This window comes from Mauremys mutica, chromosome 1, assembly GCF_020497125.1.
Source record: "Mauremys mutica isolate MM-2020 ecotype Southern chromosome 1, ASM2049712v1, whole genome shotgun sequence".
Taxonomy (NCBI): domain Eukaryota; kingdom Metazoa; phylum Chordata; order Testudines; family Geoemydidae; genus Mauremys; species Mauremys mutica.
This window is the reverse complement of record NC_059072.1, coordinates 121,323,343-121,611,700: the sequence shown is the minus strand read 5'-3', so window position 1 is coordinate 121,611,700 and position 288,358 is coordinate 121,323,343. Positions and strand designations below refer to the sequence as shown.

Sequence of the window (288,358 nt, the reverse complement as noted above, 5' to 3'; positions counted from 1 at the left end):
TCATGGATTTAGAACCCTTTTTTGATCCAATCTTCCATACTTTTATCCAAACAATTTCCTAATTGAAGTGTTTGCACTTAAAAACCTTTTTCCATTTTGAGAGATTTGCAGTTCTTGTAGGGTTCTCTAGTTTAGGTATCAGGAATATCTCTAAAACCCAGAGTCTTTCCTTCAAAACAGAAGCAGCATTTTAAGTGTACCCATTGTAGTTAACTATTGCTTTCCATACTCTATCAGCAGACCCAGTGAAATATCCATAGTAAATCTCAGTGCAATCAGTGGTGGAAGACTTAGGTCTTAAGATGCCATCATACAAAGAGGCTAACCAGAAAATCTCAATGATAAATTAAAATAAAACTAAATGTGTCTCTACACAGAAAGTTTTATTCTCTTCTAATGTCTTCGATGAATGTTACCAAGCAAACTTTAACTTTGTTCCTGAAGTTGGAACAATCAATACACTATTGATGTGTGTTTAACCCAAAGCTATTATTGCAAGTCAGCCCAAATTAACTTTGCTGTGAGCTACTATTGCCTATTGCTCAAAAGGAAATAGTCCAAAATGAGGTTTTGTGAGAAATCTCATGAGAACATACTCAAGGAACACATGAAATCACTGGCAATTTGTATGATCACAGTCACTGCACAATGCCATAGAACCTCATTATTGCGAACAGCCATGTTGGCTAGCTCTGATATTGATGACTTTGTGTCTTGTTGAATAGTTATCTCCTCCCCCTGCTGGTTAGCACTGAATTCTCTCTGGAGCATTTCTATACTCTGAAAGGACAGCAGTACTGCAAAATATAAATGTAAGAAAAGCCAATGGCTGGAAGGATCATGCTTCCTGCTACTTTGACATATCTTCTCTACAGTGTATTAAATCTACTACCAAATCAGCTGAGCTAACTCTTTGGAGAGAGAGAAAAAGGAAAGGAAAGATTGAGTATCTTGCTATTTTATTTGTTTTTTTTGTTTAAGTGTAGGGATGGATTTTGATGGAGACTATGGTACTAAAAATTCCCATAGAGTTTCAGTAGGTCTTGTTGCCACTATCTGGCACTTATTCTTTTAATGCATTAGCTCTCTATTAATACAATAACATACATTTTGTTTTTTATGAAGCAATGTGAATTATTTATATGCAAGTAGCTGAAACTTTTATATGCGGTGGCAAGAACTTATTTTGCAAAGGCTTCGCTTTCATACTGCTATAAGCCAGTCACTGGCCAATGTACATTAGTTAATTAAAATGATGTTGGCATAGACAGTTCATTTAGCTTGAAAGAAGATGACCCAATAAATGTAAGTAGCTAGCTATGTGTAAGTTTTGACATGGAGAGCATGAAGGTAACTACTATGTGGAGAAAATGTGGTTCCACAAACTTAAAGTCCAATCCTGCAGCCCTTTATTCATGCAAAAATATGGCCAAATCCTGGCAGTGCATGGCAGTAAAGGGGCATAAGGTGCCCCTTGATTCCATATGTGCATTACCCATGTGACTGGTAGTAGTGTAACCGCCATGAGTAAACTAGATTTGTTCACCACATGCATGGAAGGGCTGGGGAATGGGCAAAACCTTGGCTTTGCCTCCAACCAGTTGTCCAATATTGCTGCACAGAATATACACTGTCAGATATAGACTTAGTGTAGAGCAAGAGACAAAACAGTAGAGCCTTATGTGGATATGACATCTGCTCTGCAGATATAATGTGGATATCCACAGTTTCGCAGAGCTCCACAAAACAGAATATAGATTGAGACTAAGGCACAGTTTGCTTTCTGGTAGGGCAGCACAACATCAACACTCTGCTTCTTGCTCCTGGCAAAGTCATGATCTAGCCCATGAGTAGTGGCATCTCAGTTTACAGATGGGGAGACAGAGGTGACTTGCCCAGGATCACACAGGGAGTTGGTGGCGAAAGTAGGGAAGAAAGCTGCAATTCCCAATCCCAAGCCACTAAATAAGTCTGCCTCTCCCATGCTTCCTTTTCTACCTGAGGTAGGAAAATGCAGCTAATCAGCAAACATACTGCCTATCTCTGCACAATTGGTACTAAATAAAGTCTCACAAGCTAACAAAGAAGCTAACAAAATAAAAATGAAGGGTGTGGGGAAAAAGGAAATGACTTGCTGTTGCTCAATGTTTCATACATTGCTCAGAATCAATACTAAAGCTGGTTGAATCATTCATGGCAGATCTAGCCTCTTTTCTAATAGTAAGATTTTCCTGATCCAAACTTGATTTCTATGAATGTTTTCATTATTGTCTTCTATTCAGCCTATTGGGTTTTTTAATTGAACTCTTCAGTTCAGCTATTCACTGATTATTATTTGTGGCATCTGACTCATCACCTCAGCCACATGGACTAAAACTAGAAAATAATGAACACAGAATGCAGGTGTGCTATGAATTTTCAGATATGTAAACTTAGGAGCTGAAATTTGTAAAACTCTAGGCATTCGCCAACATTTTCATGAATAGCCACAGGTTATCCAAATACTCGTGAGTAACCAATTTTGTGACTCTTAATAATGGGGAGCCAAATTTGGCTTTTTATTGAGAAATCAGTTTTATTTTTCTTTATTCATTTCTAAATTATTCTATTTTTAAGATGTTTGAATCAAATAATCAAGAATAATTTCCAGACGTCACAATTGTCCATAATGTCTTACAACCTACAGACTATTTCCTCATAGACCATATCTGAAAGGTCTGTGATAATACTATGTGCATGTGCATGCATCTAATCCTATCATTTTAGTAACACAACCAAGGAATTTATAACACCTTATGGCCTAATTTTTTTTAAATGTCTGAGCACACGTAATAATAATAATTAATAGCAATATCAAGCTCTAATATAATGATTATCAGTAAATCTTGACACACTTTGCAAAGGAGAACAGTACCATTATCCCCATTTTACAGATGGGGAAACTGAGGCACAGAACGTGTGGATCCACAGTCCTTCTAAAAATCATTCCAGAATTCTATACTGTATTAAAGCTGCTACAATCTTCATTTCCCTATGTGAGCTGTTTGCGTGCTTTTGGCATTACTCCATGGAACTAGACTGTCGGTTTCACTTTTTGCACTTTGGGCCCTAGCATGCTGCATTGTTGCAGTATTAAATGCTGCACAGAAACATCTAGTTGTTTTTCAAAGATCTGTTCTCATTGAAGCCTGAGGGGAAAGCCCTTTTAATATCATGGTTTCTTTTAAAACCTTTTCAGTATCATGCCACTATATAATTCTATATACCATTTGTCATACACGCTGTATACATGAGTAATTCTATTAGAAAATTGACATGAAGGTAGAGGGAGAAAGTAAAAGCTTTAGGCAAAGGAGAAAATCTGAGATTTGAAAATTGATGAAGTAGAAGAACTAGAGAGAGGCTGCTCCACACAGTTGGAGCTGAGGAGTGCCAACAGTGGCAAGGCTGCATAAAGAGGGGAATAGGAAAGAGGGGGATGGGTGGGTGGATGGAGCACGGCTGTCCTGGACCCTGAAAAGGAGGGTAGTTTCAAACTGGTTCGGAAACAACTGAGAAGCCAGCTGAGCTGTTTGAGTTTGGGTTACATGACCTGTATGGGGATATGGCTACACAATATTCCATAAGGAATAATTTCTGGAGAATTGAGACAACCCCTATAGTTGGGTTTAAACTATCAGGAAGTGTTCCCTTTAAAACTCAGCCTCAAAAAACAGAGTGAAAACTTCATCCTTGGCTCCACCAGCATTGGTAGAAACCTTTCTCTTCTTTATCTCTTAGCATGCCTGGTTCTCTTTTACCCTGAGGCCCTTCACACCCTACTGGCACTGTAAAAGGGCCCTGAAGTTGGCGTAAACTAGATGGACTGTCACATTAAGGCCAATTTATATTTCCAGAGCAGTGTAAAGGGGTCTCACAGTAAATGAGAATCAGGCCCACTATATATAGCAAAGCCCTTAAACTTAATTTAAACATAGTCATCAGGTCTGTGTTTCCTGCCATGTCAATGAGATGCCAGAGGCAACGTACATTATGACTGTCACTCTTGGCTTGTGATGCCAGGAGCAGTTCTTCATAAAAAAGAGGTGAAATCTATTATAGTCAAAGACAGTTGTGCACAGTTTTATAGCCAAATGAAGGCGATATGCAGCAGCAACTGGTTTGCTGCCCCCTAGGGTTTGTAGAACAAATTTCATTAGGGGAGTCCAAACAGCTGTAAGGGAAAGACTTTAGAAGATAACCTGCATTTTCATCTGCAGACACAGAAGGGGACTGAGGAACATTTTGAAAAGTGCCCTTAATTAATAAGCCCCTCAGCAGGAAAGGGCATTACAATTCCTGCCATAACATTTTGATTTAAAGCTACCACTGTGTCTTGCCTTGTCTTACCTGTGGGGGCCTGATCTGGCAGGGGTGCCCAGAGCAAGCCTAATGCCACCCAACACTGGGCGTGGGGGTAGGGATAGCAGTAGATGAGCCTCCCATATCTCTAACCCACTGGTTAGGGCACTTATCTGGTATGTGAGACACCCTGGTTCAATTCTCCCCTCGGCCTGATGAGGTGAAGAAAGGATTTGATGAGGGGTTTCCCCACCTCTTGGGTGAGTGCTTGTAGTCGCTGGACTATGGGATATTCTGTTGTGAGGCTCTCTTGATGTCACTACTTGTTGAAGCTTTTTATAAATAATTACATCTGTCTTGGTCCAGAGAGAGTGAGAGGATAACTGTAAACCCAGTGGTTAAAGTCACTTTGTGGATCTGACCCCTTAGTGCATGAAAGAAGAAGGATAGTCCAGTGGTTGGAGTTCTAGCCTCAGACTTGGGTTTAATTCCCTGCTCTACCACAGACCCCCTGTGTGACCTGGGGCAAGTCACTTAGTCTCTCTGTGCCTCAATTTCCCATCTGTAAAATGAGGATAGTAGCACTTCCCTATGTCCTGGGGGTGCTAAAGATAAATGCATTGCAGATTGTGAGGTGCTCAGATTCTACCAGAAAGGAGGTTAATTAAGTACCCAGCATAGACTGTGGAATTCTGTGAAAATAACAGAGCTGCTTTCTCATCTCGTCGCACTAGATTTTGTGTTTGTTTCAGTTGATGGGCTTGGACAGTGTGGTAATTGGAAACCAGAAAATATAAAGGTTAAAGTGACAGCACTTCCAGCTCCTTGGGTTTATTTGTCATGTCATTCTAGCCTAGAAGCCCATTTAGGCTTTGGGGTGACAATCTCCTCTCCAATTTGATACCACATGACTAGACAGAACAGTTTAGTGAATGACCTTGGAGAAGCATCATTCTTCACTCCTGGGCTGACAGTTTAAACAAAGTTTGAAAGCTACTGAAGTGTAGCTTAATCACTGATCTCCAAGAATGAATAGAATCTCAAAAGGGAAAAACCTTTAAGTCAACTTCATGAGCCTTTTATCATGAAGACTGGAGTCCTCAAAATATATTGTCCCCTTTAATCTTTTATCTTTGTCTCCATGGACGGCCTGTCATTACTTCACACCTTAATTTTTCTTTTCCAACAAAGAGTGGTTCCCAGCAGCTAACAATATTTTGTTTCCTGAGGGGTGAGCATCAGAAAACTTGAATTTTCCTCCCACTATATACCTACTCAAACATCTTTGGACTGGAAGCCTTTTAAAATCAGGCTCACATGCTATTTCTAGTATTTTTTGGGGGGGTGGGGGAAGGGGGTTGTTTTTGTTTTGTTTTTTTCCCCCTGGCTGAGCAAAAAATCAGATTTGTGCAAACCCATCCCAGTCATTTGGGTTCCGACAAAGAGATTAAGGATCCAATCCTGAAAGTGACTTGACCATCCACAATGTCCATTGACTTAGCCCTTCACAGGAAGTGGTGGGAGTTCTTTGACTACACTGGTAACATGTTTCAAAGATTGAAATGTTAACTATTTCAGTTTCCAATGGAAAAAATCTGGATGCTCTCCAAAGTGGGAGAAAACGCCTCCATTCATTTGACCTGGTCCAGTGTGAAAACAGGTCCAGTGACCAGAGAGCAAATCAATGCTGCCACTCTGCACTAGCCCTGCAACCCATACCAGGCACTGAGCTCCTTGGCAAATGCTTGCTTGTCCAGTAGTCTAATCAATGCAGGCTCATTTGCCCAGCCAATAGATTGTCAATGGCCATTATTTTTCCAGGATCATCCTGATTTTGATGGGGCCCGAATGCCCTGAAAGAGCTGTGATACGGTTTTTGGGCAGCCTTGCGCAGTGCAGCACATAACTGCAATGGAAGAGTGAGGAAGCCAGGATGCCATGTCACTGCGCTGTGATATAACACATCACAATGTTGTGTTTGCAACTTTCTGGCATTGCAAATGCATTAACGTGTTGTAAACGTTTATTCTGTAGGATACTTCAAAAGTGTTGCATTGAACCATCCCAAAATGTTCTCCTTGGTAGTATTGCACTTCTGATAGGTAGCTCTTCCATATTTTAACACAGAGAGTCAGTATCCCAGTAGTAAATACAAGGGTAAAAGATAAGACATGATTGATGTGGAGAGCAGTTATTTCATTAGCCACGTTTCCTGGTTGATACTAAAGAACATACTTCTCCGGCATTTGTGTCAGGGAATGGGTGCTTCATTGACATTAATATGTTGTCATCACTGCAGCTGAACTTTTTCTATTTAATTACTGGGATGGAAAAGGTCTTATTCTTTCTGGTGTACTTCAGGCAGATGAATATAATGTTGATTTAGAAGAGAAAGGATAATCATTCTACTGAGGGCATGCAAATAGGTAAATGCAATCAGTGTATTAATAAACAGGTGGCTCCAAAATTAATCTGAAGATCAAACTGAAGCACACCAAGAACTGAACACATAATGAGATGTTAAATCTCATGAGAGACTGGAGTTGTTTTAATGAAAATCTCCCCTAACCCTTTCCTTACTTCAGGGCAAAAAAGATTTTTTTTCTCTCTGCAGTTCTCTTGTACCTGTCCAGTACTTTGTATGTCAGATCCTCATCTAGTGTAAATCAATCCTTTCTGTGCACAGATACTAGAGCAACTCCACTAAAATCAGCAGAGTTGCTCCAGAATTACACTGGTGTAACTAAAGGTCTTATGGTAGCCTAAAACCTGCAGTGATGTCAATGAAAGTACTGCAGGCAGAATAAATGCAGCATATGGCATACAGAAATCCACTGGACAGACCAGAAAGGAGAATTTTGGCCCAGTACACTGTTAGGTTCAGGAGTATTGTGATTGGACACTGTCCAAAATGGTTATAATTTATTGGTATAATTTTGTTCATGAGTTAATCTGGAGAGGTAAAGTAAGCTAATATTTCATTCCAGAAACAAAGGAACGGGCAATGCTGCTTGCTATTTTGATCCCCCTTTTAGCCACAAAGGTTGGATTTCTGTCCCGCCAATAAATCTTGTGCTGAAAGCTTTTATTGCAGTTTTCTATTGACTCCCCGGGATGAGCAGGGTTTCCTTTTTACCCATTAAGGACAACCCCATATACACATGTACACAGCATAACAAATTATTTGCGGAAATAATGAAGATGGCTGTTTATAGACTATTTGAATGTATAAAGGTCTGTTAATTGCTTTTCCAAATACCCCCCTGAAGGGAAGCTTCTCAGTGACAAAACGTTTCTGGACTTTTGTGTTCGTTGGTAGAGTTGAGTTTTCATTTTGGAATGACTGATTTTAAATGCTTGGTTTTTAAAGTGAGTTTATGGAAATAGATTGGGGCAGAGGTGTATTTTTAAATACACAAAGAGGAATTGAGTGTCTGATTCCCATGTGTCCCTTTGGAAATCTTCCTTTTAATATTTACTCCAGGCTATTCAATGATTAATCCGAGCACCTGAATGGTGAAGATCTGGAAAGCTGTTACCTTTTGGGGAGAAAATCTTGTTTCTAATTTATACCTGAGGCTGTTACAAATGGTAGCTGACTGATTTGCCTTAAAGGCCATAGACCTTATTTCAGAATTCTCTATTACACACTGAAGGACCGGTGTGTGTGTGTTTGTGTGTGTGTGTGTGTGTGAGAGAGAGAGAGAGAGATCCAGTGAGGTACTGAGGGCCTCAGATCGCATTGCAACTTGCTACATTAAGGCTAAACATATTATCCATATTATCCATAACAAATGAGCCACCCATTCTCTAATGTCTATTCACAAAAACTCAGTATTCTAGGAAATAGCACAAGTGAATATTTATGAATCATCTGTTTTACACAGGTATCCCATTTTTGAAATAGCATGAGCATTGCTGGCTTTTGAATTTTCATGAAAGATGAGGGACACTGGACAGTTCCGCTGATTGGTATTGGGATGAGGTCTTCTTCATTTTTAGGTCAGTAACTCAAATCCACCATAAGTTATTGATACTTACAGGGGTGAAATCCTGTAAATCAATAGGACTTTTGTCACTAACTTCAGTGGGCCCAGGACTCTACCTCTTTGCTTTGAGATAAAAAAATCATACAATCCATTATTTATTGGGTGGAGAAGGACACACATTCTTTGCCCTTCTCTGCCTTCACTAGCCAACCATGAATCTGAGTCTAACTTTACATTAGCAGCAAAATGTGGCTGCAAATGTTAGTGATTTGGTTGCCTTTCAAGTACTGCTCTATTGATAGTGGCACACGTCCCAGATGTTGTCCCAGCCCTGCCACTCACTGGAATTCCACACAGACGTATAGGTCCTCACTAGCAGATTCCATGCAGGATCTGGGTTGATATTAGTAACCTGTGTTCTCTCCTGGGTAATGCTTAATCAGCTGATCCTGAAGCATTGACTATTTTCTCTGTCTAACTTATGAATACATATTAAAAACTATAGTAATTCACTGAGTTAAGTGTCTGATGGGGGGAATGTTCTATCACACCTTGCATGATGTGGGACAGATAGCAGGGTCTCTTTGAAAATGCTCCATGCCAGTGCAGGCAATGAAAAATCATTGATTTTTCCATTTTGGGGTTATTTGCATTTCTTAGTTCTAGGTCCCTGTATATTGTATGGCTTAGTGGTTTTTATATGGATTTGGCTATAATCTTGCAGACACATAAATATCATATATGCACAAAATAGCGTGTGTGTTGCAGTATAATTATATTGCATAATGGGCAACCAAGAGTGGCAAACAGTGACATAGAAACATACGGGCCTGAATGAGACAGGACCTATTCCTAAGTGACGTGAGTCATTATTAGTAAGTGGAAGTGATCCTCTAGTCCCACTCTCCAGCACTGTTTAGGGGACTTAGCTATCAGATGGCCATTGAAGCTTGGGTGTTCTGGCGTGATTGGCATACTGACCGGTGTCTAGAGTAGTGTCCTTTGTGGCAGAGAAAATACAGGACTTGGTTTTTAGTTAAGATATAATATGGATTCTTTATTAAGGCTGCTGGACACAGGTATACCTTGGTGTTCTCTTAGCAGAATCTGGCCAATTTGCACAGTGGGAGAAGCTTGCATGCACAACTGCTCCCCGTGCTGTAACTGCTCTGTGGATAAGCAGAGCGCTGAGTCTGCCAAGTGGTCAGTCTGGCACTTCGCACAAGTGGTACGTTCATTCCAGACTTTAAATAGGGAGATGTAATTACAGGTTGCACTCTATTGGGAGCAGCATGTTGTTGCTCTTTGTATATTTTCCCATGCAGTCCATCTGAGCCCAAGCACCCAATTTCTTTTCATTACAAGGCAGTGTGAGAAATTCTTATTTGGCTGCATTGCAGCAGTTTTACCATACAGCAGAGCAGTTAGTAGGAACTGTTTTCTCCACCATCAGCACCTCTAAGATAAGTTGCAAGATCGGTTTGCTGGTCTATTAACTTTATGGGGCCTTCTGAACAGCCTGACACAGGCCCACCAACATGGCTACAGAAAGGGATACAGACTACATCAGCAACCAAATCTGCAGTACTACAAATCCCAGAAGCCTTTTTGTGAGTCATTAATTCTTTCTATAGTGCTAATGCCAAGCTAAGTCCTGGCTTTTGGTGGAGATGGGGACTCATACTTCTCCCAGTGATCGCCACCTAAGAGAAGCAGGGTAAGGAGCACCGGCAGCACTGGTAAATGGCCAGACAGGAGTGCCAAGAAGTGGCACTGTGGTCAGTATGATGGAAAGAAAAGGGAAGAGGTCCATTGAGGGCACACAATATTCCCAGAAGGTATAAATTGAGAAGAGGATGTAACGATATTATGGGAAGCCAAGTGCCCTCTGATGTACATAGTCTTTCAAAAATGTTACTTGTCACAGGGAAACAGTTCCTAGTTGAACAGCAGAGTTGTTTCTATGAAAATTCTTGTAACTAGTGTCTAGATACTAAGGTAGATGGTTGCATTAGAAACTCAAAGATAATGTATTGGTGGTCTAGGAGTTCTTCCTAGCAGTTTTCCCAGTGGTCTGTCTTGAAAACCCCACTGAAGTCTCCTGCATCCAGGTATTTTTAGGAACTATATGAAATAACTTTTAAAAAAAAAACAACCTCTTTTGCACAAGGAAAATAAAAGACATTATACTCTCCTGGCTTGCTGAATTCAGGTGTTAACAGTGATCCAGGGCTTCATTTATCATTTTTGTTTGAAACTGCAACAGTTGAAATCAGGTGTGGAGCTAGAACTAGGTTTAAATACGAAGAGTAGGATATTTTGGGCTGAGGACTGGTTCTTAATTCGAGGATCTGTCTTCTCCTTTGTCAAACTTGAGTTATTGATATTCAAGATACAAAGGGGCTTTTTCAATCTATTTTCTGGGGATGGAGGTGTTTTATGATCAAGATCAAATGAGATGATCTGGTCAAAAAAGAAGAAAAATCACTTTTTTTCTATTTTTTTTTCTTTAAAAAAAATCTTAATGTAAACCAGCTCTATAGCTGGCTCAAAAGTGAGGAAATGATTCTTGTGAAAATGTTGTCAATTTTGTCAATCCTTCCTTTTTAAAAAAAAATTAAATTTGTATAGCTAAAGCAATTGGAGGCTCTGGGTGGTGGATTATAGAAGGAAACTAATTGTGTTCATTGTGCTATCTTGTATGAATGAATAAATTTTGTACACGGCCTTATATCAATGATAAGAGGCCCATTAAATATATTGATGAAATATGTATTTGAAACATAGTAACTTGGATAAAGAATGTAGAGATCTAGAATGATTTCCCATTCCCTCAGCAATCATTCACCTTGTGGCTGAAGAGAGCTTCTCATTGAGTCAAGCAATAATGCAAAAATATAGAGCAAAATGCCAAATTAATTGTACACCTTGTGTCTCCAAACCTTGCAATTTCCACAACATGCAGGGTACAATTTAATTATGGATCGTTATACAGGGACTGCTGTCAAGGAGACTGCTCATCTCTGCATGAAGCATTTCAAATTAAAAAAAAGAAAAAAATCTGTGAACGAGTGGAAAAAGTGCACTGGTTCCTGCAAAGCATCTCAAATGCCAATTAAAAAATTAAATAAAATGAAATGCAATTTTGAGCTATTATTCCAGAAATCACATCCACAAATTATAAAGCACTATTCCCACCGGAAAGCTAGCAAAAGTTGTATGTCTAATGTATGAACATTAAGACATTTGTGCCTTGTGAGGCAACTGTAATATAGGAAACATAATGTAGCCTTTGAGGAGAAGATTATGTTGGTTAAAAACACACAATAATTAAAAAAAATTATTGAATGCAGGTGAAAGGTGTTGGACTGACAATCTTGGCAACTGAAGGCCAATGTTTATCCATTGAACAAATACAGCATTAGTATTGGCCATCCTCATACTGCTGTGTCCTGACCTGAGGACGAGCATGTCTGTGAAGGAGTCAAACATCTGGCCCCTCTGCTGGCATTGTTAGAGCAAGTGTGAGTCAGGGTTAGTTGTGGTTGTGGTGGTAGCCACATAACTCCACATTGCAGAAACATGAATTCATTTTCTATAGACTGCTGTGTGTGGTGGTGTTATCCATGTGATAAATTGCTGAAACACGTGATAAACTTCATTTATCGTCACCTTTTAGAGCCTCATCTGCATTCTTCTCACTAAACCCATCTTCACTGGGGCACATTCAAATGCATTAAGTCAGCGATTAGCTCCAGATAGCCAACTTTTAAAAGAATCAACCTCCTTTCCCCTCTAAATATGGAATTCCTCCTCAAATTATCCACTCACGTCCCCTTCAAAAAAAGAAATGTCCAGGACAAGCAATATTCAGGTCTTCAACTGTGACACATTAAAGCTCTGCTATCTCATATCATAGCAGGAATGGAAATAAAAGCCTTATGTCACTTCTGGAAAGGAAAGATTCTCATCTTCTCAATGGGATGCAGTATACCATGGATTTTTTTTTTCAATTTACAGTACCAGTGAGCATTATAGTATCTAAACATAGCATTTGCTTCTAACTCCAGAAGGTCCATGAGATATCTGACTTTGAATTTGTGACATTTTTATGTATAGAAACTATATTGTATTTTAGATCATTTTTAGAGGTTTGAAAATGTGTTGGTTGACTCAGAGTCCAGCATCTCTGGTGTAAATTGGTGCACTATTGACTTTAATAGAGTACACTAATTTACACCAGCTAAGGATCTGGTCCTGTAGTTACTAATACAGCTGGATTTTCAGGTAGAGAGGTCCCAATTACATTCGTTTCTTTAAAAAGCACTCTAAATTAGTTTTCCTGCAAAATATGTGGTATATATCATATGTGCTGGTGGAGTTCAATGGTTTGTCAGCACTCATCAGTATGACTTGCATCCTTTAGTTATATTGTCACCAGTGCTGAGTATTGTGGCTATAACAAACTCATGCCAATGAAACCCGCGTGCACACATACTCTGTTTAAAATTAAATAGGTTTTATACATCTACTGTTATTTCCAGGAATTTTTTATAACACTGATGTATACTGTGATTTAGTGATGTTTGGGTATTAAGTGTTAGTTGAACAAACGAAAGAGGAGACATTTGTATTGTGTTGGAGGTACCTTTTCGGGAATGGGCATATCAAGAATGCTGAAATTATCATGACACAGAAGTCATGTGAAATCTAAGATCTTGCTTCACACGTAGGGGAAATTTAGAGTACAGTACTTCATCAGCAATAGATGACAGTTCCTAATAGGGATGCTGTTTAAACATTCAGAATTAGGCAGCTGAATTAAGTTATTGTACATATATCTTTTATAACCCATCTTTATAGATTGGAAGCTGTTCAGGTTATGTCTTCCATTCTCTGGGAGTAAGCCATGTAAATTTATGGCTTTATATAAATGATTGATAGTGCTCTCATATATTGTGTAAATAAAACATACAATAAATTTGATATTGCTCAATATCAATTTGTTGAAAACACATACATCCTAACAAAGCTCTCAGAATGATTTCAAACAAGATTACCACATTAAATATTTGGATTTATGTAAACATATCATTACTTTTTGCATTATTTGTCTATTCAGCCTGAAGAGTGAATTAGATGTGTGGGGTTCTATTTACTTATTACATCGGTGAGAAATCTGAAAATATGTGGCAGAATACTAACCTCTGAGCAGGGTTTATAACCAGCCATACATTTAATACTTGATTTCAAATTAGGCTGGAAAGAATCCTTTTTTACAATAAAAGGTAGAGTAATTGCAAAATTCTCAAGATACAGTGGGTCAGATCCTCAGGAGGTGTGAACCAACTCCACGTATGCACACATATTCTCACTGATGTAGTTCTAAGTACAGATGGAGGGCTGTATAGTGTGTACTCTATTATGGAACTTATCTAAGACATCAAACCTGCCAGGGTGTGTGTCGTTGTTTGGATGACTAAGTACATAATCAGAAGCAGTATCTGTTCTGTAGGAAAAGCAAATTTGTTTCATTTTGGCGTTTTCCTTTTTTTACATATATGAATATTAAACAGGTGTGTGCAGTAATTTTTTCGTTCTTGTGACTCTTTACATACTAGTTTCTACACTTCTAAAAAAAATAATAATGGGCCAACCCCTCTGCTGGTGTGAATCAGCAGGGTTCTGGCCTGATATTATTTAACATCGAAGTTAATTTCACAGGTATGCTAGTTTAAATGTCAGGATCAAATTCTGGCCTCCTTCTACAGGTCATGGCTTGGTAGTAAGGAAAATGATGGATGCATTTTACCGTAACTATTCCCTGACCTGAAGGCTTCACATATTCTTGGCAAGCCTTCCTAGACAGATAAATGTGTGATGCTCCAGGATCCCAGTAATGCTCCTTTTGTGGTCTTTATTGTGAGCCTTTTTGGCTGATGCTGGTGCCCTACCCGAGTTTGGTCAAGGAATTGCACTGAAAAACTACATTTTTGCTCTTTCCTCCATGTAATTGGCTAACCAGGAAACAAGTGAGGGCAGAGCTATGGTTTTTATATGGTCTCACGAACTCAATGGTACCATAATTATATTCTCAGACATCGTGCTAATAGGTGCAATAGAAAAAGGGGCCAGATCCTCAGCTTGGTTTCAGTGGAGCTGTGCTAATTCATATCAATATTTGGTTTGTACACCCTGATTAGCATTGTACACCCACCTGGCACTGGTTTAAATGACCACACAAGGTGCTGGACAACAGAGAATCTGGCCCAATAGGTTAGCAGATTAAAGAAGAAATGATTGGAAATGCAGGGGATAAATAGGTAGAGAGAGAGAATTATTTAAGTATCTACAGAGCAGTCTAAATTTACTCATTACATTTTACATTATATAGAGAGAGAACAGTGCAGATTCAATGCAACTTCTGAATATTAGTATGGGTACTATTTATCCACAAAATTGTTTTGTAACAATACAGTCTGCAGGAATCAGCATTACATATTTAGGACTATATACAGTAATTACTCATCGCCTTAAGATAAATTGAATCAAATATGTAATTATGGCTCACAAGCGTGAAACGGTACAAAATAAAAATGGTGGTGGACACTGCCTCCTGTAATCCTGGATACAGAGGTATTGTGGCTTCCTGGCCTACAATGTCAAGCTGGGAGGAATTGGCTTGCCCTAATTTACCTGTCTGTGGGAATGTTTGCCTCATATTTCTCCTATCACTGGTGTAAGTTTCCCTCATGCACAGTTTAAGGCAGTCAGATTCAGTTTGGGCTGAGTCTCAGAAGTGGGAGATGAGGATCTTTGCTCCAATAGGCCCCTATCTTCTGGAGCTCAATAGGAGAGACATCAGCCATAGCCCCATCGTGCTTTTTACCTGCATAACTGACATGGGTCATTTACAAAAGAACCTTCCTCACCCCCACCCTCTCATGCACTAGGACACTGAAGCAATCTCAGTGCAAGCCTCAACACCCTTTCCCTGGAGCTACAGAAAATTAGAAGTGGATAATGATGCATCCTTTCATTACAGTGTCACAAATGTTTCATTATAACATTTATACTCAGGTCTGTATCAATATTTCTGCCTCTGATTCATAATTGAAGTAGTGATATTCATATACTCATTAATGGTGCAATTTTTCTTGCCATGTTTCATTAGAAGCCTTATTACCTACACAATTATTTTTGCTCCTCTTCAACTTTTTCAGTTTAATCATGCATGTTTGACTTGATTTGCTCCCCATCTCTATTCCGTGAACTGCATTTCATGATGATGAAACTTTGCTTTGTCAATGTGAGAGTGTCCTTGCCAATCAGCGTGTCAGCAGCATTCATTCTTGATGACATCCTGAAATGAGACTGAAGAGAGGGAGAGAGAAGGTGTTTCTTTTTTCTTTAAGCAGGCTGAAAAGCTAATAATTAGTGGCACCTGCATTAAGTTATTCTTAAATAACATTTCTTTTTAGGAGCTTAGATGCCTGGCACCGAGAAGAGGGAAATCTATTCATTCTCAACCTTGTGGCTGGATTTTAATAGAAAAGACAAGTTATTTGTTCATACCAAGCATCTGCAAGCCCTTAAAAAACAAACAGCCCCTAGATGTGATATATTTATTTTTGTTTTTACACAATTCATTAAGCGCCTATGGTGAGTTCTATACAATAAATGCTTTTTTATTTCTAGGCGAGCCAGTTTTCTGTCTTTTTTCCTGTTTTATGATTTGATACTTTTCAGAGAGTGGCAAACTCTTTGCCAACAATGGGATAATTGCGTGGAATTGAAAATTAATCTGTCACACCATTGCATTGTTGTACTTGAACCCTGAGCCACAGGTACAACACAGTGTGTATTTATTCACTTTTTCCATAGTCATTCATTGTTCAGAATATAGTTGTGCATTGCCTGGATAATCCTGGATTACAGGTTTGTTGGGGCGCGAGCATGAACCCCCTTTCCCCAACTCTTTCAGGTTTCATCCTACATTGACAGCGTAGCATCTAATGAAAACCATGTTAGAAGTAATCATTCATCTTGATAACTGGCTAATAAGGAAGATATGCAGATCTGTAGCTAATTACCTATTGTAATGCTTTTTGCTCTCTGGTAAGCATAATCTTGTTTGGTTCTTATATAACTCAGTGAGATATCTGTGGTGATATATTAGTGCTTTTCAAATATTAACTAATCCTGATAGGCAGGAAGGGAATGGACAGCTTAGTGAATAATTTGCAACTAATAATTTATCTGATGAATGTAACCTCTTTCAACTCATTGAATATCCATAAACAGAATGTGGAGTCCCCTAAGTTAGGCAAGGGTTTGTATATATGCTGCATAACAGCAGAATTAGTCGCAAGAGGCATTGACAGACACACCGCTCCTCCTTGCTTAGAGTGACCAGATGTCCCAATTTTATAGGGAGAGTCCTGATTTGGGGTCTTTTTCTTATATAGGCTCCTATTACCCCCCACTCCCATCCCGATTTTTCACACTTGCTGTCTGGTCACCCAATCCTTGCTCTGGGGGTACAAACAGTGTTACTTATACCAGCAACAAAGCACAATGCTCCCCAGAACAGCTCAGTTCCATTGGCCAATGAGTAAGAGTTGTGGTGCTAAGGCTCAGCCCATTCCCTGCCTGGAGTTGTCAGCCTCTTGCTGCTGTACAGCTGGACCCAAGCTCTGGGTAGCCCGGCCGAGGATGCACTCTCCCTTGTGGTGGCATGAAGATCCAACTCACCGTTTAACACTTATTCATTATTTGAAATAAGCCAGACCCTTATTTATTTTTCTAAGGCTGTGCATTGATCATGTGGAATGCTCTGTGCACATTTGATTTGTGCTCTGTCTGCGTTCCTAGTTGGAGTTAATCGGATAAGTCATAGAGTATCATTTAAGTTCTCTGATTAGATGTGTTTCCGCTCAGAATATTTGCACGTGCAAATTTAAAAATCAATGTCTGTGAATATTTGGACATGGAACTTGGAAATTTGCTTTCAAGGAATGTCTGCGGAAAGTTAGCAAAAGAGTAGCCACATTGCTGTGAAGTGATGAACAAATATTTATACATATCATTTATACAAGCCCCGGGTAAAATGGTTTACAGGTGAAATTCACCCTGTGCAGTCTTTTATTTTTTTCAAAAGCTAAATCCCCATTACACAGATGGGGAAAACTGAGGCAGATATAACAACTAATTTGCCTGAGGAAAAAGCCATCTGTTTGAAGGCTAGGATTACAACTCAGGAGTTTGTCTCCCAGTCATTTGCTTAGACCATACTGTCTCTGTATTGCAGAGATTGATGTTGTGTTGTATTTTAATTTATATATGCACAACACATTGCAGCCCTGTATATATTTAAATTTCACATTGATAATGTTATATTGGTGGAAACAGTTTCCTAGTAGATCAGTTGATAGTAGGAGATTTCCAGCATCTCAAGCTACATCCAAACCAGAAATTGAAACCAACATGGCTGGGTTGATCATATTAGAGACTCCTGTTTTGTACCCATCTCTTGTGATAGAAAATACTCTGATGGATAGTGATCCAATTCCCATTATCTAGTGGACTAGGGATCTAGATCCTGCTGCCCTTGAGGTTAGTGGGAACGGGCCCTCAATGAATATCCAGAAATGATGAATGATCCTTGAGAATCGAAGTTCTGGTTAGAATTGTGACCTGAGTTAGATCAATCCTGTCAATAAAGCTGGCTGGAAATTTTCTAAGGGAACATTTTTCATCAGAAAATACCTATTTGTCAAAATGGAGCTGGGTGTCTGAGTACGTCTACATAGCCCACAGAAGTGAGCCTCCCAGCCTGGGTCAACAGAATCATAGAGCCATAGGGTTAGAAGGGTAATCCAGTCTAACCCCTGGCCACAAAGCAGGATTTGTTGTGTCTTAAAAATAGCTGTGTAGATTGTGCTTTAAAGCTGTGTCTCAGGCTGGAGCTCATGCGCTGAAGCTTATGGAGGGATAGGGTGGGCTTCAGCATCTGAGCTCCAGCATGAGCCACAGCTTGAAAAGCACTGTCTACACAGTTATTTTTAGAGCACTAGTACGAACCCTGCTAGCTGGAGTCTGTCCACCTGGCCTGGGAGACGTGCTTCCATGGGCAGTGAAAACCTACCCCCAGTGCTTCTAGGCTTTTTTCTCCATGGCAGGGAGCCTGGCAGCTCAGGAAATCCTGGGAGCCCCACAATGAATTGAGTTTGTCAGGATTTCTGACCTCACTGTAGCCCAACAGGCAGGAACTAGCTCTCTGGGAGCCTAGTCAATTTTTTTTAGAAAAAGTCAAAACAAAATGTTTAGACTTTTCAAAACAAAACTTCCTGACTCCCCCCATTCCACAGGAAATGTAGAAAGTGCCAGTTTTCATTGTGATGAAGAATTACAACTATGGCATTTCCTGTGAAATGGGAATTCTGGGTTCTAACCAGCCCTACTGTAGAGCTATCCCAATCTTAGCTTCAGTGGATAAAGTTCTATTAACTTAATAAACCACTATCCTCCCTACATACTACCCCCTTAAAACCATGTAGGTGTTTCTTTAATTTCACAGCACGAGTATAGAATAGGTAGGGAGGCTATAATGTTTCTAAGGGCTAGTAGATGCTTCTGTTTATTGACAGCGAGTGAGCTGTAAGTCCATGAAGTGAGATAAGGAAATGCCAGTCAGTTGCTGCGGATTACTTCATGAATAATGTCATTTCATCCCCCTGCACACAGCATTAAAATGCCTTTTGATATAATCACTGCACAGCTGGGACCAAGATCGTCTGTAGTTGGTTTGTTGCTCCCTGGAAAGGGAGAGCTCAATCAGAGAGGATTGTAGGTCTAGTAGAAAGAAATAAATGCAATAAAAAGGAAAAACATTTTCTTTTAATCAACATTTTTTTTATTTAATCTTCTCAGTTGCTGGTGGTAGCATAAAGTATTGTGTAATGAAAAAAAAGTTGACCAAAAAGGGTGGGTTAGCTGGTTTTTAAAGACACTACCAGCTGCTGGTGGAAAAGAGATTTTTAGAATAGATCAGGTCTGTTTTACTGCTTATACTTACAGCCATTACAAAAATAAAGCATAATGGAGCTAACTAAAGCTGTCAGTATTTGTAATTAAATAGACAGAGGACAAAATACAAGTAAATATTCTTTCGAGAACAGGCTTGAACTGTCAGAGGGAAGGAGGGAGACTAGCTGACTTAACGGGTCTTTTCCATCACGGATGGCTTCTGATTTGTTATGCAGTTGGAATGCATACTTTTCTATGTACTGTCTTTCCAGATAAGAGATCGACCTATACCAGAGCACAGATGAAAATGCTCATGAGATCACTGACAAAAGTTATTCAGGCACTTTAGAAAATTAGATAGACCGCAGGTCTGATGCAATATGACAAATCCTATGCCTGTTTACACATTTGGTTATTATTGGGCAAGATTCTGACTGCTATAACTCAGAATACTCCTGCAGTTGAGAGAGCTGAAGATTTGACCCACGAATAACTCTTTGTGGATAATTCATAGATTCATAGATTGTAGGGCTGGAAGGGACCTCGAGAGGTCATCGATTCCAGTCCCCTGCCCTCATGGCAGGACCAAACACTGTCTAGACCATCCCTGATAGACATTTATCTAACCTACTCTTAAATATCTCCAGAGATGGAGATTCTGCAATCTCCCTAGGCAGTTTATTCCAGTGTTTAACCACCCTGACAGTTAGGAACATTTTCCTAATGTCCAACCTAAACCTCCCTTGCTGCAGTTTAAGTCCATTGCTTTTTGCTCTATCCTTAGAGGCTCAGATGAACAAGTTTTCTCCCTCCTCCTTACGACACCATTTTAGATACCTGAAAACTGCTATCATGTCCCCTCTCAGTCTTCTCTTTTCCAAACTAAACAAACTCAATTCTTTCAGCCTTCCTTCATAGGTCATGTTCTCTAGACCTGTAATCATTCTTGTTGCTCTTCTCTGGACCCTCTCCAATTTCTCCACATCTTTCTTGAAATGCGGTGCCCAGAACTGGACACAATACTCCAGTTGAGGCCTAACCAGTGCAGAGTAGAGCGGAAGAATGACTTCTCGTGTCTTGTTCACAACACATCTGTTAATGCATCCCAGAATCATGTTTGCTTTTTTTGCAACAGCATCACACTGTTGACTCATATTTAGCTTGTGGTCCACTATAACCCCGAGATCCTTTTCTGCTGTACTCCTTCATAGACAGTCTCTTCCCATTCTGTATGTGTGAAACTGATTGTTCCTTCCTAAGTGGAGCACTTTGCATTTGTCTTCCTTAAACTTCATCCTGTTTACCTCAGACCATTTCTCCAATTTGTCCAGATCATTTTGAATTATGACCCTATCCTCCAAAGCAGTTGCAATCCCTCCCAGTTTGGTATCGTCTGCAAACTTAATAAGCGTACTTTCTATGACAATATCTAAGTCATTGATGAAGATATTGAACAGAGCCGGTCCCAAAACAGACCCCCTGGGGAACCCCACTTGTTATACCTTTCCAGCAGGATTGGGAACCATTAATAACTACTCTCTGAGTATGGTTATCCAGCCAGTTATGCACCCACCTTATAGTAGCCCCATCTAAGTTGTATTTGCCTAGTTTATTGATAAGAATATCATGTGAGACCGTATCAAATGCCTCACTAAAGTCTGGGTATACCACATCCACCGCTTCTCCCTTATCCACAAGACTCATTATCCTATCAAAGAAAGCTATCAGATTGGTTTGACATGATTTGTTCTTTACAAATCCATGCTGGCTATTCCCTATCACCTTACCACCTTCCAAGTGTTTGCAGATGATTTCCTTAATGACTTGCTCCACTATTTTCCATGGCACAGAAGTTAAACTAACTGGTCTGTAGTTTCCTGGGTTGTTTTTATGTCCCTTTTTATAGATGGGCACTATATTTGCCCTTTTCCAGTCTTCTGGAATCTCTCCCATCTCCCATGATTTTTCCAAAGATAATAGCTAGAGGTTCAGATACCTCCTCTATTAGCTCCTTGAGTATTCTAGGATGCATTTCATCAGGCCCTGGTGACTTGCAGGCATCTAACTTTTCTAAGTGATTTTTAACGTGTTCTTTTTTTAAAATTTTATCTTCCAAACCCACCCCCTTCCCATTAGCATTCACTATGTTAGGCATTCCTTCAGACTTCTCGGTGAAGACCGAAACAAAGAAGTCACTGAGCATCTCTGCCATTTCCAAGTTTCCTGTTACTGTTTCTCCCTCCTCACTGAGCAGTGGGCCTGCCCTGTCCTTGGTCTTCCTCTTGCTTCTAATGTATTGATAAAAAGTCTTCTTGTTTCCCTTTATTCCTGTAGCTAGTTTGAGCTCATTTTGTGCCTTTGCCTTTCTCATCTTGCCCCTGCATTCCTGTGTTGTTTGCCTATATTCATCCTTTGTAATCTGTCCTAGTTTCCATTTTTTATATGACTCCTTTTTATCTTTTAGATCATGCAAGATCTCGTGGTTAAGCCAAGCTGGTCTTTTGCCACATTTTCTATCTTTCCTACCCAGCGGAATAGCTTGCTTTTGGGCCCTTAATAGTGTCCCTTTGAAATACTGCCAACTCTCCTCAGTTGTTTTTCCCTTCAGCCTTGATAATAGTTGTCTGTTAATTATGTTAACACTAAAATCTACTATCTTGAACCTTGTATTGTCATTTGCAGCTGTGCAAAGTGTGTATGTAATGATACCACATTAGAATGGCAGCACTTTACACCCACCTAGCTGTAGGTGACTCCATAAGGCAGTGGAGAATTGAGTGCACCTGACGGAACACCCAGTCCTGCTCCATTGAAGTCTATAGCAAAATTCCTACTGAATTCAGTGGTGCAGGACCTAAATTAATAGTTACATACCTGCAGTGTGGGTGTTCCTTGCATTTTATGCAGCGAGGAGAAGGGATTTGGCTGCTTAACACCTTTTAAGACTCATGGGTTCCTCCACAGGCTAGGGCAGATATATAGCCCCCATTACCAGAGTGAATTCATCCTCGCAACACTTCTGTGTTCAGATGGGGAAGTGTGGCACAGGCAAACTAAGCCCCAGATCCACAAAGGTATCCAGGTTCCTGCCTTCCATTGATTTTAATGTGATTTGTTCCAGGTCACTCAGGAAGCCTCCAGAGTAACAGAGACTTAAAGTCCCAAGCTAGCCCCTAGCCTTTTTCTAACACCCACATTCCCCTTTCAACATCCCCTGTTTGCTAGTTTGTGTATTTTCCCCCCTCTAATGTTGAGGTTAGAATGCTCAGTACCAGATAAATTAGCTGAAATGATAATAAATCTTGACAAACTCCACAGTAACATAGAAATAAACATGCATTGAAAACTGTGTCTCCTACAATCAATTTGAATTCTTTGAGGGAATGAACAAAGTAGTAACTTTATAGGAGGACCGATAGATATAATAATTATACTGACTCTCAAAGATTCTGTGACAGTCAGTTAAATAAACTAAAAAGTCACAGGGTGAATGGTGAATTATTGTAATGGATTCAAAACTGGTTGAGAGAGAGAAAGAAAACAAAGGGGTAGAGATAAATTATTTTCAGCATGGAAGAAAGTTAATAATGGGTTGCCTGAGAAGTCGCACTTGGCTACTGCCGCTTAATATATTTCATGTAATTAATCTGGAACGGTGGCGGGGTGAAGCATAAAATTATTCAGGCTCCGATTCTCCACTACTCAGAATGGATTCTTTTCTTAATTGATTGCACATTATAGATACTAGTAACAAAGTTGATCAAGTACCTGTGTTAAATGTACACTATATAATGTAAAAAATTGAGGTATGTAAACAGAGGCTCTCGGGGGTCCTGATTTTGCTTCCACTAAAATCCATGGAAGTTTTGGCATGGTCTTATTGGACCAGGCCTCAGATATTTAATTCCTTATTTACACATGTAATACCACTGACTTCAGCTGATGTGATTAAAGCAAGCATGGTGTGCCAATGTTATGAAGTCTCTGAGTAGCTGCATATGCAAGTGGAAAGCTGGCACTTTTATTTCTGGTTAAATACTATTAGTCTTATTGTTACCTCATTTCCCCAACCATCTGACTCATTAGCCTGTTCTGTCCTGTCGGATGCTTATCCTGCAAACTTGGTAGGCCAGAGCACAACAGGGCCCTGCTCCTTGACTGGAGTTCTTAAGTGTGACCACAAGACAAATGAATAACTAGTGTATTCTTCAAGAAAACTGTGTGGTCACTTTGAGTGTTCAACACTGTAACTGCTATGGCATTTCCCCCTGTGCCTTGTAACTATGTTGTCATTAATATATATACCAAACCCAGAGCTTTCAACTCCCCACCATGTCAAATAGTGCGAAAGGCTTATAAAAGTTAGTCACCTAAAGCATATGGGTTGCACTAAAAGAGAATGTATCTATCATCTCTGATGGACATGTACGTGGGGAGGCTAGCCCTTGCTGCTCCTTGCGTTGCTATGGCTACACTATTTTTAGCATGCCAAGTCGATGACAAATAGGGCAAGTATGTCTCCTTGAGCTAGGAATTACACACCCCAGTGCCAAGTGTAGACATATCCTTAACCAGCACAAATGGTACACAGACCTATGGAAAAACAACAAAGCCTGCACACAACTCCCTGCCCCAGTTTCCTCACCATACCATGTGCCCTTGAGGATTTGGTCAGTGACTTCATGTCTCTCCATGATGACAAGCTCACCTCCTTGAACTGGTTCTTCACAGCAGTTACCTCTTTGTCTTAGGGTACTTGCATTTGAATGGGAGACCCTCCAGGTTCTGTATTATTAGCCTCCTACTAGGTACAAGAATTTCTACTCCCAGGGGAGTGCTGCACCAAAAAATTAAATTCTGCACACAATATTTTAAAATTCTGCAAAATTCTAAATATTTTATTTGCCAAAATAACGCAATGTAATTATGCTAGTTTCAATTATTTTGGCAATTTATTTCAAAATACCAGTCAGCAAGTATGTCTGTAACAATACAGACAACAAAAAAGATTCCCTCAGGAGAAGAGAGTTAAAGAAACCTCTACACCAACCCATTTGCTGTTTCTGTTATGCTTCTGTCGGGTGCCTCGGTCTGGGTGTGTCACGCTGGGCATATCTTGGGGGGAAAAACTCTGCCTCTCAGGTCTTTTAGTCAATTCTTGGAGTTTTTGCCCTGCCCCCTTAAGGGTTACCATATTTCAAGTTCCCAAATAGAGGACACTGCCTGAGGGGAGGGGGAGCTGGAGGGGTCTGTGTGTCCTGGGATGGATATTTAGGGGATCCTAGATGGGACTGCATTTGCCCCCCCCCCCCCTTCACAGAGTCCAGCCACAGGCTCTGCTCTGTGCAGCTTTGTTACTATCCCACATCTGCCGATAGTGGGGTGGGACAATGTAAAGGTTCAGCCACCCTCGGAACAGCGTAAGTCATGCCCCCCCCCTTAGCCAAAATCTCCCCTCCCAGAAAGCAGCGGCTCCTTCCTGCAGCTCCCAGTTGTTGCTCCTGCCTCTCCGTGTGGGGCGCAGCTCACCGAGTCTGGCAGTTGCCATATTGGGGAGGGTCCAGCCGCACCATCTGACTGAGTGGAGCCCGCAAACCCAGGAACCGCAGCCCTCCTGCACAGGCACACTGCAAGCTGGGCTCTGACAGGTCCAGTAGCCTCTAGCAGTGGCCAGCAACTCTGCAGTGCCAGTTCTGTGGTGAAAATCATAATTCTACACAGAACATTAATTCTGAGCAAATTCTGCATTGTGCAGTTGTAACCCACACTCCTCCTGGGTGTGCTGTTCTGTCCCATCTAGTGGCACTGAGACCACGTAGAGTTAATGAGTCTGCTCTACAGCCTTAGCTAAGAGCCATGTGGCTTTTAGCTCATGCAGTACAGGCTCATGCATTAAGCTCCAGGTTCAATCCCGAGGACCAGGGGCTGTCGGTGTTACACAGTGGCACAGAATTCCCCCAGGAGTAAATGTCTCCTAACACCTTCCTGGAGGTTTTAGCACAAGATGAGGGTAAAAGGCAAATGTGTAGGCATAGCACAGTCTCACACTCAAACCAAAATGGAGTTTGTAGTTGTATATAGCTACACATACACTAATCGGTCACACCCGAGTTTCATGTTTATATGTAAAAATAATCTCAAAGTAAAACTCCATAACCATCTAATTACATCTGATTTCATGTTAAGGCCTCCATGGAAAATTGTGGGCTTCAGAGAGAAGCCATAATTAACTCCAGATTTGGTCAAAATTGGGCCTCGGCTCTTTAAAAAGGTTGGTCAACTAACGTGGGCTAAGTTTTGTAGTGAAGCCCTAAACCAGGTATGTCTCTGGGTTGTCAAATGAGAGCTTTGCATGTCTACAAGCAAGTAAAAGGGCAGGACTTCAGCGCTTGAGATTCTTCGCATTTGCGGTTCAGTGTTGCTTTTTTAGTCCTTTTTTATTATCTGTGCACGTGCTTGTTTGAGAGCCATGGTTCCAAATAAATGTTCAGTATGACAATGAAGCCTATGAGAGTTGACAATAGATTGTAATGACTCCTTCAGAGTTGCTGCAGTCTATTGTGTTCTGACATAGCTAGGCTTTTGTAAGGGTGCATTCAGGCATTTCATAAGCATATGTTTACTTGCTGGAGTATAAGAGCACAAACTGTTATGGTCTGGCATCTTGATACAAATATGGAGTTTGACTAAATGGCATGGTGTGTTTTTGTTTTAAGAAAAAAGGGACTCTACTAATTATAGTTGATTGATCCACATAGGTACAAATAAGTTTCATCCATGTAAACTTTTATCTGAACTTCTTTGGTTCAGACCTCAGGCTGGGAATCTCATAGAAGAGATCATTTTTTTTGGTTAATAGTTCAGCTTCCAGCCAGATCAGCAACACTGTGAATTTGCATTTGCATATCCAATACTTGCCAAAAGTCACAAAATGGCCTCAAATGAGAAACTATAAAAACTAATCAAAAAGTTTGTAGAAACTCAAAATCTTTGGCTTTACATTTTAAATAAAAGTTCAGGTTGATTTTTATTTCACCCACCTGTCAATATTCCTATGTAGATACAGTGAGAGTTCTGGCTTGGCCCATTATGGAGGAGTCCTGATCACAATGTTTGGGCCTAGATTTGGGACATCTCTCTCTCACTCCCACACATAAAGTTTGGGGGTGAGCTGGTATGCAGGGATCCAATTCAAGGCCCGCTCTAAAGGGTCCCATTCTCTAAGATTTATTGTGGCTCTGGAACCTCTAAAGCAAACCTCAGTTAGGATAGGTTAAATTTCATGTGCCAGTGAAGGATCTATGCCTTAAGGCTGATGTATACTAAACCTGATTGTCACAGTTTCAGGTGAACTGCATCTTTATCCTTCCTTTGTTGTCCACCACTCTAGGCCTCCCAGTCATTATCTATCTTGAGTGGAGACCTGTTTCCTTCTCTAATAACTGGGCATTTTAAGGCTGCACAGTTCCCTCCCTTATGCTGTGATATCCCCAGTAAGCCAGACAGCCTGGAAGACCAGCCTCTGCACTCTCTCTGAGGGCTATGACCCATGCATTGCCTACAGTTATAAGTCACAGAGCTGCTTTTAAGCAAGCACACTTATTCTCAAGGTAAAAGCATTACAGAAAAAAGAACATTTAAACAATAAAAGAACCTCCATGCATGATAAAATGCTTTCTTGAGGAAGCCCTACATCAATTTCCCATATCTTGACCAATGGCAGATCCTTGTTCTCCCCCATAGGGTGGTGGTGGGAGAGGAAGACTTGAATCAGTGGTCTCCCATATCCCAGCTACATACCTTAATCACCAGCCTAAAAGTTGGGAGGAAGGTGGTCCTCTTCTTCTTCCCGCCTCCCCCCGATTTGCCCCAAGTCATTTTGTGTGAGCTCCGAGTTTTCTTACTGGATTGGGCCCTGCAGGTGCGTTATGTAAACCTATCTTCCCCTCATTTGGGCATCCCTTTCTGGCTTATGCATGCAGACACCTAGAGTGAGTTTGCAGAGCACATGCACAGAGTTAGTAACATAGGTACCTAGGGAATTTCTACTGCAAAAGTTTAGGTGCCAAGTGAGTTGAGAGGGTTTGGCAGCAGCTGCAGGGGGGTATTGTGAATCCCTGCCTGATTCTGGGATTTAGGAGCCTACATGCATTTGTTAACACAGCTCTTTATCCATTCAGCTTTGTTTCATGAGAAAATGCACGATGAAATGTTTCACTGGATGTTGGAAACTCTTGAGAATTGAAACAAAACAAGAAAAATTCTGATACCACTCCATAAAACAGAAGCAATCTACTTTCACGCAGCTCTCGTGCCTGTAAATTTCACAGAAACAGGTAGTGTGTACAAGAGTTACCTCTCTTAGTCCAGAGGCATAAACTGAACACACCTAAATAAAACACACCTGGCCTTCACAATAAATGCAGCATGAGGATTGAAACTATTTGTAAAAGTATTTCACACACACCTAAACCAGTCCTGCAGTGTAAGCTGTTTGTTTACACCATAAACAAACTACTAGACAAAAACAAATAAAAAAAGCTTGCATTACACTCTTTTCAACAGTCTAATTCAGCAAAGAGAGTGAAGTCTGGGGCCCAATTTTAATGGCCAGCTTGACAGACTAAAACAAAACTCAAATAGGAACCCTCCAACAATAATTCGGCAAACAATCAATGTGCACAGTAACTCCACCAATAGTGGCTGCAGAACTAAGAGGACAATTCCTTCTCCTCAGTCAACATCCAAAAAAACCCTCACATCATCAGACAGCTGACTCTACATAAGAACATAAGAACATAAGAAAGGCCGTACCGGGTCAGACCAAAGGTCCATCTAGCCCAGTATCTGTCTACCGACAGTGGCCAATGCCAGGTGCCCCTGAGGGAGTGAACCTAACAGGCAATGATCAAGTGATCTCTCTCCTGCCATCCATCTCCATCCTCTGACGAACAGAGGCTAGGCACACCATTCTTACCCATCCTGGCTAATAGCCATTTATGGACTTAGCCACCATGAATTTATCCAGTCCCCTTTTAAACATTGTTATAGTCCTAGCCTTCACAACCTCCTCAGGTAAGGAGTTCCACAAGTTGACTGTGCGCTGCGTGAAGAAGAACTTCCTTTTATTTGTTTTAAACCTGCTGCCTATTAATTTCATTTGGTGACCCCTAGTTCTTGTATTATGGGAATAAGTAAATAACTTTTCCTTATCCACTTTCTCAACATCACTCATGATTTTATATACCTCTATCATGTCCCCCCTTAGTCTTCTCTTTTCCAAACTGAAGAGTCCTAGCCTCTTTAATCTTTCCTCATATGGGACCCTCTCTAAACCCCTAATCATTTTAGTTGCTCTTTTCTGAACCCTTTCTAGTGCTAGAATATCTTTTTTGAGGTGAGGAGACCACATCTGTACACAGTATTCGAGATGTGGGCGTACCATGGATTTATATAAGGGCAATAATATATTCTCAGTCTTATTCTCTATCCCCTTTTTAATGATTCCTAACATCCTGTTTGCTTTTTTGACCGCCTCTGCACACTGCGTGGACATCTTCAGAGAACTATCCACGATAACTCCAAGATCTTTTTCCTGACTCGTTGTAGCTAAATTAGCCCCCATCATGTTGTATGTATAGTTGGGGTTATTTTTTCCAATGTGCATTACTTTACATTTATCCACATTAAATTTCATTTGCCATTTTGTTGCCCAATCACTTAGTTTTGTGAGATCTTTTTGAAGTTCTTCACAATCTGCTTTGGTCTTAACTATCTTGAGTAGTTTAGTGTCATCTGCAAACTTTGCCACCTCACTGTTTACCCCTTTCTCCAGATCATTTATGAATAAATTGAATAGGATTGGTCCTAGGACTGACCCTTGGGGAACACCACTAGTTACCCCTCTCCATTCTGAGAATTTACCATTAATTCCTACCCTTTGTTCCCTGTCCTTTAACCAGTTCTCAATCCATGAAAGGACCTTTCCTTTTATCCCATGACAGCTTAATTTACGTAAGAGGCGTTGGTGAGGGACCTTGTCAAAGGCTTTCTGGAAATCTAGGTACACTATGTCCACCGGATCCCTCTTGTCCACATGTTTGTTGACCCCTTCAAAGAACTCTAATAGATTAGTAAGACACGATTTCCCTTTACAGAAACCATGTTGACTATTGCTCAAGAGTTTATGTTTTTCTATGTGTCTGACAATTTTATTCTTTACTATTGTTTCAACTAATTTGCCCGGTACCGATGTTAGACTTACCGGTCTGTAATTGCCAGGATCACCCCTAGAGCCCTTTTTAAATATTGGCGTTACATTAGCTAACTTCCAGTCATTGGGTACCGAAGCCAATTTAAAGGACAGGTTACAAACCTTAGTTAATAGTTCCGCAACTTCACATTTGAGTTCTTTCAGAACTCTTGGGTGAATGCCATCTGGTCCCGGTGACTTGTTAATGTTGAGTTTATCAATTAATTCCAAAACCTCCTCTAGTGACACTTCAATCTGTGACAGTTCCTCAGATTTGTCACCTACAAAAGCCAGCTCAGGTTTGGGAATCTCCCTAACATCCTCAGCCGTGAAGACTGAAGCAAAGAATCCATTTAGTTTCTCCGCAATGACTTTATCATCTTTAAGCGCTCCTTTTGAATTTTGATCATCAAGGGGCCCCACTGGTTGTTTAGCAGGCTTCCTGCTTCTGATGTACTTAAAAAACATTTTGTTATTACCTTTGGAGTTTTTGGCTAGCCGTTCTTCAAACTCCTCTTTGGCTTTTCTTATTACACTCTTGCACTTAAGTTGGCAGTGTTTGTGCTCCTTTCTATTTGCCTCACTAGGATTTGACTTCCACTTTTTAAAGGAAGTCTTTTTATCTCTCACTGCTTCTTTTACATGGTTGTTAAGCCACGGTGGCTCTTTTTTAGTTCTTTTACTGTTTTTCTTAATTTGGGGTATACATTTAAGTTGGGCCTCTATTATGGTGTCTTTAAAAAGGGCCCACGCAACTTGCAGGGATTTCACTTTAGTCACTGTACCTTTTAACTTTTGTCTAACTAACCCCCTCATTTTTGTATAGTTCCCCCTTTTGAAATTAAAGGCCACAGTGTTGGGCAGTTGAGATGTTCTTCCCACCACAGGGATGTTGAATGCTATTGTATTATGGTCACTATTTCCAAGGGGTCCTGCTATAGTTACCTCTTGGACCAGCTCCTGCGCTCCACTCAGGATTAAATCTAGAGTCGCCTCTCCCCTTGTGGGTTCCCATACCAGCTGCTCCATGAAGCAGTCATTTAAAGCAGGGGTCCCCAACCTTTTTAGGTCCAGGGACCGGTTTCGTTTGCCGGACCCTCCGCAGGCGTGCCTGCGGGAGGTCCAGCTGAGCCGCGGGATGAGCGCTCCCTCCGCAGTCGTGCCTGCGGAAGGTCCGCTGCTCCCGGGGCTCAGCTGGAGCTTCCGCAGGCACGCCTGCGGGAGGTCCACCGGCTCCAGTGGAGCTTCCGCAGGCGTGCCTGCGGAAACTCCAGCTGAGCCCCGGGAGCAGCGGACCTCCCGCAGGCACGACTGCGGAGGGAGCGCTCGTCCCGCGGCTCAGCTGGACCTCTCGCAGGCATGCCTGCGGAAGCTCCACTGGGTCGGTTCGCGGCCCGGTCTCTAAGAGGCCGCGGACCGGTACCAGGCCGCGGACTGGGGGTTGGGGACCCCCGATTTAAAGTATCGAGAAATTTTATCTCTGCATTTCGTCCTGAAGTGAAATGTTCCCAGTCAATATGGGGATAATTGAAATCCCCCACTATTATTGGGTTCTTAATTTTGATAGCCTCTCTAATTTCCCTTAGCATTTCATCATCACTATTACTGTCCTGGTCAGGTGGTCGATAATAGATCCCTACTGTTATATTTTTACTAGAGCATGAAATTTCTATCCATAGAGACTCTATGGAACCTGTGGATTCGCTTAAGATTTTTACTTCATTTGAATCTATACTTTCTTTAACATATAGTGCCACTCCTCCCCCTGCACGGCCTGTTCTGTCCTTCCGATATATTTTGTACCCCGGAATGATTGTGTCCCATTGATTGCTCTCAGTCCACCAGGTTTCTGTGATGCCTATTATATCTATAGCCTCCTTTATCACAAGGCACTCTAGTTCACCCATCTTATTATTTAGACTTCTGGCATTTGTGTACAAGCACTTTAAAAACTTGTCCCTGTTTATTAGCCTGCCTTTTTCTGATGTGCCAGATTCTTTTTTATGTGACTGTTTATCATCTGATCCGGCCCTTACATTATACTTCTCAGTGCTCTGCTCCTGACTATAACCTGGAGATTCTCTATCATCAGACTCTCCCTAAAGGCCTGGTCTACACTACGACTTTAATTTGAATTTAGCAGCGTTAATTCGAACTAACCGCTCAACCGTCCACACCAGGAAGCCATTTAATTCGAACTAGAGGGCTCTTTAGTTCGAATTTGGTACTCCACCCCGACAGGTGAAGTAACGCTAAATTCGACATGGCAAGCTCGAATTAGGCTAGGTGTGGATGCAAATCGAACTTAGTAGCTCCGGGAGCTATCCCACAGTGCACCACTCTGTTGACGCTCTGGACAGCAGTCCGAGCTTCGATGCTCTGAGCAGCCACACAGGAAACGACCCGGGAAAATTTGAATTCCTTTTCCTGTCTGGACAGTTAGAATCTCATTTTGTGGTTGAACATCGGGGCGAGCTCAGCAGCACCGGCAGCAATGCAGAGCTCTCCAGCAGAGGAGTTCATGTAATCTCTGAATAGAAAGAGGGACCCGGCTTAGACTGACCGGGAACTCTTGGATCTGATCGGTGTGTGGGGCGAGGAGTCTGTGCTTTCGGAGCTGCGCTCCAACAAACGGAATGCAAAGACCTACGAGAAGGTCTCCAAAGCCATGATCCAGACAGAGGATACAGCCGTCATGCAACGCATCGCCGCGTGAAAACCAAGGACCCCAGACAAGGCTACCAAAAAATCAAAGCGGCAAACGGATGCTACGGAGCCTGCCACCAGTGCCCCACCAGTGACCATGGACTCTGATGATGGGACAGTGTCGACGGACAGTTCCTCGACGATGTTCACGGACGGGGAAGATGAGGAAGTGTTTGTGGAGGACGAGGCAGGCGAGAGCGCTTACAACGCTGGTTTCCCCGACAGCCAGGATCTATTCATCACCGTCACGGAGATCCCCTACCAACCCTCCCCGGCCATGAACCCAGATCCTGAATCAGGGGAAGGAGCAGTCGGTAAGTGCTTTAACCATGTTAACTTTTATTCTTAATATAACAGGAATCTGAAGTGTGTGAGAAGGAGGTCTCTCTAGATATGGTGATAGATCAGAAATCCTCCTGGGAGATCTCCACGAAGCTCTACTTCCGTTAATCGATAAGCATCAGCAGGAGGTTCCTGGGGAGAGCTGCCTTATTGGGTGCTCCGTGATAGCACACTTTTCCGCGCGAGGCTTTCATGCGGTATTCAGGGAGCATTGCCTCCCCGACCACGGCTGCATCGGTCCGTGGTTCGTGATAGATTTCACGCAGCATGTGCTCTCTATCTCCTTCAGTGCCCGTCCTCACAGTGATCTCGCTAGGAGACTCATGCATCTAATTAGGGGAATTACTGTAAAGTTACGCCTGGTCCAAAGTATTTTTAAAAAATCTCCGGACAGACGGCATAGCAGAGACTCAGCACGCTGCTGCGACACGAGCGTAACGGAAAGCCAAAGAATCAAATGGACGCTCATGGAGGGAGGGGGGACTGAGGACGCAAGGTATCCCACAGTTCCTGCTGTCTCCGAAAATGATTTGCATTCTTGGCTGAGCTCCAAATGCTTCTAGGGACAAAAACAGTGTCCGCGATGGGTCAGGGCATAGCTCGGCAATTTACGCACCCCCCCACCCACCCCCAGAAGTGAAAGGGAAAACAATCCTCTCTTGACTCTTTTACATGTCACCGTATCTTTACTGAATGCTGCAGATAGACGCGATGGTGCAGCACTCAACACCAACATCCTTGCTTCCCCCACGCTATGGATGGCTGATGGTGCAATACAACTGGTATCCGTCGTTGTCATCATCAACCTATTGCCACATGGGGCAGTGCAAAAGGACTGGTAACCATGCCGACTACTATCTGTCAGGTTCCCCAGTGTCAGGTGAACCTAATTTTTCCTGGTAGATGGTACAATATGGCTGGTAACCATCGTCATCATAGCAACAGGGGGCTGAGCTTCATCAGCCCCCACCCTTCATGTGTAAAGAAAAGATTCAATTGCCCCTGGACTAGCAGCAGGATGCTGGGCTCCTCTCCTCCACACTCCTTAATGTCCTATGTGGACTATCATAGCAACTGGAGGCTGCCTTCCACTCATTTCTCACTAACAAGTCACTGTGTCTTATTCCTGCATTCTTTATTACTTCATCACACAAGTTGGGGGACAATGCTATGGTAGCCCAGGAAGGCTGGGGAAGAATGGAATGAACAGGTGGGGTTGTTGCAGGAGCACCCCCTGTCAATAGCATACAGCTCATAATCTATGCAGGATCTGACACAGAGCAGCTGTGCTCTCTGGTTCTCTGATACAGTGGTTCTCTAGTACACTTGCCCATATTCTAGGCAGGACTGATTCTATTTTTAGATACCAAAAAGGAGGGATTGACTCAGGGAGTCATTCCCAATTTTTGCTTTTGCGCCCCTGGCTGCTCGGCCAGGGGCACTTATGACAGCACCAAATGGTGCAGTGCAAAAGGACAGGTAACCATGCCCATCTTATTACCATCTTATTACCAATTTATGGTATGGTAGATGGTACAATATGGCTGGTAACCATCTCTGCTGTCATGCAAAAGCAAAAGCATGCTGCTGTGTAGCGCTGCTGGACCGCCTCTGTCAGCGGCATCTAGTACACATACGGTGACATACACAAAAGGCAAAACAGTGTCCATGGTTGCCACGCTATGGCGTATGCCAGGGCAATTCTGGGAAAACGGGCTTGAAATGATTGTCTGCCGTTGCTTTCCCGGAGGAAGGAATGACTGGCGACATTTACCCAGAATCCACTGTGAAAATTATTTGTGCCCCAGCAGGCACAGGGGTCTCAACCCAGAATTCACAGAGACAGCCTAGACTCAGTTAATTGTTCGCAAAAATGTATCTTTGCAAGGAATTCACTCCCTGTTTCCCATCTCACAGCTTCCACTGTCTCCAGACCTGCCACAGCATCCCCCTCGCAGAGGCTGGCAAAGATTAGGCGGAGAAAGAAAAAGACAAGGGACAAGATGTTCGATGAACGTATGGGCTGCTACCTAGCCGAGGCAGACCAGCAGAGCCAGTGGAGGGAGACCGTCTCTCTGTACCAGCGCTCACACAGCGAACGGGAGGAGAGGTGGCGTGAGGAAGACAAGCAGGCGACTCAAACAATGTTTGGACTAGTGAGGGAGCAAACGGACACGCTCAGGCGCCTTGTGGATGTTCTGCAGGACCGCAGGAGCACAGAGCCCCCCTGCAGTGTATCTGCAACCGCCCTCCCCCGCCACAAAGTCCCATACCCCCCTCACCCAAAATAACCAGAAGGAGGGGCGCCAGAGGCCGTGTAAACTGTCACTGCACCCCAGCAGAGTGCTCAAGTACCAAAAAGCTCTCATACCCTACATTTGCAGAAGTCGTTCCCTTCCGGACTCTCACAAGTCCCAATCCCAGTTCCATCCCCTGAGTGTCTACTTCAGTAATAAAAATACTTTGCTGGTAATTACTGTTTCCGTCATGTTTTTTCAAAGAAGACTGTGTTTGAATGGGGGGCGTGGGGAAGGGGGTTGTTAATTGCATAGGACAGTCACCTTTCCCAGGGTACAGACACGGGGGCAGGATCAGCAGCGGGTCACACACACAGTGCAGTCAGTAGGCACCATGGTCGGTATGGGAGGTGGTTTCCAGGTTCTGTGTGGGCGGGGGGGGTGTGACTTTGTAGCGGGGGAGGGCGGTTACAGATCTTATACAGCGGTCCTTGTCCTGGACCGCTGAGTCATGCAGCAAAGGAATCTGTATCCGTACTCCTCCGCCACAAGGTCACATATCCCCCCGCACACAGAATTCGAAAAAGAGGGATGGCAGGCTCCGTTGAAAGAAGCATTCCGGCACTACGGACCGCTCTAGGAGCAGGAGCCTGTCATTCGTTGAGTTTAGAGGCGGTCTTTACATCACCGCACACCCTACCCAGCACAGTCTGCCTCCCAGTTTCAACCCTTTAACGCAAAGTCATGAATAAAGAAACCTTTCTTCAGTAACAATGGGACATGTATTTTATGTTTACACGTGTGTTGGAAGTGGGGGAAACGGGGTGAACGGGGTATGTAACCGAAGAGGAGAGTCAACAGTCAGTGGGTAAAGAAACAGGGGCAGGTTCAGCTTCTCTGTAAAGAAACTGAACAGTCACAGGTCACGCTGCTCGCTGGTATTTGAAGAGTTCCTTGTCGCTGTCCCAGGCGCCTGTATAGGGCTTCATGAGCAAGTGCATTAGCGGGCAGGCTGGGTCCCCGAGGATGACTTTAGGAATCTGCTCATCCACAACAGTTATTTCGTGGTCCGGGAAGAAACTACCTTCCTGCAGGCGTCTGAGCAGCCCACAGTTCCTGAAAACACACGCATCATGAACCTTGCCCGGCCACCCGACGTTGATGTTTGTAAAACGTCCCCTATGGTCCCCCAGTGCTTGCAGCACCATTGAAAAGTAGCCCGATTTCTCATCAGCTGACTGTGGAAGAGGTGGACGATAAAGTGCGAGGAGGAGAAAACGGCGATGATCGCAGCGGGCTCCGTGCTTGCAGTGCTGTGGCGTCCGCGCTGTCACTGACCAGAAAAGTGCACGAACAGATTGCCCGCAGGCGCTTTCAAGGAGGGAGGGAGGGAGGTTGTGATTGACGGTTCAATGACGACACTTACCCAAAACCACCCTCGACACATTTCTCCCCCAGCAGGCATTGGGGGCTCTACCCAGCATTCCAATGGGCAGCGGGGACTGCGGGAACTGTGGGATAGCTTCCCACAGTGCACCGCTTCCAAAGTCGACGCTGGCCCCGTGAATGTGGACTCAGAAATTCGAATTAGTGTATTTAGTATGGATACACAAATTCGACTTCATAAGGTCGAATCCACAAATTCGAACTAAGTTGATTCGAAATAGTCTTGTAGTGTAGACAAGGCCTAAGAGAAGTCTGTGTCCGATCCACACGCTCCTCTGCAGCAGTCGGCTTTCCCCCATCTCCTAGTTTAAAAACTGCTCTACAACCTTTTTAATGTTTAGTGCCAGCAGTCTGGTTCCACTTTGGTTTAGGTGGAGCCCATCTCTCCTGTATAGGCTCCTCCCATCCCAGAAGTTTCCCCAGTTCCTAATGAACGTGAACCCCTCCTCTCTACACCATCGTCTCATCCACGCATTGAGACTCTGAAGCTCTGCCTGCCTACCTGGCCCTGCGCGTGGAACTGGAAGCATTTCTGAAAATGCCACCATAGAGGTCCTGGATTTCAGTCTCTTCCCTAGCAGCCTAAATTTGGCTTCCAGGACATCACTCCTACCCTTCCCTATGTCATTGGTACCTACATGTACTACGACCACCGGCTCCTCCCCAGCACTACACATAAGTCTATCTAGATGCCTCGAGAGATCCGCAACCTTCGCACCAGGCAGGCAAGTCACCATACGGTTCTCCCGGTCATCACAGACCCAGCTATCTACATTTCTAATAATCGAATCTCCCATTACTAACACCTGCCTTTTCCTAGAAACTGGAGTTCCCTCCCCTGGAGAGGCAACCTCAGTGCGAGAGGCAACCCCAGCACCATCTGGAAGGAGGGTCCCAACTACGGGAAGGTTTCCCTCTGCTCCCATTGACTGCTCTACTTCCCTGGGCCCTTTTTCCTCCTCAACAGCACAGGAGCTGTCTAAGCGGAGGTGGGACAATTCTACAGTGTCCCGGAAAGCCTCATCAACATACCTCTCTGCCTCTCTCAGCTCCTCCAGTTCCGCCACCCTGGCCTCCAAAGTCCATACATGGTCTCTGAGGGCCAGGAGCTCCTTGCACCGACTGCACACATACGCCACCCGCCCACAGGGCAGGTAATCATACATGCGACAGTCAGTGCAATAAACTGGATAGCCCCCACTCTGCTGCTGGGCTTCTGCCTGCATTGTCTCCTAGTTAGTGAAAGGGTGGTTTACGGAAGTAGTTTTGGAATGTGGTTCGGTTTATAGGTTTTAGGGGGGGGCCACGGGAAAGGGGTTAGGGCTGGCGAGGGGCTCCCACTCCCTTCCCACTCCCCTTCTAAACTCCCTTGCGAAACTCCCTGTTAGCAGCCCCTGGTCGCTTGTGCGCGGCATTATAAAGCCCTGGCCTGAGTGAATGCCCCGCCCACTGATTAAGGCTCAGCCAATTACCAGAGGCTTCGAGCTTTCAAACTTGCCTCCAACTGCCAGCCAGAGCACACGGTCCCTCAAACAACCAAACAAACAAACAGACTGACAAACACAAGCTCAGCACACAGCAAGTAACCCCCAAACACAAACAAACACACACTACAGACAGTCACTTACCCCACAGATGCTGTATTAGCTCCTCCTTCACCTGGAGAACTCCCTTGCGAAACTCCCTGTTAGCATTCAACCAAAGCAGCACCCACTCTCCAAACCAAAGCAATAGGAGATTAAAAATTCAAAACCAGGCAAGATATAACATCAAACCTAAATTCTCAACAACCCTAATCTCTAGACCAGTGGAATAAACAACCTCACCCACAACAGTGATGCTTGGAGCACTAAACCAAAACTTACTGTGTGTGACTTGAGAACAGATAAGCGAACAATAAACTCTGCTGCTAGCAGATGCTTTGGTAAACTAATCTGCTAGCATCAAAGGGAAATGTGCAAAATTTAGGCAGACTTCTTCCAAATATATAATTGGTTTCCAAAAACAAGTTGAGACAAGAGACTCGCATACAAAGCACATAGCAAACTCAGAGGAAGAGTGATAAAATTGAGCTTGGAACAGATGCTTTCTGATCCCAAGTCCAAAAGATGTTGGGCCAAAAAGTTCATTCCCAAATGACCAGAAATGACAAAAGAGTTTCTATTAAAATTCAATTTTGGGGAAAAAAAACTGCACCCCCCTCAGAGAAATGAAAGAGTTGGTTTTGTGTTGTAGCAACCTGCCAGGGAATCAGAAATAGGAAATGAGAAGCTTTATCTTGGGTCATCTGTGCCACAAGCTATGTAATGGAGCTACACAATTAGGACTATTGGAAAGTCACGTAACCTGTGTTCTAGTCCCAGCTTTGCCACTGACTCCCTGTGTGATCCTGGGCAAATCACTTAACCTTTGTGTGCCTCAAGTTCTTCATTTATTAAATACAGAGCCTAACCTATCCTTTGGGGGCAAAGGGGTCATCCAATTGTCCCATAGAGCTACAGGAGAACTCCCACTTTGTCATCCTGTGAATCCCTTAACGGCAGAGACCTAGTGTTGCAGGGAGTGGGTGGAGTAAAAAGGGCAGTGCTTTACTTTAGCTATTCCCAGCTGCCGGAATGGCCCCTCGGCCCAAATTAGACAGTGTTGAAACTATTTTTACTTATGCTGGAGGCTGACCTTGTCTCCAGCCAAACCCAGAATAAAGGAAGCCCAAAAGTGGTGTAAAGTCAGCTTTCCCTTCACTTCTATTCTGATGCTGGGCTGAGGGAACCCTGTTTACAAAAGACTTACCAATATAAGCTCAGTTCAAGAGGGTGTGAAACCATTAATAGGTGCCTGTGGCCGGTGTGAGGCTGGTAGTGGTCCCCGGCACGCTGGGACCGGGTCTTCTTGGAGTCAGGTTGCTTGGGAATGCAGCCCAAAGCTGGTGGTAAACTCAATCTAAGGCAAAATAATCTAGTAACTGCAGGCTACCCTAGACTTTGCATGTTGCTGTCAGAGCTAAGGCCATAAAACGTCTGGAAAAGAATTTTGGATATCAGCAATTCCTACACTTACTTTCATGACACATGTCTGTAGCCAGCTGTATCTCTCACGAGGGAGCAAGGGCCTTTCTATGACAGAACAACCAGAGGGCTTTTTTTGCTTTGTATTGGGACAAGTGACGAGCCAGGTCTGACTAGCTGAGGTGTTGATGGAGGTGCAGTTCTATTCACATCATTAGTTCCTCTTGCAAGAGGACAGTGATATATTTGACACAAAACTAGTGGCTATTTTCTGATTACTCCATGGAAAGGTGGATAGCCAAGATGGGAAACAGGAGACGGAAAGTGATGGCATTAAAGATTAAGCCCTGCTGGTTGTAGTGTGACCACACCTGCATTCCATAGCAGACTTCAGCATTTTAATCAACAGCACTAGCAAAAAATACTCTCTCCCTCTTTTCCCTGAATACATTTAAAAACAAAATTAGGGTCATGTGTGCTACATTATAGGGTTGTCAAGTGTCCGGTTTTCAACCGGAACACCTAGTCGAAAAGGGACCTTGGCAGCTTTGCTCAGCACAGCAAACCAGTCAGCTAAAAGTCCAGTTGGCAGCAGCGGGGCAAGGCAGGCTTTGTGTGGCTCCCAGGAAGCAGCAGCATGTCCAGCTTCTAGGCAGAGGAGCGTCCAGGGGAGCTCCATGCACTGCCCCTGCCTGCAGATGCTGCCCCAAGCACCAGCTCCACAGCTCTCATTGGCTGGGAATCCGCAGCAGGTGCAAATCCAGGATGCCACAGCTGCGGCCAATGGGAGCTGTGGAGCTGGCCCTCAGGGCGATGCCTGCGGTTGGAGACAGAAGGCAGAGCCCCTTTGGCTGCCCCTCAGACTAGGAGCTGGACGTGCCGTTGCTTCCCGGGAGCCGGGCAGACTTCCTTCATCCCCAGGAAATGCTAGGGCAGCACTGGTGCAGCTGCTAAGTGACCGCCTGAGTCAGCATCTCCTGGAGCCCCAGAAAACCTCACCAGCAAGAGCTACCCGGAGCCTGCACCCCAACCCCCCATCTCATGCCCCAACCCCCTCAGCCCCAGCCTCATTCCAGAGCCTGCCCAGATGGAGCCCAATCCCCTGAACCCCAAATCCCTCATCCCTGGCCCCAGATGGAGCTTTCACCTGCTTCCACACCCCAACCCCCTACCCCTTCCTGTACCCCAAACTCCTCATCCCAGGCCCCACCCTGGAGTCTGCACCCCCAGATGGAGCCCTCACCCACACTCCAATTTCCTGCACCCCAAACCCCTCATCCCTGGCCAAACCCCAAAGCCTGTACCCCCAGATGGAGCCCTCACCCCCTCCCATGCCCCAACGCCCTGCCCCAGCCTGGACCTCCCCTCCTACCCTCCAAACCTCTGAGCCCCAGCCTAGAGCCCACAGCCTTCCACCCTCCAACCCCCTGCCCCAGCCCCAGCCCCCTCCTGCATCCCAACCCCCTCATCTCTGGCCCCACCCCAGAGCCCACAACTTCTCCGCACCCGTCCCCCAGCCTGCAGTCTGCTCCCCATACTCCCTCCCATACCCCCAGCCCCAATTACCCTCCTGCTCTTCCTAGCAGCCACCCAGCTAGGTGGCCCTGCTCCCCACAAGTGGCCGGCGGCTGCTTGGGAAGGAGGTGTCAGGTGAAGATTCTCTGAATTTGCGGCTCACTTCCCTAGTAGTCCTTACCCAGGAGCCTCCACTTCAGCCTCTCTGGGGTATGTCTACACAGCAATTAAATGCCCTCCTGGCCTGGCTCAGTAGACCTGGGCTGTACCATTACTGTGCAGACATTTGGGATCTCTGAGTCCCTCCCCGCCTCGGGTGTCTCAGAGCTTGGGGTTCAGCTAACCCAAACACAGCCCCACAGCAAGCCCCAGTCAGCATACTGGGGGCAGCCAGCGTTAATTGCTGTGTAGACATCCACACCCACACCCCCTCCTGGCAAGTGGGACACAGCAGCTCCTAGCCTAGGCGGCTGTGCAGGCCAGTCCCTCCCCGCAGGAGGTGCACAGAGGTTAGTGTTGTTTGGGGCATCTCTGGCAGTGCAGCCAGGGGCACTGCACTGGGGTTGGGATGGCCTCCGTCACTGGGGTAGCCACTGCAATCCACCCAGCCAACGGGGCCCATCAGGAGCCAGGCCAGCAGCCAGACATCGCTGTTTGCAAAGCCTGGCACTTCGCACTGGTGGGTGCCCTCTGGAGTCTGCAAAAAGTAAGTGGGTCATATGGTCTGATGGTGCCAGCACCACGGGCAGCACAAAAGGGGCCCGGCAACAGGGTTCACTAGGACTGATGCTCCTGAAACAGAAGAACTAGTCCCTGGCTATGGTAATCTCCCTCACGCCCATATACAGCCCCTTTATGTATCAAATAAAGGACAACTCGGAAATTATAGGAGAAAGTTGATTTGTAAGGGCACGTCCCCAATGTTTTATTTGTGACACATGCATATACAAATTAACAACACATTGTATTACAGTGTACACTCCTTTGCATGACTATTGATGTATACAAGACAATATTTATTGATTTGATGTGTAATGTGGAACGTTGGGCACCGAACAAAGGACATGTGGTCACGCTGTGTGTGACATTCTAGCATATTTCCTCTCAACCTGCTCTGGGACAAATCTGGGACACAGTACAGGTGAAAAAATTTTGAAACGAAGAACACTAGAAAATCTATTGGTTAGCAGGATGGTAAAATGAGGGGTCAGTTTCTGCAGCATGAATTACATTTTATGCAATCTCACCTTCTTAACAGTAAAGAGCTATAATGAATTCATAAAATAACAATGTAATATGAAGGTGATATATTTAAACATAAGTATCAGGAAATATTAATATTTAAGACTCCTATAACATTAATTTGTCCACATTGCATGTATTGTCTCTTAAAGCATACATTTAAATAATTTACCTAGTCATTAATCATGGAACCTTTCCCCCCTGCTATACCGTCAGGTATGGAAGGAGTCAGTCACTGGCTGAAGCACTACTGGAGCCCCTACCAGGACAGCTGGGTGAAGGCAAGAAAAATCAAGCTCTTGCAATAGTCTCTTTAGTCTCGCTCATTGCGAGTGAGTGGGACTCTTTTGAGGGGCAATTAATTTTACAACAGTGTTTAAAATCTCTTCCTGGTGAGGTGAAGGGTATTTGAATCACACATGCCATCTCCCACGTTCAAACTGTTGCAGCTCCTGGCCTTCTCCTGGTGCCTGCTTGGGCCCTGCAGTGAAAATGAGCACGTGACTGAGGGTCGGGGAGAGCAAGCGACAACGGATGGAGGGCGATGGAGTGAGCGGGGGTGGGGCCTCAGGGAAAAGGCAGGATGGGCAGGGCATCGGGGAAGGGGAAGGGGCAGGACAGGGAGTGTGGCGAGGGTGTTTGGTTTTCTGCAATTAGAAAGTTGGCAACCCTAATTATACCCTATAGGAAATGAATTTATAAAATCAGTCATCTGTACAAGCTGCTAAATGTATGTACATCCTTAAGAATAAAATAGAGATAAAGGGACAACTTCTGATCTCAATGTGTGTCCGGCTCAAAATGATGTCAATGGGAACTTACTTGCATGTACTGGAGGGCAGGATTTGGTCTTCTATGGTTGCATCTATTCTACTATGAAGAGCAAGGGAAATTAAAAACAACCACCACCACATGTGATAGGCAGGAGAGAAGTACTCATCACATGAACCCCTCACTATTCAGTTCTCCCTTTAGAGAAGGGGGAAGAAATCCTTTGCATTCCCCCCAGGACTGCAGAGACCTAGACTCAGACTTTAAGGTCAGAAGGGACCATTATGATCATCTAGTCTGACCTCCTGCACAACGCAGGCCACAGAATCTCACCCACCCACTCCTGTAACAAACCCCTAACTTATGTCTGAGTTATTGAAGTCCCAAATCGTTGTTTAAAGACCTCAAGGATGAGGCAGAAGCCCTCTGTAGCCTCCAGGGTCATAAAGGTTGTGATGGTAGGTCCTAGAGAAGTCCATTTGTTGATGGGATTCTAGTGGGATAGCTCTCTCCCCACCACCCGCCCCATCTCATGGGCACAGTTGGAGTTGGGATTTCCAGACCCAGAGCCAAGGGCAGATTCTGTTCCCAGCAAAAGTGGCTTGTGAATAAATATTTAGGTACTTGAGTAGAATTAAAGTGCTGAGGTCTTGTGGCTCCTAATCGTGCCGAAACATAGATTTAAAAGCTTAACTTTTAAACATCCAGCTTTGAAAATATCGGTCTATGAGAACAATGTTCTACCATACTGGATGGATAAATAAATATAACACAAATTGATCTTCAAAGATTCTTCTTTGTGGATATTGTTGTAAGAACATCAAAATGGGTAACCCCCCCACTCCCAACATGTGCTCAACAATATTGCACCTGTATTGCAAGACTTGGATGTGAGAAAATTCTAATATAGGACATCAAACCATTCCAACCTATGATTAGATTAAAGGCCAAAGCCCCAATCCTGAAATGAGCGCCACATGGGTGGACTCTTGTATTCATGCAGAGTATCACTTCTGCAGGACTCTATGCAGGCTCTGGGATCCATCCATGCAGATCTCATTGCAGGATCAGGACATATGTATGGAAAGTTACCCAAAATTGATTTAATAGGAGGTACTCAAGCACACACACACACACCATGATGTAGCTAATAGACTTTTCGTACATGTAAATGGAGTTTCAACAAAAGAAAGTAATTTGACAAGTGTTGAAAAAGATCAATATGGTCGATGAAGATTTGCATTAGCTACACAAACATATCGATTACTATGAAGACAGAGCACCCCTGCTGATCTTTTCTTGCCCACAGAGGATGCAACAGTACCTTAGACAAAATAATTATTCAAAAACTGATTAGTCTCATGAAGCAAATATACGACTATAACATGCAACTCCCACCATTAAAGCCCCGATGGGGGACAACATGGATTTGTACTCAGCGAGACAGGTAATTAATTAACCACTCAGTACTTGGAAAGAAATCTCAAACCGCAAGCGTTCTTCCATGGGCAGAGTAGAACAAAATGATAAGGAAATTGACAGTCTAATTCTGCATATCCAACATCCAGACTTTTTTTCCCATGTATGTTCAATGTGTACAATACCCTTTCTACTTGCTTTGGGTAAATGATAGCTATGGAAGTTTTCATTGCAAATGAGATGAGCTTGGTGTCAAACCTCACGTTTGCATGTATACTCCTTCAGCTGCAAATATCAGAAAGTATGTTATTTATCCACAAACAAATTCTCCTGCTTGAATGATGACATACTGCAGTAAATCCCTGTAAATGGAAAGCCAATATTTAAACTGCTCATATCTAAAGTTAGCAAACATCTGCAGGTAGCACAAGAAATACAGACCATAGGCAACTTTTTTTACATATAAAAAGCTCACCCAAAATGTGTCAGTCCAGTGATCCATACTATGCCAAACTGTTAAAACAAATGAGAATTGGAACCTTTACTAAAATGGCTTTGCTCTTTATAATCAAAGAGATGGAAACCACAGGTAGCAATTGTACAATATTTACAATTCTTGGTAGTGAGGATAGCTTTTCTGTTTGTCTAAAGTGCCTATTAAAATCCTATTGTCAATTTGATAAGAGAACACCACAGTACAAAAAGCATTAACAAACTAGATGCTGACTATTTTACAGACACAATCATTCAGTAAGAAAAAAAAATTGCACTTCCACAGCAAATCTGAAAACAATATTTAAACCCACCAAAAAAGTATCATATATTGCTAAAACAAGAATACTAGGACTGGTCAGTGGGCCAATGGGAACAATTTTAAATTTCCAAACTAGACCAAAAAACACATTGGCAGAGGGCGTTAACACAATTCAGCAATATTTCCCATCAAGAAATTACAAGGATCGAGGTAAAGTTTCAACTACTTGTGTGTCCTCTTTGTGATCGAACAACAGTTTCTGTTAACAGCATCATACTTGGGGCTGGATTGTGATCTTTGGGGCTAACAGGAAGAAGCAGCTTGACAGAGGCAAGTTTTTGCTGAGAAAGGATAGAGGGCAGCTATTGAGAAGAAAGACATTCACTAGTCTCCTGCTGTCTGAATGTCGCTAGGATCCCAAACACAGTGAACCTCAGGCACAGGCCCAATTCCAGGGGATTCAGAGCTGGTTACAAACTTTTCAAACAGCGCTAATAACTTATGTATCAGAGTGATAACATAGTTTTAGAAGAAGCTATTTTGTTTCAAGTAATATCACCACACTGCACACAAAGATTTTTCACATCAGTTTTAGCAGATGGCTCCTGCTGTATCTTTTTCTTTCTCTTTATTTTTCAAGATTTAGAAACACGAAGTCTTTAGGGACCAGATGACCTGTACTTTCCTGAAATGCTTTATTTGTACAATTGGCAGTCTAGCTGTCAGCTAAGGTAGGTTAGAGCATCAGCAGAAATAGACACACACCAAAAAATCTGAATAGAAAATGCCATCTACTTTGAAGTCAGAGCAAAAAATATGTATCAATAAATAAAAATGCAGCAATCGGCCATATTAAAATACATGGGGGCTGTGCTGAATGCATTTTACATTTAATGGAATCCAACTGGAAAGTTATGCTGACAGTTACACAAATTTAGACTGATCCTAATGGGCTGCAAGTTCAGCTGTCACTGTCAAGCTGACATTCAGATTTGAATGTTACAAACCTCACTGACCGCCCTACATTGCACATTACCTCTGCAAGTTTAAACTCAGAAGGACAGATCTTCAGCTGATATCAATTTAAATCCATTGAAGGCAATGGAGCTATACTCATTTACACCAGATGAAGATCCAGCCTAGAGTTTTCCCAGGTATAATTGGCCTCTTAATATTTTTTATCCTTCTTGCCACAAAAAGCAGGGACTAGTCAAACAGTATTAAAGCTGAAAAGACTTCAGAATACTTTAAGTAACTTGTTCCATGTTGAATGTACTTCTTCACACTTCACACTGCAAACTAGTTAAGTACTTTCCAAATAATATAATTAGTTCTGGACTTAAAATTCATTTCTGGACTTAAAATTCATTGGGTGTCCTCAATCCTAGATAATGTTCTCTGATTTCCAGACATCAACCTGTTTGAATACTTTCAGGTGTGACGTATGAAGAAAAGTATAGCAGTCACTTATGATAAAGTATTATTGTAGTTGTTGAGAATAAATACGCCCTCTGAAAATGTCGGGGAAACAGAAAGCTCTCTAGATACTTAGCATATGTGATCGCTTTCCAAAGTATTTTTCTATACTTAGTGGTTACACTGGATCACTTTTCTTTTGTACATTGTGTGGCTTATCTTGAAATATGAAAGAGACTAAGATGATAAACTCTTGATGAAGATACTGTACTGATGATAAAAAAGCATACTTTTGTTTTAGGCAAGGCCCACTGAAGTTTTTGAAAAAAGACTCTCATTGACTTCAGTGGGGTTGGGATATTACTTTGCTGGAACCTCTTAACACGACATTTGAATGCAAACTTCTGTTTCTATTGCTGACTTTATGAAGCATCACTACTCTTGGGAAATGGAAAAGTAATCTCCAGAAAGACCTGAGTGCTTTTTAGAAAAGTTTCCTAGAAAATGCCAATTCGGTAAAACCCAATCCTATTCCCAGGTAAATCAATGGGAGCTTTTCCATTGACTTCAGTGGAACCAGGATCCGACTCTTACTTAGCATTGTTGCTAAGACAGGCACTTGTGTGACTAATTTTTTTGGCCACTTTTTAGCTCTTCCTAATTCCAATGAATAATGTTTCAATAGTGATCATTTATTATCCTCACCTTGTACATTATGATCAAGCATCCAAGGCACATTTCCTCTTTTTGGCCTGCTACTTAGATTGACTTCGGAAAGTAATGTTTATTGAATGGAACAGCAATGCAAAAGTTATGTGGGTACAAGGTTATATATATATATATATTTAATTGCAATAAAACTAAACCAGAAATTGTCAGGAGGTTAGGTTTCCTTGTGAGATTTATGGCAAATCCTTTCCTAATAGTGACAATATATAAAAACAATCAATTACTTCATATCAAGTTTAATGTGAAAGTTTCCCCATGCTGCCTTGCTGATGTACCTCAAACCTGACCTGGTGGGACCACCTCTAGGAGCAAGAGGAGTCTCCAGGCATATTCACACTCTGGCTTCTCTACTGAGACTCACAATGGTGCCAATTACTGAGGTGTCTTTCGTTTTTCTGATGTTGGCACCTGTCCACTAGGAGCTGGACTGTGGCCAGATATTAGTTTCAAATTAGTGAGCTCTAGAAGTGAAAGGCCACAACTGAATACATGGAAATTAGGCTGGCAGGAAGTTAAAAATCATGAAGCAGTATTATCACAAAGAAGAATATCCTTAAGGATAACTTATTCATTTCGTACTTACACTTAATGCCCTGGGCAGAGTTTTCCTGCTTCTCCATGCTATCTGCTGTGTCTAGTTTATTACAATTAATGGTGGTGGGACTCATTGCCATAAAGGTTGCAGATTAGTTTGCATTAATTATTATTAATATTGTGGTAGTGCCAAAGAGTTCCAGTCATGGACCAGGACCCCATTGTGTTAGGTGCTGTACAAAGACAGAACAAAAAGACTGTCTCTGTTTCCACAAGTTCCTAATCATTTCAGCTGTTCTTGAGTAATGGGAGAGTGGGAAAATGTCATAGGTTTGTTCCCCACTTTGAACTTTAGCGTCCAAAAGTGGGGTCCTGCATGTACCCTTCTAAGCTTAAATCCTAGTTTAGATCTGATAGCGCTGCCACCAGCCAGAAATTCCAGTGTCTGGCACACTTCCTGTTCCCCCCAAAACTTTCCCTGGGGAACACAGATCCAAACTTCTTGGATCTTAACACAAGGAGAAATTAACTATCCCCCTCCTTTCCCCCTCCTCCCCCACCAATCCCTGGTGAGTCCAGACCCAATTTCCTGGATCTTAAAACAAAGAAAAATCAATCAGGTTCTTAAAAAGAAAGCTTTTAATTAAAGAAAAAGAAAAGGTAAAAATTATCTCTGTAAAATCAGGATGGAAATGCTTACAGGGTATTCAGCTTACATAGACTAGAGGGACTCCCTCCCCACTAGCATAAGCACAAGTTACAGCAAACAGAGGTAAAATATCCTTCCAGCTAAATACACATTTGCAATAAAGAAAACAAACAAAAGACTAATCCGCCTTCTAGCTAGTACTTACTATCTTGCACATGAGAAACTGTTTCAGAAAGATTGGAAAAACCTGGTTGCACGTCTGGCCCCTCTTAGATCCAAGAGAGAACAACAACCAAACAAAGAACACACACAAAGACTTCCCTCCAACAAGATTTGAAAGTATCTTGTCCCTTCATTGGTCCTCTGGTCAGGTGTCAACCAGGTTTACTGAGCTTCTTAACCCTTTACAGGTAAAGAGACATTAACCCTTAACTATCTGTTTATGACAGGAAAATATACCACATTTTTCTGTTTGGAAGAAAAAATAATTTAACCGTGCTTTCTAGATATGGGTGCAGGAAAAATGGCTGAAATATGACATGGGTGTAACTGTGATTGAAGGCCAGTGCCGTTGTTTGGCCTGGGGATGGAGGAAAAGTAGAAATAGTTCTAAGCATCTAAAAAAATCACTTCTAAGTTTGCTCCGTAGGCATCTGCTAAGAGACCATCACTGCACAGTCTCCCTGACTGTCTTGAGCAGGGGGTTGGGCAGTGTTGCTGGGCCGGTGTGCCCTTTTGGGATGGGGTGAGAGTTTTTAGAGCTCCTAATCTAAATCTGTACAATCACTCTGGGTCCTGGGATAGTGTGACCTAATGGCCTAAGTTAATATAGCTTCTTTCTCCTTCCGGGCTGTGTGGCCCAAAAACCAAAGTCAATATGGCTGCCCTTCTGCTGGGGTGGGATGGCCTTACAGCTGGAGTCAATATAGCTGCCCTCCCTATCAGGGCAGGGTGGCCTAACAGCCAGAATCAATATCTCTGCATGGCCTAGCAAGCAAAGTCAATATGGCTGCTCTCTTCAGCAGGGCTGAGTGGCCTAGTGGTAAGCTGGGGGAGTGCGCCATCACGTAGGGGTGGGTGGCAGCAGGGGTAGGGGGACCTGAGCCCTCCCTGCTCCACCAGGTCCCAGCTCAGGGCCCTGGCAGTGACAAGCATGCTCAGCAGGGAATCAGTCAGCAGGGAATCCGACTAAAACATGCCAACGCCAGCCAGCACAATGACTAATCCCCCTGTGCTACCTCCTACCCTGTCCCTGGTGCAGTGGTCCAGACATCTCCAGGGTCTCTGGGCTCCTCAACCTGTGCAGCTCTCAGCAACTCCAACACTCTTTGGGCCTCCACAGATACTTGGGCATCTGCCTAGGTTTCAGCACCATGTTGCAAGCTCCAGCCTGGGGCCTCAGCAGTTTCCAAGCTGGAGCCTGCAACATGCATCCCCCCTGCTTGGTGGTCAGCCCTCAGTGAGCTGGTCTTCTCCCTTTCAGTCTCCAGCCGAAGCATGTCCAGCAGGGCCGAGGGGGCGCAGCCTCCTTGGCCCAAAGGGAAGAATTAACCTCTGCAATACCAGTGTGGTGCAGGCACACCCTATCACAGGCAGAGACGGGGACTGCTGCTGGGAAAAATTGCATTGTAAATGCCTCATAGACACATAGTCCCACCTTGTATTTAGTTTGGACCCTCTGGTTACTTTCTCCAGTCCTGAGGAGGAGCTCTGAGAAGCTCGAAAGCTCATCCTTTCCACCAACAGAAGTTGGTCCTCACTTACCTTGTCTCTCTCCTAGACCCCCAAATCAGAATATTGCCTTAACGTTGAGGGCAGAAGAAAATAGTGAGCACCTAAATAAATAAACATCACTTATCCAGTGATTTTAGGGTCTGCCTTGTCGAATCTGTTATCCATTCAAATTTTAAAGGACATCATGCTGGCTTCCAATTTGCTTTTTGGATACAATTCAAGGTGTTGGCGTTGATCCATAAAGCCCATATTATAGGCCTCCCAACAGTATAATGAAAGCTTGGCGTCGGTGAACTTTGGATCGGTCCCTTAGTGCACTGCAGTTATCTGTAACAGAGACTGGTCTCCAGAAGAACAGAACAAGTTCAAGAAACAGAGCACAGTGGAACAGTGACTGGAGGAATCTTTGAAGAAGGCATGAGCTTCATGAAGTTCTTGCTCTTCTAAAGCTAAAGCTTTGTAGGCAGCACTGAGACACATATTTGCTTCCTCTAGTGCCATTTTCCAAGTGGAATATATTGGCTCAGTTACAGAACTAAAGAGTGGATTTTTATTAAAGCCAGAATTCTTCATAAACATTTCTAGATGGAAAACCCTGTTTTTTAGAAATGTCTTAGTGGATGTGCAAATCAAAATCAGGGTTCATAAAAATGATCAGAAAGTTCAATTGCATGGTATTGTGCTGGGGAAGGCTAATAATACATTGGTCTCTTCATCAGTAGATCTCAGGGTGCTTTACAAAGGAGGTCAATATCACCGATGCATTCCATAGATAGGGAAACTGAGGCACAGCCCCTTACCCAAGGTCACCGAGCAGTCCAGTGGCAAATCCAGGAATAGACTGCAGGTCACCTGAATCCTGGTCCGGTGCTCTGTCCTCTAAGCCACACCAGCATTTCATAAAACTGGAGTTTGTAACATTAAGGTGTAACCTTAAACACTGGCATTTTGGGTTTCTACAGCACTGTCATTCTAGGCTGCTAAAGCATTTTATAGATAATTAAGGGAGGGATTTTCAAAAGCACAAATGTGCATTAGGCACCCACTGCCCATTAACTTTCAATGGAAGTTGGGTGCCTTGCTGCACTTTGTGCCTTTTTGAAAAAATTTCTCCTAAAGATCATAGCCCCAAGGGGAGGAAGGTATTTTAGAGACTGAGGCATAAATAATAAACTTGTCCAAAGTCACACAGTGAGGCATTGGCCTTAGCAGGGAAAGAATCCAAAAAGATTTCTGGCTCCTGGCTCCACCAATAAGGCAACACTTCTGTCCTTTAACGCAATGTACATTTCTTTAATCTCATTAGATAAGAGCCAGTTCTTACCATCAATGGAAACTAAATAACTAGCAGATTCTTAATGATGCTAGTGGCATGGCTGACATACATTTGCATAGTGCGCTGACCCAGAAAGCAATGCGTTTTAGGTTGTAAAGCAGCATGGGGAAGAAAATAGTTAGGGAGTCTAGTGCAATGTTATATTATCAAGAGAAAACAGCACAGCAAAAACGGTTGACAGTTTTGCATAATGTTGCTTTGTATTACATCAAGCAGGAAAGAAGTCGTTCTGACAGGGAGACACAAAATGATGCTAGAATGGTTGTATTAGAAGAAGAGGGGTAAAAACAGAATTAGGAAACAATATATAACCAACGTACACACACACACACACAGAGAAAGAGAGAGATGCTGGCTGAGGTTTTTGGCACAATGTGTGTAAGTCATTAGGGGTCCATTGAAGTTAATAAAGCAGCTGAGGAGCTAGCCCAATATATGGTATGGCAGAACTGCAGGGGTCAGAGTCTTCAGAAGTAGAGCACAGAACTCACAGCCCAGGAGGAGGAGGAGGAGGAACGAAGGTGACTTTAGGCCGCCTTTATGCCCTCACAATCCTGGGCTGCTCTAAAGGGCCAAAAGAGCCCCCCGTGTAAGTTAGACAGCCTGCAGGAGCTACCAAAATTCTGCCAGCCCATCCCTACCTGTCTAGGGGTGATTGCAATAATCAGAGTCCCCACAAGATTGTACGCTGTAGCCAGTGGTGAGCTGAAGCCGGTTCCCACAGGTTCCCAAGAACCGGTTCCTAAAATTAGACCTCCGTGGAGAACTGGTTGTTAAAGGGCCAGGGGTGGGCAAAGAACTCCGGTCCGCGGGCTGGACCATCCTGTTACTCCCAGGATTCCCAGCTGGGGAGGCTGAGGCCAGCTGCTGGCACCAGGTGGGCAGCTCAGCTGAGCTCGGGAATCGTCCTGCTGCCGCTTTTTGAGAGGCCTGGCAAGGTGGTGGTGGGGGATCCTGCTGCAAGCTCCAGGGCTGGCCAGAGGGGAGGGGAGGGGGCAAGTGGGGCAATTGTCCCGAGCCCTGCAGGGGCCCCTGGCCCCACGAGGATGTCTCCCCCAGGCCCTCCCCCGCTTCCTCCACCCCAAAGAGCTGCAGCATGGCCAGCAGCTGGGCAGCTCAGCTGAGCTCTGGGCTGCCGGCAAGGTAAGGGGGCTGTGAGCTCCACGGCTGGGATGGGCAAGGGGGCAATTTGCCCCAGGCCCCGCAGGGGCCCCTGACCCCACGGGTATGTCTCTCCCTGCCCTGGCCCCTCCCCCACTCGCCCCCCTTAAATCAAAACTTTTTATAGGGAACCGGTTGTTAAGATTTTGGCAGCTCATCACTGGCTGTAGCCCTCCACAGCACCTCTCTCCTGGCCCTGCCCTTCTCCTGAAATGCTCTCTGTACTGAGGCTTGCAGGGGGTAGGGGCGGTCCTTTGAAAAGCGCCCGTTGCTGTCTTCCTTAGTCTTGCACCAGGGGAAGTTCTCCTCCAGTCAGATCCAGGGCTTTTAGAGCCCCTTTATGCTGCAGCAGCTCCTTTGTCTAGCACACAGGGGCTGGAGCAAGGACGAGACTCTCATCCAATGTACTCAGCACCACTGAAGCGCAGGCTACTCTTATTAGTGGCTGGGCTAATTTTTTGTTCTGTCAGGTTCAGAAATGTGAAAAGAGTAAGTTGTTTTAGCATTTATTATCCATGGTCCATAATAGTCAGCTATTAAATATTGAATTGTGTGTTATCTGAGGCTGATTAGAAGATGAAAAGTATCTATGGATCATAGTGGATGTTTAACTGAACAGTGTCACAAAAGAAGACAAATGCTATTTGTGTTGTATCAACAAGAGTTGCACATATAAAAAAAGCAAGGTAATTAGTTGCGCTTCTTGGTTTGATTGGTTTGCCATCAGACTATTGCATTCAGTTCTGGGCATGTCACGTTGACATTTGAAACTCCTTTGAGTACACAGTAATAAGTATTTCCTGTTTATTAACAAAGAGGAAATTCTTTATATCTCTCCCATAACTACCCTTATGGAAAAGTCCTATATAATGTATTAAAACCTAATTTCTTTTCTACAGGATTTTATATCTAATGCTTCTTATAAAGTTTAATGGAAGATTTTATCCCTGCTGGATGATTCTATACGATGGTGCAAAGGAACCTATAGCAAGGACACCATTCTCTTTAATTCTTTAGGCTTTCAGATTACTTTCTATAGAACCCTATTACAGTCTATAGAACTCTTGTGTAAGGAAACTCTTCCTCTTCATGTAGAAAATTCTTGGTACTTGAATCACAGTGGTGGGAACCTGGAGGAGGGAAAGTTTCAGTCACAGGAAAACTAGATTTGTGAATTTTTTCTAGTTTGTGTTCCTTCAAACTACTACCCAAAAATGTAAGGTAAAACTCAGTCTTGCGTTACATTGTTGAAACCTTTCAGCCTGCAACTTGTGCTACAAGCCCTGAAAAAGTGAACAAGACCATAGCCACCACCCATCTCCAAACCAGCAATAAGTTAACCAACCTGTGAACAAACACAAGATACCCCAGCAATTCTACATCTATATAGCATATTCAGTCTATTGTTGCCAAACTTGACTGACAGCACATTTAGAGGCAGCCTGTAATTTATACTGTAGAATATTACAGTATTTACCCAGTAGAGCATGCTTGCCATATATTATCTGTTCTTTCTGTACTGTATTAAAATTAACACATTGTTGGAAAAGCAATTGGCAATAGCAAGCTTATCGGAACAATTCACTCTATTGTACAACAAGGTCCTTCTCAGCCTTGCTAGTACATCCAGGATGATTTGTGTGTCTGAATTTCTCATCTTGCATTTCTGTCTAGCTCATCTTCATTAGGGAAGTGCCGGATGGTGTCTCATGAAACTGGATTACTTATACAGACTACAAGATGATGCCAAACAACTGCACAGCTATAACTAAATAAGATGCACCCACTAGTTACCTTCATTGTTTCTGGAGATTGTTATGAGCTAGGCTGAAACAATTCTCCAAGGTGACATAGAAATCTCTGATTTTTAAGGAAAAATATTGGTCCTGGATTTGCCAATACTTGGCAGTCCCCGTCCTACTCCTGTCCTCCAGAGCTCCTGCCACCACTGGTTTTGACAGTTCCAGCTTCTAGCAGCCAGTTTATATTTCACTTACACCTCAGCAGGCTTTGTGTGCATCCCTGTCAATCACCATTAGAGTAGCAACATGCAAAGCAAGTGGAATAAAAGCTAGTTATCAGGAGCTGGGACTAACTATGACAACCGAGGTAGAATCTCTGGTCGCCAAAGGCTGGAAGGTTGAGGAGGAGAAAGCATAACTGGTGGGAAAATGAAAGGAGAATGTTTGTTTTTTAATTTCTTATTTCTGTGACCTCTGCTGCAGAAAAGATGGAAACTGTGTTAAAACAAAACCAACAGGAATTTGTGACTGCCATGCGCTCCGAGCTAGACTCACTCCCCCAATTAAGAGCTGTGAAAGCTGAGTTGTAAGGCTAGATGGCAGATGCAACTCTGCCAAAACACTGCTGCACTTCTGAATATAAGGCCACATAGTTCCTGATTCAGTTAAGTACCTAAGCATGTGACTAGATAAGCATATGAGGAGTGATATGGGCTTTGGGAATGGCAGAATATAATATGGGATCCTTAAGCTTAATGTGCGCAATAATAATACATAATGATCAATACGATGCTCTTATGGCATGGCATATTAACCTAAGGCGTTCCAAAGTCTGTATTGATTAATCAATCACCATAGTACTCATCGTGTGTGGGATTACGCCTATTGGGTAAATTGGCACACAGGTAAATTGAGTGAATTAGCCATGTTCTTAAATATAGTTAGAGAAAGAATCAGGGATAAATTCCAGGAGTTCTTACTTCAAGGTCCCTATTTTAACCACTAAACAACATTTCTTCTCCCTTTAGGTTGTCTGAGTGTGACAGTTATTGTTCTCAGATTTCTGTGCTAACAGGGAAAGAAGGAACTTGTAAGTTTTGTATCTGTCTGGTTCTCATTTTTATATCCCTTTGATATGATTAGCTGGGAAAACTCAAATCAGCTGCTACTGCTGTGTCATTTATTTTGAACTGAGTGGGAGCTGTATTTCTCTCATTCAGCTGGATCAAATCCCAGAAATGCAACTATGTCCTATTAAAATCAAACCAGAACCTGATAAGCTGTATTTTGCTCATATATGTCTAAAAATAACTCTTTCATCTCAAGTTAAATCTGCAGTTTGACTTAACCTCCACTACAGTATGATTGTACTTGTACAAAGTAACCTGTACAAACAATTCTACATGAAGTTGCCAGATTCCTTCTCATCTTGTACATATATCAGGAATGTGTTAGGAGAAACAAGCTAATTACTTAGAGTTGGTTAAAAATTCCCTGTTGAAACTTTGCCAAAAAATGGCCCTTTTCCCACACCCAAAATATGGTGTCCATGAAATTTTTATTTAATTAAAAAATGGAACTAAATGAAAAACCAGAAAATTTTAGCAAAATGTTTTGGAAAAAACCCTCGAAACTTTTCAGTTCTTTTGAGGTTTTGTGTGGAAAATACTTACCATGTTCCTATCAGAAGTAGTACTTACACATATTGACCCTTCATAACTGTTAGTTTCCCCATATACAAAGTCTATTTGCTCCCTACCTGCCTCTGAATCCAGCGGAGGAACTCTCTGAAATGGAAAATGACAAAGGTTGGCAGTACAACCCCTTAAAATATTACAGATAAAAACAAATAAATGTTTGTTTAAGTATAAATTCTCTATGTGTCTTGCAGCTGTTAAAAATAATTCACATGCATAAAATGGATACAGTGATTTTGTAAAACCCTTTATTCACTTGGAGGAATATTTGATTCTTCAAATCACACTTTTCACACAAAATCCTTCCTACTGTGGAAAATTGGGCCACATTGCAGCCCTTTCAACTGGGAATTTATTTTAAAGGCAAATTTTCAAAGGTGCTGTAATCAACAGAAGCCATAGGTTCTCAACATCTATCACTGGCCTGATTTTCAATTAGACCGTGCAAAATTCAGATTCAAACCTGTATCTGAACTTCTGAAAAATCAGCCTACTAACAACTATCCATAACTAACTTGGAATTAAAATTAAACTTGCAGGTGAATTGCATATGGCTGAAAGAGTTGGTATTCACTTTCCCACAGCTTTACGGTTCACAAGTAGTATGAGCACAGTCAGGGGCGGCTCTAGACATTTCACCGCCCAGTCGCCGGGAGGCATGCCTGCGGGAGGTCCACCGGAGCCGCCTGCCATCCTCCTGGCGACCGGCAGAGCGCCCCCCACGGCATGCCTCCCCAAGCACGTGCTTGGTATGCTGGGGCCTGGAGCCACCCCTGAGCACAGTGGAAGCCAATTCTTTTAAGGGGAAAATGTTTCTGCGCTACTGAGCCAGCATGGTTTAACTGCACAACCTCAGCCTTGCATTATGCTAGTGTTTTACATTAATTTATTCTAAATCAGCTATAACTCTGTGATGCCATTTCTTTCATCTCATATTCCCCTTTTGTCATTCCCCCCATCACTACTTTTGATATTGCACATTCTGATTAGCTGTCTATTTAAATAATAAAGGCCAAATAGTGAAAAGTCAAGGTTCCATTGTGAGCCACACTAATATACTTCTGTACTCGGCAGATGACAGCAGGTATTATGATCCATATGACAAAGATTAACATAAGAAGGAAATAGGACATTTTATCTGTTCTTTGTGACAATGATTCTAACTGAAGTGGGAAATATTCCAAAGTGGAACTCTTCTCATTAGTCAAAAGGGTGTAATCTTTCTGTGGGTATCTGAGAGTGGTGTATCGACACTTCACTAATTTACATGTCAGATGAACATATATGATATGAGATTGAAGAAAGATTGAGTTGTTGCATCATTGGCTGAAAGAGTTGGAAGTTTAATTTTAAATAAAATTTGGGAGATTTTGGTGCTTTTTCAGTCAGTTGTACAAAATGATTGTTCTCTTCTTTTAGCCCAGGACACAGTCTCTGGCCAGCTTGTCTTTGTTAACAAGTTTGCATAAGTCCATACAAAAATAACTATTAAAGATTTCATGTTAGAATCTCCAGGAGTCTATTAACAAGAGGGGAATTACAGCTGACTCAGAGAACTTTTCTTCATCAAACAGACAAACATCTGGTACACAGCAGATGAACAGGCTTTTGAAGGATGAGAGTTTACATGTACAGCAAGTCAACAGGAAATTAGCAGGTCAAGATAGACCAAACTGGAACCAGGAATCCAAAACCCTTCAAAAAGGTGATTCAGATCTGAACTTTCCAGATGGAATCTATCCTGTAGGGATGAATTCTAGGTCAGATCTAAAATCAGAAAAGGCCTGTTTTCCAGTTCTGGTTTGGATACCATAATTCTCATGAGACTTTGACCCATGAATACAGAAGTCTTTTTCTTCTCTCTCCATAGAATCTGAATCCTACCTATAACCCTGACTTGGCCTCAAAACCAAATCCAAAGCTTAGCCTAAATCTAGTCAAGATCCCAACACTGCATAGTTGGCTGTTCTATTATGCCCCTAAAAAACTAAAAGGTTATACATGTACTATTGTCCTCCCTACAGAAAAGGACTACACATTAGAAATGCTTTACTAGATTATTTAAGAGAGGTGCTTAACCAATCTGCTTAATGTGGCGTTATCATAATGGACCAGTTGACCTGGCTGTATAAATACTTTTTGCCACCACTACTACCTCTTTTCTACTTTTTCTCTTCTAGCTATCAAGGGTGGCTTGTACCCATCATGGTAGCATTCCAGTGAAGAGAATCATTTTGACAAGTTTATTTTTCCCACAAAAAAGGTCACATTTTCTGTCACTTGGCATCATTTCTAGTTCACTTTGTCTATTTCCACACTCCTTGCAGACAATTAGAGCACCTAAGAACGGCCATACTGGTTCAGACCAAAGGGCCATCAAGCCCAATATCCTGTCTTCCGACAATGGCCAATGCCAGGTACCCCGGGGGAATGAACAGAACAGGTAATCATCAAGTGATCCATTCCCTGTTGCCCATTCCCATCTACTGACAAACAGAGGCTAGGGCCACTATCCCTGCCCATCTTGGCTAATATCCTCCATGAATTTATCTAGTTCTTTTTTGAACCCTGTTATAGTCTTGGCCTTCACAACATCCTCTGGCAAGGAGTTCCACAGGTTGACTGTGTTGTGTGAAGAAATACTTCCTTTTGTTTGTTTTAAACCTGCTGCCTATTAATTTCATTTGGTGACCCCTAGTTCTTGTGTTATGAGAAGGAGTAAATAATACTTCCTTATTTACTTTCTCCATACCAACCATGATTTTCTAGATCTCTATCATATCCCCCCTTAGTCGTCACTTTTCTAAGCTGAAAATTCCAAGTCTTATTAATCTCTTCTTATATGGCAGCCATTCCATACCCCTAATCATTTTTGTTGCCCTTTTCCAAACCTTTTCCAATTCTAATATATCTTTTTTGAGATGGGGTAACCACATCTGCACGCAGCATTCAAGATGTGGGCGTACCATGGATTTATATACAGGCAATATGATATTTCTGTCTTATCTATCCATTTCTTAAAGATTCCAAACATTCTGTTTGCTTTTTTGACTGCCACTGCACAGTGAGTGGATGTTTTCAGAGAACTATCCAAAATGACTCCAAGATCTCTGAGTGATAACAGCTAATTTAGACCCCAGAGTTTTATATGTCTAGTTGGGATAATGTTTTCCCAATGTGCATTACTTTGGATTTATCAATATTGAATTTCATCTGCCATTTTGTTGCCCAGTCACCTAGTTTTGAGAGATCCTTTTGTAGTTCTTCGCAGTCTGCCTAGGACTTAATTATCTTGAGTAGTTTTGTATCATCTACAATTTTGCCACCTCACTGTTTACCCCTTTTTCCTGATCATTTATGAATATGTTGAATAGGACTGGTCTTAGCACAGACCCCTGGGGGATACCACTATTTACATTTTTCCATTCTGAAAACTGACCATGTATTCCTCCCCTTTGTTTCCTATCTTTTAACCAGTTACCAATCCATGAGAGCATCTTCGCTCTTATCCCATGACAGCTTACTTTGCTTAAGAGCCTTTGGTGAGGGACCTTGTCAAAGGCTTTCTGAAAATCTAAGTACACTGGATCCCCCTGGTCCACATGCTTGTTGACCTCCTCAAAGAATTCTAGTAGATTGATGAGGCATGATTTCCCTTTACAAAAACCATGTTGACTCTTCCCCAACAAATTATGTTCATCTATGTGTGTGACAATTTTGTTCTTCACTATAGTTTCAACCAGGTTTCCCAGTACTTATGTCAGGCTTACCAGGATCACCTCTGGAGTCTCTCTTTCTTTCAGTCATCAGATGTTGCAGATAAAACCCCTGTTTTCTGTCATCACCTGGAAGTGCCTAAAGTGGAAATATAATAAAGTGCCAGGGATGGGTTGTTTGGTTTTGGTAAAAAAACCTTCCCTGCTACTTCTTTCTTTTGGTGTAGAGTTTAAAGCCTAATGAGCCTTGTTAGTAAAACAACAATATGGCATCATTGTCACTTTGGCAGGTGTCGTAGCTTTGTATAACAGTAATGTCTAGAGGCCTCCGCAAAAGCTCGCACTTCACTGAGCTAGGTGCTGTACCCATGTACAGTAAGAGTCCTTGCCCAAAAGAGGTCACACTCTAGACAAGAGAGACAAAAAGCAGGAGGAGGAGAAACAGAGGGGAGAAGTGACTTACTTAAGATCACACAGCAGGTCAGTGGCAGACCCAGTCCATGGCTCTAGCCCCTAGACCACACTGTCTCTCAATCAGCTTGTCCCTGACACCGTGTAATATTTACAGGGTGGTGACAGTGGTGGATATGGACTTTATCATACTCATCATCAGCATTGATAATCACTGTGCTCCTCCAGAATGGAAGTGGTGACCTGGCTTCTTTCTATGCCAAAACAGGGGTTCTACAGTGACAGGAGTTGAACTGGGGGACAGGAGAGGAAGAGAAAGGGTGGGGGGGGAGTGTAATTTTCAGACATGTAAAGCTTTCTTTCAGCAGCCTAGATTTAGAAGCTCTGTTGTAGATGTAAATAACTTCAGTTATAGGCCTGTTTACAGTGACAGTAAAACCTTTAAAAACAAACCCCACAAATGAATCATGTTCCCCAATGCTAGTAGGTTACATTATGTTTAGGGCCCTACCAAATTCATGGTCCATTTTTATCAATTTCATAGCCAGAGGGTTTTAAAATTGATCAATTTCATGTTTTCAGGTTTTTACATCTGAAGTTTCATGGTGTTCTGACTGTGGGGGTCCCAATCCAAAAGGTACCTGGAGGTGAGTCTGATCGCCACCACCCCAGAGAAGCCATGTAGGGGAAGGACAAGTCCCGTCCCTGGCTGGGGCGCTCCCAGCAGGACAGGCGAGATTGGACCCACCTCCACAAGCCTCTTCTGACTGCAGGAACTGCCAGGGCTGCTGCCCAGCCCCAGAAATTTGTGGAGCAGGGGGAGGCACTCAGGGGTGAGTCTGATCTCACCGCCCCCACCCCCCGCCCCGAGAGTGGCCTTGCAAGGGAAGAAGAAGTCCTGTCCCTCCCCAGCCCGGCCGAGACTCGCAGCTAGGAGCCCCTGGCTGGGCACTACAAGCAGCACCGGGGAGATCAGATTTCACTAAGAAGGACTTATTTCATGGTCCATGACACATTTTTTATGGCCGTGAAATTGGTAGAACCCTAATTATGCTGCTCTAGTGAAATGAATGCTTTGTAAAGATATTATTTAGCTTTAAACAGTCAAGACACTTTCCATTATATTTTATGTAAAAAATAAGTTATTAAGCAGCAGTGATTCAAAGCACTGTAAGCATTTATTTATTTTACTCCTGGGGGATTCTGCACCACTGCACAATGCTGAATTAGCACAGAATTGATGTTCTGCACAGAATTCCCTTTTTTCCTGCAGAATTAGTGCTACAGAGCTGCTGGCTGCCATGAGGGGCCGTTGGATCAAGCAGAGCCCACAAATTAAAGATTGCCAGAGAGGTTGGGGATGAGAAGCTGGAGGGTTCTCAGCAGCTGCAGTTCCCAGAACACCCTAAAGGAAGGAGACAGCATGCAGGTAACTCTGTATAAACCCGGGACCCAGCATTAGGCTGTTTTTCTCTCTGGATCCCTGAGCTCTGGGGACTAGGGGGTGTGAGAGTCTGGGCTGGGGGGCACCCTGCAGCTGGGCTCTTGGGGCAGGGGGTGTCTGGCCCCCCGGCTGGGCTCTGGAGGGGAGAGGGCAAAGAAACAGGAACTGGGTTGTTGTAGGGGTTTCTTTAACACTCTACTCCTGGGGGGAAATTTTTGTTGTCTGTATTGTCACAGACATAGCTGCTGACAGGTATTTTGAACTAAATTACCAAAATCATTGTAACTGGTGTGATTATATTATTTTATTTTGAAAATATGCAGAATTTTAAAATATTGTGCCCATAATTTTTATTTTTTTTGGTGCAGAATTCTCCAGAATATCCAGATTCCCCCAAATATCCAATAATATTAGCGAGACAAGGTGGGTGAGGGAATATCTTTTATTGGACCAACTTCTTTTGGAGAAAGAGACAAGTTTTTGAGTTTATACAGAACTCTGAATCAGCTTGAAAGCGTGACTCTTTCACAAACAGAAGATGGTCCAATAAAAGATACTAGTATTATGATCTTTTGATAGTAACACAAGAAAAACATTGTTGTGCATAAGACTTAAATCAATTTTGGTGCTTAGGTAAAGCCCTGTATATTAAAGCCTTGAACCTGCAAGATGCTGCATGACCTCCACACCCACTGGGTTAAATGGGAATGGAGGGGAACTAGAGTCCCCCAAAGTATTCAGCACTTTACAGGATTGGGCCCTTCATACCAAATTCTGGTCCCACTGAAACCAATGATAAAATTGATGCTGAAATAAGGTGTATTGAGAAAAAAAGACTTAATTAAAAAAAAAAAAACCTAGCAGCTAACATCAGCCAAGATCTTCTTCATGAGCAAATGTACAAGGTTTAGGACAGTGAACAGTGTGAAGCAGAGGGTTCCGTTGCATATGAGCAGATAGTAAAATTACTAGGTTATTACGTGATCTATAATTCTTACCAGTTCAATTGCACAAAACTTTGTGCAAATCCTATTACTCCATCCTTATGAACTCTTAATCCAAAAGCTAGGCAAAAAATCAAACTCTAAAAGAGCCATGATTCCTGTGTCTTCTGGATAGCTCAATATACAGCATTTGAAGGCCGCAAGAAAGAATTTATAAATGAATTATACAGGGGCAGCTTTGTCTCACATATCTATTTCAACAGAATGGAAGGATTTTAAAACAGCATTTCACTTAGGCATGGGTGGAAGCAGGGAGGGAGTCTGAATTCAAACAAAGGTAAAAGTAGTATAATGTTACGGGAATGAGGATTGACATCAAACTTGTGTGTGCAGATAGGAAACATGACTGTTCAGACCCATACGTGTACCATGCTACTTGTTGGGCAGATATTGGATGGGACTAATCATCTACATCACTGAACTCTAGCCACCAGCTGCTGATTTTTTTTTAAATTAAAGGAAAAGGCTACCCAGCTGTAAACATTCATAGACTGTTGAATAGAAGGGACCATTAAATCATCTAGTCTGACCTCCTGTATAACACAGGAGGTAGCATTTCATCCAGTTACTCCTATATTGTGTTGGCTAAAGCCTATCTGAGGGTATGTCTACACTACAGGATTATTCTGATTTTACAGAAACCGTTTTTTTAAAACAGATTGTATAAAGTCGAGTGCACGCGGCCACACTAAGCACATTAATTCGGCGGTGTGCGTCCATGTACCAAGGCTAGCGTCGATTTCCAGAGTGTTTCACTGTGGGTAGCTATCCCATAGTTCCCGCAGTCTCCCCTGCCCATTGGAATTCTGGGTTGAGATTCCAGTGCATGATGGGGCCAAAACAGTGTCGCGGGTGATTCTGAGTAAATGTCGTCACTCAATCCTTCCTCCATGAAAGCAACGGCAGACAATCATTTTGCACTCTTTTTCCCTGGATTGCCCTGGCAGATGCCATAGCATAGCAACCATGGAGCCTGTTTAGCCTTTTGTCACTGTCACCATATGTGTACTGGATGCCGCTGACAGAGGCGATACAGCAGCGCTACACAGCAGCATTCATTTGCCTTTGCAAGGTAGCAGAGATGGGTAGCAGCCCTATATCACTGTCTGCAATTGGAAATTGGCGATGACGGTTATCAATCCTTTTAAATCCGTCTGATGCTGTCATGGGTGCTCCTGGCTGGCCTCGCTGAGGTCGGCTGGGGGCGCATGGACAAAAATGGGAATGACTCCCCAAGTCATTCCTTTCTTTATGTTTTGTCTAAAAATAGAGTCAGTCCTGCCTAGAATATGGGGCAAGTGTACTAGAGATCCAGAGAGCACAGCCGCTCCGTGTCAGAGCCCCAGAGATCCCGCAGAAATGATGAGCTGCATGCCATTCTATGGTGTGCCCCTGCAACAACCCCACCTGTTGCTTCCCTCCTCCCACAACCCTCCTGGGCTACTGTGGCAGTGTCCCCCCATTTGTGTGATGAAGTAATAAAGAATGCAGAAATAAGAAACACTGACTTTTTAGTGAGATAAAATGAGGGGGAGGCAGCCTCCCGCTGCTATGATAGTCCAGGCAGTACAGAATCTTCATTAGACATGAAAGGGGGAGGCTGATGGAGCTCAGCTCCCAGTTGCTATGAGGAGGATGGTTTTCAATCCTTTTGCACCATCTGCCGGGAATGACCAGGAGTCATTCCCATTGTTGCCCAGGAACCCCCGGCCGACCTCACCGAGGCCAGACAGGAGCACTCACAGGATGATGAGGACAGTTTCCAAGCCTTTTGTACCATCTACCATCAAGAAAAGAAGAGGAGGGGATGATGCTGTTCAGCGCCGCAGCAACGCGTCTACCAGCACATGCAGTAGACATACGGTGACATTGAAAAAAGGTGAGAAATTATTTGTTTCCCTTTTCTTTCACGGGGGAAGAGAGGGATAAATTGATGACGTATACCCTGAACCACCCGGGACAATGCTTTTGACCCTTCAGGCATTGGGAGCTCAGCCAAGAATGCAAATGCTTTTCAGAGACTGGGGGGATTGTGGGATAGCTGGAGTCCTTAGTCCCCCCTCCCTCCTTCCATAAGCGTCCATTTGATTCTTTGGCTTTCCGTTACACTTGTCACGCGGCACTGTGTTGATCCCTGCTGTGGCCTCTGTCTGGAGATTTTTTCAAATGCTTTGGTATTTCGACTTCTTGAACGGAGTTCTGATAGAACAGATTTGTCTCCCCATAAAGTGATCAGATCCAGTATCTCCCGTACAGTCCATGCTGATCAGCACTCCATGCTGGGCAAACAGGAAATGAAATTCAAAAGTTCGCGGGGCTTTTCCTGTCTACCTGGCCAGTGCATCCGACTCCAGATTGCTGTCCAGAGCGGTCACAATGGTGCACTGTGGGATAGCTGCCGGAGGCCAATACCGTCGAATTGCGGCCACACTAACCCTATTCCAAAATGGCAATACCGATTTGAGCGCTACTCCCCTCGTCGGGGAGGAGTACAGATATCGATATTAAGAGCCCTTTATATCGATATAAAGGGCTTCGTTGTGTGGACGGGTGCAGGGTTAATTCGGTTTAATGCTGCCAAATTCGGTATAAACCCGTACTGTAGACCAGGCCTGAGAAAAAACATCAAGAGATGGAGAATTCACCACTCCCCTGGTAGTCAGTGCTATTAATTGTGATTAATTTTTTTAATCACAGTTAATTTGAGTTAATAGTGCAAGTTAACTGCGATTAATTGACAATCCTACCAAAAGCATTTGCTAAAGTCCTTAGAGACAATTAAATTAGTTAGATACACATCTGCACTCTTCATGAGTAGGACTAAGCATGCATATGCAATCACTTCGTTTAAACTGCATTACATAAACATGCAGGCTTGCTGTCACAGCTGGTGATGCTCTTCTATTTTAAAATGGCTTAACACAGTCTTGATAAATGTGGTTAACTTAACCCCATTGCAAATGTCTCTCTCCTCAGAGGAATCTCGCTCATAATACATTAATAACTGCAATAAAACAAATGCTGTGGAGGAGGTATTACCCAGAAGTGTTAAATGTTATCTTTGCAAGGTGTCATAAACAGATAGTTAAGGGTTAATGCCTCTTTTACCTGTAAAGGGTTAAGAAGTTCACCTAGCCTAGCTGACACCTGACCAGAGGAACCAATGGGGGAACAAGATGTTTCAAAAGGAAGGAGGGAAGTTTTCCTTTGTTTAGAGTCTCAGTTTCAGCAGGAGTGAAAAAGATCAAGGAACCAGCCTCTTATCAGAGTAGTAAGTTTTAGAAAGGAATAAATAGGTTTATGTTTATTTCTTTGTAACCTGTCTTGTGCAATTAGAGGTAGAATCAAATTGGGTATTGGGGTATTTTCATTGGTGTACTAAACTTTTGCCCAGGGGAACATCCTCTGTGTTTTGGATCTGTTGTCTGTGAGAGTAGCTGGTATGCTAATCTCTCCCAGACGGTTTTCTTTTACCTTTCTTTTCATTAATTAAAAGCCTTTTTTCTTAATACCTGATTGATTTTTTCCTTGTTTTTAGATCCAAGGGGGTTGGATCTGGATCCACCAGGAGTTGGTGGGAGAAAGTGGGGGGATGGTTAATTTCTCCTTGTTTTAAGATCCAAGGGGTTTGGATCTGTGTTCACCAGGAAATTGGTGACGTTTCTCAAGGCTACCCAAGGAAGGGAGTGCTTGTGAATGGTGGCAGCGATACCAGATCTAAGCTGGTAATTAAGCTTAGAAGTGTCCATGCAGGTCCCCACATCTGTACCCTAAAGTTCATAGTGGGGAAGGAACCTTGACACAAGGGTTTTCAGCAAGATATTATTTAGAGAAGCATAGCTCGAAAACATTCTAGGTGCTTTTCAACATTCTAGGTGCTCCCAAAATCAGGTTGTGCCCAACTGGTGCATGAGACTGCAGGGGGAGGGCACAGCAAGCTAGGAACAGCCGCACGTCCTGCGCTTCCTGAGCACAGGGACTGTTCCTTCCTAGCATCCCTACAGGCACCAGCTACCCCAAAGGTGGTGGGAAGGATCATAGAGTTTAAGGCCAGAAGGGACCACCAGATTATTCTAGTCCGACCTTCTGTATATCACAGGCCACCAACACCATCTGCACACTAAATCCAACAACCAAAATTAGACCAAAGTATTACAGCCCACAGGAGACTAGGCTTTTATGTGCCACAGGCAGTAAATAGGAGAAATCAAGGTGCACTCAGTGACTGAGGCCCCTGCAGTGGCAGGGAACTGATTATCTGAGACATACCCAGATAACCCTATCAAGTGACCTGCAGCTGCACACTGCAGAAGAAGGAAAAATATCCCTCAAGGTCACTACCAGTCTGACCTGGGGGGAAATTCCTTCCATCCCCACATACGGCTACATTAGAGAGCTCTGAAAGACAAGGCGCTCCTGCTGAGGCAGTTGAGCTCCGCACCAGCCTCCGCAGCAAAAGGCAAGGGAGTAATTGCCACAGTCTTCCAAAGCAGAGACTGATTTTTGAGAAATGTTAATCAGGTTAGTGTATGTCAGTGATTCTCAAACTTTTGTACTGGTGACCCCTTTCACATAGCAAGCCACTGAGTGCGACCCCCCCAATAAAATAAAGACACTTATATTTAACACCATTACAAAATGCTGGAGGCAAAGCTGGGTTTGGGGTGGAGGCTGACAGCCCGCGACTCCCCCCACCCTGCCAAGTAAAAACCTCTGTCCAGATGGAGATCAGAGGACAAAAAATAAAAAAAAAGAGGTCATGCCCCAGAAAACCTGGACAGACGATAACCCTAATTATTCCCAAGTTCCTTTTGTCATAATATTAAACTTTTTATCCCTGCAAGCCCTCAAGTTCAATGTATGACCCCATACTTCATCCGCAAGCTTCTATTTATTAGACTTCTGAGATAATTGTCATATATTAGTTTAATTTATTTTTCAATATTACCAGATTATACATAGACACAGGAATGATAATCAAGGCTCCCAGAACTTGAGCTCTTTGGTTCACAAATAAGAAATGAGGGATTCTTTTAGGGAACTGTTTATTGAGCCACACAATGTTCACAGCTGTAAACAGTCATCAACAGTGGCTCTGACAGATCTTCTCTCTCATTGGGGTGTTAACTCTATAGTTTAATTATGCCATTTTAAATAGCAACAATAACTATTTCATTGGGAGTTGTTAGAAAATGGAATTGCACAGGGGAAAAAGGATCAAAGACCTCATCTCCATGGGAAAGTGTCACCAGTCATACCGGCATAAGCCCCTTGGGGGCACTCTTATTCTAGAGAGTCTGGCTTTTTTTAAATTTAACTTAAACCCTTTACAAGTGACCTTAGCTGAACAACAACAAAACCACCTCTCTTCTACAAGAAGAATGTCAACATGGTTTTTCTTTAACAGTTTAACTATATCAGGTTAAATTCATACCTTGACTTCTACTGAAATATTTTTGGCCATGTAAACAAAGACAGGAAAAGGGAAGAGAAACAAGGAAAGAAGGATGTAGAATGCAGAGAACCAAAGGGCGGAAAGAGTGGTGGTGACATTGGCACTTAGCAAACAAGGGATGATCACTAAGGGTATGTCTACACAGCAAAAGCAGTGTATGGGGCCTACCTGAGCTAGCTTGAATCCAGCTTCTGCAGGTAACAATAGTGAAGACAGAACGGCACAGGCTTCAGAATGGGCTAGCAAATCTAATACCTACCCCAGGTCCATACCGGGTTTGTAGTATCCACTCTGAAGCCTGCACTGTGCTATTACTGTGACTCATGCTAGCTGTATAGACATAATCTAAGGGTCAGATGCTCCCCTGCTTACTCATCAGTAGCACCCTACTCCACAAGCAATTCCTTGAAATCAGAAACACTTAACCACCTTTGTAAAGTGCTTCCAGACCTTCTCATAAAAGGTGCTGCAGTATACAAGATGAAGGCCCAGCCAGGGCTGCCAAACCCTGATTTATGCAGTGGTGGTGTTGCCATCCCCTGCCACTTCAGAGGCCCTTGGACACATGCAATATCCCACCTCCCCAAAAGCTAAAAAGGCTTTAGGGAAAAAAGAAATTCCAAGGAGGAGCCTGCTCTGGGAGCCAGAGAAACTCACCAGTCAGCAGGCACAGACAGTCAGCCGGCGCTCTATGACACTGATGATGTCATTGAATGATTTCCAGGTTTCAGTCCGAAGAGTCTCTTCCCTGCACTGATTGGCTGATCTCTCTTTCAGGGCTGTTCAGGAACTAAAATTCAGCTTGATTCCTATGTGGGGATCACAAGAAGTTATTTGTTCTGTCCCGCCCAATAAATATCTGCATATGGGCCAAAAAGAAACTGGTTATTAACTGGAGAAAACCTGAAATGTCAGTGCACTATTGAAATGGTTACTGATGTTCTGACAAGGGTCACAAGTGTTGACTAACCCTGATCTAGCCACCTGAACCTACCCAAACTTCTGCAAGTTTATGTTTGCACTATAGGTTTGCATCATCCCATTGCAATGCCAGATCAGAAGAGCTCTGTGCTTCAGGAGCTCAATATTGAAAAGAATTTGGGTTCAGTTTGCCATGCCATGTGGGTAGAGCCCAAACTTCTCATTTCACCGCTCCTCATGATGACACCCTTCTGCTTCATATTAGCATGACATGAGGGAACTTAAACTTTTTCTTATGGACCAAAGCTCATCAGCTTGATTAGTGACTCCACCTTCTTCACCAGGTTAGTTTAGAGCCTTTGTATTGCCAGTTATTGCAACATTGATATTTGGAATGCTTTTCAAGAAGGGAATAGAGTAAGTGCCTCAAACAGTAATTCTGTTGTGGACTTGCTGCACTGAGTCTGGGACTGTATCAGTCTCCCCTATGTGGCATTTCAGTAGCACCCTAGACAACTACAGCTACCTCTGCTATCACAATCATAACCTACAGGCAACCTGGGCCTGTAGCAAGTTCTGTTTCACAAGACTTCTCTTGAAGTGTATCAAAACCACTTTTCACCACAGTGTTTCCTCTTCTTGTCTCTACCCAACAGAACAAAGTAAACCACACTGGATCACAAATGACTTAACTCTGCCTGTAAGGGTGTGGACTCACCCCTGCAGCACCTCCTGCTGGTCATCCATGGGAATTAGCTCTTCCAGAACTCTGGAGTGCCCCCTGAAGGCTGGTGATCCACCTTACCTCTGGTCCCCATGTCCCTCCCAGGACCCCCGTGCCCTTTCTGTGGGTTGCTGCCCCTCCCCAGCAGTAACTCCACACTCTGGGTCTCCCCACCCAAGGGAACCCCCATCCACTAACCCCACCTCACCTCAGTGTAAGGCTACTGCAGTCACCATCTAGCCCCACTCCCTGGGGCAGACTGCAGTATACACCACTCATCACAGGCAAGGTTGGGTTGGACCTGCTGCCTCTTTCTATAGCTGGGCTGCCCCTCTGCAACCCCAGTACTGGTCTTAGGCCCTCAGCTAGGCCTGCAGCTTGGGGGTTTTCCAGGCTGGAGCTCCCCCAGCTCCTCTAGCCTTCCCCCAGCCCTGCTCCACTCCTAGTACTCTGCTCAGCTCCCTAGCAGCCAGGTCCTTCTCTCTCTACAAGCAGAGAGAGACTATTTACTCCTGGCTTCCCTGGCCTTTACAGGGCCAGTTTGTTCTGTTTGGGGCGTGGCCACAGCTGAAGCTGTTTTCCCCCAATCAGCCCAGCTTTTCCCCTGCCACAGCCCTCTCGAAGGGCTGTTTTAAGCCCTTTCGGGCAGAAGCGGATGACCACCCTGCTACACTGCCCTTCTAGGTGATTGTTCATTGTGTAAGGACTTGTTTAGAATAATGATAGCCTCTGGCTGCTTCTGTTTCTGCCTGAGTCATGTACAGCATTTCCCAATGTCACATTTCATAGCAATCCTGGTAGGAAAAGCAGATACCCACATCACCCGGGTAGCTGCTCTAGCAGTGTCCGCTCTGTATCGTTGACCGCAGATTATGATAGCTCAGTCTTTACAACCTTTGAAGTAAAAGGTTCCCTTCTCCCTTATTGGTATTTGTTTTTAGCATGAAATGTGGTGAGCCACTGATAATTAGTGTAGCTTATAGCATGCATACTGGAGCACCAGAAGGTCAGTGACATTCACAGCTATGACAGAGACTCTGTTTGCCTTTCTGCTGTCAACAGACCCTCTCTAAACTACACCATCTGTTAGTGCATCTGCTTTAAGCAGAAATGCCTCCAACAGACCTTGTGCTTGGAACAGATCTTTCACAACATGACCTCAGGTCCACTGTGCAGTTGGCTGCCTTGAGGGGCTATTTCACTCTAATCGGTTATTCATAGGTGGCCTGAGCAGAGCATTGTCAGACTCAGCAGACATTCAGAGATCAGATTAGAGGCCTGGCGATGGGATGGAGAGGTGGCATCTGGGTTAGGATAGGCTAGGGTGTGCTCCCCTCTTTGGTATACAAAGCGTAGCTAGGGATTGGATATGTTGATACAGAAATCTCACGAGTTGTGCTTATGGAATGTTTGGACCCTCATCAGGTGAGAATTATTCCATCTTGAATATCATGCATATCAGATTTTTTTAAAAAGGCCCTTTCAGATTTTGGACCCAAGGGAGGGGGTTGAATTTCAGTTTTCAATTGGGGTCCCATCTCTAATTGTTATCCTTCATTTGTCAAGATGCAATATAGTGCCCCTATATAGGGGCCTCACCATTTATAGCACCATTCAGGCAATCATGCCTCTCACTACCCGAAAGCCCCATGGTAGGTTCCCTCCACAACACTTCCAGTCAGTTAGAACCACTTTTGACAAACTAAAGTTGCCATGAATTCCTGTACTCAAAGCAGCAGTGCAAACTGTAATGAAATGTCTGTTAACATATGTAGTTTGGAAAGTTTCCTCATATCATATGATTTTTACTTAAACTGAACCCTGTGATGGTGCTGGCTGTACTATGGTTTGAACCACGGAGGCACAATGATGTTTGTAAAAGGTTATTGAGCGCAGTTATGATCAGAGGTGAACTGGGCCAGGAACATGTGAAATGCCCAAAGCATCTTGACCTGTCTTGTAAATGGTCAGGAAAGGTGCCTGGCTAGTGACCGCTGTTAAGTTATAATAGTCCCCAGACAGGCAAAACAAAGGCCATTTGTCAGACAATAGAAGGGGGCCACTGGTGGGCATGGACTGCTTACGTGTCCAAAGGCTGGTAATGGGTTTAAAGGGGCATAGAGAGGTGCACTGGGAGGAGGCTGACTGGAGATCTTGAGGGGGTTGGGATCTGGTGAGGCAGCATGTGTGGTAAGTCTTGCAACTCAATCGTGGGCTAAGAGAACATGACGGTAGTTTTCAAATATGGTTGTAACTAACAGTCATAGAGCATGGATAGTACATGGCTTCCCCTGTGCCATTAAGACAGAGTGAGTCTTTTTATTAAATAATCCTGCTCCCCACTACTCTTCTAAGTACTGTCGTCGGTCACACAATGTCTTAGGAAACCCTAATGTGGAAAGACCATAAGACTGATTGCTGTTTGCCCAATTAACATCTCACATCTACGAGTTCAATGAAGCCAACAGACTTGGGATATTAAAGTAATTGTCCAAGCAGGTTTGGATAATTAAGGGAATTTGTTGCACATTAGGGAACATGGCTTTGTTTCAGGTGAAGGAGGTTTGCGGGAAAAAATCAAGGTTTGGATAATTGAGGTCTGACTGCATAGCACTAGCTTTGTACATACTACACTTTTTTTGCTGCAGGGGGGAGGGTGGGATCCACAAAACATTTTAGGTGCTAGCTAATTTAGCCAGGGTTTGATGGTAAAATTGTAATTCTGGTGCTATCCACAGCTGAGCAATCATGAAAGCTTCAAGTAACTGTAGGGAACAATAAACAGACTTACAATAGTTCAGAATGAGTAAGACATTAAAAAAAAAAGATAAATCAATAGGACTATAAAATAAAACAAAACAGGGGACTCATATTGAACAGCATAAAATAACCCTGTTAAACCAAGAAACATAGCAAAACAGATATGGGTAATATTAAAAGAATGGGGTGAAAAACAGCAATTATACAGTGTAATAGAATGGGTATAGTAGCAGAAATATATAAGAAGCAGCAGACTAGCTGTGACATGTCACTGAAAAGTCACAGGAGGGAGACTGTTGGGTCAGAGAATTTGTAATTGAGTACATGATCTATCACTGCTTGTTTGCAAGTCTGAATCCAGACCAAGTTTCTGCTCCTGCAGTCTGATCTGGATGGGTGCATCCTTGTGCCTCTACAGAGACCACTGACTTCATAGGCTCCCCACAGGCATATGAATTTAACTCATGCAAATTTGATGGCAGGCTCAGGGGCCAAATTTCTAGTAACTGTAAGAATCCTATCTATGCTTCTCTGGAGACCCACTGCTTTGTGAAATAAGCTGGTGGTTCCAAATGCTCTTCCCCGTGTCTGGGTTACCCAGTTACAAAAAGCCGTACACCCCTCGTGCTACTGATTTGCAGTGTGAGTACAGAGGCCAGAGATTGCTTGGCCATGGAGACTGATCTATACTTCCAGCCTCAGGTGGTCCTGCCAAGACAGGAACATTGCAAGAAATATGAAGCGTATACAGCTGTGCTCCATCTGCTCTTTGGATAGAAGACCAGGACTCTAGGGTTGATGTTCTGACTTTTCTGATATGAAATAAATTCACATTTATAAAAATAAAAATAAACCAAGCCTGAAGCAAAAAAGAATAAAGAAAACAGCAAAGCAAATGTTGACAGCAGCAGTATGCACGTAAAAGTAAGCCACAAAATATCAAAGTAAAATGAGGATACACCATGGTGCATCAAAATGTGGGGTAACTAATTTTAGACAATTCTCAGCTGCTCCTTATGTTAATACCAGTGTAGTACCAATGAAGTCAATGTTACACTGGCATAAAATTGGTGTAACAGAGCAAAGAATCAGGCCCATTATTCAATCTCTAAATATTCTAGCAAGAGCTTTCTGAAATTACTAATTATGCCTCTCAGCAGTAGAGTGTACTTCCTACTGTTATTCACAATTATTCATCAATATCAATGGTTACAAGATGGTTAAAGAAATCTTTGCTGATGTTTTCACTGTTCATACTAACTTATGTAATTGTTATAGAATGAAATTTTAAAAAATTTCCCAGAAGCCTTAACTCCAGAGCTAAACCATCACTTTAGAAAGCTTCATGTTCTTCTGTATTGCAATAGTCAGAATGTTATCTTAAAAGATCAGACAAGAATTAGAGAGAGTAATTCTTTTAATAATCTAAAATTGCCCTGGGATAGAGTTAGAGTACCTAATATAATATAGGCTCATTCAAAGTGTTTAGAATTGTGAACTATTTGTATTCCCCTGTGGAATTAACTAATAAAATTCCCATGTGGAAATGAGTTATTGAAATCCAGGTAGATTAGATGTACTGCATTTCCTTTGTCTAAAAAAAATCAGTTGTCTTCTCAACGAAAGATCAGATTAATCTTTCACAATCTACCTTTTGTAAAACCAAGTTGTATTTATCACAATTACTGTTTACTTTCTCTTTTAAATTTTGATTCAAGACCTTGTGTACAATTGAGATCAAATTAACAGGCCTGTAATTTCCCTGATCACTTGTTTTCCCTTTTCTCAAAAATAGGAACTATATTAGCAATTCTCCAGTCAGAGGGTACAACCCCTGAGTGTACAGACTCATTAATAAGCCTTCCTATTGGGCTTTCAATTTCTTGTGCTGGTTGCTTTAACATTTTTTGATGCAGATTATCCAGGCCCCCCAGTTTGGTCCCATTAAACGGTGGGCGTTTGACTTCCACCTCAGCTGTGGTAATTTCTACTTCTAGATCTTCATAGCCACCCTACTCCTAAAATCCTCATTACCCTAATTAAAAAGTGAGGCAAAGTATTTCTTTAAGTGCTGTGATTATCTTTAATCTCCACCTCATCCTCAGTGCTTTGTGGTCCCACTTCTTCTTTCCACTGTCTGAGGTTGTAATATTATTGCATTCCTTCGAGTATATTCTAACTGTGTATATTTTTGTTGATTGTGATTATATGTCCTCCAGCCATCCCATGTCATCATGACTAACAGCCCCAAAATGAAAAGTAAAGGTTGTGAAGGAGGACTCCCTGGCATTTTGTAAGATACAAAGGAGCAGAGGGAGAATTCCTTTGTCGTTTTTTAAGGGGTGCATAGCAGGCACCCTAGCCCTGAAAATACCTTTGGTCTAGATCCTCAGAGATATTTAGGTGCCTAATTCCCATTTGAGGATCAGGGCTTTTACCGCAATGCTGTATCCTTCAAGGGGGCTGAGTACTGTGCCCCCCATGCATCCAAACGTTAAAGCAAGTGAATCACTTCAAGAAGCACGCCACTAGTTCAGATGGCTTCAGTGGGACAACTCATAGGAACAGGACTTTCCAACAGGCAGATGGTTCCTTAAGTACTACTCCAGGGTTTTTTGCACCTTCATGTGAAGTAACTGGTACTGTCCACCGTTGGTCAGATGTTAGTGCATTGGATGGATCACTTGTCCGATGCCACATGGCACTGCTTTTGTTCCCAAGCTTAACCTCTCAGTCTTCATGCTCCCTTCATTTAATTTACTTAGATAGGTCAAAAGACATTGTTAGCAAACCGATTTTTTCCCACTAATCCAAGGATGTAATGAATAAAATGAACAAATAGCGTCCAGAACATTGAACTAGGATTCAGGAGACCTGGGAGCTATTCCTGGCTCTGCCACTAGTTTAATGTGTGACCTTGGACATGCCATTTCACCCATGCCTCAGTTTCTCCAGCTGCTAAAAATAGGGATAATGATACTACCGGCTTTGTAAAGTGGTCTGAACTCCATGGATGAAAAGCACTGTCTAAAGTTAGGTGTTACTATCATCACTGACTCTGTTTCCCTTTGTAACATGCTTTCAGCAACAAGCACAGGAGATCAAGGCAAATTTTCTTTAAGGAAGTTGGTATAAAGTTGTTACTGATTCAGCAAGTACCAAAGTCAGTTTTCCAGGGGCCTTATGTACAGTAAGACATGCAGGTCCTACCCTCAAGTTCCCTCCCTAGCCTGGGATAAGATCCTGTGTTGTAGACATCTGCCTGCGTACTCACAATGAAACTGTATATGCCAGGGCTGCTGGGGTGTAAATACCTATCTGGTATGCCAAGAGCACCAGAAGTGAAGCAGGGAGGGGAGTTGGTGGGAAAGCTGTCTGGCATGGTGCCAGACTGCAGATGGGCAGGGAAGAAAGTCTGAGCAGTGAGGAAGGGCTGCAGGGTGCTGAGAAAGTGTGTGATCATTGATGACCCTATTACTCTATCTCTGAGCTGTTTAGCAGTGACCAGTTGCACAAGACTGTGCGTGAACACATAAGCTGCATACGCCCAAGGCCACCACTGACTGCACCACGCACATGCAAAGCCCGCTATACAGCTCTGAGGAACACAGAGGGGTTGAGAGAATGTCTAACTCAATCCTGAAGTGAGCATTGTTCGATGATCATGAGTTGAATCTAACCAAGTTTACTGAGCTGTAATTAGGTTATACAAGAATAATGACATGGCTTGTGCATTTAAGATGGAAGGATGTATTTGTCCCTGTAGGTTTCAAAAAAGGGAACATTAATACTAACTCCTTATTTAATTAGTACAGTACCTGTAGGGTATTTTCCTGTTGGCCCTGCAAATTAGCCATTGTATTTTGACATTAATCCTAATGTGGCTGGACATCTGGGAATGATGTAACAGTGTCAATCAGGGCTGATGTGTATTGTGACATCCCTCTTGAATGAATTGCTTTAAGGCGTGATTCAGCTGACAATGCACACCGGTTCACTCAGAAATTCAGAAATACATGATTTACGATAATCCTGCTCCTGGCATCCTAAAGAGGGGCCAGGAACACACATTCTTACATAAAGCAGAGAGAATTCTCTGGGTATCTGGCAAATCAGCTCTTTATGTACAAAAAGCACGCATTAATAACGTGCACATTACAGGGCCTGATACTGCAACTATTATGTTGAATGATATTTATTCATGGCAGTAATTCCTTTCTGCCCGCTCGGACTATGTTCATATGAATAAGTACTGGAGATGGTTAGAAAATTACAGAAATTTATATGAAAATGAAGGAAAAAAGCTTGCAAAATATTTTTTTTCTTAGCGCAGAGAATAAGAGGGACCGAGATGTACCAATGCTCATGGCCCCTACATTGGCAGGGAAATGATTGAGTGAAGTATATGCAGATGATCCTGGCAAGCAACCTGCATCCCATACTGCAGAGGAAGGCCAAAAGGTCAATCTGACCTGGGGGAGATTCCTTCCTGACCCCACTTATGGTGACCAGTTAGACCCAGAGAATGTAAGAACCAGCCAGATGAACATATGAAAGATAGAATGCATGGTGCCCCCTCTGAGACCTGGCCCAGCTAAGTCCAGCATCTCATCTCCAGCCATGGTCATCTATGATGCTTCAGAGGAAGGAGACCAAAAAACCCAGAATACATTGTGCAGGATGGGGGCGGGAAATCCTTTCTTGATTCCTGTAGGTTAGTGGCTGAACCCCTGAAGCATGAGCTATTATGGACATAAAACAATCTGAAAAGGACACCAAAGTATGCTGAGCCCCACCCCGCTACCATCACAAACAATCCAGTCATACAATCCCATTCATAAATGTGTCCAGCTCCCTTAAATCTAACTAAGTTGTTTGCTCTCACAACACCTACTGGGAGGCTTTTCCAGAACCTCATTTCTCCAACGGTTAGAAACTTTTTTCTAATTTCCAGTCTGAATTTATTCATTGACAGTTTATTTGTTCTTGTGTCAACTTTTGTCTTTTAACTTAAATAGCCCTTCACCCACTGTGGTGTTTACCTCCTTGATCTGTTTACAGAGAGCAGTCATATCCCATCTCACACTTGCTTTTGCTAGGCCAAATAAGTCAAGTTCTTCTCTCATATGATAGGAACTCTATTCTTCTGAGCATCCTAGTAGCTCTTCTCTGCACCTGTTCCAGCTGGAATTCATCTTTCTTGAACATGGGTGACCAGACTTGCACACAGTATTCCAAATGAGGTCTTACCCATGCCTTGTACAATGGCATTAATATTTCTCTATATCTACTGGAAATGCCTCACCTGATACATTCTAGCATTGCATTTGTCTTTTTCTCAGCCATATCACATTAGTGGCTCATAATTATCCTGAGATCAACCAAGACACTCAGGTCTCCCTCCTCCTCTGTTGCTTCCAGCTGATGAGCCCCCAGCTTATAGCAGAAATTCATATTGTAAGACTCTAAGTGCACGACCTTGCAATTTGTACTATTGTATTTCATCTGATTTCTGTCATTCCAGTCTTCAAGGTCATCCAGCTCTGCCTTCTCTGTATTGATGATACCTCCCAAAATTGTATCATCAGCAGATTTCATTAGCACTCTCCTACTTTGTGTGCCAAGGTCATTAATAAAAATATTGAATAAGACTGGTTCCAAGACTGATCCTTGAGGAACTCCTCTGGTACCATCCCTCTAGTCCAGGGATCGGCAACCTTTGGCACACGGCTGGCCAGGGTAAGCACCCTGGCGGGTCGGGCCGGTTTGTTTACCTGCCACGTCCGCAGGTTCGATCGATCGCGGCTCCCACTGGCTGCGGTTCACCACTCCAGGCCAATGAGGGCTTGGGGAAGTGGCATGGGCCAAGGGATGTGCTGGCCACCGCTTCCCACATCTTTCAGCACAATCCACCACCTTCTCCCCTTTAGCTAGTTCTTTGTCCATCTTACAGTTCTTCTACCAGTCCTCATCTTCTCTAACTAACAGTTTCCCATGTAGTACCATGTCAGGTGCTTAAGCCAAAGGGACAACTTTATTTGAGTTATTAATAAAGCCAAACTGCAGATGAGGAAGAGTTTGGATTACATGCCATGGATGGAATACTGGCCTCATTGAAGTCAATGGCAAAACTCCTATTGACTTCAGTAGGGCCAGGATGTCATCTCCTGTGGATATTCTGCTCAAAGTAGAGTGGGACTTGAGACTCCACCTGTTTACAAACACTTAGCGCAGAGATGGGAAATTGTGGCCAGAAGCCTGCATTCAGCCTGCCAGATCATTTTATTTGGCCTTCCACAGCCGATCTTGAGGCAAGTGACCAAGTGATGCCAGGGCCAGGCAGGGGATGGGGCATCACAGTGGGAGGGCCCCGTTCACATGACACAATGACAAGAGCCAATGGGATCAAGTGGGAACCTGGGTCCTGCCACTGTGGGGTAGTGTGGGGAAGGCTCACTCTCCAACCCCCTCCCCAGGGTCTCCCATTCACCAGGATTTTGTTCATTGTGTGGCCTTCTAATCCCTTAAATTTTCCCATCTTGGACTTAGAGCAAAAGATTTATGGACTGAAACAGTAGTTTTTATAACAACAGGGCATGGAAAGGATTAACAGAAGGGAGAGTAGCATGTTCTGAGCCATTTATTTGACTCCACCCACAAATCAAGCTTCTGTTAATACCAATAGAAATTCCATTCCTGCACTGGAGGAAATGTATGACCTTTTTCTGGGTTAGAGAGAGGGGACAGAGTTTGGTATTGCTCAAGTGATCACTAGGGTGACCAGATAGCAAATGTGAAAAAGGACAGGTTGGGGAATAGGCCCCTATATAAGAACAAGCCCCAAATATTGGGACTATCCCTATAAAATCAGGACATCTGGTCACCCTCTTGATCAACCCCCTCGAATGGAAGCGTTTTTCCCCCTCTGCTAAGACACAAATCAAAGAGATGAGGCTCAAATACTCACCCTACCCACAAAGTTTTTGGTCAGTATCAGACTAAAGAATCCAATCAAACAAACCAGGATGTGGATTTTGCCACGCAGCTGATTTCACAGTTCGTCCCTGGAGTTAGCAGGCTGAGATATACAGAATGGGCTGATGAGAGACTTACTGTGAGATAGCATGAGGTTTCACAGTAAATCTCAAGATCCTTTGTGGTAACGGTAATTACTGCCTGTCACTAATGAAGCAGCCATTTTGAGTTTTACAGCGCAGTGACAAGCTGAATATAGAGAGTACCATGAGAACTTTTTTCTCTCCATAGTTTTTAATCTCTCTCCCTGCTTTCCTAGCGTCTTCAACGAATAAGATCAACAACAGGATTTGTCAGTTGGATAAAGACTATTCAGTTCTGGGTTTGCTCTCTTTACCCCTCACAGCTGAGGAGGAAATTGCTATCACTCAAGGTGGCACTTTGAAACTTAATAGTTCCAACAAATCCAATTTCTAAAAATGTTGACTGGGAGAGAGATTAAATTATTCCTAGAGTCAGCAAAGCTGATGATGATTCAGATTACCTGCTCTCAAAAGGTACTGATCTGCCGGTTGCCTGCCAAAATTCTGAATCTGATTCTGTCTAAGGGTTTTATCCTGCCATATCAGTGTAGTATCTGAGCACCTTTCACAGAAAATAGCAATCGATCCCACGTAGAGAGTCCAAAGAAGATGTTTTATTTGCCTCTCAAGATGTCATATTTCTCCATGTCCCAATAGCTGGTGTACGATTTTGTACTGGGAGCAGTTTATTTTCAATAGTTTGAATATGAATTGAGCGTTATAAGACAATGACATTTGGATAGTCAGAGTGCTGCCCTTCAAAGCATCTGTTTTGTAAGATTCTACCATTTTGAGAGCTACCCCCTCTCTTTAAAATTGAGAAACTACTGCAGCCAGCAATAGCTCTCATAATGGAAGAAATTTGTAAACATGACCACTGTCCATTATGTTATGTCATCTTATGACATGTTAGTATTATTATTTATAGTACAATACCCAGGGCTGGCTCTAGGCACCAGCAAACCAAGCACATGCTTGAGGAGGCACAATTCCAGGGGTGGCACTCCGGGAGGGGTTTTTTAATTATTATTTTGCTTCGGCAGTTGCGCTCTCGGAGGTGGCACTTTGTTTTTGTTTTTGTTTTATTTTTTTTGTGGGTGGGAGGGGCGCTTGGGGCAGCAAAAAATCTAGAGCCGGCCCTGACAATAGCACCGAGACCTCAATTGAAATTAGAGCTCCTTTGCACTAGCCTTGCACATACACCTATCAAGAGGCAATCTGTGCCCTGAAGAGTTTATAATCTAAATAGACATGACAGACAAAAGGTGAGAGAAAGGAAGATGGGGAACTGCTGACAGTTAGGCTACCATACAGCTCTTCTTAAGCAAGCATGTTTATTCTTAAGGTGAAAGCATTACAGAGAAAACATATTAAAACAATTCACCTACACACATGCTAATAACACACACGCCAATGACCTTACCAGACAATAAGACTTGCCCAGGGTAGTGCAGGGAGTCTGGGGCAGAGCTAGGAACTGAACCTAGAACTCTTGCATCTCATTTCATAGCCCTAATATCTTTTCTCTCTCATGTGCTGACATGTGAGACCTTATAATATGTGGTTATTTATTCAACAAACATACAGCATTTAATTGGATCCCAATCCTGCAAGAAGGCAAGTATTTCCTGCAAGGTCTGAAATTCCTTTAATTTCCATTAACTTCCATGGGAGTTGGAAGACACTCCGCACTTTGCAAGAGACCCTTGCTACCATTCAGAATTGGATGGTTTATGACTAACAATAGTGCTTATTGTGGAGGTATCTGGGTGCCCTTCAGTGACTAGAAAGTATCTTTATATTAAAACAAGATTCTGAAACAAAATACTTGAAGGTTTGTAAGTTATTCCTCAATTGCAAGAACTTGGTAAAATAACTCTTTGGTTTTATTTTTTTAAACGTAAACATTTGGAAATTTCCAGTTAAGACCATCATGCCCTCAGGGTGCTCTCTGGTTCATGTTTATATAACTTGGGGTGATTAAACTATCTTTTAAAAATTGGATCTAGTTGGCCAAGTTGAGGGACAAGTTACAGGGATTTATGTCTTCAATCGGGTCAGTCTATCTCAGTGGAGGTGGTAGATAACTAGCATCTTTGATGAGACTATCAAACTGTCCCAGGTGGACAAAGACAATGCTGTAGGAGGGAATGAAGACTTATGTAAAGTTAATCTTATTTACTCTGACTTTCTTTGGAAATTTCATCATCTCTTTCCTTCATGTGCCAGCCCTCCATTCAGTATAAAAGCCAATGAAAGCTCATGGTCCTTGTCACAGCTTCAGGATAACTACACCTTTGTATCTGCTCTGTGGTCCCTCCAGGGAACTCACTTAAGGTTTCTGGCTCCTAGCCATCACTGCTCTTGGGTGGAAACCCATGTCTGTCTCCCTCCTAATCGGGATAAATCCAGGCTCCAGAGTTTCCTGCCTACAGTGTGAATTCCCCAGCAAGTCAGATTGCCTAAGCAGGCCTGCTTTGCATTTTCCTTAGAGGCTATAAAGAGTGTAATTGCTCACAGTTAGGCTACCAGACAGCTCTTCTTAAGCAAGCATGTTTATTCTTAAGGTGAAAGCATTACAGAAAAAAACATATTCAAACAATTAACCTACACGCATGCTAACAATCTTACCAGACATCACCCCAACTCCAACAAGTAGTAGGAGTCAGTCCTTCAAACCCCACCAAGGGGGTTTTCTGTGAGCACAAGTTCATAATTGCCATGGCTCAGAACAAGAACACGCATGAATCTGAGAGTTACTCCTTTATATAGCATAGGCCTCTGATCTTATCTTCAGGTGATCAGGTGATGAGCTGGAAAATGTTCCCTCCTCAAGGCAGAGCATCTTTCATACTGGAGGGAGTACTTTGCATACACCACCTTCTAGAGGTTTCCTGGGAACCCCGACCTAACTTCAAAAGTTCATTATTGTCTGACACATTGTTTGAAGCTCATAACACTTCCGAGGGTTTACATTAATCATGTCTTCCCTGTAGAGACATTACATACAGTCCCATGGTAATACATAAACGTGTATTTTTAATACAATGAACTCCTCAGATACTTAATTCAGTAAGGTTTAATGTAATTCAGTAAGGTTTGTCCAGGATATTGCAGGGACTTGCCGTATCTGTCACACCACTGACATTTTCAAACCTGCCACTCAGCTGCCGCCTAATCCCAGCTAATCCCTTAGGCACCTAAGCTTCCACTGATCGGCATTCGCCAAGCTGCCCAAGTGGTGATGTCACCCTGTAGCTAAGCAGCAAGGGCTCCAAACTGCTCAAGCCAAAGCCTGGGAGGTCCGAAAGGGGATTCCCAAACTAGGCTGGGGAACACCTCTCTCTCTAGTAGGTCCTGATCCCTTAGGCATGCTCTGGGCATGCCAAAGACCTGATACCTATTGAACCCCTTAGTGGGAGGCTGGATACAGGCTATTGATGGGGCTGTGAGACAGGGAAGACAGCAGCACAGCACCCACACAGAAGACAGACAAGCGTCCCGGGAAACAAAGGGAGAACGTGAGAGAGGTATCAAGCATGCACAAGAGACAGGGAGACTGTTTCACTTGCAATGTGATCTGCTTTGGTGCCTAATTCCAGGAGAGGATTTGTAGCTGAGGATACCAAGCAGAGAGAGGCACCTATCTCTGGCCCACACCCACCATCAGGTGCAACAGGACAGCTGTTTAGGTGCCTCAGACCCCTTTTCAGTATTTCACACCTTGCTAGCTTAGGTGGCTCCCTAATCATTTTGTTGGCTTCTAAAGAGCCCTTTCTCAGGTGTTCCCAACTCTCCCCGTTCACGGTATGGGGAGCCTGGGCACCTAGTTCAGGGCTGGGAATTCCACTAAGGGGAAGACCACCCACAGGTTAGGCATTGCAACACTGAGTTGGCCAACACGTAACTACCTCTGAGGAAGCGATATTAACACCTATATGGTCAAAAGTTTCTTCTGACTTTGGATACCCAATTTGAGATTACTAGAATCTGATTTCTTAGCATTATACAGCACCTGATATGTTCAAAGTATGGCTCCCAATGACTTCAGTTGCAGCTGCGAGTGCTCTGCACTTCTGCAAATCAGACTCCAGGGTCTCCAGGCAAGAACCCAGAAAATGAGGAAGGTGCAGTTAGTCACCACCTATGAAAAGTTTAGTTTAAGTCAGTGGTGAGCTCCAGCCGGTTCGCAGTGGTTCGCGCGAACCGGTTGTTAAATTTAGAAGCCTTTTTAGAACCGGTTGTTCCAGGACAACCGATTCTAAAAAGCTTTTAAATTTAACAAAGGCTCGGGCAGCTGTCCACCCGGCCCCCGGCCCCAGCTCACCTCCCCCTCTCCCCTGAACGCTCCACCCTCCTTCTCCTCCCCTTCCCCTGCTTCCCGCGAATCAAATGTTCGCGGGAAGCCTGAAAAAAGGAGCAGGCAGGTAAGCCGGGCGTGTGGGGGAGGGGGCGGAGCGGGACGGCTCCTCCTGGCCCTGGCCGAGTGCCCCAGCCCGGTCCCAGCCAAGCACCCCCGGCTCAGGCTGGTCCCGCCTGCACGGCTCGGACCCGGCCCAGCTCGGGCACCGCAGCTGCGGTTCCGGCTCCGGTACCGGTACCGGCCCGGGGCCAGGGAGTCGGGCCCCGCGGCTGCGGCTCCGGTCCCGGTGTCAGCCCGGTCCGGGGAGTTGGGCCCCACGGCTGCGGCTCCGGCGCCGGGCCCGGTGTTGGCTGGGCCCGGGGAGTCGGGCCCCGCGGCTGTGGCTCTGACCCTGGCCCCGACCCCGGCAGGGGTAAGAGGCCAGGGCCAGGGCCGGGACTGGGGCGGGGGAGGAGGGGTTGGATCGGGCAGAGGTTCTGGGGGGGCAGACAGGGGATGGGGAAGGGGGGGGTTGGGTAGGCGCCGCGTGGGAGTTCCTGGGGTCTGTTGGGATGGTGGTGGATGGAGTCGGGGCAGTCAGGGGACAGGGAGCGGGGCAAGTTTGGCAGGGGGTGGGATCCTGGGGGGGAGTTAGGGTTGGGGGTCTTGGGAAGGAGTGGTCAGGGGACAAGGAGCAGGGCAGGGGGGGTTATGGGTTGTGGTTTCTGAGGGGGGGCAGGACGTGGGTGGGGGGTGTACTCACTGGGCGGTTCCCTACCGGGTCTTCGGTGGGGGGTCCTTCAGCCGCCGGAGCCGTGCCGCCGAAGACCCAGTAGGGAACCGGTTCCTAAGATTTTGGCAGCTCATCACTGGTTTAAGTCACTTGCCCAGCATCACACAGGAAATCCTTACCAGAGGCAGGCATGAAATCCAGGTCTCAAGGCAGCTTTCAACTGCCTTAATCTTAAGACTGTCTGGGGCAGGCTCACTTATGGGGTCATGGCCAACCACTACTCAGTTCTCAGTCAGGCGCACCAGGAAAAGGCTGTTACCCCCTTCAAGCAGGGCATCACCTGCAGCAGTGTGACTCCACAATAACACACAAGGCACTAGCAGCAAAATCAAACAATACAGAGCCATGATTCAGTCCCAGATCACTATTCATCCTGTGCACTGAATGAGGCAGTGGGCTTGTGGGGGGAAAAAAAGGTATGCAAGACTGTCTTGTAATGCATAGACATAATGGGGCTGAATTAAGGTTCTAGAGGCAACCTTAATGCTGGCATTTCCTAACCTCTGAATGCTTGACTTTGCAATTTTAACGTTCTTCTAACATCGTTTAAAAAATAACTAAAAATATAGAAATTCTAGCCTATGGACCCATATTATCCATAAACTTGGGTCATGAGTAAGACTTTTGATCCAGAGTACAAACTTCTTCCACTTGAGCTAGCAGAATAATGGTTATAGTAGCTGGTGGCTGTCCTCTGTGGGGGCCTATCATGAGAGGGAGGATGAGATATACACTTTGCAAGTGAGATTTACAGCTATTGGCTGAGAGCAGAGCAATATAGACACTCAGGATTTGTGGGTTTGATTCCAGACTGTGGAGGGGAGTGCGATCTAGTGCAGTGGTTCTCTACCTGGGGTACATGTAACCCCTGGGGTTATGCAGAGGTCTTCCACAGGGTACACCAACTCCTCTAGATATTTGCCTAGTTTTACAACAGGCTACATGAAAAGCATTAGTGAAGCAGTACAAATTAAAATTTCATACAGTCAATGACTTCTTTATACTGATCTATATACCATACACTGAAATGTAAGTACAATATTTATGTTCTAATTGATTTCTGTTATAATTATATGGTTAAAAATGAGAAAGTCAGCAAAGTTTCAGTAATAGTGTGCTGGGACACTTTTGTATTTTTATGTCTGACTTTGTAAGCAAGTAGTTTTTGAGAGGTGTAACTTGGGGGTATGCAAGACAAATTGGACTTCTGAAAGGGGTATGGTAGTCTGGGAAGGTTGAGAGCCATTGATCTAGTTGTAATAGAGACTCTTCTTCCCCTGTACTACCCAAGCCTATCTCTATCCCCATCCCCTACCACCATCTCCTGCCCTCTTCTCCCTGGATCATGCTCCCTAGCCATCTCTCAGCTCATTCCCCCTTTACTCCTATTCACTCCCCACCTCTATCTTGCTGCTCCTTCTCCTCTGATTCACCATCTCAACTTGACCCCCTGAGCTTTTCAACTAAGCAGTTGTCAGAATGTTTAACATGGGCAAAAGAATATCTATTTCCCTAATGTTGGTCTCAGAAACTGCTGAACCATTTTAGCTGAAACCTCAAAAATAAATAAAAATTATCCAGAGGCAGATACCAAGCATGGAAAATTTCAGCCAGAATGGTTAAGGTTTGACAAAGTTATAAGCAACCGAAAACAGGGTCTTATAATGGAAAGTGTTAAGCAACCTTAACCATAGCTGATGTTACGAGCTCCACCTATAATGCTATCACTTAACTTTCCTCCCTCACTTCTGGTGAATGGCTTTCACTACTAGGCTGTAATACTAGATTCCCATAGAAGAGATTTACCCCTACTGACCTTACCAGCTAAATTTTTCTTCTTAATACCAGCCTTGAGCAAAGGAAAATGTAGACTGACTAGTAGGAAACGATGCAAAACACCTTATGTCCACTCAACTGATAAATGGTCTCACAGGGGAAATAACGGCAGCTCCAACACATAAGTTGTTTAAAAAATAGACTGGATAAAGTTATTGAAGGAGCCAACCCTACATTAGACCCAGCTGGAATAGAAGATTTCTTAGTAGGTCTGTTCAACCATGTCTAGTCATTGCAGTCAGATTATTAACTAACACAATATATTCATTCTAGTCAACTGTAAACAACTCATGAGTGACATGGAAGAGCAGGTTCTCTCACCACAGTTTCTCTCATTTAGCCAGGACATGTCAGTGACATTTTAGCCTCTTTTCCCTGTGGTATCTGAGTATCATGTTCGAAGTTTCACCATTGGGAACCTGCACTCCACACCACACAGGGATTGTGTTGCCATTTGTACCATTTGCGCATACAAGTATTCATCTAGACATTTAATCACTCTAGCAGCCAAACTCATTTGATGGACCACATGTAACTGAGTAATTGAGTCATGTCTGTCGGTGAACCCCTGGGCATGTCACTGTCACACACTCTTTCCTTTTGTGTTATGTTGTTGTAATTCTGCCCCAGCCCCTGGACATGTCTGGTCTGTCACCAACAGCGGTTCTTCTGCATGTAGCATCTGTCAGCAGCAAGTGAGCGTATCCAATAGTTGTGAGCTGAAGATTGTAGTGATGTGTGGTGTGTGTATAAAGCATGCTGTTAACTTATAGAGAGAAAACAGGAGCAGAAAACTTTGATCACATATTCAGCATATGAAGCAAATAGGTGAGCAGTTAAAGCCAGATGTGTTTATTTCAAAAAGTATAAGACTGGGCCTGATTCACCACCAGGTTACTTTAGTCTGGCACTGGTGTAACTCTGCTGAACCAAGACAAGTATGTGCACATACATATCTGTGGCCCTGAACTTACTCCCATTGAAGGCAATGGTACACCACCCTCACTGACTTCAGAGAGTGTATAATCAGATTGGAGCATTGCACCCGAGTGAATTTTTAAAAAGCTGGTAGAAAATAGTGCATACTTCCACCTCTCTACCTTCATTAGCTGTAAACCAAATGTCTACAATGGCAATAGTCCTTGTTATGGACTAATGACATGATTAACACCCATTGAATTGTTTCCTTTGACTTCAGTGCATGTTGGATTAGGCCCTACATTTTGTTGGCTTTTTTTAAAAAAATAATCAATCCAAAGAGAACTATTTGAATGATGTAAGTTGATAAAGGGCATCTGAAAAGTGTTTTAACTGATAAAATTACCTTTGTATACATAGAGATACCAAAACTATTCTAATGGAATTAGGTTCAGCTTTCTCTTCCCTTTCCTATACCTGGCCACAGGGACAGAAAATGCCCTGCCTGCTTGCCAGGAAGTGCTGCAGTCAACTGCTTCTCAAATACTTTCATTTTAAAACTCATTTATTTCTAATATTTGAACTCCAGGCATAGTCTGTCAGTCATTTGGGATCATACACAGTTTTATTTCATTTTTCAAGCATTTCAGATCACTTCTAAACATAAATTCTGAATGTTTGTTCACTGTTACCTACAACGTTGATACTGTAGTACAGTTAGCTAATACATTAAAAGAATCTTCAGTATCCTTTGTACTAACTCATGGATCAAATGTCTCCGTAGAATAATGTATCTATTGATAAATGTTAACAGGCACACTTGTTATTATTATTACTATTATTTCTAAATGGGTTTCACAAAACTCCTCATAGTCCGAGTACATACCCCAGTTGGAAATTTGCTCAAGTCTTTTTTGCAATACTAAATACTCCTTTGGCAGTGTATGCAACATGCACATGACTAATGTATTCTGCACTTTATCTGCTATTTATTGTTCATGAATAAGCCCGTTTAATTAAAATGCATTTACTTGATAAGTATATGAGGAGGAGGAAAAGTACCTAGCAGGTGAATGAAATAGGCCAAAGAACCTTTCGGTCAGTGGATCAAATCCAGCTTGAGTGGTAGCGACTAAAATTGTTTGCACGTGATGGCTGTTCAGTACGTATGTGAAATAAGTCTTTAGTTTGAACTGAGTTCCTAATGGACTAGTACCTTCATCAGATTTGCAGTTATTAGCATCATCAGAAGGGCGGTCAGACGGACTAGTCATATGACCTGACCAATGCCTCTTTAAATCAATGGAAAGACTTCTGTTTACTTCAGTAGGGATTAAAGTTGCTGACACTAAACTGACATATCCCAAGGGGTTCCTTCCACAATAGGGATGGGGCAATATTAACTTTGCAGGATATTTTCTGTTGATTTTTTAAGAATGTTTGCTCTATGGTAAAATTGTTAAAAGCAGCCAGTGACTTAGAAGCCTACGTCAATGGAACAGAGGCTCCTAAGTACCTACATCACTTTTTAAAATGGGGTTTAGGCTTCTAAGGCATTTAGGCACTTTTGAAAATTTTAGCTTAGAGCTTTGCCACCTCTCACAAGAAATGGGTTCACTTAAAAATAACTATAGATAAGGAGACAAGGTGCCAATTGTAAAACAACTTACTTTAAAGTACCGAGGCACAAAAAGTCAAACACAAAGTTGTTTTCAGATTCACCAGAATGTCATTTAAATTACCCCAAACATCCTCAAGATTACTTGCTTTTGTAATATTTTTAAGTTTACGTATTGCAGACACATAATGGGTAAATCACATTTGTTTTGAGGCTTGAAAGTCAGAATCAGCAGTATCTTAACATTGATCTGTAGGACTTCATGTAGTATGTCAGGCTACGTGTTCAATACAAAGAGTTGCAAGCTTTATCATTATGTTAAAGAATAGACTGATCTAAAGATAATACTAATATTTTGATACTTAGATATTAGTCCATAAATGATTCTATTTGGAGATAGGCCAGAGCCAGAACCCCGCAGTCAAACCACCCTGCAAGTTGGGAGAAAGGAGGGTTGAATTCTAAACCCTGATCTGGATTTTAGAACTGTCCCTTTTCGCCAAAGGCCCTGTCCAGACCCTAGATTCAAACACCCACAAATTGTGGAGTGAAAAACCCTTATTTGATCTGAATTTATACTTTGCATCCATCTTAATTTACTTCTAAGTAGCCAGGCATTAAATCTCCATTCTTTTTTTTTTTCCTATAGAATTTGTCCTTTCTGCTCTTTTGTTCAAACTGAGCTCTAGGCACTTAACTCTACTTCTCTTTGCTTACAAACATTCAGCTAAGTACCTTTTTGTCTATTCTCAAGTTAGCAAACTTATTTCCATACTTTAAGATCTCTTAATGGAAACGTTTTGCTGGGTTCTCCTGAGAAAACTATCCAGTCATATGCTGGAAGATGATCAAACCAGGCAGAGTTGTGGTTTTCATTATGTGATGCAGGGTCAGAAAGGGTTAAGCATCCTGCAGAATAAGGATACATCCACACTACGAAATTAGGTCGATTTTATAGAAGTCGATTTTTAGAAATCGATTTTATACAGTCGATTGCATATGTCCACACTAAGCGCATTAAGTTGGCAGAGTGCGTCCTCACTACCATGGCTAGCATTGATTTACGGAGCATTGCACTGTGGGTAGCTATCCCATAGTTCCCACAGTCTCCGCTGCCCATTGGAATTCTGGGTAAAGCTCCCAATGCCTGATAGGGCAAAAAACATTGTCACAGGTGGTTTGGGGTACATGTCATCAGTCTCCCCACCCTCCGCAAAAACAATGGCAGACAATCTTTTCACACCAGACACCAGGGCGATTAGAAGAGCACAGCAAGGCACACTGCGCATCAGAGAGGCTTTGAAAACCAGTTTCATGACTGGCCAGGCTTCGGTGTGACAGGTGTGTGTTTCTCCTTGATGCAAACCTGCCCCCTTTGTTGATTTTAATTCCCTGTAAACCAACCACCCTCCCACTTCAAAATAAAGTAACTATTGTTTTGAAACCATGCATTCTTTCTTTATTAATTTTTTTAAAATGAGCTAATGGCGAAGGTAGCCCAGGTGGGGTGGGGGAGGAGGGAAGGACAAGGCCACTTTGCTTATTGTAGCCACACTAAAAATCAAACTGTTTGCATGACAGCCTTCTGTTGCTTGGGCCATCCTCTGCAGTGGAGTGGCTGGGTCCCCAGAGCCTCCCCTCCCCACCCCACCCCGCATTCTTGGGCGTCTGGGTGAGGGTAGGTGGTTATACAGTGGATGCAGCGGAGGTCTGTGCTCTTGTTGGCTTTCCTGCAGCTCCAACAGATACTTGATCATGTCCGTTTGCTCCCCCATTAGCCTCAGCATCGCGTCCTGCCTCTGCTCTTTGCACTCACTTAATTCTTTCCTGGACTCTGCCACTGAACGCCTCTGTGCATTCAGCTGTGCCCTATCAGTGCGGGAGGACTGCATGAGCTCAGAAATCATGTCATCCCGAGTGTGTTTTTTCGCCTTCTAATCTGCGATAACCTCAGGGATGGAGATGATGGGGGAGTGTAGAAACATTCTACGCTCTGTGATTCTGGGGGGACTCCATGGTCACCTGTGCTGCTGAGTTTGCCTCACTGACCAAACAGGAAATGAAATTCTAAAGTTCCTGGGACTTTTCCTGTGTACCTGGCTAGTGCATCAGAGTTCAAAGTGCTGTCCAGAGTGGTCACAATGGAGCACCCTGGAATAGCTCCCGGTGGCCAATACCATTGATTTGCATCCCAACTACCCTAAATTTGACCCAGCAAAGTCGATTTTAGTGCTACTCCCTTCGCTGCGGAGGAGTACAGAAGTCAATTTTAAGAGTCCTTTAGGTCGACGGAATGGGGTTGATTGTGTGGACACATTCATTTTTAAATTTACCTAATGCGGCTAAATTCGACCTAACCCTGTTGTGTAGACGAGGCCTAAATGACCCAAATTCAATCTTTAGAGACATTTTAGAAAAGTATGTAAATGGTAATTAGGGCCATTCCATGTTAGATAGGCTAGAACTTTGAAATGCAAACCTGTATTGTTAGAGAATTAGAGGTGATACTAATTGTATGTGTTTACGTATATCTTTTTGGATGTTAGCCACGTAAACAGACAGTTCCTGTCTATTACTATAGCTATTGATTCAGAGCTCAAAAGGGAATATTAGCATTTAGATGAATCTTGGGTGAAATAGTATCATTCTTTATATGTCTCTTTAAAACTGCATATGAGCTACTTAATGGATAAATTAACGTATGTTAATCCATGTGGTTGATTATTGCTGATGTCTGGGAAACAAAAGGTTACATCAAAAGCCTATTGTTCACCCAGGACTGTATGGTCAAGAGTCTGCTAGAAAACTGTATAAAAGACTTGTGGGTCCTGATCCTTTTTATTTCAGATCTGCTTGATGCTTTAATGCAGAGGAAGCTTAAATTGTAAGAGGACATTGGACTATAACCTATGGACTAATTCTGAAAGAACTCTTTGCAACTGCAAAGCTCACCATCTCTACTATGAATCTGATCTCAGAACTAATGTCTGTATGTATACTGATCTTTTAACCAATACTCGCTCTCTCTTCTTTTTAAATAAATTTTAGTTTAGTTAATAAGGATTGGTAAGTGTGTATTTGGATAAGATCTGGAATATTCCTTAACCTGAGAGGTAATGTGTCCGATCCTTTGGGATTGGTACAACTTTCTTATATGATGAATAAGATTTTCAGTAATCCTCATATTTGACTTGGGTGTCTGGGTGGAGGCTTTAAGGAAACTGTGTTATTGGCTTCTGGATAACTAGTAAGGTATTATAGAAGCTGATTTGTGCTGGCTTGGTAAATCTAAGTATTGGAATATCCACCAGCTGTGAGGATTGTCTGCCCCATTGTTTGCAGTTTACCCTAATTGAGTAACTTCAGTGTGGCTCCCCATGACCTCCGTCACACATTATATAACTGAAACAGCAAATACAACACTTGAGAGTGTGAGAGATATCTGAACTGCATGGCCAGAATCTAATCACCACTCTATATATTCCCCAGCACTGAAAGGACAATGCAGGGAAAATCTCACTGGCAAACTAATCAAGACAGAGTTAATGCAGCTGTGCATAGATGTGGTCTACATTAGCTCTCTCTGGCTAGATATGGTAAAATTGATTGCCATGCTGACTTCTGTGGCATTCAGTCATGGATTCACTTGTGTGTGAAACGGCTTATACCTCTTAGAGTCAAGTCCTCTCTGTTAATACTTCTATATCTCCTTTCATCTGAGGATTTCAAGATGCTTTAAAAATATTTAGCTTCAGCGTCTGTAAGATAGGTAAGTATTATTCATGTCCGATAGATGGAGCAGCTCAGGCACAAAGAGATGAAATGACTTGCTCAAGAATACATAGGATATGCAGAGCCAGAAACAGCATCTTCATCTCCTGACTCCCATTTGTGGAAACTGTTCTTCCAACTTGGTATTCATGCTATACTTGGAATGCCTCATCAGTCATTTGTATGGCAGCATTTTCTGTGCACTGCTTCTTATTTGTTAATATGTCTAGGAACTTTATTATGTGCCTCAAGTGGGCATATCAAAGTTCCCCATACTAGATCCTCTCTGTGAAAAGCAGTAGCAGTTTGGTTCCTGTACTTCAGCATTCAGGACCAGATCCTCAACTGATGTAAATCAGCATAGTTCTATTGAAGTCAATGTTGCTGTGGTGATTTATACTGACTGGGAATCTTTGCCACAAACTACAGGTTGTAACATACTCTGCAATGTCTAAACTGGAGTTCTTACTGCCTGTGCCCAGGTAAATCTCTTAATTTTGGATTGGCTCCTTCATTTGACCTCCAGTCACTGCTTACAGAGAGCCACGGAAATGATACCTTAGGGAATTATACTTCCATTCAGTTAGCATACCATGGAGATAGAGGCTGTGTAACTACTTAGACAAACAGGCATTCAAAGATTAGAATACTTAACCAAGCTATCCAAGCCAATCAAGTCTTCAGAATTGGGCTGGGAATCTTGGGAGACCAGGATCTCATGTGGGATATCTAAAACTTCCTGTGTCTGTCAGGCTGAAAATACTGCAAGAATGGCCTTATCTATGATATTTTAGCATCTCCATTTCTGATTCTGGTCAGATTGAAGAAGCATAAAGAAACCCTCTACTACTGCTACTGCTGGCACTTTGCATTTCTATAGCTAACTTTCATAAAAGATTCAAACCACTTTACAGATATTAAAATCCTCAATTGACACGAGTGCTGAACTGAATGGAGTTCTCAACCAAACAAGGCTCCAATTCACATGCACATCTCTGACACAGACACTCTCTCTTTGGTATAAATAGACAAGTATAGAAAATTAGTAGGTGATCAAAGGTGTTGGAGACAGTACACTGAAAACTGAGAAATTAAAAAAAAAAAAAAAAGCACAGTGGGCAACCCTGGTTTCTCATCAGTGATGGAAGCCAACTTTGGGAGTCTGACCTTGACACAGAGCCAGGGGAAAGTGACACATCTTGGACACAGCACATCTTCTGGGTAATTTCTCAACAAATTAACACACACCTCATTGCAAGGGCTAGATTCTCAGCTGATGTAAGTCATCTTATTTCCATCGACTTCATTGATTTACATCTAAAGATGAGTGACTGAAACATCGGTTTTAGTAGGCTGCTTTCTGGAAAAGGCCATGCTGTCCCTTCAGGAATTAAAGAAAAGGGAACTTTTCTCCTTTCCTACCCATAGAGATCAGCACCTTTGCTGAGCCATGGTGTTCCTGTAGGTGTCAAATGCAGATGAACAAAGATGCTTAATTCCTTACTTCCAGCAGGTTCAAAAATCTCAGGAACTTTGCATAAATGAAGTAGGGCCTATCTGGAAAGCATGTTGCTGTGCTGACTATCACCAGCTTATGAGAGGATTAGACTGTCTGGCAAACTGTGGGCAAAGGCTGAAAGGAATGGGATTTCTGGGGAGGATTAGGGGAAGCAGTGTGCTCAGGGCAGTAATGACACACATATTGGCTGGAAGGAAGAAAGCGGCAAACTGATGTTCAAAGTGGCCATTTTAAAGCTGCTTGTTTTGCCTGCATGTAAAGGCCCAGAAAACACATGCAGAGAAACAACCCTGTAAAAAGGCATGAACTAGGGTGAAAAGTCAGTTGCAACCAGCTAAACAGAGACATGACTTGCCAGTACATTTGAAAGAAGCTTCTGTCAGGTATTGAACACTCTCAACTCCTGCTGAACTTTTTGAAGAGTTCTGGGCCCAACCCTGCTTTCCTTCTGAATCCAAATCTCACACTTGCTTCAGTAAAAGTTTTGAGTGTGTGCACAGACTGCCGGACTGTAGGCCTAAAGTCCCAAAACTTAATCCAGAATTTGGATGGCCAACTTCAAACTCCTTGAAGGGACCTGATATTCAGAAAGTGCAGAGCACCTGGCCTTAGAAAATGTTATCCCTTTAAGGGGTTGCATGTTGGGTACCCAAAAGTCCAGATACCCAGAATCACTGGTCGCTTTTGGAAATGCACGGCTGTGTGTGATTTTTAGTACATTTGGCCCTGATCCTGTAATCTGACCCATACAGGCAGACCACTGACCAGCACCCACACACGCAGATCCAACTGCAGGATCAGGACCCTTTTTTATCCATTTAGTTGTATCTCACTGGAATTTTGTGTTTGTCTGAAGTGGTTTGGTGGGTTTTCCCTGTTAACTAAGTGCCTGATTGAACTCCTATGAAAGGCAGCAGAAAAACTCCCACTGAGCCAAATTCAGCTCTGGTTAATCAATTAAATTACACCGGGGTTGCATTTGTCCCATTTACTTTAGTGAGTGTTGGATCAGGCACTAACCTACAAAGGAATGAAAAAAGAATAGATAAAATAGTAGAGATGACAAATATCAAATGGGGACAATGTATGCAAATCTTAGCAGAACATAAAGAGGAAGTGGAAATGGCCTTGATCTATTGAGCATATAGAGACAGATGATAGAGAAAAGAAGAAAAAGAGAAGTCCCACAAATAATACTTTCATTTTTGAAAATGGAGAGATATTTATTGTTAAGTTAAATAAATCCAAATTATAAATAATGTAACATTTATTTCTGAGAAAGTTCCATCAAAATTAAACAAAACAATGAACTTGTTCCTTCTGATCATGCTTGTTATGACTCAGACTATGAAAAAAAAGGCATGGAGTCCTATAAAATCTAGGTCCATCATCAAATATTACAAATGGGACTTCGCTAAAAATCACAAGAAATGCTTATGGTATATTTTGTAAAACATGACTAGAAAAAAGACAACAAAATACGATTGTTCAATAATTCTATCACAAAGAACTCTTTGCTACATTGAGTCGTCTAGACATTGGTTGGGCACAGTCACCATAGCCATCTTGAAGGTCGACATTCTTTAAATCAGCACTGCACGCTACTCGAAAATAAATAGATTATACTGAAAGAACAGAACATATGTTATTGCCAGGCAAAGGAAGGTTATGCTTTAGTCCTTGTAACAGTTTTAGCCATCAGCAAATATTTGCTACATTGGAAAGGATTAGATTTAAGCCCTAATCACAAGACTCTAAACAACAACACATTTTGGGATGTTTGAACACTTTGCACAAGCACTTTTGCCTGAGTGTGCCAAAATGATGCTGATTCAAGGAGATAGTCACCCAAGCATTCATGTCACTCTGACACAGCATCCAGCTTGTAAAGGTTACATACATTATAAATGATGCAATAAATATTACATTTCATTCACAGGGGGAAAATGAATCCATGGCATTATACAATCTCAGAGGCATAACTGTTTGCTTATCCACTTTAAATACCATGCCAAGAATATGAAATATTACATTACCATCACACTTTTCAGTGAATTGGGTAAAACAGGAAGGAATGCAAATCCACAAATGATTACAATGGAAGTGTGAAATTAAGCACTGTGCATAGGGACTGCAAAATATTGAAGACCCACATAACTCTGCCCCTTTGGGAATGGCTAGTATGACTAACCCAGAACCCTTGCTCTGTGTGAACGAGTAAGTACTGCAATTGTGGCCAGCTCCTAATGGCTAGATATAAGAAGAGGGAGGCTCCGTGCACCAACAGTCCCTTTCCCTTGTGCATAAGATACCAGCCACAAACTGGTCCAGGTCAGCTCATCTTGTACCATTTTCACCACACACTACATTCCTGCTGACTAAAAATATGCAAAAATTTCAAATCAAGCTTCCAAAGTACTCAAAATCAGCCTTGGTTTGAGTTTTGCCTGCATTCATGCTCTATAAAGTTCCACAAACAAGGACTGTGATTGTTCACCCAGCTGGGAGGTTGCTGAAATCCTTCTCCATTTAGTCAACCCTGTTTCATTGCCATCATTGGGACACCCCTCTGCAAATACATTAAAGTAAAAAGCAGAAAATCCAAGGCTTGTTCAAAGGCAAAAAAGAGGCTGGAGGCAGGGATGGCCGTGGAGAGAGTCCCCTGGTAGATTAGAGTTCACAGAAATCAAACCTACAAAGACAAACCTTTATGGGCTGTTTCACTTCTAGCTCCTGAGAGCCAAATTGCACTGTTTAGTTCACAAACAGAACACAGCGTGGGTCACACAGCCCTGTCACTGACCTCAGTGGGCCTTCTGTGCAGCTTACTCACCACGAGCAGAACTGTTCCCATTAAAATCAACGGAAGGTAGGAACCTTTGAAGATTTGGGCCTTAATCATCTTTGAAAAAATCTTGGCCCAGGTTCATTTGACAACAGTGACACATTTTTGCCTTTACCTGAATTCACAAATTCTTACCAGATTTATGGTTGCGTGTACAAAATATCTATAATGAAAACACAAATTGTTGATCTGTTTTACCTTTCAATTTGGCTTATTTACTAGAAGCCACTAACAATGCCTATTTGCATTCGCTTATTTCCCATCCCTAGAATAGAATACTTTATTCTATATACTCAAAATATACAGTATGGAATTGTTATTATTATGTTTAGACAGCGGCCTGAGTAAAAAACAAAAACAATAACATGTTGTCTCGTGTCCATCTAATTTGTTTGATGACATGATACAATCTCAGGCCAGCGAGATTTTAGAAATACAAGGGGATAGTCTTTTTCTACGGCAGGAAACAAGTGTGTTTACTTTCTGAAGAGATTATCTGTTTTCCTTGCAAGTTTCTTTATGGTTATAAAGAAAAAGCTTATGTTGCAATCTCCAGAACCGTAGTAGGTGTCATGGAGAGAAAGGTAAATGGCCTGAATTGTAGTCCATTTTTTAAAATTGCTAAAAGAAATCTCTCTTTCCTCATTTAACCTCTCTTTTCAGTATTGTTACAAAACAGCCCAGCTCGCAGGCACAAGAGTTTTAACAATCAAGTGCAATCTTATACATTCATCATCATCCACATGCTAAATTTCACATTTCATTATTAAAGTGGTTTGCCACGATTTCTTATGTTAATTTAAAAAAAAGATCACTAGGCACCTTTAATGTGCCCTGTTTGTTTTTCGCCATGGGCTTTCAGTGATAGCCAGAGGAAATCAGTAGTGACACATTACAAAATACAAGCGTAAAGAAAATATATTGTATATATATCTAACTGAACAATTTAGAAGATTAATGATGTAATTCCATGAGATTACATGTCACCACTACTCCTGTTTAAAACCGGGGAAAGTAGAAAATGACTTACAAATGCAGATCTCATTTTTCTGATTTAGGAATAAGTGCTTATTCTTCAAATGCAAAAAACAAACAAAAATCTAGGTCTCTGAGCGACTGAAAATTTGTTGCATTTCTGTGCTATACTGGGTACTCGTTCATGGTTTTCAGCACTTTGGCCACATAATAGACTTCCTGATTTTTAAGTGTCTGGAAACACGTAGGAATGCTTTGAATCTTCTTCAGCCCCACTTGTAACAAAAAATATTTGTAGTCCCCATGCGACTGCTACACTTTTAAGTTTTTTCTGTTTTGAAAGAATCCAACTGTTTCAGGGATATTCCCTGAGCCAGATTCTCTGACTCAGTTCTGACCACATGGTGCTCCCTTAGTAGCACAAATAACCCAGAATTGAGTCACAGCTGGCTGGATCGGAATTCCTTAGAGAGCTCCACAGGTGTAAAGGTGGCCAAGCCAGTTCCTATGCCACCTGCCTCTCCACTCTGGCACAGGGAGGATGTCAGGAAAGGGAAGGGCAGGGATGGACCAGAGTGCAGCTCTGCTAATTCACAGCTGGTGTATGAATAGTCTAGGATCTATTGCTGGTTGTCATAAATAAGACTAGTCATTGGGCACTCAGAACTTATGCTGGGGAAGTTTGAGAATCAGGTAGCAGTAATTGACTCCTTCTGTTCCTGTGCCATGTGGATCTCAGTGGACGACAGAATCCAAATTTATTCAAAATGCAGAGTTGTTGGTTATCTCCTTTAGATCAGTAGAAGCTTTCTAAGGTGCATCTACTGTGCATAAACTGCATATATTTTATCTATTGGACACACATATGACATATATAAACTCACACGAAAAACTATGAAAATATTTCTTTCATATATTATACTCCACACAGGTACTTTACACACATAAAAACTCGGCAGCATGCTAACGATGTCTATGAAACATGGCTTTCCACAAAGGACCTAGGGAGGTACTTGCAGAGACTGATGCAAAATAAGAGATCCAAAGAGCAGAAAAAAGATGCCAAGAGTAGAAAAACATACAATAAAACCAGGAAAGGTAACTAGAATAGTACAGAACAGAAGATGGATAGGAATTATGATGAGCTGTAGAATAATCATCAACAATATTTTTCTATTTGCAGTATTATAGACTATCGTTAAGTCAGGTTTGTAAAGGAGGTCTAGATCTTTTCCCCAGAACTTTTGAAATTGACTTGCATTTCACTGATGCCCTATTGACAGTGAGTGCATTATGATTATTATACAGATTCACTATTTGGTTGCATTCAGTCAAGGCTAAAACCAAGGACTACGTTACAGCCAGTCTATTTTCTAGTTCCTGATGAACACTGGTATTCAATGATCAAAACTAATTCCAGAGGTCCAGTGTTTATCACCGTACGTTAGTATTGTGATGAAGAGAAATGGCACAGAGCACGGGAAGAACAAACAGCAACTACATTTTAAAGACAAGTAGCATCGAGATTAGAATTGGACTTTTGATATAAATTACGGAAAGAACTTCCTAAACAATAAGTTTACTGCATGCAAAAGTAACCAGAAAAGGGGAAACACCCCCCTCCCAAAAGCAAGCAGTTAGGTACTAGAAAAAACTATAATCGCCTCATTAAAGTCTAACAAAGTCTTTTGACAATGAGTGGAAAACATTAGCATGATTTGAATTCATCAGAGACACTCTCTTATTTGAGGGTATGTATTTCTGTGAAATAGGTATTTATTGGTAAGTCTTCATTGCTATGATGAAGGTTTTTGTCTTTTTACTTGGTTCATAGAAACTTTATTTTTAACATTTTTTTCAACCCATGCACTATACAGTACTTGAATACACAGAATATTGTATGCTCCATTTATTTTATATATATATTGAAATAGGGTCTCGTATTGGAAAACACATCCTGTCATACTCAAAGTATGATTAGGTTTTGCACTATCATACCTTGATGTGGCAGAATTGTAAATTGCAACAACATGTCTGCTTCACAGTTGCAACCAACATATACCCATCCAAAGGAGCCACTTGTGCTTTGTATTTATGGAAAACAACTAAGTTTACAGAAAAGTACCTTTAAGTAAATAGCATCATCTTAGAATAGTTTTAAAACATGAATTTGAAAGGTTTGTAGGCTTATTTCCATCAATTTTATAACTGTAGAGCCAGACCCTCGGCTGGTTCAAATCTGCATAGCTCTGTTGAAATGAAGGGAGCTACAATGATTTATGCCAGCTGAGAATCTAGCTCATAATTTGCTTCTGTGTTTTATTTGGAAAAAAGAAAAACATTCACTTGCTGAGAGGGATGGAAAACCCATATGGTCTGTTAAAATCTCTGACAGTCTGAAGGCAGTATCCTCACTGTACCCTAAAAGTGAGGGTGGTTCTTAACCAGGAAGGGTAAACTGGCTGTTATCAAATAGGAACAATCTAAATTGCCCACAAAAACGTCAACCAACTTTTTTTAATTTTCAAAACAGTTAATTCTTGCCATTGCACTCCCTGGCTCTGATCAGAATGGAAGTGCTGAAATAATAAATCAGTTATTTGTATAGTGATTTTCATTTTTAAAGCACTTCACAAACATCAACTAATTAATGCTTCGAACACCTCTAAGGCAGGTAAAATATTATTGCCATATTCTGTGGGGGGAACCCCAAGCACAGAGGCAGGTCAGTGTCAGAACTGGGATTAGAAAGGAGAAGTCTGTGTCTCTGAGGTAATCATGCCCTCTCTCTGCATCACTAGCTGTATTTCGAGATTGACTGAGAGCGGAAGGACATGAAATCTCACATATAAGCTTTTTCTTGCAAATTTCCAGCTCTCGCTAATTAAACCTGAATCTTTTCCAGGGTGACTGTCACTGTTTCTAGATTTAGGGCCTGGACCAAAGCCCACTGAAATCAATGGAACATTGGCTTTGGATCAGTCCCTGACTGAAATGTTTTTGAGCATCTTTCTTAGCTGTTATGGTGCCACCGTGATGTTTGCTGAGGAGGTGAGAAGTTAACTGTTCTAGGGAGGAAGGGATAGCTGGTAGTCTTTGACTAATTTAGGCCCTCATTCAGCAAAGCATTTAAGCATCTGCTTATGCCCCATTGCCTTACTGTGTCATCATACATGTTTAACTCCACTACAATCCTGACTGGAATCTTTCTTTGCTACTGTAAGACAGTATATATAATGGTAATGGATGTTCAGTGCCAGGGAAGGAGGATCAGGAGCACAGAAGAGAAGTTATATTTGACCAAGATTTGAATTGTTCAACTTTTACATTGCACCCAGGGGAACAATGCAGGTTTTCCATTATCCTGTGCAAGGCATTTTGCATACAAAGGCCCCAATCCAATAGGCAAAATTCCTAATTATTTAAATGAGACTAAAATCCTTACTTGTCTCAGTCTCAAGAAGCACTTCAGAGCAACAAAGAAGCTAATTTTCATATGTGATAAGCCACTACCTCTCCTATTGATCTCAGGAGGAGCTGTGGTTTCTTAACATCTTTGAAAGTCAAGACAACAAAAAAATATATATTAACCTTGCAGTCGCTGTATACTTTATAATACTGGTGGTAAATTAGGATCTGGTATAATATGCTGGTTGCAGAGGTGTGGTGAATGCGGGACTAGCTCCTGCCACTAAGGTCACCTCCCAATTCCCAGAAGCACTCAATGGAAGCAGGGCTTGTATGGTGCCATCCTGAGGTTGTAATTACTCCATACTCCCTTTGAATCAGGTCAAATGTTTTCACACTGTTGTGGAGAGAACAAGGAATGCTGTTTCGATGTTCACGGAGTGCCCCATGTGGTTTGCTGGTTGGAGATACTATACCACAGCTTTATTTAGACACTCTTTACTTTTTATTTTCAAATGTCCACCATTTTGGAGATAGTCCTACCAGGGCTCAATATACCCCAGTAAAAACAATTAACAGAAATCAGATAGCAAATGATGTTCTGTCTTCCAGTAGTTTTATACCGTGTATAAACAGAAGGGAGTAAGTATAACTTCCTTTTGATATTTGAGGTTCTTTTAGGAACATTTGCCAGTTTATGTTTATTAAACAGGCTAGTAAATTTGTTAGTAATTTCATAATTTTCAACTATCAAAATCCTGTTTCAATTACATTTTTAAAGCAGTCGCTGTACAAATGCCAGATGTCAACTGCCAAAGAGCAGTCCTAGTGACAAAACATTCTTGCCAGCATAAAACATTAAAATAATTGAAATAAATTTAAAACTAATACAAAAATATATATGGAATTCCTCAGAAACCACCTAAAAATTATTTTAAAATAATATCCTTTATGAAACCGAGTCTCAATACATGCTACTTTATAGCCAAATTCTCCATTTGCTCCAATCATATTTACGGGGTGTAAGTCAGCACAGAATTTGGACCTTTATCACCAAAATCCAGCCTTTGGTTAGTTGGTAAGATTCAGAATGGATAATATCATTTATAAAAAGGTATGATTTAAAATGGCAATTATTTATGTATATATTTTTCCAAACTCATTTTATTATTGATTATTTTAAAAATCAATCAAAAGACTGATATATCAGTCTTTTGACCGATTTTTAAAATCATAATAAAAGGAGTTTGGAAAAATCTGACTTCAAGAAGGTGACTGGACAGGGAAAAAAAAGTGGTGGATTCCTTTAGAAAAATCTTTACTTCTTAGTGAACCCAGACATGACAAGGAAGTCTCTCAGAGAGATTAATTCCTGGGCAGCCAGAGAAGGAAAGTCTGTATAGAAGGAGGAAGGGAACAGCATCACATGGCATCCAGAGCCATCATTCCATAAAGGGCCATAGTGGTAGGCAACATAGCCGAAAAAATGGATGGCACTGGACACAGTGGCATGGCCAGGGCACTCTGAGGATATGCCAAATTCAGCACATCTTCCAGGAAGTATTTGCCAACAGGACTCCCACAGAGCCCCAGTAACAATTTAAAGCTGCCCTCCCATGGAGAAATTACTGGGTGAAGGCAGCAGTGCAAATGTCACCTATACAGTGGAGTGAATGAAGCCTATAGTGGTGCATCTGTGACATCACAGTCTATTCCCAGAGCCATGGCTGTGATGTTATAAACTCCTTGTTGACTAATTGCAGACTCCAGCAGAAGGTGGCAATGAGCTAAAATGAAGATATCCCAAATATTCTTTATAATACATATTGCAATACTGTAGAGTAGTGGTCCAAAACATTACAGCTTACAAAAGGGATGCTGCAGAATTTGGGGATATTCATTATAAGTGTACTCTGATACCTAGATGAAATGGCAAAGAAAATGATGGAAAACATGAGCTAGAAATAAAGGTTCATATTGTTACTATGATACTTTAAAACGTTCTCCGCTTTATATATTTCGGACCTGATCCAATGCCCATTGCAATCAATGGAAACATTCCCTTTGCCTTTAGTAGGCATTGGATCAGGCCCTTAAATAGGAAAACAGTAGATCTGCATAACTTGTACTGTAAATTTATACAGATCATCTGAAAAAACAAGACTCAGACTGCACTGCAGCTTGTTTTTAGTGCCAGACTAGTGCTTCCCACAGCTCCCATTGGCCGGGAATGGTAAACCGTGGCCACTGAGAGCTGCGGGCAGCCATGCCTGCAGACGGTCAATGTAAACAAAATGTCTCATGGCCCGCCAGTGGATTACCCTGATGGGCCACATGCTGAAGGTTGCCGACCCCTGCAATAGAGTTTCTCCCTGCAGAACCAAGAGGAGAAGTTTGTTCTGTGCCTCTGAAGTTATGTTGTCCCTATTTCCCGAAACCATAAGCTACTGAAACTTTAAAGCAACTTAAGAGAGTTCCTTAGAGATACAGTCTACACTTAATCCATAGTGGCATCAACAGGAACTCTGTGTGAGCTCTCCCATACCTCACCAACTGAGCCAAACTGTGTGACAAAGAGGCCCTCACTTTTACCAATACCAAGTGCAATGGCCTAACAAGATTCTACCAACCACAAGAGAGCTCTTGCTGCAGAGACATAGTGTAGTTGTCTAGGGGAAGAAGGGTGGAATGTTTTCTTCTTCATCACCACCATCTACCTAAAGCATGAAGTTGCCTTCATGAAGGAGACAGTAACACAGGATATTAGCTTGTTGGAAGTGATATATGAGGGGGGACCTAGGATTTCAACAACTTCTTCATTGTGGCATGACTTCCCTTTCATTATAAACCTGTACTCTCTTCCCACACAGCAACAGCTTCCGTAACATGGCAGCCTTCTGCCTGGTCACTACACAAACACAAACAAACCCATGCAGCCTAAAATAGGAAGTCTGTATCTGGAATTCTGAACTTTAATTATGCTTCAGGGTGGATCAAAAGCACACGAGGGAGCTTTTAGTGCACTGCAGCAGGGTCTATGTGAACACTTGGTGTGCATCGGGTTAGCAGGGGATAGATTCACATGCCAGCTCGTCATGAACTAAGTGTTCATGTTGATAAGCCTTTAGAAAATTATGGGTAGAGATATTACTGGGTCCAGCAATATTCCTTATTCTTAAATAGGGAATACAGTTACAACTGGTTAATAGTCCCAGTATCAGAATGAAGATTTTACGTGTACCAAGTATACCCTGGACCTCCCTGGTTCCCTCAGCATTTTATAGGAGATCGCTCTGGATTCAGTATGATAGATTTCAAATGTCAGGAAGGACCCATAGAGATCATTAGGAAAAGATTCAGTAAGTCTGCTGCTTTAATAAAACAGAGAGGGAATGGGATGTCCCCCATGTACAAGACAATTGCTGAGGATCCCATCAGTAGCTCCAAGCCATAAGGTACGAACCACCGTACTAAGTTTTCCAGTGAAGATACTGATTTTCTCATGACCCTGATCAGATTTCCCCAAAGCATGGGAGAACAGAATTCCAAACTGTTTAACGTTCCTACAGACAGCAATTTCTCAAGAAATACTTGGCAGTCCTGACATGTACAATAAAATGACAGTTATCTATTCTGGTCCAAGAAAAAAAAAACAGCTTAGTAACATTTGCTACAATTTGCAGTAAAGAAATTATTTGATTCTCTGAAATCCTTCCTTACTGAATACCCTTGCATTAATAAAATGAACAGGTCCATGATGAAAGAATTACCAGGTCATGCAGCATTCTATCAGATTTGTTGATTGTACCTTCTTAATATAGACAAAGATAAAGCAAAATATAGAACCGAGTCAAATTTGATCATACAAATTTCTAAAACACTATGTAATCCAAATAATCTCCCATCTTCTTTTAGGACTGTAAACCTAAATAATGATGCCTTTTTCATGTTCTGGAATATTAATCTTTAAGATGATTTTATTCTGAAATGTACAGTTAAAAATTTCAGAAGTGTGAAGATTTCTCTGTTTCTGTCCTACACAGACATTTGAGGGATTGTTTAAATTATTATTTTCATATTTCAGGCATCTGACACTAAAAATAAAAACATCAAAGTATGATAGGGGACATACCCTGACCGCCCACCCCCTTGGCCCCCCCAAAAAGCATTGCCTGTTTGGAACTATATGCATAGCATAGGAAATACTTGTGGCAATCCAATGTCTGTTGTTCTTGTTTTTTGCTATTTTGACAGTTTGTAGCTGCTAGTGATGGAGCAGAGAGCAACAAGGATGCAGATCTGAATTTAAAAGGCTAATCTTGCAGCTGAAATTGTGACAAAGATGATGTGCTAATATTTTATTTTTGTCACAGTCCTAAAAATAAGAGTACTAATTTACAGTGCATTAGAAAGGTTCCAGGACCATAAACAAAATGAAAATAGTCTGTGAAGAGATGAAAAGGCTAGAGCAGCCTAAGTGAAATGTACACACTTACATAACTCACTGATTTCAAGGAGAGTGACTGTGTTATGTAAGCACCTGACAGGGACATTTACTCTTTGCTCACTATGTAGTTTTTAAAGAGCGCTCCCAAGGGCTGGTTGTTTTTCCCCAAATAATATCTTGGGCCAGAGATGATCTGGGGAGAAAAAATTAAAAAAAAATACGACTTTACAGCCAGCATTGCAATACAGACAGGAAGGGATCTAATCGCACAAACAGAACATCGCTTCAAGGAAAAAGGATTTTCAGTGTTTTAACAAATTTTAAAAGACACCTATACTCACTGTGTACCATCTGCGCTACAAGTAAATTAAGAACCTGGGCCCGCATACCTTTGTGCGCCTCAAACTCCCACTGAGATCAATGAGCATTTGACGTAAGAAGGAATACAGAATGAGACTCAAAGAACGTACAGTAAATTGGTCAGGAGCAGCCCTTATTACAAAACTTACTATTCTACAACAATAGGCCAAAACCAAGCTACTTGAATTGTTTTTAGCTTCAACATTTCCCAAAGAATTTGCCAGCGTTTCATTAAAATGTATTACCATTTTTCCAACCATCTCTAGTCCATAATGCTACATTAACATGGTTGTAAACTGCAGAGTTCTGGACTACCACTGCTAAATACTGTGGTTAGGTAGGGGTTTTCCAATATTCAGGGATTACAAAAACTGGGCATGGTTTCACCAGAGTCTAAGCACCCTCAGCTCCGTCCCTTGAAGTCACTGGGAGCTGGTGACATTCAGCACTACTGGCTTGAAGGAAGGTAGTAAGAAAGGAAGGAAAACAAGGGGGTCGTGCTAATCTGGAATTAAATGGACTTTCAACAGCAAGTAGTATTTAGCACAGTCAGTCTCCATCCAATCCTTAATGCCCCTTTTCAATTGATCTTTTAAAATGGGAACCAATCAGGTTCAGGAGTGCAACAGTAATTTCATAATTATGCAGAGTGAATTCCATGAGAGCTACTTATTTCTCCATAACACTGTGTGTAAGGATGTGTCTCTTGTTTGGCCTTCACGTTATCAATGGAACAAGTAGCATCTTTAAGGTCTCTGCAAATCCATAAATATTTCCCCCTTTCTCTTTTAGTTTTCTTTTTGGAGAATATGGAAATTAAAACAAAGAGGATCCTCCATGCCCTTCCTTATTGTTCTTAAGCAGAGGACTGGAATAAAGGGGCCTCACACTGTTCTAGCTGCATTCTCAATACACCATTTTTATGAAGAAACCAGAGCTGTAGAAACTCCTCTGGCATGGCATGGAACCCAGAATCAGGCAACACATTGTCATAGTAATGATGGCTGATAAACCTCCCATGCAGGTCCACTGAAAAAGGCCAGAAGCCATAGATGGTTACTTCTTCGCACAGACCTAGGGCTGCGCTGACAAGGAAGAGACCTGTTGAAAGCCGCTTGGCATGGATTCCTCTGCTCTTCCAAAACTTGCCAATGTCACGGAGGAAGTTGGGATTGGCAAAGAGCACCGTTTGGTTGGCACCAAAGTCCTCCAGGGTGTAGTAAACCCGTAGGGATGGCTCTGTCCCCGTCTTCATAGAGAAGGCTGGCATATAGATGTAGCTATGGTTATAGACTTTAACACTATCCACAAAGGTTTTTCTAGACCAAAGCAGATTCTGGAATCTGTGAAAACAAAACAAAGGCACGTGGGTTACATATGTTTTCCTGTTCAGTTCAGAATCCAGCTCAAAACTAACCTTCCTGTATTTTCAACTATGCATGCATTTTCTCTAGCCAACCATGTGGACTGTTTCTGACATCATGCCTATTCATTCCCCTTGCTTGTTAACACTGGTCTCCTCTGTCCCTTTCTCCAGTGTCATCTGGACCTGTGTTCCTGTATCTCTCCATTGCAACTCTTCACGTCTTTTCAAATCTCATGTGAAAATATACCTTTTCTCTCTTTCTTGTGCCTCTGAATTTCTCTGTCCCTCTGCTATTGTTTATTATTTAGCTCCAGGAGAAAGAATGGGTTTGCAGTTGAGGCACTGGACTGTGACTAAGGAGAGCAGAGTTTGGTTCTTAGCTCTGCTAAAGACTAGACTTTCTGTGTCACTCTGGGCAAATCACTGAGGGTGTGTCTACACTGCAATAAAGAACCTGTGGCACCGAGTCTCAGAGCCCAGGTGAATTGACTCAGGCTTGCAGAGATTGGGCTGCAGGACTAAAAATTGCAATGTCGATGTTCAGACTCAGGTTGAAGTCTAGGCTCTGAGATCCTCTTCTCCGCCCCCCCCCCCCCCCGAGCCTCCACCCATGGAGTCTCAGAGCCCAGGCTCCAGCATGAGCCCAAACACTGACATCTCAATTTTTTAGCCTCTGCAACCTGAGGCCCATGAGCCCGAGTCAGCTGACCTGGGCCAGCCATGGCCATGTTGTAGTGTAGATGTACTCCCAATCTCTGTACCTTAATTCCTCCTCTGTAATACAGGATAATTCTGTACCTCCAAAGCTTTGTAAAGAAAAATCCATTATTGTTTGTGAGGCACTCAGGTACTACAGTAATGAGGGACATAAGTCAGGTATAGGTATAACTGAAATATGAAAAGCATTTTGGGATAGGGTTTATACAAAAGAAATGAAAAATAAACAAGTATATTGTAGCATAACAAGTATATTGTTGTACCTGTTTAGAGAAGAAATTAGATCCAGTCAATTTTTTTTTACCCTGTGAAAACTGACAAATTTTATTCAAAATTTTAGCAGAAAGTTTTAACATTTTACTGAAAATGTTTTGGTTTTTTAGCGGAACTGCCAAAAACTTGAAGTTTCCATTTTCTAAGGGCGGGGGGGAAGGGGATTTTTCAGGAAAACAGATATTTTCTTTTTATCCAAAACCCAATTTTCTGTCTGAAAACTTTTGGACAGAGAATTTTGTTTTTAAACTAGCCTTAGTAAAAATCCTTGTTCTGGCTCCTTAATAGTGATTAAAATTAAATTAAAAGGATCTCAGTCAGATTCTACATCAGCAGCAGCAAGAAATATTTATATAACCAAAATGCATATATAAAGCCACAAGACATCATTTGTTTCTGTTATATCTTTATGATTGCTTAAATATGGTTTTAGAGGTTAACATTCTGTTTCTGGAACTACATGGACTCTTAAGACCTGGCACTTAGCAAAAACAAGTTGCATGGAAACCAATGTGGTGTTTAGGATAAAATGGCACCACAGACCAAACAGACTGAACTGAACTCCGAATTAATGTACAAGATGGAGCAATGTTGTTAAGTGGATTTAAAGGTCGCTTATATTTCTAGATTACAAGTTAAGGAGCCAGAAAAAGGTACAAGTTAAAGGAAAAAGGCTCCTGTTTGCAGCTAACAGGATGGTTTAAAATGGTGCAGATTTTTATCCTGCTAAACCACTCCTCTGACCTTTTGGCAGTAGACCTTTAAACCACTGACAAACACTTATTGATGAGTAAGGTTCACATCACCTTTGACTTCCACCCAGGGTATCTATTCCAAAGTACTATTCTTTGATGAAAAGTAACCTCTATACTGAGGAATTAAATACTTCCAGACATGCAAGATGAAAGGTGACTCTGACAGGAAATTCTAGGTTGGTTTTGGATACTCGCATCCACTCACCATGGCTCAGAGTGGCAAAGTACTGTTGTTTGACACTGAATAATCCCACTGAAATGCCCTACTGAGACATTCTGACAGGCCAGGGACTTTTCATGGATGATATTCAGGACCCAGTGGAAAAAACAATTTAATTACAGGAGTCATTTGCTTGGTATGGGAGTCTGGACTGCACTGCTAGGATTCCTCCCTTCATCAGGGAGTCACCATACACTCTTGATAACTTACATTTGCTCTCTCCTCTGAGTCATAGGCACCTAAGTTGCGCCATTAAAAGATCTTGTCGTCTTTATCAGCCTCCCATAGTGCATGTGTCTTGTCTTCTACATGAATTCTGATTGTCTCAGGACAGAGTAAATTCTTTTCTGCATAGAGCTCAGAGAAAGCAGCCCTAATATTAGCTCCTTTCCTAACAGCTGGGTTATTTTCTCTCTCACACACAGGAACCCTATATACATAAAAGCTATTGCTGATATTTTCTCAGAGGCAGAATTTATATTGTCTTCTCTCTACCACTTATAGCACCCTACCCCCTCAAACACTGAGCAGTCTTAAAAAGTGTTATATTATATAGGAATGACACATCAGGTCCAATTTAATACTGCACGACCCCCTTTCTTTCTTTCCTTCCTTACTACCTTCCTTCAAGCCAGTAGTGCTGAATGTCACCAGCTCCCAGTGACTTCAAGGGACGGAGCTGAGGGTGCTTAGACTCTGGTGAAACCATGCCCAGTTTTTGTAATCCCTGAATATTGGAAAACCCCTACCTAACCACAGTATTTAGCAGTGGTAGTCCAGAACTCTGCAGTTTACAACCATGTTAATGTAGCATTATGGACTAGAGATGGTTGAAAAATGGTAATACATTTTAATGAAACGCTGGCAAATTCTTTGGGAAATGTTGAAGCTAAAAACAATTCAAGTAGCTTGGTTTTGGCCTATTGTTGTAGGGGTGAGCTTTCACACATGCCCTACCCAAGTATGATTCAGCACTGAACAAGAGCAACCGCTTCTTGGGTCAGCAGAATTTTCAGTCTCCATACACATTCAATTCTTGACTCCTCTGCTGGAATTTCTATATGAATTGTAAACGGGGTCGGACTCACCCCCGTGGCGCCTCCTGCTGGTTGCTCTGGGGAATTAGCTCTGTTCCAGCGTTGGAGCGCCCTCTGCAGGCTGGTGATCCACCTGTCCGTAGGCCCCCGTGTCCCTCCCTGGACCCGGTGCCCTTCTACATGGGGTGCTGCCCCCTAGCAGTAACCCCTTTTTCTCTCTGGGTCTCCCCTTCTGTCTCAGGGAACCCCCACCCTCTATCCCTACCTTGCCTCAGTATTTGGCTACTGCCAGTCATTGTCTCTGGGACAGACTGCAGTATCAGCCAACTCATCACAGGCAAAGTTGGGTTTGGACCTGCTGCCTTGGCCTACCCCTAGGTTGCCCCCTGCAACCCCCAGTACCTATTGGCCCACTTCTAGGCCACAGCCTGGGGTTTTCTAGGCTGGAGCTCCCCGGCTCCTCAGCCTTCCCCAGCCCTGCTGCACTCAGGTATCCAATCTCAAGCTAAGCAGCCAGGCCCATCCCTCTCTGAAGGCAGAGAGAGACTGTTTTGCTCCTGGCTTCCCTGCCTTCTTATAAGGCCTGTGGCATAGTTTGGGGCGTGGCCTCACCTGCAGCCACTTCCCCAATCAGCCCAGGCTAAAGGCTGTCTTCTCAAGCCCTGCCAGGCCACTTTTTAAACCCCTCCGGGCCAGAGCGGGGTCCACCCCGCTACAGAATGGAATCCCTGCACAACATAGGTGCAAAATATTGCTGATTGTGCAGGCAATTCTTATGCTATATGGACATCTGTCTACTAGGAACTGAAGTGACCGCAACCACCTCATTTCATACAGACCATGCAACCACCTCATTTCATACAGACCATTTAACAGCCAGTAGATGGTAGTGACTCTGGACCTAATGCCTCTTTCCTTGCAAATGCAATATTCCCATGAGCTCGGTGTTTTCAGGAAATATGAAATTGGGTCCTTTCAATCCCTGTCAACCTGAGCTAGATTTAAAATTATGAACTAAGGTGACAGATTCGTTACTAATGCCTTCAGCCAGCTAACCAGCATCCTACCAGCAGCCCTGTTCAATCAATTACAGTCACAAAGGTCAGAAATGGAAAAGACCTATTAGATCATTCAGTCCAATTCTCTGCCAGTATAGGAGATGGTTGCATGCAGCACATTTTCCACCATTCATCCCACTTTGGTTTTGAATAACGAGTAACTAATCATGCTTTGACCTTTTGCAGTGTACATATGTACACACAACTATATACTTACATATACATAAAAAGTGCCTAACATTTATGTACAGCCAGCCAGCGGAACAGCTTCAACAGGAGAGATTGAAGGAGCCCCACATCAGAATATCCCATATCTCAGTGGTTAGAGCTTTTCCGAGAGGTGAGAAACCCTTCTTCAAATCCTCTCTATCAGGCAGAGCGGGGAGCTGATGGGTCTCTCACGTCCTAGGTAAGTGCTCCACTGGGCTAAAAGTTAGAAGGTGGGCACCACCACCATCACCTCCTCCTCCAGCCATTCTGTACGGAGTGAGGCAGGCTTCTAATTCATTCATGCAAGAAACTACTTAGGTCCTTAAGCTTCCTGACTCCTGTTCATGGATTGCTAAGCAGAGATAGGCACCTCCCTGCAGCCCGGACTTAGACACCTAAGACTCAGAGGGGTAGGGCTCAGCACAATTCCCTCTGGTTGGCATCTCCCATTGGCTAATTTAGGCAGCTCCCTGCCTAGCATGCAGGCTTTTGTGGATCACACTGTTAGGTGCCCATCTCTCTCCATTCATTGTATAGGGAGCCCAGGCAACTAACTTGCGGTGTGTGTTGTTCCTATGGTTTTCTAGGTGCTACAGTGCTCAGCATTGTAACACGCCAGTCCCTTTGCAGATCCAGGTGCAACATCCTTGCTCTTTTCACAGAATTTTTAATAATGACTGTAAGTGGTGTTTCCCTCCGTATTGTAATTCATCCAAAATTCCTCTATCACAATTATGCACCCTAGCACCCTCCTGGGGCATTATTTCAGTATGGGCTCAGAGGAAGAGTGCCTTCTGCAGGGCATTTTCAAAGTCACTTTTGGCAATTAGGCATCAAATATCCACGGATTTTTCATGGGTGTTGGATGCTTAACTGCCATTTTTGCATTTGAAAATCTCCCCCAAGTGAATAATCTGCATTCCTTACCGCATCACATTCTACGTTCCTAGATCTCTCATCCAAGCACTGACCAGGTACAGTGCTACCAAAGTTGTGAGCAGATCATGGCCCCGGGCAGCCTGGCAGCCGGCACAAAGTTAACAATTATCTTTTCATACTGTAAACTAGCCTTAAAATTTCAAATTGTTTTCTTACTTAGTTTGCAAAGTAAGAAAACAACACAAATGTTTAAGACTATAAAGGACCTATGAAACACAAACAACTGTTTGGGGAATGTGACTTTATGCAAACTAGGCCTTTTGATTTTTATTCTGCTAACTTAATTGTGACATCCAAAGTATACGAATAATTTCCAAATGTCAGATAAGGCGACCTTCAGCAATATTCTCTGCCCAAACTCCTAGAGCTCTTCCCAAAGAAAGCAGGATAGGGAGGGAGAAATGTCTCAGTCTAACTGAAGACTGGTAGGGTGAGAGGTTGTTTGTTGTTTTTTCTTTTTAAACATGTTACAGTGAGCACCACCCAAAACACAACTATTTGAAATAACACATCTTTTACACCCCTTACACACACATTAGTTCTATCAAATGGACAACAATGTGCAGCTTTTACTTATGCTCATGAACATCTAAACTGTAACTGCATAGAAGTCCATGATAGATTAGATCTAGAGATACAGATAAGCCATACTATCCCGGCTACCTTTAGAAAGCCTTTAAGGTGCTTGACTGTGTTGGGGTTGGCATGGAGTTAAATGGCATCAGTGGGAGCTAGGGTTGCCAACGCTCCAGGATTGGCCTGAAGTCTCCTGGAATTGGCATCAATCTCTCGGTGACTGTTGAAAGCAGTCTGGGAGATTTTAATAGAATATTTTAAGAAAATGACTTTACATCATGTTGGGGGAAAAAAATCTCCTGGAATAGCTTCAGTCAGAGTTGACAACCCTAGTGGGAGCTCCAGAAAGCATTGGTTCTCAGGAAGTAATAATAGCTCATGTTCACTGGCGCCTCCTCTGGAAGATGCTTTCTCAAAGTTGCCTACCTTCCTAAGGATGGAGTTGGAGATTTCCTGTGCATTAGTTCTTTTGGAACCACCTTCCTGGACTGTGGTGAAAGCATGCTGTACAATCTCTCTCTCTCTGCATGTGGTTAAGCTGCCAAGCTTCCTCCTCAAGAACTTGACAAGCCAGTACTACCTTGGAATTGCTACAGCTAGATCATCTTCGTTTGTCTATATTTTGGTGATGGATGGGTGAGCCAGGAGGAGCTGGAGGTTTTTCACATCTCAAACGATCCTGACTTTGGCAAATCACTTTGAGTTCAGAAACCCTTTTTCCCCTGTTATAATTGTATTCAAGAGGGATACAATATAAAAAAAACAAACAATCAAACTAAAAGCTTTTATTTGAGCTAAAGGGAAGCTGGAACTATATATTAGAACAACCTCCCGCCTCCAAGCCAGACTGGAAGTGAGTGCCCACTGTGTGATGTTCAACACCATATTTCTTAGCCAAGCAATGTCCTACACTCAACCTGACAGCATTTCTCTGTTTGTCTGCAATGAGATCATTTTTGAAAACTGCATCCAATAATTTCTTCAGTTTCAGGGACTATTCTAGGTACCAATGACCAGAAATGTACTGATTTTGGTAACAATTAGAAAACCAGAAAAGCCTGATTTCCACTAAAATCAGGCCCATAGAGTGCCCATTTGGTCCTGCAAACTGAAGATCTCTAACACCTTCTACTGTGGCCTGCACATATCACAGGCAGCCCTTACTCAGGATCATATAGAGTTCCCTGTTTATGTAGGCTGAGCTGTACATCCTGCAGGACTCCTTGCCCCACTACATTCCCTCTCCCCACCCAGGCAACTTGCCCCCCAATTCCGTCCAATCCTCCGGCCAGGCGTCCATTTGCACTTGTAAAGTTGGATAGCACACAGAGCTTGGCCTACAGGAGCAATGGTGTGAACTCATTTGTTTTTGTTTTTTTTCTCCTGCTAAGATCCATACATTTGGATACATAGTACCATACATGGTAGCTAAGACCTCTGACTCTACATGTGCAGGGATATGAAAAATAGTCTGAGTAAAATGTTTAAAGCCTCTCTAAACCAATGTTTTTTCTCTGAAATATGAGGCATGTTGAGAATGGTGTGATATAAAGGTTTTATTGGCTTTCACTTAGGATGATCTGTATAAGTCAGCTGTGGTTTCACCATGTATGAGTAACATGGTTGTCCTACACTCATGCTACCTTCCATCTATCATCTCTCTCTCTCACACACAGGTTCCAATACAATCCATCTCTGTTTAAAGTTTGAAAGAGGACAGCTACTGTATTAAAAACAGAGGGTTACAAGAATAATAGTTGTTCCTATGCCCTTCCATAATAGTATCTTGTTGTAGGCATCATAATTAGTTACCCGGGAATCAGATAGTCTAGGAAACAGTACACAACAAACTATAAAATGTATGCAGCCATTTCTAACATGTTTCTAAATCTTAAAGCCAGGGGATCAGATCTTTGGTAAATTGTTCATATTAACACCAGCTGAGGATCTGTCCCAGAATAAATAAAAGAATATTTGGCCACACCCTCTTAGTCTGATATTACTTTACTCTATATCAGCTTTATATTTAGATCTCTGTGCAACAGAAGATTGAATGGGTTTGCTACCATACTATCAGGGCCGGCTCCAGGTTTTCTGCCACCCCAAGCAGCGGGAGGGGTGGGGGAAGCCGATCAGCAGCACTTCGCGCTGCTCCATTCTTTGGTGGCACTTCAATCCCTCTCTTCCTCTTTGACTTGCCGCCGAAGTGTTGCTGAAGAGGAAGAGAGGGAGTGAAGGACCCGCCACCGAATTCCCGCCGAAGACCCGGACATACCGCCCCAATAGCGGGCGGAGTGCCGCCCCTTTTTATTGGCCACCCCAAGCACTTGCTTCCTTAGTATGCCGGCCTGGCTCCAGGCACCAGCTATGCCAGCACCTTACTAATGGTACTTGGTGATTTTCCTATCTCATGAGTACACTGTGCAATGCTTATTGTTCAGTATTAGAAATACAGACTCAATGAATTACCTTCAGCCAAATTATTATGATTGTGCTGGGCACTATCCAAACAAATAGAAAATCAAAGCCCCTGCCCCAGAGTTTATAATCTAAAAGTTTATAATCTGACTTGCATCCGAAGAAGTGGGTATTCACCCACGAAAGCTCATGCTGCAAAACGTCTGTTAGTCTATAAGGTGCCACAGGATTCTTTGCTGCTAATCTAAAAAGAGGAGATATAGCAGATGGATGAGACAAACACATGGCTCAGTGTTGGGAGAGTGGGGAAGACAGGAACAAAAATAACAATGCGTGCAATACTTGTCAGTCAGGAGCCATCATCATGATGGATGAAGCAGCTCTCTCTGATTCTTGGGGTGGGAGAAGGATCTTATCACAGAGAACACCTTGCCCCTTCCTATTTAAATCACAGAGCTGCTAGCTCCAGTGCCTTTGCCGCTTGCAATCAGGTTGTCATCTCATGGGTTGTCCTTGAGGTAGTCAGATTCCAAAGCATTTAATGCTTTATAGATTAATCAACTTTTGGATGGGATTTGAGAATCTGGTTTTAAACATTACTGCAGGCTTGAGAGTACAAGTGCTGGCCAGTCTTCAGCACGCAGCCCACTCTTCCTCTCTCTGCTACAGCAGAACCACCATTAACCCCTCTGCCAGGTTCCAGTCTCTTGGGCTTCCCTAATACTAGCATCCAAGAATGCTCTATGTTACTGTGAAACACAAGATGCTGCATGATTTCAAAAGCCTCAGTGTCAGCTGGAAAAAAAAAGTTGCAGCTGCAGAGGGAAGTCTGTCTGCCTCACAGCAAGTCTGTCTGCCTCTATTGAGTCACCGAATAAGTAGAGCAAGAGCAGTACCAGTGCAACCAGGGCTGGTGCAACCATTTAGGTGACCTCGGCAGTCGCCTAGGGCACTAGGATTTGGAGGGGGGCGCGCCATTTTCTTCGGCAGCAACCGCGGCAGCTGGATCTTCGGCCGCCCCGGTCACTGCCGGCATTTAGGAGGAGGGAGCTGGGGCAGGGGAGCGCGGGGAGGGCCGCCTGCAGCAAGTAAGGGAGGGGAGGCAGCATGCAGGGGAACTCCCCGCCCGAGCACGCCGTGGCTGCTTCACTTCTCCCTCCTTTCAGGCTTGCAGCACCAATTAGCTTAGGTGCTGCAAGCCTGGGAGGCGGGAGAAGTGAAGCAGCCACGGCGTGCTCAGGGTGCTCGGGCGCAGAGCAGGGGTGAGCTGGGGCAGAGGGGGTGCCTCAGGGCAGAGGGTGGGGAGCTGCTGCAAGGGGGCACCTCAGGGTGGAGGGGGGGAGCTGCCGTGGGGGGGTGCCTCAGGGTAGGGGCACAGGGGGCGGGGGGAAGGGCGCAAGGTGAAAGTTTTGCCTTTGGCACGAAACATCCTTGCACTGTTCCTGAGTGCAACCTTCTCAGAAGTGACATGCCAACGTTTTGGAAACCAGAATGGAACTGAGAAGGGGATTTTGTCACTGTGTCCACTCAGTCTATCCTGAGACAGCAAGGAAGGCGGAAAGTGGGGAAAGTAGCTTTGTGTGATATGTACGTCTATCATGAAGATGGGTGAAAAAATTTGGTCAAAATCTATTTCTGGCAACAAATGCATATTAAGTGACATCAAAACATTTAGCAAATTTGTGCCAATTTCACTGAATGGTTCATGTGGAAAAAATCAGAAAAAAAATTTAAATGCTTGTTTAAACATCTTCTAAAAGAAACATTTCAATTCTTCAATTTGAAATGACTTCTCATTTCAAAGTTTCCATTCATTTTATTTTTAAACAACAAAATATGTTTTTAAATGATTAGAAGTGAAAATGCTTAGTTTCACCCAGACCTTCAAAAGTTTCAGCTTTTTGACTCACCAAAAATTTCAATTTTTTTTATTTTGGTCTGACCTAAAATGAATAGTTCAACATTATTGGATTTTTCATCATTGGCACTCACCCAGCTCTACTCTGTGCTATTTATTCTACTCAGTTTCCTATATAATGCACCAGGAATTGGACTGTAGTCACAATTAATATCACATAGGCCACTGAGGAGCCATTACATGGTAATTAGTAAGAAGAGTGGGATTTGAAACAACAACCTACAGGTAAAAAGCGTTGGATGCTCTTAACAGTCCCTTGTGCCATGTGTTCTCCTCCCATAGAAACAAACACCCCATCAGCCTCTCTGAATGAGATTTCAGATGCTCACATTTTGAATGCTTGGGAAAACAAATTTTCGTCATTTACAGATTAGGAGAGGGATTTTCTAATTCGTATAGCACAAAGAATCATCTGGACCCCACTAATGGTCTGTGTAATTAATACAGCAGAAATGCTATCAAAGTACTTAGGACAATCATATTAATACAAAGTGAATTCCACATACTTAATGCTATTACAATAAATGACCAAGAACTGAACAAAGGTTAGGTCATTCTTTTAAAGCACTGCTGAATAAGCAAAGAGGAATAAAAGCCATCCATTAGCAGTTCTCATCTCTTGTCTCTCTGACACAGTGGTAACCAGTCACACAGAAAAGACCACAGAGAAGGCCCTGATCCTCACCTGTGTGCAGAGTACACAGTACAACCCAGAAGATGGAATGCAAAGTGTTTTTAACCCTCCATTATGCTTCTCTGATCCTGAGCTAACTGGTTTGAAGGCTTCTCTGAATGACACCATTATGTGACAAAGTTCCTCCTCTACCTTGGTGGGTTCTGCACTTATTGGCAGATTTGCTCACCTCAGTGATCTTCCCCACAGTCTGGATCAACTCCTCCTGTGTCTGATCAGGAGTTGGGAGGTTTGGGGGGAACCTAGGCCCACCCTCTACCCCAGGTTCCAGCCCAGGGCCCTGTGGATTGCAGCTGTCTATAGTGCCTCCTGTAACAGCTGCATGACAGCTACAACTCCCTGGGCTACTTCCCCATGGCCTCCTCCAAACACCTTCTTTATCCTCACCACAAGACTTTCCTGCTGGTGTCTGATAACACTTGTACTCCTTAGTCCTCCAGCAGCACACCATCACCATCCTAGCTCCTTGCACCTCTTGCTTCCACCTCCTCCCCCTCACCTGACTGGGGTGAGCTCCTTTTTAAACCCAGGTGCCTTGATTAGCCTGCCTTGATTGGCTGCAGGTGTTCTAATCAGCCTGTCTGCCTTAATTGGTTCTAGCAGGTTCCTGATTACTCTAGTGCAGCCCTTGCTCTGGTCACTCAGAGAACAGAAAACTACTCATCCAGTAACCGGTATATTTGCCCTCTACCAGACTCCTGTCGTGGCCCTGGCCAAACTAGCCATCTATAACACCAGGGAGAGGAGGTTGGCCGACGGGATTTCCTGTGACTGTGGGGCCTATTTCCGCTCCTCCGTCTGTTCACGCATCTGGGCAGAGTTCCTCTGGGCGGCGTCCACTGGCTCCCCTTGACGCCTTCGAGGAGCAGTGGGCGTTGTCCGGGGTTCTCTGCTCGGTGTCCCCATCAGGTTCCCTTCGTTTAGCCCTATGACCCCACTCCCGATCCGTTCACGCATCCGGGCAGAGTTCCTCTGGGCGGCGTCCGCTGGCTCCCTTGACGCCTTCGAGGAGCAGTGGGCGTTGTCCGGGGTTCTCTGCTCGGTGTCCCCATCAGGTTCCCTTCGTTTAGCCCTATGACCTCACTCCCGATCCTGTTTTTTTCATCCGTTGTCCCCCGTGATTAGTTGGTATCACAGACCTGTGGCTCCTCCCCTTAGGCTGGGGGGAGGTCCTTTAGCAGTGGGCGGGCTTCACCCACCCACTTCCTGGATGCCAAATAGGACCAGACTCCTGTCACTCGCCCACTTCCTGGATACCAACAGGACCAGACTCCTGTACCCCACTGGTTTGGGTCTGTCACAATTAGAATAGCTAGGGATCACTGATGCACAGGATAGCCACTGCTGTGCTCACTAACTCACCTCACCACCCTGAGCGATAGTGGCTGCTGGGAGAGATGGCGGAACAGGAGCAATTACGCTAACATGCTTCTGAAGTATCATCCAATAGTAGTTATGTTGGCTGCACAGCCTGTCACAGCAGAGCAGGACAAATAGCACAAAGGCAGCTGAGTATCAGGACAGTAGACTTGACTGTTAGCATTTCATTCAACAGGAACAGTCCAAAATACATCTTAAAATAGTGATGCATTTGGGGTTCTTGCAGTACCTTACTGAAGTTCCCTTTTGTTTTACATACAAGGATGTGGTATGGGCAGTGGCGGGAGAGAGACTACAGGCAGAAGGGGTGAGGAGGGGCCCCCACTTGCTCTGGCCCCAGGCCCCACAAAACCCTAATCTGCCTCTGGGTGTGGGAGGGGAACAGAGGCATTTTTACATTATTAAACTCTGTCTCGAAGCCAACCTTGTCTTGCTGGACTGCTGCCAGGCCAACATGCTGCCATGTGCATTCTGTGAGGTTGATTGTCTGCTTTGTATTGTCAGAGCAGTGCAAAGAACCCTGAGCATTCTGATAAATCGGTCCCTTAACTTGAAATGCTAACAGAGTGGGGATTGTTAGATAGAAAATGCAGGACCTTTCTTCGCCCTCTCCCCTCCTAGAAAATTAATATTTTCATAGTGCAAAATCAAGTCAGAAAATGTTATAGTTACAATTCAGGGCTAGTGTAAATCAGCCTCACTCCTCTGGAGCTACACTGATTTATATACACTGAGGATCTGGTCCTCAGTCTATAATTGCAAGATCCAAGTTATTTTAGAGATAGTGATTAGTATCTAGAATTGTAGAACACACTCTACTACATTGTATTATCTGAGAAGCAATTTGTGAACATGTACTAAAAGCCTGTACCATAATCCATGCACACAAAGGAGTGTTCATTCAATGTTAACATTTACAATTCCTGAGTGCTTAACTAGACTACTAGACAGAAGAAATGTGAAATGGCAATGACAGAACTGAAGCATGAAGAGAGGAAAAATATAGAGGCCATCACAAGGAAGCTCCAACAGGAAGAAAGCATTTCATTTCACCAGCTACACCCACCTTCCATTTGCTGTTGAATGAAAGAAACTAGGATTGTAGATTCAAAGGCATAAATAATTTGCATGAGGTAGTACTAGTTTAGTACTAATGAATCCCAGTTCAAAAAACTAGTCAGTCAGCAAAAATGGTCTAATGAATGCGTGCCAGATGTTCCACTGGGTTATTTCTCATGCCTTTCTCTGCAGTTTTAGGTGCAAAAGTACTAAGTGCATGCAAAGCAGGTGTCCAATATATTGCACCTGCAGTACACCACCAGAACCAATCAGGAGATAAGCAATTTCTTCTTAAAGGTGACCCGCAAGCTGTTTATACAAAATTCCTTCACCTGCAACAATATGTCCTGAAGATCCCCAACAGCCAGGAGAACATTATTGGTTTAAAACTATTTTCCCTTTATACCTCATAATGTTCAAATCTCAGCCCAACCCTTGACTCCCACCCCGCTGCAACACCCATTTTAGATTTGTGCTAAACTCAATGGTTTCAGCTGGCAGGGCTTTGTGCAAACCTTGTGTTTGGTTTTGATGTGCACCACATCATGCCACTTAATTTCAAGCTTCAAAGCCAAAGGCAGGCAAAATTGTCTTCACTACTACCACGTTTCATATGGTATCCATACAAAACCATGAATGAACCCAGAATTGTTTTGAAATCACAGGGAACCTGGGCTGAGCTTTGCACAGTATTGGGTAAAACATTGAGAGTTTTGCAGAGTATAATCTGTTAGGTACCACAGCAATGGTGTCTCATCAGCAATAGGTTTCTGCTGAGAAAACTAACCCTTTATAGTCTGGTGGAAGGGCTCAGGTAAAGAGTTTTCCAATTCTAAAAAAATGGGGATTTTTTAAACTTTCATTATTGCACATGGTTTGAGGTATGAAATTCTATCAGGCTACATTATGCCATTTTCTTACTCAGCCAAGCAGGGGAGTAAGAACCCTCTGCATTCCCTGCTGAACCTGCCAGGGATCTTAGGTCCAAGCCCGATACAAAGCCCTGTCCCTGCTCTCCAGATCCTCCTCCTGGCAAGCAAGTGGGCAGGAACTGAGCAGGGAGGGGTGAGGAGTAGACAGAGCATTGCTCTCAGGACAGGAACAAGGAGGGAAAATAAGCTGTTCCCTTTGAAGCGCTGCAGTAACTCATTTCACTCTGGAGCAAGACGGGAGCAAGGGAGGAATTGTGACTCTCTGAGTAAGAATTAATCCCAGAGCTCTTGAGGCAGTGCAATTACTTGGCACTCCTAGAGGCCCAGTCTAACCCAATATTAACAATACCAATTTTTTTATATCTTCTCCTGGTATGGTCCTTCCATATAGATTACCTTCTTTCGGTCATTCATACCTTTCCAAAGCACTGAAATTTTTCATGTTTGGTCTCAGCCTGAACTTTATTTCCCCTCCTCCCTTGGGTAAAATCTGTGCAAAATCCATGTAGCCACTTTTCATTTACAATATTGAGAAAAACAAAAATACCTTCTTCCACAACCAAATTTTGAAACCTCTAAGATGACATATAAATAGTCCTCACCAAGGAGTGGATGCGTTTCTACATTTGAAAAATACTGATGCTAAAATACCAAAGCTATATGAAAGTTTGCATTTGCACAGTAGATAGTTTTAAGTCTATGCTCCGCCTTCTAAATATGGGGTAAAATTTTCAAAATTCAGAACACACTGAGTAACTTCAATACATAAGAGTAGTTTAAATGATACAACAAGGGAATGGGTCAATTCCACATTTTCCTTCACACTAATCCAGCTCCTTAACTGGCGTAAGAACGGTAAGCATTTGTATTGCTATTTATTCATTAGGTGACAGATGACTGGTTACTACAACTAGTGAGGTAAATGCTAACGAAGAGCTGATGTAAAAGTTAACAGGATCATTCTAGTGTACTTTCTGCTCATATTCTCTTTGTGACCAACAGGACATAAATTGATTATTCAAGAAAACAAAACAGTGTTTAATCAATTTCTCCACCCACCTGCTCTGCCTGTAGAGCATTATCATTGTTAATTTATTTACTACTGGCAGCATTCAGTGAGTGGGCTTAATTTCCACTTGTTATTTCTTACTGCAGGAATTCTTCCATGAGAACAACCTACACTCCCTTCCATTAATCTGCACTATGCACAATAAAACTTTGATTTTCTTCAGCTTTCTTTTTTTTCCCCATAGTGCAGATTTGTTCAGCCCCAGTGAAACTATGGCATTTGCCAAGTTTCAGTTTTCTTCTGCAACAAAAAAGCTATCATGAATGAAGACTGGTCAAAGTACCAGCAAATCAGTTTAGCTATTTAACCTTATCCATGGGTATGCCTATATCTTTGGTCTGGAAATCTCAGTGATCTCAAGATTTCCAGCATCCGTGCTTTCAGCCAAGCCAGAAATAGGAGAATAGTCTTTTCTGAGGTTTTGGTGGTACTTCTTCACATTCTAATCTAATTCTATTTAGGTTCTTATTTCTGAGGTGTCTGAGCACAATCCAGATCTGGATGAAACCAAACTTTCACAGACCTAGTTGAGCTTTGTGCAAAAAAGTTCATGTGAGCAGTTATGTTACTCAAACCAAGACATTCATAACTAAATGGAGGGAGGAATAGCTCAGTGGTTTGAGCATTGGCCTGCTAAACCCAGGGTTGTGAGTTCAATCCTGGAGGGGGCCATTTAGGGATCAGGGCAAAAAAAACTGTCTGGGGATTAGTCCTGCTTTGAGCAGGGGGTTGGACTAAATGATCTCCTGTGGTCCCTTCCAACCTGCTATTCTATGAAATGTGTTGGCTTTCCATAAAGCCTGTGTAATCTACAGTAGTCTCTCTATAAAAGTCAGTATTTGCTAACTGTTACCATAGAGTGATATCTGAGATGCCAGATTTTTTCTCAGATTTTTTATCAGTTTTTTCTCTGATATTTAAAAAAGAAAATAATTATAGTAGTCAGTTAGCTCACCTTAACTTTTTAATAATGATCACATTCTGTTTATTTTATGAATGGCTGCATCTAAGTTTATAATGGTTCCATAATACCAGTTCCGTTATCACATAATACTGAGCCTGAGTATCAACTGGTCCAAAAAACTAAACTGCTAAGCCACAGAGACTTACTAACTAGTACTGTGGTACCAGAGGACAACCTTATCGTAATGTTATCTATGGTAAGGAGGATGCTGGCCCTCTCTCTGTTTGGAGAATTTTTATTTTTTGAATTTTTTTTTGTCTTTTTGTATGTTTGCTATTGGTTGCTGACTTTTCTGCCTTTTTAAGGTCCATTTGAATTTAAAATGCAAAATCCCAGGCCAGTCACACACACAAAATATTTCCTCCACAGAGATAAAGGACCAGCCTCTTAATCCTTAATAGTGCTTCATTCAAACTGCTTTTCCAAACCATGGCACCACAACACTTGCTACCAAACCTGTCATTTCAGAAGTAATAGCAAGGAAGCATTCAGATATATATGTATGGATGGGGATCAGGGTCATGCTGATCAGCTGCCATGGACACAGGGCTTAGGTGAGTGGACATGATACCAGCAGTTACAGTTGATGTTCCCAAAACCAATATGATTTTAGACACTTTTTTTCTGTCGTTCAGTACCGTAAAGGGTATCCCATAAGGAAGTACTAAGATGACACTATGTCTAAGGTCACTGATATATGCCATGTACACTCCTATGAACAATAATATATCACTAACTATACTTTATTCTGTAATGCTTTATCCAATATGTCAAGATGGCTAAGATATTAACTTAATCATTATTTATCAATGTTACTTCATAAAACCAAAGCATGATAGCAAAGGCCTGTCAGTCAGGTTGGGGATTACTAAAGTGTTCCCCAGCCTGGAGGAGCTGACACTGGAGGAGCATCCTGTAAATCATTCACTGATGGAAAATAACACACAGTGAAACTTTAATTAAACAAAACAATTCTTACCTGTCATTCAAGATTACAGGAAAACTCACCACATAGGCATGGGAGGAAGGCACAATGCTCTCAGTGAAAGTTTTGTTCCAAGTGTGCTGAGTAACCTCTAAGTATATGCAATACAATATACTTCAAACCACTGCTCTTGAGGACACTGTGTGCTACAGAGCCTAGGAGATGTTAAAGTAAACATAAGAACGGCCATACTGGGTCAGATCAAAGGTCCACCTAGCCCAGTATCCTGTCGTCTGACTGTGGCCAATGCCAGGTCCTTTGGAGGGAATGAACAGAACAGCTAATCATCAAATGATCCATCCCCTGTCACCCATTCCCAGCATCTGGCAAACAGAGGGTAGAAACACCATCTCTGCCAATAGCCACTGCTGGACCTATCCTCCATTAATTTATCTGGTTATTTTTTGAACCTGTTGTAGCCTTGGCCTTCACAACATCCTCTAGCAAAGAGTTCCACAGGTTGAGTGTGTGTTGTGTAAAGAAATACTTCCTTTTGTTTGTTTTAAACCTGCTGCCTGTTAATTTCATTTGGTGACCCCTAGTTCTTGTGTTATGAGAAGGAGTAAATAACACATCCTTATTTACTTTCCCCACACCTGTCATGATTTTATAGACCTCTATCATATCCCCCCCAGTCTCTTTTCCAAGTTGAAAAAGTTCCAGTCTTATTAATCTCTCCTCAAATGGCAGCCGTTCCATACCCCTAATCATTTTTGTTGCCCTTTTCTGTACCTTTTCCAAATCCAATGTATCTTTTTAGAGGTGGGGCAACCACATCTGCACACAGTATTCAAAATGTGGGCTGCCATGGATTTATATAGAGGCAATATGATATTTTCGGTCTTATCTATCCCTTTCCTAATGATTCCCAACATTCTGTTCGCTTTTTTGACTGCCACTGCACATTGAGTGGATGTTGTCGGAAAACTATCCACAATCACTCCAAGATCTCTTTTCTGAGTGGTAACAGCTAATTGAGACCCCATCATTTTATATGGATAGTTGGGATTATATTTTCCAAAGTAAAGAAATATTTTACTTCTGCCTTTACTCCATCAAATGCTTTTGTTGGCATGAATCATTAAGGCAAAGCTAGAGAGGTTTGCTCATGTTACGGAGCAGCCAAGATGGAATTATAGCCTTAAAAGTGCAATTCTACCCAAAAAAGTGAGTGTACATAAAACAGTAACTTATTATTCAACAGACTGGCTGTATTTAGAGCCATAGCTACTGATTTTAAGGACAAAGATAAGTTTTTATTGCTTGTTTACTTCTGTTGGCCCTGAAAATCACACATCTAAGAGGGAGTGCACTGGATTCTATTACACTTTGTTCATCATCAACATTACTGATAAGGGATTGATCTAGCTCCCACTGACATCACTGAGCACTGGACCAGACTGTAGCTGCAATCAGTTATGTCTGTTGAAGGGAATCGGAAGAGAGCAAAAATTATCAATCCACTCTTTATGTCCTTGAAAGCACAGGATACTGAACTCACTGTGTTTTAAATATCCAATAGTGATGAACAATCTTATATTGAGATGGGTGGAGGTGTCTAGCAGGGCAGCACAGCATTTTGATTTGGAAGAGAGGATAAGCAGTGACATTTCCAGATAGTATTAAATTTGGATGAGTGTCACTAGGACAGAGAAATAATACAAAGGCACCTAAAGAGTAGAAATATGAGCAAAAATTAACAATGCAATGCAATGCAGACGTTTCCTGAGAGGGAGAAACACAGAAAGAAGACATGGCAAAGGAGATCACGGAAATCAGAGACATATATAATTCTTAGTGCTGTCTATTTTGTACTGAGTTTAATTCTTAAAGATACAGACATGCACTTTTGATACTTCCTACCGGAATGACCTTATAACATTCTGGGTTGTAACCTCATTTCCTAAGACTATTTCCACTAACATTCTTCCTTTTGAGTTTGTCTGTTATCTTCTTTGCCACCCAATGTTATTTCCTCTCTCTTCCTCTGTTTTGTCTCAGCTGCTTCTTCCTTTCTTTCTGATGGTTTTGGAACAAATTGCACACTAATGCCTTTCTCCTTACATTCCCGTCCCCTAACATATATAGAGAGAGGTCTATATACTGCTTCAACAAATACCTTAACAACTAGCTCCTAACAGAAAAATTCTCTTTACTAAAACTTATAAGTGATACTACAGGACTTGCTCTTTAAAATGCCAATGATTTTCCATACAATACAGATAAACGAAAGGATTTTCATTTGTTTTACATAGAGAATGAAATAAAAAAACAAAGCAAAATAATTTGAACGGACTACATTCTTGAATATTAGAGATTACCAACAAGGGGTTTTAGATCCTGCAAATGTCCTTTCTATGACACGGAGAACACCATTTACAAACACAGGACATGCAAATATTACATTTGGATGTTCAAAGGGATAGGGAAATTATGTAAAATGACCATTCATGGGCATAAGTGTTCCCAGTTGTGGGATCTGGACTTCCTGTTAAGACACCCATTTTTGAAAATTATTCCCACAGTATATTAGTGCATAACAATAAGCATAATAAAAGACAATTTTCTGCATTCTTATAGAAGTGTCAGTCACTGTCATAATTAAGATTGAAACAAAGCCTCCATTCTTAGTCTTTGCCACCCCTACCACCCAAGAGTTAGAAATTAAAGCCAGGTGAAAATTTTCAACTGAATCTTTTTTTGATGGGGGGAGGGATTGAGGGGGGAGATGAAAAATGCAAATTCAACTCAACCAAAACATTTCACAAATTTATGTAGAGTTCCACAAATTGTTTTGATAAAAACCTAAAAAAAATTCTGCAAAAATCTAAATGTTTTGTGTGGACTTTTTTTTTTTAACCAAATATTTCAAATTTTCAATTTGAAACAACTTTTTCTTTCAATATTTAAAGGTAATTGGTTTTTTTTTATTTTTTGAAGAAGAAAATCTCAAAATAGAAACAAAACATTTTGTTTTGACTCAAACAAAACTTTTAATAGGACCCAAAATTAATTATTTTTCAACTTTTCGATTTGTCAAAAATTTCATTTTCAAGTTGACCTAAAATGATTTTTTTTTTAATTTTTGGAAGTGCTAATGAACCGAAAAATTCATTATTCACACAGCTCTACTAGAAACGGGTATTTAAAAAAAAAAAGTTTGTGCCTAGGGCTGCAGGCTTCCCCTATCCAAAGGCTGGCTTATACATTATACAGTTATTAATGGACTCTCCTCTGTGGTACAGTACCTGGAAAGCAAAGGCATAGGAGAGGACAGAAGGGGATACAGTCATGAAAATTAGAATGACAAAGGTTATGCTGAGACACAAAGGATAATGGGGCTTGAAATGACAGAAAAAAAACATAGAGCTGAGAAAGGGATGAGCACAAAAGAGTCAGTGAAATACACACAGGAAGCCTGACAATCCCACCATGCGTACAACATCTACCAGTGAGGAACATGTAACATACGTGCCATCATGCAAAACTAAATTAGATGTGGCACAAAACAATGAGTGTTGCTCTGCCAGGCAACACCAGGTCAGCCTATGCACAGATGATGCTCATAGAAGGAGAGTAATCAGGAACCCAGCCAGCATGTCATGCTCAGAAGGTGGGCTCCAGTGCAGAACCCTGAAAAATATGTGCATCCCCAGGCAGGAAATTGTGTATCAACTAAAAAAAAAAACCCCAAAACAAACCCCAACATCAGGCATCTTTAAAATGCACATCATGCTGCTGGGACCCCGGGGAACATGAATGATAGAATAAAGCCAGATGTGCACAGCAGCTGGTGTGATCTGTAAGTGAGGTGCACATCCCTGATGGATTCTCTGTGTATAGACATTGTTCGTGAGGGAGTTGTCACTATAATCCTGAGCAGGGCCCAGTTGCATGCTCACACATTCTGTGTTGTGAGCTTGGTTTTCTCTCTCTTCTATCCCCTCAATTATCCCCACTCCACAGTGGGGAAAGATAATAATATTTAGATCTTAGACAGTTCTATATATCTTCAAAGCACTGACAGACAGCTATAATGAGATATAGGGATGGGACCAGAAGAGGCAGTGAAACACACACACACGACAGGTGGAAACTTGGAAAATACAGCAATGGTGCACTTAAAAAGATACAGCCAGAGGAGAAAAGATACGACATATAAAAAAAAAAAACAACTACCTACTCCTGATCTCATAAAATTCAATGGCAAAACTGTCATTGACTGTAATTGTGCAGGAAGAAGTTGCACAAATGCAATATATCATAACACTATTTGAGGAAACTGAAATGATCTTCACTTGATAAGAGTGGATTCATTATATGCTTGTACATCTATTGCACAAGAAAATTCACTGAGTGATGGAGTTATCCCAACCCAGCAAAGATTAATTCAGTATCATCATGATACTTATCTCATGTGTATGTACTTCACAGAGGATATATATTAGCTTAGCTTGAGGTATGGCATTTATCTTCATAAATTTAATGGATGATGTATAGTGCACTAATGGTGTACTCGCAAGTGTGCTGTGACAAGAAATCTTCTAGCAGGCAAAGAATAATGTGCTATCCATGGATAAAAATCTTACACAGGATGAAACGGTTAGTGAACAGAATTATTAAAAATGACAAAGGCTGCCAGTGGAAATATTGACCACATACAAGGCACTATGCTGTATATAAATTGCTGAGAACACACTAAAAATATTGAAATATTTCAATACTTCCCAAAGCTATATTATATTATTTCAGAGCTGTGGAACTGTGCTATGTTCAAAGAATACTGGACCGAATTGTCTCTTCCTGGCAATAACTCTATTGATGTCATGTCTAACATCAACAAAGTTACTCCAGTAGAGAATTTGGCTTAATATGTTTTAATCAGTTTATCTGCAGAAGTTATGTAACACCTGCCTTGTTGGAGAGGAGGAGAGAAAAGAACACCTTTTATAGGGCCTAATCCAAAACCCATAGGAGTCAATAGACATTTTTGCATTGACTTCAGTGGGCTTTGAATTGGGCCCCTTGACAATAGAAATAGAAACTGGAAGTGTGTGTTTGTGTATGATAGTTAGAGAAGAGTGATAAAAGGCTATAAAAATGAACACACAGCCATCAGTTTTTAAAAATAAACACCACGGTCACAATCACTAAGAGAAACAAAGCTTCATAATCATAATCTGACAGCCCGCTTGTGAAGCAGGAGTGTAGGTGGTCACACACCACGTATAATATGTCATACAATTTTTAATTTCCTAAGGCAACATTTCCTATTGCAGCTGGCAACCTCTCTTTGTTTTTCATTACTTACACACATTGCTTGATCTCTTTATCTCACTGTCCTCACTGCATGCATTGGGATCACTCACACAAAGCCATATTCACCATGGAACATTATGGGTATGTTATGAATTGAAGTTGCAGCACAGACTGACATTAGCCAGGATATATAGGCAGTTCAGATTTCTACATACACCCTTGTTGTGAGGGCAAGAGTTGGAAATAATGAGGGAGTGCAGAAGGTAGAGACACTAAAGACATATCTAGGGGGTGCCTGAGGTCATAGCCAGAAGAAAGTCGTTTTCGAGAAATGCAGAGTAGAGGCAGAGAAGAGAAACTTCCCAATATATCATCAAAAAGTGGTGAGGTCAGAATGAAAGTATGAAACTAGTGATGGGCTAACCCTGAATGATTCAGAGTTCAGTCCAGGCCAAATAAGGGAAGGCAGAAGGACAAAAGTGACTTCAAAACATTTCAGCTATTTTTTAATAGAGGCTTGATCCAAAATCCAGTGAAAGCAATTGGTGGGAGGAAGGGCTTTCTATTGCCTTCACTGGTTGGATAAGGCACTAACTGTCCAAATGTTTCAGAGTTTATCTGAACTGGTTTGTTCATTGCTATTTATAAGATATTTATCTCCTAGCTCTGACAGGCAGTTTACTGTAAAATCATTATCTCTATAAATTACATAAGGGCATCACCCACCCACTGAACAGTCCCATGATCAAGCACCTTCTGACTTCATTAAATTGAATCTCAAGACTAATCAGCTGATGACAGTATAATTATGTACAGTATGTGCCTTCACCAGTCCAGCCTTATGTGGCAACATACAATTGGAAGTAAACTTCCCCCTTAGCCCACTCTTCAGGGAGGGGAGAACAAGATCTACCATCCAAGGATCCTGTATCCTTTACACCTACCAGCCTCTCCCTTGCATTTCTTTCCTGTCCTTTTAACTTCACAGGTTGATTGCTCACATTAGCTCATCAGCCTCCTGCCTAATTAAACCACTGAGCAACCATCACCCCAATTAAACCCACTTAACGGGCCAAATAGCTGGTACTTTAGTGACCAGAGAGCTGGGTCATCTCTAGGCTGCTAGCACTCTGTCACAAAGTGGCATAAAGAGGCCTCAGTGTAAATGAGAATCTGGCCCTTCTGAGTGGCATTGAAAGTACTTTCTCGAGCATGCTTACTCAGCTACTCCTCCATTGGAGGCATCAGTATTTCCTGCACTGAAAGTAGGGGAAGTAAGAACAGCTTCTCCCAAGCAACTGTCATCAATGGAGGCTAAAAGAGACTGTCTACTAATTAAAAAACCTTGATCAATGCCCTGGGCATACTAAATTGCACGATCAGGTCCAAACCAACCAGGAACAGATAAACCATCAATAAATCATCACCACTAACACCAGACATTTTATGTTGTTCTGATCTTTTGGGGCCAGTTCCTCAGCGTAAATCAGCACAACCCTGTTTTTTCCCCCTCATCATTGTGCTTTTTATGTTATTTTAAGGGGACTTTGAAAAATGTTTTTCATGCACCTGCAGTTTCAGATGGTGCAATTTTCATCTTTAAAACAAAACAGACATGATGCATTGGATATAAGGCCTATTCAAAGAAAGCTATTATATCCACCTGTACTCATTAGACATTACCTGATAGCTCATCTGTCTGTAATTGAACTGGAATGAATTAAATTGTATTATTCCTCTAGAGAAGGAAACAATTTATAGTTTGTAATCTTCTCCATCTTCACAGGAACGGCAAAATATGGTGGAGCAGATCTTCAGCTGTCATCATTATGGAGAGCTAGAACAATTTGCACCAGCTGAGGATCTGCCCCCATATGTCTCTGTTTGGGCATCTCCTTAAGGAAGTATCCATCTGTGCAAGGGTTACTTAGTGGTTACAGTGGTGGCCTGGTCTAGTCAGGTGCTGCACATCTCTTGAAAGTTACTGACCACCCTTCACTCCCATTAATTTCACTGGGAGTGGAGGGCATTTAGCACACTAGATGAGATGCTCAGCACTTTGCAGAATTGCAACCTCTGGACACAAGTAGTGCATTAGAGAGGAATGTTCAAAAGAGCAAATAAAGTCTGAGTGGTATTGTATTTAAATGCTGCACAAAAGATGGGTGGTTCAGGAGTTTTCTGGAGAGAAAGGAGGAGAGTGAGAATTGAATATCCCTTAGGAGGCTAATTGAAAGAAAAGTTGCTGTAAGATGAAGGTTGAAGATCGGGGAGACAAAAAGGCTGGTCCAGGGGAATAGGATAGTTTTGGTGCTGGGAGCTGGGAAGGGGGGGGGGGGCATTGGATCCATTTTTATGTTTTTTAGCTACTGATTTCTTTAAAAAGAAAACTGTACAGTGCCTAAGTGCTTTGATGACAAATGCTTAATAAACTATATAAGCAAATAAAAGTAACACTTGCATTTTTGCACATTTTATTACCATAACAAGAGTTGTTTTTCACTGGGGCCAAATATTTCCTGCTGACAACTTTAAATTTATATCAGTATAGAACAACAGGCCTAAATAAGGTTATTGGAGCTGTGCATCTAAAAATCAATAGAGTCTCTCTACTATAAATACAAGAGAACTGATTTCTAAATTTATAGATACAGATTTGCCATTCATAGTAAGAGTAAAGGGAGAAAAAAAAGAGAGTCCATCTTCAGATCTGTTTTCAAACCCACCTAATTTCAGCTACAGAGCCATAATCAATCAATATTTTTGTGTGTGTGTATTCAACCAAGTACACTTAGACATAACTAATCATTACTTTATGCATGTATCCATTCATCCACTATTTCTTCTTTCACCATGGTTGTATCTGAGCACCTTTCCTCTCCAACCCCTCAAATTAACAAGCCCCAGGACACACTCTACTTCCCATCTTAGATGTGTCTGAGGTGAGAGGGGTCATCCTGGGAATTGTTTCAGGTGGAGGGGAAAAGCTGATTATAGAGTGGGTTGGCTATTGATGTATTTCCTTGGAGATTCAAGTTGGTGAAATGTGAAACTCCAACTGAATCTGCCAGGGCTGATTCACTTCCAATTTCAAACCTCCAAGCAACTTTCACTGGCTTCTTATGTTAGTGAAAATCATCCTCTGCCCACTGAACTTTCATGTGCATAGACTGAGGCTCATGACTGCATCCAATCTCAGACCCAAGGGTCAATTCAAGTGGACTGAAGTTCTGCAAAAAACAGTCACATAGTTCAAGAAGAAATAACTGAACCAACAGTGAAATCACTGGACTCACTATTATTCAAGGGTGTCTAGTTCTGCTTAGCTGAGATTTATGAATATGTAAATAACAGCATTATTTTATTTCTCACATTTAATTCAATCAGAAATGCGAGTAACAGCCAGCAGTGTAGCAAACATTTGTTTTTCTTATGGGAACATTAGCAAAGTAATAATTAAATCCTGACAGTTTGATAATATGTTTTTCCCTTTGGGAATTCTCGTCAGCAGCATTCAGATACAAAATACAATCTGGTAATGTGTCCTTACAGAATAAAATATAATAAGCTGGTACCAAGGAAAAATTCATGGAGCTGTGATGATATTGGTAGTTTTCCCTTCTCCTTTCCTCCTCATCTTCCCTATTCATCCCCATACATTGCTTAATGAATAGTTTATATGCTCTTCTCCTTCTACCCATTTCTCTCCCCCCACACCCGACACTTTTTTTCTTTCCCTCTTTGTTCTCTTCCTACATCTATTTGCATAGTGAAGTCCTACTGGAAATAAAGCAAATAATTTCCTGATTTACATACTGCAATCGTATTGGCTGCAATTAAAGAAGACAGCAAACAACAACAGGGAGCAGCCTAACTGACATATTCCTTATTGGCTGCATGCACACATGGGTATTTTTAGTTCTCCCCAGCAAATAACACACCACAGGAACCAACATATGGCTTAAAGAAAATTAAATGATCATTTTCAAGCTCATAAAAATGGTTTCCCTCATCAACTCCCTTATGCATACATTTCCTCTCCATAGAACCTCTTTCTATTTCATTCACACTCAGAAGCAAAAGCAGGTGCTGAACAAAATCTAGAAAACCAAATACTCTTATCAGCTTCATAGTCATCTTTGAACTGTTGCACAGAATACTTCTTTACTTGTGACCGATCTATAATTAAAAAACAAGGCATGTGAAACAAGGTGCTATATTGCCATTGCCTCTGCAAAAATATGCCTGAGCATCTCGGGCCAGATTGTTGTTAGCCATGTGTGGGGGAGCAAGAGATAGGGAGGCCATACAAGGAGACCATCACCCTTCTTCTGATCCTGTTCCAGTCCTTCAACTTCCTGAATTGTGCCCGACTTGATCTGGATGCAACAAATAGGAGAGTCTAGCACCACCAGCAGCACAATGACCCTATGCTGGCAAAGAAGGGTAATGAAAGCCAGGATCATGGTTCTGCCTTCATCTTTTCACACTAGCCACCAAAAATTAATAGTCTCAGAGGTGCACAAAGCAGCCTTCCTAAGGGTACTGCAGCCCCTATTCTGGGATAGTCTCATGCAGTTTCCTCAGAGAAACTGGTTGATGCCTTCAGAGCTTCTGCTTATGGAGATCTTCTCACAAATGCAGGCTGTGACATACATAATCCTCAATCTTTGGGGACAGACCAAAGATAAAGTATCTCAGTTCCCCCCCACCTGCAAGATAGATAGGATTATATCTGCTTTTGGTTCACAAGCTGACCAGTTCTGCAGTCCTTGTACCATCAAAACTCCTATTGACTTCAGAGGTTCAGCCCAGCAATGTTCTTGTTCACTAGATTTTTCTACTTTTTTGCATTTCTGACAATAAAAGTAATGAAAAATTGAAAAATTATTTGATGTATTCAAAAAATGGAGGAACTGCTTATGTCAAGAAGCACTCTGCTGACACTGCTACTGACCTTCACCTGGATCTGGGGAGGAGGGATGTCTTTTTATAAAGTCAATGAACTGAGATTCAGGAGGTCTGAATTCAATTTCCTCGGATCTACCACAGACTTCCTGTTTGACCTTGGGCAAATGATTTAAGCTCTGTGTCTCAGTTCCCTATTCATTAAAAAAATTGGGTTAATAGTACTTCCTTTGTCTGGCTTGTCTATTTGGATTGTAAACTCTTTGAGCAAGGACCATAGAATCATAGAACTGGAAGGAACTTTGACAAGTCATCTAGTCCAGTCCCCTGCACTCATGGAAGGATGAAATATTATCTAGACCATCTTTGACAGGTGTTTGTCTAATCTGCTCTTAAAAATCTCCAGTGACAGAGATTCTGCAAAGTCCCTAGGCAATTTATTCCTGTGTTTAACTACCCTGACAGTTAGGAAGTTTTTCCTAATGTCCAACCTAAACCGCCCTTGCTGTAATTTGAGCCCATTGCTTCTTGTCCTAGCCCCAGAAATTAAGGAGAACAATTTTTCTCCCTCATTCTGGTAACAAGCTCTTATATACTTGAAAACTGTTATGTCCCCTCTCAGTCTTCTCTTCTCCAGACTAAACAAACCCAATTTTTTTAACTTTTCCTCAGAGGGAAGGACTTTAATAATTTTTGTTGCTCTTCTCTGGACATTCTCCAATTTGTCCACTGGACTTCCTCCAATTTTTCCACATCTTTGCTGATATGCGGCATCCAGAATTGGACACAATACTCCAGTTGAGGCCATATCAGCACGGAGTAGAGCAGAAGAATTACTTCTCACATCTTGCTTACAACAATCCTGCTAATACATCCCAGAATGATGTTTGCTTTTTTTTGCAACACTGTTGCACTGTTGACTCATATTAGCTTGTGGTCCACTATGACCCACAGATTCCTTTCCACAGTACTCCTTCCTAGGCAGTTATTTCTTATTTTGTATGCATGCAACTGATTGTTCCTTTTGCATTTGTCTTTGTTGAATTTCATCCTATTTACTTCAGATTACTTCTCCAGTTTATCCAGATCCTTTTGAATTTTAATCCTATCCTCCAAAGCACTTGCAACCCCTCCCAGCTTGGTATCATCCACAAATTGTAGAAGTATACTCTCTGCTCCATTATCTAAATCATCGATGAAGATATTGAACGGAACTGGGCCCAGAACTGATCCCTGTGGGAGACCACTTGATATGCTCTTCTACTGATAACTATTCTCTGGGAATGGTTTTCTAACTAGTTTTGCACCCACCTTATAGTAGCTCCATCTAGGTTGCATTTCCCTAGTTTGTTTATGAGAAGGTCATATGAGACAAAATCAAAAGCTTTACTAAAGTCAAGATATATCACATCTACCCCTTCCTCACTATCCACAAGGCTTGTTACCCTGTCAAAGAAAGCTATTAAGTTGGTTTGACATGATTTGCTCTTGACAAATCCATGCTGTTACTTATCACCTTATTATCTTCTCAGATGCTTGCAAATTGATTGCTTAATTATTTGCTCCATTATTTTTCCGGTGTCAGCAGGGTAGCCATATTAGTCTGTATCCACAAAAACAAGGAAGAGTCTGGTGGCACCTTAAAGACTAACAAATTTATTTGGGCATAAGCTTTTGTGGGTAAAAACTCCACTTCTTCAGATGCATGGAGTGAAAATTACAGATGCCGGCATTATTATACTGACCAGTGCTACTTCTGCCATTTCCGCATTTCTTGTTATTGTTACCCCCTCCCCTCATTGAGTAAAGGGCCTACCCTGTCCTGGGTCTTCCTCTTGCTTCTAATGTATTTGTAGAATTTTCTTGCTACCCTTTATGTCTCTAGCGAGTTTAATCTCGTTTTGTGCCTTGGCCTTTCTAATTTTGTCCCTACATACTTGTGTTATTTGTTTATATTCAACCTTTGTAATTTGACCGAGTTTCTATTTTTTATAGGACTCTTTCTTGAATGTTAAATAATTGAAGATCTCCTGGTTAAGCCAGGGTGGTCTCTTGCCATACTTCCTATCTTTCCTACATGCAGGGCCGGCTTCAGGCACCAGGGTAGCAAGCAGGTGCCTAGGGCGGCCAACGAAGGGAGGGCGGCATGTCCGGCCGTTTGGCGGCAATTCGGTGGTGGGGCCGTCACTCCCTCTCCGAGCAAAGGACCTGCCGCCAAATTGCTGTCGATCGCGATTGCAGCTTTTTTTTTTTTGTTGTTCTTGGGGCAGCAAAAACACTAGAGCCAGCCCTGCCTACATGGGGGGATAGTTTGCTCTTGTGCCCTTAATAATGTCTCTTGGCAGTTTTTCAAACTCTCTTGAACTGTTTTTCCCTTTAGACTTGCTTCCCATGGGATCTTTCCTAACAACATCTCTTACTATGTATATGTACCACACCAAACAATCTCAAGGTGCTACTGTAATACAAATGATTAATAAGGCACTAGATGCTGCAGTGCTGTTGTCATTTGATAATCATATTTTTGCTTTTGCTGGCTCAGGTAAGCAATCATTGTCAGGTCTCACTTGTATGTAAAAATTGGTGAAGGTGAAATGGATACATTTATGACACTCGTTGAAAAATACAGTCATTTTGCATTGTTTGCAGTTGTACACAATAACATTGCTTCTAGAGGTAGGGTCAGAGGCTGCCCTTGCTTCACCTACTTAAAACCCACTGAACGACTGTACATCTGATTTTTGTGTAAACAACAGACCTCTTAGCATTAACCATTACTTGTTTGTTTATTTGAATATATTTCAGGATTTTTCTTTTCCAAATTGCTGATTAATGCTGTAAGAGAAACTGGTTTCAATGGAGGTAAGTTCGCAGTCAAGGACAGCAAATTCAACAGTAACAGGACAGCTTCTCTGTTTGGCTTCTGATAGCAAAGGGAAAAATATATGTATGTTTAAAGGTGGTTAGAATATGTTTAGGAAGGGTGACTAGAAACACTGGCCCCAAATCTCAGTTTCACTAAGCCTTTTTTATAATGCTCTATGCTAGGTAGAGCTTTAAGATGATAAAGCCAGGACCAAAGCTAAGGCCAATTACTGTATTCAATCTTTTTAGTCAGTGCATAACCCATTAGAAGAAAGCATATTGTGAATGAAATCTTTTATGGGAGCCTGCAAATGTGTCACAAATAAAGCTGTGAAGCACAAGCTTCCTATCATAAATAATGTGCTACTGTATACATGTAATAAACACTGGTAATTCCTGGAAAAATGAATGTTGGCCTGTTTTAAGGGAAGTCATGAAGCAGTCAGATTACAAAATGTTAGACATCATCTTCTGCAACAAAGAATGAACTATCCAATTATATGTTCCAGGGTCTGATATATATTTTGCAGTGTCTACACCTGAGATTTAAGAACTCATAGCATTTTGCCTCACTAGCATTGTTGCTAATCTTAATCATAAATAGAGGGGCTTATTTAGCCATTTTTTAGTTCTTCACTGATCAGAACCAAAGTAAAAAAAACCGACATCAGCTACACATTGGTGGCTTCAATTCTCCTGGAAAAGACAAAGGATCATATTCAGCTCTCAGTTACACAGGTGCAAATGCAGAGTAACCCCACTGATACAGGGTACTTCTGGGAGAACTTTATTCTGTGTGTTTCTTAACATGTATTGAGTTTGCAAAAGGAAGTCATGATATTTCATATATCTAAAAAAACAATTTGATAAGTTTCATGCTGGCGCAAGGTGTCAAATGGAGAGTGACCTGTAAAGTGATGACCTCTATCCATTCACAGAAGAAGCACAACACAGGCAGTAGCAGAGCAAATTGCCCAAAATGGTAGCTCTGATGTGGCCTTGAGCCCTAGCCCTAACCGAAACCCATTCCAAATTGGGATCCCAATCCCAATTTATCACCTTCTCTTTTACTTTTTATCATGATTATTTAAATGGTGCTAGTGTCTAGAGGCCTCAGTCATGGACTAGGACTGCATTGTGGCAGCGTGCAAATTACATAAAAAAAAGACAGTTCTTGCTCCTAAGAGTTTAAAGTCTAGGTAATCTCTAGTTATTACAAACCGAGATTGGATTTGAACAGGTAAAAGTGATAAGACCCAGGGCTTTTCATCTCCTCAAGCCATCTAGTCACCTATTTGAAAAATGTTTGATACACAAATGGCAGCTGCTTTCAAATGTTACAAATAATTCCAGATAAACAAATTCAGTCCAAAGTAATAGTACTGTTCATTGTCATTCAAAAGCTTACTAGATGTGCCTCATCGTGCACTTGCCACTAGCTTACAAACTGAAAAGCATTAGAATGATTTTAGAAAGAGAATCACAATTCAGAAACAGCTTTCCTAGCTACACTAGAGGAACATAACTATTGAATGAAGCATGTCTAGTCACTGGCTCATGAAGCTCAAGGTTAACATTTTCTCTGTTTTTAAACATATGTTAAAAAAAATGATCAAAAACTTAACATAAATGAGAATTTCCTTGACATTTACTATACAACCACTATCCTACTTCCACTAAGTCAATGGGAGTTTTGCCATTGACCTAACTAGACGTGAGAGAAGAAACAATTAATATTTCTATTATTATGATTCACATGTATTGATTTTATAAAAGACCCTTGCACAAGCCTCAAAGCACTTCACAGAAGGTGACATTTTTTAAACTGCCTAAGTGACTTAGGGCCCTATGTCCCATTTTCAAAAGTGACTTAGGCACTAAGTCCCCTGGAGTTTCAAGAGTCTTTGGCTGCCAAGTACCTAAGACATTTTTGAAAATGGGACTTAGAAGCCTAAGTCATCTAGGCACATTTAGAAATGTTACCCAGCATTGCAAACTAATATAACCTAAGCACTTGCCTAAATGCTTTGCTGAATGTAAGCCAAAAGACCCAGTCCTGTAAGATGCTGAGTGGATCCCCACAAGGTGTCGAGATTCCATTGAAGTCAATGAGAATCAAAGCAGCTCAGCTTCTCACAGGAAGCATTAGCTACCTTGTAGGATTGGACCTTAAAATGTAGTGTTTCTGGTGTCATTTTAAGACAGGAAGTAAAGAATATCATATGGAAATGGAACTGCAATGAGAATTTAATAAGGCAGAAGATAGTTTACCCAGGCCTTGATTTGTCGGCGTATTTCTTCAGTTTTATTCTGGTGTTACTGCTGTGGTAAATCAGATCCTAAACTGGTAATTAACTAAGAAGCTAGGAATAATAAACCTCTTGCAAAACCTTCATAGTGTTCCCTAGTGTACTGCGTCTTTAAAGACTATGGGTTTGATTCTCCACTGCCCTATGAAGTCATTTATATCTGGTCATGTTGGTTGTAAATCTCTACCACTCATTTTAGCAGTTTACTCCCAAATTGCAGTCAACTTGCACAGACATAAATGACTACACAAGGCGAAAGGCCACAGAGAATCAGTCCCCATTAGGTCCTTGGTTTTACATTTTGAAATGGTCTTATCAAAATACGAAATTCAGATCCTCTTTTACTTACCTATCAAAATGTGAATGCAGCATTTTTTGCATTTCCCCCGAAACAGATGATAAAAACACAAGCGCCTAAAGTATTCTGGGTCTGAACCCACAAAGCATCAGCTTCGGTGAAAGCAGAAAGCACTCAGCATCCTGATAGGAATCTCTCAGGACCACACAGAACTGAGCTTATTGCCTACACCCTATTTCAGGTGTAAGGGATGCCATCAAGTATAGCAGAAGAAACGCAAAGGCCTGAGTTCACATGTTGGCAGGAGAGAAAAAAGAGTCAAGGGGCTAAACATTCACCTGGTATAAATTAGCATAGCTCCACTGGTTTCAATGGACCTATACAGAAATATATTAGGTGAGAATCTGACCCATTAGCTGTAACTTCTGCTGTGCCTGCATTTCTAGTCCAACTGAATCCTCAAGTCCAGACTAGTGGAGAAAGAAGCAGATTGTCATATGCAATTCAAAATGAAAAGAAAACAACATATAATTGCTGCCCAGACTTACAGGGACTAGAGCTGGGCAAATAATTCAGAGCAAATAATTGACAACTTATGTTTTTTTCAGTTTTTTAGTTGGTCACAGACAGATTGAATGATCAATACATTTGAAAAAAATCTCAAAGTTATAGTAAAAATTATTCCTGTCTGCAAATAATTCTTTGTCCATATCTTGCTAGAGAGCAATTCACTGGAGTACTGGATATTAAAAATTCAAGCTATTTTGAAGTCACAATGGTGGTTTTTCATTCCCTAAGTATGGGGGTTGATCTACATTTTCTGTTGACATCTAACACTCACTGACTTCAGTGGGTTTTGAATCAGACCCCAAGAAAGCAGAACTCTTTGACACTGGTTTCTTGTGCAGCTATTTAAATTGTGAATTCAGTATTCACTTTTCATTAGTATTCTTCACTATTCACTTAAAAGTTACTGATAATGTGAAAACTCCTGCCAATAAATATGAATATTTGTGGAAAGTGAAAGCAAACAAGGCACAAACATTGTCTAGGTGAATTTGTTAAAAAAATTGAATGAATATTCACAGAAATATTGTCACAACGTTTGCCCAACTCCTTACTGACCTTCCTTCCTGAACACAGCCTGCATAGCTTGGTGTATTAAGATGTCCTTTACTTTAAGGCAGTGAGGTACTGTCATGACAGCTGACTGAGATGTTTGCACTTCACAAATGCTTTGTGTGTACAACTGTTCATTCACTTTGCAGGACTCAAACTGCTGGCAAACTATGTAAAAGAAAGATGCATAGATGTGCTGATCCATCCCAGCCAGCGGAAGAACGGTGATGATCACTCCAGTCTACCTGCCATATGGAGAAGCACAAGGCTAGCTCTCAGCAGAGACATATGGTAACTGTGTTGCAATCCTTTCTCTGGTTAGGTTTCACTTCCAGCATGCCATCCTTTCTTTGCCAAGTTATCCAAAAAGAAGCAACTTTGAATTTACATTTGTAAGAGGAGTTTGGCTGCTTGTTTTGGACTTCTTTTGATACCCATTTCAGCTTGTGGTTGTTGAAAAATCTGGCAACCCTCTGCAGCCTAGTGGGTGGGACTAATGGGGTCAGATGACAGCCTGATGAACACATGGGCCTTATAAAAAGGGTGGAGAAAACTCACAGAGACAACCTGTAGGAAGCAGGTTAGGCTCATGTGGAAAACCCTGAGGTAGGGTATGCAGGATACAGGGAACACCAATGAGTGATAGATTGCAAGAGGAACTTCAGGGAAAGCAGCATAGGGGTCAGCACTCTGTAACAGAACAAGGAAAGATTTAAAGGTAGCCCAGGAGGGACAGAAAAATCTTTTGGATATTTGGCTGGACTTTTGTTACCCTGGAAGGGGTTAAATTTGCTTAGTAACTTGGATGGGGGGTCCAAACTACATCATGAACACCTTTCCATGTTAGAAAGGCCAAAGGGATGCACCTTGGAGAAGGGAAATGAGGCAGGAAGCACCGGCAAATGTCATGTTTGTCCAGAAGGGGTGCAATGGGATGACATATAGTGTAAAGAGATTAGACCTACTATTAATACAATAGATAAGGAAAAATGAAGTGGCACAATACAATGGAATAAAACATGAATGTGATTACCTAGTGTCCCAGATCAACTGTTTGAATCTAGACTATGACCTGTCAGGATAGCAAAAGGAAAATCACTCAGAGGATATGCAATAATACTTACGCAATGCATTCAAGGACTTGAACGTTTGTTTTAAAAAATCCAGTCTCATGCCAGAAAGTATAATTGTTAACTTGTTTTCTAAATGTGTAATTTGAAGTGAAGGTGCGCTTGTCCACAGTCATACACCTAGTGAATGACACAGTTGGGAATGGCCTGATTCCCAGCTCCCTGTCCTAACCATTAGACAACATTCCCTCTGCTTGCAGCAACAAATGTAATACAGTAATTGGAAGAAACTTTCCGAATTTTTCATAGCTCTAAAACAAAATTAAATTGAAAATGTTAGACCAGATCCTCAGGTGACATAATTCACAAAGTTAAGATGATTTACACCAGATGAAGATGATTACACCCTCCAAGACATGGCAAGGCTTCTGGTAAAAAATCATTGGAGGGTGGAATCTGTCCTTTAAAATACAGTTCTCCCCAAGGGACAAAATTATGCTTTGTAACAAACAAGTGCAAAATAAAAAAGAACGTTAATATCTTATGCCCATCTTGTATTTGCATTTAGACTAAGAAACAACCACAGTCATCACTACCAATCAAAGCTTTTTTATTCCAGTTTCCAGGGCTGCAACTTCAGGTGGTTATTTAAGGTTTTAAGAATGAGAAATTTGCCAGATAGGATGACCAAGGGCAATATGTGAGGAAGTAAAAAAATAGTACTACAGAACTGAGCTGACCCAGCAATATATAGAAACACTGGCATAGAAAACAAGAAGGATGTTCAAGGTCTTTCAAAGGGCTCCCCACTGCACTCAGTGATTGTGGAAAATTGCCAGAATGGAGTACTCTCCCCTGAGCCTAATGGATAATCCTTACTCCACAGGAAAGTGAAATCCACAAGGTCCCTGCCAATATGTGCTGGAGGAAAATTCCTTCTGACCACAGATTTGCTGAATGATGTAACCCTGTGCACATGGGCAAAGGAGCAACATGGATAAGAATCTAATGCCACTGTGCCTTGCCATAGCATTGGTATCTGACAGTCAACAGCAGCTGGCAGTTTTTTGGACAACAAGGGATCTGTAAGTTAACAGCATCCATCTAAAGTTCTGTATGTGAATTTAGTGCTGAATAACTGTGCTGGATGGACAGGCCTGGACATGGAAGTCTATTGAGAACAGGTACAGTGGCCAGCTGTGATCCAATGAATTGAGCATTGGGTTAGGGGCCAGGACGATTCTATTCTGGACTGTAACAGAGACTCATTATGTGACCTCGCACAAGTCATGTAACTTCTTTGTGCCTCTGTTACCCCATTTGGAAAATGAGGATGATGTTGCTTACCCACCTTTCCAAAGCACTTACACCCCATACTGACTTGCAACAGCAAAACAACCTACTCTTGGACCAGAGATTGGCTTCCTTCAACACCTCCTATCTGTGGGCCAGAGACTACGTTTCTCATTTCACACTCCACTCACAGGCCACACTAGTTTGCCTTTGGCCACCACCCTCCATTAAGAGCTGAAGATGCCACTGTCCCCCAGCAACTCTCCTGCTAGTAGTCTGATATCCATCCTAAAGTCCAGCCATCAACTCTGGGCTGAGTTACAGAACCCCAATACTGAACTCACCCAAACACATCTTGCCTGAGATTACTTTATACCTGACAAAGAAACACGGAAGCAGCTTAAATAGTCATATAATGAAAGATCCGACTGTTGTAATTCATGTTTGCCTTAGGAGAGGATGGACATGAGCAAGACGACAAAGGTTAAACCTGGTGAAGCAAATCTCCTCATGTTCCAATTTTTTTTTTAAATTAGCTTTCAGATGCTGTAGTACTAAGTGAAGATGAAATCATTCACAACCTTAATTGTGCTTTCATGCGGTTTGTAGTCAATGGGCTAAATTCACTCCAAGTTCACACTAGCTTCTGCCGGCCTAAATCATGGTGCAGGGTCCCGCTCAGAGGAAATCTGCAAGGAAGGATTTGCAGTGACACCCCCTCTTCTTTGCTGGGAGGCATAAAAACAGAGTGCTGCCCCAAAATGGTGGGTGCTGGCGGTGAAGGAGGAATGACTTGGACTCCCTGAGGATGTGTCCATTCAACACATCTGCATTTCTACCTCCAGCTGCAGGATTCTTTAGGTGTTTCTGATGAAAACTAAAGCTACCTGCCCCTGGCAGAACTCGAGAGAGGACAAAAGTAGAACTCCCTGCCATTCCCCTGTGGAGAATCACCCAGAGCATAACAGGCTTCATTGGCCCATGAAGTAGTGTTTTACACCCAGCAGTGTATGTGGGAGGGCGGGAGGGAAGGAAGACCCTGGCCCTGTATATACAGTGTAATCAAATTCTTATTTAACAATAGACTGCTCTGCTCTCTTTACTCCTGACCTTTTCAGTTTTAAAAGGCCACCATCCACGCTATTCATCCTGTGTATCCTCCACAAACAATGAAAACTAAGAATAGCTCTGGTGCTGAGTCAGCATCCATGCTTTAACTGGTAGTCTTTAATGGTGGGTCTCAATGGGATGCTCTCTCAGCTTCTGGGCGTGTTTCCTCACAACTAGCAGGGGAAGGCCAGTGTGGGAATAAACACTGGAAATGAATGAGCAAATAAGAATGAACCATTTGAAGGGACACCAATAATGGGTCAAATTTCCCCTAACAGAGCCAGCAATGAATTTGGCCCAGCATATTTAAAAACAAAAACCTCTCTTTGCCACATTGAAGTGTAAGTGGCATCTCAAAGTGAAAGACATTTAAGAAAAATACTTTTCACCATATATGCTGTTTGCTACCTTTTGTCTTTCATTCAGTTTTGAGAGTGACATTCTGTTTATACTGAATTTCAATTTATTTCTGGTTCTGATCTGCCAGTGCAGTGTTATTTAGCTTACAATCCAACAGGGAAATGAATAATACACTCCCGCTGCAAACCCAAAAACTTAAAACTAAATCCTTCACGACTGTCATTGGGAAAAAAAGGGATGAAAATATTTCTATATGTATTAAGGCTGACTTAAATAAAAGCAAAATCTTTAAACAAAACCGACCTGAAATTTCAGAACAAATTGATAGTGTCCCTTTAATGTGTGTACAGGAAGTGGGCAGAAGAGTGGGCATGAAGAAAGAGGCAGAGGCTGTTATGCAGAGCCCAAAAAGGAAGTTGAAAATCTCAAAAGAAAAAACCTCTAGTTTTGTAAAGAAACAGTAGATAGAGAATCAATCTAGCTAAGCCCTCATCAGATCCCAATCACTGTAGTGTCTGAGCACTTCACAAATATTAATGCATGTATCCAAACCACACCTTTGTGAGGTACAGAATTTTTATATCAGATTAGGAACAGAGGCACAAAGGGAGATTACAACCAAGATTCTTCAGTGTCCTGTACCTTGTGTACTCATTTACACCTGTGCAAAGTGGAATCGGATTGGATAATATTTGATTGGTGACCATTCTGATTGGATAGTATTTTACAGCCACTTTCTAAAGATGTAAGTTATTACACAAGGTGCAAGACAGTAGGAAATCAGGACCTAAGGCCCAGATCCTTAAAAGTGTTTAGGTGCCTAACTCTGATTGATTTCAGTTGAAGATGAGGGCCTAAATGATTTGCACAAGGTCACAGAGGAATTCTGTGACAAAGGTTGGACTTGAACTTTGATCTCGCAGTCCCAGTACAATTTCTTAATAACAAGACACAAACAGGGGGCCTTATCCTCCACTCTGTTACACAGATTTTATACCAAAATAATTCCACTGAAGTCACTATACTACCATAAAATCAGTGTGACAGTGGAAAATCAGGCCCAGAGTGTTTTCAAGTAGAACATAAGAATGGCCATACTGGGTCAGACCAAAGGTCCATGTTGCCCAGTATCCTGTCTTCCAACAGTGGTCAATACCCGATGCCCCACAACAACAGGATGTTGTGAACATCAACACTATAACAGGGTTCTAAAAAGAACTAGATAAATTCATGGAGGATAGGTCCATCAATGGCTATTAGCCAAGATGGGTAGGGATGGTCTTCCTAGACTCTGTTTGCCAGAAGCTAGGATTGAGCAACAGGGAATGGATCACTTTGATGATTACCTGTTCATTCCCTCTGGGGCACCTGGCATTGGCCACTGTCATGTTATGTTGACAACATCCTCTGGCAAGGAGTTCCAAGTGTTGACTGTGCATTGTGTGAAAAAATACTTCCTTTTGTTTGTTTAAAACCTGCTGCCTATTAATTTAATTTGGTGACCCATAGTTCTTGTGTTATGAGGAGTAAATAACACTTCCTTATTTACTTTCTCCATACCAGTCATGATTTTATAGACTTCTATCATATCCCCCTAGTCATCTCTTTTCCAAGCTGAAAATCTCTCCACATATGGTATCTGTTCCATACCCCTAATCATTTTTGTTGCCCTTTACTGAACCTTTCCCAATTCCAATATATCTTTTTTGAGATAGGGCAACCACATCTGAACGCAGTATTCAAGATGTGGGTGTACCAGGGATTTATATAGAGGCAAAATATGATATTTTCTGTCTTATTATCTATCCCTTTCTTAATGATTCCCAACATTCTGTTCACTTTTTTGACTGCCGCTGCACATTGAGTGGATGTTTTCAGAGAACTATCCACAATGATGCCAAGATCTTTGTTGGGTGGTAACAGCTAATTAGACCCCAACATGTTATATGTATAGTTGGGATTATGTTTGCCAATGTGCTTTACTTGGCATTTATCAACATTGAATGTCATCTGTCATTTTGTTGCCCAGCCACCCAGTTTTGTGAGATCTTTTTGTGGCTCTTTGCAGTCTGCCTGGGACTTAACTATCTTGAGTAGCTTTGTATGATCTGCAAATTTTGCCACCTCACTGTTCACCCCTTTTTCCAGATCATTTATGAATATGTTGAATAGGACATATGTGAGATAGTTTAATTTGGGGAAAATGTATTTAACTTTTCTTTAAAGATATTTACAAGTATAAACATTCTACACCTCCAAAGAAAAGTAAGTCCTAGAACTTTGTAACCTAAATTTTCTCCTACCTTCCCTTTCTGAACATGGGGCAAAAATAATTTTAAAATACTCATAAGAACATAAGAACATAAGAAAGGCCGTACCGGGTCAGACCAAAGGTCCATCTAGCCCAGTATCTGTCTACCGACAGTGGCCAATGCCAGGTGCCCCTGAGGGAGTGAACCTAACAGGCAATGATCAAGTGATCTCTCTCCTGCCATCCATCTCCATCCTCTGACGAACAGAGGCTAGGGACACCATTCTTACCCAACCTGGCTAATAGCCATTTATGGACTTAGCCACCATGAATTTATCCAGTCCCCTTTTAAACATTGTTATAGTCCTAGCCTTCACAACCTCCTCAGATAAGGAGTTCCACAAGTTGACTGTGCGCTGCGTGAAGAAGAACTTCCTTTTATTTGTTTTAAACCTGCTGCCTATTAATTTCATTTGGTGACCCCTAGTTCTTGTATTATGGGAATAAGTAAATAACTTTTCCTTATCCACTTTCTCAACATCACTCATGATTTTATATACCTCTATCATGTCCCCCCTTAGTCTTCTCTTTTCCAAACTGAAGAGTCCTAGCCTCTTTAATCTTTCCTCATATGGGACCCTCTCTAAACCCCTAATCATTTTAGTTGCTCTTTTCTGAACCTTTTCTAGTGCTACAATATCTTTTTTGAGGTGAGGAGACCACATCTGTACACAGTATTCGAGATGTGGGCGTACCATGGATTTATATAAGGGCAATAATATATTCTCAGTCTTATTCTCTATCCCCTTTTTAATGATTCCTAACATCCTGTTTGCTTTTTTGACCGCCTCTGCACACTGCGTGGACATCTTCAGAGAACTATCCACGATAACTCCAAGATCTTTTTCCTGACTCGTTGTAGCTAAATTAGCCCCCATCATGTTGTATGTATAGTTGGGGTTATTTTTTCCAATGTGCATTACTTTACATTTATCCACATTAAATTTCATTTGCCATTTTGTTGCCCAATCACTTAGTTTTGTGAGATCTTTTTGAAGTTCTTCACAATCTGCTTTGGTCTTAACTATCTTGAGTAGTTTAGTATCATCTGCAAACTTTGCCACCTCACTGTTTACCCCTTTCTCCAGATCATTTATGAATAAATTGAATAGGATTGGTCCTAGGACTGACCCTTGGGGAACACCACTAGTTACCCCTCTCCATTCTGAGAATTTACCATTAATTCCTACCCTTTGTTCCCTGTCCTTTAACCAGTTCTCAATCCATGAAAGGACCTTTCCTTTTATCCCATGACAGCTTAATTTACGTAAGAGCCTTTGGTGAGGGACCTTGTCAAAGGCTTTCTGGAAATCTAAGTACACTATGTCCACCGGATCCCCCTTGTCCACATGTTTGTTGACCCCTTCAAAGAACTCTAATAGATTAGTAAGACACGATTTCCCTTTACAGAAACCATGTTGACTATTGCTCAAGAGTTTATGTTTTTCTATGTGTCTGACAATTTTATTCTTTACTATTGTTTCAACTAATTTGCCCGGTACCGACGTTAGACTTACCGGTCTGTAATTGCCGGGATCACCCCTAGAGCCCTTTTTAAATATTGGCGTTACATTAGCTAACTTCCAGTCATTGGGTACCGAAGCCGATTTAAAGGACAGGTTACAAACCTTAGTTAATAGTTCCGCAACTTCACATTTGAGTTCTTTCAGAACTCTTGGGTGAATGCCATCTGGTCCCGGTGACTTGTTAATGTTGAGTTTATCAATTAATTCCAAAACCTCCTCTAGTGACACTTCAATCTGTGACAGTTCCTCAGATTTGTCACCTACAAAAGCCAGCTCAGGTTTGGGAATCTCCCTAACATCCTCAGCCGTGAAGACTGAAGCAAAGAATCCATTTAGTTTCTCCGCAATGACTTTATCATCTTTAAGCGCTCCTTTTGAATTTTGATCATCAAGGGGCCCCACTGGTTGTTTAGCAGGCTTCCTGCTTCTGATGTACTTAAAAAACATTTTGTTATTACCTTTGGAGTTTTTGGCTAGCCGTTCTTCAAACTCCTCTTTGGCTTTTCTTATTACACTCTTGCACTTAAGTTAGCAATGTTTGTGCTCCTTTCTATTTGCCTCACTAGGATTTGACTTCCACTTTTTAAAGGAAGTCTTTTTATCTCTCACTGCTTCTTTTACATGGTTGCTAAGCCACTCAAGTATAGATGATTTTATGTGCTCCAAATTGATATAACATCAGCTATTAAGTAATTGAAAATCATTCATGTGTGACACATTTTAAAATAGCTTACATTAGGATGGAAAAATGTAAACTTAAAAGCCTGATCTTGCAAATATTTATGCTAGTAGCCTCACAAATTTCAGTGAAACTCTTTCACATAGGTAAAGTTACTCATGTGCATAAGCATTTGCCTGATGAGGCTCTAAAGTTGTCCATTAAGTACCCAAAAGTCAGAAAATGACAGTGGTAAAGTTGTATCCTGTGTTTCTGTAGCCCCGTCAGTCCCAGGATATTAAAGAGATATGGTGAGTGAGGTAATATCTTTTATTGGACCAACTTTTATTGGTGAGTGTCAAGCTTTCAAGCTTACTCAGAGCTCTTCTTCAGATCTGGGAAATGTACTCAGAGGGTATGTCTACATAGCAATATAAGCCCAGGCTCAAACCTAACCCCCCTTCCATCCACACACCAATTCTGTTAACCTAGGGCTTGAACCAAGGGTCCCAGGACCCTGCAGGGCTGGAGGGTCCAAGCCCATGTTAAGCTGTGACCAGGGCCGGCTCCAGACCCCAGCGCGCCAAGCGCGCACTTGGGGCGGCATTTTGCCGGCAGGGTGGCAGGCGGGTCCGGCGGACCTTCTGCAGTCATGCCTGCGGGAGGTCCACCGGAGCCGCGGGTCCACCGGACCTCCCACAGGCATGACTGCGGACGGTTCGCTGGTCCCGCGGCTCGGGTGGACCTCCCGCAGCCATGACTGCGGATGCTCCACCGGAGCCGCGGGACCAGCAAACCCTTTGCAGCTGCGAGAGGTCCACTGGAGCCGCGGGACCAGCGAACCGTCCGCAGTCATGCCTGTGGGAGGTCCGGTGGTCCCGCGGCTCCGGTGCACCTCCCGCAGGCATGACTGCTTGGGGCGGCCAAATTCCTAGAGCTGCCCCTGGCTGTGACGGAGGGTCTGAGCCCTATTGCTTTCCTGTATGCATGAGGCCTCAACTTGATTCAGGTCCTAGAAGTCCTTTGACTGTATTCCATAATTCCTTGGGGCAACGCCCTTAATCCGCTCCATGTTAACAATCATGGTGCAGTGTATTGCACTCTATTGCAAATGGAATCCACACATCTTTGCAAATTGCGGCAGCTGAGGTCAGCATGAACCCATTACCTGCAGAACACCAGTCTGCAAGCACACCATCAAAAAGCCTGCAGGGTTTTCAATGGAGAGAGATCAGAAGCTTTTTGTAAAGAGAGCTACTTCCTGGTCACAAGAGCACAGCCAGATTTTGGTGCATGCTGCCTGGGCAACCCTGAACGTGCAGCTCCAGGAAGCACCACAATGGGAGGGGGTGGAAGAACCCGAGAACAGAGTGGGGTCTAAGCCACGGCCCTGCAGCTCCCGGCTCAGCACAGCTTGTTGGGGGATGACCCCAACACCTGGCTGCCACTCCTCCTGCAGGGCAACCATTTGGTCCTGCTGCACTCTCCCTTGCTTCTGGGTCACCTCCCCCTTCAGGGGCTACATGTGCTGAGGCGCCTGGCCAGCATGCACCGTGAGGGTGGTGAGTGGGAGCCAGCCCCAAAACTTCCCCAGGGATCCCTTATCTGCGGAGGCACTTCACCGCTCCTCAGAAAGGGATGGGGGTTTTCCTCTGAAACTTACATTTTATATCAAACTTCAAAACAGACAAAAATCAATACGAAAACAACCCAATTAAAAACACCTTCATCGAACATCCCATTTTAAAAAAGCATTGCAAAGTTTCGTTGTAATAGTTGACAGCCCTGGAGACTGATGTCTAGAGCCCTGCGCATATGTGGATATCCGCTTTATATCTGCAGACATCCGCATCCGCGGAACATTTTTGCAGATCGGATGTGGATACAAATTTTGTATCTACGCAGGGCTCTACTGATGTGCCCTTGTTTTGAGGATATTTAGGACATGGGCATTTTCCTGCCATTGTGACTCAGCCTAGAGGTGGAGAGCCCAATTCTCAGATTAGATGGTAGGCTTCTCAAACTGCACAGTCGTAGGCCTAAAACACTCCGGGGAGGGGGGGCTGCTAGCCACTCTGGGATAGGGTTACTCAGGTCTGTGCACTGCAGTGTGGACACCAGAGACCTAGGTTCAAGCATGGGTCAGAAAATCCTTAATCTAGGGTTAAAATGCAGTGTAGACGCTCAAGCCCAGGTTTCCCTGACACTGGTCAGCTGATTCAGGTCTCACGAACTACAGGCTTATATTGCTGTGTAGGTTTCAGAGTGGTAACCATGTTAGTCTGTATCAGCAAAAAGAACAGGAGTACTCGTGGCACCTTAGAGACTAACAAATTTATTTGGGCATAAGCTTTCGTGGGCTATTGATTAGTCTCCTTAGAGTTGGTATGGCAACACCCATTTTTTCATATTCTCTGTATTTATATATATATATATATCTTCCTACTGTATTTTCCACAACATGCATCTGATGAAGTGTGCTTTAGCCCACGAAAGCTTATGCCCAAATAAATTTGCTAGTCTCTAAGGTGCAACAAGTCCTCCTTGTTCTTATTGCTGTGTAGGCATACCCTGAGCATCACAGCTAAATACAAGGTGGAACAGATTGTTTAGCATAAGTACCGGTAGTTAACACATATTTGAAAGGACCATTCTAGGTAAAGTGGCCCTTTAGCACCCCTACAGTCATAGGGGGGAATGATGGGTGGGCAAAAGGCAACGGGAGGGCAGCGGTTAGTGGCTTATAGATTCTCGTAATAGGCCTTAAATCCAGCGTCTCTATTCAGTCCATGATTTTAAGTGTCTAGCAAAGATATGAATTTACAATCCTGCGCTCGTCTTTTGAAAGTGTTGTGCAGGTTTCCTCTCAGGATGAGGACTGATAGGTCAGATATAGAGAGTGAGCAGGATTAGGGCTGAGGAAGCCCCAGAGAGGGCACAGAACCTATGTGCTGATGACCCTGTCTCTCCTGAAGATACCAGAGATCTGCAGATTTCAGGAACTGAATCCGCTGCTTGTCTGAGGAGGAAGGCCAAACCCACCACCAGGTTGAATGAATCAGGAGGAAACTAGTTTTGTTAGTTTCCTTTGTTAAGGGAATATTGTAAGATTTTCTAGCCCACTGCAACTCCTCCAGTTGTTTTTTCCATTAAAGGGTATGATAGGCTCACATGTTATTAAGCTCCTCATTTTCACGTGTATTAGATTCAGTCACAGATTTAATTAACTCACAAAAAGAAAAGTGCAATTGAAGAAAGAAATTAATCTTCATCAGGCATATGTTTATGTCTATAACATATAATGTTACTCTGATGTGCTTGCTACCCAGAGATTGAAAAAGCGAGTGTGTGGGTTTTTTATTCTTTCGGTTTGTAAGGAGCATAAAACACAATTATGCCTGCAATACATTTCAGAACATTTTTTCCAATGACCTTTTAGGGCACAGTGAAAAAAAATTACAGGTAGAGCTGGTTGAAACGCGTTTTTGGAAAAAACAAACAAAATATATATTCTGAAGTTTTCAAAATAAGATTTTTATTATTTGGGGCGGGGGGGATCATGAATTATTAAACAACACAAGCACTAATGCAGAATCTTGAAGCACCTCACTGTTCACCTTTCGCCATGATAAAAATTGACCATTCAAATCCAACTGTTTGTTGCCTGTCTCCTACCCAGTTCTGGATCCATAACTATACTTTGTCTTTTGCCCCATGACTTAGTTCCCTTAGTAGCCTGTTGTGAGGTATTTTGTCAAAGGCCTTTTGAAAGTTTAAATAAATTATATCATCTAGTTTTCCTTAATCACCTATTCTATCGATCCATTTGAAGGACTTTCCTTTGCAGAAAATGTACTGGTTATACCCTACCATGAACTTCCAGGTTTTTAATTCTACTTTTTGTTATAATTTCTACCAATTTCCCTGGTAGAGATATAAGGGCTTATTTGTCTATTTTTCAGGATCACCTCTAGAGTTTTTTTAAAAAAATACATGTACGTTTGCTTCCCCTCACTGCTTTGCTATAGCAGCAGTAAGAGAGAAACTAAGAGACGTAGATTTTCTCTTAACATACTGTGACAGCTCATGCCAGAGCCCCAGGTCAATTCACTTGTGTATTAGAATAGATCAAAGTGATTATTAAATGTATAAGAGTATTTGATGTTTAAACTTCATGAAAACTAGTGGGATGTTTCTTGCATTCTCATCACTTATCTGTGTCCCATTATAATATAGTAGCAATAATAATAATGATAATTCTCCTTTCCTTTCCTTAGCTAATAAACCTTAGTTAGTTTACTACAGAATTGGCTGCCAGCATTGTCTTTGGTGTAAGACCCCAGATTAATTGGTACTCTAGATAAGTGACTGGTCTCTTGGGACTGGAAGCTACCTAAATGTGGTGTGATTTTTGGTTTAAATAACCTTTTATCACAAAGTCCTGTTTGTCTGGGTAGCAAGAAAAGGCTGAAGAGTCTAAGGCAGTGGTGGGCAATCTGCGGCCCATATGCGGCGTGGGCCTGGCCGCCAATTCCCGCAGCTCCCATTGGCTGGGAATTGCAAACTGAGGCCACTGGGAGCTGCAGGCAGCCATGCAAATGTAAACAAATAGTCTGGCGGCCCACCAGCAGCTGGTCCGCAGTCCGCCCACCACTGGCCTAAGGAGACTGTCTGTGACTCCATGGTAAGACTGATATAGGGTTTCTCTGGATTGAGGCCAGAGCTCTCAGTACATTGCAGAATCAAGCCCTACAATAAGACAATGAGGGGAGGATGTGGGGGAGGGAGAAATGACCATTTTTTTCCAAAGCATTCCAAAACATGAAAACCTTCCTCTTTCACACACTTAATATGGGAAATCATGCAGCAAGGTATGTCACTAAGATTTTGTTGGGTTTTGCCAGCTGTCTCTTCAATACAGTCTCTGGAGGAGACAGCGGGAAACAAGTTTTCCTACTACAGTTTGCCAGCAAAATGAAAACGTGACAATGAAAAGTGACAATGAAAAACAGTACATATGTGCGACAGTGATGAATTTGCTAAGACAAAAATTTGCATTAAAAAAAAACCAATGCCTTTTGCACTGGTGATTACTATTATGATCGCTATCAAACCCCCAAATTAAAATGTGTGTGAGACATACATACACATAAAATACATGTGTTTATTCATCCAAAAACTACATTAAAATAACCCCTAAATCAGGAAATTCCATGGACAGACTTAATCCTGCTCTTTTCTGTGCCTGCTTTACAACAGTCATAAATTAGATGTTACTGTTCCACTAACAGAAGATCACACAACCTTAGATATACATGTGTGGAATCTTGAAATGCTACAATTAAAAACTGAATAAAAGTAATTTATTATCAGAATGGTTCACTATATCATTACGCCATAGACATGGTATATGATAAGTTAACTTCTCTCTTAGGTAAATGACTTGCCCAAAGTCACCCAGGAAATCTGTGGCAGGGATAGGAATTCAATGTAGGTCTCCTGAGACGCCTTCCCGTACCTTTATCACAAGATAATCTATGGATATCCATAGATGGGTATTCACTTTTGTTAGCATCCATTTACTACATATTTTCTTTGCAACAAGCAGCGCAGCATCGTTAGGTGCAAGATAGCCAGTTAATTACAAAGCTAACTTAGCTGTGAATTGAGGTGGTCAATATGCCAGCAAATTCTGACTATCAGTTGAGTCACATATAGATTGTATAAGTAATGTTCATTGTGTCCTTTCCATACAGTATAAATGACTTTCTCTGATTGTCTGGCACTCACAGAGCAGTAGGTGATACTGTAAGAAACTGTCCCTAGGTAACTAAGGCTGAAAAAAAATGTATGATGTTATATTGAATGTTAATAGTAGTATGTGGCCATGAAATTGAAGTAAAAATTACAGAGTACTGCAAATACAAAAGGGTGCAGAGTCAAGTCTGCACTTGCAATACTAACTTTGTTACTTCCTAACTTTTGAGCGCTTCATGGTTCAATAGCAATGTTCTGATTTCAAAGCTCGACTGGCTTGCAAAAACAATCAATAGTGCATGTAGGGCCTAATCTTCGGATGCTGTAAGTCAGCATAGGTCCCTTGACTTCATTGGAGCTATGTTGCTTTACAACAACTGAAGATCTGTCCCATTGTCTAGGACGGTTTGATTAGATACCACGGGAAAGACTGTCCAATGTGTCTTAGGAGGACCACAGGAGGGAGCCCCTCTCCTGCAGAGCCAGAGAGTGGAAAGACATTACAGAGTGCCATTAAAGCCAAAGCCTGCAACATTTTAAAGGATAAACCCATGTATTAAGAGGGAAGAAGGAAAACATGAAGGAACTGTGTTTACTCCTACTTCTTTTGTTTCATCCATTTAAAATAGGGCTTAATCCCGAGTGAGTGGGATCAGACAATGTAAAACTTCCATTACTTAAATGGGGCAAGACTAGGCTCATAATATGGCAAAGTGACTTTCATCTACTTTTTATGGATGAGATTCCAGTTATGCTCCAAGTAGATGCACAACGATGACATCATAAAGAGTCCTAATCAGAACATGGCCTTGTTCTGGCCCTGAGTGTTTGCACCCCTATGCTCATACATTGTAAAGTGAATCAGGAATTTGGGGTTCTACTCCTGGTTCTGCCTCTGGCTTGCTGACTTGGGGCAAGTCACCTTCATCTCTGTGCCTAAAATTCCTCATCTGTTAAAGTGGGGACAAGAATATGTATTCCTCACAGAACTATTCCTAGGCTTGAGAACCTTATATTGAAAATATTTAAGGAACATAACTCTGTCACATCAACATCTATGATATACATGAAACCTTCTCCTTGCTGAACAAGAATGAATGTGCTTTCTACCTTTTCTCAATTATACTGGGATTAGCCGTCACCAGCTGGGTCTTGGATCCAACATCTTTGCTGTATTCACTGGACAGAGGAGGAAGGTTGCATCTGCAGAAACAAAGACATCAAAGATTTTTGTTATGTTCCAGTTTCAGACTTTTTATATTGTAGGAATCTAGTTTGCACATAAGGTCATGCAAGCTGACAGAAAATTTGCAATACTAATACTGGGCCAAATGACAAACTGATTATGAGCTAAATCTTCAGAATTGCTTACACTTTATTTAAGCATCAAACTCTCCCAATATGTGTATCTACAACAGGGTATTTTTGCACTAAAATGTGGGTAAGTGCAAAATTATGCACTTTTGAAGAGATGGTTCTATATAAGTGTATTGACAGTAAACTCTGAAGCAAATAATGAAAAGTGCCTAGATTTATATATCGAATGTCCCTGCTAATAGGCTAGAGGCAAAAGGATACATTATGCACAGAAATACATTTCAACTAACCTTTTTAAAATCCCATCCCCCTCTGTACTTTTCCTTGTTGGCTGACTGTGTCCCAGAATGCATCATTCTGTGACATCACAACCATCATGGACTACATATCTTGCAAACTATGAAGCTTTTGGTATTTTTGATGTCACAGTCTGAAATCTCTTCAGTGGAACAGAAAGTACCAACTGGACTCCAAAGGTGGAGGAAAAAAATATTTGTTAGTGGTTACTTAATATGAATTTCGGTGTTTGAATGCCTCCCACAACCTGGCTGTGGGAGACATTAAGTACACTACTCTACTTTGCAGGTCATTTTTAGGAAAGAAGATAGGTAAGGGGGAAGACTGAGAGAAACAATGTGACAGAAACTACTGTCACTGAAACTAGACCCAACTGCTCCACAATGAAGAGATGGAAAGTGGAAATAATGCTAAATGTAGACCAAAATGCACCGACACCCAGACATTGTTATACTCCCAATAAATACATTTCGTGCAGAACCACGTCCCTTGCCTGCTTCACTCACTGAAACTGCAGCATAGACAAACAGAGTATGATCTAAGGCAGCATTTCTCAAGCTGGGGGTCCTGACCCAAAAGGGGGTTGCAAGCAGGGGCGGCTCCAGGCCCCAGCATGCCAAGCACGTGCTTGGGGCGGCATGCCGCAGGGGGTGCTCTGCCGGTCCTCGGGAGGGCGGCTGGCGGCTCCGGCGGACCTCCCGCAGGCATCCCTGCGGAGGGTCCGCTGGTCCCGCGGCTCCGGTGGAGCATCTGCAGGCACACCTGCGGGAGGTCCACCGGAGCCGCGGGACCAGCGGACCCTCCGCAGGCACGTCTGCAGGAGGTCCACCGGAGCCGCGGGACTGGCGACCGGCAGAGCGCCCCCTGCGGCATGCCACCGTGCTTGGGGTGGCGAAATGGCTAGAGCCGCCCCTGGTTGCAAGCCTATTGTAAGGGGGTTACGGTATTGCCACCCTTACTTCTGTGCTGCCTTCAGAGCTGGATGGCCATAGGGCAGTGGCTGCTGGCCAGGCACTCAGCTCTGAACACAGTGCCGCTGCCAGCAGCAGTGCAGAAGTAAGGGTGGCCTGGTATGTGGGGGTGAGGGGGCGGTAGTCACTTCTTTTGGGGGGAAGTTGTTATAGCCTGAAATATTTTGAGAACCCCTGATCTAAGGGAAGGAAAGGGGGCATGGCCAAGTGTAATAGCCCTGCTTTTTATGCTCCCCCCAAAAGTGCGTGCTCAGAAGAGGTTAGAGCCAAGCAAAAAGTAAAACAGCCTCTGGTTGTTTTAACCTACACGGGCAACTGCACTCAATCCAGTGGCTATGGGGACTCAAAAGTCAAGCAGGGCAGGCTCCAGCATAGACAGCAACATCATTTCATATTCATTTCCTTTTCTCCTGTTACCAGGATGACACAGATTTCTTTGGCCCAATTCAGATCCTCTTGCTCCTGTGAAAATCTACCTTTTATGTGGCACTGTACTCTTCCCCAACTCTCTTTAGCTCCCCTTTCCTGGATGTCCTGTGTTTATAGGCCTGAGCAGATACAAAAGTGTGCTCCACCAATCTGTTCCTTTGTGCACTACTTCCAGGCAATAGGTGTGTCATGTACCTGCAATGAACACTGGTTGCTCATTCCAAGTATCAACTAGATTCTAATTGCATGGAGCCTATATCCTGCCTCAGTAAAAGGTGGGAATTTGGGGGGAATAGGGAACGGAATGAGCTCAGTTTCTGTGCCAATTTCTAGCATTACCGTAGAAAGGATTAATGCTGTAATGTTCACAGATTCTAAAGACCAGAAGGGTCATCTAGTCAGACCTCCAGAATAACACAGGCCATAGAACTTCCCTGAAATAATTCCTGTTTGAGCTAGAGCATCTCTTAGAAAAACATCCAATCTTGAGTTAAAATTTGCCAGTGATGAATAATCCACCAGGATCCTTGGTAAATTGCTCCAGAATTTAATTACCCTCACTGTGAAAAATTTTGCATCTTATTTCCAGTCTGAAAGGTTGTATGCTGTAGTACGCATTCATTGTAGTGTCAATCGGGGCCAAGTAACAAGGGATGCTATTACCATCGCAGTCTGACTGCTGCCCTTGACAAGTGTTTTCACTGCATTCAATGAACAGCCCCATTCCCTTATAACGAGGAGGAAGTACTGTGGCTGGCCCCTTCTGCAATCCATACTGACCATATGCGCACTGTGTTATGTCCAGAGTTGGTGGGTGGGAGGATATATTTGTCTGCACATTACACACCATTGTTTCTGTGCAATTTCAAGCATAGTTATTACTAATGCAAATCTGCCAACATCCTCTAACAAAAACAGGACGGTGCAAATGTGCATATATTTGCATAAATTCAGATACAAGCCATCAGAAGCATGGGTTTATATTCATGCTGTCAGAAAATTCCAGTGTGAAAAGATAGTATCTATCTTTTGTAGAGAGCCACGTGTCACTATTGTTTTCTCTTTTTCATGGTTGCAATTCTTAAAAAGAAGAAAAGGGGAAGATTGACCCTTAGCTGGCTGGGTTTTTGTTTTGTTTTTGTCTGTTTTGATCATTGTTTTCTCATTAAAAAAGGGGGTTCAATAACAACAACATTTTTCTTGGAAAAATTTCTGTCAACATTTGTCAATGACATTCCAAACAAAGAATTTCAATAAACATTTTTTTAAATGTTTCAAAACTTTCAATGTCAAAACCAGCAGGAAAATCCCATTCTGTCTTCCACTTTTTTGAAGTGGGAAGTAGAGGGGTATAAAAAGAGAGAAAGTGTGAAATGCAAAATTTCATGAACTTTTTAATTACATGAAAAATCTTGGGGTTTGGGGGCGGCGGGTTTCTTAATTTTTTATAAAATATATGTACATCCTTGTAAACAAACTCTAATACCCCTTAGTTATTATTTCATCACTCAACAAAATCCCAACAAATGTAGAAAATCAAATCACTTTCAACACTCTGTAGTAGTGCTCTCAGAAGATCTGGTAACATATTAATAGATGCTAGGACCACCAGCAATGAAAAAAAATGTTATCTCCTTTTATTTTCTCTTAAACATTTTTCTGTGCAGCTGCTGTGCATTTTGTCTGATGACAGAGAGCAAATTTAACACCTGAATAAAATGAAATCCTAACTATGAGGAAAGCATCATTAGCAACAAGATAAATATTTGCTTAGATTTCTGTCTTGCAACGGAATCTGGGGAACGTGGATTTTGGATTATATAATGATGACAGAAGTCAAGTAAACAGAAGATGACTTGGAGACATTTTAGTACCAGAGCTAATAATTGTCGGAGAAAAACAGAGTTCTCACTCTCAGGTTGGGTGCAGCAAGTCACTTTCAAATTGCGTGAGATCCCTCCATCAGATTAAGTTCTGCCACCCTCATTGATACTGCATAATATCTTAGACAGAGCAATGGGACCGCTTGAAAAGTAAGGCAATTACTCAGCGTGAGTAAGGGTGGCAAAACGGAGCCGCAACTGAGCACCAAGCACATCAAAAGAAACAGATTGCTCCAGTTTCCTGGTAAACCTAGTCATCTGTTGTTACAGGGAAATAAAACAGATTGGCAATCTGGATAATGGACTTTTTGCATTTGAGAGGATAAGTCTCAGTATCTTTATATTTAAACACACATGCACAGGCAGGTCACGTTTTCACTGAATCAAGGTACACTCTCTCTCAATGCTTGTTTAAATCATTGTCCTTTATAACTGCATCGCCATAACTTTATCACCCAAACATATGAATAAATACGTCTGCTTTTATAAACCAGCCCCAGATGCATCATTTAAAATCAAGTTCCCTTCATCAGTAAATCTCTCTCCCAGCTTGTGCTGCAGCATGGAATATTAAGAAATTGGCTGAGGACCCAGCTGGAAATTCAGCAAGAAGCCAGCTGGTCAGCAGAAGGCCCTTTGCTTTTTTCAATTATTTTTTAGGCTGGTTTGCACAACGCCAAGTCCCAGACAGGTGTTGGACAGACCGTGAAGTGGAAGTTTCATACTAGCAAGAAGCATGCATTTTTAATTATACCACAACCACTTATTAGTCATTTAATGAATCTTTTGGTCTTGGGCAGGGGAAGGGAGAGAAAAGAATTTCTTGAGGCCAAGAGCTTATATAAATCCTCTGACTGTTGGCCTCAAAGCAATATGGATTTGAATACACTGGTATCTGTTGCATCTTTTCACTCAAACCAAGGCAATAGAAAAAATGTGATCAACATGCAGAGTTCCCTATGAGGTGGTACCTGTTTCACAGCTGAGACCCTCATGCTCTATGGGTAGCTGGTGAACCAAGAGGAAACATAAAACTACCCAAGGCAGTAAGAACTGTACTATGCTTATCCCACAAAGAAGTCACTCTTTCCATATCTTACTGGTAATTATTCTTATCATATTTGTCCTCTGTACTCCAAAATCTAGATGGGTGCATTGGCCATAGAAAGGCACTTGGCGTAATTCTTTAGACAAAACTAGAGGATTCACTAAGCTTTAAAATTCTTGTTTTCAATGCATGGACTTTTTGCCTTTCAATTATTAAACAGATGGCGGAGCAACCAGGCCAAACCTGAGTGGCACTGTGACCCCAAGCGCCAGGTCATAAGCGCCAATCTTTCAAATTTGGCTTGGTGCCATTCCCCTCCTGCTGTTATGATGGAGGGGCAGCTGGGCCAGACCTAAGAGCTGCTGTGACCCTTCACACCAGGTCACAACATATGGAGCAGGGAGCGAAGCTCAACCCCACAAGCAGGAGCCACTGCTGCAGAGTGAGTTTATTAAAATCATGGAAACAAACAGGAAAAGCACAGTATCCAAGAAATTTTCACCACTGTAATAAACCTGCGTCCTTAATGGTAGTTTATGATACTATATGGTACTATATAGTCTTATGCTCCTGGAGGAACCATTGTAGGTGGACCCTGCCAGGGAACAGTTCTTATTACAAAACCAGCTGAGATAAACTCAATTGATGGGCTCACTTTTGGACAGGCCAAGTAACTGACTTGCAAATCAGGCTTCAGGTGCACAGGTAGAGTTGAAGGGAGTAGAAAGGGTTGCACAGAAATTGGTGCAGTATATTTGGTTCCATCTACAATTCTTTACTAAGCACCACATTTAGCTGGGGATGGGAAATGTAGCAAATAGCAAATGCACACAGTGCTTAGCAAACTTATTTTTATCGTGTGGCCATGCCCACTACTTCATCCTTTAGATAATCAAATGAAGAACAATGATTGTCTTCAGTCCTTGCAAGAGATCATTTAACCCATTTTCCCTCTTTGAGTGACCATGCAGAGGACAGGCACAATCATGATTACTTTCCCAAAAGACTTTCAGGGTGTTTCCCTATTTTCAGGCTACTAAGCAGCATAATAAAGCAAGAACAGGAAACTGGTGATTGATTGCCTTTATGATCAAGATGCTTACACATCACTCAAACCAGCAAAGAACCATATTGAGGGGAAACATAATTATTATGGATGTAGATGGGCAATGGCAAGCTGATGTGATAGACAAGCACAATGGTGTATAATCTGTATATCTGTAGAGGGATAAATATGCTGTCAACCTGGCTGGAGGTCAAAAGAACAAATCTGAATTTTTAAATGAAAAAAATGTGTTTGAAAAGGTTCATTTATGTTCTTTATTCTAATGCACTGGTCCCCAACTGTAGTACACATACCAGTAGTCACTAGTGCAGGGGTAGACAACCTATGGCACGTGTGCTGAAGGCAGCACGCAAGCTGATTTTCAGTGGCACTCACACTGCCTGGGTCCTGGCCACCGGTCCAGGGGGCTCTGCATTTTAATTTAATTTTAAATGAAGCTTCTTAAACATGTTAAAAACCTTATTTACTTTACATACAACAAGAGTTTAGTTATATATTATTATAGACTTATAGGAAGAGCTTCTAAAAAGCTAAAATGTATTACTCGCATGCAAAACCTTAAATTAGAGTGAATAAATGAAGATTCGGCACAGCACTTCTGAAAGGTTGCCGACCTCTGCACTAGTGAAACAAAAGCCACCAGCAGGTGGCACCTGGGTTGTTTTAAAGCAGATATTCTCAACTGGTGGGTCACGATCTCCTGAAGCGGCTACAAAAGTGATCGTGCTGCACTGAACATTTTATTTCAATCTAAAGGGGGGAAAAAAAGAAAAAAAACCCAACAACCAAACCACCTCACTCCCCCTTCTGCCGCCATGCACACTTTCCCTTCAAGGTCAAGTACTCTCTGTCAACATCTGAAAACACAAACACAAATAAATTATATAAGCTTATTGTTATCACTGATAATTTCTAGTCTTACTCTTACAGTAAACTTAAGGTCGGGTCACAAAAATCTGGTCTTCAAATAAGGGGTGGCAAACCCAAAAATGTTGAGAAACACTGGTTTAAGGTATATTGTCAAAATAAGAATGCATTGTGACTACCCTGAGTACAGTTATGAAGGTGATATGCCAAATACTTTTGAGTTTTAGCTGTAGTGGGCTACATCTTAAAGACTGAGATCTGCTGCTCTAATGCAATCTTTGTATTACTGCAACATTATTTAGTATTCAAGCAACTGAACGAGTTTAAACTCCTACATTTTCCACATTACTGTGTAATTCACTAACTTCAGTGATTACAATATATCAAAGAATATAATTGTAATCTTGTGATAGAGCTTATAGGAGGTGGATAGCAACTGAATAAATTTAAAATAAAGACATTTTGAACAGGGAAAAACTGGAACATGTTTAAAATTGGTGTAATATTTGATGTTATTGAAGAGGTATTTTAAAGGAAGCTGCACAAAGATCTCTTATTAGCAAGCTGAAGCAACTTCATGTAATTTTTGGAGTCATTACCAAGTAAAATATATATTTTTTTTAATTACAGCAATTAGATATGGAAAAGGCCAATTAAATCTAACTTACTCCACCTGCTAACGAAAAGCATTTCATCACCTGTATATTATCTAGTACATTTAAAAGATCTTAAACCTTTCCCCATAAATATGACAGTATATGACTAATGCAATCCTGCTTGCAATCAGCTGCTAGACTTTGCAGGATTTCCCCCTACCACTTCTATCCAACTCACAATACACTAAAAATAGCCTATGGCCAAGTTCCCCTTTTGGTATTGGGAAATGTTTTCCTATCAGTCTAAAAGAGATGCTCTTAAAAATGTTCTAATTGTCTTTGTAACTAATTTTCATTAGTGAAGCACTCCTTAGGTATTCCATAAACTAAGTATAAGGAACGTTAGGGAATACTGCAATAATGTTATCTAGTTGTAAATGAAAAGTTTAAATGTTTTAAGAGCAACAAATGCACTGTCTCCCTCCATGCCTATTTGTTTCCTGTATATATTTTAAGTGTACAGTACATATTTCCTTTGTCTGTAGTTGACTTCTCTGTTCTATTAAGGAAGGTATTTGGTCTCTTGGGTGCAAACCAGAATTATGATAACGTTTGTTTTTTCACAAATTAGTACAGTTTTATAATAAGCCATCAAAATCTGATTAGGGAACTCTTAGAAGTGGGAGTTAATTTTGCATCCATTTCAAAGCCATGAGAAACTCCTATAGAGATGAGAAATGGAATGCTTAGCTTTCCTTCCTCCTCCCCTCCCCCCACAATGTTTTTCTTCTTCATGTTTAACAAAGAGGAACTAATTTCTTTCTCCTCCTCCTCCAATATCTAGAGTGCAGATCTAGATAGTGCCAAATTCAATCAAGAAAGCACTATAAAGCACAACATCCTGCTTGACAGATCCTAATACCTTCAGAATGGCAGGAGCAAAAAAGAGAACGAGGGGAGTTTAAAGAAAACTGTGTCAAGGGAAGAAGTCTGCTCTATTTTCAGATGCTCAGAACTGAATCTTAGGGGAGAAAAAAATCACAGGAAAACATTTTAGCCTCCTCTGTCTCATTTATGGGTCTCTCCCTGTCAAGTGCTATCTACTCAGATTGACTTGAATGGGGTGGGGATGAGGATATGAGTTTCAAAAGAGGACATTCAGCACCTAGTAGGATCAGAATGTAATGTAATTAGAAAGCAAAAGAAAAGGCAGCTTTCTCTCTCACTGCCATTGTGTTTGTCAGGCCAATGTCTGATGCGGCCTAATTCATCCATCTATAAATCTCCCAGAGATAAGCTTCTGCATAGCCAGGGAGGGCATATAAGTCTGCTACTGCTGCCCTCCCCTAGGGTGACCAGACAGCAAATGTGAAAAATCGGAACAGGGGGTGGGGATTAATCTAAGAAAAAGACCCAAAAATCGGGACTGTCCGTATAAAATCGGGACATCTGGTCACCCTCCCCTCCCCCCAAATCACTTGTGTAAATCACCCTGAAAAAGGAAAAAAGGCAAGTTACAACTGATTAATCACAAACAAACAGCTTTGAAAGGTCGGAGACTTAGCAAGGGTGGAGGAGGAGGCAGTGCTGCAGCAGGGGTCTGTCTTACCGCATGACAAAATCTGCTTGATCTATTTGTCTGCCACAGCCACTCTTCTTCAGAATCCCACCATTTCCCACCACGGAGCATTTCTTCAATGGGAGCTGGAATGGGGTAGCCTAGCAACAGAAAACAAGGCCAGTTTTTACAGAGGAGAACACACAATCTTTGTTTGTAGCAGCCACTCCTGAGGCCTATCGGGAACTAGGGAGGGGTTAGATCTTGGAATAGGGACAAGAAAAGGGGAAAGAGGGGGGCAAATTATGCTTGGAAATTAGTCCAAAGTATGAGCAGTCTGATTCCCACCCACACTCCCAAAAGCAGACTCCATCACTATTCAGCACTAGGATAATGTAGTTATTATATGAAGCAGAATTTCCGAGTTACAAATTCCTGGTGTTCACAAACAGTTGTGCAGTGGGATGTATTTTCTATTCAAATTACCAGGGCAGAGTACAATAGAAGGAACACAAAAAAATATGAGAGACACAAGGTGGGTGAGGTAATATATTTTATCAGCCAACTTCGCTTGGTGGAAGGGACAAGTTTTTGAGCTTCACGGAGCTCTTCTTTGGGTTTGGAAAAGGTAACAAGAGTGTCATAGCTATATACAAGGTGGGACCGATTGTTAAGCATAAGGGGTTAACACAGGTTGCAAGAAACCACTTAAAACAAAGCGGGCAATTAACACCTCTGCAATCTTAAGATAAAGAAGGGTTAAGTAGGTTGCAAATTGTTAGAATGAGCCATAAAACCAGTGTCTTTGTTGTTACCATGATTTTTAGTGTCTAGCAGAACTATGAGTTTAAATTCCCAAGCTTGTCTTTTGAAGGAGTTGGGCAGGTTTCCTCTAAGGATGAGGACTGAGAGGTCAGATATGGAATGATCGCTTTGCAAAAAATGTTTGCCCATGGATGATAGGGTGTTTTTCTCTTTTATTTTTCTGTGTGTATTCATTCGAGAGCATAGTGATTGTCTGGTTTTACCTACATAGTTGTTGTTGGAGCCTTAGATGCACTGGATGAGGTACACCGCATGCTGTGATAAGCATGTGTAGGACCCATGGATCTTGAAAGGTTGTCTCTTCCACCAACAGAAGTTGGTCCAATCAAAGATATTACCTCACCCACCTTGTCTCAGATCTTGGGACCAACACAGTTACAACACTACAAACCAAATAATATTAAAGGCACCTTCATGAGCTTATACACAAAAAACACATGAGGGGGGGAGAGGAATAAATGAGGAAGAAGTGTAGTTAGAGCAGGGTACTGGCAGCCAGGGCTCCTCCTAAATTCGATTCCTGGCCCTAGCACTGATCATTCTGTGGCCTCAGGCAAGATATTTAGGGGTTGACTGCAGCTCCCTAAAACTTGAGCCAATCAATCCTGGCATAAATTAAAACTGCGGGGGGAAGAGCCTTTATTTACCACTGGTTTAAGATCCTTCCTAGCACTTTACCAGTGGATCACAATGCAAAGTCAAGGTATCATGACGATGCTATGTGTTAACATATAGACTAGTAGCTGAAAGCCTGTGCTCTCACATGGGTGTAATTCTTAAAGTCATGTGTGTGCAAAAGCCAAAGATGGGGGGCATGCATGGTGTTCTAGTGAGCAACGTTGCTGTGGGAACATGTTCCCCAAATTTTTTGCACAGAGCTGCCCCCTGGCTGGAGGCATAACCACCCATGCATCTGTTACTCCCACCTCCTCTGATCAGCTGTCATGTTCCAACTGCCATGGAAGCTTAGGATGCCAACATTCCATCTGGTTCTCACAGGGCCCAGTGATGACTGAACCTGACGATATTCTGAACAAAACCAAGCTTGTAATTGTTTCCAATCCTTCTTGTTGACTCAAAAGACGTTCTAGGCTTCAGAGTGACATACAGAGTAAAAGCAGCAAAGAATCCTGTGGCACCTTATAGACTAACAGACGTTTTGCAGCATGAGCTTTCATGGGTGAATACCCACTTTGTCGGATGCAAGAGTGGAAATTTCCAGGGGCAGGTAAATATAAGCAAGCAAGAAGCAAGCTAGAGATAACGAGGTTAGGTCAATCAGGGAGGATGGTGTCACCATCAGTTTAGGATTAAACAAAGACTGTGAATGGCTTGCCAACTACAGAACCAGTTTCTCCTCCCTTGGTTTTCACACCTCAACTGCTAGAACAGGGCCTCATCCTATTCACCCATGAAAGCTCATGCTGCAAAACGTCTGTTAGTCTATAAGGTGCCACAGGATTCTTTGCTGCTTTTACAGAACCAGACTAGCACGGCTACCTCTCTCATACAGAGTAACAATCCTGGAATCTTATTACATATTTCCTTTCATTCAGAAGAAAACTAAACTACATGTTGAAGAGGCCTTTCATCTGCCTCTGAAATACAACTGATCCCACAGGTGGATGTGACAGTTGTTTAAACAGCATACAGTAGCACTATCAATCAGTTTAGCACAGGAAATAAAAAATACTGCATTGAATTGAAAATACCTGGGGAATTCAAAGTTGGTAGGATGAAGTTACCATTAATAGAATTGGTCCAGAAAACTTGGGTTAATATTCCCGTAAAAAAATGTGCAAGGATTTTTATCTACCAAAGTTGTCGGAACCTCACTCTACAATAAAGACAGAATCATTCTATGCATCATCCTATGTGAATGCAAATGTCATGGTGCTGTGATGGAGCTTCACAAGACAATTATTCTTCCCTTCAGGACAAATCAAAATGGTGGCAATACTTATACTTGCTTAAGTATTGGAGGGGATGTATAGTGCAGCATTATGCATTTTTCTTATATCTCCATAATACACACCAGGCATAACAGTGTAGTAAAGTACAGAGAACCAACCCAGAGTTTCAGTCTGAATTATGAATGTGTCAGGCTTTTATGTTTTAAATCCATTATTTAGTTTCTTCCCTGCAATTAGCTTTTTTCCCCTCAGCAAACTGGATTCTATTCAGCTGGTTATAAAGCCATTGCTTGCTTTCTAATGAAGGATATCAAAATGATTTGTGCATGTTAATCCTGGATTACAATATGTTAAGGAAGAAAAATCAGTTTTGGTTTACTGATGTCTGGCTACTGCTAGGAACACAGTGATAGCACAGCAAAGTGACCCTAAGTATGCAACCACGTTCTTGCTTGTGCATCTGCTTTCTCAAGAACATTTTTTAATGTACACATTTATTGAACTAGGAATGTATCTCACTTCAAAGGTGACCCTGATCAAATGATAACTGCAGGCTGATTGAAAAAACATGTATAGAAATTTAGAATTGAAATTGTTAGTTTTATTTAAATAGCAGTGCCTTTCTTACTCAAGGTATCTCACAGACGTTTACAAGACAATTAGTTACATAATGGTAGCTCAGCAATGGTGTATAGGCAAAATGCAGCAGCCATTAACTCTTCATTTTCAAGAGCTGTGAAAGGCTTCATTACATAATTCCTGTTTTAATACGTCACAGTCTTAATCCAAATTACAGTGAAAATCTAGGAGTTTTCTAAAAGTTTAGCAATAGACAGTAGATCAGTCTTTCCAAAAGTGCAGTCCTTGGACTCCTAGGGTCCACTGTGGGTTATGCAGGTGCCCTTGTGCCAAGGCCAGATTGCACCAGAACATCAGTCTAGCAATTTTGCCATGTGGCAGCTGCCATTTTGTTCTCTGCACAGTGTGACCTCATACTCACCATACTTGAGAGGTCATTCTGGCAGGGATGTTATAGTACTGGAAATGAAAGGGGTCCGGGATATTTAGTCAGATACCAAAGGGGTCCTTTGGCTGAAAAAAGTTTGGGAAACACTGCTGTAGATTATAGTCTACCCTGACATTCAAACCTACTTTATTGAGGTGGATTGTTGGCCAACACACAGGGGTTTTCACTTATTGTGTCTAAAAGCAACAGTAATGTTTTACATTTGTAACACTTTTTATTTCAAAATGCTTTATAAATGTCACCTACCATTGAAACGCAGTCACTTCTGTGATGAGGGAGAAATTTTGGCCAAGGACACCAGGGCAGACCCTTACTTACAAAGAATGCCATGAGACCTTTAACACCCATGCAGGTCAGATAGATCCCCCAGTTTGAGATTATCAAAGGAGACTAAGGGATTGGCCACATAAACTGCCTTTGAAATCAATGAGGCTATAATCCCCTTGGAAAAGCTCATCCTCAGTTTTTAAGGCCTGATCTGAAAGAACCCCGCAAGGTAAACTGAATAGATTTCAAGACCCAAGAAGGACAAACGGGTAAGACTGAAGCACCAGGATTGCAGTCTGTGGTTCCAGGGAGTCCAATAAAAGAGTAGAGAGGTGTGTATAGAAGGCAAGACATGGCTGCACAAATACAAATCAAAATGTTGTCCATCACACAGTATGAAAAACAGTTTCTTTGTTTCTATATACAGGCAATTTTATTTTTCATCTCAAAGAAATGGGTTAAAGGGCATAAGGTTAATCCTTGAAACCATATTTATGTGACCCCATCAGCATGAAGTCTATTTAGTAGTGTAAGCATCCCCACTGTAAGGTGTCGGTATGAGAGCTGTGCTACCCCTAGATGTCTGGTGGCATACTTCCTGCACCACTAGCTTGGAGACAAGTGCTGTAGCTGCTCCGAGAACTAGGCGCTAGCCATCAATAGGTTCCCAGGCTCTGAACACTCCATTTTCAGACCATTCCTTCCTTTGGGCTGCCAAAAATACAAGGTACAAATGTTCTAGGAACAATTACTTTAAGCTACAACGTAAAGATCAAAACAATAGTACCTTGTCCAGTCCCAAGGGGTAGTCTAGTACAAGGGCATACAGGTCAGAGCCTCCTTTCAACCCTTCCACTGCACCATCTTACTTGCAGGCTGCTTCCCTGCATCCTTCTGCTTCAGCTAGCGCTAGTCTTGTTGTCAGCAACAAGATGAGTCTCTGTCCAGCTCTCAGGCCACCTTCTACCAGTGAGCTGCCTCTATTTGACTGTTCTTGTTCTCATGCAACCTTCAACAACCTCATCAGGGTGGTCTCCCCTCACCTAAAAAACTGTTCTTTTTCCTCTCCTGGGAGGGATGAGAAAGCTCTCCCCCAGCTGGACACTGAACTGGGTAATCCAGTAGGTCCATTCCAATAGTTGCAAGCACTACACCGGTCCCATGTCAATGTTTGTGTTTTTACAATCATGTTTTCTTAATTTTGATAAATGTTTTTAGCTCCTTTTGTTGCTGCATGAAAGACCCACACAAACAGCAGAGGAAATTGACTAGAGCCTCAATTCTGTAACAGATCCCACTGGGACCAAATCAGTAGATTTATTGGAGCTCCATGGGGGCACATGGGTCAGTTAAATTGAAAAAAAATCATGATTTTTATGCCAATCTCATGATTTTTTAATGCTCAGAGTCGTCAATACTAAGGGTGCACAGTGAAAATGGCAATACAAATGGCCATGGATTTAAATTAAGCAGTTTCCCAATCATAGTAATCTCAGGTGTTACTTGCAACTTTGGTAGATAAAAAAAAACTAAACAGAATATTGATATTTAAGTTGATGGTGTCCCTTTAAAGGGAAAAGGGCAAGTAGAACGCATGTAGTGTAGTTCTAGCTGTATCAGTCTCAGGGCCAACTTTATTGGACCAACTTCTATGAGTGAGAGAGAGACAAACTTTTGAGCCACACAGAGCTCTTCTTCAGGTCTGGGAAAAGTACTCTGAGCGTACCTTTCCCAAACCTGAGAAGAGCTCTGTGTGGCTCCAAGCTGGTTTCTCTCACCAACAGAAGTTGGTTCAATAAAATATATTACCTCACCAACCTTGTCTTTCAAATAAAACACATTTGTTTGTTTTAAATTCCAAATCTATTTTGCTAACAGCACCAAACACATTAACAACAAACCCCACAGAAATTAAAAACAAAACCAAACACCACATGGATTTCCCCCATTTATGCTCCATATTTTATTTGTTGCATTTCACTCATGGAGATAGCAAAACTTGACTGCTCTCACTTAAGTTCCCATGTACCAGGGAGCCTGATTTTCAGAAGTGCTGAGCTCTCACAGCTACAATTTAAGTCAGTAGGAGTTCTGTGTATTTAGAACATCTAAAAAATCAGCCCTAGTTGCTCTTCGTTTTGGGTATCCAAAAGGACAAGGGATACGCTTCATTTTAAATGTACAGTTAAAAAATCATGAAAGCACAAGGTATCCATCGTAGAAAAAATATATTTGATATCAGAAACACAGAAGGCCTGGTCTTTCCCATTGGTTCAAAACCAATGGAACTCTACTGACACCAGTGAAGTTTCTCTGATTTACCCTAGCGTAAGTGTGAGAAAAATCAGATCCAGAATGTCTAATGACCAGCAAGCACGCAAAACAGTTCATTAAGAGACTCCCATTCAATCTGGGGCTAATTTCACAAAGCCTCTATCCAGCAATTCACCAATTAGTTTCTTCATTCATCTAGCAAAAATAAATCATTGTCATCAGTTTAAAGAAGTATGATAAAACCCAGAGAATGTTACACACTACTAAGGAAATAGAATTCATAGTAGATAATGCTAGTCCAATTCATTCCAGTTTCATTGTTATTTTGTTAAAGCATTAATTTTTGTCCACTCACTGATAAAGACTTTAGCCAGCAGCCAGAGCCTTGCTGGGAAACTAAGAAATACTAACATATTATGCAAACGCTGTGTCTTAACAGAGAAGAAGTTAAAAGTATCGGGAACATAAATGACAACAGAAAGGGTTTCTTTTTAATAAACACGGTTATAGAATTTGCAAATGATGCTGCATTTTACTCTGTCCCTGGTGAGAAGCCAGCATCCTTATGAAAATAAGAAATTTCAAGTTGTTTCCTTTAGGGCCTGCTCCTATTGAAATCAATGGCAACACTTCCCTTGCATTAAGTGGGAGCAGAATTCAGCCCTTTTTTTCCTGCTCATTTGCTGAAAGAGAAATAAATGATAGAAAATTCTCATTAAAGGTTTCTCCTGGTGTCTACACCATTTGACATGGCTTTAGTCTCTATACCTTCCTGTCAGACTTCCTTCCCCTCTTATTGTTTAGGTATAATCTTCAGTCTGATGGGCCTTTTGTTTCCCATGGCAGAACTGTCAACCCAGGGAGAAGTGACACCTTTAGGCTGATTGGCCCTTTAAAAAAAAAATGTTCCTAGCTAAAAATGTCAATCAGGCACAGCATATTCCCGATGTGGGAATGTCAAAAGTAGTTTAAGCTATGCTCAGTGGGTCCCTCCGGTGTCATTTTTCTTAGCCAAACTGCCATTGTACTATACATTAATTGCATGGGGCCACAGGTATGGCCCTAAGGAAAACTACAGGAGACTCTATAACAATCATTCTGGGATTTCAGTCACTCTTGTGAGGAATTCCTACCTTCCCTCCTTTCGGAATAGTAACTCACTCCACAGTTACTGGCCTGGGAGGTAGGCTGAGTACAGCCGGTCAAAATTTTTCATTCAAAATGTTTTTTGATTAAAAATGACTTGAGTCAAAACAAATATTTCTACAGAAAAAGTACGTTTGACAAAAAAACCTGGCTTTTTTTCTTTAAACAAAAACAAGTGTTTTCAAACAAAAAATTCAACAGCAACAAAAAAAAACCTTTTCCTGTGTACATCAAAATTTTAAAAAGCTGGATGCACCCTTAACTAGAGATGTCTCATATTTGGTGACTTGTGTCTGATACTCAAATCCTTTTTGTATTAAACTCCACTTTTTAGTCTCACTTTCTAATTTTGCAATAGTGATTGAAAGAAATACTGGGAGTATTAAATACAGCCAGTAAGACATATATAAGCAGTAAACAAGATCTCGTATTTTTGTGTGAAAAACAGAAGTGATGTGGGATAGAAAGAAAATGTCCTTCTCTGAACGCTAGGGAGGGAGAAGAGGTTTTCTACATGACAAAATCATGCATCTTCCAGCCCACCATTTGACAATACATTATTAGTCACCAGTAACACAAAACGCATTATTATTTTAGCATCCTCATAAACAGCTATTATCTCTATTTCACAGAGAAACAAGAAGACCAAACAGCCACTGAATTTGAAATTCCTCCTGGAGTTTTGAAAGAATTCCTATAATGATTCTCCAGTTAAAGACTTTTTTTCTTAATTGTCTCAGTGCTCTTTAAAAGGCATTGATTGACAGCTCTAGATATCTGAAACCCTCTGATTATGCACAGAACAAAAACAATACAGGCAAAAGCTTCCCTGCACTTTCAGGCTATAGTGTTTCAGTTATGACCTGGAGTATCCATATTAGGGGTGGGAGGATAGTGAAGTCTTCAAATCAGTTTAATCCTTGTGTTCTCTACAGAGACTGTTAAGTTATTGCCATTTATGGTGCTAATTTTTATGATCCTTAGGGGCAAAAACAGGAATTTAGGAGGGAAAGCTATGCAGGTACAGAGGTAGCAGTGGTAGTGACCGAAGCCATGGAAGAGACAACGAAGATGACCGGATGTGGAAGCTGCAGGATGTATATGATCCTAGAGCAAGTAATCTGAAAAGAGCTTCATTTGTATGAAATGCCGCCTGATAGAATTGATGGAAGAGAAAATCTGAGGCTTGGAGATGCAGGTGGAAACTATGGTTGAGTTTTGAAGGGGGTTCCAGGAGATGATGAAGCAAAGGCAAGAGGAGGCTGAAGGGAAAAGTCAAGACTTGCAGATGCAAACTGGACTAAAGAACTCAGAGGGGAGACTGCTGGGTGAGGGAAGTGGCCAGAGAAAGCATGTGACTACAAAAACCAGGCAAAGGAAAAGTCTGGCTAGTGAATGAGAACTAGAGCTCAGGAACAGGTTTGCTGAGTTGGAAAATGAAGGAGCGGCACAGCACGCCGTAACCGAAGGAGGGAAGGCAAGGAAGAAGACAAAAAGCAGCTACCTATAAGAAGAAAAGAGCCAATTGAGATATACAGAGTTCAGAGCCCCAGGAGGATACAGTATGACTCGCAGAAGACTGCAAGAGAGAATAAAAGATAAGAGGACGCGCAGCCAGAAAGAACGGGAGGAAGGCAAGATAATCACACCATCACCAGAAAAAGGCAGGTCTACATGACTGGGGACTCCCTACTAAGAAGAACAGACAGGCCTGTCACCAGAGCTGATCCTGAGAACAGAAGGATGTGCTGTCTGCCAGGAGCTAAGATACTGGAGGCTGAATGGGAGCAGGAAAGTATCCACTGATAGTCCTTCACGTGGGAACAAATGACACAGCTAGATTCTTGCTGGAACACATCTAGGGAGACTATGCCAGCCTGAGGAAGATGCTTAAGGAAATGAAGGCTCAGGTGATCTTCAGTGGGATTCTGCCTGTCCCTAGAGGAGGAGAGTGAAGGCGAGACAAGATTATGATCAACAGATGGCTCAGGCAGTGGTGCTATAAGGGGGGCTTTGGGATGTTTGACCCCGGGGAGGCATTCATGGACAGAGGACAGTTCTCATAGGATGGACTCCACCTGAGTTGGGAGGGAAATAGATTTCTGGGTTGGAGGTTGGCACAACTCATTAAAAGAGCTTTAAACTTGGAACTCAGGAGAGACCATTGGGAGATGTTCATGTAATCTCCACCCCTAATTTTAACATTGAAAGGGAGGAAAATCAAGTAAGAAAGGATACAGCAATGGAGAAAGGAACATCAGTGGGAGGAGAATGGACATTGAGAGGAAGGATAGTGCTGATACCAGTCAGATAGGTGACACTGGCTGTAGAATGATTGTACCCAATTGGGCAAGGAATGTGGGGCGAAGCCAAGCAGCAAGAGTTAAGATGTTTGTACCAATGCAAGGAGCCTGGGTAACAAAAATGAGGAACAAGAACTACTGGTATAGGACATGAAACCATATATTATAGGGATAACAAACATCATGGAATAGTAGTTTTGACTGGAGTACTTGTATTGAAGTTTATGTGCTGTTCAAGAAAGACAGAAATAAAGACACCAATAGTGGAGTAGCATTGTATATAAATGATGAGGTAGACTGTAAAGAAATTAGAAGTGATAGAATGGATAAGACAGTCTGTTTGGGCCAAAAACAGAGGAGAGCTCCTAGAGGTTCCCCTGATATAATGCTTGGGATGTGTTACAGACCACCAGAATTTGATTTGGATATGGATGGAAACCTCTTGAATGTTTTAATGAAATAAATACTACTGGGAATTGTGTGATTATGGGAGACTTTAACTTCCCAGATATAGATTGGAGGACAAGTGCTACTAATAACAGTAGGGCCCAGATTTTCTGGGATGTGATAGCTGACAGATTTCTTCACCAAATAGTTTCTGTACCAACAAGAGGTGATGCCATTTTAGATTTGATATTTATGAATAGTGAGGACCTCATAGAACTGGTTGTAGAGGACAACCTTGGTTTGCTCAATCATAAGCTAATTCCGTTTAAACTAAATGGCAGGATAAACAAAATATAGATCTGCAATAAGGGTCCTTGATTTCAAAAGAACTAACTTTAAAAAATGAAGGGACTTAGTTAGCGAAGTCGAGTGGACTGAAGAACTCAAGGATCTGAATGTGGAGGAGGCTTGGAATTATTTAAATCAAAGTTGCAGAAACTACCTGAAGCCTGCATCCCAAGCGAGGTGAAACAATTCTGATGGAAGGGTTGCAGACCAAGCTATATGAGCAAGCTTCTCAAACAGGTGATTAAGAGAAAGCAGAAAGCCTACAAGGAATGGAAGATGGGATGGATCAGCAAGGAAAGCTACCTCTTGGAGGTCAGAAAGTGTAGGGATAAAGCGAGAACTGCCAAAAGCCAAGCAGAGTTGGACCTTGCAAAGACAATAACCAATAGTGAAAAGTTCTACAGCCATATAAATAAGAAGAAAACAAGGAAAGAAGTGGGACCACTAAGCACTGAGGATAGGGTGGAGATTAAAGATAGTCTAGGCATGGCCCAAAACCTAAGCAAATACTTTGCCTCGGTTTTTAATGAGGCTAATGAAGAGATTGGGATTATGGCAGAGTGGCTAATGGCAATGAGGATATTGAGGTAGAATTTACCACTTACAATGTGGAAGTCAAACTCAAACAGCTTAATGGGACTAAATTGAGAGGGCTCAGATAATCTCCATCCAAGAATATTAAAGGAACTGGCACATGAAATTGCAAGCCCATTAGCAAGGATTTTTAATGAATCTGTAAACTCGGGGGTCATACCCTATGACTGGAGAATTGATAATATAGTTCCTATTTTTACGAGGGGGTGGGGGAAGTGATCCAGGAAACTACACGCCTGTTAGTTTGACCTCAATGGTATGCAAGGTCTTGGAACAAATTTTGAAAGAGAAAGTAGTTAAGGACATAGAGGTGAATGGTAATTGGGATACAACATGGTTTTACAAAAGATAGATTGTGCCAGACCAACCTGATCTCCTTCATTGAGAAGATAACTGATTTTTTAGACAAAGGAAATGCAGTAGATCTAATCTACCTGGATTTCAGTAAGGCATTTGATATAGTTCCACATGGGCAATTATTAGGTAAATTGGAGAAGATGGGGATTAATATGAGAATCAAAAGGTGGATAAGGAGCTGATTAAAGGCGAGACTGCAACAGGTCATACTGAAAGGTGAGCTGTCAGGCTGGAGGGAGGTTACTAGTTTCTTGGCACCTTAAACGACTGCTTCTTGGAGCAGCTAGTCCTGGAACCCACAAGAGGAGAGGCAATTCTTGATTTAGTCCTAAGTGGAGCACATGATCTGGTCCAAGAGGTGAATATAGCTGGATCGCTTGGTAATAGTGACCATAATATAATTAAATTTAACATCCCTGTGGCAAGGAAAACACCACAGCAGCCCAACACTGTATCATTTCATTTCAAAAGGGGGAACAACACAAAAATGAGGAAATTAGTTAAACAGAAATTAAAAGGTACAGTGCCAAAAGGGAAATCCCTGCAAGCTGCATGGAATTTTTTTTAAAGATACCATAATACAGGCTCAACTTAAATGTATATCCCAAATTAAAAAACATAGTAAGAGAATCAAAAAAGTGCCACCGTGGCTAAACAACAAAGTAAAAAAAGCAATGAGAGGCTGTACCTATTGGGTTTCCGGGCAATGAGAGGCTGTAGCGGGGTGGTTACCCACTCCTGCCCTTTAGGGCTTAAAACAGCCCAGGAGAGGGCTGTGGCTGGGACAAGAAGGGCTTAAAAGCTGCAGCTCTAAAAGCTGGCTTGATTGGGGAAGTGGCCACAGCTGGGCCACACCCTAATCAGGCCACAGCTGGCCTGTATAAAAAGGCCAGGAGCAAATAGTCCCCCTCTGCCTCAGGGAGAAGAGCCTGGCTGCAGGGAGCAAGGCAAGGTACCTAGAGTGGATCAGGGCTGAGGAAAGGTAGAGGAGCTCCTGCCTGGAAAGCCCCAGGCTGTGGCCTAGCACAAGGCCAGCAGGTACTGGGGGTTGCAAGGGGCAGCCCAGGGGTAGGCAAAGGCAGCAGGTCCAAACCCCTTTGCCTATGATGAGTGGCTAATACTGCAGTCTGCCTCAGTGAATGGGGGCTGGATGGAGACTGGGCAGTAGCCAATACTGAGGCAAAGTGGGGATAGTGGGGTGGGGGTTCCCCTGGGAGGGGGAGACCCAGTTAAAGGGGCACTGGGGTCCTGGGAGGGACATGGTGGGCCAGTAGCTGGAAGGCGGATCACTAGCCTGTAGAGGGTGCTCTGGGCTGGACTGAGCTAATTCCCAGGATAACCAGCAGGAGGCGCCACAGGGGTGAGTCTGGCATGTCTACAGAGGCAAAAAGGCATCCTTTAAAAACTGAAAGTTAAAGCCTAGTGAGGAAAATAGAGAGGAGCATAAACTCTGACAAATTAAGTATAAAAATATAATTAGGCCAAAAAAGAATTTGAAGAACAGCTAGTCAAAGACTCAAAGTAATAGCAATTTTTTTTAAAGTACTTCAGAAGCAGGAAGCCAACTAAACTAGTGGGGCCACTGGACAATTGAGATGCTAAAGGAGCACTCAAGGATGTTAAGGCCATTGCGGAGAAACTAAATGAATGCTTTGCATCAGTCTTCACAGCTGAGGATATGAGGGAGATTCCCCAACCTGAGCCATTCTTCTTGGGTGACAAATCTGAGGAATTGTCCCAGATTGAGGTGTCATTAGAGGAGGTTTTGGAACAAATTGATAAACTGAACAGTAATAAGTCACCAGGACCAGATGGTATTCACCCAAGAGTTCTGAAGGAACTCAAATGTGAAATTGCAGAACTACTAACTGTAGTCTGTAACCTATCATTTAAATCAGCTTCTGTACCAAATGATTGGAGGATCGCTAATGTGACACCAATTTTAAAAAGGGCTCCAGAGGTGATCCCAGCAATTACAGGATGGTAATTCTGACTGCAGTACCAGGCAAACTGGTTGAAACTATAATAAAGAACAAAATTGTCAGACACATAGATGAACATAATTTGTTGGGGAAGAGTCAACATGGTTTTTGTAAAGAGAAATCATGCCTCACCAATCTGCTAGAATTCTTTGAGAGGGTCAACGAGCATGTGGACAAGGGGGATCCAGTCGACATAGTGCATTTAGATTTTCACAAAGCCTTTGACAAGGTCCCTCACCAAAGGCTCTTAAGCAAAGTAAGCTATCATGGGATAAGAGGGAAGGTGCTCTCATAGATTGGTAACTGGTTAAAAGATAGGAAACAAAAGGTAGGAATAAATGGTCAGTTTTCAGAATGGCGAAAGGTAAATAGTGATGTCCCCCAGGGGTCTATACTGGGACCAGTCCTATTAGTATATTCATAAATGATCTGGAAAAAGGGGTAAACAGTGAGGTGGCAAAATTTGCAGATGAAACAAAACAACTCAAGATAGTTAAGTTCCAGGCAGACTGCAAAGAGCTACAAAAGGATCTCTCAAAACTGGATGACTGGGCAACAAAATGGCAGATGAAATTCAATGTTGATAAATGCAAAGTAATGCACACTGGAAAATATAATTCCAACTATACATATAAAATGATGGGGTCTAAATTAGCTGTTACCACTCAAGAAAGATCTTGGAGTCATTATGTATAGTTCTCTGAAAACATCAGCAATCAAAAAAGCGAACAGAATGTTGGGAATCATTAAGAAAGGAATAGATAAGACAAATATCATATTGCCACTACATAAATCCATGGTACACCCACATCTTGAATATTGCATGCAGATGTGGTCTCCTCAGCTCAAAAAAGATATATTGGAATTGGACAAGGGTCAGAAAAGGGCAACAAAAATTATTAGGGATAGCTTCTGTATGAGGAGAGATTAATAAGACTGGGACTTTTCATATTGGAAAAGAGACAAGAGGCGATATGATTATGGTCTATAAAATCATGATTGGTGTGGAGAAAGTAAATAAGGAAGTGTTATTTACTCCTTCTCATAACACAAGAACTAGGGGGTCACCAAATGAAATTAATAGGCAGCTGGTTTAAAACAAACAAAAGGAAGCATTTTTTCACACAACATAGTCAACCTGTGGAACTCTTTGCCAGAGTATGTTGTGAAGGCCAAAACTATAACAGGGTTAAAAAAAGAAGTAGATAAATTTATGGAGGATAGGTCCATCAGTGGCTATTACCCAGGATGGGCAGGGATGGTGTCCCTAGCCTCTGTTTGCCGGAAGCTGGAAATGAGTGACAGGGAATGGATCACTTGATGATTACCCGTTCATTCCCTCTGGGGCACCTGGCATTGGCCACTGTTGGAAGACAGGATACTGGGTAGATGGACCTTTGATCTGACACAGTATGGCCGTACTTATGTTCTTATCAGTTGGTAGCAATAGAGGAGGAGAAAGACCTGGGCATACTGGTTGATCATAAAATAGCTATGATCAGTCAATGTGATACAGCTGTGAAAAAGATTTATGTAGTCCTAGGATGTTTCAGGCAAGGTATTTCTAGCAGAGTCAGGGAAGTGTTAGTACCATTATACAAGGCACTGGTGAGACCACTGGTGGAATAGTGTGTGCAGTTCTTGTCTCCCATGTTTAACAAAGATGAATTCAAACTGGAACAGGTGCAGAGAAGGGCTTTACCTTCCTGTTTTAGGATTAGATTTTTATTGGTAAAGGTTAATTAATGCTGACTTCACCATATGCACACAAACGGATGAAAAAATATTTCCATAGATTGAAATTACAGATAAACAAAATAAGAGAAATGCTGCTTGAAAACTTACTAGAGTTTGATTTTAAAATATTTCCTTTTATATATTGACATGTGATGTTGACAATGTGTTTTAAAAGTTATCAAGCTTTTAAAGTTCTGAGGGAGTTTAAGTAAAGTGGCTGAGCTAACAAGAATAAGCAATCTCATTTTAAAAACAGCCACTGTTCCAGAGAATTGGAGGTTAACAAATTGTGTGCCTATATTTAAAAATGCTCTAGAGGTGAATAACAGACTACCAAACCTTATATCTGTACCAAGCAAAATGGGTGAAACTATTATTAAAAACAGAACAACAAAACATCTGGAAAATCCTAACCAGCACAGATTCTACAAAACAAAATCACCTTTCACTAATCTAGAATTCTTTGAACATGCCAAAGTAGTAGATAAAGTAGACCTCAATTTATTTAGGCTTTCAAAAGGCCTTTGACAGAGTCCATCATAAGAGACTACTAAAAAAGGCAAGTAGTCATGAGGAGAAAGATAGTATTGTCATGGATCAAAAACTGGCTAGCAGACAGAAAACAAATAGGATTTAATGGTCAATTTTCATCATGGCAATAGATTAACAGCTGGGTGCCTGAAGAGTCTATACTAGGTCCTGTGTTGTTTAATAGAATTATTAATACTTTGGAAAAGTGGGTGAGAGGTAAGGTAGAAGAATTTGCAGATAGTTATTTAGGTTAGCTAGGACTAGAGAGGACCATGAGGAATTTCAGAGACACAAAACAAGATAGTGACCAGGCAATACAATGGTAAATTAAATTAAATGTCTAAAAATGCAAAGTAATGCACATTGGAGGGGGGGGAAATTAAACTATTAATACCCCTTACAAGGTTCTAAATTAACAGGATCAGCTCAAGAAAGGGACCTGGGTGTCATTATTCCCACACAGATCAATTAAGACCTCTGTTCAGTGTGCACCTGTTGTCAAAAAAAACCAAAACAAATAAGATGTTAGGTTGCATACTGAATGGGATGGTGAATAATACAGAATTCAGTAAAATTGTTATCCGGCATGTTGAGGGAATGGTGCATGCTGGTTAATCAAATATTCCGGTTAACTGAGGATGGAATACCAATGGAATATCAATTTTCAAAGAATTAGAATACAATAAAGTATAAAATACAGTAGTAAAGTTTACAAGTGTTCACCAATCCAGTAGTAGTACTGCATTGCAGAGTGGTTGGTTTCTTGAAGCACTTAGATGTATACAGGTAACGTTTTCTATACAGTAGGTTATCTTATGACACTAGGTATCACTATTGGCAGCGCATGGCGTGCATCCAGATCACTAAAAATATACTTAACACTAAAACTATACTGAAGATAATTTGATCTTTGATGATTCAGAAGGCACTTCAGGATCTTGCAGTGCCTCAGGGTCATCATTATCAACCTCAATTATCATTGTAGATACAGAAGATGTAGGAGATTTGGCTGAATCTGTAATGACCCTATGACACATCCTGGAAGCTGCTTTTTTAAATAAATCCCTGATACCAGCTTGCTTACTTGTCTTCTGCTTCTTTTGCATAAAAGTAGAGTGCAGAATGTGCAATTGCATAATCTCCTGGGCAGTATACTAGTCCCGGTTACTAGATTGAAGATTTGTATTTAAGATATCAGAAATAACATTTAATAGAGTTTTCTGGTTGATAAAGTGTCGGATAAAGCTTTTACTGTATACAGATTTTATATAAAAGAATGGTGTGACTTCATCTGGAATACTATATGCAGTGCTGGTCACCCCACCTCACAAAGGATTACAGGGGTTCAGAGAAGGGTGACAAGAAAGATCAAGGGGCTGGAAAAACTCTCCTGTGAAGAGAGATTGAAAAGATTGGGATTGTTTACCTCAGAAAATAGAAAAATATGAGAGAACTTGTTAAAAATATATAAAAACAATGAATGGTCTATAGAATGTAGATTGGGAACTTCTGTTCACCCTGTCTCATAATGCAACAACTAGAGTATAGTCAAAAAATTAAAAGATGGGAAATTCAGAAATGAAAAAGGAAATAATTTCACATGAGTACTGTAATTAGACTGTAGAACTTGTTACCACAGGAAATCACTGAGGCCAAGAACTTAACAAGATTCAAAAAGAGAGTGGACTTTTATATTGATATCAAGAATATCCACAATTATCATAATGAATGTTAACAAAACATTTTGTGGAAGGGATATTAAACTTCATGCTTCAGGTCATAAGCCAATCTCTAACGATCAAGATGAGACCTAATGTGGGGAAGGGGAACAGATTACTACACATTTGCCTACATCTGAATCTCCTGGTGCTGGCCTAGGTCAAAGTGGGGGTATTGGACTAGATGGACCCTGGGTCTGATCAGTACAGCAACTCCTATGTTTCTAACTGGACCACACAAATCAACAATGTCTCTAGGTTAGTACATCACAGGACTGGAAGCAGGATATTCTTTGTGGTGGGATCACAACAATGGAATTTGTTTCACTCATTACTCCAAAGAAGTCCAGATCTGTAGCCCAAGTCTATAGTGCACAGAAAAGTACATCTATTCACTCAGGCTCATTCTGAGGACAAAGCCTTAGTTGGTGGAGAGGAGTGGGGAGAGGAGGGTTTTTTTCAGTCTCATTTTGTTGTTAAATTATTTCAGTTATTTACAGTATTTAAAAGTTCTTGACTGTTCATGGGTCTGCAGAACTGTTGATGGGGGTATACTGTAGAAAGTGAAAGAATACATAAATAGTTGTAAAGCAAAAATATGTTTTTTGTTGAATTTTACAAAGCCTAGAAAGAAAAGAGACAGTTTAATGGATTTCTATTCTCCCCTGCAGTATTGGAAACACACATTTTAACTGAGTTATGTTAGTGTATAAAAAGTTATAAGAAAAACTGAATGAAAATAGAATTTAAAAATAATCAGCTCCATTTCACCACAGATTCATTCCTGCATACTTTGATCTGCAACTCCCAGGGAAGTTGAGGGGCCGGAGAACACATCTTTCAAGTTGCTGAGCATTGTCAGCACCCACTAAATTGAAAGGGTCTGCCTGTGTGGATCAGCTTTCAGGAACAAGGGCTTAATTTGTAAGCTCCTTCTTCTATATCTGGTACAACACCAAAACCCTTTGAACTTCACAGATAACAGTAATGGCAAGTGCCAAACTAAACCAAGAGCAAGAAAAGCTTTTTAATTTTAATAAATTAGCCTAAATATATTATTAGTGATACAGGTAAGGAGGTTTTTTTAAATGTGATTTTTATCAGGACAGGGTTCCTTTAAGACATAGGGAGGATCCTCCTCTCTGTACAACCCAAGTACACCACTGCAGCAGTGTACTGGGACCATAAAAGCCCTAACTGACTGAAGGAAAATTCCCTGGTGCAGGTATGAAAGCTGCCATCTTGACTGACTGTACACATGAAGGATTGAACTTGGGTCTGCCAAAGCTAAAAGAATGATCTATTACAACTCAAGATAATGAGACAAGGCTCTTTTGCTGGAATTGTTACAGACTTGGCCTCTGTCAATTGAGCAAAGAAGAGGACGTGTAGTGCACGCTCGTTATCATCAGGTTACAGAGGCAATACATAGGACAGCCAGAGGATGCCCTAATGCAAACCTCTTCCAAGTCTCAACTTAGGGGACATGCCAGGAATGGAGCTGGAGAGAAGAGGACATATCAGGGTCCTTCTACAGTGCATGCGAAGGGGCAACTCCAGGTTGCAGAGCTGTGTGTAGGCAACCCAGTGAACTACTCTAAGGGTACGTCTTCACTACCCGCCAGATCGGCGGGTAGCAATCGAATTCTCGGAGTTCGATATATCGCGTCTCATCTAGACGCGATATAGCGAACTCCGAACGCGCTCCCATCGACTCCGGAACTTCATCACCGCGAATGGCGGTGGCGGAGTCGACGGGGGAGCCGCGGACTTCGATCCCGCGCCGTGAGGACGGGTAAGTAACTCGAACTAAGGTAGTTCGACTTCAGCTACGCTATTCGCGTAGCTGAAGTTGCGTACCTTAGTTCGACCCTCCCCCCCAGTGTAGACCAGTCCTAAGTTATACTGGAGGCTGTTTTAGCCCCCAACCAGTCCAGAAATGGGAGGGTTCACAGATGACTTTGCCACCCATCGCCTGGGACTGCAACTGTGTGTGCTGCCCTAGAGGAACAGCCCATAGTCTCACCCATAGTGGATAAAGGGCAAATATAATATGTAAATTCCCTCAAAAATACCCTGGCCATATTTTTTTAAAATGTATTTCTAGAATTAGGCTCCTAAATTCATGCATTTAAGCACCTGAATAACTAGCCCGATTTTGAGAGATGCTGAGCACTCTGCAGCGCCCACTGACGTCAATGTTTGAATGCAGGAGCCTAACTTTCAGCATCCATTTTTTAAAAGCTTGGCCCTGCTCTCTTCTAAACCTGTCCTATGCCTCAGCTGAACAGATAATGCTAAATATATCAAACTGTATTTGATGTTATGATGATTTAGCACCCTAAGCTCAAGCTGAAGCCATAAAGTTCATTTTACTACGTTTGGCTTCAAAATGTGTGTTTCAGGGAAATTGAGTCAGGAAGCTACATTATCATTACCGGTCAACACTGGTTCTCCACTTGTAAGGTAACTCCCTTCTCTTCATGTGTCGGTATATTTATGCCTGCATCTGTAATTTTCACTCCATGCATCTGAAGAAGTGGGTTTTTTACCCATGAAAGCTTATGCCCAAATAAACCTGTTAGTCTTTAAGGTGCCACCGGACTCCTCATTGTTTTTGTGGATACAGACTAACACGGCTACCCCTCTGATACACTATCATCAGTTCAGAAAAAAAATGTTTATTTTAATGGCATGATATTAAGTAAATAGAAAAATGCATTATCCTTTTGTGTATGTATCTTAAAATGTGCTAGTTTTTAGGCCTGGAAAAATCTGGTTAGAAATAGAAAACATTAAAAATAATAGAATTAAATCCATTTCATTGCAGCATTGGATTTTCCTAAAGAACCAAGTTACCACAGATGGGCAGATTTTCTGCTAAAACAATTTTAACTAGTAACACTTTCAGAGATGGCAGTCACTGTTAAAATTAATAACTAATATATTCAGTTAGGGCATAAAGACACAAAAACTAATTGCATAATCATCCAAATACTGTTTCCTCTAACTCTCAATGTATTTTCTACCTCAGTGATTAGAGGAGAACAGTAATAAGCTCAAATCAAAACAGCCTGGAGAAGTTTGCCAGGTATCTGCTTTGCTGTACCTGTTATATGAATAAATAGAAAATGCAATCTTATGTGGAGTTAATCTCTTGTGAGAGCACGAGAATGCCAATACAGACAACACATTGTCAGCTGAGGCAGCAAAGTATTTAAAAACTCTGTAAGACTGACTGTTGGCTGGTAAAAGCTGCAATTTACTTATTTTCCCAGAGAAGCAAAAGACCAGAAGAAAGGTTTTCATACATGCAAAAGATTACTACCCAGAACACATGGTTACTTACACATTTAGGACCCAATCCTGGCCCCACGGAAGTCAATAGCAAAACTCCCATTGACTTCAGTGGCACAAGATCACTTCTAGTTCCTATAGTGTCACAACTAGAATTCACAAGAAGTCTGGGAATAGTGTAGCAATTCAGAAGATCAGTATGGAACAGATTTTCCTCCCTCACGCCACTGAACAGTTTGACATGGGGCCTATTTAAAAGTCTTCTGCTCTTGAGCAACAAGATGCAGATTATATACATATAAAGTAAATTTAAAGTAAATTTTGCGAGTAAGGAAGCTACTCCAGTTGGATAATTGTTGTTTAAAACACCCCTTATAATAAAACTAGGCCTGGAAATTATTTCCCCAGAGTTCCAGGTTAATACATGTGCTAATTGGTGGAAATGCATTCTTGAAGCATGAGAGTTGCCCTGTTGTACATGAAGAGACATATTCCCCTATGGAAATGTGCATGGAACATATTCACAAGCATGAAAGCCTCTGATGGCATTCTCTTACAGTCAAAGGCAAGCAAGCTAAACAAGCAAGCTGAGTATAGTAATCAACGTGTTTCCAAAATCAATTACAATCATTTTCAAACTAATAATTGTGTAAAAATAAGGGCAATACATACTGGGCCAGATTCTTTCTAGACTCAAATCTGCCTAGTACATGAAAGAAGGTGCCCCACAGGGAGCCATTTATGAATCCCTGGCTCTCTGCCCTGCACAGCTGTGGCCTCGGTATAGGTCCCCAAGGTAACTTCCAAAAGCTAAGAATTGCAGGAACACAGCTGTGTTCTGATCACACCCCGCCAGCCACTTCCAGTTATTTCACTCTCACTCCAGCTAAGAGCTCCCCTTCAACTAGGGGAAAATCTCAGCTGGCTAAATGCAATCAGTACAACCAGAGCCACACAAAGGGGCCAGATCAGTGGAGAGAGTTTGACTTATTGTTTCTATTTCAAAATAACAAAAAAAGAAAAATAAACATCATTATATTTAATGCATTCTGGAGCCCATAAAAATTTAACAGTTTGCTTTTTCCCATGCAATAAAAGGTTTGTATGTCAAAGTAATTGACTCTCATATGCAGGAATCCAAGGTAGTTAGTTTGAGAATTGAAATAAATCATAAATTAACCTCAGTGGCACTCTTGTGTGCAGTGAATTGGAGTAGAGGGGCCTAAATATTGATTGGGGAGTTTATATTTAAGCTTCTAATGTTGAAAATATTGGCCATGATGGGTCTGATCCACTGTACATCCTTTGACACCAATATGATTCCTCCTGATATATATATATATACACACTATTGGCACCAGAATCAGGCCATTTTTTCATGTATTTTAGAAATTACACATAAAATGAAAATGCAATCTTGTAAATTTTTAATGTTTGCACTTATAGAATTAATATCATATTCCAATAATTAGATGCAATGTTATACAAATATTGCTGGATGTTTTATATATGTTTGTAAATATGGGATACATTTGCTAAACATTTTGTAGAAAGCACCTGAATCACTCTAGCATCTCAGAACGACACCAAAATATAGGTGGAGGGCATCAATATTAGAATATTAAATGAAAACACAAAAATTGTGGTCCATTTATGTTAATGTCAGATTTCTGCTCTGTCCAGCTGTGACAGGTGTTGCATGCGTGAGTGTGTCATAGCTGAACAGACCAGAACATGTACTGGGTCAAGTGCAGGGGCGGCTCTAGGCACCAGCTAAACAAGCAGGTGCCTAGGGCGGCAAAATGAGGGGGCGGGGGGTGGCTGCTTACCGGAAGAGCGGCGGGAGCTGGTAGCACGGCCCTTCCCCGGCTGCAGAGGACAGGCCGCTCCTCGGCTTGTCCCCGCGGGTGCACGCCAAGAAGCAGCCTCTCCTCTGCAGCCGGGGCAGGGCCGCCGTACCAGCTCCCGCCTGGGGGGTGGGAGTGGGGTAGCTGCTGACCGTGGGAGTGCAGCCCGAAGTTAACAAGCTGAGGAGCGGCCCGTCCTCTACAGTTGGGGCAGGGCCGCGCTACCAGCTCCGCCTGGGGGAGGGGGGTTGCTTACCGCGGAAAGCGGCGGGAGCTGGTAGCGCGGCCCTTCCTCGGCTGCAGAGGACAGGCCGCTCCTCAGCTTGTTCACACCGCGGCTGCCCCGACCCCTCAGGCGGGAGCCGGTAGCGCAGCCCTGCCTGGGCTGCAGAGGACGGGCCACTTCTCCTCAGCTTGTCCCCGCCGGTGCACTCCGAGAAGCGGCCCCTCCTCTGCAGCCAGGGCAGAGCCGCGCTACCAGCTCCGCCTGGGGGGTAGGGCTGGCCGCTTACTGCGGAAGAGCAGCGGGAGCTGGTAGCACGGCCCTTCCCCGGCTGCAGAGGATGGGCCGCTCCTCAGCTTGTTCATGCCACTCTCCCGTGGGCAGCGGCCACCCCACACCCTCCAGGTGGGAACCGGTAGCGTGGCCCTGCCTCGACTGCAGAGGATGGGGAGAACATGATGTCAGGGCGGCTGCTTCTCTTGGACTTGTCCCTGCCTCTGTGCCGCCTCCTGCCAGGGGAGGGGAGAGAGGAGCAGCACGGCAGCCCGGGCTGAGCCCAGCTCATGCCCGGGCCAAGGCAAAGATCAAGGACGGATCCAGCAGCAGCCCCAACCCCCGGGGCCCTGGGAGCAGCGGTGATGGGACATGAATCTACCTTGACCCAATCCACAGCAAGGTAAGAGTTGGGCTGGGCGGGAGGGTCTCAGGGACCCCTGGGGAGCTTCTGCCTGCTGGAGCCCCAGAGGCTGCTGCTTCCCTCTCCAGCCCCTCACAGCACTCCAGTGCCTGGAGTGTCCTTCTGCCTCCCCTCCTGCAGGGGGCGAGCGACCTGGCAGAGAGGGGCAGCATCTGTCCAGCAAGCCCAGCACCTTTTCCTTGACTCCTCCAGCCCCAGAGCTTCTCCATTGCATGCCCCTCGGGCTCCCAGCTGGGCGGCCTCAGCGCTGAGAAAATGCCAGCAGGGCTGGGTCCAGTGTGTATCCGAGTTCGTGGGGAGCTCTCTCGCGCCAATGACTAGCACCTTACCTACGGCAAGTACAGTAGTGCAACCGGAGCATGACATGAAAAATGTCAAATTGTGACATGGTCACTCAGATCACGATTACGTCTGTGTACTGTGCTGCCCTATCGGCGCCATTTGCGCTAATTTCCATTTCACATCAGTGCCACTGGTTATAGGGCTAAAATGCCAGGACAAAAACGAAAACGACTTTCCGGTGCTGCTTACCAGCAACAAAGAGAGAAACGGCAAAAAGAATTAGAAAAACTCTCATACTTCAAAAAGTATTTTAAATAAGTCGACAATCAAGGAGAAAGCTCTAAGCAATGCATTGAAGGTGATTATTCATCAACTGATGAAGACCGATCGAACCAAAGATTACCTTTATCAACTGATAAAGATGAACAATCTGACCAAAGATTATCTTCGCTAACTGATAAAGGCGAACAATCACAATCCATCCAAAGATTTACTACTTCAGCTGAAGAGTCCAGAAATGAAGAAGTGTTATCCAAATCGAAAACGGAAGAACAATTATTGGAAGGTGGAGCGACTGACATAGGATCGGATCCAAGTACATGGCCGACAATAATTACTGATACAATCCAAATTATTGTTGTGAAAAAAGGTCCTTCAAAACTAGATCCTACATTTGAATATCCATTTAATGGAGTCGAATCGTCGATTTATGCCATCCAGTATGAAGAAAAAAATGAAAAATGGGGAACAGATTAATAGATCGTGGTTAGTGTATTCACAGACCAAAGATGTAGTTTTTTGTTTTTGCTGCAGACTGTTCTGTATCTCGGACGTTCTTCTGGCAACTGCAGGTTTTAATGACTGGCGAAATTTGCATCAGCATTTGAATGAACATGAAAAATCAAAAAATCATTTACGCTCATTGACAAATTGGATTGAGCTGTCAAACAGATTACGTTCTGGTAGAACAATCGATGCGGTACAGCAACGTCAGCTAAATTCAGAAATTCTACGTTGGCAAGCGGTGTTGGAATGTTTACTGGCAATCATTAATTTCCTAGCCGAACAGTGCCTCGCATTTCGTGGATCCTCGGATATTTTATACGAGAATAACAATGGAAATTTCTTAAAATTGGTTGAGTTATTGGCAAAATTTGATAATGTTATGGCTGAGCATGTACAAAGAGTGAAAGATGGAGAGATTCACACCCATTATTTGGGTAAAAATACACAAAATGAGATAATAGAATTAATTTCTAATGGGGTGCGTAATGAAATTTTATTGAATTTGAAACATGCCAAATATTACTCAATTATAGTTGATTGTACTCAAGATCTGAGCAAAACCGAGCAAATGTCAATAGTTTTACGATTTCTGAAAACTGATGAAAATGCAGAAGTGAAAATTTGTGAACACTTTCTAGAATTTATACCAGTGAACGAAACTACTGGGAAAGCGCTCCCAGATGTAATTCTGCAGAGACTGGAACACTGTGGAATACCTTTAGAAAATATGCGCGGCCAAGTGTACGATAACGGCTCAAACATGCGAGGACGACATGCAGGTGTACAGCAAAGAATACTGAATTTAAACAATCGAGCTTTTTTCATTCCTTGCCATGCGCATTCGCTCAATCTGGTTGTCAGTGATGCTGCCAAATCATCTAAAGATGCTGTTTCATATTTTACCACAGTGCAAGCAATTTACAACTTTTTTAGTGCTTCCACACACCGTTGGGCAGTCTTGAAGTAGCATCTTGAACAAAAACTCACACTTAAACCTCTAAGTCAAACTAGATGGGAAAGCAGGATAGACGCTATTAGACCATTCCGATATTCATCAGGAGAGATTTATGATGCACTATTTGAAATAAGCCAGGACTTGTCATATGATCCTTCATTTCGACATGAAGCTGAAACATTGGCTCAGAAGATGATGCAGTTTCAATTTTCTTGTTGCACGGTTATTTGGCACAATATTCTAAATCAAATTAATTTGACCAGCAAAGTTATGCAGAACATAACCATAGACATATCCGAGGCAAAGATGATTTTGAATAAAATGCTGGAATATTTAAAAAAAAATACCGTTCAGATGAAGGATTTGAAGAAACTGTCAAAGAAGCAACAACAATAGCAGAGGATCTTGATTTTGAACCAACGTTTGCACCTCAACAATTCATTCGTCCTCGGGAAAAAAACAAGACAGTTTTGTTATGAGGCTCATGATGATCCTATTCTCGATCCAAACGAAAGGTTTAAAGTTGAATGTTTCTATTGTATTTTGGATGTAGCTATAACTTCTATTGAAGAAAGATTTTGTCAGTTGCATGGTCATTGTGAAACTTTTGAATTTTTATACGATATTGGAAATATTAAAAATCAGTTTTCCAAAGAAGACCTCATGAAGCAGTGCCAAGACCTACATTTAGCGCTCAGTACTGATAACTCTGCTGACATTGATGCAGTAGAATTGTATGATGAATTAATAGCTTTAGCTGAGCTAATAAGTCCTAAAACTTCTCCTCTAAAAGTATTAGAATTTATAGCAAGAAATGATTTTTTCACTCCAAACACTGCTATAGCATTACATATTCTTTTAACGTTACCAGTATTAGTGGCTTCTGGTGAGCACAGTTTCTCAAAACTGAAATTACTAAAAAATTATTTGAGGTCCACCATGTCTCAAAATTGTGTGTCAGGACTTGCATTAATTTCAATTGAAAGTACTATTGCAAAAAAATTTAGATTTCACTGACTTATTAAAAGACTATGCAAGTATAAAAACCAGAGAAATCCAGTTCATATAAATTCTTTTAATTTATGAGAAACTGGAAAACACTAACGTTTTTCATTAGTGTATAGTTGAACTCAAATTGTTTGTAATTGTGTTTTTGTTAAAATTAAATGTTAAAATTACACTAGTAGGAAACTGTTTTGTTTTCACTAACTACAAATTCTCTGTTTTCATTTTTAAAAAATTTTAAATAGTCAAATCAAAACTGCAAAGTGAAAACATGTGTAAAAGCCAAAAAAAATGGTGGTGGGGGAGCAGCCAAAAATGCTTTTGCTTGGGACAGCAAAAAACCTAGAGCCGGCCCTGGTCAAGTGAAAAGTCTAAGTGTATCAAAACATAATTGTTTTTCCAGAACAATGGGTTTGGGTTTTTATAAAATTGTGTTAGGAATATTCTCCAGTCTATATTGAATAATATAGTACAATGCCAGCAGAAAGATCAGGTCCAGGAACTGCCTTTAATTAAATCATAGCCTAGGGATATTTAGTGATTGTGACGGACTTAGAAATGTAGAAGATATGTCTGGGTTCCAACTGGAAAGGTGTGTGAATATGAACAAATACTATGTCATAGCACAAGGAGTTTTCAGTAAAGATTTTATCAGTGTACATAAAACTGTTAATTACTTCTTGGATGCTGAATGGTGTTGTAAATGCATTACTTATACAGTATAATATCAAAATTCCACATTGCTCAGTGAAGTATAATCTCAGAAGAGCAAGAATGGGAGGTATATTTTAAAAAGGTTTGTTGTGGCTGGAGCTAAGGAGCTGCATGGAGTTGCATCTAACTGAAGTGAGATAACAGGTTAAAAATAACTGAAGAGATATTGAAATAACATGCATAATAAGAGGAATAACAGAGTTGTCACTGGTGACCCTCTAGGTGAGGTGATATCATACAGTGTTGGTACTAAACACAGGAGGTCCTGATTATCATTTGCACAAAGTATAAATGCAACTTACACCTGCTTATGCTGCCTGTGACAGGGGGGACTAGGCCCAGAGACCCCTTGCTAGAGGCCTCAGGGTTGTGCCACAGCCATTTCAGGAAAGGAGCAGTATAACTAAGTCCTCTGAGCAGCCTAAAGAAACTGTGCAGGAAGCAGCCAATCAGGGTTCAGGAGGGCCATATAAAAAGGAGCTGCAGCTCAGAGACCATCAGTTCCTTGCTGGAGCCAGAGGAGTAGATCAGAGGTCCCCAAACTGTGGGCTGAGCCCACCTAAGGGGGCATGAAGGAACGTTCGGGGGAGAGGGGGGCATGGTGTTTAGGTGTGATGTTTAGGTTGGGGGGGTGAGGAGGGAGTACCATTCAGCCCCACTCTGCCCCTAGCTCCGCCCCAGCCCTGGCCTCAGCCCCAGCCATGGCCCCAGCTGTGGCCCGGATCCGGCCCCGGCCTCAGCTCCAGCAACAGCCCTGGCCTTGCCTCCCGTCCCCAGGCTCAGCTCCCAACCACAGCCCCAACCCCAGCCACAGCTTTTGCCTTGCCTCCCAGCCCCAACCCACCACACAAGCCCCACTCCCAACCATGGCCCCCAATCAGGCACGGACAGGTTCTGTTATGGGTAAGGAGGGAGGACCGAAAAAGGTTGGGAACCATTGGTGTAGATGGTGCTCTTGGCTGGCCAAAAGGAACTGCTGTACCATGGACAACTCAGTGCTGGCATGGACCAAGGGAGCAAGAGCGAGTTCCTGGCTGGCTGCTGAGCCTAAACACAGAGGACCCCTGAGCTAATGAAGCATCGGTGAAGGCTGGGGCCATGGGGATGTGGCCCAGAGAACTGAAAGCAATTTCATTGAAGGGACACAGTGGCATGTGGCTGCTATTCTTAGGGTCCCTGGGCTGGGACCTAGAGTAGTGGGCGGGTCCAGGTCCCCCTCATAGACCACTGGGGAAGTGGCCTACAATTGGACAGTGATTAAACCCCCAGAAGGGGATCTGAACTACTTACTGGACAAGCTGACATCAGGAGGGCCCAGAGAGTGCAAAACCAGGGAGGAAGCCCTGGGGGTATGGCCTGATACCAGGGCCAGGACTGTTTAAAGAGGGGCAAACACATACCTGGCCAGGGGGTGCTCGCGAGAGGGTGTCCGTTACATTGATAGAGGGTGATAAAGGGGCCTTAGTATAAATGAGAATCTGGCCCAGGAGTGGTTCAATTATTCAGACAAGCAGCTTTGCAGACAGGAAGAGGAATTAAAATATTTTCTGCATAGAGTTATATTTACTATCAGTATGGTTTCTATAATTAACTTTTGTTACATTATACGGCAATGACAGACTCATTTCTCAATGCATTGTATCTATGTTGAATGTGTGTGTTGTTTGTTAATTCAGGTCATTCATATTTTGATTGTTTATATGTCAGTGAATTTGCCAGATTATTTCTAATATAGTCACATATTTTATCCAGGAGGCCTGCAAGGCAAACATATTAAACTGCATAAGTCAGAAACTGAAAGTTTCAAGGTTTTAAAATTTGGTGACATGTTCGAGCATCACCAGAGCTTGTCAGGTAAAGTTGGCAGTTGTTCTCCTAAATTTATACTTGTCATCTGGGATAGTTTTCAAACTGAAAATGAGACACGTTTTTAATAATAAGGGCAATTAATCACAGGAACAGATTAACAAGGAATGTGGTAAACCCTCCATTATGAGTAGTCTTTTAGAAAGATATCCAGTGGAAATTAAATATATGCTCTAATTCAACCACTAGTTGTTGGGCTAAATCCTGGAATTGCTAGATGATATTCTATGGCTTGTGTTATGCAGGTCAGACTGGATCACAATGTTCACTTTGGACCTTAAAATATAAAGTCTCTGGCAATGGCAATTTCTCTTGTAAAACACTGAGATCTACAGATGCTAAGCTGTACATAAGAGCTACCTAGCAGTAGTAGTAGTATATACTGGAAGGCCTGATCCTGGGTACATTCTGTTCGCAACACATCCAATGAAGTCAATGGGAGTTCCATAGCAACAAAGCCTGAGTAGGATCAGGCCCACTACAGAAAGTACCGGTATACTATAACTGGTTTTCTATGTCTCTCATAAAATGAATTACAAATTATCCTACAAATGCAACAATCACATGTAATTTCCTACATTTTCTTAAATTTAACTTGCAGCACAGTGTATCCATAAGCCCTGTAATTTCCATTTAACAACTTTCTAAAATTAAATCTAAAACTCATTTTTACAGAGAAGATATTTCCTTCCCTTTCCCCACCCCCACTAAGTAGCTGATGTCTGTGAAAGAAATATCTGGAGATACGACAATCAAACAAATGTAAAAGTTAAAGCCATAGTTTTGAAATAGACTCCTTCTGACAGGCATTTGTACCGCAGTGCCAGTGAACAATGGCTGTGCATATTTAGCAAAACATAGAATGCCCTGGAAACACAACTTCAGGAAAAATGTTGTTCCTCTTTTAAAGAAGACTTAAGAAATATTTCCTATCAGAACTCATAATACACATACACCTCTCACATTTTTTGATATTAATATACTGTATCTTGTTTATATGGAAATACAATAGCATTGCATGAGAGTTCAACCCCATATGCCTAACGATCTTAAGGAACATTCTTAAACCTTCAGATAAATGGGCTTTTGGATGAATAGGAAGCTGGCATGTTAGGACTGCCACCCATTCTGGATTTTCTAGGTTCATTCAACATTTTAACGGCATCTTGCAATACCAGTCCTACAAATAGAACACAGAGTCATCTTGATTTTTATGAGGTTTTCAGAAGTGCTACTTGCAGGATATTAAAGTAGTCCCTAAACCACTTTGAATTCCCATAGAGAAATTCATGCAGTATTTGTTAACTGATAATGTGCGTAACCCTGTACAAGTCAAAAAGGAGGCACAAACACTGCCCCAGGTAATTTTGCAATCTAAACAGACAAAAAGCAGACACAGAAACACGTTGAGACAACCAGAGGAGGAAGCTGATAACATGTATATATTTTTAGATGATGATTAATGCCATGGAGTGATGCTACAATGTTGTATCTGAATGTGCCAAAGAAATGCACTGACATAATATTATACCATAAAACTTTTTTTTAATAGCGGGAAAACTAAAAAAAAAAAAAAAAAAATCAACCAGATGCCAATTTTGGAGATATAAACAAAAAGAAAAACACAACTCAGCTTTAGATAGGCAAACCCCAACTAATCAAAATTCCTGCCTGTGTGCTGTTATTCTGTACAATGAAAATCATTTTGCTTTTGATTTTGTATAATTAAATCTTTTACTATACCTATTATAACTTTAAATTGTTTGATGGCATTTAGAAACAAGTCTGTTGCATTTTAGAGTTTTGTTGGCTAGGTATAGTCGAAGTTCTTAAAAAGTTCCACCAGTTGGAAAGAAACAGCAGAATCTTCAGACTTGTGGACCTTTTCAAAGGTTATTCTTTTGTTACTGTATTTTAATATATACTATATGTACTGGGCAAAAAAAAATATTGTATACAGTATTATAGCAAAAACTAATAACAGATAATAAAAAAATCATTAATCAAATTAATCAGTTAATTGAAAGTTCCTAAACAAAAAAGTGTTAGTAAGGTGCTGTGGTCTCCAGCACAAGGATTTTCTTCCCTATTTACTCAAAGTCCTATTTCTTAAAACATTTTGGATGTCCCCAGGGAGGCAATAATTTTTAGGTCACAGGACTGGAAGTCCAGATTCTTGGGCTCTGTCCCAGCTATGATATTGATCTTCAACAAGTCATTTAACCTTTCTATGCATCTTTACAGTTCACAAAGCATGAAAATAGGTAACACAGTGGGTTATTTAATGTTTCTATGGCATTTTGAATTCCACTACAGAAGTGCAAATAATTATTAGAGTTTTTGACAACTGGGCTTGCACTGGATTGGAAGAGCACTGTCCTTCCCTTCTTTGTGCCTCATTCAAATCTCACTTACACTTGCATAAGTCAGGTGTAAATTCATACAAGCCAGTGGAGCTACACCAATGTAAAACTGGGGAGGGATTAGAATCAGGCCCTTCATCCTTATACTTATAATGGCTGTTGGTAGTTTTTCTTTCTTAAGAAACAATACTTGAAATATGTTTGGAATTTCTTGTTTGTTTATTAAGTACTGAAGAATTAATTCCCACCCCTCCCCCCGGTTGTTCATAGTTTAAAAAATGTGTTGGGTTGACAGGGAGGAGATTAAAGTCCCGCTACTGCTACTATCAAAGAATACATGACTCTGTGAGATATTGCTTTTATTCCCTCTCAGTGGGCTGCCAGATCAAATTTCAGTTTACAACTGAAGACTTTATTTTTCTTTTCCAATTGACAGTTTTCAAACTCCAACTGGGACTTGAAAGTAAAGTTTTGCTCTTTCTGGTTCACACGGACCCTCAGCAGCAGAGGAAAGAATCTGCTATTGCAACTTGTAACATTTTAAATCAAAGATCTCCCCCAGTGCATCTGGTCCTATCGAGGTCTGCCTTGCAAACTGTAAACAGCTTGGGGCTGGTAACTGTGCCTTGTACAAAGTCGGCACTTGACAAATAAATAATAAAAATGACTAAGCTGCCAATTCTGCTTAGGAGAGAGGCAACATAAAATCTAGCTAGCTCTTCCCTAGTTGAATGAGCTATGCAGAATTGACTGGAGTGAAAATTTGCTTTTGGTAGTAGAGTGAGCAGATATGACAGGGGGCAGGAGGGGGGCACACAAAGGAGAAGATCTGTTGTGTAAGAAGGTGCCATTTTTACATAATCACATTTCTAAGCATAACTGCCCTTCTATGTGACTTGGTGTGATAAATGTAAGGGGGAGGGGGTAGCTCCCTTTTATGGACACCCAGCCAGCCAGTTAGCTATAAAATCCCTCTTAGTAGTTGTTCTCTACTTGCTTTACCTGCAAAGGGTTAAAAAGTCTCCCTCGTGGGTAAAAGGAAGGGAGTGGGCACCTGCCCAAAAGAGCCAGTGGGAAGGTTAGAACTTTTTAAAATTGGGGAAAAACTTCCCCTCTGTCTGTTTGTGTGGTTCTCCCGGAGAGAAGGGACAGAGCAGCAATGCTGTAAGAAGCTTGGGCCAGGGAGGAAAAAATCATCAGATCATACCTAGAAACTACTCATTTAAAACCCTAGATCTGTAAGTAGATCAGGAAATGTCTAGGAAGATGTGATTAAGTTTATCTCTTTTTTAATTTCTTTATGGCTTGTGGACTCCTCTGTGCTAACCCCAAATGCTTTTGTTTTGCTTGTAACCTTTAAGCTGGACCTCAAGAAAACCATTCTTGATGCTTAATTATTGTATTTGCTCTTTTAAAATCTAGCAATAGCCTAAGTTTGCAAATGTATGTATTTCTTTTTGTTTTTGGTAAAATGTACCTTTTTTTAAGAACAGGATTGGATTTTGTGTCCTAAGAGGTTTGTGCATGTTGTTTAATTAGCTGTGGCAACAGCTGATTTCCTTTGTTTTCCTTCTCAGCTCTTCCCCAGAAGTGGGGGGAGGTGAAAGGGCTTCAGGGTACCCCACAGGAAGGAATTCCCAAGTGCGTCTCCTTGGGTTCTCAAAGAAGTTTTTGCACTTGAGTGGTGAAAGCATCTACCCACCCAGGGTCAGAGAAAAGCTGCAACCTTGGGAGTTTAATACAATCCTGGAATGGCCAGTATTAATTTTTAGAATCCTTGCAGGCCCCCACCTCTGCACTCAAAGTGCCAGAGTAGGAAATTAGCCTTGACACTTGGTTAATATCCCTCAGTGAGTGCATGTTAGACAAATGCCTTTCAACTCAAGCACTCTGATTCCCAGCATTTTGATTGTCACTAGACCTCAGTGCTTAGAAACAGCCAGCCATTGCTGCCTTTGTCAGGTTAAATCCAGTCTTAATCTTATCTTACATCTGGTTATTTGTCTATTGATAAATGTTACCCTCACATAAAACCAGTAAAGACAACAATTATTTAGTTCCAGAGCAAATACAGCAATACAGGAAGAGAGAGAGAATGGAGGGAAGGATAGTCAGACTTCAAAGAACAACACACATCACACTTAAACCAAGCCAATGTGAAAATCCAGTTTGCAGGTTTAAAAAGAGTTAGTTAATTGGAGGATACAGCTGGGATTTTCAATTTCTGAGTGCCTCAAAAAGTGGAAAGGTGGGTTTGATGCTAAGCACCCATGTAGTCACACCCTACACACTATTGTAATAATGTTTGTAAAAATAAGGCTTGTGAGTTATCATTTAAAAATTAACAACTCACAAATCACTAATATTCTTGCAAGATGTATGTACATGGTGGTATAAAGGGTTATAGATATATGACAGAATTATAACTAAAGTGTGTTTAAATCAGGCATACCAGGGGATTCGTACACAGGTCTGCACTAGACACAGGAATATGTTGTCCCTATATGGAAGTTACTTCCAAAGTACTTTGAAAATTAATGAAAATGTATTTTCATATCATGTAAACAGACCCATCAAGCTAACAAGGGTTGGAGGCAAACCTCACACAAACAAGTGGGAGAGAAGACGGCATGGCATGTACCCCCAACGGGCGACAGAAGCTTGGGCTCAGTTTTACTTCTCAGATAATATATTGCAAAGGTTTATTGGTCTGTAATGACAGGGAAGGCTGAACTTCAAGTAATAAGTAAGGCTGTCAAATAATTTTTTTAAAAATCATGAGATTAAAAAAATAGTAGCGATTAATTGCCATTTTAATCACACCGGTAAACTATAATAGAATACCAATTTAAATTTATTATAAATATTCTGGATGTTTTTCTATATTTTCAAATATACTGATTTCAATTACAACACAGAATACAAAGTGTACAGCGCTCACTTTATACTATTATTTTGGATTACAAATATTTGCACTGTAAAAAAGATAAAAGAAATAGTATTTTTCAATTCACCTCATACAAGTCTACTAAGTCCTACTTCTTGTTTAGCCAATCACTAAGACAAACAAGTTTGTTTACATTTGTAGGAGATACTGCTCCCTGATTCTTATTTACAATGTCACATGAACGTGAAAACAGGTATTTGCATGGCACTGTTGTAGCTGGCGTTGCAAAGTATTTACGTGCCAGATATGATAAACATTCGTATGCCCCTTCATGCTTTGACTTGTAGGCTCTAAAGTTTTACATTTTTTTACATGACTGCACTCAAAGACAAAACAAATAATTCTACATTTGTAAATTGCACTTTCACAATAAAGAGATTGCATTGCACTATTTGCATGAGGTGAATTTGTTTTGCAATAATTGCATGCATTAACTGCAATTGATGGGCCTGTAAATAAGCAATTGAATCATATGATTTTATATAATATTACGGTATTATAAGACTGTATAGAGTGAGGTTTCTTCTGAAAGCTAATGATACTCGTGATTAATATCATTGTGAAATGTATGTATTATTATACAAGAAGTTATGGATATTCACTGATATTAGGCTGTACAATCTGTATAGGAGAGAATGTCAAGCTGTCTACCTGTCTCTCTATAAATTAAGCATGGTATGACTTGAAATAATGGAAGCTCCATTCACACAGAAGTCAGCAGTGGGAAGGGAAAACAACTGGAAGGGAAAAGCACCATGAGGTCATCATGCCTCTTGAAACAAAGTCGCTGAACTTTGGAAGATATGAGCAAAGACAGAAGCTCTTTAGCATTCACCACTAGACAGACCCAAGAAGCCAGAGCTCTTGCAAAGAGAGAAAGATGAGCCCTTCAACCAAGGTGGGGGAGGGCGTTGAAGTCTCTGGAACTGAACATAGTTGAGAAACCTGTTTAGGTAAAGATCTTTCACCCGAAAAGGGAAGCCAGCACCTTGTATTTTTGTGGAAGGTCCTGACTGAGGAAAGTCAGCTATGGCTGGGAAGAAGAATGACTGGTCAGATAAATCATTTTGAACAAAGCCTGTATCTTGCTGGATTACGTTTTAGACTTTCAGATGCTTGTTTTCACTTTTATTTGTTTGTAAGTCTTTCTGACTTTATTCATTTTACTTAGGTTAAGTGATGCTATGTCCTATTGTTAATACATTTACTATAAACCGACTCAGTGCTGTTTAAAAAGGAAGGGTGTATTTACCCACAATTAAGTTAATAAGCTGTGATGTCATTTTGTCTCTTTACTGGAGCAACGAACCTTATTATTTCTCTGAGCTGTCCAGGAGATGGCTGGACACTTCAGGGCACCCTGTTTTGGGGAAATTCAAGATTAGCCGTGTGTTGGTTACAACCAGCAAGGCTGGTGGGGCTGTAGACAGATTGCTAGGGTCAGAGTTCTGAACCAGGGCAGTCTAAACACACACACTTAAGATGTGATCCGCATGCTTGTAGGCTGGAGTGAGTGGCCAAGATTAGGATGTACAGTAGCAAAGCATTGTGAGGCACCCAGGGTTACAGGGTAAGTGGTCACAACATCTCACTGGTCTGGATTGCCCCCCAAATGGCTGTCACGGTGGGTACTTCAGCTCCCTTACCCCCAACCCATACCATCTTATTGCAGACATGAAATTGAGGTCAGGGGCAGCTCTATGTTTCTTGCAGGAGGTCCGCTGGTCACACAGATTCAGCATTATTTCTGCGGGTGATCAGCTAGTCCCGCGCCTTTGGCGTACCCACCGCCAAATGCCCGCCGAAGTCATAGGGTCGGCGGGCCTCCCACAGGCATGCCACCAAAGGCTGCCTGACTGCCACCCTCACAGCGACTGGTGCCTGGAGCCGCCCCTGTTTATGGGCTAGAAGCTTGCATTTTTAGTCATTTATTTTTAAATGAAAGTGGAGCTTCTTCTTTAGATTTCCAGTTACCTTAAAGCAGGAGACCAACATCTGTGGTCACTGCAGGACCTACATGTCAGTTCTGAAATAACAAACCATAAACCAATCAGAGAGAAAAAAATATAAAAGACTTCCTTAATCCAGGGTAGTGGAGGTATCACTAATGGCAGAGGATGTCTGTGGAGTCAAGGAGATGAAGTTCCTGGTCTGCAGTAGAGAAAGTTTTTGTGTTGGGTTGAGCTCATTCTGTGAGGGTAGGCTTCAGAGAAGCATGCAACATTTGAAATGCTTACTGGGACCAGACATCAATCTTTGAAGGGGATCACCCATCTACCACAACAGAGGTTTTGTTAGTATTTCTTTTCTCCTCTCTCATATAGATTCACTGGGTGTTCATTGTATGTAAGAGAGCAGTATGACTGCTCAGAGCTCCGGTATGAAACTGCAGAAAAACCTGAGTGTCTCTGGATTAAGTTTAGAAGTATGAGCAACAAGGGTGATGTCGTGGTGGGAGTCTGCTATAGATCACCAGACCAGGGGGATGAGGTGGACGAGGCTTTCTTCCGGCAACTAGCAGAAGTTACTAGATCGCAGGCCCTGGTTCTCAGGGGAGACTTGAATCACCCTGGTATCTGCTGGGAGAGCAATACAGCGGTGCACAGACAATCCAGGAAGATTTTGGAAAGTGTAGGGGACAATTTCCTGGTCCAAGTGCTGGAGGAACCAACTAGGGGCAGAGCTCTTCTAGACCTGCTGCTCACAAACAGAGAAGAGTTAGTAGGGGAAGCAAAAGTGGATGGGAACCTGGGAGGCAGTGACCATGAGATGGTCGAGTTCAGGATCCTGACACAAGGAAGAAAGGAGAGCAGCAGAATACAGACCCTGACCTTCAGAAAAGCAGACTTTGACTCCCTCAGGGAGCTGATGGGCAGGATTCCCTGGGAGAATAACATGAGGGGGAAAGGAGTCCAGGAGAGCTGGCTGTATTTTAAAGAATCCTTATTGAAGTTGCAGGAACAAACCATCCCGATGTGTAGGAAGAATAGTAAATATGGCAGGCGACCAGCTTGGCTTAACAGTGAAATCTTTGCTGATCTTAAATGCAGAAAGGAAGCTTACAAGAAGTGGAAGCTTGGACAAATGACCAGGGAGGAGTATAAAAATATTGCTCAGGCATGCAGGAGTGAAATCAGGAAGGCCAAATCACACTTGGAGTTGCAGCTAGCAAGAGATGTTAAGAGTAACAAAAAGGGTTTCTTCAGGTATGTTAGCAACAAGAAGAAAGTCAAGGAAAGTGTGAGCCCCTTACTGAATGAGGGAGGCAACCTAGTGACAGAGGATGTGGAAAAAAGCTAATGTACTCAATGATTTTTGTGCCTCTGTCTTCACAAACAAGGTCAGCTCCCAGACTGCTGCACTGGACAGCACAGCATGGGGAGAAGGTGACCAGCCCTCTGTGGAGAAAGAAGTGGTTCGGGACTATTTGGAAAAACTGGAGGAGCACAAGTCCATGGGACCGGATGCACTGCATCCAAGGGTGCTAAAGGAGTTGGCAGATGTGATTGCAAAGCCATTGGCCATTATCTTTGAAAACTCATGGCGAACGGGGGAGGTCTCGGATGAATGGAAAAAGGCTACTGTAGTGCCCATCTTTAAAAAAGGGAAGAAGGAGGATCCGGGGAACTACAGGCCAGTCAGCCTCACCTCACCCTGGAAAAATCATGGAGCAGGTCCTCAAGGAATCAATTCTGAAGCACTTAGAGGAGAGGAAAGTGATCAGGAACAGTCAGCATGGATTCACCAAGGGCAAGTCATGCCTGACTAACCTAATTGCCTTCTATGATGAGATAACTGGGTCTGTGGATGAGGGGAAAGCAGTGGATGTGTTATTCCTTGACTTTAGCAAAGCTTTTGATACAGTCTCCCACAGTATTCTTGCCAGCAAGTTAAAGAAGTATGGGCTGGATGACTGGACTATAAGGTGGATAGAAAGCTGGCTAGATCGTCGGACTCAACGGGTACTGATCAACGGCTCCATGTCTAGTTGGCAGCCGGTTTCAAGTGGAGTGCCCCCAAGGGTCGGTCCTGGGGCCGATTTTGTTCAATATCTTCATTAATGATCTGGAGGATGGCGTGGACTGCACTCTCAGCAAATTTGCAGATGACACTAAACTTGGAGGAGTGGTAGATACACTGGAGGGTAGGGATAGGATACAGAGGGACCTAGACAAATTAGAGGACTGGGCCAAGAGAAACCTGATGAGGTTCAACAAGGACAAGTGCAGAGTCCTGCACTTAGGATGGAAGAATCCCATTCACTGTTACAGACTAGGGACCGGATGGCTAGGAATCAGTTCTGCAGAAAAGGACCTAGGGGTTACAGTGGACGAGAAGCTGGATATGAGTCAGCAGTGTGCCCTTATTGCCAAGAAGGCTAATGGCATTTTGGGCTGTATAAGTAGGGACATTGCCAGCAGATCGAGGGATGTGATCATTCCCCTCTATTCGACATTGGTGAGGCCTCATCTGGAGTACTGTGTCCAGTTTTGGGCCCCACACTACAAGAAGGATGTGGAAAAATTGGAAAAAATCCAATGGAGGGCAACAAAAATGATTAGGGGGCTGGAGCACATGACTTATGAGGAGAGGCTGAGGGAACTGGGATTGTTTAGTCTGCAGAAGAGAAGAATGAGGGGGGATTTGATAGCTGCTTTCAACTATCTGAAAGGGGGTTCCAAAGAGGATGGATCTAGACTGTTCTCAGTGGTACCTGATGACAGAACAAGGAGTAATGGTCTCAAGTTGCAGTGGGGGAGGTTTAGGTTGGATATTAGGAAAAACTTTTTCACTAGGAGGGTGGTGAAGCACTGGAATGGGTTACCTAGGGAGATGGTGGAATCTCCTTCCTTAGAGGTTTTTAAGATCAGGCTTGACAAAGCCCTGGCTGGGATGATTTATTTGGGAATTGGTCCTGCTTTGAGCAGGCGGTCGGACTAAATGACCTCCTGAGGTCCCTTCCAACCCTGATATTCTATGATTCTTGATCACTCCCTGTACAGAAAATCCTCTTCGGTTCTGCTTCGACTTTGGATTTGAGCCCTGCCTTACAGGCTAAAAAAAGAGTGCATTTTTCATTTGGGTACACTTAGTCAAGTTATCTTAACAAGACTGTAAAGCCCCATCAAGATGCAGGCTAATACAACTGAAAAGCACACTCTTTTTGCCCATCAAGATGGAGCCTGAGAAACTAACCTACACATCCATAGTAGAATTTTTGGATAGATGCTCAGTGAGAAGGTACTATGGGTGAAATCCTGGCCCTTCTGAAATCAGAGTTTTGCCACTGACTTTGGTGGGGCGAGAATTTCATGATATGTCTCTTGTAGTACAGCATTAGTGCTAATCATCGTACAGTGTTTCCATTCGGTTAATACTGATATAGCATCAATATTTTCTTGCTCAGTGAACGCAAGGAATTCTCATGGAACACACTAAAAATATAGGTGGTGTTAACAGGCCACTCATTCACAGCAAGAAAGAGAAAAAGAGGGGAATGGCTGTTCTCTTTCTTGGAAGTCTGCTTGCCACCAAGGAGAAGGGGTTTATAGTTCTTTTTTTTTTTTCCCCTGAGGCACTGAAAGTGTTACAAACACTCTTTTCAATTGTCTCTAGAGATTTATAAGCTTTTAACTGTGCAACAATACCATGCATTTGGATTTTAATGTCCGTAAATTGCTTAGAGATGTTAGTCTAAAAGGTAATGTAGTAGTATAAAGCATTATTTACCTTTGCTTTTCTATTTCTTCTTTATGGCACAAAGATTAAAATCCCTGTAGTGGATTTGTGTGGCATACATCTGGCATTTGAGTGTACACTCTCTTTTCACCCAGACTCTCATATTAAACCTAACCCTGCCTCTTTAATTGTAGCACTGTGCTTGTCTCAATAAACTGTATTGTGCATAAACCAAGCCTTACTGTTAGAGAAAAGGAAGTAAGAAAAACCAACTGGCTTTGGATTAAGGAGGAAGAAGATGATGGGCATTCTCCCATTACACCTGTAGGGCCCTGCAAAGAATTAGCTATGTTAATCATTTGATGGCTTACCCCAATATTGCAACCCATCCTTCCATTCAGCAAGTCCAATGCAATATTCATAGACAAATAACTGTGTTAATAATGTCAAATTGCCTGGTGCTCTCTCATGCCCTTCCAGAACACTGACTTCAGCTAAGCTCAAACCCACTGAAAATAGAAAGGAATACAGTGTTACTGTACACGCCAGTGCAACCTTAATTCTGCCACCCTGGAGCTGGCAATAGCCATTGGGAGTTATACGCAGACATTCCAGCTATATACATTGTATTAGGTATAGCTGTATGGAATAGTGAAGGGATTCATTGGAGAAGCTTGGCAGAGTATTGATAATAATATAAGGAGATTGGTGGGGGGCAACACTTCCCCTCCAGGTAGCTCAGAACCCCACTTCCTATCCTTTCTCCCATGCATGTGATCAAAGGAAAGAGGTGTGTATATATCTTGAAGGATCCAGTATGCCTCATTTTGGCCCTGAGTTCTATAGGTTTCATCAGCACTGGTGCATGGGGTCTCTTTGCCATGAAAATTTTCAGAAGTGAGGTGGGATATGAGAGTGGTCTGTGGCTTTAGTGATGGATAAATGAAAGCATAGTGTTAGATGGAATCCTGTGCATAAGGATGGAAGGGTAAAATGGAGTGAAGAGGTTGTAAAGTTTAGCAGATGTGATGATGTTCCCATGGTGATGGGTCAGTGGTTAAGTGTAGGACAGATGTAGGTAGTTTTTGTTCAGTGTACCTCACCTAAACACAAGTTTTGCCTAACCAAAGAGAATACATTAGAATTTGTTCTACAGTGGTCACGTGCTCTATTATCTGAGTGTTCTGCATTATCTACAAAAGCAAAGGACAAGAATCTTATGGCCGTGCTGGGTCATCACTGAGTGTTGGCGGAATTAGGGTTACGCTGGCACATACCTTAACACTGGGTTTTCTGCACCATAAGAATGAGATGTTATGTCAGCGCAACAGTGTCTAACATCAGTGTATGAGGGTGTATGGTGCTTTTTATTTTTAACAGTAATTTTTAGCCCTAACTGTGGGCCAGAAAAAGGCCAGGCTATTAGGTAACTTTGTAAATGGTATTTTCTGGGCGCTGTATCTCAGGATTGTGTACTGAGGTTGACCATACTTGTCTCTATTGTCTTCCTACTAGGAAGAATATATGTAGGAACTGTGGTAGGTGAGTTAAGGATTTGCTCTTTCATTGAATAAATTATATTGGCCCTTAAAAGAGCCATTTTTCATGCCATGATGTTCAGATGATAAACTATTGATCATGTTACTTAAAAGAGACCCTTTGATTTCTTTTAAAAAAAAATCTATGGTCCCCTCTTTAATAAATGAACACACCGTCTGCATACAAATGGCTAGGCCCCCCAACTTGGAGTAACTCTGTGCCATACACTGAACACTTTTCTTCCTGTCAGGAAACCTCCAATCTCACAGTTAACATTTCTCCAGCTTTTATTAATTCTTGCTATATTACTGCTGCAGTGATTATTCCCTATGCTCAGCCAAATCAGACCAGAAAACAAAACCCACCACTACTCCTGGGCACAAATATATGATGCTGTCCAAATTTGCCTTTATGGCTTTAATGAGCTGTACTCTTTGGTAACAACCCACACTATTTCCTAACATGAGCACTTAGACTCTGCAAAGTGATAAAAATTAATCCAATACATGCCATCTCACGTGAATCAAAAGATCTTGCGACCAGAAATTTCCATATCATGCTCTATACTTTGCTGCTCTGCAAAGTTCTTCAACCACATGATCCAGGAGTCCCCCAGAATCCAGACATTTCAAACACTGGTTGTGCACGTTTCTCTTCAGTGTCCTACCATCTCCCGAGTTCAAGTTGCATGGGCACTCACTCTCACAGCTGAACCTTAACTTTTTGGAAATACGTTTAAACTACATACTGTCAACACAGCTACTGAACTGACCACTCCAGCCCTCCCAAATGCTGTTGCCAAAATTCACCAGCCAATCCCAAGGCTGGTATCTTTCCTCCTTTCAAAGACCAACTAATGGATCTGAGTGTATAAATTTTAAATACTTTTCAGAGTCCCTTTTAATCCATTTTTAGTGGTTGAACTTTTCAGAATGTTACAGCACCTGTTCTTGTTAGAGTGCCTTGCTGTGCACTATGGAGGGTTGGGGGTGGGGGTTGTTTTTGCATGATCTCAATTATGGGATCCTCCTGGATCTAACAGCTGGTGCAGCCATCCACCATGAAATGTCTCTTGACAGCATGGTGCCCATCTGAGCAAGTTGCAGAGTTTTGAAAAGCACCAGTGATTGCCTACACTGAACTTCCTTACAACTTTATTCTAGCAGTCCACCTCCAGATCTCATAGTGATTCACAGCAGAACCTCAAGTACTATCATCGAGATGTCAACTGGCTATACAGTCAAGGCAATATTGTGGGATCTGGCTCATCTTCAGCAGCAGTATCCAGATACTAAATTCATTCTGTCCAGTATGATGGAGACTATCTACCACACCAGGGAAATAAATGCTGCAGCACTGAATTGGACAGGAGGCAAATCAATGCTATGCTTGCTGAGCATTTCAGCATGTGGCATGTCTGGCATGGAAACACCACCACCAGGGACTCTTTAGTGTGTGAAGCAAGTGAAACTCAGCTCTTGGAGAAAGATGGGTTACTTCTTAGCTGGCATTCAGGATCTTGTTATCAAACCTGGATTGTTATTTTTTTTGTTAGTTCCCCCCTCCCTCTGCCAGAGAAAAGGGGAGGCTGAATCACTCCACATCACTGATCCAATACACACCACTTCAGACATATTCATCCAATCCACTCTCCCAATATTTTGGCACCCATTTTGGAGACAATGCACCTGGCTTCCCCCGCCCGCCCCATTTCCCCTCCTGCAATCCCCACATATTTCCTCCTGGCACCTTAACAGCCTACATCACAGAACAGTAGGAAATCCCTGCAGTGTCTCATGCTCACGATATACTCCACCCATGAGCATTTCCTCACTGTTCTTAATGTAAGACCTCCTGTTTTCTGGCTTCTACATGCTGGAGCTAGAAAACCTGGCACAGATTACTATATCAGAGCACTACCTAAATGTAATACAGCTGGAGGTGTGGGAACCATACTGGGAAACACTAGGGTTGCTGGAGAGTGAGAAAGATGCTGAGAAGCTAAATTACATCTAAATTACTGAATTCACAGAGCAATCTTCATGTGGACCTATTATAAACACTCTGCTGATACAGCAGAACCTCAGAGTTATGAACACCTTGGGAATGGAGGTTGTGCATAACTCTGAAATGTTGATAACTCTGAACAAAAAGTTATGGCCACTGGCTTAATACAGCTTTGACACTTTGCTATGCAGAAGAAAAATGCTACTTTTCACCATCTTAATTTAAATGAAGCAAGCACAGAAACAGTTTCCTTAGCTTGTCAAATCTTTTTTAAAACTTTCCCTTTTTTAGTAGTTTACATTTACCACAGTACTGTACTGTATTTGGTTTTGGTTGGGTTTTTGTTTTGTTTTTTTGTCTTTGCTGCTGCCTGATTGCATACTTCCGTTTCCAAATGAGGTGTGGAGTCGACCGGTCAGTTCATTACTGTATGCCAAAAATACCCCCAACCCTGTACTCAGCGATTGTGAGTGACTTTCCACCCAGGTATGAAGTGTTCACTTTGGAGATCATGCACAAAACTTTGCAGGCAATAGTGTCATAACCCTAATCAAATAAAACTATCCAGCAACATTTCCTATCATTATCCTGGGGTTGATGGACCTGACTGAAGCCTGTGAGCCTGAGCCCCATCCTTGAGCGTAAAACATCTCCTCTGGCAGCACTTACAAAGCCAGACAGATCCGTGTGTGAGACTCTTCTCTATGTGTCTCTGTAACGGGTTGGGACTCACCACCTGGCGCCTCCCACTGGTGACTCCGGGAATTAGCTCTGTCCGGCAGAGCGCCCCTTCCTGGTGGTGTCCCATCCGTCTTTCCGCCCTCCGTTGGCGTCTCTGGACCCATGTTGCTCTCTGCTCGGCGGTGTCCTCTTCGAGGCCACTGCCCTCCGGCAGTGCCCCTTAGTCCATCCGCACCCCCTTCCAGGGGTCGGTGATCAGCAGTCCCACACCCCAGCCACATGCCTGAGTCCAATCCCTCTTGTCAAGGATCTGGCATAGTACAATGGCCGCTCCCTACGGCTAATGGCTGGGTGTACTGCAAGGGAGGTGGGGGGGACCCAGGCCCGCCCTCTACTCTGGGTCCCAACCCAGGGACCCTCTGGCGGCAGCCTCGCTGTCCTCCTTCTTTCCCCTCATCTGTCTGTTTCCCTGGGCCGCTTCCCCTATGGCCCCTTGCACTGCTGGGCCCTTTTCTTCAGGGCCTGCAGCCTGGCAGCTATGGGCTCAAGCTCTCTAGCCTCCCCGAGCCTGGTCAGCACTGCACTGTCTGCTGTGCTAGTCTCCACCCTTGGAGACTGACCTTCCCCTGTCAAAGACCTGGGACAGACTGCCTGCTCCCCTCCTGGACAGCCTTTATATATGGCTAAGCCTGGCCCTGATTGGCTCCCTCCAATCTGGGCCCTGATTGGCTCCCCATAAGCCCTTTTCTGATTGGCTCCCTGTCTGCGCAGGCACCCTGGCCTGCCGCAGCCCACTCTCACAGGGAGTGGGGCAGTCCGCCCCATTACAGTCTCCCAGCCTAGCACCGGTGGCTGCACTAGCCCCAGACTCTTCCACTTTGCAAACATGTCCACATCCCCAAGAAGAAGACTCCACCTGTCACAGCCACCAGGTGAATTACCTCTCCCCCCACTCACAAAGAAAGAGGCCACTGCTCAAGATCTTGGAAAAAGATTATTACAAAGCAGATGACAAATTGTCTGTCATTGAAGAGATGTCTTTTGGTCACCATGAAAAGCCATTCTACAATCATAGCTGCTGGACAGTATGTAGCCTTCCCTGCACCAGTAGAAGTTCAAATATCTGCAGCTCCAATCCAGACTTAGGCCTGGTCTACACTAGGACTTTAATTCGAATTTAGCAGCGTTAATTCGAACTAACCGCTCAACCGTCCACACCAGGAAGCCATTTAATTCGAACTAGAGGGCTCTTTAGTTCGAATTTGGTACTCCACCCCGGCAGGTGGAGTAACGCTAAATTCGACACGGCTAGTTCGAATTAGGCTAGGTGTGGATGGAAATCGAACTTAGTAGCTCCGGGAGCTATCCCACACTGCACCACTCTGTTGACGCTCTGGACAGCAGCCCGAGCTTGGATTCTCTGCCCAGCCACACAGGAAATGACCCGCGAAAATTTGAATTCATTTTCCTGTCTGGGCGGTTTGAATCTGACGTTCTGGTTGCACATCGGGGCGAGCTCCGCAGCACCGGCAGCAATGCAGAGCTCTCCAGCTGAGGAGTTCATGTAATCTCTGAATAGAAAGAGGGACCCGGCATAGACTGACCGGGAACTCTTCGATCTGATCGGTGTGTGGGGCGAGGAGTCTGTGCTTTCGGAGCTGCGCTCCAACGAACGGAATGCAAAGACCTACGAGAAGGTCTCCAAAGCCATGATCCAGACAGAGGATACAGCCGTCATGCAATGCAGCGCCGCGTGAAAATCAAGGACCCCAGACAAGCCTACCAAAAAATCAAAGCGGCCAACGGACGCTACGGAGCCTGCCACCACTGCCCCACCAGTGACCATGGACTCTGATGATGGGACAGTGTCGACGGACAGTTCCTCGACGATGTTCACGGACGGGGAAGATGAGGAAGGGTTTGTGGAGGACGAGGCAGGCGATAGCGCTTACAACGCTGGTTTCCCCGACAGCCAGGATCTATTCATCACCGTCACGGAGATCCCCTACCAACCCTCCCCGGCCAGGAACCCGGATCCTGAATCAGGGGTAGGATCTGTCGGTAAGTGCTTTAACCATGTTAACTTTTATTCTTAATATAACAGGAATCTGAAGTGTGTGAAAAGGAGGTCTCTGTATATATGGTGATAGAACAGAAATCCTCCTGGGAGAATGCCACGAAGCTCTCCTGCCGTTAATCGATAAGCATCAGCAGGAGGTTCCTGGGGAGAGCTGCCTTATTGGGTGCTCCGTGGTAGCACACTTTTCCGCGCGAGGCTTTCATGCGGTATTCAGGGAGCACTGCCTCCCAGAGCACGGCTGCATAGGTCCGTGGTTCGTGCTAGATTTCACGCAGCATGCGCTCTCTATCTCCTTCAGTGCCCGTCCTCACGGTGATCTCGCTCGGAGACTCCTGCATCTAAGTAGGGGAAGAAATGTTACGTTACGCCTGGTCCAAAGTATTTTTAATAAATAAACGGACAGACGGCATAGCACAGACTCAGCACGCAGCTGCGTGACGAGCGTAACGGAAAGCCAAAGAATCAAATGGACGCTCATGGAGGGAGGGGGGAACGAGGACGCAAGGTATCCCACAGTTCCTGCTGTCTCCGAAAAGCATTTGCATTCTTGGCTGATCTCCAAATGCTTCTAGGGTCAAACACAGTGTCCGCGGTGGGTCGGGGCATAGCTCGGCAATTTACGCAGCCCCCCGACCCCCAGAAGTTAAAGGGAAAACAATCCTCTGTTGACTCTTTTACATGTCACCGTATCTGTACTGAATGCTGCAGATAGACGCGATGGTGCAGCACTCAACACCAACATCCTTGCTCCCCCCACGCTATGGATGGCTGATGGTACAATAAGATGGAAATCCATCCTCATCATCAGCCTATTGGCACATGGGGCAGTGCAAAAGGACTGGTAACCATAACGACCGTACCAACTTGCTTGGAACAGGTCGGTCAAGGCCGCCTGTTGCTAATTTTTCATGGTAGATGGTGCAGTATGGCTGGTAACCGTCCTCATCATTGCAACAGGGGGCTGAGCTCCATCAGCCTCCACCCTTCATTGTAAAGAAAAGATTCAATTGCCCCTGGACTAGCAGAGGGATGAGTGGCTCCCTCCTCCACACCCCTTAATGTCATCTCTGGACTATCATTGCAGCTGGAGGCTTCCTTCCACTCATTTCTCACAAACGACTACCTGTGTCTTATTCATGCATTCTATATTACTTCATCACACAAGTGGGGGGACAATGGTATTGGAACCCAGGAAGGCTGGGGGAAGAATGGAATGAACAGGTGGGGTTGTTTCAGGAGCACACCCTGTGAATAGCGTTCAGCTCAAAATTTATGCAGGATTGGACAGAGAGCAGCTGTGGTCTCTGGTTGTATGATACAGTGGTTCTCTAGTACACTTGCCCATAATCTAGGCAGGACTGATTCTATTTTTAGATACCCAAAAAGGAGGGATTGACTCGGGGAGTCATTCCCAAATTTTGCTTTTGCGCCCCTGGCTGATCGACCAGGGGCACTTATGACAGCACCAAATGGCGCAGTGCAAAAGGACAGGTAACCATGACCATCTTATTACCGTCTTCTTACCAGTTCATGGTATGGTAGACGGTGCAGTATGCCTGGTAACCATCGCTGCTGTCATGCAAAAGCATAAGCATGCTGCTGTGTAGCGCTGCTGGTCCGCCTCTGTCAGCGGCATCCAGTACACATACGGTGACATACACAAAAGGCAAAATAGGGTCCATTGTTGCCACGCTGCCAGGGCATTTCATGGAAAACGTGCTCGAAATGATTGTCTGCCATTGCTTTCCCGGAGGAAGGAATGACTGGCGACATTTACCCAGAATCCACCGCGCAAATGATTTGTGCAACAGCAGGCACAGGGGTCTCAACAAAAAATTCACAGAGACAGCCTAGACTCAGTTAATTGTTCGCAAAAAAGTATCATTGCAAGGAATTAACTAACTGTTTCCCATCTCACAGCTTCCACTGTCTCCAGACCTGCCACAGCATCCACCTCGCAGAGGCTGGCAAAGATTAGGCGGCGAAAGAAAAAGACAAGGGACACGATTTTCGATGAATGTGTGGGCTGCTACCTAGCCGAGGCGGACCAGCAGAGGCAGTGGAGGGAGAAAGTCTCTCTGTACCAGCGCTCACACAGCGAATGGGAGGAGAGGTGGCGTGAGGAACACAAGCAGGCGACTCAAGCAATGCTTGTACTACTGAGGGAGCAAACGGACACGCTCCGGCGACTTGTGTATGTTCTGCAGGACCGCTGCAGGACAGAGCCCCCGGCAGTATCTCTGCAACTGCCCGCCCCCGCCACAAAGTCACATTCCCCCCTCACCTCAAATAACCAGGAGGATGCCCGCCCTGGGCCGTGAATACTGTCACTGCACCCCAGCAGAGTGCTCAAGTAACCAAAAGCTCTCCTACCCTACGTTTGCATAAGTCCTTCCCTTCCGGACTCAAACAAGTCCCAATCCCAGTCCCATCCCATAACTGTGTACTTAAGTAATAAAAATACTTTGCTGTTAAGTACTGTTTCCGTCATGTTTCTTCACTGAAGACTGTGTTTGAATGGGGTGCGTGGGGAAGTGCGTTGCTAATTGCATAGGACAGGCACCTTTCGCAGGGTACAGACACGGGGGCCGGATCAGCAGCGGGTAACACACACAGTGCAGTCAGCAGGCACCGTGGTCGGTATGGGAGGTGGTTTCCAGGTTCTGTGTGGGCGGTGGGGATGTGACTTTTTAGCGGGGGAGGGCAGGTACAGATCTTATACAGCGGTCCTTGTCGTGGACCGCTGAGTCACGCAGCAGAGGAATCTGTATCCGTCCTCCTCCGCCACAAGGCCACATAGCCCCCCGCACACAGAATCCCAAAAAGGAGGGATGGCAGGCTCCGTTGAAACAAGCAGTCCGGCAATGCGGACCGCTGTAGGAGCAGGAGCCTGTCATTCCTTGAGTTTAGAGGCGGTCTTTACATCAGCGCACACCCTACCCACCGCAGTCTGCGTTCCAGTTTCGACCCTTTAACGAAAAGTCATGAATAAAGAAACCTCTCCTCAGTAACAGTGTGACATGTATTTTATTTTTACACGTGTCTTGGAAGTGGAGGAAACGGAGAGAACGGGGTATTTAACCGAAGAGGAGAGTCAACAGTAACTGGGTAAAGAAACAGGGGCAGGTTCAGCTTCTCTGTAAAGAAACTGAACAGTCACAGGTCACGCTGCTCGCTGGTATTTAAAGAGTTCCTTGTCGCTGTCCCAGGCGCCTGTATAGGGCTTCATGAGCAAGTGCATTAGCGGGCAGGCTGGGTCACCGAGGATCACTATAGGCAAATGCACATCCACAACAGTTATTTCGTGGTACGGGAAGAAACTACCTTCCAGCAGGCGTCTGAGCAGCCCACAGTTCCTGAGAACACACGCATCAGGAACCTTGCCCGGCCATACGACGTTCATGTTGGTAAAACGTCCCCTATGGTCCCCCAGTGCTTGCAGAACCATTGAAAAGTAGCCCAATTTCTCAGCAGCTGAATGTGGAAGAGGTGGACGATAAAGTGCGAGGAGGAGAAAACGGCGAGGATCGCAGCGGGCTCCATGCTTGCAGTGCTGTGGCGTCCACGCTGTCACTGACCAGAAAAGTGCACGAACAGATTGCCCGCAGGCGCTTTCAGGGAGGGAGGGAGTGAGGGCGTGATTGACGGTTCAATGACGACAGTTACCCAAAACCACCCTCGACACATTTTTCCCCCAGCAGGCATTGGGGGCTCTACCCAGCATTCCAATGGGCAGCGGGGACTGCGGGAACTGTGGGATAGCTTCCCACAGTGCACCGCTTCGAAAGTCGACGCCGGCCCCGTTAATGTGGACTCAGAAGTTCGAATTAGTGTATTTAGTATGGATACACAAATTCGACTTCATAAGGTCGAATCCACAAATTCGAATTAAGTAGATTCGAAATAGTCCTGTAGTGTAGACAAGGCCTTAGACTACTGTCTGTCCAACCACAGTACAGACTACAGGAATTACAGTGAGTATTGAACAAACCAGGAAACCAAAATCTCCTAGGTGGATTTCCACGAGAGACAGTCTCTTTTAAGAGCCACCACATTTCTCCTGGAAAAAGCTGGTTTTTGAATACTTCCAGCCTGTGGGATTCCCTCTTACAATAATCCTCTCCACAAACCACTCAAAGTAACTACAGCAAACAATAATTGCCCCAGCACAGCATTACCAACAAGGTAGCTGCAGCTTTCCCCCATGCTAACTGTCTCACACATACTACCCCATAGAATTTTTTACTTTAATCCAGATATAAGCCCCCCTTTTTCGCTCTTGTATTGCTCATCAACCCTTTGGAGCAATGTAGAAAAGTGTCTCTGAGTGTACGAACATGGCACCATGTGGCTTTACAGAAAGTAAATATAGAACTACACCAAGCAGAGGTTGGCCATACACACTGCAGCCTGAGACCTGTGTTGGATCAGCACTTATACATTTCTATTACCAAAAAAATTGGTTACAGATAAAATACAACTCTATACATCATGATCTCTCTTGACTGTATGGAAAAAGACCACCTGCCCTTTTGCTGTAGAGATGCCAAAGACTGCATTGCTACTGACCCATGTCCCTCATCTTTTCTCCTCTCGTTATGCCTGCTTTTCTCACTACCACTCTCCTTTCGATCTAATGTAAAACTGGTTGTAGACTATGCCTCGGGCTAGCTAATTAGGGGGAGTATCCAATCTGTGACATGTCCAGTGTCCTCTCTCAGAAGCTATAAAAGCAAAGGACACATGTCACTCCTCACATTGCAGCCATTAGAACTCTCAGATTCACTTGTAAATGTCCAGAGGAAATTTCCAGGTGGAGACAGGGCCAGCTCTAGGCAAAATGTCAGAGGCTGCACTCCGGCCACCTTTTTTTTTTTTTTTTGCTTCAGCAGTTGCGCTCTCGCTCGTGGGGCTGGTAGATAGCCTGATGCCAGCCTTGTTAGCAGGAGCTATAAGGCTGGGAGGAAATGAGTGTGGGGGTGTGGGGGGAGACCAGGAGGGGAAGGTCAGGCTCAGAGGAAGGTGGGAGTCTCCTAGTCTGTTGCTGGCCAGGCCTGTGGTAGGCCCAGCTGTGGTAAAAAAAGCCTGTATATAGTTGGAAACTGGTGGTGAGGACTTGATCGCAAATAAAGAGCACGGGTGTTGCATCAGCCTGAAGTGTCTTTGAGTTTCTGAAAAGAGGGGGAGATGGGCCGGACCGGAGGGGCATGGCATGCGTCCCGTTACACCTTCACTAACACCTCCATAGGCAAAAGAAACCTTCACAACCATTTTGGAGTCTACAAAAACAGCTAGACTAAAGCACACAAAGTCTTTGACGCTAAAGGAGTTGGCCGATGAGATTGCAGAGCCATTGGCCATTATCTTTGAAAAATCATGGCGATCGGGGAAGGTCCCGGATGACTGGAAAAAGGCTACTGTAGTGCCCATCTTTAAAAAAGGGAAGATCCAGGGAACAGGCCAGTCAGTCTCACCTCAGTCCCTGGAAAAATCATGGAACAGGTCCTCAAGGAATCAATTCTGAATCACTTAAAGGAGGGGAAAGTGATCAGGAGCAGTCAGCATGGATTCACCAAGGGCAACTCATGCCTGACTAATCTAATTGCCTTCTATGATGAGATAACCGGCTCTGTGGATGAGGGGAAAGCAGTGGATGGTGCTATTTCTGGACTTTAGCAAAGCTTTTGATACAGTCTCCCACAGTATTCTTGCCAGCAAGTTAAAGAAGTATGGGCTGGATGAATGGACGGTAAGGTGGATAGAAAACTGGCTAGATGGTCGGGCTCAACAGGTAGTGATCAATGGTTCCATGTCTAGTTGGCAGCCGGTATCAAGTGGGGTGCCCCAACGGTCGGTGCTGGGGCCGATTTTATTCCATATCTTCATTAACGATCTGGAGGATGGTGTGGACTGCACCCTTAGCAAGTTTGCAGATGACACTAAACTGGGAGGAGTGGTTGATACGCTGGAGGGTAGGGATAGGATACAGAGAGACCTAGACAAATTAGAGGATTGGGCCAAAAGAAATATGATGAGGTTCAACAAGGACAAGTGCAGAGTCCTGCACTTAGGACGGAAGAATCCCATGCACTGCTACAGACTAGGGACCGAATGGCTGGGCAGCAGTTCTGCAGAAAAGGACCTAGGGGTTACGGTGGACGAAACGCTGAATATGAGTCATCAGTGTGCCCTTGTTGCCAAGAAGGCTAATGGCATTTTGGGTTGTATAAGTAGGGGCATTTCCAGCAGATCGAGGGATGTGATCATTCCCCTCTATTCAGCACTGGTGAGGCCTCATCTGGAGTACTGTGTCCAGTTTTGGGCCCCACACTACAAGAAGGATGTGGATAAATTGGAGAGAATCCAGCGGAGGGCAACAAAAATGATTAGGGGGCTGGAACACATGACTTATGAGGAGAGGCTGAGGGAACTGGGATTGTTTAGCCTGCAGAAGAGAAGAATGAGGGGGGATTTGATAGCTGCTTTCAACTACCTGAAAGGGGGTTCCAAAGAGGATGGATCTAGACTGTTCTCAGTGGTAGAAGATGACAGAACAAGGAGTAATGGTCTCAAGTTGCAGAGGGGGAGGTTTAGGTTGGATATTAGGAAAAACTTTTTCACTAGTAGGGTGGTGAAGAACTGGAATGGGTTACCTAGGGAGGTGGTGGAATCTCCTTCCTTAGAGGTTTTTAAGGTCAGGCTTGACAAAGCCCTGGCTGGGATGATTTAGTTGGATTTGGTCCTGCTTTGAGCAGGGGGTTGGACTAGATGACCTCCTGAGGTCCCTTCCAACCCTGAGATTCTATGATTCTATGATTTTGTAACATAGTGTGGCCCTGAAAGACCTACCCTACCTATGGTCCACACACAATGCCTAAGTCCTCTGTGCCTCTCCCTCACATCCTCCACCACCTCATTCCTGTGTGAAATAGAGAGGATGTGTGGGGGTGGTTTGTTTTAGGTGGGAACCATAGGCTCCTTGGGAGCTCTGGGGCTCAAGCACCTACCAGAAAAAATAAGGGGTTGCTCACAACCACAGGACCATATTAATCTTTTGTAAGCCCCAGTGCCCGGACCATGGCCCTGTCCCCGCTCTGCCCTGAGGCCCCGCCCCTGCTTGGCCTCTTCCCCCTGACGCCCCGCCCACCACTTTCATGGGGACACAGAGAGGCACACCCATCGGCAAAAACAAAAGTCAGCATCTGTGGTGGGAATGCTACATGAGGAGTGGACGTATGTTGAAGGAGGAGAGGGAAGCTGCATTATTCCTGACAGTGGCACACCTTGGGGGCATAAGCTGATCTCCACATATCTGAGGACTTCCCTGCAGTACAAGATTTTGAATGCACAGTCAATGAGTATTACTGGAGTTCAGTCTCTAGAGGGCACCACACGGAGCTATTCCATGACTGTGACATCAAATGGGCTTCCACAGAGTCTTCCCCATCTCAACAAAGTGCAGCACTGTTTCACTTTGACAAATCAGTGTTTGCTATGTTCCCATGTTTGCTTTGGAAACTTTGGTTTGGGAAATTCCTCACCGTTGAGTTTGTTTGCCCATTGCTAAGGCACCACGTACAGCATCGCAGTATTCAGAGCCGTAGTGTAGCTTGAAATACTCATAGAGCCTTCTAAATTAGCTGTGCTACTGGAAGTTACTTCCCAAACCATGTAAAAAAAACCACTCAAAGTAGCAACATGCCCAGCAATCATTTGCATGCGTTACCTTGTTGAAAACAGTGGCCCTTCTGTCTTAGCTGTACTACTCAAGGCACATTGCACAAAAGTATGAACCCCGGCCCCTTGACAAAGGGAGACTGTCATAAGTCCATTGATCACCCACAGAATTCAGCCAACGGTAGGGTTTGAATTCACAGTGCGTAGTTGGGGCTCAGGTTCAGTGACAACAGCACGCCCCCTTGAACCCTTTGGACCTCATATGGCTGAACATACACATTTCAATCTCTTTGGTGCATGAGTTTGGGCCCATTCCATTGCAGAAAGCTAAACTCCTCCTTTATCAACTTTTTCAGTATTTCCTCCCTCAAAGGGCAGTAGATGTAATGCAGCAGCTGAGATAAATGTCAAGCAAGCAACATTCGTTGGGGATGATTCAAGCCAGAATTTTAGCCTCAACTGTGAGCAATAAATAAATAAATTAAATAAAAGGTTATAAGAACTGGTTGATTTTGTAAAGTGCTATGAGGCTTTTGGGGGGGGAGGAGGGGGCTTTCATCTCAGTGAGCACTTGAGGAAATGACCCCAAAATTGAGCCATTAACCCTATCCCACCTTCCCTGCATCATAGCAAATTTTAAGACCATTCTAATAAGCTTACAGATTTGAGAGGACTGAGAAAGTACTGCTCAACATTAACTATAGCAGAGTGTGCCCTCCGCTACAAGAAATCTAGCCTGACAGAGCTGATCACAATGCCCCCATATTTCTTACTCTCTCATTATTGATCAGTACCCCTCACAACCTGAAAGTTAAGCCACCTGACCACCTCCAGGACTCCACGTACCAGACCTCCTCCATCACTCATGAAGTAAAAGGAAAGGAAACTTTGCATCTACCAAAACAGGGCCTCTAAAGGGTTCAGGAGTGAATCTCAAAGCACATTCCAAAACACTGTACGCACAACAGCATTCAAGGGAGTGGGTGGCTCAGGGGATTAATTATTATAAACTCAAAGCTATTTAGGTTTTAATCCAGCACTGACTGGTAACAGGGATGGGACTGATCTCCAGTATTTAGAATGCTGAGAGCATCATGAGCTGTCTAGTAAATGCATCAACGCTGCAGAAACACCAAACACTTATGGTTACTTCTGTTGCATAGGAAAGAAAACGATCAGCACAAGTCACTCTCCATAACTGCTTTTCAAATCTACGTTACACACAACAGAACATGGTGTTGTGGGCATAGGATTAAAGCTATCATTCTTTGCTTTTTGACCCAGTTGACACTTTTCAGCCTAATCCCCTCTTTCCCCCTCTCCTCCCTCCCTGCTCCCACGCACATCTCCGCCACCTCTATTGCATTTGGAAAGATCAATATCTATTTATCTATTTGCATTAACTGAGTTAAATCAAATTTGTCATTTGCATTGTTCCAGATAAATTCCAGAGGAACAGGAGCAAACAAATACACTGTGACAAAGGAGCTCATCTGAATAGGTTTTTACAAGTCTAATCAAGACAACACATACAAGGGTTTTGATCAACCAATACCCCACTCTCGCCCCTGCTGTAGCCTGGCTGGCTTTGAGAGTTTTTTGCTTTATGAACCGCAACTTTATGAACAACAACGATCTTATGAATGACCGGTTATATGAACCATTTTTCTGCCACAGAATGTGACTTCAATCCTTCAGCCAACATTTGAGCGGCTGCCCAGGTGTGACAGTGCCATAGACACCAATGAGATCATGGACCACAAGTCTGACCAGGACTCTGAGAATGGGGAGATGTCTTTGGAAAGCCAGGATCTCTTCCCTACATAAGAGCCTTTGTCCTTTCTCCTATCCAACTGTTCTGTAAAAGGCTTCATAATTAATGTCCATAGTGATCTTGGGAGCAAAAGTTCCATTTTTCATCAGAAGCAGCAAAGAGTCCTGTGGCACCTTATAGACTAACGGACGTTTTGGAGCATGAGCTTTCGTGGGTGAATACCCACTTCGTCGGATGCATGCACGAAGTGAGTATTCACCCACGAAAGCTCATGCTCCAAAATGTCTGTTAGTCTATAAGGTGCCACAAGACTCTTTGCTGCTTTTACAGATCCAGACTAACATGGCTACCCCTCTGATATTTTTCATCGGAGAAAGCAGACATGAGTTTTGAAAGATCCTAATATGAAGGACCTTTCCAGACCACCACACATTAATATTAATGAACCTGCTGTGGTGAAGGCTAGGACTATAACAGCATTTAAAAGAGAACTGGATACATTCATGGAGGTTAAGTCGATTAATAGCCAGGATGGGGTAAGGAATGGTGTCTCTAGACTCTATTTGTCAGAGGGTGGAGATGGATGGCAGGAGAGAGATCACTTGATCATTGCCTGTTAGGTTCACTCCCTCTGGGGCACCTGGCATTGGCCATTGTCGGTAGATATGATACTGAGCTAGATGGACCTTTGGTCTGACCCAAGGCGGCTGTTCTTATGTTCTTATCTCTAGCAAATATTTCTTGGCCTGTAGATTATTCACAACAGTCACTATTCAAAACTCAAGCATGTGTTTTGATTGGACATAGAAGTTGCATGGTAAGTTTTTGTTCCCTGATTGAACAGACATTCTGAGCATCATATTTATGGTGTGAAAACTTGTTTGGGGGAGTTTAACATTCTCTTTCTGCAAATATCTGTAAAAGTGGGCTTTTTTCCAGTCACTGGCCTCAAAGCAGACTATTTCTAATTCACTTTTGTCCCTCAGAGTTTTGAGTTATATCTCAGCTATTTCCTTGAGTTGAACCAAGTTTCCTTAATCTTTCAAAAAAACTCCTGTCAGAGAGTAAAAAATATATTGCCAGTCTGCTTTCAGTCCAGTCAAACAATAAAGGTCAGGAAATGCCAGCTACCCCTTACTATATACAGCTTCATCCCTAACAGAGGGTTCCTCAGTTCCTCCAGAATCTAACAAGCATTTTCTTGTCCCAAGTTCTGTGGGTTCCTTTGATTTGTGATGGATTAGGCCCTGGCTCTTACTGAAAGCATCCTGCCCCTAAGGAGAGCCCCTTTCTTCTGAGAGACAAGTCTTATCTGCTGGAATATTCCTGATTCCCTCTGATTTAACCCCTGTTATGGCAATCTGCATGCAGGGTTTATACTCTTCCTCATACTCTTGCAGTTAACGTTTCCTAAGAAGAACTCAAAAGTGCAGAGCTTGTCAGTATACCAGCAGTCTAGACAATTTTTTTGCCAGTGTGTTTGACCTTGCATTTATTCAAGTTGAAGTTCAGTTATCATCATGTTCCCCATTCTCCCAATGTATTTAGGTCCACCTGGAGTTACCTCACAATCCTCTGCAGATATTACTAACTGAAATAACTTTGCATCAGTACCAAATTTCAACAGCTTTCTCTTAACTACCTTCTCCAAGATATCAGATATATTAAAGAAAACAGATCCCAGTGCCAAAACCCCACCATTAACTTCTCCACTGCTGTGTTTCTTATAATTTTTATAATCTGCTTTCCATCCATGACAACAGTTTCATCCCTTACCCTGTCACCACATGGGAGTTTATCAAAGGCTTTTTGAAAATCCCAGTGTATTATGTCTCTTGAGTCGCCATTATCTACTAACTTTTTCAAAGAAACAGGTTAGATATCTTCTGTGATGGAAACCCACTAGAGAAAAGGACTACAGCTGTACCCTCCAGAAAATGCACTAGTGTGAACTGATCAAGTTATGCTAACATCCATCCTCACTGATAGTATGCATGTTACCTATTATGTCTCAGATAACTCCTGTGTCTTCACATTAAAGTTCAGGCAAACAGTATGAATTAATTTCTTTAAAGGTGAACTGAAATCTCTAAAAGATCCCTGGACCAACCATAATAGAACATACCACTGGATGTGCAACGATCAGCAGCTACATCACAGAAAGAAAACTACATTTTAAATGTACTTTTGTTTTCCTGGGGGTGGGAGGAAGCTGCATCCTCTCCCGTTGCACTGCAGAGATCCCACTTAACTAAGCTGTCCCAGCATGCACTGTCTTAGTATCATCGGTATACTCTGTGATCAGCTCTGGAGCAGGGAGTCTGCTTGCCAGTCAGTTTTTCACTCAACAGTCCGTGGATTGCTTAAAACTTAATATTTTTACTTTCTATTCCTCAGAGGGCACCTTGGCAGCAATCTGGAGTACAGCACAGGGAGTATGGCCTCAGTGCACAAGAGGAAGGCAAATGGTGATGGATCAGGAGAGTGATCATAGGACCTGCTGTGGTCCTCTGTCCTGCCCAGAACAAACACACAGAGGGCCACTTCTGGGCTGAAGTGTGGTAGCCTCAGAAGATCAGTTCTGCAACTGCTTGTTCTGTGTGGGTCAGAATCCTGCCCATTCCTGCCCTCATCATCATCATCACAAAAGCCCAACCCCACTTTTTAGGCCACAGACTTGGCCAATAGTAAAAAAAGAAGATTAGGCCAACATTTTCAGAAGTGGTCGCTGGAAAATTTTTGACCAGCTCTAGGGATGAGTTTGTTTACAGGAATTACAGAAAAGCAAACATTCTACCAAGCTAGGTAATACAATAATTTTTATATCAATGGTCTGAGAGCATTTAAATTACATTTATATGAGTATCCACTACTGCTTAATTTTTATGCATTTTATTTTGTGTGCCTATGTACATTATATATGTATGTGTGTGTACATATAATCACTAAAAGTCAGTTTATTCTATTGCATCAAGTATGGCAAGTTCCCTAATTGGGTTGTGAGTTAGTTCCTACTGCAAACCAATGACTGGGTCATGATTTGAGGAATGAAGTCTTATGCAAGGCCGGAATGGCTTAGCACAGCAGACGGATGGTGATGGAGTGTTTTTATTCATTGTGGAGGAAATATTTCTAAGATTATATCAACATAGCTGTGATCCTTTACATTCCTGATATATCCACTGAGCATTTCAGAGTATTACCCATATTTTTAAAGTGGTTTTTAAGCTTCTGAACACTTCTGAAAGGAATATTCATCTTTAGCTCACTAGCAACTGGCAAGCAATTTTCGTAATAGATGTCATTCTTCAAAGTAGGGGTTTGAAGTATTTAGTCCAAGCTTTTGCCTGAAATATGAAGCTAGATAAATACTTTATTTATGAATTCACTCTAAATAAACCTTCCTAGGCTTTTAAGACCAGTGGGGTTTCATCTGATAAAGGTTTATGAAATTCCTCTGTGGCTAAATGCACAGGGATAGCAAACCAAGTTACAGATGTTGCCAGAGTTGTGAGTTTTGTTCCTCTATGTTTTCCTTTAGTTTTTCTTCCTCCTTTCACTTTATGGTATGCTTATTGAGTGAGACTATACTTATTAATCATCTGTAGACTTGATAGGTAGATACCAAATTTGGTCAGAAAAATTCCAAACAAATATTTTTTGCCAGAAATTGCTGATTCATAAAAATGTTGCATGGAGATGATTTGATTTCAGCAGAATTCCAAAAGAACCAAGGCAGGGGTCCAACGGATCCCTGCCTGCCAGGGTTTCCATCAGCCTAGTTTCCTATTGGCTCACCTGCCTGTATCCTCACTAACTTGGGCTTCCAGACTCCCAGCTCCTCAGCAGCTCATGTAGCCAGCTCTGGGGAGCTGGGAGCCCCAGTTCCCAAACTCACAGACCCTTAGCAACCCAAGCTCCAAGGGCTTCCTGGGACCATGGTTCCAGGGCTGTCAACTAGGCAGACTGCCCCATTGGCAAGGCTCCATTCCCATTGACAGAGAAATTTGAAATTTTAGGTTTTCATTCTAAATCGTAACGGAACCAAATTTGAAAATATCTAAGTCTTCCCCAAAAGGGAACTGCCTCTCTATACCCAGCTCTGGTAGATATATGTTTAAAATCAATATGGCGATCTTTTTTTAAATGTTAAAAAAGAGAGTGATTGTGATTGCTACAAAATTAGCATTTTTTAAATGAAGAAAGTTGTGAAGATTCAGCACAATTTAGAAGGCTTAACAATGCAAAATGGTTCACATTCAAGCTGCTCACACCATTACTGATAGAAGCAAGAATGTCTAAAACCAAGCTGACCTATCCAGGAATATATCGGTGCCTTGAAGAGAATCTCTAAAAATCAAACCGACATAGCCAGGAATGTATTGATGTCTTAATTTGAATCCATAGCAATTTACAATATCTCTGCACCAAAGAATGACAGAAGTCAATATAATAAACTGTCTCTCTAAAAATACAATTTGTTTATTAATCCAGTAAAATATGTAACAACTTTAGATCAATGTTACAAATTCTATGGGCATTCAGAATTCAATATGAATTTTTCTTTTTTCCCCAACATATTTTCCAGACAAAAACAAAATAAATCTTAACAAACAACAAACTAACAAAAAAAATCGAATCGAAGGAGCCTGTTAGGCGTTTTTCAAATCACATGGTGAGCTGTGCTTTGTATTTTGTAATTTAACAGTAGAGTCCCAGAAAAGAGAGTTGCCAAGAAGTGAATAACCGGTAAGTAGAAGTTGGCACTGAGGGTGAAATCCTGGCCCCCTTAGATCAATGGAAGTTTTGCCATTGATTTCAATACAGTCAAGATTTCACTATAAGTCTTTATGGGGAAAACAACTATTTCTTATTATATTTACTAACTTCATCCTATTTCAAATACACCCATCCATTCTGTTTACAAATACAAAATTTATCAATAACAAAACCATAGACAGTATGATGAGGCCAAAGTCCCAAAATGAATTACCTTTCTGATACCCCCTAACCAAAACTCTCTCACCCCATTCCATCAATCCATCCCTCTCCACCAGAAAACAAAAACAACAGAGAAGTTTTGTAGTGTGACCATTAGTGTGTTAAGGCCAGATTCTGATACTGTGAATCAACTTTACTCAGGATGAATAGCTCCTTATTCCACAGGAAGTCCCATTAACTTCAGTGGAACTATTTGTGGAGCAAGGTGTTTATTAACTACGGTAAGTGACACACAATTTGGCTCTTTGACTTTGTAGGATCAGCAAGGGAACCAGAATTCAATACGTATTTGCAGAATTCTTCAGCAAGTCCTGAGGTTGAAGGCCTCATACACTGATGGTGCCCTACCTCCAACAGAAATGAGGAGGTGGCCCCAAAAGGATCCCAGTGAAGAAAGTAATTACACACAGAAGGTCATAGGTAAGGAGCAACTGGAGGAAAAGAGGCTTTCTGGGCGAAGTAGAGTAGGGTGTTCCTTTGGAGATCTGAGTTGTCAAGCTAACATCTAAGAGAATCTGGAGGCACTGGTTGATGGCCAGCCTCTCGCAAATGAAATCACAGGGTTCAACTCACAAACAACACAGGCCTCTATCCAGAAAAGTACTTAGACATGTGTTTCAGTCTTAGGCCTGGTCTACACTATGAGTTTATGTCGAATTTAGCAGCGTTAAATCAAATTAACCCTGCATCCGTCCACACAATGAAGCCATTTACTTCGACATAAAAGGCTCTTAAAATCTATTTCTGTACTCCTCCCCGACGAGGGGATTAGCACTGAAATCGATATCGCCAGTTCAAATTAGGGTTAGTGTGAATGCAATTTGACGGTATTGGCCTCCGGGAGCTACCCCACAGTGCACCATTGTGACCGCTGTGGACAGCACTTTCAACTCAGATGCACTGGCCAGTTAGACAGGAAAAGCCCCGCAAACTTTTGAATTTCATTTCCTGTTTGCCCAGCGTGGAGAGCTGATCAGCACAGGTAACCATGCAGTCTGAGAGTCAAAAAAGAGCTCCAGCATGGACCGTACGAGAGGTACTGGATCTGATCGCTGTATGGGGAGACGATTCCATGCTAGCAGAACTACATTCCAAAAGACGAAATGCCAAAACATTTGAAAAAATCTCAAAGGGCATGATGGAGAGAGGTCACAACAAGGACTCAACACAGTGCCGCGTGAAAGTTAAGGAGCTCAGACAAGCGTACCAGAAAGCCAAAGAAGCAAACGGACGCTCCGGGGCAGAGCTGCAGACCTACTGCTTCTACACTGAGCTGCATGCAATTCTGGGGGGTCCGCCACCACTACCTCACCCCGACTGTGGATTCCGAGGAGGGTGTAATCTCAGCCATGCCTGAGGATTCTGCGGATGGGGAAGATGAGGAGGAGGACAAGGATGACCTTGAGGAGAAGACACAGCACACCTTTCTCCCCAATAGCAAGGATCTTTTTCTCATCATGACTGAAATACCCTCCCAAGGCAGTATCCCGAACCATGAAGCCGGAGAAGGGACCTCTGGTGAGTGTACCTTTGTATATATAATACATGGTTTAAAAGCAAGTGTTTTTTAATGATTAATTTGCCCTGAGGACTTGGGATGCATTTGCGGCCAGTATAGCTACTGGAAAAGTCTGTTAACATGTCTGGGAATGGAGCGGAAATCCTCCAGGGACATCTCCATGAGGCTCTCCTGGAGGTACAGCCTTTGCAGAAAGTTTCTGGAGAGAACCAGCCACACGATGCGGGGAGGAGTAAAGCGATCATCCCAGAGAATTGGATGGGTGGGAGGTTACTTTGGTTTCTGCTGCTGCATGTTAACATGAAAACTGCAGTATTCAACGGGCTTTGCTTGTTTGTATGGGAAAGGAGGGCGCTGCTTTTATGAAGATTGCAGAAGCCGAAAGACTATGGCTTACCATGGCCGCATGCAAGCTGAGTTCTGTTGCCGGCCCTGTGTCTGTGATCTCTAACACCAAAGCCACAGGCACTCAATATAAAAGATGCAAAACGCAACCTTGTACCGAAATCACGTGCTATGTAATGTGAATAGTGTTGTTCACCATGAAAGAGTATACCCATTGTTCTGTAAAATGTATCTTTTAAAATACTTCTCTCTCTTTTTTCCCCTCCTGCAGCTGCAAATTTTTTAAGTCTCCCTCCTCCGTCCCGAAGGATACGGGTCTCCCTGTCAGATAAGGCGGTGAAAAAAATGCACATGCGATGAAATGTTCTCTGAGATCATGCACTCGACCTGCAATGAAAGAGCTCATCTGAATGAGAGGAAGGACACAGTATCACAGTACAGGAAAGTGGCCAATGACCGTGAGGACAGGAGGGACGTGAAGACAGGAGGGACGAACGTGAGGACAGGAGGGATGATTGAGATGAAAGGTGGTGGCAGGAAGATCAGAGGAGGCAGGATGCAATGCTGGGGCAACTGCAGGATCAAACGGACATGCTCCCATATCTGGTGGAGCTTCAGGAATGGCAGCAGGATCACAGAGTGCTGCTGCAGCTCCTGTTTAACTGCCCTCCCCCCTCCCCAAGTCCCATAGCCTTCTCACCCAGACGCCCAAGAACGTGGAGCAGGGAGGCTCCGGGACCCAACCACTCCACCCCAGTGGACAGCCCAAGCAACAGAAGGCTGGCATTCAACAAGTTTTGAAGTGGCCTTTTCCTTCCCTCCTCCCCTCCTCCCACACCCCACCTGGGATACCTTGTCAGTTATCTCCCTATTTTTATAATCAATTAATAAAGAATACATGGTTTTTAAACGATCGTGACTTTATTTCCTTTGCAAGCAAGCTGTGTCTGCCGTTGCTCTGGGGAGGGGCGACTTACGACATGGCTTACAGGGAATTAAAATCAACAAAGGGGATGGCTTTGCATCCAGGAGAAACACAAACAACTGTCACACAGAATGGCCCCCTCAAGGATTGAACTCAAAACCCTGGGTTTAGCAGGCCGTTGATTTCACAGAGGGAGGGAGGGAGGAAGCAAATGAATACAAAACAAATCTGGTCTATTTCTTGTTTTGATCCACTCCATCTATCTTTTACATCTTAGGCTGGCAGCAGACGGTGCGGTACTACTGCTAGCCATCGTCATCTCCTGGGTGCTTGGCAGAAGATGGGAATGACCTGGCTGAGTCATTCCCATGTCTGCCCAGGTGCCCCGACTGACCTCACCAAGGTCGGCTAAAAGAGAACCCAGGAGTACGATGACGATGGCTACCAGGCGTAATGCACTGTCTGCTGCCAAAAGGCAATGAGCTGCTGCTGTGTAGCAATGCAGTCCCAAGTCTGCTAGCACCCAGCAGACATACGGTGACGGTCAGCCGTGCAGGCTCCATGCTTGCCGTGGTCTGGCGTCTGCACAGGTAACCCAGGAAAAAAGGCGTGAAATGATTGTCTGCCGTTGCTTTCACAGAGGGAGGGAGGGGGGGCCTGACAACATGTACCCAGAACCACGTGCAACAATGTATTTTGCCCCATCAGGCACTGGGATCTCAACCCAGAATTCCAATGGGCGGGGGAGACTGCGGGAACTATGGGATAGCTATGGGATAACTACCCACAGTGCCTCGGCACTATGGACGCACACCGCCAATTAATGTGCTTAGTGTGGACACATGCACTCGACTTTATACAATCTGTTGCCAAAAATCGAATTCTGTAAAATTGGAATAATTCCGTAGTGTAGACATACCCTCAGTGACTTCAGTGGGATTACTCACATACATAAAATTAAGCACATTTAACTGTGCTGCTGGATCGTGCTTAGCTCAGAAAGTTCATAGAGCCCTGGCTCCAAATGTATCACTCTAATTGATCCAAAGGGGGTTGTTAATCCCTTTTGTACCATTTAAAACAGAAAATTTTACTCAGCAGTTTAGTAAATTCCTCCATCATTTGTCACCATATCAAAATGAGATCAATTAAAAAAATATTTGACCATGGAACATTTTGGCACTTCAGTATTAATATTACTTAAGTGGAAAGAAAGATCTCTGGGGTTTCATTTACACTGGCACTCAATTTATCAATATACATTTTTCATAAGAGAATAAAAATCAGTTGCCAAATTTTGAAATGCAGAAATCTAAGCTGCAGCTGCAAAACACAATATATGTAAACCTATTATACTTGCAAACCCCATGTTTGTGCTTGTAAGCAGTTAGGTAGGTGCACAAGTACCCAATTTGGAAGTGCAAGTGCCTGTTTTTTATGGTTCATTTATTTATTGTTGGGTTGTGTGTGCCCACCTGCTCCACTATCCTCTTCTGGAAACTGTGCTCAAATTGTCCTTAATAATAGCCTCTGGTGACAGTAGGCTAGTTGTTTATGGCCCAATCTTGCAGTCCGTAAGACCTGAATGACAATTTTGCTTTTTTAGGGAATCCAAGATTGAGCCCTTGAAAATAAATAGCCAAAATATCTTTTTTTTATAACTACATCGTGGACCATCTGCTATACTCAGTCAAACTGATGACAATCTAAAGTAACATCAAGTTCAGAATTTGGAAGAATTGAGGTGTTACTCCAGATTTAGACCCATGTAACTGAGATCAGAATCTAGCCCATCATATATATTTTTGGGTCTTTTAATTTAAATGCTATGGACTAAACTCATCAATAATGTAAATAGGTGAAATTCCAATGACTTTAACGGAACTGCTCCTGTTAACACCAGCTGTGAATCAGGATCTAAATATTATAGGCCAGAAGCGGTCCTTTTGGAGGATGGGGGAAACAAAGGCTTAAGCCAAAAGTATTGGCAAATCTCTGCATGCTGTATAAGCAAGGAGAACTTTACGATTCTTCACTGTATATTTTGTAGTATTGCCAACTCCTGTGATTTTATCACTAGTCTTGATATATTTGACGTATTATTTAAAGCTCCAGCTTCTGGAAATGTGAGAATTTAAGCCTTTATTTATTTAATGTAAGTTCCTAGCCCTCGTGGTTAAATAGAAAAGGTTGAAAATATAACCTGAGTGCTCCCTGAAGGCTCAAAACCCAATAGGCAAATAAAAGGATCTGAAACATTTTTTTTTTTAAATCTCATAATTTTTATGTTAATCTCATGATCATTTGGGTCCTGACTCATGATTTGTAAACTTTTGGGGTGGGCAATACTGAGAAGTGGTCACGGGAAGAATTCAAACTATAGCTACTCCCTGATACTTGAAACTATGGCTAATCTTCCTGTGTATATGCATTTGGGGGGTGGGGGCGGGAGACAGAGATTTGCAATGCCTCTGGCTAAATAAAGGATTACAAGAAAACATTTATCATGAAGAAGTGAAGCTACAGATTACTCCTTACAACTAGCCTTTCAGCCAGCCTGATTTAACATATGTTCAGTTTTATTGTCTGGAGAAGAAATAGAGGGCTAAAATGAAAAGAACAAGACAGTTACTGACCTGTGGGAAAAGGGAGTAAGTTGCATTGTCAATAGTGACAGAATGTAAAAATTCCCCATCAAACCAGAGGTTCTTTCCCAGCGGAGAGTTCTGTTTTGTCATAGCAAAGAGCTGACCAGGGTCACAACAGTCTTCCAGCTGTTTCCTAATAAAGAGAGAAAGGAAAAAATGTATTTATTAGGGCTCAGTTATGGAAATCTCATAGTGATGCTTCCCATCTTTACTTGAATCTCCACCCAGCTGAGACTATGTAGATGCTGTTAAGTCAAGCTTCTACATAGTAATAAAGAGCCAAACAACAGCAGATTTCTATTCTGAATATTGGTATGATCAATTTCATAGAATATCAGGGTTGGAAGGGACCTCAGAAGATCATCTAGTCCATCGTTTTAATTTTTATTTTTTTATAAAAATGGGAACAGTTTTTAGCAAAAAATATACCCATTGTCAACTAGTTCTAATTAGTAAACATAAAAACCACAGGTCTCTAGTACCCTTTTAAGAGTCACACACATGGAAATTAAAGAAGCAGTTTTTAAAACTATGGTTTAATTACATATAGGTTAAATACAATGTTTTATTGTTTATTACCAGGCCTATAAAAACCCCACAACTGAATACTCCCAAACTTTGGGAAAGTTGAGACCCAACTCCTAATTTATCAGTTCAGGTTTATTTCTAGTTACTAAAAATCCTTGTGCTACTTTCACAGCTCCTGCAACCTGACTGAAGTCCAACTTGGATAATTGCATTCTGCTATATTATATATGCCATGTAGTTTTAATGGGATCGAGCATTCTCCTTTCCTCTCCTATAAATTGTTGTATCATTGTGCACTATTAAACAAATGTTGTGTTCCATCCAAGAGGCAGTTGGGTTTTTATGAAAGGACAAGGTTTCCTATGTACGGTATGGGCCCAATTCTGAAAGTGCCATAAAGAGTAATCCTTACTGATAGGATTGTAGGATTACTCCCATGAGGCAGGCTCTCCAGTATTGGTGCCACAGTTTGCAATACTGTTGTTGGGCACTTTGAGCAGAACCGATGTCACAAAATTGCACATCAGAGCAGGATCTGCTGGCGTGGGCTTCTCTGCATTCAGAGAGCTCTAATTTCTATTCTAATTAGATTGTAAAGTCTTCGGGGTAGAGACTTTCTCAGAGAAACTAGCGCAACGAGACCCAATCTCAGGGTATGGCTACACTGGCGAGTTGCAGCGCTGGTCGTCCAGCTGTGCAGGGCCAGCGCTGCAGTGTGGCCACACTGACAGCTACCAGCGCTGCAGTGTGGCCACATTTGCAGCATTTGCAGCGCTGTACTGAGAGGTGCATTGTGGGCAGCTATCCCACAGAGCACCTCATCCCGTTTTGGCGCCGTTTTGGCGCTGAGTATTGTGGGAAGGGGAAGGAATTGTGTGGTTCATTCCGCTTCCTGTTCCAACGCCCCGTGGTGCATCGCTTCACTTCCCAGCAGTCACAGTTTCCCCGTCCATGTCTCTTGTCATTGTGAGTGCAGCACGCTTTCTGTGTGAAATGGAGCCTGAGCTGCTGAGGACTTTGCTGATGACTGTCGCCAGCACATCACGTTTGGCAGTTGAGCTATTCCTTCAGCTCCAAAGTGACAGTGAGGAGTCCGACGATGATCTGGATTTGCCTAATGCGGGTGACATGAAATTGCTTGTGGCGGTAACGGAAATGCTCAGCACCGTGGAACGCCGCTTTTGGGCTCGTGAAACAAGCAGTGAGTGGTGGGATCACATTGTCATGGAAGTCTGGGATGACGAGCAGTGGCTGCAGAACTTTTGTATGAGAAAAGCCACTTTCATGGGACTGTGTGCTGGGCTCGCCCCCACCCTGCGGCGCAAGGACACAAGATTGAGAGCTGCCCTGATGGTGGAAAAGCGGGTGGCTATTGCAATCTGGAAGCTGGCAACTCCAGACAGCTATCGGTCGGTCGGGAACCAGTTTGGAGTGGGAAAGTCGACCGTTGGAATCGTGTTCATGCAAGTTTGCAGGGCCATTAATCGCATCCTGCTAAGGAGAACCGTGACTGTGGGGAACGTGCAGGACATTGTGGATGGCTTTGCAGAAATGGGTTTCCCTAACTGTGGAGGGGCAATAGATGGGATGCATATTCCTATTCTGGCACCACCCCACCTAGCCTACGAGTACATTAATCGCAAGGGGTATTTCTCTGTGGTTCTCCAGGCGCTTGTGGATCACCGTGGGCGTTTCATTGACATTTACACAGGCTGGCCTGGAAAGGTGCATGATGCACGCATCTTTCGGAACAGTGGCCTGTTCAGGAAGATGCAGGAAGGGACATTTTTCCCAGACCGAAAGATCACAGTAGGGAACGTTGAAATGCCCATTGTGATCCTTGGGGACCCCGCTTATCCATTAATGCCTTGGCTCATGAAACCCTATACAGGGAAGCTGGACAGGAGCCAGGACCGTTTCAACTACAGGCTGAGCCGGTGCCGAATGACTGTGGAGTGTGCTTTCGGGCGTTTAAAAGGACACTGGCGGGCGCTTTATGGGAAGCTAGACTTGGGGGAAAGCAGCATCCCTGCGGTTATATCCGCATGCTGTACCCTCCATAATATTTGTGAAGGGAAGGGTGAAACATTCAGCCAGACATGGACCAACGAGGTGCAAGTCCTGGAGGCTGAATTTGCACAGCCAGACAGCAGGGCTACTAGAGACGCCCACCACAGGGCAACAAGGATTAGGGATGCCTTGAGGGAGGAATTTGAGGCTGAAAGCCAACAGTAATGTTATTTACCTTGACCAGGAGTGACGTGCACTGGTTACAGTGCTTTTAAGTGCCTGTGTTTTCCTTGCTGTTTGTTACCTGTGTTTTCCTTGGGGTTTGTTATCTTTCACTTTATGCAATAATAAAAACTGTTTCATAATCAAAGAAATCATTTATTTAAAAAAAAGGAAGTAAACGGGCAGGGGGGTTGGTTGTTGAACTGTACTTTCATAGGTTTGCATATGTACTGCCAGGAGTGCTGTGCACCTCAGAATTGTACTGTTGCATGGTGATGGGGGTTGAGTGCAGAGGGTAAGGGTCGTAGTTCTCTGGGCTCATAGGTGACCGTACAGGTCTCGGGGGCAGCTGGTGATGGTGTAGGTAAGAACCTGGATGCTGGGGAACGGGACTTGGAGCTGACATTGGTGCACAGGGGAAAGAGGTTTGGGAGGGTGGGGGTTTGGCACGGTAGTGCTCTGCTTGCATGGCTACCAGTGACTGCATATAGTCTGTTTGGCGCGCCATGAGGTTTATAAGCTGCCTCGTGGTTTTCTTCAGCAACAACTCCTTTCTCCTGCTTTCTGTTTCCTTCCAGTGCTGCATTTTTTCTCTCCATTCCTGCGCAGTTTTATTCTCTGTTGCACACTGGTTCATAACTGCCTTCACCAAATCTTCCTTGCTTTTCTTAGGCTTCCTTCTAAGGTTCTGAAGTTTTCTTTCAGTCACTGATAAGGCCGGTCCAGGACTAGTCAAGGACTCTATAAAAATACAGCAAATGATACATTTTAAGAGAGCCTGCATTGTGTATAATCTGAAGTTAGTTTCCAGTCTCACACTGTAGCATTCCTCAGACATTTCAAACACAGCTAGAGAATTCACAGCCTCCCCGAAATGGTAAGTGAGGGTAAGGCAGTAGAGTAGAAATCAATAAATCCTGGGAGACATATTCCTGCCACGGTTTGCCTGCGCAGGGGGCTTATTGCTTCATGGGTGCACTGCTGTTTGTGGGCTTTGGGAAAGGCAGGAAGCTGCTGTTGGGACCTGCATTGAAACACTCCCTCACACAGGAATTAATCCTGGGGTTCCTGCCGTGGTTTGCCTGCGCAGGGGGCTTATTGCTTCCTGGGTGCACTGCTGTTTGTGGGCTTTGGGAAAGGCAGGAAGCTGCTGTTGGGACCTGCATTGAAACACTGTGCCTCCCTCCATTTCACACAGGAGTTAATACTTGAAGATATCTCCCTGCTGCGGGTTACCTGGGAAGCAAGGGAGGGTCTCCTACAACAAAGCGGATTCCGCCCTGGCCCCTATGCAGCTTGCCTGTGTGCAGCCATGGTCCCCCCACCCCTCCTGGAACAGTGGCGCGGACACGTTAGCCTGACTGGGACAGGGACCACACTGGCTCTCCCTTTAAACTTGCTCAAGTGAATTGCCTATGCTCTTGCAAAAACTTTTGAAGAGATTACAGAGGCAGATTACCGCGACGTGATAGACCACATCAATGGGATATTCCACATCTAGGCATGCAAGCATGCAGCCATACCACCCCCTCTTCTCCCAAAACATTTGCACTGCAATAAAAGCTGCTTACCTGGGACCTGCTCCTGTGATTCTTCTGCACCAAGTTCCAGGTGCTGCGACTGGCTAGCTTCCTCCTGGCTTGAGAAGAGCTCCTGACTGCATGCCTCCTGGGACTCCGGGGTGTCTCCCCCCACCACAGTAGACTCACTGTCTGTTTGGATCTCCCCCTCCACCTCCCTCTCCTCTACCGGCTCTGAACTGTCCATCGTGGTCCTCGGATTTACAGAGGGGTCACCCCCATAAATCGCGTCCAGCTCCTGGTAAAAACGGCAGGTCATGGGGGCAGCGCCGGAGCGGTGGTTTCCCTTGCGTGCTTTGCAATAGGCACTCCGCAGCTCCTTTACTTTAACCCTGCACTGCAGCGCGTCCCGCTCATGGCCCCTATCCAGCATGGCTCTTGACACCTGGGCAAAGGTATCATAATTCTTACGGCTAGAGTGCAGCTGTGCCTGCACAGATTCCTCCCCCCAAACACTGATGAGGTCCATCAGCTCTCCATTGCTCCATGCTGGGGCTCGTTTGCCACGTGGAGGCATGGTCACCTGTAAAGATTCACTGATTGCACTCCACACCTTGCTGAGCAAACAGGAAGGGGATTTTTAAAATTCCCGGGGCATTTAAAGGGCGGGTCACCTGAGGCCAGGGAAGTAGAGTCTGACCTGATGAGCAGAGTGGCTGAACAGGCATTCTGGGATACATCCTTATACCCTGGAGGCCAATAACAGCGCTGGTGTGTGGCCACACTTGATGACCAGCGCTGCAGCACCAGCGCTGCAATCCTTATTCCCCATGCTGAGCAAGGTGTACGGCCAGCGCTGCAGCCAGGGAGTTGCAGCGCTGGAAGTGCCCTGCAGATGTGGCCACTTACTAATTGCAGCGCTGGAAAGCCTCCAAGTAGGACTGTGATCACAGGGGTTTCCAGGCAACCAAGGCCTTGCCTTGAGGGAATCCGAGACAGACCAGAGGGCTGAGGAGACCAGACCTGGAAAGAAGAAGTCATCCATAGAATTTGGTAACCATCTTCTCTGTTTGCCAAGCAGGAACTGTGTGAGGTTAGCACAGGGCCCGTTTGTGTACGATTGTGAAAGAGAGGGTCACTAAGAGGAATGTATAGCTTTTACTGTATCGTTCTTTAATGTCTAACATGGGAGTTATGTGCTTAATGTCATCCTTTACCATTTGTGTAATTCCTTCTCAAATAAACTATAGTGTATGCAAGTTAATTACTGTGGACCTTTTCCACTGGCATGACAGTAATCTGGGAGCCATTAAAGATCCATTCGGGGTAGTAGCCCCCTGATGCCAACATTTGGTAGCAGAGGATGATTACTATTGTGTCCAAGAAAAAAAGGTCTTTAAACTGAATCAAACTGTTTTCTGAACTGGTGGCCTTTGAGGAGCTTGGTATCCTGAATCACTGGTGTTAACCAACTAATTTAAATATTGTTCTGAATCAGTTCTGACTTATATTAATTTTAGCTCAGAGGACCAGATTTAGTTACAGTACACAGAAAGGGAAATATACCAGTGAGCAGGGTTGTATTGGTCGTTCCAAGAGTCGATGATGTTTCGCAAATGCAGACAGGGAAGCGTCATCGAACCGGAGGATAAGAGGGACACCCCTAATCCTCTGTGTGTGGTTGATGAGTGTTTGTTAAGACAGGTGTTTAAAAGCTTGGGGGCTGATCCATGTCTGGCTGATGCTGTCCCCACACTGCATGAGAAAAGTTTTGGACAACTTGCTGTTGAGGTACTGAAAGGGTTACACTCCCGAGAAAGCCCAAACAGAAGCACGTGTCATCTGTGCCATGTATTGTTCTATAGATAAGCTTGTAAAGGAGCGAGATGTTGTGCAAGAAAGTTTGGAACAGGAACTAGATAAATTAAAATTGCCGAACGAAAGCCTGAAACGCGACTTGCAAACTGCTGTAGCACAAAATGTAACCAAGGCTCGGCAGATAACAGCTTTAACTCATACATGTCCGGAAAGAATAAATATACAGGTGGAAGAGAAAGAGGAGCCCCTGCCAGGCCCCCCAGCAGCCCAGCCGCTAGTGATAGCAAATGCCTCAGCCTTCACGGCAAATACGAGAAGAAGTAAATTGTCCTCTGACTGAAACTAAAAACAGGCACTGGCTAAACAAATGGACTCTTTGACTAAGAGAACATGTTTGTCTTGGCTGTTGGAATACATGGTTAGAAAACATTTAGATCTTGAAGATTTAAGAGAACTAATAACTTGTGCTGGCCCTATGGAAGGAATGGCTTTGTTGGCAGGAATTGAGGCAGAGTTAAACAAAGGTGACTGTGATGGTATTATCCAGAAGGTAGCCCAATACTTTCTGACCCCCTCTGAATTGAGGAGGACAACTTTGTTGATACATCAGAAGGAAGAAGAATCTGTTATGGCTTCTTGTAGTAGGCTGGTGTTGGTATGCTCTCTGGCTGAAATCAAGGCGAAACAGCTGACAGATTTGATCTATGATGGTTTAAGGAAACCTATTAAGGTGTTCATAGGATCCTGGATGGATTTAGAACAGGTTGAACTGATTAAAGCAGCTCAGAAGACAGAAAGGGTAGTAAGTAGAGCAGGTAGTTTTTCCTCAGAAAGTGACTAGTGAGGCTCCTGACAGCAATCAAGCAGGCTATAATGGCTCCAACCACAGTGATATGGGACATGGTAGTTGCAATGAAATAGGACAAGGCCAAGGACGGTATGATAGGAGATGTGGAGTGTTTAGTGGGGGATCATTGCGAGCACAGATGGGCTCAACTTCAGGAAAGAGGGGCAGATATGGCCCATTTGGATGGGCAACCTCTGAAAACTTTGCTAACTGTGTTAAGTGATTTGATGGCAAGGACTAGATCACAGTCAATGCTGCTGCCAGGAGTTAAGGCCACGGGAATAGGTACAGATGATCTGCCAGTGAGTTCTTATGACTTGTTATCCCCGGAATTGGCTTAGATGAAATTGGCAGCTCCCTTTCCAGATGGCTCCACATTTCAGTAACAATGCCTCGCCCTTAGCAACCCCTGTCCGCAAAGGTAAATGTTAGTAGCCAAATTACAGCCCCACATAATTGGTAAATCTTACGTGGAAGAGGGGACAGAAGGAAACATATAATGGTTCCTTACATTAATTAATACAGGAGCAAAGGCAACTTTAAGTATTAAAACACCTGCAATGGGCAGTAGATCAAACTACATTTTAAATAAATACAGTGGTCTGTAACAGCATCACTGAAAAAGCTATATTAAAAGTAGATATGGTACAACTGGAAAAGTGAATGATTAATTTGGCAGAAAGGCTGGTTGTGAAGAAAGAGACTGTAAATAACCAGGTTGTTTCAGAAGGATTAAGAAAGTGAGCCTGGAAAGACAATAAGTGAATAAAAGAAATTTCTCGTGATTTGGGCTAGAAAGAAAAGGCAGTGGTAAAGATAGTGAAAAAAATGAGTAAAGTAGCTCCTCAGTGTTCCTATCGAGCAGAAGTTGTTCCCCACATTAAAAAGAACCCTGTTGCGGGATCTAAAAGCACAGGGGGTAGTAGTAAATTGTCAAAGCCCCTGCAACTCCGCAATCTGGCTTGTACAGAAACCAAATGGCAGATGACATGCCATGATTATATTATAAAAATATAATTGTAAATCTACCCTTGTTGTAGCCAGCCTTCCAACTATAGTGGCCAGAGCAACAGCCAAGGCTAAATGGTTCTCTGTACTGAATTTGTTATTTGTTAATTGTTTCCTTCTTTGAATTAATAACAGGCTAAATTATAAGAACTCCTGAGTTCCTGTTAACACCAAAGAAACAAATGCCTGTGCAGGTACAGAAGAAGATCTGGGTAGCAAATTTGATGCAAACGTTGGAAAACATTTGGACAGAAATCAACACAAACAAAAGGAAGAGCCAAAGGAATAATTAAAATATCGATGAAAAATAGAAAACACAGTAATGCTTAAAATTGGTAAACAAAGGTAAAATAATCCCTATATAAAGGAAACCCTTTCAAGTTAACAGATAAGTATATGGCCAGTCCTGCAGTTTTAGTAACCACTCCAGATAGAGACGTGTAAAACATTCTGATCAAATCCAATTATACTTGCCTGGGGATTAAATATAACAATTTTCAGAAATGAATGCACAGTATGTACTGGCCTATAAGGTCCGGTCAGAGGCCTTGTGTGTTTTGTTTTTGTTTTGGTTGCTTATGTTTTTGCAGGTTAATCTATAAATTTATGGAAGCAAGAAATATGCTTTGAAATTTGCTATGGCTTGTTAGCAATGTGATTACTAGACCTGTCTGTGCTGAAGAATAAGCCAGAAGATTGTTAAATTACTCAAATTTCAATACAATGAGCACCCTTCTTAGGGGCATAAGCATAAAAACATGCTGGGTCAAACTAAAGGTCCATCTAGCCCAGCGTCCTGTCTTTTAACAATGACCAATGCCAGGTGTTTCAGAGAAAATCAACAGAACAGGTCAATGATCAAGTAATCATTGCAGCCCATTCCCAGCTTCTGGCAAACAAAGGCCAGGGACACCATCCCTGCCCATCTTGGCTAATAGCCTTTATGAGTTTCTCTCTTTCTTTTACAACAAAAAACACCTTGCATAGTCTTGGCCTTGACAACATTTTCTGACAAGAAGTTCCACAGGTTAATTTTCCTGTGTTTATTTCCTTTTGTTTATTTTAAACCTGCTGCTTAGCAATCTTAATTGGTAACCCCTAGTTCTTTTGTTATATAAAAAAAGAAGTAAATTACACTTTCTTATTTACTTTCTCAACAACAGTCAGGATTTCATAGACCTCTATTGTATTCCCCCTTTAGTTATCTCTTTTTCAAGTTAGAAAGTCCTAGTCTTATTAATCTTTTCTTAGACAAAGTTGTTCCAGATCCCTGATTATTTTTGTTGCCTTTTTTTCTATGCTTTTTTTCAGATATAGCTTTGAACATTAAGTGAATGTTTTTTAGGGATCTATACACAATGATTCCAGAACTCTTTTTCTTTTGGGTGGTAGCAGCTAATTTAAACCCCATTCTTTTATATGTATAATTGGAATTATGTTTTCCCCACGTGCATTACTTTGCATTTGTCAGCACTGAATTTCATCTGCTTAGTCACCCAGTTTTGTAAAATCCCTTTGCAACTCTTTAAAGTCTGTTTTGGACTTGACTATCTTGAAGCTTTGTGTCATCTGCAAATTTTTGCCACTTTATTGTTTGCCTTTTTAATACATAGGTCATTTGACAGTATTAGCTTTCCCCTGTACAGATCCCTGGAAACGCTACTGTTTACCTCTCTCCATTCTAAAAACTAACCAGTTATTCTTGCCTTTTGTCCCTTATCTTTTAACCAGTTATTGATCCATAAAGAACTTTCTTTTTTATCCTATAACAGCTCACTTGCCTAAAAACCTTCAATAAGGGTTCAGAGACTTTCTGAAGATCTGAATACACTATATTCACTAAATCACCTTGTCTATATCCTTGTTAATCCTCTCAAAGAATTCTAGTAAGCTAATCTTTAACTGTAAAAGAGAAATGCAAAATTCTTTAGTTCTTCTATATTGGCTTTATTCTTCTTGGGCATTCCAAGGTGCTAAGGAGACCTTAATTACCCAGTGACCTCACTGGTTGTGTAGTAGGCTTCCTGCTTTTGATATACTATCAGTATAGAAAAATCTCAAAATCTGAAAGCAGCCTCCAGGTTTAATTCTCTGAAGACAGGAAAGTTGTGGTTTTTTTAAATAAAATAAAAAGCTTTTGGAAAGTCTAAATTCCAGTATTGGGATAGATAACAGTGCAGATTTATTCAAAGTCCTAGCCAAAGTAAACCTTACTGTGGGCAATAACTTGAAGCTAACCTATGTAAAATGACCTGTACAAAAGTCATGTTAAAGTTGTTTCCCTGATAATGTTTACTCTAGCAGCATTTTAAAAAAAAAGGCTAAAAGAAAGCAAAGTAAAAGGGAATTAAAAAAAATTCTATCCAGGTATCTGATTTTCCAGTACAAAAGCTCTCCACAACCCAATAAAGGAATATCAAGTTGCTAAACCCGGTAAAGGGGATGATAAGAAGGAAGAATGTGGAAGATGGGGAAATCTGGCACTCTATGGTAACAGAATCTGTCATTCCCTTTGAGGCCATAAAAGACACTCAGGGAATATGGACATTCCACGTACCAAATAAGGCATGTATTTCTGCTTGGGTACAGGGATTAACATCCAAGTTATTAACAAATGGGTGGCAAGAAGCTTCAGGAAAACATGCTTTAGTTAGTAGTTAAGAGGGAATATAATCCAGCTAACCAAAGGTGGTTAGGGATCTCAAGTGTAAGAAATGGTGCATATGCATTGGGGGCCAACGTATCCCAAGCAATTAATACCAAAACTGGGGAATTGTGGGACCCACATACGCCACATAAAAAAACCCCTCAGACACGCCAACATCATTGTATAAAAGCACCCCAAGAATACATAATTCAAGGGGCTTGGGTTTAAAAATAAAATTCAAATTCCAGTCATAAATATAGAATCAACTGTAAAATTGTATAACATCACTGAGAATATAAAAATGTGTTAATAAAGATGTAATTGGTGCACATAGAACACATGTTTACGGGGGTATGGTAATAAATCTGTATTTAAAGTGTCCAAACAAAAGTACCCTAACATAAATGTGCTTTAAGATGCCATACCTCATATGGTGACAATATGTAATATATGGAAGGATAAACATGGGTTAATGTAACCTAATCAACACAAAAACATTACAATATTCCTAAACATATAAAATGGGTAATTAAAAATTTTAATCCCTAGTGTATACACACACACACACCAGGAATCTAAATTTAGATTCCTGTGATCTTAGTCCCTGAGGAGTGAATCATCAATAGTCTATCACAGAGTCACCAGGCTAATGCTCTAAAACTGATCTCTAAAAAGCCAGTCAAAATCTGTTGAGGCATGCCTCCCCTCACACTGCTGCCGGGGCAAAAAAAGCCTAAGTGGTCTTGGCCTTCCTATGTCTGACCTCAGGGAATTTAGCATCCCCGCAGTGAGTCCACCTGGGCATGGCTCCTGGGGAAGCCAAAGGGCCTTGTAACTCTCCGCCAACATAGTAAAACAGAGGGTTTATTAATTAACAGGTACACAGTGTGGAACGGACTTGTTGGCACAGGAATCAGTAACTTTTAGCCAAATCCATCTTGGACTCCCCGCCTCTCTCCCAATCACAGACTGCTCAGCTTCTAGCAACCGGACCTCCAGTACGCCCATTGCCCCTCCTCCTGGTCTTTGGCTCACTTCCCAGGCAAAGTGGCACCTGGTCACATCCCCCCTTGTAGGTTTTAGGTTATGAGGGACACCTTCTATAGCTTACGTGCAGGCAACTTGAGTAGCCTTACCTGCCCTCAAGGGTCTTAGCAAGTCACATGCCCTTGTTCCTACCACCTATGCATCGGTGCAACCGGAAAACTAAGAAACCACACAGTATTTATGCAAAACAGTCAAAACTCACGTAGACTCACTTACAACAAAAAATGTACCAGTAATATATGCCAGCACCTGAAAAATAAAACAGGGTACTATGGAATAGTACCAGAAGGAAATGGATACAAATTATACAAAGAGAAATTATACAAATTGGGATATTAAAATACAAACTAATCAAGGCACACTAGACCAAATAGAATGGTCAACTAGACTGATAATATCTATAAAAGGTATGCTTGCTTGAAAATATAACGTTGTTTTAAAAGCTGTAGGAAAAATAAGATCTCAAATGTGTGCTTGGTATAATGATGTATGTCAAGTAACAGCATAAAATGGAGTTAAATGGGCAATGTTATTTTAAATTTCTGAAACTGCAGCATTATTCCCTTGTATGTTTCTGTTTTGAATACCAAATGTGTAAGCAATATAAGAAAAAACAAGCTTTATGGAAAACTTGTAAGATTGAGCTGTTGGATTATGCTACTAAAAATTATAAAATAATGCTTTAAGTTTTATAAAAACCAGAAAAGGAAACACACCATCTAATAGCGTACAAATTGTGGGTATGATTAATGCGATATTACAATTTTCTCGAGGGAATCCAAGACAGACCAGAGGGCTGAGAAGACCAGACCTGGAGAGAAGAAGTCATCCATAGAATTTGGTAACCACCTTCTCTGTTTGCCAAGCAGGAACGGGCACAGGGCCCGTTTGTGTGTTTGTGAAAGAGAGGCTCGCTAAGAGGAATATATAACTCTTACTGTATCATTCTTTAATGTGTAACATGGGAGTTATGTGCTTAATGTAACCCTTTACCACTTGTGTAATTCCTTCTCAAATAAACTGCATTGTATGCAAGTTAATTACTGTGGACCTTTTTCACTGGTATGACAGTAATCTGCTCTCCTGGGAGCCATTAAAGATCTATTCAGGCGTGGTAGCCCCCTGGTGCCAACAGGACTCACTCCAAAGGACCCCAGCAAGAGTCTAAACCAATAATGGCATAGGCACAATTAAACAAAGTATCTTACTCTCCTGACTTGGAGTGCTCTAATGTGTTTCTGTAAGGCCACAGCACTGCTAGAATCAGTCAATACGACATGAATTTATGGTGAAAGACAATATGGTGCCCAACAAGCTTATTTTTAGTATTCAAGAGCCAAAAATCAACCCAATTCAATGGTTTATGGATTTGGGACTGATCTGAGTTGAGTATTACAAGGGTTTCAGACACCTCTTCTAGGTTTTGTATCCTTGGTCCCTAACATGAAAGCCCTTCTTTCTCCAATAAGAAGTAAACACTACCACCCAAATTCTTTAGCAAAAAGGACTAACCCGAAAATTAACCCCACTCTGGCAGCCACCCAAGTTGGAGGTGTTCCAACAATATAGCACACAATCACCGCTCCTACTAGGTTCATAGCCTATGAAGCCAGAAGGAACCATTTTGATCATCTTCTCTGAGAAGCTGCATAACACGGCCATTAGATTTCCCTGAATTAATTCCTGTTTGAGCAAGAGCATATCTTTTAGGAAAAAAATCCAATCTTGATTTAAAAGATTGCAAGCAATGGAGAATTCACCACAAACTTGGTAAATTGTTCCAATGGTTAATTATTCTGTTAAAAATTTAAACCTTATTTCCAGACTGAATTTGTCTAGCTACATCTTCCAGCCATTAGATGGCGTTATGCCTTTCTCTGTTAGACTGAAGAGATTTCTCTATGCTGCACTATTCTGGGACTGACTTAGCTAACTTTGATTAGCTTCTTAAGATTTTGGAAATACTATATGTGACAGAACAACAATGTTTCTTTTTCAGAAATGTTCACTGTATCACAAAGTTTTTTAAAAAGCCAATTTAGTGCTCCAGATTTCTGCAGGCTGAAGTCTTCCATTCATACACAGAAAATATACAGCATTGGCAGCATCAATATGAGTTTGCCAACAAAACCCCACCCATACGCCTCATCTCTGATCTAGAGGGGCCTCTTCTCAAGATGAAATAGTTATAATCCTTGGCTTCTGGCCCTTCAGATAACTCCCAATTGTTTTATCTATGGCACAGACTTAGAAACTTGTCTATACCTTGAATCACTGTACTGCAAAACCAGGTGTGAATCTGCAGTGCACAAGCTTGCCATGTGTGAACATTGCTACAGCCAAGCCATACTCCAGGACTTTCAAACTTCACAGCAGTTGTCATGAACATACAGCTAAGGGTAGCATAAAATCCCTCCTTTACTTGTAAAGGGTTAAGAAGCTCAAATAACCTGGTTGGCACCTGAACAAAAGGATCAATAAGGGGAGAAGATATTTTCAAATCTGGGGGGGAAGGTTTTTGCTTTGTGCTCTGTGAGTTATCTCTGAGACAAAGAGAGAGACTGAGCAAGTAATCCAGCTCCTACTGAAATGATACATCTAATATCACAGAAATAGTAAGTAATAGCAAGGAAATGCGTTAGATTATTTTTTGTTTTAGCTTGTGAATTTTCCCTATGCTAAGAGGGAGGTTTATTCCTGGTTGTTTTTTTTTTTGGTAACTTTAAAGTTTTGCCTAGAGGGGAATTCTCTGTGTTTTAAATCTTATTACCCTGTAAAATTACCTTCCATCCAGATTTTACAGAGGTGCTTCTTTTACTTTTTTCTTTATAATAAAGTTCTGTTTTTAAGGGTCAGGTCTGTGCTCACCTTGGTTACCTATTTGGTTGGTGCGTTATTCTCAAGCCTCTCCAGGAAAGAGGGTGAAGGGGCTTGGGGAGATATTTTGGGGAAACAGGAACTCCAAGTGGTCCTTTTCCTGAATCTTTGTCTAACTCACTTGGTGGTGGCAGCGATACCATTCCAGGGCAAGGAATTTGTGCCTTGGGGAAATTTTTAACCTAAGTTGGTGGAATATAAGCTTAAAGAGTCTTTCATGCGGTCCCCACATCTGTACCCCAGAGTTCAGAGTGGGGAGGGAACCCTGACAGCCGTGTTCACACAGAATGTTACTGCACAGCAAGTCAGCACGCTATAGATTGCTGGCTTGCCACACAGTAATTCAATGTGTAGCCAAGCCCTGAGTTTCTTGGGAGCTGTGGGAGGAGCGGGGAGAAGGGTGTTTAAACTTAAATTTCTCATACCATAATAAAAGAGCTGGATTTATTTCAGTGATGATGCTCTCTCGCTGTGATCAAAGTTCTCTTTATTAAAAAAAAAAAAGTAAATTAAGGGACAAATTTCCCACCTATGTAAATAGATGAAACTTCATTGGCTTAAACAGCGTTGCACCTACTTACACTACTGCTGAATTTGAATTAATCTCACAGGTGCAACAGAGAGAGAATTTCTAGACACTAAAATTGTACAGGTCCAGCTGAGGCTACAGTTTGCCATGCAGTATCTGCTTTATTATTAATAAAGATGCATGAGCCACAAAGAACCCAGCTTGTGTCTCTGACCCTATGCTAAATTTGCAGAGCAAGCAATTACTAATCTTCTTTCCTACCAACCTTTTTAGTTCTGAACTGAGCAAGTTTGTTCTGGAAGCCACTGAGAGAATAAATATGGAACCCCACGGTGTAATTATTAGACTCACTTTTCAGAACAGAATCACACTCTAATATACTTTGATTTTGATGTAGTTTATTCCTACAAGTCTGTTTTAAACTGCTGTGTACAAAGCGTGCTTATGAGCTTTTGAAATATGAATTACAATGCATGAATTCTAATTCAATTCATTACTAGGCTAGATAAAGCTTTTCCAGAATTGTTATGTCAGAGAGATGAAGGACCATACACTTCCTTCAGAAAAAAAAATCACAGTAATTTTTAGTCATAGCTCAAGAACCCTACAGTAGCACCATTTTAAGCCTTGATTTTCCAGTGAAATCCACTAGAATGGAGCTATACATGCAGGCAGAGTCTCACTGAAGTCAATGGAACTTTATGTAGATTCAAGGATATATGCTAATAGAGCCTGATAAAGGACCTAAAGCTTAACTTGCAGCAGTTAGGGCCATGATGCACACAAGGTAGATCTGAGAAATCTGTTTCTCTCTGCTATAAAGGAGAACTAGGGCTTCACCAGATATTTCTATATTTCAAATAAAAGGCCTCTGCAAGTATCTTACAGCATATCACTGATTACCTCAAGAGCTCTCAGGCTCTGATACAAAGCCCATTGAAGTCAACAGGAATCTTTCCACTGCCTTCAGTTGGTTTTAGATCAGGCCCCTGAAGAGAACAGGGACTGGCCAAAAGGAGGTGGTTTTGTATCCGGCACCACTAGCACGGACTTTAGCATCTTGAAATCTGTGAAAACTCAGGCTATCCACCAGACGCGTGCATGTACACACACAATCCTGCTGGGGTGAAGTGAAGAAACAAATTGACAGAGTGAGACAGGTACCCAGAAGTCACCAACTACAGGACAGGCCCAACAAGGAAAGTAACAGAACGCCACTGGCTGTCACCTACAGCCCCCAACTAAAACCTCTCCAGCGCATCATCAAGGATCTACAACCTATCCTGAAGGATGATCCCTTACAGTAAGCACTGTATATATTACAGCACATGAAAAGATGGGAGTTGCCTTACCAAGTTGGAGGTTAGTGCTAACGAGGCCAATACAATTAAGGTGGAAGTGGACTATTCTCAGCAGTTGACAAAAAGGGGTGAATATCAACAGAGGGAAAATTACTTTTTGTAGTGACCCATCCACTCTCAGTCTTTATTCAGGCCTAATTTGATCATGTCCAGTTTGCAAATTAATTCCAGTTCTGTAGTTTCTCGTTGAAGTCTGTTTTTAAAGTTTTATTGTTGAAGAATTGCCACTTTTAAGTCTGTTATTGAGAGTCCAGGGAGATTGAAGTGTTCTCCTACTGGTTTTTGAATGTTACAATTCTTGATGTCTGATTTGTGTCCATTTATTCTTTTACGTAGAGACTGCCCAGTTTGGCCAATGTACACGGCAGAGGGGCATTGCTGGCACATGATGGCATATATCACATTGGTAGATGTGCAAGTGAACAAGCCCATGATGTTGTGGCTGATGTGGTTAGATCCTATGATGGTGTCCCTTGAATAGATATGGAGACAGAGTTGACAACAGAGTTGGTTCCTTGGTTAGTGTTTCTGTGGTGTGGTGTGTAGTTGCTGGTGAGTATTTGCTTCAGGTTGGGAGGCTGTATGTAAACGAGGACTGGCCTGTCTCCCAAGATCTGTGAGTATTTTTCACTCCATGCATTTGATGGGGTGGGTTTTAGCCCACGAAAGCTTATGCCCAAATAAATTTGTTAGTCTCTAAGGTGCCACAAAGACTCCTCATTGTTTTTGCTGAAACAGACTAACATGGCTACCACTCTGAAACTTGACTCCTTTCATTGCTTCTACGGAGGCAGAGATATGCGGAAGCTAGGTGGTCATATGTCTGTACGTGTAGTATAGAGAAGAAAATGTTAAATTATCAAGTGAACAGTCTATAATACCCATATGTTTTCACGGGCAGACAGCTGGGGGCTTGGGAGAATTTTATCCACCCACGCCTGCCCGCCAAAATGCATTAATAAAAAAAGAAACACTGAATCTGGAACAAAAGCTCATTTATTATTTCACTTTTAGTAAAGTGGGAAAATTTAGTATAAAACTACAGTATAAAACTACAGATGAAATCATTACTTTTTAAAATATGAGTAAAAGGAAAGACTGAAAAAATTCCAAACAATGATCTTCATCCTGGGTATCTTGAAATGAATTATTCTGCAACATCTGTAAGCTGTGAATCATCAGTCATGTCCTCGTGTACATATAAAATCATACACGGGCTGAGCTGTGATTGCCCCATTTTGGATTGAATCCGTATTTTAATACAATGTAGAACACTGAAACTATGCTCACTTACCATAGTGGTTGCTGGTACCACTAAAATCATCTGATTCAACTTCAGCACTTTGGAAGACAGCTGACATTTGGTATAGCTGAGCAAACAGAGATATTTCCAACTGGACTTCAATGATCTTTCCTTAAAGTGACAGTTGGCTTGCAACAGAGGAAGCTGAGTATTCAGTTAATTATGGTTGAAGTTGTAACCATACACCTGAAGCATGTCTTGAACTTGCATTTCTGTTACGTTCGGGGTTATGAAAGTTTGAAGATTTTGAAAAACCTTGTAGCCTCTTTATTCAAATCTCAACTGAATATGGGACATTGTAAAATCAATTACTTCAACACAGATGTACATATAAAATTCCTTTGCTGAATTTGGGTAGCTGGGTCCCTCTTTGCATTTTCTTGGGAACTTTCTTTCTTGGAAGCTCTGGCTTTCCAACTCTCTCCAACTTTAAACTTTTCTGGTGGATTTGCTCCCAGAATAAGTTGCAGCTTTCATCCGATCAGAGGGACTGAAGTGAATTACATGCCATTTTCATGAAAGATTGGCCATCTGTTGCTAAAATATCTGACCCTTGCAGAGTTTGGGACAGGTTGTCTATGATGTTTAGGACTTGTTGACCTAGTTCAATGTCAAAGACGAAGTCAGACTTTCCATTTGATCTGCAATGCCAGCAATTTGAGCTCTCATTTCAAGATCTTTTGTTGTATCCTTCACAAGCTCCCAAGTTGCACACACTGCATGGTAGTTATTAGAAACTGAAGCCAATGATTCTGCATGGAGAGTCCAGATGCCTGGTAACCTACTTAATATCTCATATTTTATATCCTGAAATATAGCATCTCATTTGGGTGATTTTTCAGTTAATTTAGTGATTTCCTAAACAGTTTCATGAGTATCTCTTAGGAGAGTGTATTTTTTAATAATGTCCTGGCATAGCAAAGTCAAAGCATGCCCATAGCAATGAGTATATGCAGTTCATGGGTCCTCCTGTTGCAGTCTGGTTGCTACACCTGGTACTAAGCCTGTCATAATAGTGACATCATCAAAGTATTGTACACAAAGGTTGTTGCTCATCACATTTAGAGTCAATAATATCTTTCGTTACTGAGATGATTACCTCTGCTGATGTACAGGCTACATTATACAGAGCAGTGAACTCTTAATGAACATCCTCTTATCACAGACATAAAACCACTTGCTCTTTGTTAGAGGAGTCTGTTGTTTTGTCTACCATAACAGAAATTTTCTTAGCTCTCTCTGTCTCACACACAATTTTAAGAGCCATGACTTTCCATGATCTCATTTTGAATAAGTGTACTTGCGAATTTGCCTTGACTCTTTTTCAGCCACTTTGAAACATCAGGATCATATTCTTCCAAACAAAGCAGTTGAATAAAGTTGCAGTCAACTATTCCACTTATGGGCATAATTTCAGCTCATTCACTATGATGGCATTGCAGTGCAAGTCCCTGTCTGGAAAGATAACATATACCGCTTAGTATTTCCTTTAGGATCTTCCTGCTTTCTTTGGAAAGTACTGCAAACTCAGTATGTTCTTTGTTGTCTTTTGAAGAGTATCAACTTGCTGCCTCTCAAATCTGTCTCAAGCCTTTTTCCAATTAGACAATCCAGACTGTATGAAGCATCATCTGTGTAATTAGTCAAAAGTAGCTTGCATCTAAAAGTAGAAACTAAGTATGTCTCTAACTGCCGCTGGCTTCAGAATAATGGAGTCTTTGAGTCATCATACCAGGATGAGTTGCAAGAATAGCCTTGTTTTCCAACATTATACACAGAGAAAGGGTTAAGTCCTGGTTGATAAGATGTCTCAGAAATGCTAACGGTATCAGGCAACTGGTGTTTATTTCCTTCTTGGTGCAGGTGATGGTGGAGAAAGCTCAGTACTACAATCTGCAGAAGTTGACCCACTCCTTGTTGGAAGTTTAGTTTCCTCCTTTCTATTAGCCATGGTTTTAAGTGATGTTATTTTTGAAAATATACAATTTATTTTTCTACTTCACTCAGTCACTACTCACTTAGTAAGAATGGTGTAGGATTGCTGAATTAAAACACACCCTCTTCCCCACTCTCTGACAAAACCAAAACATTTAGCTGGCCTCTTGGCTTTAAATAATCACTGTGTTCTTTGCAGAATGATCTAGAATGTGGCCAAATGAAGAAAGTGAACAGCCCCTGATCCGATGATTACACTAGAAAATGATTGTTTTTATGTTTTGCTTATGTAACTCCCTGGGTTCCTCTCTTGCTCAGACTCTGACACATAAAATGGCAGCGGGAAGTCCTTTGACCCTCAGGCATGATGGAACTGGGGTAAGAGTCTACAAAATGACAGCCACAGAATCACAGTCTCCATGATGTCTGGGCTCCCCTTCCCTTTGTGAAAAAAGTACATGACACTCGGGGAGGAGGTGGGCAGAGGAAAGAAGAGAAGAGCCAATCAGGAGGCTCTGGGGGTAATCCCCAGAGGACTGACAGCTGGCTGGATGATCCCAGGTCTCCCGGAGGGGTGAGAGGGGCTCAGCAATCCTTGTGCACAGAGAAGAGGGGAATCAGTAGCCTTTGAGAGAGAAGAGAGGGAAACCACCAGATAGTTGCAGAAATAATGGAAGCAGCACAGACAGGTGAGTCTAACCCAGGTACATCGAGCTTCCCTTCACAAGGAGACCCTGCTTCCTGAGCCAGTTCCCAGCCAGGGTGGAAAAGAACCAAAGCCTGCTGCAGGAAAGACCTTCTACCTGTCCCTGGCTACCAAGAGCTGCTGATCCCTGCAGGGAAAGAGGGATTTCAAGCAGCTAGGACCATCAGAGGACTGTGCCCTCCTTGTGCTGAACAAACTGAGTTATTAGGGGACTGTCCCCCCCCACAATAATTAGATAGCATACTAAACAGCTTTTATTATTTATTAACTACACACACACACACACACACACACAAACGCACCCCCGGTTTTAACAAGCATATTTCTTCTTGAACAATGGCAGAGAATTCATGGACAAGAACTCATCCCACTGAGCCTAGCCAACATCCTTTCAATCATGTTACTGAAAAGGACATTTCAACCCGTAAACAGAGGCCCTGAATCGCCTCTCACTTACAGCAATACAAATCAGGTGTCATTCCATTTAAATCACTGGAGTGATGCCAATGTAAAACTCTTGCAAGTGCAAAGAGAATTAGGCCCAGGAACTTCTAACACTTTAATGTCTGAGTCTTGACTCTCTTAGGGCCTGATCCAAAGCCCACCAAAGTCAATGGCGAGACTCTCATTGACTTCAGTGGACTTTGGATCAGGACCTCAGAGTCCAGTCTAACAGTGAACATCAGCTTGAGTGCTTTGGTTAACAATCCCATTATATGAATTGCGGGAGCTGGAGGCAGGGTGCAGTGATGGTAATTTGCTTCCCTTATTGGTCCCATGACCCAAAGTTTGTTGACCCTCAGGGCACACTGCAAGACCTCTCTTGATTCAGGTTCTTGCCTGAGGGGATGACTTCAGGAAGCTGAATTTCTTTCGTAGTCTGGGAAGTTTCTGAGTCAACATTCTGTCATCCTGGCTGTCCATTAATGTGTGATGCTTTGAAACTGATCCATATGCACCAAGAGGCTTCAATAGACAGGCATTATTGATGTATTTATTCATTCATCCTTCATATACATCTATATTAAACTCTAGGTGCAGTGCATAGAATATAAAACACAAGCCTTGGCCAAATAAAAAGAATAAAAATACATCCATAAAACTTCAGTGGAACTGAAAGCTTAAAAGGAAAGAGAAATTTTTTAGAGGAAAAAAAGTAACTCTCATGGACACCAGTGATGGCTCCATCATAGCTTTAGTCAGAACTTCTCATCCATTCCATGCCACCGCCCACCCACACCATGAAAAGCATAGCAATAATTACAATTTTGAAAGGATGAAAATCTCTAAAGGGCAAAAGCATTTAAATAGAAAAACAAAAGCCACTTACAATGTACAAGTGAGAACAGACGGCTCCAGAGAGAATCAGACAGAAGTTCCTTTTGGTCTCCACTGTCATTCAAACACAAGATGCCATCAGAAAAGCTGGCCAGGTTTTTTTAGCAACTACTTTATTCACCAAAAAATGCTTCAGTTGACCTGAAACTATTTGCAATCTATGTCAAGTTCGCCAAATAGTTTTGACTGAACCAAAAATCTGAAATGTTTCAGAAATGTTGAAATGAAACTTTTCATTTTCACCCAACCTGAAATATTTTGTTTCAGATTCAAGCATATTGAAAAAAAAGCAAAGGAGGACGAGATTCATAGCATGACAGCAATCTCACTTGTAATCTTTAGCCCAGTGGTTAGGGAACTCATCCGGAATGTAGGAGAACCCAGTTCAATTCTGCCCTTTGCGGTGAAGAGATTTGAGCACAGGTGTCCCATACTGCAGGATAGTGCCCTAGCCACCAGGCTATGGGATATTCTTGGATGGGCCTTTCTCAGTCTCCTCTGTTGAAGCTGTTCTACTTTCTATAAATAATGAAACAGTTATTGGAGCAGGGACTCTGGTCTCCCACATCCTAGGTGGTAAGTACCCTATAAGGCTATAGAGTCATTCTCACACTCTCTCTCTCTGACCCAATGACTATGCATTGTCAATATGAATTGCCACTATAAACGGCAATGAAGGTCTCCTCCTTTGATCTGGTCAAAATATCTGAAAACAAAACAAAAAATGTCAAGTCAAAATGAAACATTTCAGCCTGACTCAAAGATGTTTTCACTGTTTGAATCACCAAAAATCTTGGGGGGAAGGGGGAAATTGACCCCAAATTTAACTTTTTTTAATTCTATTTTGGAATTGCTAGTGAACTAAAAAATCTATTATTCACCCAGCTTTAGACAGAACCCCTTAAATACATTACAGTCTGCTTCTACTTTGAAGTGGTATAGGGCTGAGGGTTTTGGTTTTGTGGAACATTGGTCCACCTTCTATGGGGATAGGAATCTGTATAGTTTGAATGGCCTCCACCTCAGTAGATGGGGAACCAACTTCCTTGGGGAAAGGCCAACTAGAGTAGTCCAGAGGAGGTTAAACTAATAGAAAAAGGGGAAGTTAAGAGACAAACATGAGCACTCAACACAAATTTGAGATGTTGAGAACAAAGGACTTGAAGAGAATAATTTCTGAATTGCTATGCACCAATGCTAGGACCCTGGGTAATAAAACAAGAAGAACTGGAATTGCTCATTTCTGAGTATAAATTTGATCTAGTTGGTATTACTGAAATTGATGGGACAATTCACACAACTGAAATCTTAAAATCAATGGTAATAACCTATTTAGAAAGGATTGAGCGGTCAGAAGGAGTGTGGGAGTGGCGCTATGTGAAAAATGGCATTACCTGTTTCCAAGTCACTGATAACTCAGAAGAAAGTGCTCTTGAATACTCATGGATCAATGTCCTAACAGATAAAACACAAGACTGGATACTAGTTGGTGTCTGCTACAGGCCACCAAATCAAACTAGGAAACAGGATGATTGGCTCTTTACACACTTATTGACAGTGTGTAGGGGGAAAAAAGCTGTGTGGTCATGGGGGACTGCAATTTGAGTGACATATGCTGGAGGTCTCAGCTTCCAGTACTAAAATATCCAACATAAGGGAATTCTATATTAGACCTTGTCTTGACAGATAAAGAGGAACTAAATCACAGAACTAAAAATTAATGGTACAAGTGATCATGACTTGATCATGTTTACAATGTGGAAATATAATAAAGTCCAGATAAGAAATATATATTCTTGGTTCTTTAATAGGGCCAATTTCTCAAAGCTGAAAAACAATAGTCTGGAAGGAAGAATTTATATCAGAAAACGTGTGAATAATAATTGGGAATCATTTCTGGAAAACCTTACTAGAAGCCACAATCCTACAATCAAGAAAAAACACTGTACTGGTTAAAAACTGGCCTATTTAGAGGGGAAGCGATGGCAACTGTAAATAAAAGTATATATTATATAAAAATCAGAAGTTAGGAATTGTAGAAAATTGATAAGGGAAGTCAAGGGATACAAGGAAAAATGTGTGGACAGCAGAGTTAAGAACAATAAGAAGAGTTTTTAAAAAATATATATTAGGAACAAGAAGAATGCTGACAATGGTTCTGATCCATTACTAGATGGAAATTGTAATATTATCAATAATAGTGCAGAAAAGGCAGAAGTGTTCAATAAACATTTCTCTTTTGTATCTCAGGAAAAACAGATGATATAGTCTCATCATATGGTGAAGATAACACTCTTTCCATTCCACTAATATCTCAGGAGGATGTTAAACCGAATCTACTAAAGGTAAACATTTTTAAATCAGCAGGTCCAGAGAGCTTGCATCCAACAGTTTTAAAAGAACTGGCTGAAGAGCTCACTGGACTATTAATGTTGATTTTCAATATGTCTTGGATCACTGGGGAAGTTCCAGAGGACTGAAAGAAAGTTAATGTTTTGACAATTTTTTAAAAGGGTAAATGAGATAACCTGGGTAATTATAGGTCTGTCAGCCTAACATTGATCCCAGGCAAGATAATGGAGCAGTTGATACAGGACTCATTTAATAAAGAATTAAAGAAGGGTATGGAAAATAGATCCTGTCAAATTAACTTGATATCTTTTTTTATATGGGATTATAAGCTTGGTTGGTAAAGGTAATAGTGTTGACATAATACTCAGACTTTGGTAAGGCATTTGACTTTGTACTGAATGACATTTTGATTGAAAAACTAGAATGATATAAAATAAACATGGGTGCACATTAAATGGATTAAAAACTGGCTAACTGATAGGTCTCAAAATGTAACTGTAAACAGTGAATCATCATCAAGCGGGTATGTTTCCAGTGGGGTCCTGCAGGAATTGGTTCTTGGCCCTATGCTATTTAACATTTTTATCAACGACCTGGAAGAAAAGATAAAAACACCACTTATAAAGTTTGCAGGTGACACAAAAATTGGGGGACTGGTAAATAACAAAGAGGACAAGTTACTGATTCAGTGCAATCTGGTTCGCTTGATCAACTGGGCACAAGCAAACAAGGTGCATTTTAATATGACTAAATGTAAATGTATACATCTAGGAACAAACAATGTAGCCCATGCTTACAGGATGGGGGATTCAATTTGAGGAAGCAGTGGATAAGTTTTGGTGGTCCTATGGGGTGGGAGGGTCCCAGAGCTTGAGCTCCAGCCCAAGCCTGGAAGTCTATACACCAGTGAAACAGCTCCACAGGCCAAACCTCGTGAGCCCAAGTCAATTGGCACAGGCCAGCTGCGTGTTTTTCTTTGCTGTGTAGACATGCCCTTAGGAGGCCCCAGCCACAAAAATACAACAAAGAAACAGGCCCTGTCCCAAATAGCTTACAGTTTGTTGATCAGGCTCCTATACTCTGAGATATGGAGTCTTTTATGTCTGTGTTTAAGTCTGGCTAAATTCAGCAGTGACTATAAATCATTATTATCTATTGTTTATTCAGTTGCTTATGTGATAGGAGCTGATGGCCTCAAAGCAGTTCCTTTTGGACACATGTCTACATCACAAAATACCAGCACAACTGACCCTTTTCTAGATTCCCAGCGGAGGGGATAAAGTGTCATTACAGAAGCATCAATTCACAAGCTACAATACTGCCAACCTTAGAGAACACAGTAAATATGCCCATAAGATACGTTTCCAAACTGAACATGCACAAACCCATTCCCAGTATTTATATATCTGTCTTGTGCATGTTTGTTGCTAGGAGCATCATGTCCTATAAAGGACTGGAACGTTACAGGAAAATAGTGTAAGAACAGTCCATTTTGAATTCCCTCTTTGCCAGTTGGGTTATATTGTTTCCAATTCACATCATCTCCTCACCAGCAACTATATATGGAACAACTCTCTTTTGCGGAGTCTGCAAGCCCACTCAGTCCCTAGCCCAACTTTATGCTTTTGCAATTGTCAGGAAGTCCATATAGCTTCCTGGAAGAGAATTAGATGACCCTAGACCTTCCTTACCATTATTTCCCCCAGAATCCCAGGAAGAAAAACATTCCATTCCCATTGTCTTTGTTTTGTTTTAAATGATACACACACGCAGATCTGAGAGACTCTAGCACTGAATCACAGCTTACAGGATTCCCCACCACACTTCACTTGACCAAATGTATATTGATTTCCCAGGCCTGAGGGCACTAAGAATAACCATGTGGTTAGATGTTGATAGATGTTTGGCTGCACATGTGTGCATTCCCTCTGTGTGCCTGCCCAGCCCTGAGCGGACAGCTGACAGACCTCGAGCGAACCGCCCAATGACCACAAGACCCATTAAGGGACAAAGGCACCCAGCCAGGTTTATTGACAACAAAGCACAGTACTAGTATCCCGCAGACTCTACCGGACCAGTAATATATGTATGCCCGTAACCATGGACCAGCTTAGTGAATTGCGGGACTTTCTGTTCCTCCCTAGGCTAGACAAAGATACTCCCTCTGAGATTCAACTTTATACCCCGATACAAACAAGTTAGTACTGCTCCTCTGACACAGTCACTGCCCCCTGACATGGCTAGTTATTACCCACCTTGTACATGATGTTTCATTAAAACATCTCTACTACGTACTGTCATCCTGACCTTATCTTTTAGGAGGGGTCAGTGCGTTCCTGTTATCCTCAGGGAATGTTTTTGTACCATCCTTGATATTGGGATGTTCTGGTACCACTCGATATTGGGATGTGTCTGCGTGTGTACTCTGTGACTAGCACTTCTTAGGAATGTGTATTTCTGCAATATCAGCCCTGTTCTTGCCAGGTTCTGTGAGCAGGTCCGATCTCATACCAGGCCTCTGATACAAGGACTTATGTCTCAGGCTCTACCACCTACAAACCATGACCTACTGCAACCAGAGAACGTAAGCCTGGCTTTTCAGTGCAAATGTTCAACTGGACCTGAAGGTGGAAACAGTAAGGCAAGCTTCAGACCTCTCTCAAACTTTCAAAATAGCCCTGGTTTTCACAGACATATCCCACATCCTGCCAGGGCTCTTAAATATTTCCTAACATAATCCAGCCTTAAAATCAGAACACAGCATCAACCACCTGCATCACCACACTTTAACCTTAGGCTACAGCACCCCACACAGAATGTTGCCCTTAGCGTGACTTTTTTTACAGATACAATATGTAATTATTAACTGTTTATATCCCAAAGCATCCTAAAGGGAAGGCACAAACACTGCAGCACCGCAGCACTGCTATTTTGTCTGTCAAGACAGAGAGGATAAAGGGAGAATCCCTAAGCAAGCAGCTACTGGCATAGGAGCAGGTGAAGTACCACCAACCACATTCTAGTCTACTCTAGTCCAGTCTACATAGGCTCTTATACCATGCTCATCACTATATTACCCAGAGCAATAAAACAGCTTCCCTGTGAATAAACCTGAATCATCTCGGATGCCTGTTTGGATCTGAAAACCTGAAGTGAGAGCAGCATATTTAGCTTTGCCTCCTCTATCCAACGTGACCTTTACAAAGTAACACTAAAGAAAAGAGAATATAAAATTGCACTCATTGCTACATGCTGCCACTTCTGCTTAACCTTGTTGAGATGCTCATTTGCCATCTACCTTCTCACCCCCTGCCATCTGCTGAAGATGGCCTCAGCTATGTAATTTCTTTTCTCACCCCTTCCACACAGCAATTTGCTGGCATTTTATGGTTCCGGTTCCAGTTCTGTGAAATGGCCTTCCTGTGGCTATTGGAAACACTCCTCAGAGAATACAAGTTTGGAATTTTCTTTCCCCTTCCCACATTAGAGTCACATTTTTGCATTTCTTAGACTCAGAAGACAGGAAGATGCTGTCAGTGGGATGATAATCTGTGAATTGTTGTTGTTTAGTTGGCTGCCTGGCATGCTACATTAATGCGAAGCATGCTACTGTGTAACGCTTGAGAGAATGTATATCGTGGCGCATTAATGAAATATCAAATAAAAAACAAACCTGAAGTGTTTGACACATACAGCCGTACGCATCACAGGAAACTACCTTTGCCTGAAGGATCCCTGCAATCCTGTATATAATTAGCTGCTGTGTTCTAGTTTTCACACTGTCTATAACCCAAATAAACGAGCATTAAATGCTGAAGTTGGGTTTGTAATGGGACTGGGATAATTTATTAATCAATATTACCATTATCTGTAACTATGAGAGAAAGGGTAAATGATCCTGCAGCCACCTCCATGACAGATCTCCCTGGCACTAGAACTAATGTGGGTCTGCTGTATGGGAAAGGATAAGATTTGAGCAGCTGCTCAAAGGTTGTGCTGACCTTGAGGGCCAGTCAACACTATCTTTCTGCACAGCAGTGCTAGGGGATGGACTGGGGTCAGGAGAGCCACCATTGCTCAGATCTTCTTGCCTTCTATCGCCATCTCACAGCTGGCATTCATGAGGAAGACAGAGAGTTACTTCAACTGGTAATGTCTTAATTAGCCTCAGTGGAGCAGCTCTTTGTCAGCTGTTTGGCCTAGGCAGGGAGAATCTTCTCCAACCCCATCCATTCCCCCTGCCCCTCCCCACACACAAACACACACACACACCGGCCCCAGCATCCAGTTCAACTTACTCATGCTCAATACAGCATCCAGCAATTCCTATCCTCCTCTGGCCCATGCATAGATCACAGATCTGAGTTTTCTGTTATGTGGGTGTCTGTCCCCTGCCCCAGTGTGATTGAATATTCTGAGGTGCTGCTGGTGATGGAAGTTTCCTGACTGGTCTGGCATTTATACTAGGAATGTATGGGGTGACAGTATCCCGCAACAACTCATTATTGTCTAGGTCCAGCCAGGGATCAGCCCCATTATGTGAAACACTGTACAGATGTATAGGAAAAAAGAGACCAAAGAGCTTAGTATCTGGTGTTCATTCCTTTCCTGCAATATTTCTCCAACAGGCATGTGACTGATGTGATGAATTGTCCATATCCATCCAATCAGTATATGCAAATCCAGTATGGCTCCTGGGTCTATGAGTGTTCTTTCTATTATCCAGTGGTCATCACAAACATTTCTTGACATCCTGATGAATGGTAAAGTATGAGAGCAGTGCAGGAACACTTTTACATTTTGGAGCCATGAGGCACAGCAGTAGTTGGGTACCACAAATTAACACAACAGCTACCCTTTGAGAATTCCTGAGGTTGAGCATTCAGGTAGATTCACGGCCCTCAAAGCAGATGGGGCAGCCAGAGTAGGAGTCACCATTTTCAGGACTTCCACCCACTGCTTTGAAAATTCTCCTGATTTTTAAGAGCATTCAGTAACTAAGCACTCTGATTCCCTGCTGCATACACCTTTGAAACTTGTCCTGCACAAGGTCACATTTCATTGTGATGTTCACTTTTCTTTGAAAAAAAAGGATGTACAGCAGTGTATCTTCACAAGAGAGTCCTTTTCTAGGTTTCTACCAGATATTCAGATAGTTAATTTTTTTTAAGAGCATTAATCTGATTTCTTCTGTGGCTAAGCCATTTAGCGCATGAAGTGAGCTGCATTATTAATTTTTGGCAGCGAAGATAGTACTTTTTCAGATGGAATGCTAGAAAGTGTTAATATGAACAAGATTTTCTTATAAGTTTGAAAAATAAGTAATTTACCGAACAAGGAGATGTGAGAAAGAGAAAAGAGAAAGCAGCAGTCTAAGAATAGAATGTATACATTTTACAAATGTTAAGGAGGACCAGAATCCAAGTATTCCTGAATTTGAAAACTAATCCTAACAAGATTCACATAGGGATTGGTTATTCATGTGGATTGCAATAATATCTAGTGTTGGTATAATTAATATTGACAAATTTTGAAAGAGATGATAAACCTTGTGCTTTAGGGCTTAAGCCAAACAACAACAAGAGACCATGATGTTGACTTTATGTGGGGAGGGAGGAGAGATTACCCCACATCTGTCCTCTGTGGGAACAGAATACTGCAGAACAATGGAAGTGAGAGAACACTTTGGGTAGTGTCATAACCACACCATTCCTCTGAGCCTCCTCCATGCTTAGAGATCAGCTTCAAAATGGCTAATTTGGGGATATGCCCTGTGGAACTATGGAAGTTTGACCTCTCCTCTCACAATTCCCCTGCCCTCCTAAAGGTATTTCATTATTCAGAACAAAAATTCCCCACAATGCAATAGGCCTGGGAGCATTGCCAGGAATTCTGGGATACTAACCTAGACAGCAATGGACCAGAATCAAGACAGCACAGTGCAGCCTGACACATACCACAAGTATGATGTAGATTACATTGCTGCAGCCCTAACGGTGAATAAATAATCAGTTTAATGTACATCAATGTAATGATATCAATGCATATAATACTGCTGGAGTCAATGATGTCAATGATGCCTTACTAAAAGTGCTGCGGTCTCTTTAAAATCCACACAGATCACCAAATAGGACCTTAATTTTAAAGTCCTGTTTGAAAGTTATGGTAACTCGCCTACGTTTTGGATTTGAGAAATCAAGACGAGTGTATATTGTAATATCATGCCCAAGTATAAGTTCCAGGTATTCCAGGGGATTGTCCACACCTCAGGGAGCATAATCAGCTGGACACAAGTATTGTGACTTATCCACTTGGACACATTTAATCACAGATTGAAAAAGCAGGGCAACTAATGTTACAGTTATTTATCTGTTTTAAAGATGAACATATGGACACATTCCCCCTCCCAGTTCTTAAGTAGGACAGATACCAGAGACAAGCACAGGGCCTGGGCACTTATTTCTTTCTGCTTGCTGATGTCACTGCTTTAATGGGAACCACTGAAGTCAGTGGATACAGTATCCCTTGCCACATGCCAGGGAACTGCCCTCTTCTTTTGCAGTTTCAACTGGTAATTTGCAGCATCCTCCTTTATACACTCTTTATACAGCCAGCTGAGCCTGGCCACTTAATTACCTGAGTGGATTAATGATGATGATTGACAGTTAATTTACCTAATGAATCTGTTCCCAATGAACTGCCTGATGGCCTATTGTTCTTCATTGATTCTTACAACTCACTTTAATTTTATTTATTATTTAATGCAATCAATTATTACCTCTCAATCATCTTGCCCAATGATCTGACCCTTAAATGCCTAATTTTATTGATTATTCCATATCTGTCCTGCTCTTAATTGATTTTGTTTGATGGGTAGTAAATCAGAAAAGCAGTTTCCTAATCATGGTCCCTTTTTTTTTTTTCTGTTGCCCTCATGTATCACTCTATTGCTTCTCAGTGTTATTGTCTGCTCTAACCCCCTCCTTTCCTGATCCATCTCCCGTCTCTTTTTACTTCTCCATCCACCACCCGCACTGCTGTTCCCTCTCTCTTTACCCCCCTTCCCACACCCATACCTTTACTTCCTACTTGCCTCTGGTGACATCTTCCTTCCAATCCAACATCCATCCCTAGCACAATCTGCATCCCAGTCCCTCCCTCATCAACCTCACCCCAGACGCCTCCTCTGCCCCCCCCCCCACATCCCTTCCCTTCTGCTATTCTCTCTGGAATGCCAACTCCCTCTCTAAAAAAGTTCAGCACCATCCAGAACCCCTTCATCTATCACTCCTTTCATCTTGGACCAGCTGAAAGTTTTCCATCAATGCTTTTTTTAAAGGGAAACATGGGTTTTCATCAAAACAAATTTTAATGGCAAACACATGCTTTCCTGGAAAATGAATTTTTATTTTTAATCAAAGAACCCTAAACCTACAATGTTTGGATTTTTGACACGTTGATGTTTTTCTATTGAGGGGAAAGAAAAGCTGTTTTCCAGCCAGCTCTCCTTTCATCTCCTCATATTTGCAGTATATCTGGATTCCTCCCCTCTTGCTCCTGCTACTTCCAGACCCTTCTTTGTCATGCTCTCCTTCTTCAAATAATACTCCATGCAACAACTTCCCTCTCTCTCCAGGTAGCTGCCTACTGAACCCATTTTGACTCCTCCCTTACGGTCTTCCTCTCTGATTTTGAGACCTGGCTTTCCCTTTCTTCAACGTCCCATCCTCATTCTTGTTTTCATTCAATCCTTCAGCCTCTCATTTGATTTCAAGCTCTGAAGCAACTTTCCCATTCACCAAATCAGCCAGTCTCTCAAACTTGTTGCTGCTGAACAGTTTCCTTCCAGTACCTCATCTCTTTCATCATCACAGCTTCTTCCTTCACACTTCTAAATCCCATCATCTCTTTCTGCCCCAAGCCCCCAAATCTTTTCTCCGGGCCTCTTCATCCCCTGTCTGCTACTATTGTTACCTCCCCCTCACCGGCCTCTCAAGCACCCACATCACTCATCTCAAGACCAGATAAAATGCAGCTGCCAAAACAACCTCTCCTCAAGACTCACTGTTGCCATGGCATCTATGAGAAGTTACCCAACTAATGATGGAGGTTGAGGGACATACAGGGATAGTTGGCAGTTAGCTTATCCATTTATAATTTCAAAATATAGAAATTCTTATACCAATTGAATAGATTTGATTGTATGCTTCTGGCCACTGTCCTCAGGGGCGGCTCCAGGCCCCAGCACACCAAGCACGTGCTTGGGGCGGCATGCTGCGGGGGGCGCTCTCCCGGTCACCGGGAGGGCGGCAGGCGGCTCCAGTGGACCTCCCGCTGGCGTGCCTGCGGAGGGTCCGTTGGTGCCGCGGCTTCGGTGGAGCATCCGCAGGCGTGCCTGCGGGAGGTCCACCAGAGCCACGGGACCAGCGGACCTTCCGCAGGCATGTCTGTGGGAGGTCCACCGGAGCCGCGGGACCGGCGACCGGCAGAGCACCCCCCGCGGCATGCCGCCATGCTTGGGGCGGCGAAATGGCTAGAGCCACCCCTGACTGTCCTTTTTCACTGGTCTACTTAGACTGTACTAATGCCTTTGTAAAAACTGACACCAGTTAAGTGTGCAGAGACCACAGCTTAGCATGCTGACTTATATTGTTTCATTGTATTCCCCCATCTGTCCATAGCCATCTGTTGTCTCTTGTCCTATACTTCCACCGTTAAGTCCCTTGGTGTAGAGACTGCCTTTTTGTTCTGAGTTCGTCAAGCTAGTTGCTATAGGGTCTCGGCCCACGACTGGGCCTCTGAGGTGCTAAAAATAAATAAATTCATAGTAATAATAATTGTAAGTTCTCTGGGGCCAGGACCATATTTTCTTGTGTGTCCGGGTAACGAGGCCCCAAGTCCTGAATGAGGCCTCTCAAGTAAGTATTTAAGAAGTAGGAGTCAAATGCTGTCAGTCAGTGTGTGCTACATTATGAATAGTGACATTTCAACAAAGTAGTCACAGTTTCATCATTACAATTAATAGGCATAAATAGATGCAGTAAAAAAAGAGTTCTTGTTGAAAAATCACCTTGTCATAACAATGTAATTTTAACTTTCTCAGAAAAGCCTCTCCTTCCATCTGACTCACCCAGATAGACCCTGCCTAGCTGCCAGCCAGTCCTGCCAGCATTCTTTTACACAGCCCCTAGCTGGGCTTGCTGCAAAATGAGATGCATTTTTCTCTAAACATGGGAAAGAAATAAAAGTATTCATTTATGAAATTTCACAAAACTCTTCATTTTTTTAATAAAAACAATTCAAGAGGAAAGAAGAGTTCGCTCTCAGTTTTGGTTCCCCTTTTTTCCTCCTCCATTAAAAGGTTTGGTGTGGGGAATCCAAAATGCTCAAAAGTTTTCATTTTGAATGAAATTTTAAAAAATGGTGTCAATAGACTTTTTTTTAAAGATACTGGAAAGTATTTAGGGAGCCTACTTTCCCACTCCTCATCTATTTAGACAATGATATGATATTTCATTCATTCCCATTTTGGTACAGAGTGTAACTAATAGTCCATACTAGGATTAACTTTCAGAAAGATGAGTAAAATTTCAAGCAACACACACACACACACACACACACGAGATAAATTTGTGATGTTTCTGAATAATTAATGATCACAAACAGAAGCAAAAATCAAATAAAATTGTTGTGAATTATTTGCCCAAATTTTATTATGTACCTGGCACAAATAGGGAAATGATTTTTTAAAAGCATTTATTTGAGTGACAAAAATTCAGACAACACATTGCATTTATTTGGTGTGATGCGATCCATCAGCATGAATGTGTACTGTTCTTTAAATCTGTAGCAGGTAGCATACATGACAGCGGTGAGAAGGTTTTAGGCAGGTTCATTGCAAATTCAGTTAAACAACCTTAATTGTTAATACCCTCTGGATAGCTAGCTCACAATTCCTGGCTTAGATCCCAGAAGTAAAGCATTGTGGGAGGGTTCTCAAGGCCACTGATGCATTGTGGGACTTATAGAACATTTTTAAGCTTGTTTTCATTTACATTGTCAAATGGCATAAAACAGTTCTGAATGAAACAGTCTCTCTGACTACATTTTAAGCAAATTCACATCTAAATCTTTCACTGACTGTGACTGATTTAATAAGTGAAGCCAAAAATGATTTTGGAGTGGAATTAGGAAATCCTGTAAGCTGTATCAAATGCCAAGGCAACCTTGGTATGATATCAGAAGCTAGGCCCATTTGTATTTACTGAACTAGAACACACTAAATCTTTGCACTTTCAGAGAACGTTGGCCAAACTGAGCCATCGAGACACAATATTCCAATGACTGTTTGCTATCTTTAGGCACTCTTGCATCAACTGGCATACATTGCACATCCAGTTTATTCCCCCATGCAGCTGAATATGGGTTGTGACAAATAAACTACGGCTTTGTCTACACTACAGGGGAAATTTGATCTAAGCTACACAATTTGAGTTACGTGAATAGTTTAGATCTACTTACTGCGGGATCTACACTATACAATGTCGATGGGAGATGCTCCCCCTACTCTTCTTGATCTGGTGGAGTACAGGAGTCAATGGAAGAGCGATTGTAACGCTGACAGACTCCAGTTGTTGGCAGGTGGGATCGAACGTGGGGTCTCTGGAGCTTAGTGCATGAGCCTCGACCACATGAGCTAAAAGACAATTGGCTCTTAACTAAGGCTGTAGAGCAAACTCATTAGTCTCTTTCTCTCTCTCTCTCAATGGTCTCAGTGGCACTAGATGGGACAGAGCACTACAACCAGGAGGTTTGCAAGTTACACGATCTGCAGTCGATTTAGCGGGTTTTCACTAGACCCGCTAAATTGACTGCCTATGCATCGATCATCACTTGTCGATCTCTTGGTAAGTGTAGACAAACCCTACATCTCCACCCCACATTTCTAGTTCTTTTCTGACCCAGTCTTTCCCACCACTGTCCGATGCTTTTAGCTTCTACACCCAATCCCATATATTGCTATCACTACCACTCTGAGGCACGCTCTCTCTTGCCTTTTATACTAACATTTATATGAAGAGTTATATGTTGCACAAGCAGGAGACAGCCAATAGGATTTGGAGCCCTTGCCAATAGTGATCAAAGGCTATGTGGTAGCTGGAGGACTAGTGATGTTTGTTTATGTTCTACAGTACACAGTGGGGTTTACTCAGGCTTTGTAAATTACAGAGAATATTTTGCAAGGGATGGTGGCTGACCCAGTTGAGTCTGGGTTACTGCTCTCAGCTTTCTGCTCCCTCCCATCTTTTTACTGGCTTCCTGAGGTTGTTCTTGTTGGCCAGGCAGATTATCATCAATTATGTTTATTCAGAAGTGACTAGACACCAACCAAGAATACCACCCATTGTGCTTGGCCCTGCACAACACACAGTAGTAGATAGTTCATACCCTGAAGAGCTTACAATCCAACAGACAAGACAGACATAGAGTGGGGGAAGAGTAGAACACACAAACAGAATAAACAAGCTGATGGTGGCAAACGTCACATTAGTGCCCTGAAGAGTGTGGGGATGGGAGGTTTCAGTTAGGAGTGGATAGACTAAGCAGAAAGAATAGTGAAGTGAGTGGGGTCACTGAAAGGAAGTGGTGAGGGGAACAGGGCAGGGAAGAAGAGATGGGTAATAAATAAATAACAATAATACAACTTTTCATCAGTAGATCTCAAAGCACTTCCCAAAGGAGGCTAGTATCATTAATCCTATTATACAGATGGGGAAACTGAGTCTTGCCCAAGGTCACCCAGCAGGCCAGTAGCAAAGACAGGAATAGACCCTATGTCTCCTCAGTCCCCGTCCTCTAGCCACAAGTGGGACAGGTGTGGTGGGAGGCTGAAGAGACTGTGAGGGAGGGGGCTGGACAGCCAATCAACAAACGGCAAAGAAAATCCTGTCCAAACTTGACAATTCTCTGACTTCAGTGTCCTTTGGTGCCTGCTTTAGCTGTTCCTGTGACTGCTTCTACTGCCTTCAGTTCATGGCTGGCTCCTCCAGTTTTTTCCCAAGGCCACGTTGTTGGGGGGAGGGCGGAGAGGGGGACATTACATTGGTCTTAGTACCCCAGGTGGAGTTGTGGGGAAGTCTCCCCTGCACAGTTCTGGGTCCAGGGATGCTGTGGGGAAAAGATGGCCCCAAGGAGCAGATGGAACAGGTGTTTACTTATTTCATGGACTCAACATAAAGGTATTTTCATAGCAATACCCTTTAAAGCTAATGCCAAACCGTTCTAGTGGGAACCCCAGGCCTTTAAGAAAGGTTGATGGTGGCATAAGGAACAACTGTATGTGTAAAGTATCAGAGGGGTAGCTGTGTTAGTCTGGATCTGTAAAAAGCGACAGAGTCCTGTGGCACCTTACAGACTTTGGTGGGTACATGCATCCGACGAAGTGGGTATTCACCCATGAAAGCTTATGCTCCAATACGTCTGTTAGTCTGTATGTTTAAAGATGGGTAAATTTTTCCAAAGACTTAAGTCACTTAAAGCCTTTTGAAAATGGGATTTAGGTGCTTTTGAATACTGAACCCAGCAAAGTCTATATTGTATAGGACTATACAGCCTTTTGATTTCTGGGGAGGAGGGTGAGTCAATATTTTTCCGCCAAGGATTTGAATGTGCTTTACAAACATTAATAAATTTCCCATATATATTATCATCTCCATTTTACAGATGGGGGGAAATGAGGCACAAAGAATGTAACAGAGCCACACAGGAAATCTATTCCTGACTGAGAGTCCTGTGCTTTAAATAAAAGACCTGCACATGCCCCCATTTAAGCAGATAACATGCCCCAAAAGCAGCAGCATAAACCGGACAGTTACAGATTTACCAGTGAGCAATTAGGGACTCCGGGCTGTGACAGCAGTGGAAGGATAGATCATTAAGAATATAATGGCCATACTGGGTCAGACCACTGGTCAATCTAGCCCAGTTTCCTGTCTTCTGACAGTGGCCAATGCCAGGTGCTCCAGAGCGAGTGAACAGAACAGGTCAGTTGTATGATCCATTCCCTGTTATCCAGTCCCAGCACCTGGCAATCAGAAGCTTAGGGACGCCCAGAGCATGGGATTGCATCTCTGACCCAAAAGAATTAAAGCCTGTGCAAACCCACAGCACTTTGCATCATTCTTCTAGAGAGCACAACAAGCCATTAACAGAAAGCCCAAGTATTTCTCTATGATAAAAACTGTACTAAAACCAGCTGAGAAATGAAGGGCAAAATAACTCTATCATTCAGAGCTGCTACTATGTGTACTGGGGCCATACGTTGCTATCTATCTTCTTAAACTGCAAGCTCTTCAGGACAAGGAACACGTCTCACTTCCTGTCAGGCAGAATGTAAATTTATGGCACTGCATAAATGATTATTGTTAATAATCATCTAGCTTTGTATAGAACTCCCCACTGATTTCAATGGAGAAATCAACATGGAGATCAATTGCACGATGTGGCCATGTACGTAAGACTAAAATTATTCTATTACCTTGTATTTATAAAGCCAAATGTGGCACTGGTCCCTAGTCTCCCTTAACAATTTTTTAAATGGTCAACTTTTGTGAAATACCTAAGTGATTCCTCAGCCATGTCGTAAATGGTGCCAAAGTCCTGGGGGGAAGGGAGGGGAAAGGCCAAAATTATTTGGCATTTTTGCATCAAGTTAATAAATAGTTTCAGGTTTACCAGAACTCAGTTTTTGGATGAATAAACCACTTCGGAGCAACTTATGCATGTTATCAAGAGTTTGGGATATTGAAACCTACATTTCTTAAGAGTAAAACTGAGATGGTTTATCATGCACACACATACACTCACAGTATTATACTGTAATATCTTCATTAAAATATCCTCCAATTTGCTGGTTATAAAGTAGCCATCAGACCTTTTCATGATAATAAAGACTTCTTATGAGGACATATTATGTACACAACATATATGTTGTGATGATTTACACATATGACAAATTATAGTTTCATGGGATACTTTTCATGCACCTATGAGCTGAAGGGGAGCAGCTGCACCAGAAGTGGAACGGACAACAGGAGAAGGCAGGTGGCTGGATTGTTGCACTGCTAGAAGTGAGCAGCTTTACAATCTGGCTGGAGCTTTACCATCTAGGGAAGGCGCTGACGTCTCCCATCTTACTTGACTTGCCCTCTCCTGCCCTTCATAGGCCTGGCCCCACCTACTTTTCAGTCTTTACCAACCAACTCCAGCCCTCATGCCAAGGGGCAGGGCTTGTGGGCTTTAACTGCCACTGTATCTCCACTCTTGGTAGATTTGGGGGCAGGGGCCTAAAACTCACAGAGAGAATCTGGCCCTCTCTTCAAATTTTGTGGATGGTGTTTACTGTGGGCCAAACCAAGCCCCCAGTTCCACTTTCTCTCCCTCCACACAAAATGGAATCCCCCCACCCACAGGTGTTGAAAGAAGCCACCACTACTTCTCCCAAAAGTTGAACTTCATAATCTCCACCCAGCTCTCAAGGCCAGTGGCCCCCTTCTTATCCTTACCACAGCTGCTTGCCAGTACTTCTCTGCCTCCTGATCTGACTAACCGCCCCCTGCCAGTTCCTGGCCTGAAAGGCAGTTTAGGAACTAGCAGCAGATCATAATATAGGAATGCTAAGCAAGCAAACATTCATTCAGAAATGACCTCCTCTTTCTCGGATGGACTTCTAGCATCACCTAGCCTGACCAGCAGCTGTTCCCATGTTAAAAACACTGAATAGGAAATAAACTTTAATCTTTAGTCCCTGGTTCAGGAAAGCACCCCTCTCAGGAAAATACATAAAGCACAAGCTCAGTTTTAAACACCTGCTTAAATGCTTTTCAGTCTCAAATCTTGAGGTACTTCTGTGAGTGAGGTTAAGCATATACAAAGATTACTCCATCACCTAGTTCAGGGGTGTAATCCACAGAGCACACAGTGACATGTAACAATTTAGGACTGGGAGTGCAGCAGAATATAATTTCTAACTGAAATTTCAGGACGCATTTAATCAGACTGAATGCAATTACTAGAGTTGAAATTTGGCCAAGGTACCATTCCATTATTTCCTAAGATATCTGTACTGATAAAAAGGATTTTGTGGTTTGTTTTTATTAATCCTGTAGAGGACTAGAGAGCAGTTCCTCAATTACTACAATGACGGGCATGCTAGGCATGGCAAAAATAGGCACGAGAGACTTCTTTCAGGAAAATGAGGGAAGCACCTGATCTGCTTTCCTAGCATTGCTTTAAATAGGTGCAAGTGCGAAGTTACATGGCTTTTAAATTAGAGCTCACTGTGCATCGTGGAATATAAAAGTCCTGGTAAGTACAGACTTTATCTAACTGCTATCTAAAGCAAAAGTTTGTGTTTTTTCTTGACAGTCTGATAAACGGCAATCTGACATTTAAGGTATGGACAGATACACCGAGCAGTCAGCAGTAGCTGCAGGGCTTTGGAGGTGACTGGTGACTCTGTGAGAGAGGGAGATAAAGAGGTAAATCATTCTTACCACAACTTGTGTACGGCACTACTTTATATGACAATTCGAGCTAGGAATGTGTGTTTTGAAGTGGAGAATATGTGCCCAGTGAATATAAAGGAACCACCACTAGAGTTCAAGGGCAGCCAGAAAGCTAAGAGAGACCTAAAGAGACAAGATGGGTGAAGGGGATATCTTGTATTGGACCAACTTCTGGTGGTGAGAGATGCAAGCTGTCGAGCTACACAGAGCTCTTCTTCAGGGCTGGCAAGAAGAGCTCTATGTAAGCTCCAAAGTCTGTGTCTCACCAACAGAAGTTGGTCCTATAAAACAGGGGTTCTCAACCTTTTACTTTCTGAGTCCCGCCCCACCATGCTGTAAAAACGCCACAGCCCACCAGTGCCACAATAACAGGTTTTCGGCATATAAACAGGTGACATACTGTACCTCGTGGGAACACCCAACACCCCCATGTTTATCCTTACAAAATGATGATGTAGTATCCAATGCAAAGTTTCACTTTCACAGGCCTTGGGTGGCAGGCCAGTCCTCGCCCACAGACAACCTGCCAACCTGAAGCGTATTCTCACCAGTAACTGCACACCGCACCATAGTAACTCTAGCTCAGGAACCAACCCATGCAACAAACCTCGATGACAACTCTGCCCACATATCTACACCAGCGACACCATCACAGGACCTAACCAGATCAGCCACACCATCACCAGTTCATTCACCTGCACGTCCACCAATGTAATATACGCCATCATATGCCAGCAATGCCCCTCTGCTACATACATCGGCCAAACTGGACAGTCTCTACGGAAAAGGATAAATGGACACAAATCAGATATTAGGAATGGCAACATACAAAAACCTGTAGGAGAACACTTCAACCTCCCTGGCCACACAGTAGCAGATCTTAAGGTGGCAATCCTGCAGCAAAAAAACTTCAGGACCAGACTTCAGAGAGAAACTGCTGAGCTCCAGTTCATCTGCAAATTTGACACCATCAGCTCAGGATTAAACAAAGACTGTGAATAGCTTGCCAACTACAAAACCAGTTTCTCCTCCCTTGGTTTTCACACCTCAACTGCTAGAACAGGGCCTCATCCTCCCTGATTGAACTAACCTCATTATCTCTAGCTTGCTTCTTGCTTGCATATATAAACCTGCCCCTGGAAATTTCCAATACTTGCATCCGACGAAGTGGGTATTCACCCACGAAAGCTCATGCTCCAAAACGTCTGTTAGTCTATAAGGTGCCACAGGATTCTTTGCTGCTTTTACAGATCCAGACTAACACGGCTACCTCTCTGATACAATGCAAAGTTTGTCATGTTGGGTGTCTTCGGAAGGCTCATGATGCACTGAGCATTGTTGTTACATAATGTTATAGTAATGTTATAGGTCATAATTTCATGTATATAGTCATGAGGCTGAAAATGTATCCTCATGGCTTAAAGTAACCCCAGGCAAAAACACCCCAAGAGTCAAGAGGGCAGTTCACACCTCATCAAGGCACGTATGGGACAAACCCAGCCCAGTCTAACAGGAACAAAGGACGCTGGCCTAGGCAGCAACAAAAGGATCTGTTGGACTCTCAAGTGAGTTACCCCCCTTCCTTTGGTCAGTTTGGGACTGGGATGAGGTAATGCTCACCTGACTCTGATGGGCGGGGAGAGGGCAAAGCCAAGAGGGAAGAAAGAACACGATAAAAGGGAGAGACATTTGCCATGCTTTTCCTCTCTCCTACAGCTACATCTACAGACACTGCGCCAAGCGACTGAAGCGCTGATCAAAGGGAAGAGCCTGGCTGATGAGCAACCAGCCAGCCTGTGGTGAGAAGCAGCTAAGTTTGTAAGGGCATTGAAAGTGTTAAGTTCTGCTTGGAATGAGTTTTGCTTTTATTTCATTTGACCAAATCTGACTTGTTATGCTTTGACTTATAATCACTTAATATCTATCTTTATAATTAATAAATCTGTTTGCTTATTCCACCTGAAGCAGCATGTTTGGTTTGAAGCATGTCAGAAGCTCCCCTTGGGATAACAAGCTGGGTTCATATCAATTTCTTTGTTAAATTGATGAACTCATATAAGCTTGCAATATCCAGTGGGCATAACTGGACACTGCAAGATGGAGGTTCCTAGGGTTCTGTCTCGGACCGGAGATATTGGCTACTGTCATTTGGTTGCACAATCCAAGGAGCAGCTTACATGCCAGAGGCTGTGCGTGAACAGCCCAGGAGTGGGGATTCTCACAGCAGAGCAGGGTAAGGGTGGCTCCCAGAGTCATGGATTGGAGTGACCTAGCAGATCATTGGTCCGGATAACACCAGAAGGGAATGTCACAAAAAGCCTGGGCCGGCATTAGGAGGTAGCAAGCAGGCAAATTACTTGGGGGTCCTCATGTTACAAGAGTCCCCGCAAAGCTACATTGCTCGGGCTTCGGCTTCAGCCTTGGGTGGCAGGGCTCAGGGCCTGGGTTTCAACCCCATGTGGCAGGGCTTCAGCTTTCTACCGGGGCCCTAGCAAATTTAACACTGGCCCTGCTTGGAAGCCCCCCCACCCCCCGCCAAAACCTGCTCACAGCCCCCCAGGGTACCTCGGACCTCTGGTTGAGAACCACTGCTATAAAAGATATTCTCCTCACCGACCTTGATTGTCTAATATCTTGGGACCAACCTGGCTACAACAACAACACCACAAACAAGGGAGGCCTAAAGAAGATGAAGGATGAGCAACGCCAGAGAAGAGGAGGAAGTGGGAGAGATTCAAAGCAGCCACACAGGAGATGCAATGATTCTCGAAGCAAATAAGGAAGTAAAGCGCTATGTAATCTGGAGCAGCTGTATAGAAAAGGTTGGAGGATTCACTGCAGTCTGCCTAAAAATCTATAAAAACAAGGGTCAGAAGGCAGTCTTCTATGCTGGTGTGCACTGTGTTGTGGAGGGAGAAATCAATATAGTCTGATTGTGTTGTTTTTACTTTGAAAAACAGTAGTGGAAATTCTGCTGCCTATTAGCTCCTGTCTTACAGGAGAGCAGAGTTCTCACTTTAAAGTGAATGTTGTACAGAAGAATCTGATTTCACATCCCCTTTATATCTTTGTTCCTGAAAGGGACATTAGGGAAAAATCATTCTAAACATCCTTGTTAGTCTTTCGATTTCCCCTTGTACCTATTGGGTTCTGGGAAGTGGGTGGGCGAAAGCCCGCCCACTGCTTAAGGATCCCTCCCCGTGCCTAAGCGGAGGATCTACAGGACCTCAAAACCCAACTGAGTTCGGGGGACAACTAATAAAAGAACAGGGACAGGAGTGCAGTCAGAGGGTCAAAAGGAGGGAGCCTGACAGGGACACCGAGCAGAGAACCCTGGACAGCGCCCACTGCTTCTCAAAGGCATCAAGGGAGCCAGTGTTCGCCACCCAGAGGAACTCTGCCTGGTTACATGAATGGACAGAGGATCGGAAACAAGCCCCACAGTCACAGGAGTCTCCATTGGCCAACCTCCTCTCCCTGGTTTTGTAGATGGCTGTTTTAGCCAGGGCTAGGAGGAGGTTGACCAGGAGGCCCCATGACTTTGTGGGGCCACGGATAGGGAGTGCATAGAGAAGGAGGTGAGGGGAAAAGTGCAGCCAGAAACGCAACGGTATATTCATGAGGAGCCGGTAAAGGGGCTGCAACCTGGCGCACTCTAAGTAAACATGCGCCAGGGTCTCCCTCACGCTGCAGAAGGTGCAGGTGTCTGGGACAGGGGTAAACGGCGCCAAATACACGCCCATGCTCATGGCCCCATGAAGGAGCCGCCAACTGATATCCCTGGCGGGCCCTGGGACCAGGGTGGAGTATAGGCTGGCCCACCGGGGCTCCTCACCCTCCAGATGTGGCAGGAGATTCCGCCACTTTGTGTCGGGGCGGGTCACGAGAGTGACGAAGTGAAGGGTGTGGAGCACGAGCGTGTATAGATGTTTCCTTGGCGCGGTTTGAAGGCGGACTGGCTGCAGATCGTGCAGCCAGCTTACGGAGAAGGGGCGGGGGGGCCGGTTGGGTCTACAGGCAGGGCCAGCTCTGGCTATTTTGCCGCCCCAAGCAAAAAAAAAAAGGGTGGGGTGCCGGAGTGGCAAAGCAGGGGGGAACCCCCCCCCAAAAAAAACACACAGCGTGGCAAAGTGGGGTGGGGGGAACAAAAAAACGGCGTGGCTGGATCTGCAAAGCGGGGGGGGGAACAACAACAACAACAAAACACGGTGCGGCCGGAGCAGTAAAGCAGGGAGAAGGGGGGGGAACAAAAACAAAAAAATGGTGCGGCTGGAGCAGCAAAGCAGGTGAAAAAAAAAGAAAAGAAAACACGATACAGCTAAAGCGGCAAAGCAGGGTGGGGGGAACAAAAAAACGGCATGGCTGGAACGGCAAAGCGGGGGGGGGGGGGGAACCTGTAGCACAGCAGGAGCAGTAAAGCCGGGGCGCGGGGGAGAACAAAGAAACATGGCATGGCTGGAGCGGCAAAGCAGGAGGAAAAAAAAAAAACCTGCGGCTCGGCAAAGGCGGGGGGGGGACACAAAACAAAAACACGGCGCGACTGAAGCGGCAAAGCGGGTGGGGGGGAGGGACAATGGCGCAGCTGGCAAAGCAGGGGGGGGAAAAAAACAAAAAACCCCACAGGGCGGCCGGAGCCAGGGTGCAGGGGGACTCCCTGTGCTGCAGAGTGCGCGCCCGGTCTAGTGGGGGGGAGGGGGACGGACGGGGGGGGGAGAGAGAAGGGGGGCGGCCAGCACTTCAGCGGGGAGCTCACCCCGCGGCCGGACCGCCGCGCCGCCTGAGGGAGGGCTCCGCGCTGCTCCGGTCGGCAGGGAGGGAAGGACGCAGGCTGCCCTGCCGAGTTTGCTGCAGGGCGCTCCCCTCCTCCACCCCCTACAGGGCGGGCAGAGCAGCAAACAAACAAAAACAAAAAGCGGCCGTGCCGCCCTAGGAATGGGCAGAATGCCGCCCCCTAGAATCTGCCGCCCCAAGCACCAGCTTGCTCAGGGCAGGGGCCCGATGAAAAGGTCTGGAGGGCCTGGGGCTCTTGTAGCAGGGTGGTCACCCACTCCTGCCCTAAAGGGCTTGAATTCAGCCCTGAAAGGGGGCTGCAGGGGTAAAGGCAGCCCTGGAGAGGGCTGCAGCTCTGAAAGCTGGGCTGATTGGGAAGCAGCCACAGCTGTAACTGGCTTAATAAGGGCCCAGCTGGCCCTTATAAGAGGGCAGGGGGCCAGAAGCGCACACTGACTCTCTCTGAAGGCAGAGAGGCCTGGCTGCTGGGAAGCTCAGGGTGCCTAGAGTGAGGCAGGGCTGGGGAAAGGCCAGAGGGGCTGGGGAGCTCCAGGCTGGCTACTCCCCAGGCTGCAGGGCCTTGTCCAAGGCCCCATAGAGGCACTGGGTTGCAGGGAGAGACAGCCGGTCCAGACTCAACCTTGCCAATGATGAGTGGCTGACACTGCAGTCTGCCCCAGGGAGCGGGGGCTAGTTGGTGACTGGCAATAGCCTATGACTGAGGCAAGGTAGGGGTAGGGGTGGAGGGAGAGGACGGGAGACCCTGACACTGAGGGGTGTACTGCCAGGGGGTAGCACCCCAGAAAAAGGGGCACTGGAGTCCAGGGTGGAACATGGGGCCCAAGCGGCAGCGGGATACCAGCTTGCAGTGGGTGCTCCAAGGCTGGCAGAGCTAATTCCTGGAAGAGACCAGCAGGAGGCGCCGCAGGGGTGAGCCCCGCACCATTACACTCCTCCTCCACCTTATTCATCCCAAAACACTTCTGGTCAAAGCTACTAGGACAGGTCATCTTGGAGCTCAGAACCTCTGCCATATTTATTCCCAAACAACAATCTTTATTAAGGTTAAGTACCTTAAAGGCTCCTTTTCCCCTCTCAAACTTTCTCTATCTTGTCAGGTTATATAATGTAAACTCTTTGAGGTAAGGATTGTTTTTTATTACACATTTGTAAAGAGTCTATCCCAATGGGGCCCTGATCTCAGCAGGGGCTTCTGTGATCTAATTGTAATAGCGATATTCGTACAAAAGCGCTGTAAGATAATTATTCTAAAACAACAATTAAAAGCCAGAAACAGAGTTAAGGTTACATTTAGAAAACACAAAGCATTTAAAAGTCTGGAAATTCACAGTTAGAGAGAGACACAACTTTCCATCTAATCAATTTTAAAATATGAGACAAAAGTATTTTCAGTATTAACCTGAAGACCAGAAATCAAACTTGATCTAGAGGCCAAGGCAGGCCTGGTTACATTTCAGATCTTTCTATGTGTAGCTGTTTGTGCAGATTTTGCCTCCATTTTTCAGCATACGAGTTCTTAGGCTAAATTTCTCAAACTTGAGTGCTTAAAGTTAGGAACCTAACCCCAAATTTAGGCACATCAGTAAAAATGGCCTAATTTCCAGAAGTGCTGGGCACTTGCAGCTCCTACTGACTTCGTGGGAGATGCAGGTTGTTCAGCATTCAGTAATAATGTCATGATTTCCAGATGTGCCTTACTATGAATTTAACTTTATGTACCCACATTTGACTATTTTAGCTTCTGCATCTTATGTAAAAACTTGAGTATCATTTTTATACCCTAGGATCTGTATGTACCACACAGAGAGAGGCAGAAATAGATACACAGAAAGATTTAAAATTCATTATTTTTAGTGCTTGGGAAACCAGTACAGCACAGATTACAGCAGTACAAACAACTTCCCAACATGATTGAGCCTTAATGTATCGGAATAAATTCTAGATGCAAAAGGATAACTCATAATCTCTGGCCCTTTTGGTGTGATCACATGTCCAAGAGAAACTAGGCTGAAATCACTAACTCTGAACAGCTATCAGATGATAACAACTTTCAGTCTCTGCTGAACAGAGTTGGATTCAACACCATAGAAATAATCAATGGCAACACCATGGAAATCAATGGCAAATTATTGCTTTGCAGATTACTGAGTCCTGGATTCACGCAGTCTCCGTGCAGAAAAAAAGGAGAAACACACACACTATAAAACATACAGAGGACATAAAGTATCAAATTCTAGCATGAACGAAGACAGCACAGTTATCAAAGCATTAAATATTTCACAAATTTAAAGAAAAGTGACATTGCAATCCTGCAAAAGTAGATTTTAGAATTAAAGTTCGTTTATTGTATGTTAGCCATGTATAGGAACATATAGAATCAAAGGAAATACTACTAAGGGAGCAGATAGGAAGGATGGTTAAGCTGTGGACTGGAACTTGAAAGTTCTGGGTTCAGTTCCAGGCCCTGTTGCAGTTCTTCCTGTGACCTTGCATAAACCAGTAAATCTCTCTGTAGTTCATTTTCTCTTCTCACCCTGTTTGTTTGTCTTTTCACTTTAGCTCATACACGCCTAACACAATGGATTAAAAATATTACCACCAAATGCAGATGACCTATCACATCACTGAGCACCCACTCTTCTGTTGGGCAAGGATACTGTTCATGATAATAGGTATCTTGATTAGTATATCTGATACATCTACTATGGACTATGTTTTCATACCCCTTTTGTATTTACTTTCTGTGAATATCAATCAGAACCAATTCATTTAAAATGTGAATATTAACAGAAAATATTGTACAGGATTTACAGCCGAGTAGTCCCATTTGATGAGTAAAATGAATAGGATCTTGCCCTTTTTGAAAATGCAAAATATGAATATTTTTGACATATTTAGAGAATTGTCACCAGACCCTGAAGCAGTGCTGTCCTAGTCTAGTATTTTCCAGCTGTAAATACTTTCAAATACATTTTATCCACTATGCTCACACAAAAAAAGCCCAATTAGTTGCTCTGTAAAATAATTTAATCACTGGTTAAACTTAACTAATCAACATGAGCAACATGCAGTTAAACCTCACATTTACCTTGAAACACACCTTCAGAGTAGTAAAAGTTATGCAACTAGTGTCAAAGTCAGATTCAGGACTTACAATTTATCATACCACTTTATTTATTAGCAAAGCGTTTTGCTAATACACCCAGATAATGTGAGCACCATGCAAGACTCAAACTATCTTATTTATACAGATAAAAGGGTACGAACTTAACAAGATAACAAAAGGAAGCAGAATCTGATAAGTTTACCTGGGCTAGACATGCATATCTTATTTCCTTACTAATTATTACCGATCTCCTGTTAAGCTTAAGTGGACCCATTGTTTCGTACCTTAATGTTTCTCTTCCTGACAACTATATTTCAACATTTCTTATTTTTGCTTAAAGGAACATACAGCATTTCTTTAATCCATTCTATTTTTACAATATAATTCATTCTACTTTCACACTAGCATAGACTGCATCTAAGGGTTGTCTACGCTTAAAATGCTGTCCTGATGCAGCTGTGCCACTATAGTCGGCCACAGGATTGGCTCTACCATTTTTGCCACCCCAAGCAAAAAAAGAAGGAAAAAAAAAAAAAGATGCCCGAACTGCCAAAGCCAAAAAAAAAAAAAAAAGGCCACCTGGACTATGCCACCCCAAGAATGGACTGAATGCCGCCCCTTAGCATGTGCCGCCCCAGGCATGAGCTTCCTCCGCTGGTGCCTGGAGCTGGCTCTGGTCGGCGATTCCTTATAGTTTGAGGGTGATAGACAGTTATCGCTGCTGGATCTGCAGGTGGCTAACGAGACTCATCTACAGCTCACAACGAGACTGATCCACCGTTGGGGCAAACATTTCCCAGTGAAAGGGGCAGATCTGGCTTGTTGAGTCAGGCTGCACCAGCGCATTGTCAATGTCAGCTTTCTGTGACAGAAGGCTGCAGAGGTAAAAGGAAGACTGCATCACTGTAGTGCTTCAATCTTGACTTTAGCAAAGCTTTTGATACGGTCTCCCACAGTATTCTCACAAGCAAGTTAAAGTATGGATTGGATGAATGGACTATAAAGGTAGATAGAAAGCTGGCTAGATTGTTGTGATCAATGGCTCAATGTCTAGTTGGCAGCCAGTATCAAGCGGAGTGCCCCAGGGTTGATCCTGGGGCTGGTTTTGTTCAACCTCTTTATCAATGATGTGGATGATGGGATGGACTGCACCCTCAGCAAGTTCTCAGATGACACTAAGATGCAGGGAGAGGTAGATATGCCGGAGGGTAGGGATAGGATCCAGAGTGACCTAGACAAATTGGAGGATTGGGCCAAAAGAAATCTGATGAGGTTCAACAAGGACACATGCAGAGTCCTGCACTTAGGACAGAAGAATCCCATGCATCCCATGCATCGCTACAGGCTGGGGACCGACTGGCTAAGATCGACCAGTTCTGCAGAAAAGGACCTGGTTATTACAGTGGACAAGAAGCTGGATATGAGTCAGCAGTGTGCCCTCCTTGCCAAGAAGGCCAACGGCATATTGGGCTGCATTAGCAGGAGCATTGCCAGCAGATTGAGGGAAGTGATTATTCCCCTCTATTCGGCACTGGTGAGGCCACACCTGGAGTATTGCGTCCAGTTTGGTTCCCCCCACTACAGGAGGGATGTGGACAAATTGGAGAGAGTCCCGCGGAGGACAATGAAAATGATTGGGGGCTGGGGCATATGACTTATGAGGAGATGCTGAGGGAACTGGGGTTATTTAGTCTGCAGAAAAGAAGAGTGGGGGTGAGATTTGATAGCAGCCTTCAACTACCTGAAGGGGGGTTCCAAAGAGGATGGAGCTAGGCTGTTCTCAGTGGTGGCAGATGACAGAACAAGGAGCAATGGTCTCAAGTTGCAGTGGGGGAAGTTTAGGTTGGATATTAGGAAAAACTGTTTCGCTAGGAGGGTGGTGAAGCACTGGAATGGGTTATCTGGGGGGTGGGGTGGAATCTCCTCCCTTAGAGGTTTCTAAGGCCCGGCTTGACAAAACCTGGGCTGGGATGATTTAATTGGGGTTAGTCCTGCTATGAGCAGGGGGTTGAACTAGATGACCTCCTGAGGTCCCTTTCAACCCTAATATTCTATGAAGACACTACCTATGCCGACAGGAGGGCTTCTCCTGTCAGTGTAGGTAATTCACCTCCTGGAGAGCCAGTAGTTATGTTGATGGGAGAAGCCCTTCCATTGACATAGCACAGTCTACACTGGGAGTTAGGTCAGTATAACTGAGTCACTCAGGGGTGTGCATCTTCCTCACCCCTGCACAATGTAGTTATACCGATATAAGTTAGTAGTGTAGACCAAGCCTGAAGGACAAATGTTGGCAGATGGGGCTAAAGTGAATCTTCACTGATTTGATGTTAACATTTGTATTGCACACTAAAAAGAGAATGTTGCTTTAAATACTATATTTAATTTAAAAAATGGAATGTAGAAAGATTTACTGCAAGTTATAGTCTTTAATGACATGATCACATACTATTTTTCCCCCAGGACCCCTGCCTCATTCATTGCACAGTATGGATGGTGCTAACTGAATTACCAGCTGTTCTATATTTTGTTTTTTCCTCATTCAGCGTGTATCCACAGACTTTATTGACTGCACACTATTCAAACCCTGCTCTGAAGATAAAATTATTAATCTTCTCATGAGCCCTCCTGTGGCGCTCATCACTATAGTATCTGAGTGCTTCACAAATATTGAATTTATCTTAACTCGCCTGGGAGATGAGGAAGGGAAGGTGGTATTCCCCATCTGCAAAATAGGGAACTTTGAGTATGTCCACACTTAAAATGCTACAATGTAGACCTACCTATGCCAATGGGAGAATCACTCCCATCAGTGTAGGTAATCCACCTCTCCAGGCTGTCAACTGAAGAATTCTTCCATTGACCTAGTGCTGTTTATACCGGGGGTTAGGTATTTTTCACACCCCTAACAGATGAAGCTATACCAAAGTAAATTCCTAGTGTAGACCAGGACTGAGGCAAGAAAGATTAATGTCAAAAGTTTCCACTACTTTAGATGCCCAATCTGACATGCCTAGGACCTGATTTTTCAGAGTACTTTATACATTCAATGAAAAGCTCTGATTGACTTCAGATGCAGCTCTGTGTGCTCAGCACTTCTGCAAACCAGGCCCTGGCGTATCGTGTCAGGCACCCAGAAAATGATGAACATGCAATTAATAACCACATGTGAAAAGTTTGGTTTAAGTGACTTGCCCAGCATCACATAAGAATTGTGAAGAGGCAGGAAACAATTTCAGCTCTCCAGAGCATCATTTCTCTTTCTGCAGTCCCCTGCCTCATTCACTGCAAACCTTCCAACTTCTGCCACAAATGGAACAGGGTTCCTATAGGCAACAGCCTTCTTCACTGCAGAATCCTGATTCACCACCCCGCAAATAGCTACATCGTGTGCACTGAATGAAGCAGAATGTCTGGCAACCTTAACAATAGGTGGTGCTACCAGCCCTGCCTATAACTATACATAGCACTTTGGATTTTTAGATGCTTAGTGATGCTGAATATTAGTAATAGTTTTGTCCTCAGGAGCAGATCAAATGTGGGAATAGATCTTTTCATTATTTGCAATAACTTTAAGTGAAATAATCCTACAAAAATAAGAGAAAGGAAAATGTCTTCTTTTATTTTGTTTACCTAAGTAATAACAAAGGAAGCAGTTTGGAGGATTACCATAGTTAGTAGGAGTTTTGCCTAAATAAGGACTGCAGGACTGAGCCCTTAAAAAACTGAACAAGTCACAAAACAAGTGGGATGTAATATTAAACCCCACAGGAAAAAGACAAGTCATTATTAATTAGTGACTGTGTAATGACTTTGTCTCATACCTATAAATAGGATTTTTGCCACCATATAATCTGAGAAGTACAAGAGTAAACAGTTTTCCACTTGACTGACTGAAAGTTACTCATGATTTGTCAGAGATCAACAGAGATTGTTCCATGGCAGTCACATTGGCTATTCTCAGTCACTAATGTCTTTAAACTGCAAGAATGATGGTAATGCTAGGCAGCTATTCAGCTCTTCTTAACGAGATCAAACTCCCATTGACTTCAAAAGAAGGTGTATCTAAATAAGGAATGCCGGATCAGACCCAATCTCAGTAAACTAAATTATACTTTAATAATGAAGGGTATTACTGCTGATGTGCATGTAAAGATTACTCACCTAGGTGAGGTTTGCAAAATAAAGCCTAAAATATGTAGTCATCTCAATGTACCAGATCAAAGGCCTGACCCTGCAACTATTACTACTGGCATGAGCAGTCCTTATTTATGCATGTAGCCCCATTGAAAGCCAATGGGACAACACAGATAGGGAGCCAAAATACTGAGTCCCACGAGAGTGACACTTCTGTATTTATAAGAGGCAAATTCTCACTTGGGAACTGATTCTGCAAAACCTCATACAGGCAAGTAGTCCTGATGGGAGTAGTTCCACGAGTGTGTATGGAGTACAGATTATTTGCACAAGGAGGGGGCTGTGTTGAGGGAAGAGCCAGATCATGCATCAAGTGCTTTGGGAACATGGCACACAGAGGGTAGTTTAGTGGCTAAGGCTTTGGACAATGGCTTAAGAGACCTAGGTTCAATTCCCAGATAGTCCCAGAAGACATCTGTGGCATCAGTTAATTACTCAATCTGCCTCACTTCCTGATATCCCCAGTCAAGAGCAAAGGAGACTTTTATTCATAACCTCAATTTGTTTCCAGTAAGAATTGAAATGAGGGGCACTAAGCACACCTTCCCCGAAATATAAAACTGAATGATTCTTGAGTTTCCATGTAAAACAAAGGCTTCCTTATTTTAGTTAATACTTTCACAATATAGACAAATTACCTGTCATGGGTTTAACATGATACCCTGCCACCAAAATTAACAGGAGCAAATGCACACAGAAAAAATGTAAAGTTTCATTTTCTGTGGCACAATCACTTGACTATTTTGGTATATTTTCTATTTATAATTTCCAATGCAAACATCCCCATTAGCTTCCTGTCTCCAGAAGCAACAACTTCTGTTATTTGGCGAGTTTCTTCCTTTCAAAGAAACAACTTTGCGATAATCAGTATGCTTAGGGGTAAATGGAGTAAGTGGAGGCGCCACCAAAAGCTGGTGTCTATAAACAGTCTGAGGGAAATGGCTAAATATTAAGGTTAAATTTGAAAGTTGTAGCAGCATGCAGTCATCAAACCAAGTGCTGGTTTATAAAACTGAAAAGTCATATAGCAAATTATTTACCACATCACCTATCCAGGCACCCCCCAAAATAGTCACCCAAACAAGGAACTGGAAGCCTGTAGCATAGAGGGGATGAAGAGGAACCTGCATCTGGAAAGATTAGCATCATTTGTTGCAGACTGAAGCATTTTCTAATTTATTCTCCCCTCAATAGTATGGGACAAAATCCCCTGCAGCTGCTTGGCTGTAATTGCTAGCTCTGCATTAAAGAAGGAGCTTCTGTCATCCCTAGCCAGTGAACTGATATGAACATATACCCCCTTATATCACCCGAGATTGGTTATAGTCCCTGAAAGCCTCAGAGGATCAGAATCTGATTTTAAGGAATTAAATGATCGGTAAAATTTTTGTTATTGCGGCAGACAGGACCTAAAGTAATTGCATCCTAGACTGGCTCCAGTATAAGATTTCAGAAAGTCAAATTACATCCAAAAATCATTCAAGGATGCAGTGCTTAATTTGTGCCAGGGGTTGCCAGGGCTTGGCAGTTCATAGCCCTGGCATCTCTGGGCTTGCCACATCAGTTATGAAAGTAAAAAAAAAATTGCTCAAGCCCCTGCACCTAATTGCTTGAGCCCAGGCATCTCTTTCATTACAAATCAAGCACTGCACGGATTATGTAATAGAAAACAATTCAGTATACTGAAAAGAGTTACTTGACATTCAAACATGATTTGTTCTGGCACTCACTACAGAAAGAGGGCATTTTGGAGGGAAATTAACTGCTACTCCCTCTTACCTTCCATTTGCTACTAAGAGGAGAGAAAGAAAGCCAGATGATGGGGGGCATAGGTGCTGGAACTAGTGATGCTGGGGGGGCTGCTGCACCCTCTGGCTTGAAGTGGTTTCCATCATATACGTGGTTTACAGTTTGGTTAAATGGCTCCCAGTACCCCCATTATACAAATTGTTCCAGCACCCCTAGGAGATGGGTGGAAGAGGGAGAAAAGAAAGAAGGCAGGCTATATATTCCCAAAGATCATATGATTAGTCAATGGATGGGAGTGGTTTTCAAGGCACCGCAGATCCACATTGTACCTAGTTTCAAACCAGACTCATTGGAAAATCCCCTGAGTAGCAGGAGCCTGGTCCTTCAATGAGTGCTAACTGCAGCATTCCCCTTTCCCGTTGCAGCTGGAGAAGGTGAAATATACACTTTGATGAGCCGGGGCTCTGGAGATGTACAGACATGGACAAAAAAAACAGCGGACTCTCCACATGTTTTGCATAATAAAGTGCACAGGGAAGGTCTCCTTGCAGCTTTGATTCCAAAACTGGGGGAGTTGCTCAGTGCTTACAGATCTCCCCTCCGAATACCCGGAAACACATTCGGGTGTCTCAGGCACACCTTGGAAAATCAACAAGCCAGGGGAGTATGAAGGTCTTTTTCCTTTGTTAGGGGCCAAAAGGCATCACTGCAGCGTGGCATGATCCCGGGGTACAGCCAAGCCCGCAACAGCCAGAGAAGTGAGAGCGCCCGTTGCGCTTTCCCGGGAGACACCTCGGTGTTGGTTTTATTTGTATGAAAAAAGAAACATGGTTCGTCCTTTAGCCCCCTCTCCCCCCCCCCCCACTGCCCACACAGGATCCCAAAGGTACCAAACCACTACCCCCCCCCAAAAAAAACTTTTCCCAGCAGAAGGGTTCAGCCAGCCTCCCACTAGTTAAAGACGCTACGTGTTTGTATCTGAACTCTTGGGGCGGGGGGTAAAGATCAATATTTGAGTGTGACAAATAAAGTTCAGCTATTTCGGGGGAGGGGGCTGGCCGCGGGGACCGCCGCGCTCTGCTCCGCCTGTCCCTGGCTGCCGCCGGGCATGGGGCAAGGAGGCTGGGTACCTGAAGCCGGTGACTGCGGTCTGGTTGCTCCTCCACGCCTTGCCTTGCTGCAGCAGCACCCCCTGCACGACCTCCTTCTCGTCGGGCAGCCGGTACACGGGGAAGATGTAGAGCCAGCAAAGGACAAAGACACACAAGGCACTGGCTCCCCCCACGGGCAGCCGGGTCCGGGGACACTTACACACCGGCCCCGCCGCCGCCATCCTCCTCCGCCTCCCCCGGCAGATCTTCCTCCGGGCCGGGCTGCAGTCGCTCATCAGTCCCGGCGAGCGGCCGCCGGAGCGCCAGAGCCCCCCATGCAACAGACACAGAGCCGCCGCGATGGTGAGCCCGCCCCCCGGGGGGCTCCCCGCCGGCCGCCCCGCTGCTCTAGGGCCGGGGGCCATCCCGCAGGCCAGCGGCGGATGCCATCGCAGCCCGGCTAGCCGGGGGAGCGGCTGCCCGCTGCTCGCAGCTCCAGCCGGGGAGCGGCAGGGCTCAGCCGCTTCCTCTCTCGGTACCGGCTGCTGCTGCTGCTGCCTCCCTTCCTCACAGTCATTTGGTCCTCTGCTCCCCCCCCCTTCCCCCGCCAGGCACCCAGCACCCGGGGAGCTGTCACTGCAGCGAGTCCTTGTACATTTCCATTCCTGGGCTTCCCTCCTGCTCCCCAAATCCGATGGGAACAAAGGGCTGCCCCTCCCCCCTCGCCCCAGGGGCTGTCAGCAACCTTCTCCTGCACCCCTGAAAACGGGGAGATGGGGGGGAGGGACGCGACACGACAGCAGGGTGACCGGAAATCAGGGCTTTTTCCCCCCACCCCGCAGGGAAAAAAAATCTCTCCTTTGACCCGTTCAGATCAGCGCCTCCTGGGCTGGAGCTGGCAGCAGGTTTCGCTTTTTTTGCTCGCCTTCAGTAAAGGGGGGAAGGGGGAATCAGGCTGAGCCGGGCAATAGCAGGAGACTTACACGATCCCCCTACCCCCAAAGTCCCCGCCCACCCCCCAGCTGCTGTGACACTGCATCAGTCACACGCACAAAGCAGCCTCCTTTCCTCCACTCCTTTCCGCCAAGAGCCCCGCAGAGATCGCGCCACCCTTCCCCCGCCCCCAAACCTCAGTCCACCCTGCAGCCTCCCTACACCCCACAGCGCTGTTCCCCAGGGGCTTCCCCCCTGAATCGCCTCGGCAGGATCCCCCCCCCCACACGCGCATTCACAGTACATAATTCCCCACCCCCACTCCCCAGCACACCCAAACAAACCCAGGATCTCCCTAGTCTCCCCCGTACAGGCGTTTCCCATCCAAGCCTACCCCGCCCCCATCCTAAATCACCCGGCAGGATGCCACTCACACCGCCTTATCACCATGCCCAGGACAGGATTCCCGCCCCATCCCCAGCCACCCACCCTGCTAACCCCGGGATCCCACTGGCACACAGGGACATGGCTCCGGTACATGCCCCCCGCCGCCCCGTTCCCCGCGCTCCCGGCAGTAAATGACGCCCCGCCGGCAGGATCCTGGATCCAGGCTCGCTCTCTCTCACACACACCCTCCTTCTCTTATATATTGCACCCAGATTTGCAAGCAGCTGGGATCCAGCCGGACACAGACACCAGCCTCATGGCGCAGAGCCTTTGCTGCGACCATTTCTACTCATTGCTTATATTGGGAAAACACGGTCTCCCATTAAACCCTCAATCCCGAAACCCTTTT

General features: G+C 42.8%; 1 protein-coding gene across 2 annotated transcripts; it reads right to left on the bottom strand.

Moving 5' to 3' along the window:
- Window positions 1–105,726: 105,726 nt before the first annotated feature.
- Window positions 105,727–287,054, bottom strand: ST8SIA1 (ST8 alpha-N-acetyl-neuraminide alpha-2,8-sialyltransferase 1). Of its 2 annotated transcripts, XM_045001867.1 has the most exons (6): window positions 286,669–286,965; window positions 232,070–232,214; window positions 165,867–165,976; window positions 156,894–156,986; window positions 107,445–107,713; window positions 105,727–106,203 (listed from the first exon to the last, which is right to left on the bottom strand). In XM_045001867.1, the coding sequence occupies exons 1-6, from the start codon at window positions 286,923–286,925 to the stop codon at window positions 106,142–106,144; spliced, it is 936 nt and encodes a 311-aa protein (XP_044857802.1). In that variant the 5' UTR covers window positions 286,926–286,965; the 3' UTR covers window positions 105,727–106,141. The 2 variants fall into 2 exon arrangements, with proteins under 2 accessions (XP_044857802.1, XP_044857801.1); XM_045001866.1 differs by having other exon boundaries at window positions 105,727–107,713; window positions 286,669–287,054.
- Window positions 287,055–288,358: the final 1,304 nt, after the last annotated feature.

Coding starts and splice junctions, on each gene's coding strand:
- ST8SIA1 (XM_045001866.1), bottom strand. CDS start 287,054: ATGGCCCCCGGCCCTAGAGCAGCGGGGCGGCCGGCGGGGAGCCCCCCG. Junction 165,977..232,069: donor CTTACTCCCTTTTCCCACAG/GTCAGTAACTGT, acceptor TTCTGTTGCTAG/GCTACCCCATTCCAGCTCCC. Junction 156,987..165,866: donor CAAGCAGATTTTGTCATGCG/GTAAGACAGACC, acceptor TTGTTTCTGCAG/ATGCAACCTTCCTCCTCTGT.